At 43.0% G+C, this 235,280-nt stretch overlaps 2 protein-coding genes across 8 annotated transcripts; one reads left to right on the forward strand and one right to left on the reverse strand.

The window, feature by feature from the left end:
• The first annotated feature begins 230 nt into the window (after positions 1 to 230).
• On the forward strand, positions 231 to 127,014 carry TRAK1 (trafficking kinesin protein 1). Of its 7 annotated transcripts, XM_061373146.1 has the most exons (18): positions 13,659 to 13,680; positions 43,425 to 43,717; positions 60,711 to 60,905; positions 89,046 to 89,122; positions 92,709 to 92,825; positions 97,606 to 97,706; positions 98,527 to 98,635; positions 100,094 to 100,172; positions 100,601 to 100,731; positions 101,280 to 101,354; positions 102,606 to 102,743; positions 104,023 to 104,099; positions 105,256 to 105,492; positions 106,487 to 106,803; positions 110,988 to 111,203; positions 119,768 to 119,870; positions 121,143 to 121,229; positions 124,151 to 124,290. In XM_061373146.1, exons 4-17 carry the CDS (start codon positions 89,072 to 89,074, stop codon positions 121,213 to 121,215), a joined length of 1,824 nt encoding a protein of 607 aa, XP_061229130.1. In that variant the 5' UTR covers positions 13,659 to 13,680; positions 43,425 to 43,717; positions 60,711 to 60,905; positions 89,046 to 89,071; the 3' UTR covers positions 121,216 to 121,229; positions 124,151 to 124,290. The 7 variants fall into 7 exon arrangements, with proteins under 7 accessions (XP_061229126.1, XP_061229130.1, XP_061229124.1 ...); XM_061373142.1 differs by lacking the exons at positions 13,659 to 13,680; positions 121,143 to 121,229 and adding an exon at positions 231 to 421 and having other exon boundaries at positions 110,988 to 111,317; positions 124,152 to 127,014; XM_061373140.1 differs by lacking the exons at positions 13,659 to 13,680; positions 121,143 to 121,229 and having other exon boundaries at positions 124,152 to 127,014.
• Positions 127,015 to 131,662: 4,648 nt separating this feature from the next.
• CCK (cholecystokinin) lies at positions 131,663 to 137,445 on the reverse strand. Its single transcript, XM_061373181.1, has 3 exons — positions 137,339 to 137,445; positions 135,568 to 135,828; positions 131,663 to 132,045 (listed from the first exon to the last, which is right to left on the reverse strand). The coding sequence occupies exons 2-3, from the start codon at positions 135,824 to 135,826 to the stop codon at positions 131,909 to 131,911; spliced, it is 396 nt and encodes a 131-aa protein (XP_061229165.1). The 5' UTR covers positions 135,827 to 135,828; positions 137,339 to 137,445; the 3' UTR covers positions 131,663 to 131,908.
• Between the last annotated feature and the right edge of the window lie 97,835 nt (positions 137,446 to 235,280).

The raw sequence follows: 235,280 nt of genomic DNA on the forward strand, positions 1-235,280 counted from the left end.
GGGCGGTGTCCGCGGCCCCCCTGTGTGTCCTCCCGCTCCGCCCCGCCTCTAGAGCAGGCCCCGTCGGCCGGCCCGGCCCGGCCCAGCAGAGGAGAGCAGCCGCCGGCCGTCCCACGTGTTTTGCCGCCCGGCAGGAGGGGTTGGCAGCGTGCCCCGGGCGCTGTTTGAGAGCGGGGAGCTGGAGCGGTGGGGAGGCCGTGGAGGAGGGCACATGAGGCGCTGGCAGGAGAAGGAAGCAGCAGCCAGCCGGCCACAGCAGCCCCTACGCTCTGCCCGCTCGGCGCGGGCCGAGGGAGAGCCGTGAGGGAGCCACCAGCCCGGAGGTGGCCGCCGCCGGCAGCGAAGCTCCCCCGGCCCGCCGGGGCGCCGCCATCCCCTGTGACCCGCTGGCGGCGGGCGTGACTGGGGAGCCCGGAGCTGGGTGAGTGTGTCCGGTTGGCGGGGTAAGGGTTCGGCAGCGGCCCGGGAGGGGGAGACCGGAGGAGGGGAGACGGGCACTGGCACCGAGCCCCAGCGGGTCTGCGTCCGCTCCCTCTGGCCACTTGCCCTCAGGTGAGGGAGAGTGTGCGAACGGTGGGGATCTGGCCGCTGGTAGCCGCGGCGTTGCGGTGGCGAGGCCTGCGAAGCGCAGCGCTGAGCAAGGTGCAGCGACTCCTCGGGCCCCCGCGGTCCTACGGCAGCGGAGCGACCTTCACAGCCGCTGCCCGCGGTCCTTTGTCCCTTCCGCCCCCTTTAAGGAGAGAGGCGGTTGGTGTAAACTGTTCGCCGAAGGTCAAGCACCGCTTACAAAATTTGGGCTGTGAATTATTTACAGGTAAATTGCTGCTGTTGTCAGTTAGAGGTAGTTTTCATAGCCATTGAGAAGGGAGATACAAACCCTAACTTGGCTTCTTCAATGTCAGGGATTATGGACAGCTTTTGGTAATATACCTCTATTTAAAATGGCTCAAATATTTCATTATGCTTTTTAGCAAGTTTGACATCTTGGCATCTGCTTTGGTTTGCAGCTGACAGTTTTGGACTTCATGATTAGACAAGCTTATTTTTAGGTAAAATTAGGGAGGAAGAGGAAATATCCAAAAAATGAGATATCCCTTAAAGGCTGGGAGCCCAAGGTTCTTGGTCTCCCACAGCCTGAGCAAGGGAGAACATGTCCTGTGTGGATGCTTCTGTCTCTCCTGCAATCTCTAACCTTATTTGAACCTTTTAGTCCACGGAGATTAAATTGTGTGTGGAATGGTTTTTGCAATCAGGATAGCAGCAACTAAAAAATGACCTGAAACAAAACCAAACCAAGCAACCCTTACTATGGCCAGTTTGCTATTTGTGCATGTTTTACTGCTGTAAAACTGCTCCTGCACTGTTACTGTTCCAGCCCAGGAACCATATTCGCAGAGCTGTGCCTTCTCTGAGGCTTGAATGGAGCCAGAGCAACCTGTGATGAAAACAGATAAGGAAATCATTTTAGAAACACATAAGAAAATTGTATTAAGACATGATTCTGCTGTTACTTGCCTGTTTTTCAATGAGCATCATTAGAAGGGAGGAAAACCAGAAGGGTAAAAATCTGAATGGAAGGCAGGAGTTTTCAGCGTTTAATGTGAGTGAAGTGCAGATCAGCTGGCTGTATGTGTGCAGAGAATTTAAATGTCTATTGAAGTTAAACAAAAGTTTCTGTCAGTTGCATGAATGAACTCCCACTTCCTAGTGCATTTAACTGCATGGTGGATGATAGTGGTAGAAATAACTACCATCTCTGGATGTAGTGCAGAAAAACCCTCTAACCAAACAAACATTTAGTTCATAACTGAACTTAGTGCCTGTTGTAGAGAGCACTGGGTACTCTCCACATCAGATGCTGAGGAAGCATCAATGTCATTAGGCACATAAATTTACATATGTGGTGTTCCATGTTTGGTATATGTGTGTGTAAAATCTCAGTGAAATACGAAGTTATTGCTGCAGCCTCTGAACATCTGACTGGTTTAATCCAGAGTCCTGACTAATGGAGCAGTACCAGCATGTGACCTGCAAGTTTTGCCATGTATATTAATGGATGTTAACTTGGCACTCTGTCAGTCTGTGGAATGCAGTTGGAAGTTGGTGGGAATAAGTGAACTTGCATGTAGCAGAGAGCAAGATCAGGTTGAAAAGATTTGCTTGGAACAGTTTGGAACTTCTGTTGTTCCTCTCTGCTCCAGCTCACACCTGAACAAATTGCTGTTTCACATGTTCTATCTCCTGTAACATTACCAGCTGCTTTTGTAGAATTAATTTAATCTTTCCATGTCCTCCGAGGATTTTCTTTGGAGTTTTGAAATATTCTAGTCAGTGTATTTCAGGATAAAAGAACAAGATTAATATTATAGACATCAGTGCAGGTTAAATATTTTTGTTTTAAATGTGCCCTTCATCACTACTTTCTTACTGTTGTCACTGTATAATGCCAAAAAGGAAAGATGCTGGAACTTCCCACTGTATCTGCTGAATACAAGATACTATTTTCTCCTAATAGCTCAGTAGAAGGAATTCTCGCAGTCAGTGCTATTGAGGCAGCATCTACAATATCGAAAGGCAAGAAGTTGACACCAAACCTTTCACCCTTTCTGAAAGCTGTATGTGTTTTTCTTCTTAACAATTTCCTATGCTATTTAAAAATGTCCTTGAGGAGGGGAGATAGTAAGGGAGAAGGCAGTATATGGGTTCCATTTGCTTGAAATCTGTTTCTTTCCAAAGTCTTTTGGATAATTTTCTGTGATTTCCAGAATTGGGGTGGTTTAGTGCTCCTGCAAGTAGTAGCATTTGTGGGACATAGTTTGCTTTGTGTTGTCCTGATGTTGTATGTTGTGAGTGGTGCTCAATTCAAGGTTGGTGGAGTTTGCAGAAAGTGATGTGGTTTCTGTTTGAAACTCTGAAACAGATCCTTTTCCCTTTGCCCAGTAATGACTGCTGTTTGCAGAAATGGGCACCTCCTCCAGTAGCCTCCAGTGTTAGGCTGGGTACTTCATCAGTGTAACTTTTTGAATAACACTGTTTAAACTCTCACAAAACTCACTTGATTCAACATGCTGCTTATTGCCAATACTTCCATATTAATGTAAGAGCAGACAGACCAGTATGCTATGAGAAATCCTGACAGCTGTGGAATACGGAATTAGGAACTGTGGTTGAGCCTATTGGTCAAAGAACTATTGTTGATAGGTAGGCTATTAGAAAGGGGTTTGTTTTCCTTTTGAACTAATCCTTTTTTCAGGATCTGCATGGCAGTTCTGTCTCTGTAGGAAGCTTAGTGATGCCACCAAGATCAAGATTAAAGAAGAAATACACTTAAATTGTGTGTAAAATGACCAAAGGCATACTGGCATCTTTCTGTGTGATGGTCGCATTGTTCCTTGTTTCTGCTGTGAATGGGATTGCCACTCATGTGTTGCATAAAGGCTGTTAAAAGGAATAGATTCCAGTAGTGGATGCACACAAAGTGGCTTTCAGGGTCACCATAAAAAACACAGTAAGTAAGAGAAACACTTTCTGCTCACTAAATGACAGCTATTGCATGCCAGTTGTGGGTAGCTCACTTAATGTACAAAGCTTTGTAATGCTCAAACTGTATAACTGATTTGTGATTTACAATGCCTTTGCTGTGAAGGTATGTTCGAGTCATTAAAACTGTGGGGAATGCCATTGCCCGATTGGAATGCTGCACTTGTATGGGGGGTTCAATTCTGTGGATTTGCTTGTGGGATCAGTGCTATGGAAGAGAGAAAATTCGGGAGAATTAACTTCCTGTTAACGTGAGCTTTCCATGATACTGTTTGGGGTCTGATTCAAAGCCTTCCTGCTTGCTCTGTGGTTTGACCGAGATAGCTGTGTGAATTTATGAGCGCTCTTATTTTACTTTGTAGTGAATAATGTGATGTGTCCTAAATAAATTTCAGGAGTTCACTTCTAATACTCTTTGTTTAAAACTGTCCTTTATTTGAACTTTAATCCATCAATATTTCTCTTTTTATTGGAGCCTATTGATTACAGTGCAAAAAGTTACGCTGTAAAGGCATCCTGCTTATGGTTGTCCAGCTAAGAGGCTTATTGATGGCACACACAGATTAGCTCTGAGATAATTCTTAGATTCAATTATGGTGGCAGATTTGTTTAGTTAAATTGGTTAGTGACTGCACTGGAGTCAATTCTTTGTGTTACGTTACAGCTTCTCCGGATGGGATTCTCACCTTGCAGTCCATTAGATGCTGTAAACCCAGATAATGCTGCTGCTTTTTAACTGTCCTATTTCCTTCTGTGCATGTTTTGGCTGTCTTTTTTTAGTATGCTGATGGATTGATACATATTAGAGCCCTGTTGGTTTTGCTTGTATCTATAGCAGAAGTTCAGAACAGTGTAGCAGTCAGAGTAATAGAAAAAAAGGAAGGAAATAAGAGCTTGGTTTAAAAGGTCTTGCAGAGCTTCATTGTTGACTTGTTTTGACATCAGACCAGGATGTTGCCCAGCAAAGCAGATTTTCCCCTGGCTGTGGATTCTCTCTTCTATCCCCTTCCGTATTACAATGCTGGGAAACAACTCCATGACTTAGCTGAGAACTGGTTTTAAGGTTAATTTTCAGTCAGATTGTCTGTCCTCTGGGCAGCTGAGCAGTGAGGCAAAGGAAGCAAAAGTGGCTGAGGCTTTGTGTCAGGAGGGAAAGTCTTCACTGAGCATAAGCTGATTTTGAAACTGCTGCCTTCTAAGCTCTGACATAACCAACACCAGTTGTGTGTTTGTAGGTGAGATGCTAATGCTGAGGCCGACAGTAACCTGCTACCTATTTGAATGCTTATGGAATATTCTTGCCTCCCAGCACCTGTATGAGCAGAAGAGAGAAATACCGAGTAGTTGATGTTCTTAGGCCATGCACAGATGTTATCCTTTATGATACTGAATGGGAATATACTTAAGAATAAATTAGAATATTTTCTCTAACCATTGCTTCAGTCTGCATTTCAGAGTGTTCTTTCCTGAGCAAGATAGATACCCACAAATTATAATTCGTGAATAATGCAGTCCTCAAAACTTAATGTGTAAACCAGTATGATTTTAGATTCATGAAGTAATATGAACTAACCTTAGGGGAGGGGAAAACCCCAAACCCAACCTATTTTCCTTCTGCCTTCTTCATTTAGTTGTTTTTTTTTTTAGGAGACTCCTTTGGAAAAGCTTTCCCCTTTAAAACTCCTACAAAATCAGCAGAGCTTTCTTTCCCTTAGGTTTTGTAACATCAGCAGGTAGATGTTTTTCTTCACAGACTGTAAGACCAGAAAGAACAACTAGGTGATCTAGTTATGTGGTGAGCTTATGGCTCCGTCACAGAGTGCTTTGATCCGAGTTTAGACTTCTATATGTGTTTTTAATCAGTCTGGACAAAAATGATCCAGGTATTTTTTCATTAAATGTTGTTTTTCTTATATGATGTGTTCTGAAGGGTTTGGAAAGTAGAAGTGAGAGGTTTCATTAAGACAGTCACTTCTTTTTTTTTTCCCTTCTGGTTTTAATTTATGAATCTTTTATAACTTTGCAGGAGGTTTGTGAATGCCTTTTAAGTCTTAATGTGTAGTAAAGCATGTAAGAGTTATCTCCTCAGCTTGTTTTTGCAGACCCTGAAAGGAAATTGGTGAGCACGAGGATGAAAATGACTGGCGTAGAGGGAAAGAGCAAGGAAGAGAAATACAAAGTGAATAAGAGTTTGTATTTTGGGGATTTTGAAATCAGTGTGCTGTAAAAGAACAAAGTTGACTTCATGGTCCTGTGTAAAGATAGGAAATCTGCGGAAAATGTGTCGTGTTATATTTAGTGGATCGCAGCATGATTGAGGTTGCAAGGAATTTCTGGTTGTTACCTGGTCCAAACACCTTGCTCAGAGAGGGCCACACAGAACTGGTTGCCCAGCTCCATGTCCAGATGTTTTTTGAGTATCTCCAAGGATGGAGACTCCACCACCTCCATGGGCAGCCTGTGCCAGCGCTTGGTCACCCTTGCAGTGGAGAAGTTTTCTGATGTTCAGAAGGAACCTCCTGTGTTTCAGGTGGTGCCCGTCACCTCTGGTCTTGGCACCACTGGAAAGAGCCTGGCTCCATCCTCTGTGCAGTGTCCCTTCAGGTACCTGTGCCCACTGATGAGATCCCCTGAGCCATTCCTTCTGCTGGCTGAACAGTCCAAGCTGTCTCAGCCTCTCCTCATAGGAGAAATGCTCTGGTCTCACCTCACTGTGTTAGTGGTCCATTACTGTGCTCTCTCCAGTATGTCCATGTCTCTCTTATACTGGAGGGCACATAAATGGACCCGGTACCCTACATGTGGCCTCACCAGTGTTGAGCAAAGGGGAAGGATCACCTCTCTCATGTAGTGTACCACCTGTCTTATAGCTGTCAAAGGAAAAACCAAAGAACTCTGTCCCCCTGCTCTGCTATGTAGTAATTCCAATACTTGAAACAAAACATGGGAAAACTGCTTGTCATTAGTTTTCAGTGGTGTTTAAAATAATACTGAGTTGGCTTGTCCTGTCTTTTAATAGAAACCAGAGGTTAGGAAAATGTTCATACTATGGAAACATTTATAGCCTAGAGGGGAAGAATGAAAACTGTGGATATATTGAAAGAGTTATGTGCACCTCTTTGAGGAGATTTGTTGATCACTGGAAACTGGAACCAGTCAGTGCACTTCTGTATTGTATGTTCACATAAATTCTCCTTTTTAAAGGCAGATGCTGGTAATGTTACGTTGGATTTCAATTTCATGCAAGTCAGGACTCTGCATGAATTGCAGTCTGAGAGCACTCAAAATTTGATGTCCTAGAGGATACTGGAGTGTGGTTTTGTTTAAGGAGAGGGGTACTTAAACAGCATCGATGTCTGCTGCTTGTGAGAAATGGAGACTGTTACACTTACTGTCCTCTTTAAAATGTGCATAAGCAGAGCTTGTGTAGCTAACAACATTGCCTGTCCCTAAAGCCTGGTTTCACCAGTGCACGCTTGCATGCTTTGCAAGAGGCTCAGTCCACTCCTCTGCAGTAAGCAGAAACCTGGCAGTTCAGATCCATGGAAGTCTATTGTATCTGTAAAATGAGCACAACTTTGACACTGGAGCAGTGTCAAAGCCCTTAGACTGTCCTTTCAACCTGTCTTGGGTGGAATTTCTTTCTGTGCAGCTGTGACTGATCATCCTCACTAAGGAGGTATGCGCTGTTGATGTAAAGTGATGAGGAGGAAATCAATTTTTCTGGCAATATGGTTTCTTATTATAAGCTTTCACCTGTAGTTAGAAATTGCAGTGCCTTCAGAAAGGAATGGTAGGCTTCTCTTTTGTTGTGGTAATACTACCATGATGATCACTTCTGGGAATTTATGGGGGTGAGAAGGGAATATCAGTGTTTACCAAAAACATCACCACCTTAGAGGCTTTGGAATCCTGCAGACCTGTGGGTGTGAAGGTCATTGCAAGATCAGTGCTTTATGGCTGCGTTTCCTCAGGGTTATGTCATCTTGTGCAGGGTGGATAAGTGTGTTGTGGTTTGACCCGCTGGCTTGTGTGTGACCTGAGCACCGCAAATTTCCGATACAAAGCAGTCCTGAACTGAAAGTGCTGCTTCTGATGGTCTGAAATGCTTATAACCATTGATTATACTTGTATTTGTTCCATAGAATTTTACTCCATAATGGCTTTCTCAAAAAATCTTGTTTCAAGGCATCCAGTGCCTTAGAATGAAAAGACTGAGAAAGGTTAGATACTGCATTTACCTGGCAGAATACAGTCTGGTCACAAAGTCCAAAGTTCTCTTGGCTGTCATGCTGTTGGATGTATGTTATGCTGTCATTTTTTTCTGAGGAAAGCACTGATTTTTCCATGACATTCACTTGTACTGCTTTTATTTACTACATGAGATGTAATTTAGGAACTGTTGTACCTCAGGCACATGCAACTTCCTTAAATACTTTGCCTTTTTGCATTGAAAAAGCTACAAAGGAGTCAAGGTACATTTCATAGAATCACAGAATCAACCAGGTTGGAAAAGACCTTTAAGACCCTCAAGTCCAACTGTTCCCCATGACTGCCAAGACCACCGTTAACCCATGCCACTGAGGGCCTCGTCTACACAGTTTGTGAACACTTCCAGGAATGGTGACTCCACCACTGCAGCCTGTTCCAAGCACATCCAAGGCACAGCACCATCTCACTTTACTCACTGAATGACTGTTCCAGGTAAGCCAGAGTCTCAGAGCTTCTTGAGCCTGCCTTACTGACCTCCCTGCTCCAAGAGTAAACACTGCACCAATTTTGTAGTCTTTACCAACTTTGAGGGGATACCTGCTGTATGTTGGTATAAAGAAGAAAATGGAAGGATTTGTTACTCATGTCCCTTTCTACTGTAAGCTGCATAGCAGGTAAGAGAGAGGGAAATAATTTTTTACTTTAAATGGCTGGATAGGAATCTTTTGTTTTGTTTTGTTCATGGGGAAAAAAGAAAAGAGAGAGAGATTTAGTTCAAGTGCTCCTGCACTGCTTCTGATATGGGATGCAGTGGCCCAGCTCTGAGAGCTGATCTACCTGGAAAGTACTTAACGCCGCCTCTCCATTCTCTGCTGTCCTGCTTCCTCCATCCTCTTGGCTTAGCATTTCAACCAGGTTGCATTCCTGATCACACTGACATGGAGAGGTACAAGCACCAGTGTTTCTCTGAAGAAAAAGGAGCGATGGGAATATATGGCTTCAGGGTAAGTGTGTGGTGGGATGAGGGTGTGCTTTCAGGACAGCCTACACTAGTTAGTATTATCTAAAGCTGTCTGGAAAAGCGAGTGCCTGAAAGCTGTGCTTGTGCAGCCACATTAGCCTGGTCTCCCAGTTTGAAACCTGTGGTGGGAAGAGTCCTACCTTGTCACTGGCTCTGCGTTGTACTGCTTTGTCTACAGATCTTCCGTGCTGACTCTTGCCCAATGTGGAAATAAGCCAGGGAGGCAAATTGGAAAATTGTGTTTTGGAAAGTTGGATTTATTTCATTGGGTTTGGATTTTTTGCCAGCTTGTGTTTCTCTAGGAGTTAGATGACTGCTGGGGACAGCACGAAGGTCAGTTAGTGTTTAGTTTGCTTTAGGCGTGTAACACCGCTTCCTGTATTCAACCTGTGCATTAAGTGATACAGCTCACTTTAAAAGTGAGAGTTGTCAGACTTATCGTTTGCTAGTTATGTGGTGGTTTGTTTGTTTATTTATGTGTTAATAAAGCAGCAGACATAATTTTAGTAACCTTGGTTAGCCGAATTGTATGGGGAAGATGGAATACCCTGTCCTGTTTCTGTTATCCAAGAGGCAGTAAATTAGCACTGATTACCTTGTCAAGAAGGCTGAGAGGAAATTCCTAAATGCACCTAGCAGCAAGCCTATTGTTTTGATCCTGTGACCAGCGGGGATAACTCGAAGATAAAGACATGATATAATAACATAATACTGAGGTAGGAGAAATGACTAAGAGGAAATAGGAGGGGCTGTATAGTCAGGAAAATAATCAGGTTATAACAGGACTTGTTAGGGCAGACGTAGCACCATGTTCTCTTTTCTTTGTTCCTCAGACCTTTCTCTGGAAAAGATTAGATAAACAGTTGTTACAGTGTAGGCATTAAAGATCTTTTTAATCATTTATTTAGTGAACTCAGATAAGCTATAGAATACTTGCTTTAAACTCCATAAGTTGGGAAGGCATAAATTCCAGTGCTTCAGCCTGCTCTGGCTCTGATGTGAATCATACAACTGGTGATTAATTTATCTTCTGAATGGAAATTGGTGGTTCCTGAGTGCCTTGATTTCTAACTGGAAACTGTTGCTTGTTTTGTGATACAAAACTTAAAACACAGCTGTGTGGCAACTTGGAACTGAGTGTATGTGAAGCTAAAGAATAGACTTTGGGAGGGACTGTTTTGGACGCTGCATTGCTCAATGGTATTGTCAGTTAGAGCACTGGAGAAGTAGAAGGATTTTGAACTCTTGGGATCTCAGAATATTAAGGCATTGGATGTTCTTAAAGGCCACTGAAGACATTTGCAAGCATTTATGAATTGTGATATTTTGGCCAATCTTCTCTACTTTTTTCTCCTTGCTTTTGTTTGGTTTTTCATTTATTAACCATACTGCTTCTCTGCGTTTGGTTTGTGTGTCAACTGGTCCAGATGTTCCTTTATCTGCTCCATAAATGAAGGCCTTATTTAAGATTCAGCTTATAAAAAAAAACCACATTATTTTATGTTTTTTTCTAAGTATCTTTTCAGAAGATAACAAGAAGTTGTTGTCTAGAAAAACTTATGCAGTATGCCAGATACATGTGTGTATATATATGAAATATACCACATATATATGCCCTATATATTCTATATATATATAAAAGAAACCTCAGAGATGGCTCTGATGATGGCTGATGGCTTTTATAGTATATATAGTATACTCCATATATATGCCATAAACATACATAAATATATAAATATTTATATATATGGGGTTTATTTTTATATATAAAAATAAATATATATTTTTTATATATATAATAAAACTCAGATGGCTGTGGTAATGGCTGATGGCTTTTATAGCGTGTGTGTGTATATATATGTATATAAAAATATGCCCTATATATATGTATATATATAAATACATGCCAAATACATATAGCATAAACCCCAGAGATGGCTATGGTGCCCAAAAGAAGTTCTGTTGCCTTACTGTATTCCATGTCTAAGAAAATATTCATAAAGTGCCTGTTAAAACTGATGTGAAAAGAAAAAAAAAAGAAAGGTATTTCTGAACAAGTGAACTCGCCAACCTCTTGGAGACTGGATTTTAATAGGAGTTGGAACCTGATAGTTCTAGATATAAATGTATGTCAGTTATGAGAAGCTGAATGTGGCCCTGTAACTTAGGAATGATTCCTTGAGTCAAGTGCAAATCGTGAGGTTGTGGCTTGCTGATTTTAAAGGGTTAGTTGTTTTATTGTCTGGAGGGTTATCTTTGGTCTTTGGGGAAATAATTGCAGGAGCCAGCGAAATGAGTCTAGATTCAGCACAGTTTACCTTTGACACCCTAGAGCAGCAAAACCAGGCTTGAATCACGGTGGTTGAACAGGTTGTTAACTTGATCCTTTTGTGTGAAGGTCACCTTTAGTTAGCATGCCTGAACTGTTGAAGGTGGAAAAGGAGAAATTAATGTAGTGATAGATTGGGTGGATGTGTTCTGGGGCAGAGGGAGTAGAATTTGGAAGGATCCATCCATTCCAAGACATGTTTGGTCCAGAAAGGCTAGTATTGGGAGCCTATATTGACTTCTGGGCCCAAATTACTTCTGCTGGATACAGTGGTGCATCTGACTGAATATAGTTAGTATACACAGTATATAATTATATACAGAATATAGTTAGTATATACAGATATAGTTATATACAGAATATAGTTAGTATATACAGATATATACATAATATAGTTAGTATATACAGTACCTCAGCTGTGGAGGTAGAAGAGTGTGGAATCCTTGACACCTCAAATACGTCTCTGCATTACAGAGCATGCTGCAATATATGGACCGTGTCAAAATGTCAGCAGCTGCCTGCACATTTGCAGTGCTGACAATATGACCTTCAGGTTAAGAGTTCTCTACTGACCTGATCTTTGCCCGATGTATGTTTGTTTTACTGTTTAGGAAGCTCTTTTAAGTTGTGTACTTGTAAATGACCACAAAGCAAATTAAAGCATGAAACAACTCAGTCTTCTGTGCTTGCAAAGGGCTCTTTTAATACTTAGGCACTTTCCACTTTCTCATTGTGCCCTGGGGTATCATACGTTGTGATAAAGTATTTGTGCAGCTTAAATAAGAAGGCATGAAGGAAGCAAATGTATTTCCTGGCCACACTGACACTATCTTTGGCCCAGTTCCCATCTACATGTAGAAGGGTGGGTTTGCAAATGGGGAGTTTCCTTGGGAGATGGTGTAAACAGGGGAGCAAAGTTAGTCTGTTAACCCGCCTCAGCTCAGTGCTGGTAAATGCAGCTGAGCATAGTAGTGCTGTCTTGGGTGTTTTGTCCCATTTTTGCCTCTTGACTATAGAACATGCCCAACTCAAACATCAGTACAGTAATACAAATGCAGCATCCAGCATCCACTTCTGTTGACTCTTGCTTTGGTAGTCATTCAAGATGGGGATAGCAACTGGCACAAGATTCAGACGTAGCAAAATAGCTGATTGTTCCATGGTATGTGCTTCTGAGGTTTGCTACCCTTTGAGCTAAGTTTAGCCAAGTGACTTTCACTGGAGCCTGTCAACCTCTTTATATAAAGTGCTCAGCTGGTGTGAATCAAACTGTAACTCTGGATATTAAGGTAAGAAACTGTGTCATTACCCAAGCTTAATTGTGGTTTGGAAGGCCTTTAGGCTACTTTATAACTACATATGTCCATGATCTGATGTTGTTTATGAGCTTTGTGATCAGTTTATAGTGTTAAAACAGCTTCCCCAGTCTTCTGCAGACTGTGTTGCAGCAGTACTGTCAGAGGCGTATTTCCAGAAAGATGGGAATCAGGCCAAGCAGGAATTATTGCAGGTTATGGTAACTGTATCTATCAATGACTGTTATACAATGTTTGCATTGTGTCTGTCTTTGTTGTCTGATGTACCCATTTGTCTTGCACCCCAGCCTGAATAGCAAAGGACAAGTTCTGTCAGGACAGCTGCTAAATAAGGCACATGTTGAAACAGTCAGGAAGTGAAAACTCTTTTCTGGATAAATTATAAAGCGCTGAGAGGAAGGACATGGTTATGCAGATGGTATAGAAAGCATGCAGGGTAAGATTCCTGGCCTTTTCACACTGATAGCTTGATCTTGTAAGTAGAGTAATGCTGACACTTGTAAAATGTATGCAGGTACTGTTATATGGAATGGAATAGTGCAACTGCAGTGCAGATGGCTAGGGTCTGTCTCTCTGAAGCATGGAAGTACTAACCTGCTTATCTCTATGTGTTTTCTGTCACATGGCACTTGGAGCAACATACAGCACATGGCACCAGCAGGAAGGGGCAAAGGATCCTGGGCCTGCAGCAAGTGAGGGTACAAAATCTGGAGGGAGGCAGCAGTAGTTACGTGTCCACTCTGAGCCAGCAGTTGTGAGCTGAGTTACGGAGGAGAAATTGGTTAGTTCTACAGGTTGTTTTGCCTCTGAGATTATCCTTGTTCTGTGAACAGTTGAGAGTTGAAGGGCATCAGATTTGTAGTTACTGTCTGTGTTCCACAAGCAGCAGCAGCACAGCAACAGAAGACTTCTTTAATGTGTCTGATGTCAAGTTTATTTTTAAGAAGCTGTGTAATTCATGGTTGATGCCAGCCCAGATCTTTGCCCCAGTCCACACTTGTGACACAGCTGTTGCTGCCAATGCATATGAGCTCCCCAGTTGCAGTTTAAAGCGGGAAAGAAGTGGGTTTGCCTTACTTACAGTCAGAAATCAACAGCCTTCTGTAGGCAATTGTGTTGTACAGTTTCTGGTATTAAGAAGTAATGATCAAACTGATGTTGTTTGAGGCTGTGTCTGTTCTTTCTGTAGATGCTGTTTTGCTGCAGGTTTTTGTTTCTTCTTTGACCAAGTTTTTGCTCATGTTTAGATTTTGGTTGAAAAGGTGGGACAGTTGGCTTCGTTTCTTAAAATACACCGTTTTCACAGTGAAAGCAGAAATAAGAGCAGGGGTGTAGTTCAACAGCCTAATTGTGATGTATGATGATACTATAGCTCTGAGGAGTTGTTACAGGTCAGATAGAGGGTTAGCAGATGCATCACTGTCACATGTCAGATATGATAACTGATGCATCACTCTGTCACAGCCAGATTACTGTAACCGGGTTGATCTTGTGTATTGGCCTTTCTCAGACTTCAGTGCCTTTATGTAAAACTAAAAAGTAACTTGCTCTGTATTTTCTCTTCTTTCTTCCCATTGTTGCTCAGTGATGTGGTGCAAATTAAGAAAGATTATCCGCTAAATGGCTCTATTTTAAAGTGGTCCAACATTGTTGGACAGTGTGGGAATTCACAGTGTTTCCTTCAACTGCTTTTGGGGGTTTGTCCCTTCTCTCCTCCCTCATGGGAAACGAGGATGAAAACATTCTGTGATGAGGATGTTAGTGTCACATATTGGCATTGTAGAGGACAGACTGAATGGGTTGTTCCTGGAATCTGAAGCTCAGTATTCAGGCTCTTGTTACTGTGGCTACTGCGATGTGCTGAAGTAGCCACCCTTCCGTGCTTTGCCAGTGACTGAACTGGGCTGTGGAATGTTTGCTTCTCCTGTGTGTTAGAGGGGATCAGTTACTGCATCAGGCCTGGCACTTTCAGGGTGCACCTGCATGTGTTATGTTAAATAATAAACTGAGCTCATGGCTGTGGGCTGCTGGAAGCTACCTGGGGCTTTGTGCAGATGAAGAAGAGGACAGAGGGTGGATTGAAACCCTTGGGTACCCCACCTCCCCCTCTTTCTCCCTTCCCTCCCCAAGACTTTGCTTTCTTTGTTCCCACCTTTGCAGAGTCCATCATACTGTTTTGCTAGCCACATCCTTTGAGCATGGAAGATAACAGATGTTTCTCTAAAACATGTGTGATAAATTCATGTTAATGCCCAATGCTGACTCTGTGTGAGCCAAAACAGTTCCATTTCCAGAGTTCCTTGCTTATCTGCCTTTTTCTCCCTGCTCTTTGAAATACAGGTTTTCTCCTTTATAAACCGGCTTTTGAATATCTTTAAAAGCAAGCAGGTAAAAATGTCCATATGTAAATTAAATGGTTAGGAATGGAAGATAGTCCATGGATTTAGTGGGGGGAGAAAACCAACAGCTCTGTAGTACAGCTAAGTGCAGTTCAAGCGCTTTCTATTTCTAACCTTGGATCACTGAGACTTGCAGTTATTTTTTTGAGTAGCTTCATTTTGTGGCCTAGGCAGTGCTCTGCTCATCTGGAATTTGATGAAAGGAGCACGGGGAAATCCTATGGAACCAGTGACTATTGAACTGCTTGAAATGTAAGCATTTCAGCTTGCTTTCTGCACTGGTTCCTTAGTGAAATGCAAATCGAGTTGAGAATGAATGGAGGGTGTCCAAGCTTGGAGTGTTCCTGCGCGTTGCCTGGGTTGGGGGCCAGAGTCAGGAGTAGTCACATGAGCCTGTGCTGAGATCATTAGACTGGGGACACCAGCTGTGCTATTATTAGGGGGTTTGAAGTCTGTGGCAGATGTTCTTAGGCTCTCTTCCAGCCCCCACATATGGTGCAGTAGAGGACATGGAAAAAGAAACGTCTGACTAATTGTTTTTCCGTGCATCAAACAGATTTTGCTTTTTTATTGGGTTTCTTTTCTTCCGTGCAACTGGACAAGATAGTTTTTTGTTACCCTGCGTGTATCAAAAACCAATTGGAACTGTTTGAAACAGAAGAATGAAAAAAGTGATCATATGATAATAAATACAAGCGCTGTGCTTGGAAAGTAGGACCTGGGGGGCTAGCCAGGACTCAAGTGCATAGGTGGATGTGTTCTGCCATTCATGTATTTGTTTTCTGTTTTCTTTGGCCCTGCTATTTAGACAGGGCTCTTGTATTACTTTTTGCGTATGTATATAGTGTAAAGCTGTTCCTGCAAAGATTTTGAATGTATTACACAAGATGTGATGCACCCGGAGCGAAGAGGTATTAACAACAGTGATTAAAAAGTACTTCTGTTCACAGATTCTAATTATGCTAGTATAGCATATAGAACACAGAAAACCATGGCTTCTTCTTACTCTTTTCCTACTACGACAGAAATAATGTGTGTCTTGTCTTGAATGTCTTTTGTGTCCCCTCTGGAAGTCAGTTAACCAGTTTAAATAGCCTCAAAATACAAATCACAAGCTGCTTGGTCTTCTATGGACTTCTGGTATGCCCTGTGTTGTACAAAACGCAGAAGGGAGTTATCTACTGGGAGGATGCAGGACTGACTAAATGGCAAATCAAAGTTATATGATGAGCTGAAGAATGGGAACTATTTATAATAGGTAACACGTCTACGTATTTCCTGTGCTATGGGTTTTTTTACCATGTAAGCCTGTTGTGATGAAGCAGAACAGCAAAAGTTCAGCAGTTCCCTGTGCATCATCTTTTCCTTTCTCTCATTAAAATGTGTGGTGTTTTTTTGAGCTAAACCAGCTGAGATGCTGCATGAGTTGCCCTGTGTTAAGCACAAAGCGAAGAAAAGGCGACACTTGATAAGGTTTTATTTTTGTATGTCCATCTCTCAACCTCCCAGCTCTCATTGGACAGATCTCTCATACAGAGCTTTTCAGTATGATTAAAGAGAACAGTATCTAAGATAAATAGTTTAACATAAAGTTCTTGTTGGTGCTGTCATGCTTTTCCCATCCATTTTCTCTGTGCATGTTCCTTCCTGGATGTTACAGGTACAGACCATACAATTGATCAGAAAATCTGAATGCTCATTCTCTGCACTGTTTCTGACACTGAAAAAGCAATATCGGTGACCTCAAGGAGTATTTTTCTTCTAAGTCAGTGAACTGGAATTCTATTTGAGTGCTAGGACCTACTTGTTGGTGAGTATTTCTGACAAGAGATACACCTCTGGATCTAGTATAAATGTGATTCTCTTTTGATATGCCTGTCCCCAGACTGTTAACCTTTCTGCTTTATAGTAACAATCTTGTTTTAAACCATTGGAGACCCAGATAGTTCTTCTGGCTGTTCCCACAATATGGTGTAGAATGACTAAGTACCTCCATTTACTGCAGTGCAGAGAGCCGTTGGATACGACCCTAGAAGTGTTTGGTAGCTCATGAAGATCAGTGCTGCTCTACAGCTTACACCGGAGAGTACTGCCGTACGCTGCACTGAGAGTAAGCTGGCCTGTGCGCTGAAACCTGAGTGTTGGTTACTCAGGCTGATAGCAGTGAGAAATCAATTGCTGTTTGAATAAGATCGTGACACTCCACACAGTCACATAGCTCCTGTGAAAAGAACATTGTTTCCTGTGTTACTGAGGTTACAGTGCAGGACTGTAAATATAAGAGGATTAGTCATAGTGTGTTTGCATTAAGCCTGACTGCTTAATGAAAAGGATTTTTTTCCTGAAGATTATTTTGTTGGCAAAACTGAGAAAATGGGGATCTTGGTGATCTCCAAGGGATTGCTCTGAAGGCTTGGAGCATGCAAAGTTCTAATGCATTAGCATAATTGGTCAGAACATGGTTTTCCCAGTCAAGATATGAACTGTGCTGTCTGTGTGATTGCAGGAGAGTGTGGTAAATGTGTTTGTTATTATGCTTGGCTTCATAAGTGGCAGTCCTTGTTTCACTAGAATGCAGTATTTATATAGCTTCTTAAAACACCAGCAGCTTTCTAACTGGAAAATAATTGCTTGGATTAAAGTGGCTCAGTCTTAAGCCCTGGTCAGCCCCCTATGAAGTTAAGCATCGTGTCCAATTTTGTGTGCATGAGGTGGGAGGAGAGGAGAAGATTGGTTATCAGCGTGTTTCAGAGATGCATTTTGCTCTGCTGAGGATGTGTTAGAGGAAGCAGTTGTACTTGTTAAATCTGAACTTCAGCATTCTCTGATGCTGGTTCACATACTTCTTTTGGCAGAAAACACTTTCATGCAGTGGGTTCAAGCTAAGCAGTTGCTGGTTGCGTTTTAATTTCTCTGTAACTCTAGAATGCTTTAGACAGAGAGTTTCTCACATGGGTGCGTATCTTTGTGTGTAGATGGATCAACCCTTGACAGATGAAAATCTCCTCCTTGCACTGAACATACATTCTAAATCTCTCCTGTGAGAACGTTCAGGAGCCAATTTCACTACCTTAACCAATATGTTGTACACAGTGTGGGAAATACCGTGTTGGGGTATGTGTGTATTTGTTTTGTGAGGGTTCTTTTTGCTAACTGATAGGTTGACATGTTAATGCACACTCCTGTTCCTTGGGTGTATCAAATATGGGCTGTGATTTGTTTAAATTACTAATATTATTTTTATTATCCCCCCCTCCCACAGGTTTGGCATTTCTTTTAGTTGCCTTCTTACGGAACTGAGCATGTTGCTACTTTGGGTCAGTAGCAAAAAGAGAAACTTACTTGTGTTCTAAGTGAAGCTCTGATGAAGCAGATCTCCTACTCTTCCTCCTCCTAATTTAAAATTAGACCTGCTAGCCCAACAGGAAGGGGCTTACATTTCATGCTCGTTTTCCAACTGCCAATCAGAGCATGTAGTCATGCTGAACAAAGCAGCAGCATTCCTGGATCCTTTTAATGATGTATTCAGAACTCCAGTGCCTCCTGATTAAATGAGTACAGTGAATGTATTCACAACTAACAAGAGCATGCTCATTAAACAGCAGTAAGTTAACTGTCCTATTCTCTTCTTGCAGTCCAGTTCATAATTAAATGATGCCACAGCTGAATACAGCACTGGGCTGTCAGATGGAGAGGTTTGATGCTTTGCGTGGTTAGATAGGATTGTTGGAGTATGAAGCATTTAGCTTAGCTTGCCTCACTGATAGGGGTACTTGTCTGGGTGGGGACTTAACGTCTTTGAGTCCAAACCAACCAAAAAGTTTAAACTGAAGCAGCTAGAGTTTGTAGCTTTCAGTGTCATGTACTACTGTATTCTACTGTTACTGTTGTATAAATCCAAAGTAGCACAGCTGTACTAACTGGAATTCCTAGACTGTAACTGAGGGCAGAGTTGGCCCCTTGGTTGACATGACTGCTACATAAATTCAGTCTCACAGTCCTGATGGTTTGGTGGTGCCATTTTTAGAAATGAAGAGATCAGTTTAGTGTGTTGGACTGGCAGATGCAAGCTGAAGAAAGGGCTGTGCCGCCTAGAGGCATATGGGAGCTTGTTGGAACTGTCTTTGGTGGTGTTAAAATACAAGTAGCAACTGAGTGTTCATGTAAGTTATCTACCCCAAAAGGATGCTTCATTCTTTTTATGGAGTCATGGGTGAAAGTGTAAATATTGAATACTTTATTTGCTTTTAACCTGATGTCTATTCTGAAATGTTTTGGATTTAATATTTGCAAGCATTATTTAATAACGAGATTTGGAGGCAGAGGGAATTTGGGCCTGAGGGAGGGATAGATAACACGCATATGCTTCCTGCTTTTCTTCTGCCAACCTCCTGACACTGTTCTGGGGGCTTTTAACATAATCAGGATGACACCAAGTGTTTAAAACCAGCTGACAGTCTATTCAGTTTGTGCTGTCTGTCTGTCTTTAAAGTGATTGCAGATAAAAGCCATACAGTTCTGGTACCTGTTAGCCATCTGGAACAGCCGGCTCCCACGTGGAGAGAGGCACATGTACCGTGTGTCTGCTGCAGCTTGCTGCCTGTGGCTGCCTCTGGTCCCAGCCCCTGGCTTAGGCTATCAAATGTGTGCTGAATTCTGTAATAAATAATCATTAAAGTTTGCTTCTTTCCTCTTCTCCTTGACAGCCATTTTCAGTCAGATACACTGAGTAAGCATCATTGCTTGTCTTCTGCTTCTGTCCTTTCACATTAATACCGGATGGTAAGGTTCCTTTTAAATGTAAGCTTACTGCTTTGTTTGGGCTGGTGTATCTTGTAAAACCTAAGTATGAATTGTTTCCTGCAGTTCAAAGCAAAAAAACCCCTTGCACACTCCACAGTAAGGAAGAACTTGTTCTTTCCAGCACTGAGTAAGAAGATTGCCCCACAGTGGTTGATTCAAACTGGAAACCACTTGTTTACTTGGGGACTCATGGAGACACACTCCCAGTTACTGGTGTCTTGGGTATTGTGGGGACTATCTGGGGAATAAGCTGCTTTTGCTTTTTTCTGAGATTGAATTGCTTTTAACTGTTTTTTTAATACAAGACCACAAATGTGCATTAGACGAGGAGGGAAGTGGAGACAGTTCCTGTGTGCAGTGCTCAATCCTGGTTTTGCAAGATTCTAAATATTTCTAAATGAATTCTGAAATTTGTCTGTATTGTGGCTTATAGCTTTCTCATAGTAGCCAAATAACTTATTTTATACTTCTAATATTAAGGCAGTCGACCACTCTGCCTATTTGTTCAGCAGATAATCTCTAGTTTAATAACTGTGACTGAGTGTCTGCAAAGCTGAGACACATTCCAAATGCTCTGGTTCTGAACAATAATTTCTCCTGCCTACGTGCAGTGTTTTCAGAGGAGCTGCAGGGGAAGGGTTTTGGACTGAACACATATTTGCTAGTGTGGGTGTGAAAGGGGGCTGTAGGGGATATTCTTCCCTGGAAAAATGCTCCCCAGTTTTCTCTGTAACCTTTCTTTACACCCACTGTGTCTAATAAGGGTTACTACAAAGGATAAAGTTACCTTGTATTAGTAAAGCAACATTAGTTACTAACACAGACAAGCTGCTCCCTTCCTTCAGCCTCTCTTTAGCTTATTTTTAATGACAATGACCTTTTCCTGCCTCACTACCAAGTTAAGATGGTAGTGAAAGTTACATTACAAATTTACCAAATGGTTTAGAAACCTTCAGTTGAAACACATTGCAGGTCAAGGAAATCAAGACATGTTGTGCTTTGCATGTAGGCTTATTGTGAGGGTCAGGTTTTACTGGGGGTTGGTTGGGTTTGGGTTTTTTTGTTTTCCCCATAGCAAATGGACTGTCAAAGAATAGATGTGCTAGAGAGCAGACTTCAGTTACTTCAAATACCTCTTCACTACTGCCATGAAACAGACAATGGAGAGTGGATGATGTAGCTCATACAGCACTGGACTGATCCTTCTGTAGTGCCATGATGTATCGTGGGTAGGTAGGTAGGAGACATCTAGTTAATCCCGTGAGGATTTGGAGATTGTACAGTATCAGTAAGGTGACTGTGAATATCTAAGCAACCTGCTCTAGCTGCAGATGCCCGTGCTCCTTGCCTGGAGGGGTTGGGCTAGATGAGCTTTGAAGGTCCCTTCCAACCCAGACTATTCTATGATCTGTGTGTAAATAGCACCAACTAATTGCTTGCTTGTTGCTTATAAAGGTCCTGCATCTATTTTACAAAATCTGTTTTACACCTGGATGTCTAGGCCTGTCAGTTGTTGTTCTCCCTTTCTGTCTTCCCATCCTCCAGCGGTTCATCGCACTTCTGCAAGAATTTAGTCTCCCTGCATGTACTGCAAGTATCTTGAGTAAAATTTGGGATTTCTGTGTACCTTCTGGTTTTATAAATGTGTGTGTGTGATCATTCAGGAATGATTTACCCAGGTACTGCTCCGCAGAGGGTCTTGATGGAAGCTACCTTTTCCCTATTAAACTCGGATGAAGAGTTGATGTTTCCCTTATGTAACAACAAATCAATTATTGAAATTGGAATGGAGTTGAATGCCTTGAAAGTCTGAGGTGTTGTTGTCTGGCAGTTCACATCCATAGAACCACAGAATAGTTAGGGTTGGAAAGGACCTTAAGATCATCCAGTTCCAACCCCCCTGCCATGGGCAGGGACACCTCACACTAAACCATGTCACCCAAGGCTCTGTCCAACCTGGCCTTGAACACTGCCAGGGATGGAGCATTCATAACTTCCCTGAGCAAACCCGTTCCAGTGCCTCACCACCCTAACAGGAAAGAATTTGCTCCTTATATCCAATCTAAACTTCCCCTGTTTCAGTTTGAACCCATCACCCCTTGTCCTATCACTACAGTGTCCCTAATGAAGAGTCCCTTCCCAGCATCCTTATAGGCCTCCCCTTAGACACTGGAAGCTGCTCTGAGGTCTCCACACAGCCTTCTTTTCTCCAGGCTGAACAGCCCCAACTTTCTCAGCCTGTCTTCATATGGGAGGTGCTCCATAGTTGCATACAAATCAATGACTCATGTTTCAGAATAGAGTTTGCCAAATAATAAACCCAAGCAAATCCATACATGATTTAGTAGGCAACCAGCTATAGAGTTAAATCTGAATTTAACTCTCTGGGTATTTAACACTGGCGCAGTCTGGCAAACAATAAGTAATCTTACTGTCAGTTATTCTTGGTTATGGTGTCAGCAAATCCTCTTGCTGCTGAAGATGTGTGGGCAAGACAGATGGAAGATGGCAATTACATGGGAAGCCAAAAAGGAAAATGTTGGTTGAAATAATTCTTAGTTCTCAGAAAAGTCAATCTTGTAACAGGAGGAACAACAAACACCAGATCGTTGCAGGGTATCTGCTGTGGTTTCAGGGAAACATCTGCGGAAATCCCAACCTGTACTTACTCAAAGAGTATGAAGAGGAAATCTTTCTCTTAGTTCTGCATGGTGGTGAAAAGAGCCATTTTTCTCCGCAATTTCAGCCTTTGAAGGAATATTCAGTTCACTTGTCCAACCACTAAAGTGCTGTGTTTGTATATTGCTGTGTTAGTTCTGGATTGTTTCCGACTGCTGAAGACAGAGCTCACTGCCGTGTTTCTTGCTTTCTCTTTTTTGCACTCTGGGGAAGAAAGGTAAAATGGGTGTTTTGTTTGGGGTTCTTTTAATTATTATTCAGTTTCTGCCTTTGAAAGTTCTATAAGACTGGAAATAAAATATCTCCCTAATAGTGGAACTAAGTGGTATAAGTAACTTGAGGATGGGAAGAGGCCTTCTTTGAAATAGGGCAGGTGCAAAACCTTCCTCAGTGAACAGATCTATGTGAAGTATTTTCATTCATTATTACTTTAAATCTTCTTACTTCACTGTCAGGCTCAGATTTAATTTCTACTGTTGCAGGTGTTTGTGTTCGAGCTGAAGATGAAGTATGGAAGTGCCCATGGGAATAGAATTACATTGGCAAATGCAAATTGCCTCCTCAAATCCATCGTTCACCATATGGTGAATTTCTGTCTTCTGTAGTCACAGCCTGATACCCACAACAGCTCTTGCACTTTAATATGTTAAACCTGCATGAGTCAGGACTGTTGTGAAACAGGAAAACAGTGGTGTGAAAAGGCACTGGGTGTATCTGCAGCTGCACTGATAAAGTAAATGGTGGTTTATGTATCTTAAAGGCTGGTTGTTATCCAGGTGTACAGTTGTGCCCAGTCTTGAAGTGAAGAGTAGTTGATTGAATGCATATCAGTCACGTGCAAAGGATTCATATAAGTAAGAAGACGGTCCAAAATGAGGAATCTTTTGATTAGAGATGGGTTGTAAGCATCCAAAAGCTGGATGTGGTAGGAAGCACTGTGAATAACCGCTGGTGTAGATGTGAGCCTTTTGAATAATTACAACTGAGCTTAAAAAAGAAATATCTAGATAGTTAGACATGGAAGCTTCCAATAAGCAAGATCAGGTGAGAAATGCTTAAATAAGCATTATTCTTTATTTTGTCTGAAGGAGCATCTGTTTTTTGAAGAGGTTTTGCAAGGAAAGAGTTGTATTTCACATCTACAACGAATCAAGAGGTGGTCACTGGTACAGATCTATCCTTGGAAGACAATGTTTATACATCCTTTGTTTTGGCATTAAGAATAGGTCAGTCTGCAAAGAGAACTGGTGCTGGGAGAAGAGGTGGCTGCAGTTGCAAGCTTGTCCTGAATGGAGGGGACAGGAGGCTGTTTGAGAATCACAGAACCATGGAAGAGTTTGGGTTGGAAGGGACCTTCAAAGCTCATCCAGTCCAACCCCCTGCAATGAGCAGGGACATCTTCAACCAGATCAGGTTGCCCAGAACCACATCCAGCCTGGCCTGGGATGTCTCCAGGGATGGTTCATCCACCGCCTCTCTGGGCAACCTGTGCCAGTGTTTTACCACCCTCACTGTACAGCATTTCTTCCTCTCATCCAGCTTGAGTCTCCCTCTTTTAGTTTAAAACCATTTTGCCTTGTCCTGTCAATGAACTGTTGTGATCTTTCTTGGAGGAGAAATCAAGAAACTAATTTTGCTCAATAGTTTCTTGAGGAATGATGAACTATTTCCAGATTCTTACAACTTAAAAGTTTGTTTGAGGTTACAGCCGTGCACTATGTAAAAATGACATTTTGAGGAGGGCAAAGGTTATGGCTGGCTTTCCTTTGGAGGCTAATTTCCCCAAAATGGAGTTTAATTTGGGGGAGTACACATGTGAATGCCAGCTGAGCTCGCAGCTCTGTTCTCTCATCAGTGTTTCAAGACTTGCAGCAGAAAGCCTTAGTCTGTTGGGATGGGTGCAGCTTTAAAATACTGCTTTATTTTGCTCTGTGGAAAAATCTCACTGCTTTTGGGAAGAGTCTGGAAGCATTCTGTAGTGTTTCCATGATGGTTTACACTTCTCTGCTAATGCTTTCTATGTCATGTTAACACATCTTTTAACTGTAAACATCTATTCTGTTCAGAGGGTGTTTGTGACTAGTTGTCTATTCTGCTCTGTGCTCCCAACTAAAATTTTGGACATGGTTAAGAATGTGGATGTCAAATGCACTCAGAAGACCAGGGTTTTAATGCAGCAGACTGAAGAGAGGAGTAGTCTAACCCTTTTTGACTCAGTTTGGTAGTTCTTTGCTAGGAGAGAGCAAGGAAACTTGTGCATGAGCCAAAGTTAGAATTGCATTCAAATGCATTGAGAACTATTCATGTGGGGGAAACACAAATAGAAGCGACACTTACAGCAAGCCTGCAAGCCAAATGGTGATATTCTGGAGGGGAATAGGAGACTTGGGAAAGGAAGACTTCTATGCAGGTGATAAAGAGCAAAAAGAATTAAATTCCAGGTACAGCAGTGGCTGTTACAGAGCTGTATTCCCAGATACTGTTTGTCTCTCACAGAGCTTAGCTTTGGATGTAGTATATCTGTAGAGTGTGTACAGAGGCATTGCTAGCCGTATTGTAAATTAGCTCAGACAAAGGAAGGGGACATGGCAAATGCTGCTTTAGTGCTTTTTTTGGTTTCCCTTACTTTGCAGTTCAGTTGAATGCTGGTTTTCAGCTCTTGCACTGCAGAACGCTGCCTGGCCTCTTTCTCACATAATGCTGAGCTGCTGTAGCGTTGTCTGAGGCCGGTTTTGTTCTGGTGCATCAGGAGGAAGAACTTGGATCTCCATAGCAGGGCACTGACAGCATACTGTGCTTGAGTGGCTTCACCGTGGCTGTTTTCTCCTGCCTTGCCTCCAGATCTAAAGTTAGTCCCAGTAAACTGTCGTGTTAGTTAAATCACTGCCACCATAAGAGCTGTTTGAGAATAAACCATAAGGAAGCAGAGCTAATATTTTTAAGGTTACGGATGAAACTGCTTTGGGCATCTTAAGTCATGATGCTATTGTTAAACAAGTGGTGTAGGAGCAGGCAAACCAGTGCAGAGGAATTAGTTGCACAGTTTTGTGGCCTTTTGACTGCAAAGAAGTCACAGTTATTTGGGATACTTGTCCTAGGACAGCTCATTTCTGTTGGCGATCCTGGAGTATTAGAGGCAGGATATGTGTCAATATTTATGTGCTGTGTGTATCAATCTTTGTATATGCTGATAGATACTTTGGTAACTTTAACCCTGTTTACTGAAGTATGCTATTAGTGATGCCTAACTGGTATCCTGGGTTTCATTCTCTTGTTAAAATGGGAATTCATTCCTACAGTCTAAGAGCTTAGGCATGAGTGTTTCCTCTGAAACACAAGATAAGTTATGCTGGGGATGTCGTCATTTTATTAAGCTCATTTGCTGGATGTGGCTTAAGTTTGCTTTTCTTACCTGTATTTAAATCTAAACCCATAACTTTAAAACAAAAAAAGCTAAATGGTTAAAAAATAATGCATGAATTTGGGATGGTATGGGCTATTTTCTGCATAGAACTTTGGTTTTTAAGAGTAATCTTTTAAACCTTAATGGCTCTGAAATATTAGAATGCTGTGGGAGATGTACATTCTTTTGGTCTGGTGGCTGAAAGGCAGGAAAGCTGTTTAAATCCCCTTCAATATTGTTACAGTGGATTTGCTTTCTTACAATGCATTCTAATGGAATAATCTTCATTGCTGTAATTAAATGAGGAACATCTCTTTATAATTCACTCATTCTTTTTGCTCCTCCACAAGTTGGCTGCATCTGAACCCTGTAAAAGAATGAGCACATTTAGTGAATCTGTAAAAAAAATGTGCAACTGTTTCTGCTCAAGTTGCAACAAGAAATCAAGTTGAACTGTAGTTTTTACATGCTCTTTGTCACAAAACCCATTTCATCCCAAAGCCAAAATAGTTTAAAAGGCCTTTCCATCATTGGAGCTTTTTAGCTTTGGACCAATGCCTATTATAGCTATTCCTTGCTTTGTGATTGACTTGGAGGAAGCTGATGTTTCATAATAAAAAGCTTTACATTTTAATACTTAATAAAAAAATGCTTTGGACTGGCATTACCTGCAATACCTGAAATCTTTAAAGCACATATACAGAGGCTGCAGTTGGTTTTGGACTATTTTAGGAAAGCAAAGGGAAGGAAATGAGATGGTTCTGCAGAGCTATTAGCATCTGTAAACAACTGTAACATGCAAATTATGGGAGTGTAATTACTTGAACAGAAATGGCGTTCATATCAGGTAGAAAGAATACTCTTCTCCTTAGCTCTTTTTACTCTACTGCTCTTGTCCCACTGTAATCCACCCAGGGATTACACTGCAACCACAGGGCATTTAAGTTATAGTAGAAGTCCTAGTCCATAGGGATTAGACTAAAAAAGTATTCTTGGGTGAAACAGCTGATGGATTTTTCTTGTTCATCTTCATTTGGCTCACTTTTTCCTCTTGTGAATTCCTAGTTTACCCCATTAAAAACATAAAGACACAGTGAATACGAAGAGTTTGCATTATCCTTGTTCACTTAGCTTACCCAAACTTGTTTCTTTCATAGAATCATGGAATCCCAGACTGGTTTGGGTTGGAAAGGACCTTAAGATCATCTAGTTCCAACCCCTGCCATAGGCAGGGACACTTCATACTAGGCCATGTCAGTGCAGGCCCCGTCCAACCTGGCCTTGAAAAGCTTGGCTTTTCTTTCTGTTAAGTATAATTACACTGAGATGCTTATATTCATTAGAGTGGCTCAGAATTTGGCCCTCCTTTTGTTTTTGTCTCTAGGTGTTGAGTAATATTCTGTTCTTGTGAATAAAGCATTTCTGGAGAAAGATGTTAAATTGGAAATGTTTTCAATCAACTTCTGTTTCATCTCAACTGCTATGACCTGGACTGCAGTGGAAATCAGTTGTTTCTTTCTGGTGACCTGTGTCCCAAACCATGGCATTCACACAGATGCTAAGAAGGAAAGTTGGAGGCAGAGGAATCTTACATGGAATGTGCTTTCCTGTTGTTGGGAGGTCTCGTTCAGTGAGCAGTGTGGTTGGAAATGTGTGAAGGAATGGATAAAAGCAAAGGGTAGGTGTGTGCTAAAACTTGCAGTCTTTGCAGACTAGCAAGAAAATAGGACTAGAAAATAGACTTAATTCAGTCTTTAAACAAAACTGAACGTTGTGATTTATAATACATTTACTTGCTTTCCTAATTAGGATTTTAGCTGGAATTATTCTCAGACAACTCGTTTCGAGTATGAAAGACTGAGGTAGATATGTGGCCCGTTAGAGCTGTACAGCCTGCCTTCAAGTCCTCATGGGCTCTACAGGAATTACAGCAAAAACCTGAGGGTTAGAAGTGATGGGAGTGAATTTCACCTTGCTGTTTCCATGCTCTTAAGTTTTTAAATACTGAAACTATTTCCTCATTAAGGGTGATACTCTTCTCTTTGATCCCACCTTATTCTGAAATCCTTTTTCTCTAAAAGAGATGAAATGTGCTTCCTGATGTCAATTGATTTCACACATATAATGTTTCATCAGAGAGCTAGAAGTGAGGTTGTAGCTGACAAAGCAACTTTTAATACAGGAGGTGCAGAAAGAATAGCTGCCTAGTTAGGCTCTAAAACTCATGTGAACTTTAAGCCACTGAAGAGCTTAATTTAGTGGAAGTCTGGCCTGATATAGATAGCTCGGATATCATGTGGAAACTCTAATTTAGACATGTATTGATATAAGAGACCTTGAGCTTATTTTTGTTTGTTCCTGGCCAGATTGTTTTTGCTTCCCTCGCTTAAGCCCACTCTTTATTCTCAGGAAATGTAGGACATGAGCAACTGTTATTGAACAACTACACATAACTGCACCAGTGAGAAAACAAACTTGGGCTTCAGTGTTCATCTTGAAATGGCAGAATCTTCAATTGAGGCTTTAAATCATCACTCTTCTCTGCCTCTTAAGGAAAGATGCAAGTGCCTTGGGATTTCTATTCTTTTTCCATTTTCCTAAGTTGTGTCTGAGCACCGGTTTGCTTGTATGTTTTCCAATACTGTAACTCCAAATTGCAGCTATTACATCAACAGCACAGTAATTTTTAACTCAATTCACAAAGCTGCTTGTTTCTGGCATGGTCATTAATATCACATCAGTAGGAAGGTCATAGCATAACCGATGTGACTTGCCCTCTGATGAAAGTGTCATGGGAAAAACAAATGTATTCCCTGTGTGTTTGCAGTGTCCATGGAAAGTTCTGCTTTGCTAAACCTATGTTAGGCTTAGGAAAAACTCCCACCCACACTCTAAATCTTCACTTGAAAAAATTGGTGTTTTCAAGTGCCATTTCAACTCTGCACAGGGCTTTATTGGGGTGAAATCATACTGTTGGCCTGGAAGAAGCTGGGGATATTCACTGTACAAGCAAAAGTGCTTCTGGAGCATGTGTTCAAAGTCTGGAGCACATGGTGTTGATATTACTCCCAGACTTCTTAAAATGGCAGCCCTTAATGCAATCACAGTTTATGACCTGTAACTGTACTTTTGGACCTGTAACTGGAGACTCAGTTTGAGAGGTATCTTTATGACAGCTACTGTTGTCTTCCATGTGAAGAATTACAATACCTCAACATCGTTACAAAACCAGAGATGGAGTAAATGGGACGCTTTCATGGGACTTTTCATCAGGGACTCTAGCGACAGGACAAGGGGTGATGGGTTCAAACTGAAGCAGGGGAAGTTCAGGTTAGATCTAAGGCAGAAGCTCTTCCCTGTGAGGGTGCTGAGGTGCTGGCACAGGGTGCCCAGAGAAGCTGTGGCTGCCCCATCTCAGGCAGTGTTCAAGGCCAGGTTGGACACAGGGGCTTGGAACACCCTGCTCTAGTGGAAGGTGTCCCTGCCCATGGCAGGGGTTGGAACTAATGAGCTTTAAGGTCCTTTGCAACTCAAATCAGTCTGGGATTCTGTGTTTAAAAACTTTAAGTTGATGGTGAATGTTTCATTGCTTAAATTCTCTGTGAACAAAGCTATCCTCGGTTCAGCTGTAGCAGTCATTCTTCTTCTTCTTAGTAGCTGGTGCAGTGCTGTGTTTTCTGCTTTAGCCTGAGAACAATGCTGATAACACACTGATGGTTTTAGTTGTTGCTAAGTAATGTTTATTCCAATCAAGTGGTGATACACTGGAGAATACCGTTTTATGCACTGTCTGAAGATGACCTACTTCTTATCAGGTCTCCGTTACATTTGCCTTTACCCTAATGTAAAAGTAATTAGAATCTATCAATTAACATAAAACTAAGTTTTTGAAGGGGAAAAGGGCAATATTTCTATTTTGTCTTTACTGAACAATATTGTCTCGCTTTGCTTCTGACAGGAAACGACCATCTCAAGTTTTTGAGTGAATATCTGTGTGAAGGACAGCCTCAATCTCTATGGTTATATGTATTAGAAATAGGTTTTGTCACAGGTACCTCCCAAAATGCAAACCAAATGTTTGTATGTACGACTTGTTTGAACACCAGAGCAATCCATCACCCCATTAAGTTCTTGCTGTTAAACTAGAGGACTTGTTCTAGAGGTAGAAAGGAGAGCAAGCAGCCGGGTGCTTGGTGTTAAAGCACTCTGTCAGTGCATGAAGTGCTATCAGAATTATTCTCCTTATCAAGGTTTGGTGGAAACATGCCTCACATACCTTTTTGAGACTCTAGCTGGCCTTTAATTCTGTAGCTCTGAACTTTGGGTAATGGAGAATCTCGTGTGCACTTCTCCTCTAGTGAGCGTAGCATGCAGTGACACAACAGAACTCACAAGACAGTTATCCGTAAGTTACCTGGGCAAGCCTTTAAATCCCTCTGTTTTATGAGTGGTTTATAGTAAGAAGAATAACTGTGAGTGTTGAAAGTGTTGCATTGGCCTACAAAATGTTGTATGCATTGTTACATCAGACCTCCAGAGAAACAGTTGTGGAAGATTGCTGAATTGCCAACTATAATATGTATTTAAGTGTACTTCAGATTATCAATGTGTACAATATTCAGATCCTATGTTCAATATTGAGAACAATGCAAAAAAGACACTTTTCAATACAAGTTTTTTGGGATTGCCCTTGAAGTATCTATCACCTAGGAGGAAGAATCCACATTCTGGGATGGGCACGCAGTAAAGGCTTCCCGAACTCAACAAACTGTGCTTCAGTCTGCCTCTGCGGTCCCTCATGTCATCAGGCTGAGCTGTGGGGCTGGTCCTAGGTCTGCAGAAATGTTTTCCACTGGTAATGTACATGTCTTGTGGTTGAGAAGCTATTTTTAGCACTCTGGTTAGACTCTCAGAGTCACTGAGGGACACAGTCCTGGCAGAGAGCTGGAAGAGGGAGCTGCAAATAGTATGGAATGGGAAGGGGATTGGAAAAAGGTACCTTTCATTTGCAACTGATTTGTCTACTCTTGACTATATTGTTATTTCCTGGTAGCTTGCAAGGAAAAGGCACATTTCTCAGGATTGTTAGCTTGCATTCAACTAAGAATAACCTCTGTGTTAACTGAGGGAAAACGAGCAGAATTGCACTAGAGGAAACTTTCGTTTTCACTGTGTTGTTGTTCAGAGGCTGCCTGGATCTCCAAACTGATACCTTTTACCTGGAGTGAAGTGGAAACACTGACCTCAGATAGCCTGGGTGAGGTAGGAGTTACATTACCACTGCCTTTGCTTACATGCTAGACTTTGTCCTGATTGCACAGTAACCAGGGGAGGGTGATGCAGACCACAAAGCCACTGAAACAGGAAACTGTTATACATGGGGAAGCCTTTAATTTGACCACGATACTCAGCTACAGGCAGCTTTTTAATATTTAAAATTTAATATTTAAAGAAACCTCTTGTGAGATTTAATTTGATCTATTTTATTCACAAAGCTATTACACAGAAAGATGGCTGAGGCAGCAAAATAGCACAAGAGGGCCAGTTCAAAGTGCTTATGTGCTGCATTATGGGCTCAGGGCAGGAGAGGTGCTGCTTTTCCTGGTGGCAGAATAGTTAGTGAGATTCGCTTAAATACATGGCTGTGCTTTTCACCTTTCTCTCTCCCAACACTGTCTATAATGTGTGTTTTGTTTCAGTGCTAAAGTCAAAGGTCACCCCCAGTGTTTCAGTCTCCTGAGTCAATGTGGTTTTCTTCACTTTCATCTTTATCTTTGCAAATAAAAGGTAGAGAATTTACAATGGAACTCAAAGCTGTTGGAGGCTTCTGTAAATCACATACCTGGGAACGCTGCCACATAGCAGAAACATTTCAGTGTTGTGTATTCCTTTGCTGTGGGGACACCAAAGATAAAGTAAGGTAGGCTGGGTCAGTTGCTGTGGTGTTCCATAGAGTAGTATTCCATGCAATAGAGGGTTTGCAGGCATGCTGAAGTGAGAGATCAACCATCTCTCTTCTTACTATTTATTGTTAGGTTCTGTATGTCCCACCCTCCTATCTCTCCATACTGGGGTAGAGTCATCTGCTTGAAAGGGAAATGCTTTCATTTTTCCTTTTCTCTTACTTGAAATTAGCTTTCAAAATGTTGTCTGTTTTCCTTTGGCCGTTCAGGATGGTTCATGCTTAGTGTCATCTTTGTTTTGACTTGGGAGGGTTGGTCCTGCTGAGACTATTGTATGGTGGATGATTTTTGTGCTACATCCCTAATGACTTTCAAGGCCAGGCTGGACATGGCTGTGGGCAACCTGATCTAGTTGAAGATGTCCCTGCTTATTGCAGGGGGGGTTGGACTAAATGAGCTTTTCAGGTCCTTTCCAACCCACATCATTCTATGAGTCTATGTGTGGTCTTACAGATATGTTTGGGGTTTAATATGGTGGTGCAAATTTGCCTGGGTAGGGTGTTTGTAGGAAACCTCTGCATATGGCACTTCAACTTTGTTGGGTCAGGTACTTTCTGCCCATTGGAACGTAGAATATGTGAGGTACTGTGGGTAAGTTGAGAACTTACAAAGCTAAAGTTCAGTTTTATTTTTACAGCTTTTTGTAGTTTGCCTGAAGAACACACACCATAATGGTTTTAGTGCTGCCCCTTGTCTTGCATCAGGGGGAACTGACAATGAGTGCAACCTGGATGATGGTACCTAACCATTAAACATTTGGTTTTAAAGACTTGATAGCATATATATCTCTGTTGCTGAGCCTGGTGCCTGTGCTGAGGAACATGAGAATAACGGAGCCAGTGTCCTCTCCAGTTGCCTTTAACTTTGCACTGTGAATGACCAGGCAGCACTGTGCAGTTGTACTGCCTGCAGGTATGTTTGGAGCAAGAATGGAACATGCTCAAGTCCTCTTCCTCCCTTTGTCTGTAGAAGTATACTCTGCCACTGTACACTAACGTGCATCTGCATTATTTTAACCAGAACTGTAACAGATTCATATATCTTTGGTGATGCAGTTGTGATGCCTGACTGCAAAAACTAACTTCTTATCTAATAGGAATAAACTTGTGCAAAGACAAAGAGGAAAACTCTGTCTGACTTGAGAAATCTGCAGCTAAACACCATACCAGTAATCATATATGCACTCCAGTAGTATTCTTTGTTCTGGCTCTGTGTTTGGGTTTTGTATAGTCAGGTCCGAACACAGCGTAAAGATTGAGCAAGAATGGAAATCCGTGGAAAAAATGCTGTTACGCAAAGTTCAAATGAGCAAACTTGCAAAAATCCCCCCAAAATGTAGTGCCAGTTGTTAAGTGATAATTGTCTGTTGCTGGACTTGCTTTATGTTGCTATTTTCCTGCCTCACTGTAAATCTAACAGGTTACCCAAGGAAACTGTGGCTGCCCCATCCCTCCCAGTGTCCAAGACCAGGTTGAACAGGGCTTAGATCAACTTGGTCTAGTGGAAGGTGTCCCTGCCTGTGGCAGGTTGGTTGTATCTGGATGAGCTTTACGGTCCTTTTCAACCCTAACTAGTCTATGATTCTAGGATCTTAAGGTCATTTCCAACCCAAACCATGCAATGATCCTCTGATTCTGCTACCTGAAATCAGTGCGAGTTGTAAAACGCCCTTCTTTTCCACATCAGCATAGCCATGACTGGTGTGTGGGTGAAGCTCAATGTCCAGTACTATCTGTTGCGCATTTTAGAGGATATGTGCATTCATACAGGAATTTGTCTGAGGACAACTTCAAGAAGTGTCATGTTTAAGGGTTATTGTCAGTATTTTCCAAAATCAGCTTCCAAGTTGTTTGGAACTATTTGATCCATCTCTATTGAGTGGGTTTTGTTTTTGTGGTCCTTTGGGGAAAGCCACAATGCTGGATTGCAACTTTGTTGTGTAATTAAGATAGTTTAGTCTGCAAAAGAAGCAAAACTAGAACATGCATTACATTTAATTTGCATTTCTACCTCTGAGCTTGTGCTCTTGTGTACTTCTCCCTTGTTTAATGAACAGTGGTGTTCTTGCCATGTTCATTTGAATGCCCCTGGAATTTTCTAAAGGGAAAAAAACCTCTATTCCAAAATCTTCGCTAGGATGACTTTGACTTTAATGGCACTAAGCCCTGGATAATTGGCTCAGTTTCCTAAAATTCCACAGCTTGTTGTTAAGACAAACATTTCTAGGTTCCCAAGAACACGGACACGTGTATATGGTAATACACTGGCTGTACAGAACAGCCTTGAAACAGCAAATCCTCCTTTGCCTGTTTTATTCTTGATGTATACAAACAAACTCCAGAAGCAGAAAAGTGATTTTACACAGTAATTGGGCCAGGTTTCAAACCACATGTGAGCATTTTGAGAAGGGCTGTGAAATTCCTCTCTTTTAGCCTTTAGCTTCTACAAAAGCAGAAAAGAATCAGTCCTGCACTGGAATAGTGTGTGTTGAGATGCACCCTCATTAGTCAGCAGTTCATACCTCAGTTGCTGGAAAGTCAGTGGTATAATGCATGGATTGTTGGTTCTTTAGGAATTTGTAGTCTTGTCATTTGTGAACACTGATACCTGAAGTGACTTGTAGGCCCAGGTATCCATAGAGTTGGAGGTCTGGCTTTGCCCTCACTAAAAAGTGCTGTGCTCTGTGGTCACTCAGCCTGAAGATTTAAGAGAGGGGTTATAATTATAGAGGTTGTGATAGAGCTGGGTTCAGTTCACTCATGTCCTCCCAGACATAGCAGTACATGGTTGGAAGAGTGCTCCCGTACATAGCTACTTAAAGACAGCAAAAGAAGATGGATGTGAGGCCCAGGGATATTAAGAGCCAGTTAAGAAATTCCAGGCCAGGTTGTGAGCAGCTCTGTGCATGTTTAGTTTGTAAGACAACCTTGAAGAGTAAGGGAGGTTCTCACTGGATCGTGCCAGTTGCTAGAGCACATGGGGAGGCTTGCTGCCAGGGATACTCCTGGGCCAAAGCAGATCCTCTTAGCATCTTGCTCAGAGAAGGAGTTGGTGGTCTGACTATCCTTGGAGGTAAGCTTCCTCATAGTTGTCTTTTAAAATGGCTTCTAGCAGCAAAGGAAACTTGAAGTTCTTCCTTTCTGGAGAAGACTTTAGAAAGAAAGGGACGTTGTTACTGAATGGGTTGGGTTTGATCAGTCAGGCTTCCTTTTCTTTATTCTTTATTATCTTTTTATAAGATTATTTAACTTAGTCCAAAGCAATAAACTCAGTCTGAAAGTAAAGGGGTCAGGACACAGCAGTTACGGTGTCTGGGGTTTTTGTTATTTGTGGTGTGGTTTTTTTCCCTCTGGTTTGAATTTTAGGGCAGTTTACAAGGAATTTTATTCCTTTACCAGCTGGTCCCTCTCATCCCTGCTGTCACTGTCTCTGCAGTCAGAAGTCCATACCCATGGGGTCCCTGCCTGTGGCAAGGGGTTGGAACTTGATGATGATCTTAAGGTCCTTTCCAACCCAAACCAGTTTGTGGTTCTGTGAACTAATAAAGAAAAGCATCAGTCTTTGCTATGTGATAATTCATGTAAATGTTTTCAGGACAGCTGGTATTAAAATTTGAGCTAATGACACTTCTCCAATCCCATAAACCAGCATTGTTTGAAATTTGAATTATACCAACTCTGTGTAGACTCTTAAGAGTCATTGTGGAGGGTGAGAAATGTAGAAACTTCTCATATAATGGGAGAAAAACAATACTAATGCAAACCAAGATCAAAATCCCTCCATCTCTCTCCCCCCTGCCATGTTTTAAGTCCTGATAACTATTGGTTTGGGTCAGTCTGTTCTTTGTTTAGCGTTACTTGACTAAAACTCTTGGCCCTGATTTGTGGGCAGTTATGTTAATTGTAGCTTTGTTTAAACAGTAGTAGCAGTTGGGGGAACCACCATTCTAGCATGTGTTTAAAGCTGTTTTCACTGCTTGCCCTTGGTCTTTAGTGTCTTGGGGGAAAAGGTATGGCTTGGTTGGCTGGTGAGGGGTTTGGGTTGGAATAGTAACATCTTAATTTGAATGTCTTTTACCAAATGAATGCTATCTTAGGCCCTGGTACTGTTCTGTAGGGTTGTTGGGGGGTTTTAGTTTTGTTTTCCCCTTCACTAGTTGCTAGTTCATGTGTTCTAGTGCATCTCATCCCTGTTCTGCTTCTGGTCAAGCGGTTTTGCTGGTTCTTCCCATGGATAGGAAGTGAGCTCAGGATTCAAGAGCAGACACAGTGGTGTTATCTCCTCTACTGCAATTGAGAGAAGTTGAGAGTCATTCCATAGCTCTTCCCAACTAGTGGAAAAGCAGTACTCATGCTTAGTTATCTTTTGGAAGTGTTTGAGACTTATGGAGGAGTGATGGGGTGTTCCATGTTCTTGTGACTTATCAACACCCACCACTTTTCAGGTTTCTGTTAACGCTGTACCCATCCACGTTACTTGAGGGCCTGGTTTGCTGGTGGTGAGGTAGTTTTTCCCATACCTGAACTGTTTGACCATTTTTTGTGGTATGTATGTTGTCGAAAGTGTAGTGAGGGTGACATTCATGTAGTGTAGCCTGTGTATTGGCTGCGTACGAGGCAGGAGTTCATACATGCTGAACACAACAGCAGTCTAATCCCAAATGATCCAGTGGTTTGTTTTTTGTTGTAAGTCATTAGATAGTTTCCTTCTGTTCAGCAACTGTTGGACCATGGTTCTTGGACCCATCCCATATTGATCTACCTCAATGCGCACCTTGCACATCATGGGTGTGAATAGAAAGTACATGTCTGAGGTGTTCACAGTTTGCATTGCTGTACCTCCGAGCTTCGTTTTGGTACCTGGTGAATTCCTCCTTTGGCTGCACATGGAGTTCTCACGTTCTGTACTGGAGGTGGTGGAACAGCTTTCCCTTTCCCATACGATAACACGGCATGTTTAGCAAAGGTATCCCAGGAGTAAAACAGTACCTGTTTTCAGTTTTATTTGTTCATGGAGTGGGGGGAAGCAGGTCGTTTGGCTTACATTAAATAAAAGGATAGGAATCTGTAAAAATCTCTTAGTGTAATGTGAGCCTTACACAAGGAAGAACTATTTATAGAGCCCTGCAGTATTTGCCTGAAGGAACCTGACCACAGAGAGGGCAGTGTTACATCCAGCCGGTGAGAGCATGCTGGTGCTTGCAGCAGCCAAGGTCAAACCTGAGGCTTGCCTTACAGCATAAAATCATAGAATCATAGAATGGTTTGGGTTGGAAAAGACCTTGAGATCATCCAATTCCAACCCATGTCACCCAAGGTTCTGTCCAACCTGGTCTTAAACACTGTCCCTCTCCCGTGGCTGGAGCGGGCAAGAGACTGATGGGATCATTTGGAAGACCAAATCCTAATGGTGAGAAGCTGTGGTTTGTGAAGAACAGTGGGGGTGGTTTGCTTTCCTCTTTAATTTATCTTTTTTCCCTTAGGGGGCTCTTTATTAGTGATGTTTTGACTTTTTGAGAAAACGTGTTTGTCTTGATTGAAGATTTAATAGTCAGAAAAGGCCAAACAAGGTCACAGCAGCACCATTGGAGAGCTTGAGAGTAAGACTTCATGCTTTTCATGTGTATGCTATCATTTAAGCATCTTTGGGGTTGTTGCTGCTGCTATTCTGGCTTTTGTTCTCTAGTGGTGACTTTTTTTTTGTACTAATGACATTGCCATGCCACTGGCAGTTAAGCAGGTATTGTTCTGCTTTCCTGAATGTCTGGTTATTGAATGCCTTCATCTGCTTACTACTTATTGGTTATGAGGTGTTAGAAAAAGTGATTTTTAGAAGACCTTCAAATGTTTAGCTTGGAAACACTCTTTAATGGTTTCATAGGCAGAAGAGCTCCTCTTTTGGGAAGCATATACTTGAAAGATTCTTCATAGCATCTAATGACCACTGGGTGTTGATACTTGTCCAAAGACATTGCATTTGGCTAGGGCAAGGAGTTGAGGGAAGGGGAAGCATGGAATATAGTTTAAATGTGGTATAAGGCTTGAGTAAAAGGGTCTGTGCGGTGCTGGGGTAGCAGATGGCTTTGGTGTTGGTACCTGGGTCACTGGGCACAAAACCACAGGTCAGAAGGCACAGCAGTGTTTTCTGCAGGTTAATCTAGGAAAGGTGAAAAGGTTCTTGAAGGGCTTTAAAACTTTGGATAAGGATGTGGTCTAGAGTTGGCCAAGGTGTTTGTCCCTTTAGTTTGCTGTAAAAATAATGGATCTCTTCTAACATGAGAAATGCGGTACTGTTGGCGGTACTGTTGGCGGTACTGTTGGCGGTACTGTTGGCGGTACTGTTGGCGGTACCTTTGGCACTGCTTTTTATACTTTTAGTGTTTTTATATATGTATGTGTCTGTGTGTGTGTGTATAAAACCCAGACCTATTGCACATGGTTGTTTCCTTCTGGTCTGAGCAGGTTTGTTTAAATGGAAGTAAGCATTTTGTCTGGCTTTGAGCCCACCACTCAGTGAAGAAATTAGTTTTAAACTAAAAAGAAAAGAAAAAGCAGCAAACTTTTATAGATGGAAGAGGAGAAATTGTAAAGAACTAAGTCAAATGCTTGAAGCGAGTCTTACTGCTTTGGTCAATTCAGTGAGTATTTTCCAAACATAGACTGTATTCTGACTTACTGAGGCCAGTCCTGCAAGTTAAGCTATTTCAGATTACACAGACATGTAAACTGGCTTTGATTTGTTCCAGTGTCTCTGTGGGGCATTTTGCATCTGTGGGTTGCTTTTTTTTTCCTTTGTGTGTGTGTATAAATAAGATGCTTGAGGGTTCTTTTTAAAGAACTTAGTGAAACTTAACAGACTTGGTAAAACAGAGCTGTTTAGTGAATTTACAAAGTGATACAGGAACCGGGGAAAGACTTCTGTTGAGACTCTTGCAAGTACATAAAAGGGAGGAATTTGCAAACCCTAAACCCCTCTGAAGTGTTTAACCATCATTTAGTAGTTAGCAAATGAGAATACAGGATCAGAGCTCTGTAGCTCCAGGCAGATGGATGGAGTAAGAAGTTCTCTCAATCGTTTGGTACCCTGAGGTTCTTTGGTCAATAGGGATGGATGAGTAGGTTCAAGTTGTTGGCACTGAAGCTTCTTAAAACTTCATTAGTGATTTGTGTGGGTTACTTTAGATTAGATTTAGCTTGACACCTTGGGGTGAATGTCTCCACTTACCTGTGCAGTTTGAAGCTTCCTGAAGGAGGAAAATGCCAGATGACCCTGCTGTGAAGTTGCCCATGGAGTTATTTGAAGTCTCATGTGGTTGATTGGCAGGCAGCAGGTTGCGTTTGAAGTGCATCTTGAAGCAGTGTTTTCAGGTTGGTTCAAAGTTGTTCTAAAAACCCAGCTAGCTCACAGTAACTGGTTTTGCTTCAAAAGTGTGCTACTGCTCTAAACCAAAGAGCATAGTTAAATAATGAGAGTATGCATAGCAAGAGGATGACTGAAAGAAAGGGGAAGATTTTAGTCCAAAGCCCTAGAAAGATATTTCTGCTCTCTTTTAAGGAAATACAGCTTTGAAGTCCCAGATGTTTGCAGTGGTCAAGCTGGAATTTTAGACTAATGAATAAAAGTATTATTTGAAGCATAAAATCTGAGCTAGGTAACTAAAAATTGTTCAAAGCTTAATATTAACACAATAGGGTGCAGTGGGTGGCACATCATTTTTAGGAGATCCACATGTTTAGTTACTACAGTAAATTGCTGCTGCTGCAATCCAAGGTGGTGATGAGAATTACATTTCAAGGTCACAAGTAATGTATGTGTTGACATAGCCGAGCTCTTGGTAGGCACATGGCTGAATAGTTCTGTGTCATTTATTACTTTGCTTTAACTCATTTGTGTATTTAGGTTCAGAGAACCCAGAAATGGCTGACTGATGTGGAGATTTCTTTGCTTTACCTCAGAACCTTCCAATGTTTGATGTAAATGTGCCTGTCAGCTTTGAACTGCTTTGCCAAGGTACTTAGAGCTGGATAACTTTATAAAGGGGATTGTAGTGCTGGCTAACTACAACAGATATTCCACTTGGCTTTTGTAATCTGGGCAGCCACAGGTACACTGCAGTCGGTACCCGGTGTACTTCTTGGTTAAGTCTTAGTTACACCGCAGTCATAGTTCCGACTGTTGTGTAGGTGTACTGTTAGATGACAATGGTCTTTGGTTTGTATAGAACTTAAGATCTTCATATAGTAACCATGCAAACACTATTTTAAGCATTGTATTGGGTCAGACCAAAATCTGGGTGTTGTACAGAGGAGGTGTGCAGGAGCAAGTCTTTGTGCTTATGTCATGGCTTTTATAAAGTGCAAGGGTTGAATGAGTGCCTTTAACAAACAGCTGGCAAATAAGGGGTTTTCCAGGGTAAAATGACCTGGTTAAGAATATGTACAGGTTAAACTTAAGGGAATTGTTCTCTTGCTACAACCAAAAGATTTATGTTCAAACATTCCAAATTAGTTATTTCTTTAAACTCAGGTCTGTTGATTGGCCCCAAACTGTCACTGTATTTAAACCAGTAGAAATGGTGCAATACAGTCACGAAGGCAGAAGCTGAATTGTGTCATATTAGGTACAAGAGTTATTTAAGTCCTGTATGTGGGCTGCTGTTGGCATATACAGTAGAAAGAATGAAATACGTTCAGTTTTCATCAAGAAAAGGTATAGTCTGGCTTCAGTTGTGTGTGTGTTTGGATGTCAGAAGGGGTAAATACAAAACACTGTAATAACAATTTGTGTCATCTGCTTATGAATACTGTATATGTAGGTGAGGCTGTTTTGGGAATCTGGTAAATAGTGCTCAGCTTTAGTTTGTTTTGCTTGTCGGCAGTAGAAATTCAGCTGAAATTTTAAAGGAAGAGTGTGCACCCCTGGGTTATGTGCTGATATTTGCCATGCAAGAGGCCATGCAGACAGTGCTGCTATAGATCTGGTGAAGGCTGAACAACATTTTCACACTGTGTGTCTGGAAACGGAAGATGTTAAGTAAGTCTGAAAGGAAGCAGGCATACACGTTCATGCCGGCTTTCTTCCCTGCATGATAGAAGGTTTTAAGATAAAAGCACATTCTCTTCCTTAATCCAGAACTTGTCTTTCTCATGGAGATGTTACTTGCGATTCTGTAGCAAAGCAAGCAGACTGTTGGAGCTTGTTAGTCTTTTCAGGCTGTGTTTGATCTGTTTCCAGAACAAATGCCAACGATGAACCCGGTTGTCTGAAGGAAGAGCACTGATAACTTTGTTTCTGGATGTGTGCGTGGTGAATATTAAACTGGGTGAAGGCAAAGAGGTGAAACTCATTCATCACAAAACTTCTAACACAACTTGGAATGCTTTATTCTGGCCAAAACTATTTTTGATGAGAACTGTGTGGGAGATGAAGTCATGAATGGGTAAAGGTGATCAGGTACATCAGATGGTGAATGTCAGCGCATCCAGAACAGTTACAAGATCTCAGATTCCCTAAACTCACTTGAATACTTTTACAGGCAGATCACACTGTGGTTATCAGTGTTACTTCATTTGGTAATGTTATGTTGCTGGCTCCCTGTAGTTGCTAAGGCAGGGCATGGGGAAGAGAGGGGGGGTGGAGGGCAAGAAAAGCTGAAGAGTTCCCTTAATGCTTCCAGCCACTGACTCCAGATATGCTCTCATTCATAACAACGGACTTAACTAACAATTTCCCAAAACAAATGTGATTCACAGATGTGTGGTAGCAACTAGGGCAAAACAGAGCTCTTTGAATCAGTCAGTCTGTGCATTTCCAGTATGTTTTCTTGTTTATAGCTTAAGCTGTTTCTCTCTTCAACGCAGAGGGGAAAACGAACTTTTGAGTTTTGATTTCAACTTCGTTGGAGCAACTGGTTTCTCCCATCAGTAATCTCCCTCTTGTGATTCCTAAAGAGCCACTTGAAAGGGGTCCATTTAAAAAATAATCAGCCCGAGTGACCCCATTGTTCTTTTCAGAATGTGCTGTCACAGCGCAGGAATAATGGATGCTCTGCAGGGGAACCGGAAGATTTCCTGTTAAAGCATTGAAATGAAACCTCTTCCTGCAGCTGCCAGGGGACAGGCCCATTTGTATGAGAGTATGGTATCATAAAGTTATCATCTGATTTAGTCTGTTCCTGTAGCTGTTACGAGCATTACTAAATACAGGTTTTGAGCCTCTGACCAGGTTAAATGATACTATGCTCAAATACAGGTGGATATAATTGAGAAAAGCTTAATCATAGAATCATAGAATCATAGAATAGTTAGGGTTGGAAAGGACCTTAAGATCATCAAGTTCCAACCCCCTGCCATGGGCAGGGACACCTCGCTCTAAACCATATTACCCAAGGCCTCGTCCAACCTGGCCTTGAACACTGCCAGGGATGAAGCATTCACAACCTCCCTGGACAACCCATTCCAGTGCCTCACCACCCTAACAGGAAAGAATTTCCTCCTTATATCCAATCTAAACTTCCCCTGTTTCAGTTTTAACCCATTACCCCTTGTCCTGTCACTACAGTCCCTAATGAAGAGTCCATCCCCAGCATCCCTATAGGCCCCCTTCAGATACTGGAAGGCTGCTATGAGGTCTCCACGCAGCCTTCTCTTCAGGCTGAACAGCCCCAACTTTAGAATCATAGAATAGTTTAATCATAGAATCATAGAATCCTCCTCTGGACTTGTTCCAACAGCTCCATGTCCTTTTTATGTTGAGGACACCAGAATTGTACACAATACTCCAAGTGAGTGTCTTTTTGTGTATGAAGGTGTTAATATTGCCCATTTGTGTTCCCCAGTTGTGGTGGTGTGCTTTCAGTGCGAACGCATCCTTGTTGAGACCCTCTGGGAGGGAATGTTGCTTCTTTGTTCTTATGCCTGTGGTGAAAGGGAAAACTAGGTTGAGCAAAGGGTTGGTGTTACAGCTTTGTTGCAAGGTTTCTCTTAAGCTTATTCCTACAAGGTCTAGAATGCATAATCTGTGTTTTGACCGTTGAGAGACAGATGCTTGAGTCCTGCCACGAGTTTCTAGAAATACTGTCGTGCTTTGGTGAAGCAAGAATGTTATTTGCTAGAAATGGCAGAAAATAAGATGGCAAAATTCTGAGTGTAACTTTAACAGCAAAACAAGGTTATCTGGAAATGTTCCTGGAGATTAAAGAGAACCTTTTTAATAGGATCTTCCAGAAAACTTGCGTTTCTGGTTCTCAGTGGAGCACTGAACATGGTATGTTCTGTTGCTGCACATGCATATTGAATTGCATCCACGCCTTCTGCTTGCAGACCAGTGCATTTGTGTCTTCTTGCTGCTGGCTTTCTCCTTTTCCCATGTAATGTGGGTGTTCTTGTGTGGTCTGTTCTTCAGCTGCTGCTTATGCCTTGTAACTACTACATGTGTAAAGCCTTTTGCTTGGCTGACATGAAAGTTAGCTGGTGAATGAGCCAAAGTGGATGGACTTGAGGGGTTGGCAAGTTGGGTCAGGCAACAACACGCATCTTTAATCAGCCACCAGTATATAATATGATACAAGGAATAATTCCTACTTGACATGACTGTGCGAGTGCAAAGATAGGCAGGTGCTCTGTGAAGCGGGTTTGGCATTTAGCATCTGCTGAATTTGTTAGGTTAAACTAATGTTTAAGGAGGAGAAAATGAGGCATTCTGATTTATGCTCTTTGGAATGACTTGAACTGACCATTTGTTTCTTTTGTGTTTCACAGACTTCTCGAAGCCAGCTGTAGTGAAGAACAAGAGCTCTGTTCCTGCCAGCCAGACCCAGTCTCCAGTGCTGGTCCCCCTGATGGCACTTTGTCCAAGCCTTTGAAACCTGCCAAGCTGGACGCCACAGCTTTGCACGACTGCACTTTGGCCGCCACTGTGCCTCCTTCGGAGCTGTCGAATGATGCGGTCCCAGCCTGTAACACAGGCATTCATGAAGAGCACTATGTAAGTGAAGCAGTGGAAGATGATCAGCCAGACTGCAGAGAGTACAGAGATGCCTGCACCATTACTGGTAAGCAGTCAAGTCTTTTATCTTGGGTCTTACCTGTTCTTAAGCTGTTGGTGAGGTGTCTGGTTCATGGACATGCTGCTGCTGGTCTGCATGTGTTCTTCTTGTTTAAGAAGTGATTTCACAAGCACCTGGGTTTTCAGCAGAAGCACTCTGTGAGGGTTAAAGCTCTTGTAAATAAGCTAGACCAATGACAACTGTGAAATAAGGTTACTGGACTAATGTGCTTGGGAAGCTGAGCCATTTGAAGTTTATTTGGATAATAAACCAACTAAAAGTCAGGGATGACGGGAAGGAAATAACACAGCTTAAAATTATGGAATGGTTGTCCTAATATTCACCATAATTTAGATTTTTATCTTGATGTGAGAATTGCTTTGTGTGAGAAGGAGATGGGAGAAATGGTGTCTAACATCATATTTTGACTGTACTTAACCATTCCATATTTTCACATGAGTTTTGGAATGATAAAAGTTAATGTATGAGGAACAGCTTCTTCTGCATGTTTGTATGAAAGGTTAAATGATGAAAAGTCAAATGCTCTTTTATCATGGATTCATACACATAAATAGAATGTGTTTTATGATATTTTAAATGGTATTTTAAATAGAATTAGGTTCTTAGTGGTGTGGTCAGCTGACCCAGTTTTTTTGTGTTTGAATAATGACTGTAACTCAGTTTGGTCATGGGTAAATTCCTTCCCAAATGCATGGTTTGTTGCCTGAGCTGTAAGGTTTCTTTTAGCTTAAAGTGACCTTGTCAATCTGACATCTCTGGGGAATGTTTGAGGAGTCAACTGAGTTTTCAGGAGGGGAGAAATGAGAGAGCTGAGAAAAACAGAGGTAAGACTGGGGCCATTCTAACTGGCTGCCAGATCCACTTACCCTGAGTTACTTGCAGTCATTTCTAGAATCGTCTGTAGGTCAGAGAACCAGTTCATGGTGACAGTCAACAGATATTTTTGTAGTACGCCTTAACTTAGCTCAGCCCAGCTGCTGTGTGGTTGCTAAAGGTTGAGATCCTGAAGCAAAAGCAAACAGAAAGAAGGAGAGAGATGCTCTGCAAGTCCATTGTGATTCCCTTGAGGCAACAAGCAGCAGGATTAACACTGAAGTCCCTTTCAGTTAGGGATGCTTCTACATAAAATAATTGTTTTATGTGCAGAAACTTACTCCTTCTCCCTTGTATTCAGGGGTTTAGAGCTCTTTAACTGGTTAGTTTATAAACAGGTCACTCTCTTGATTGTCACAACCGCTTGGTGGGGAGACTAGAAACTCTATATATTACATAGATGCATTCCTGGCAGCATAAGTCTGTTTTCCAGGCCCCTTGGAGAAGGATCTTTCTTGCAAGTTGTTCTATGTGTTCTGCCCCATCTCCTCTCCTCTGTTAATAGAAAAACAGTAACTTCGTGTTTTCCTGTTTCTGAATAGAAGGCCAGACATCCAGCTTCTTTCATGAGTCAAGATGCCTTCTTGATTCTGGTCCCTTGAAAGGCAAGATAAGCTCTTCCTTCTGAATTCTTGAAAGTAGCTTTTCTTAAATGGAGGTCAGTGCATGTCTTCCGACTTCACACTTTTTCAAGCCTGACGTAGCTTCTGCATGTTCTTCTTTTCAGTTGTCAGCCAAGTATGGTTTACTGATTGAGCCTATAATGCATTTTGATGGATCAGCTGTTCTGCAGCAGCAGATTTCTACTGTTCGTGACCTGGAGACTGGATAAGACTTGCAGTAGAAATAGTGCTGGGTGTTTTGGTTGGTTAGTTATGGGATTTGGTTTTGTTTTTCCTGTTATAGATTGATTTTTATGAGTTTCAGGTCTTTTGCTGTGCTTTCTTTGCTGTGCAGTTTTTGCTTTGGTGTCAAAGGGCATAGAATGGGAGTTAGGATTTGGTCTCATACTTAATCTGTATAAACTCTACTTTATCAGCGGTACATGCTGGCATGCAGCCTATACCCTTGAAACAACAGAAAGAAATACTTCTGGAGGGGTAAGGATTTTTAGAGGCTTTAACACAAAGATCTTCTGTAGGTCTGACTGACAGGTTAGCATAATTTACACTTTTTATCTGTTTAGTGGGAAATAAATGCTCATACTAGGTCTGCATATACCATAATTCTTCTTCTGATGCCAAGACTTGACTCATCCTAGAGCAGGCATGTTCGAATTCAGCAATGGGGATAATCTAGTTTCTTTGAAGGCTAACAGCTAGAGCCTCTTGTACAGCTCATCTGCAAAAATTCCTGCAAATAAAGGCTTAAACACAGTGAAGAAAAACCTAGGAAACTGAGCAACGGTGCTGTTTTGTGGGGATGCTTTCTGACACAACCAGCCAGTGGTAATGGGAGTTGACTGAAGCCTAAGAACAAACTAGGATTTATGAAGGGACTCTTCATCAGGGACTGCAGCGGTAGCACAAGGGGGTGATGGGTTCAAACTGAAACAGGAAGTTGTATATATAAAGGAAGAAGTTCTTCCCTGTGAAGGTGCTTTGTCCAGAGAAGCTGTGGCTGCCCCATCCCTGGCAGTGTTCAAGGCCAAGTTGGACAGGACTTGGAGCAAGCTGCTCTAGTGGAAGGTGTCCCTGCCCATGGTAGGGGTTGAAACTGGATGAGCTTTAAGGTCTCTTCCAACCCAAACCACTCTGGGATTTGATGTGGCACATTTTGCCATTGAGCTTTCTAAGAAGGCCACCAATGCTCAAGGGATTTTCAATTCTTGATGCTTGTTTCCCCCTCCCTCCCCTCCATCCCTGGCCCGCTGCCATTGCTGGCAGTAGAGAGGCGCTTTGGCACTGTCAGCAGCACGATCTTTCCTGTCTGGAATCTAAGAGCAGCAGTAACGTAGCTGAAGGTGCATTGTACATTCTGATTGTGCTAAGCATGTTTTCGTGGATATAGGGTTGGCTTAAACGTTTCCTGTCCCCAAACCACCTTAGAATGTGCTTGGGCAGATTTCTGTGGGAGTGCAGCTTGGAGGTATTTTAGGCAACTGGTCTGGATAGAATCCCTGTTCCACTTTGGTGGCAAAGGGGAGATGAGGGTAACTTTCTAAGCTAGGTCACACCTCAGATCTGTTCCACTGTGTGGTCTAAAAGCAGTTACATTGGCATAACCCAGGGAATGAGCAATGCAGGGGTGCACCTATGTGACAAAATACAGTGGAGAGTTTCCTTAAGCCAGTATTATCTCTGAGTGCAGATACAGCAACCTAAAAGGAAACTTCTTTCCCAGTCAGTCTGATGGTAAAGTGGTTTGAAACACAATTGCTAAGCTCAAGTGTTGCATGAGAAGAAGCTCTGAATCTTTGCTAAATTGAGCATACAAGGGCAAATGAATAGCACAACTGATTCATTTAAAATGTTGTGAATGTTTTGAGAGTTATTACGTGGAAAGTGCTACCAGTGGATCATGTATTTTCCGAACCCTAGTAGTAGAACTACACCTGAGATGCTATCACTTGTGGAGCTCCTACAGGTACGTGGGCAGAAGGACACTCGAGGCCCGAGGCTGGTGGGCAGTGGGGCAGCCCTGTATGCCATGGAAGTGGCACTCTTGTACTACATGTGTGCAGCACCTATCTTCTCTCCTGGTTGTTTTTTCCTTTGAGCTTTTCTTCTTCTTGCTGCTACCATTCCCTGGAGCATAAAGGCACAAATACGGATGTGGCACCATCTAGTGTTCCTTTTGCTAGGAAGAGAATCAAGGAGTGTGGTTGCAGCGCAGACCTGGATGATTCCAGTCAGGTGTTGATGGAAGTGGCAGCTGAAGTTGGGGGCTTCCTTGTCTAACACCCCTATCCCACTTTTGGTAAAGCAGGAAGTCTGCAATCTTGACATGAAAAAGCAGAGCATCGCTAAGTTGCTCAAGTCCTAGTTTAGTGAGTTATAGAAGCCTCCTCATCTGATTGCCTTTCTTGGCCATCAGCTGCAGTCAGACAAATCCTGTCCTCCTAGGAATGGAGTGTCCAGTGGGATGGAAGTCTGAGATACCACTGGAGTATAGCTTTACTCTTGTGACAGATGTCTGGCTGCCAGAGTGGTTTAGTGCTTGGGGTTTTTCTCCTTTCCTTTTTTGTTTCTCTTTAATATGCATAACAGTATCATTAGCTGTCTTCATTAAGTTCCAGTCTTCTTTCTCATGTCAGAAGACTGGCTATTTGAAGTGATTTTGGCATGATACACTTTGTAGTTCAAGAGCTAACTGCTTAGTATGCCATGCAGGCTTCCTTCATCCTTCTCTGAAAAAGCAGGAAGTGAATGGGCTGTGATTTAAATTGCCCAGCCTCTTCATTGGTTTAGTGTGATTTGTTTGTTCCTTATCCTAATTACTCTTGGAATGCATGTAGGGCTGTGCTCTCTGGCTGTAGGGCTGTGCTCTCTGGCTGTAGGGCTGTGCTCTCTGGCTGTAGGGCTATGCTCTCTGGCTGTTCTGGGCAATTTCCTTAGGATTCTTGGGAAATTCTTTGTGGTGATAACCTGTTCTGGGTCCTGGTGTTAATAACACCAGTCAATTTTTTTAGTCTGGAGAAGAGAAGGCTCAGGGGGACCTGATGGCTCCCTACAAGTGCCTGACAGGAGGTTGGAGTGAGGTGGGGTCGGTCTCTGCTCCCAAGGAACAAGGGACAGGACAAGAGGAAACGGCCTCAAGCTGCACCAGGGCAGGTTTAGATGGAGCTGAGGAACAATTCCTTCCCCAGAGGGTGCTCAGGCATTGGAACAGGCTGCCCAGGGCAGGGCTGCAGTCACCGTCCCTGCAAGTGTTCACACAGCGTGGAGACGAGGCCTCAGTGCCATGGGTTAGTGGTGGCCTTGGAGTGCTGGGAACGGTTGGACTGGGTGAGCTTAAAGGGCTTTTCCAACCTGGTTGATTCCATTTTCCTATTTTGCTCTCAGCTGGGAGGTATCTCTGAGAAGAGTTGGTATTGTTTGAACTTTTAAGTAGCATAACTTCTACCTTACAGCACTGACTGCAATGATGGGTAGTCATAACATCTCAAATCTCACACAATCTCCTGGCAACAAGGCCATTTGGGAGCAGAAAGTTTCCTCTGGATTTTCATCTTGCCTATCCTTATTCAAACTTTAATTATGTTCTCATATAGAATCACAGAATCCCAGAATCTGGGATTGAATCTGGTTTGTGTTGGAAAGGACCTTAAAGCGCATCCAGTTCCAACCCGCTGCCATGGGCAGGGACCCCTTCCACTGGAGCAGCTTGCTCCAAGCCCCTGTGTCCAACCTGGCCTTGAACACTGCCAGGGATGGGGCAGCCACAGCTTCTCTGGGCACCCTGTGCCAGCGCCTCAGCACCCTCACAGGGAAGAGCTTCTGCCTAAGAGCTCAGCTCAGTCTCCCCTCTGGCAGGTTAAAGCCATTCCCCTTTGCCTGTCACTATATGCCCTTATAGAAAGGTAAACAGGAGAATATGAAACAGAGCTTCTGTTCTCTTCCACTGGGTATTTCCATTCTTCAACAGTGTAATTCTGAACATCTTTTTTGTAGTCACTTTGTTTCAAAAGGCAAGCACCTGAGAGCTCAGCCGCTCTCAGTGGCTTTTCTCTACGTAAGTACCCCCCTCAAGCAGGACTGTTGTACTAGGGATATAGAGAGTATGTCCCTGCCTAATTCTTTTAGTGTCCATTTAGTCCTGCACCCTGCCTGTGACTTTGTCACCTTTCTAAACCTGCTGAGTGTGTTACCATGGAAATTCATGGCTCTCACTGGTTGTATGCAGTGGTACTTAGTCCAGTCTCCTGCTGGTTTCTGCTAGTGTTTGTCTTGGTTATACAGGGTTTGGTGGATAACAGTTCTTCATTCCCTTCTGATTTCATCTTCACAACTCTGAAGAACCTGCGTCGTTTTCACAGCCCACCCTGCTCTTCTCCCACCTTTTTTAGTCCTTTAAATAAAACCTTGAGAATGTGGGCTCTTACTTCAGTCCATTTACTTTGATACTGCTGTCATCAGTTTCATCCTGCAAGCTTGCTCTAGTTTTGGTCTCTTTTCCTTCCTCTTTCCTGTCCCTTCTAGAAGTGCCTATTGCTCAACTCTGAGCACTCTTTCTTTCTCTAAAGCATGCAAAAAATGCTTGTCCTGTTAACGTGTGATAGATAGCTCCCTCAGCATGACTGCACCTATTCTATGGACTTCAGTTCTGTCTAGCATACTCTAACAGAGTGATCTTATTCTCTATGCCTGCTGCATCATTGCCTCTGTTTGGATTTTTTGGCTGGGCTTTGGTGAATTCTCAGTCAACATCACACAGCTTCCCCCCCCCCAGCTTCCCATCAGTTGTTTTCCAGCTCTTACCCTTTGCCAGTAACTTAGTGGTTTTCCTGATTCCTCTCCCATAACAGGTTGTTGTGCTCTCTCTTAGTCTGTATCCCAGGCACAGTTTTTTTTCTTTCAAGGATTCTCTTTTTGTGTTTTGGTGGGGTTGGTTGGTTGGTCTGTTTCTTTCCCTCTCAAGCAGAATTCTGCTGCTACTGATGTGCTCCTTATTCAGCCCTCTTACTTAGAATCATAGAATCATAGAACAGTTAGGGTTGGAAAGGACCTTAAGGTCATCCAGTTCCAACCCCCTGCCATGGGCAGGGACACCTTGCTCTAAACCATATCACCCAAGGCTTTGTCCAGCCTGCCCTTGAACACTGCCAGGGTTGGAGCATTCACAACCTCCCTGGGCAACCTATTCCAGTGCCTCAACACCCTAACAGGAAAGAATTTCCTCCTTATATCCAATCTAAACTTCCCCTATTTAAGTTTTAACCCATTGCCCCTTGTCCTATCACTACAGTCCCTAATGAAGAGTCCCTCCCCAGCATCCCTACTTACACTCCTCTTCCTAGTATGCTACGTATGATGAGCACTGAGTGTTCATCACGTCTGGGTTTGTTCTTTGGAGAAAGAACTCCTCAAGGCAAGTGGTTGGTGGAATTTTTGAGGGTGGTTTTTTTTTGTTTTGTGGCATTTGATTATTGCTATATTTAAATGTGTGAAAACAATTTTATTCCATAATTTTACCTCCATAACATGCTGGTGCAGCGTTACTTTTCTTCCTCAAGGTACGTGTATTTGTCCATCATGAAACAACACATTTTGCATTTCAAGTCAACATCTGTAAAGAACAAGCTCCCTAAGAATGAATATGGTTTGCTTTGATCCTAAAGCTGCATTGACAGCCATTGTTTAGAGGCTGGCACACTCTGTAGCTGGGCTGAACAACAACCAGAAGCAGGACAATTGCTTTTCAGGGTTTGCCATAGTCAGTGTTTTATCAGTGGGGTTTTGAGACATTCTCAGTCTGTCTTGGCAGCTGGAAGATCCTAATGGTTAATGGATGTGTTTATTCTTACTGCTGCTGAACAGTGTGTTGCCAGCATGCCTTTGAGAAATGAATAGCTTTTGTTCTTGCCTTAAAACAATAGTCATGGTGGAGTTTCCTTTTAGTTTCTGTTACATGTAAAAATAAAAGCATGAGTATTGCTGCATTTACATATAGGGAGACATATTTCCATATTGAAGCCAAGCTTATTTAAATTTATAGCATTGTGTACAGTAGGGAGCCTTTAGTTGAGTGCCTCTTATCTGTGTTGCCTTTTATATCCCACAGGAAGGTGTGTGTAGGCTGAAATGAAAGCGGGAGACCTTAACCTAATAAACAATGACATTCCAATAGAACTGCACTTTCCAGCAGTTTTATCTTTGTTAGCTCTGACATTCCCAGCATTATCCAATCTTTATTTGCTCTGTATGGCTAAGTCAGGTTTTCTTCCAGCTTACTTCCCCAATATACTTTCGATTGCCAGATTTAAGTAGAATTTCTTGCCAAGGAAGGTAATGTGCTGAAGATACTGGTGCTCTGTGCACCCAAAAGTGCAGGTGGAGGCTGAGCCTCATGATGTAATCTATCTGGGAAGAGAGGGTGGCAGAACTGAAGGAACACCAGTTTTATTTCCACTTCAGTCTGGTCGATGTAATGATTTTTCCTGCATAACAGGGTTCTTTTGGGATAGTATTAAATGATCTGATCCTTTGCACCAGTTCTCCTTTGTAGCAATCACAAGAGCTGTGATGATGTTCTGTGCAGCTTCCCCACCCTTCCCCAAATCCTTTGAAACTTCTGGGGAGAAGAGACTTTTCCTTTCCCAGCGATGAAGCTGAATTTGTTCAGGGGAAAGGAGATGGGAGTGGGAAGAAAAGCAAACTCTTAATCTTCTTCCTTCCTAGTCCTATTCCTGCTCTTAGAAGTGCATGTTTGAATGAGTCAATATATCAAATGGCAGACAACTGATGGGACACTTGGTATTGCATAGAGAATACAGTGGGAATCCCTGTTTGGGTGCTTTTTTCTTCTCCATGGGCTGGACTTCTCATCCAGAATTCCTTTTCCATGATTCAGTGTGCCCACTTGGCCACCATAAATACTACCTGCCTTTCCATGGTGCCCCAACTACAGAAGGTAGGAAGTCCAGTTGAGATTTATGTGTGCAAGTGGGAAAGTGCGGTGGCAAGATTGAATTACAGGTCAGCTGAAGGCAGCCCAAAATGGACATACCTGAGGTTGGCATGGGGTCTTTCATTTTCCTATGGAAGACTGGATGTTTGTGCAGTATTTCCCATGTTTGAAAGCAGAAGAACCACTGCTGAACCTACTTTAGTTAAAGATATTTGTGCAGTATTTCCCATGTTTGAAGGCAGAAGAACCACTGCTGAACCTACTTTAGTTAAAGATGTGTCAGGACTTGCAATTCCAAAATCAAGCCATGCCAATCCACGTGCAGAAGCTGCTGTGGCTGTTTGAGGAGTCTGAGTTTTAAAGGTATGATACAGCTTTCTTGTTGAAGAGCTTTCCTTCCAGCAGTTCAGCTTTACAGCCAGCAGTGAGACTTCTGGTGTGGAGGGTGCTAATGCACATCTTTCCCTTTGGGCAAGTCAGTGAGTTGGGAGGACTGGGGATTTTCTTTGTCAGAAGTGATTTTCTTTGCCCTAGAAGCTAATCACACATCACACATTAAAAACACATGTTCTGTGCGTATGCAGTGCTAAGTAGCAGGAGTATTTGTAATACTTCAGTATAATTAGTCACGTTCTGAGCACCCTAGAACTGAAATCAGATAGGAATGTGGTGAGCTGTGGGGTTTTGCCTATTACAGGTATGTGTGCTGAGTTACTGTTTGAGAAATACTTGTAGTTCTGGGCTCCAGTTAGTACTTAATGCTTGTTCTGTGTGGGCCTATGGAGGTCAAACCTAGAGGAGGCCCTCAGTGCCATCGGTTAGTGGTAGACTTGGCAGTGCTGGGGAACAGTTGGACTGGATGAGCTTAACGGGCTTTTCCAACCCAGCTGATTCTGTGATTCCATTCCAGTTTGGGCTGTTGAGCCTGGAGAAGAGAAGGCTGCGTGGAGACCTCAGAGCAGCCTCCCAGTATCTGAAGGGGGCCTATAGGGATGCTGGGGATGGACTCTTCATTAGGGACTAGTGATAGGACAAGGGGTAATGGGTTAAAACTTAAACAGGGGAAGCTTAGATTGGATATAAGGAGGAAATTCTTTCCTGTGAGGGTGGTGAGGCACTGGAATGGGTTGCCCAAGGAAGCTGTGAATGCTCCATCCCTGGCGGTGTTCAAGGCCAGGTTGGACAGAGCCTTGGGTGATATGGTTTAGAGCGAGGTGTCCCTGCCCATGGCAGGGGGTTGGAACTGGATGATCTAAAGGTCCTTTCCAACCCAAACTATTCTATGATTCTGTGATCTACTGTAAAAGCATTTAGGGGTATGACCATTTCTCTTGCTTCCATCCCTGGAATACGATTAGGCTTTAGGCTTGGGGTCTGCTGAGAAAGGAGAATCCTAATGGAGTCACGGCCTCTTGGCTGGTTGTTGAACTCGATTAGGTGACTTTTCCTGGGAGGAGTTTCCAGAACTTTCTCAGCCCAATGGAATGGGATGATTTCTCACATTATGGAATTGCATATTTCTTATCATTTTAAAAAATGGAGGAGATCCTGAACACACTGAGAATTTTAAACAGGACACTTCCTATGCAAATAGTAGAAAAGGGAATGAATGCTCTTTCATGTGACAGTACATGTACTATAGACTTTTATGCCATTTTACATACAGGGATACAGAATCTGACACGTACTTACCGATACTGCTTTCTGAGAAGGGATGCAGACTTTCAGACTGTGTTCCCTGTGCATACATGCATCACACAAAGCAAAATCAGCGCTCCAGGTTCACTGATATTTAGTGTGGAATAGCCTTGACTTGATGAACTTTAATTTCTTGCGTTACATGTGGCTGGACTTTAGCCTCCAACTGTAACTGTGTTATGCAGAGAACCTTGCTTTATGTAACTATTAGGGAGCCAGCACTGGAATTGACCCTTTTCAGGTACTGTGAGCTTTTCTTAAAGTCATTTACAGGTTTTTTTTGGCCATTTTCAAACATTTGTTTTTGAGGTTTCTCTGGTTTAAACCTTAGACAGCAAAGCGTCACGGGGAAGTTCAGTATGTGTGTGGGAAATGGGACAGGACTTGAAAACCAGGGAGAGGAATAGGTGGCTCCATGAAGCAAAGTAGTTGGCTGCTTCATTCTTCCTGCTTTCTCCAGAGAGTTTCCTTGTTTCTCTCATGTGTTTTAGTCACTGTGCTCTTACCCATTTCCTTTTCCTCAAAGGGTTATGGTAAGTTAAGATGTTTTAATTCTGCTTTGGGAAATGAAAGGAGCTGCCCTAGAGTGACTGCTGAGGCTTTGTTGGTTCGGTTTGTTGTTCAGGAAGGAGGGGATGTTTGGACTGCCCCTTTGTGAGCATCAGCAGTGGTGTCTCCTGGAAGATGGTCAGGGAGGGGACATGATACAACCTGATGCCCAAAGCTTGTGTTTGAACGTTGCCAAGCAGCCCAACGCTTCCCCATGGTCACACCTAGACTGTCGTTGTGCTGCTGGACGCTCTGTCTCCCCATGGTTCAGGGTAGGGTTGGGTTCATGGGAAGCTGATTTGCTCCTTTTACAGCAGTGAGCTGCAGAGAGACTGGCTGACAAAATGCCATCTGTGGCTTAGGGGTTGGGGTAATAAGGCACTTCTTACACGAGGTGGCAGTATCTACTGCCCATAGGTCCCATAGAAGCCTGAAGTGTTTTTCACCTTGAAAAGGGAGCTCTGCTTAAAAACAAACCAATAAACCCATAAAGATTGAGGATGATTTGGGCTAGAATTCAGACAGGCCAAAACTATTTTATTTTCTGTGCAGTGTCTGTACTGATAAGTTCTGTTGTACTGTGTTCCTAAGAACTCCTGCAGATACCAGGCTTGGAGATCTGTAATGTTTGCTTTTCCTGTTTTGTGTATGGTTTGGTTTCCTTGGTCAGGTTTCCTTGGTCATGTTGTCATGTCCGTGTCCTTCCATGTGTGTCATGTGTCCCATGCTCCCCCTTGTTCCTTCTCTTTGTTTTAGGCTCTTTTCTTTGAATTTATCACTATGTTTTATGTGAAGTTGATGGGGAAATTGAGGAAGTGCTGCTTCTCCATCTGTCAAGCTAGGTTTCGTTTCTACAGTAAGATATGGCTATTTAGTCATAGCCCTAAAAGGATGAAACCCCAAAGCCTGGTAGGGAGTGGAGTTTGGGAGGTAAGCTGCTCTAGGTGACAGTGTTGTTTGGAATGAGATCTTCAGATCTGTCTGCCTGTGGTTCCTGTTGAACTTAGCTTGAGCTGAAGTGAGTTCAGCTGAGGTTGAACTGCTTTGTCATGTTCCACCCATCCAAACAACACTGACACTTAAATATATATTTAACACTGTATGGGAAGTGACCTAATGTATTGCATGGCTGTGTGAGTGCAGGATGAGAATGGCAGTGGGTGATAACACCCTACTCAGCACCTTGCGATCTGTGTGATGTTATGTACACACAAGGGCAGTAGCAGTCCTTGAAGTGCTATAAACCTTCCACAGGGTCAGCTCCTATTGTTTTAGACTTCTCACTCCACTTTCTGTTTGATGAGCTGCTTGCTCACTTGGCAGCAGAGGAGGGCTGTAAGCGTACATGTGAAAATACCCAAGTGTTCTCTTGGCCTCATGTGGTTGTCCTAAAATTATGCCTCTTCCTCCCTGCCCCCAAAATAAAAGTAGAGCAAAATAGCCACCTTCACTTCAGTCGCTACACTGAGAAGTCAACTTACTGTGTTTAGTGCATTTTGTATGGACAGAGATGTTGGCTAGAGGAAAGGGGAACTGATGAAATATTCAAGGGTATCCAGAGCAGCAAGTGGAATAAAAATTGCTCCTAGGGAATGCAAGCAAGCTGAAACAACCAGTGCGACTTTAGTGGCTGTCTTAAGTTGAGAGGGAGGTGGTAGAGTGGTTTAAGGTGTTCAGAGACAGGCAAACACAGCAGTCAAATGCCAATGTATCAAAAGATATGGACAAGCTAATAAGTGATCCAGGAGAATCAACAATGCAAAGACAGCTCAGCTGGAGTGTTCTGCCCAGGTTTGCATCTTCTGTGTTAAAGAAAGGATGAGAAACTGAAGCAACAAAATCATCAGCACAGAAATCTTTCAAAGAACTTGGTTTAATCTCATTAACAAAACATAGATAGCTGAGGAGGAATAATGTCAAACGCTCCTGCAGAGCAACTTCCTTATTTCCTGAGGAGCAGGGCATGAAGACCTATTTTGCCCCAAAATAGGTGAGATGGGAGGCTCTTGGCATGTGCCGCATTTAAGCTAAGGGGAGAGCAAAGCAGTGGCCCATGTTACTTGCAAAAAATAATGCATAAAGGAATGAACAGATTTTCTTAGTTTATATGCCATCATTTCTGTGTAGTGCAGAGCTCTGCAATTTGCAAGAGCTTTAGCAAATCTTTCTTCTCCTTCCTTTCAAAAGCAGGACCTGGAATGACCCACACTTCAGGAAGAATCATGAGTTCATCATTCATTTTGCTGTTTAAGTTTGTTGTAGTTTGCTTGTAGAAGTTTCTGTGTCCAAGGATGCCCAGAAAACGGCGAGTTTAAAACTGCTTAGACTACAAACCCCAAAATCTGTAATGGAGCACCTTACAAGGACATGGGTCAATTGTATTCTGTTGTGTTATTTTTGTTAATGATGAGTGATTGTCTTAAACTTTTATGGTTAATAAAATGGAGGTATCACCTCATGAAGGACAAGAGGAAGTGCAATAGTTTTGTCTGTTGGACATCAGTTAACTTAATCATAGAACACAGGTCCTAGGAATTCTTAGTAGAGAATTTAATTGACTTAGTTGAGTACCTTTACAATTTTAATCAGAAATAGTGTTTGGAATGTATAGAATTATCTATTTATTTATTTTTATTTTTTATTTATTTATTATTTATATTTATTATTTATTTTTATTAGAAATAAAAAGTGTTTGGAAGCCCAGTCAGGGTCTTCTGTACAGTATAACTGGTGTTTCAGGATGTGGGATGGCTTTAGTCCGAGTACCTTTTTCATAACAAGTGCCTGCATCTCAGAAAAGTGAAGGGGAAGGCAATGTAATTGTAACACTGAGAACATTGCTGTGATTTAAAGGGTGAACTGACGTTTAGTCATACAGAAGTGTAATTACAGAGGCCTGTTTTTCTCAATAGGCAATTACATCAGAGCCTGCTTCCATTTCCTGCTGTATACAGGGGTTTAAATTGCAATAATAGTTAATGACAATAGCATCATGAGAAGTTGCCTTTCCAGTTACTCATTAATATCTTTTCCAGTTGTTTAGGCCTTTTGAATTGCTTAGAAACTCAGGATTTGTTATATGGTAGAAGAATTGGCTAGGTTGACTTGTATTCCACAATAAATCTTATTTCTTTACTGGCTGTCCTTCATGTTTGAGTGGATTTCTTTTCCACAGTAAACTGTAGGGGTTTCTTTTGTGTGTGTGCATGTGTGGGGTTTTTGTCCTCTTCAAATTTTGTTGGTAACCTCACTTGCATTCCATTTTTTTGCTACTTTTTTATGATCCAGATTACTTCTCCTTATAGAATTATTTGCCTGAAATGCTCTCTTTTCATCCATAAAGTCATTCCATTTTGTTTAAAATACTAATTAAAAGCAGAAAGACTCCAAAGGTTTGAATTTTCCAGACAGTTTTATTTCCTTGCTCCCAAGAAGACCACCTCAGCCAGACTCTGTAGACTTTTCACAAGAGGAGAACTAACATTTCAGCCAGAGAAACCCCAACCACAAAACAGCCCCAACAAAACCTCCCACCCAATATTCTTGACAGTGAAAGCAGTTGGGTAATCCAAAGATAGATAAAACCCCTTTCTGTCTATGCTTGTACACACAAATGTCTTTGAGTGTTTAGTTGATGTCACGCTGGCTGTTAGATGATGAGCTGGCTTTTCTGAACTAGGGTGGATGCTGTAAGCAGTTAAAGAGGTAGGCAGGGAGGAGGAAAGGTTTGTCTTTACAGGTTAGCTCTCAGCTTTCGAAATGTAGGAAACAGGTCCTGATTCTCTGTGCAAGTTAGTCCTCTGAGAGGGCTGCAAGGACTTCTTCAAGTGATGTGTGCAGGCTGACTTTCACAGTGCATGAAGCTCCATAAAAATAGCCTTGCTGTGCATCTGGGTACCTAATCCTACCAACTTTTGCATGTCCACTTCTGCAGTGAGGTTCAGGGGACACTTTCATGTCACAGAATGATTGGGCTTGAAAGGGCCCTCTGTAGATCACCCAGTCCAACCCTCCTGCCAAGGCAGGGCCACCCAGAGCAGGTCACACAGGAACATGTCCAGGCAGGTTTGGGATGTCTCCAGATACGGAGACTCCACACCCCCCCCGTGCAGCCTGTTCAGTGCTCTGACACCCTCAGTGTAAAGAAGTTCTTCCTCATGCTGAGGTGAGACTTGAGTGTTAGTTTATGGCCACTGCTCCTCATCCTGTCGCTGGGCGCCACTGGGAAGAGTCTGGCACCATCCTCCTGGTACCCACCTTTGAGATACTGATCTGCATTGATGGGATCCCCTCTCAGTCTGCTCTTCTCCAGACTATGTACAGCAGTTAGCAGAGCAGCCTGGGTGAAAGTAGAGAATATCTGCTGATGAGTAATGGCAGACTCCTTGAACCATAAAGTATAATGCAGCTTCCCGAAGTGGATTTTGGTTTTCATCAACAGCATCTTCAAAGGATATAGGCAGGAGATTAACAGTATGAGTTCATCTTTGTAGCCTCTGCCCTGTTGTCTGATAGAATAGTAACATTCTGGATGTCTAGTGCTCAGGATGGTGTTCATGACAGTGTGGTTTCTGGATTAGAAAGATAAAAACGTCAGGTAAAGGATGGTCTATAGAAATATGTTACTTCCCCATTTTGCCCTCCTTTCTGTCCCCTGACAGAGGTTAAGTTCCACCAGCTTGCAGTGGAATTGCAGGGCTGCATCAGTCCTGCAATAATGAGTTTCTCTCTTATGAAAATGAGTGTCTTTTGTGAGGGAGCACATGAGCAGCGCTCCATTACAGCCCTGCCAACAGCCGAGTGTGACCACAGGATGGGAAGGGCAGGATCCTTGTTGCCAGAGCCTAGGCCCTTTATTCCTGAGCACGTCATGAGGCAGATGCCAGGAACTGAATGGGTTTGCAGTCAATCCAGGAAGCCCAGACAATGAGTCACTATCATCAGCGGACAGACCTATCCTACAGCACTGCGGAGGGCAGGACCAGGGGGCTTGGGTTGAAATGGCTCTCCTGGGTGCTGGCTGGGGTCCAGTTATGGGACTGGTTGAAGATGGAGCTGCATTGCACAGCATGTGAGCAGCCTTCCTTAGTGCTGTTCCAAAGGAGGCTTAGACAGCTATTTCCTGTTTGTGGATAGGTGGAATGAGGGGACACTTTTGGTGTTCTTTTCTTATTGTCCTACCACGGAAATGAGCGGACTGATGCACTATTTATGGAAAACATACCACGGGTTGCTCTGTCTCTTAATAATTATTTAGCAAGACGTTGTAGTTAATTTGTTATTATAATTAATGTATGTATTTAGATTCTCATGCCTGGTTTGGGTATTCACACACAAAAATCTTCATTGTAGAATAATACAGGTTGGAAGGTACCTCTGGAGCTCATCTGTTTGGATTTCTGCTCAAAGCAGATCTTCTAAAGTGAGTGCTTATGGCCTTGTTTAGTGGAGTTGTCAATCCTTCTAGAGATGGCAGATTTCCTGCTCTCTCTGTGCCCTTGTTCCCATGTTTAACCATCTTCATGTTAAAAAAAAGGGGTGGATTTGGGTTTTTTTCCCTGCATTGGAATTTTCAGTTAAAATTAAGCAGCTGCTTCTTGTCCTACATTTAAATCTTTAATTGTGCCATGATGACTGTGGGAATCCATTTTTAAACCTGGGTGTAAACTCAGTACACATGTGACCCCGAAGGACTGACAGCACAGTGCGCAGGTCGAGGCAGCATCAAAAGGTGCCTTACAATTCTTGCAGCCAACTTCACCAGTGCATCGTAGGTGTGAACTGTGGCACTGTTCTCTTGCAATCCTGGATTTCTTGAGGGAACCGTGCCAGCAGCAAAGCAAAAGCTCAAAAGCTCAGCTGTGGTCAAAGACCTAGTTAAGGAAATATGTAATGCTTGGAAGCTGAAAAGAATCTGTCAAGTAGAACATCAAAAAGATAAACTTGTATGTGCCCTAGTCCTTTCTCCATGCCCTTGTCTTGGTCAATGCTCACTTGTTCTCTATTTCAACCCACTCCCACTTTGTTCTTCAATAAATGAATCCTTGCTTCCAGAGGTTGTATTTTACTCTGGTTTTTTTTTTATCCCTAAGAGCATGCCCTTGTGTTTTCTGCTAGTAAATATGTTATTTGGGGATAAATTCTGCTAGTCATATCTTCTAAAGTGATTAATATCTAGCTGTTCTTTACATGCAGAAAAATCTGATATCAATCAAACTGACATCTTTGCTAGCTTGTATAGTACTCACTTGAAAGTAACTAACAGAGATTGTCCTCTTTCTCTTACCAGATGTGTGCAATAGTACCAATCTTCCTGAAGTTGAGATCATCAGTCTACTGGAAGAGCAGCTGCCTCATTATAAGCTAAGAGCAGATACAATCTATGGTTATGACCACGACGACTGGCTTCATACACCTCTCATTTCCCCTGATGTGAACATTGACTTAACAACTGAGCAAATAGAAGAGACCTTGAAATACTTCCGTAAGTCAAAAATTCACAAATGATACCAAATAAAAGTGCTATTTCTGTCACCTTCTCTGAAGCATTTGTGCAATTCTGTTACAACTGTGGGAAGGGAGAGATCTGGTTGTGATTTGGTGCTTTGGTCTTCAAGCAATTTGGTGGTCTTTGTGACCAGATAGAAAACAAAGGAAGCACTTAATCAAGGGCAACAGTTGCATTTGTAATTTGTGCATGCACTTCACGTTATCAAATACTGGTGAAACTGAAATACTTTTTGCTTGTGATCTCTCTAGCAAGAAACTGAGATTTATCTGTATCTGTTCAATGCAGAAAGCTTAGACCTGGTTCAGTATTTGCTTTCTTTGAACACGTTCCCTGCCACATTGCGCTGTTGTCTGATGGCACCGTGTGCCAGCATCACAGCATGACATCAAACAATTTTCTGCAGCTTAGGCTTCTAGAGAAGACTTGTGAAGAAACAAACTGAACATTTGGGTTGATTTGGTTTGTCCCTTTCTTTTGTTCATATTCACACTATTGGACAAAAAAAGTACCTTTTTGTGCCTGGAGGGAAAGTTTGTAGAGTTGTGACCACCTTGGCTTTTCATTCTTTTGTTTGAGCTTGTAGATGAATAGACAGTGAATGGATTCATGTCTCTCTTTGGATTCTTCCACTGTGGATATTGACTTAGCTGTGCAATTAGAGAAGATTGATCATCTGGTTGCTGATTTATCAAGTAGTTTATGATTAAATTAGTCTTTGTCCCCTCTCCCCACCCCCAAATGGTTTCGTGTGTAGATGCAATTTTGTTGCTCCTCTGGATGCGTTGCATGCTAAAATAGTCTGCAGAGCATCAAACTAATAGGTTATATGCTAAAGCTATAGTAGTTAAACTATACATAGATTATAATACTGGATAGATTTAAGTAGACTTAGTTGAGGCACTGTGGAGCTCCGAAGGGATGAGTTACAGGACTCATCACAAATCTTTGCAAAGACTGCTTCATTGCATTTTGGAGCACCTGAACAATTCATTTTGTAAGGAGCAAGGCTGGTAAAGAAAAGCATTAAGGATATGAAGAACTGAGTTTCTGACTTTACTGCTTCAACAGAAGGCATGAAGTATTTTAGTAGATAATTTACATATGCACTCTGCACAAAACTAGTGTGTTTGAATCAGTTGTACTACAACTCCTTGTTTTGTGTCAGTCCATTAGTGCTCTTACAATGGTGGCAAAAGTTGGCTTAAAGAAATGTTTTGAAATGTCAGGTTTCCAAAGTCTTTAGTAACAGGATTAGTCCTGTCTTGTAAATAAGGTTGTTTATGCAGGTGAACTGTTGCAATAACAACAGGAACATGTTATGCGAGTTGGGACAAGGAGGTGAAAATCCTTGTGGGATGTGGGAGCATCCTGACTCTCCCACGAGATGCTGGTGAGGCATGTCAGATGCAATGGTGCATGCCTGTTGGAATGGATACAGAACGAAGTTACATACAACAGAATGACATAGCGGTAGCTGCCTGAAACTGTGAGTACTTAAACGATTTTATCTGGCTTTTACCTTACAGACATAGTGACTGCAACCTTACCATATTGCTTGATTGAAGGTTTCATCCAGTCAACTGGATTGAATGGAAAAATTTTGCATGTAATTCCTGCCACAACATATGTTTTCTGCTTTTATTGGGAAATAGCTGCTTGAAGAAGAGTAACTGAGCAAGGAGAGCGTCTATAAGGAAAAGTTAATTCCTTACTACTTACATGCAGACACTTGTGTATAGATAGATAGTTTTAGAAGTTTAAGCAAATTTGGATTGAGCCTTAGACTGATATATGGGGAAACTGAGATTTCTGAGTTCACTCCTGCTCAGTTACTGTGAACAAGTCATATAATGCATATATACATGACATCTAGACATTCCAGGCCAGGCTGAATGTGGTTCTGGGCAACCTGACCTAGTTGAAAATGTCCCTGCTCATTGCAGGGCATTGGACTAAATGAGCTTTGAAGGTTCCTTCCAGCCAAACTACTCTACGATCCTGTGAGGTGTAAGATAGTAAAACTTTGTCATGGTTGGAAGTGCTGGCATTGATTGTGAACTTTGGTTTATAGAAAAATGAACTATCAAAGTAAGAGTACTATTTTAAGTAAGTTGGCAGACTTGTGACTTGTGCCATCACCACTTGGCAAAGTGCTTTCCATGGCGTGGCTGCTTGCCCAATGATTCATGTTGGGTGCTGCAGTTAATGCACTCCTGTACCTGTTTAGTTTATGTTCAAAACCTGGACACCAGGGTAAGCAAATACTGTAACTTATCTCTTGGAAAGCTTTAGGATTCACACATTTATGCTATGTTCAAGTCAGTATCTGTGGTTTAGGAATGCTGTGGATGTAGTGGAGCTTTATAAGTAACAAAAATGAAATTTCAGAATCAACATTTTCTTTAGCCAAAGGATGAATTCATCAATTTTGCTGCAATACAAAAGGAATCCTTTTGTCAGAATTAAAGTGCACTACACGTACACATTGTTGTTGTATCTTCTTCAAGCTTTTAGAGATGCTCAACGATAATTAAAATTGGTACTTGAACTTGAGGTAGTGCAGGATATTTTTAGGTGTAGAATGAAGTCTGCTTGATTGTGAATGGTCCCTGGTGTTCTAGTCTCCATCAGCTTTGAAGCCAGGATATAATATGAACAGTTAAGTCCATCAAACAGGCTTGTCAATAGGGAACTTGTGATACTGGATACCTGTTTGTGCTTTTTAGTCTCTGAATAATACATATATCATAGAATAGTTTGGGTTGGAAAGGACCTTAAGATCATCCAGTTCCAACCCCCTACCATGGGCAGGGACATCTTCTACTAGAGCAGGTTGCTCCAAGCCCCTGTGTCCAACCTGGACTTGAACACTGCCAGGGACGGGGCAGCCACAGTTTCTCTGGGCACCCTGTGCCAGTGCCTCACCACCCTTACAGTAAAGAGCTTCTGCCTTAGATCTAACCTGAACTTCCCCTGTTTCAGTCTGAACCCATCACCCCTTGTCCTATCACTACAGTCCCTGATGAAGAGTCTCTCCCCAGCATTCCTGCTGTAACAAGGCTAGTGGTATCCTGGGCTGGGTTAGGAGGAGCATTGCCAGCATATCGAGGGAGGTTGATCCTTCCTCTCTACTCAATACCAGTGGGGTCACACCTGGAGTGCTGGGTCCAGTTCTGGCCTCCCTGATTCCATTCTGTGTTTGCATTGGAATGCATTCCAAGCTGCATTTCTTTCTCAGGAAGCTGGAGAGATGACTGTCAGTGGGTTTTTCCTTGTTAGAAAAATAGGTCATAACCATGCTACTGTAATGGTTTTGTCTGTCCAATCAAGCATGATGTGAAGCTCAACTTCGTATTACAGCTGGTTTTGCTGTCTCAGGAGAAATACAACCACAACACAAAAATACAGATATTATAGTTTGAATTATTTTCAGGTGGTGAAGAGTTTACAGAATCAGTTTAAAGCTTTACTTCTTCATTTCCTTGTGCTAGATGGGGTGTATTCTCTTAACTATCCAGTTCTTGCTGTCATAGTCTCATTTACAGTGTATGTATGCCCAGTGATAGCTTAATTAAACTCTGCAGCTGTGGTGCTGAAGACCACATCAGTTTGGCTTTTATACAAATGCAAATGTAGCACACTCCAGGCATCATTTGGGGGAAGGGAGAAATAATCCTTTCACGTAGAAAAGAGGGTTTTTTTTGCTGAAGTAATTTCATCTGTCTACCCCTGTGTCTGGTGAAATCATTTCATTGCAGTGGGAGAACAGTTCGACTGTTCTCTGCATCAGAAGGATCTTTGTATATACCAGGTGAGGTCAGTGTGCCCTGACAGTGTGCAGAAGGGACCAGCTCTGTCCCACCTGTAGGAAGTACCTGTACTTGTTTTGACAACCTGTTTTGCTAAGCAAAATACTACACTGGAAAAGATCTCTGACCTAAGCTGCAGAGCAATTTGCTCTTACTAAACATGCGGTCACAGGATGCCTCCTGTTCCATGTTCTTTTAGACTGTGAAACGCCAAAACCTCTTCACTTCAGTAAATGAGATTCTGATTTCCAAATACCAGCCTGCCAGCCTGCACTTGAAAATGAGTTGGGTTTTTAAGTAGGCCTGTTTCCTTTTTCATGCTCTTTAACTGACTTTCTTTCTTTAAAGTTATTTAAACAAGGCATATTGCAAAGTAATTGTTGTGGCAGTGCCTGATTTAATATACAGTGCACAGGCAGACTGTACAGCTCCTCTGATGAAAAGGACTCTTGACAATGTTAATGGGGTGGGCAACTTTATCCTGAGTAGTAGCATCTGTAGGAAATAATGGAAGGATATGGTGTTTAGTTATCTGAACATCCTGATGTGATGCTGTAGCCAAGAGAAGAAATGTGACCCATAGTAAATGGGTGGGGAAATAATACACTGTTGCAGCTGCAATGGAAATACTCCATCCATCACTGGTGTTCATTTCAGAGGATCTTCCCAGAATTGGAAAAGGTTTGGAGAAGAATGCTGAGAATGACTAAGCATGGGAACACATGATTTATAGTGCCATAATGTGTAATGGCATTCTTTGAATACTTTATTTGCCAGCAGGGATGACTTGCTGCTCCTTTGTGCCCTAGCAACATGGTTCAGTGCATCCTCGAATATGGTGCTACAACTTCCTTGAGAGGCCATGTTTATAAATCATAGAATCATAGAATGGTTTGGGTTGGAAAGGACCTTAAGATCATCCAGTTCCAACCCCCTGCCATGGGCAGGGAAACCTCACAATAGAGCAGGTTGCTCCAAGCCCCTGTGTCCAACCTGGCCTTGAACACTGCCAGGGATGGGGCAGCCACAGCTTCTCTGGGCACCCTGTGCCAGCGCCTCAGCACCCTCACAGGGAAGAGCTTCTGCCTTAGATCTAACCTGAACTTCCCCTGTTTCAGTCTGAACCCATCACCCCTTGTCCTATCGCTACAGTCCCTGATGAAGAGTCCCTCTCCAGCATCCTTGTAGCCCCCTTCAGACACTGGAAGCTGCTCTGAGGTCTCCACGCAGCTTCTCTTCTCCAGGCTGAACAGCCCCAATGTTCTCAGCCTGTCTCCATACAGGAGGTGCTGCAGCTCCTGAGCATCCTCGTGGCCTCCTCTGGACTTGCTCCAACAGCTCCATGTCCTTCTTAAGCTGAGGACAGCAGAGCTGCACACAGTGCTGCAAGTGGGGTCTCACAAGAGCAGAGCAGAGTGGCAAAATGAATGGAGTAGACTTTTTTTTTTTGGCAAACTTTCTCTTCAAACAACGAAAGGGATTTGTGGTTTGGGTTTGCTTTGCTTGGGTTTGGTTTGTTTTAATAACCTGGCTAGTTCAGGCTGATTTAGCATTGACCTGTGGCATGAATTCATTCCATCCAAAAAGAAAGGAGGAGAGGATCCATGAGCTTTTCAAGCCAACCTTTCTGTGTAACAAAACCCCTTTGTAACTGCAGGCTTAAGGAGTCATCAGTCTAGGTGGTCACAGCTGGATACCAGAGTTCTTTATCAGTCTGTATGTTCTCCTCTGTGAGGATAATGTTGTCATGTGGAGTTTTGAATCCACAGAGGTTTGTGGAAGCCATCCACCAGAAAAATTACACCATCCTGGTGAGTTTTACTTTAGGTTGATGCAATATGCAGCTGTAGGAAGGAAAAGTAGGGCTGCAGAGGTTGAAAGCAGGTTCTGCAAGCACGCAGCTGCTTTGGTAGCCTGGTCAGACTCCTTGTGTTCAATTTGAAAACCCTTCCAGCTCCTGCTTTATGGAGCTTCTATTTCTCATACAATTGAAGGGATGCTTGCTTCTGGGTACCTGGATATACACTATTCTGTCTGTCTGGGGTTTCTGTCTTCATGCTGGGAAGATCATACCCTCAGCCCATATTCCCAAGTCTCTTGGAGACTACTGAAATCATTTGACCGCACATGTGATTTTCTCCACAGGAAAATGATGCCTTTCTGCATTACAGCAGTATGTTTCCAATCAGATCTGTAGGGAAACAGCAAGAAACCACAAAGCCTCAAACCCCCACCTCTGTTTTTCTCCTGTCTCATTGAAATGGGGGTGAGGAAGAAACTTCTAGCATGTTGAAGATCTCCTTTGTTTAAAATGTCAGGAGGTAAAAAGGAGAGAGCCCCTGCAGCAGTTCAAGCTGGTAGCCAGAGTTCATTCTTTATGTTTTAAATACTTGTTTCGTAACATCACCAGACCAAAATTACCTTTGGGACAAAAATAATACAAGTGGAACAAATAGCTTATATGCAGAGCAATTGAGTTAATGTTGCTATAGGAACCTTTATTTTTCTCTGCCAGTATTTTAACAGCATAGCCTTAATTGCATTTAATAGCATGAGCAGCTCTTGCTTTGTGAGTATACAGACTGAGCTGGGGCAGGAGGGAGTGTCTTGACACGTTCCTCTGTTCCAAGATGGCACAGTGTGAGCACAGAATGCTTGCATTTGGCAGAGATGCTTGCTCTCTTCGACATACAGGGGGGTGTTTAGAGGTAGTTGCATGAACTTTGCATGTCCAAAGGTTTTTAGTGGCTTTTAATCCTGTGTGATTTACTAATGTGGGGTTTATATACGCTTACTGTATTGCTTTCACATCAGTATTGGACATAACAAGAGTCTAGTCATCAAAATGAAACCAAAAATAACTCTCTCTGTCAAAATGAGAGGAGGTTCTGTTTTTCATATCTTTGTTATTATATCTCTTGATTTCAAGAGGGCCAAGGTTAGCTTGATGTGAAAGCAGTGGCATAGGGTAGCCTCTGTCCTCCTGGAAATAAGAATGGCTTGTGCTTTTCACATGTAAGGCTAGAAGCTGACAGGGCATGGAGATTTCTTGGTCTCTGGTGGGTATGGAAGGGCAGAAGCTGAAAACAGCAGCATTTGTTCTGGCAGCCAAAGCTCAGGTGCAGGCTGCTCAATTCTTGTTGACTTTGCATTTTGGTATCCTATAAATAGGGGGGAAGTATAGGTTAAATGTGGTGGTGCCTTGGTTAAGGTTGTGCTGCTTTGGATTGAGTTTGCCTCCCAAGAATGGCAGCACTTGCAGCTTACAGCAGGGTAACCTACCTGCTTGGGTATTACATCCTTGCTGGCCTCTCTCCAGTATGTCCATGTCTCTTACAGTGGGGAAGCCAGAACTGGACCCAGCACTACAGATTTGGCCTCACCAGTGCCAAGTAGAGGGAAATCTTGTGCATATTGACAAATACTGTATGTGTTACTATATTCTAGGATGAGCACAGTGATGTTTTTTTGATCTATTCATTTTATTTGCAGAATTGGAAACATTTTATTTTCCAGTGAGATTGTGTACTTGCAAACGAAGGTATATTTGAATTTGGTCCTGGTCTGGAACATTGGAGCTGAATGAATAACATAGGCAGTTGCCACTGACAGATGTATGGCAAATGCACGAACAGATCTGTTAATGTGATTCAGCTATTAATATGTACAAGGGATGTGGCAATTCCCAACCTCAAAGTTACTGCAGTGTTAAGGCTTTATACCAGTAAAGCTGAAATACTAATGTGGTAACAAAGCCAATGTGTGTTTCTCTGCATAGCTTGACTATTCCTTACCTGTTTTACAGTAAAACAGGTGTTTGCTCCATTACAGTAAAGCAAAATGGTACCAGTCAGGGAGTAGAGTAAGTGGTAACAACCTAGAAAAGACATGAGTGAGGGTGAGCTTAACAGAAATCTGCAAAATCATGAGGGATTGGAGAGATGAATTGAGTGTTCAGATTTCCACAGCTGAAAGCACCAGATTAGGTTTGTAAAAGCGAGTTGCAAAGCAAAAGGTGAGGATTTCTTATCTCATAAATAGTAGATGCATGGAGAATGTTGGAAGTGCTAAAAATATACATGGCTCAGGAACAGACAGGTTAAGTCCTTCAGGAGCTTCAGGGGAATCTGTGTCTGTCTCAGGCTGTCTCTGGAGATGGAAACAACTGGAGGTTGGGAGGGCATTTGAGGGAGGTATTGGCGAGTTCTGCCCTACCTGCTCACAGCTGCTCTTAAGAGATGGAGTCTTCAGCTAGACAGGCACCCCTGTAGCTGAAGGGGTCAGACCCACTATAGCTGCTATTAACATGTATTGCATACAGTTTACTGAGAAAGTGGTGAAGAATGTGTGGTGGTTATGAATCAAATGGATGTCAATGCCTTCGGTACCTGAACCGGCACAGATTCAGAAATGCCTTTTGAATTGCAGTGTTTGGTGATGATTTAATGCCATGTGTTCCCCAGATTCTCTTCTAACAGCTTAAACACCATTTTACTGGGTGCTCTGTAAGTCTTCCCTTTCCAAAACACTGGGTACAAACATTAACCTGTTTTGTTGACAGCCTTCAGCATTTTTAGGAACAGATGAGTTAGTTTGTCCTGGCCTCTTGGTTTTGGCTGCGAAGCTTAGATGCTTGCTTAAAAAAAGGGTCAGTGGTTCATGGAGAGGGCAAAAAGCAGGAGCAGATTAGCTTTATTGCAGGGGGACATGTGTTGCTGCTCTGATTTTTTGAGTCTTTCATTTTTTGTTTGTCCCTTTGCCAGTAACAGGCTGCATAAAGGATTCTATTATATCAGCACAAACAGTGTAACAAGGCAGTAGCATAGTTTGATTTTCCATGGGGAAGGCAAGCTTTTATCAGACTCTGTGGAGGAGAGTAGTAACGGACTAGCTTTTCATCATTAATGTACTGCATGTACCCAGTGAACCGCAATGGCGCGATGCTGCTGTTCTGCGAGGCAGCAGCGTTGTGTCGGCTTCCAGAGCAAGGATTTCAGTTTCCAGTATGGAGGAATACTTCTGCTCTGTAAAGCCAGGAACAGCAAAATGCGTTTCCTTCATCTCTGCATCGCTTTTTGGAGCCAGCACGTTTCCATGGCAACATGTTAGACTGAAAGAGATGTGGAGAGCAGGGAGGAAAGGAAGGAGTTGGAAGCAGCCAGGCAGTGGTGTGTGTCCCCACGTCAGCGCATCAGCCTTTTGATAGGATGGTTTTTTTAACACCCATCCCCGGCTCCTGTGCAGAGCTGCTTTATTAGAGGAGCCATCGGGGCATCTGCTTTTCTCTTCTGCAGCCTTTTTTATTTCTCTTCTTGCCAAATACACCCTCCACACCCCCTTTCTGTTTCAGTTGCAGCCTCGCTGAGGATGTGCGGCTCATTCTCGGCTTGCTGGGAGCTTCCTTGCGCTGTGGTGTGTTGCAAAGGCAGGAAGGCATGGCTGCTTTTCACTTGACCTTAGCAGCAGAGTGAAATCTCGTCTATGTTGCTGACGGATACTGACTATGCAGAAATTTATCGAAGCAGATTATTATGAACTGGACTGGTATTATGAAGAATGCACGGATGGTAAATATTTCTTTCTAGTCTCTCGTTGCAGAATTTGGAGCTGTAAGACTGGAGCGTTGTTATTCAGAGGTTTAAAGAATGGAATACCTTGAAAAAGACAGCAACCTGGCATAGTGGAGATGGTGTTGTGGAGATGCTATCTCTGTTGCACCTCAGCATCTCTTGTGACCATGCTACAGGAGATGGCTGGACAGCTTTTTCTCTTTCTAAGGGAGTGGCAGAGGAGCATATATGCTACATGGGCAATTTTAGGGCAGGGGCAGTAATATTTGAAACGTTAACTGCATGTATAATAATTGAGCTGAATTTAAATACTCTTCCTGTAAGATTCTGTGTTGGTTTAAGTGTGTTTTTTATGCGCTCCCAGTATGCTGTAATACATACGTATTTCATGTGTTGAGCAGCAGGACACGTTTTCTCTCTGGCTGTTTGTGAAAGACATTTAAAACTGTGGCTTCTTAAAAGCGAGCAGGTTAACTTCTGAATAGGAAACATTTTGGGCTCTGGTGAGTATTATCTTGTGGGCCTCTTGCCATTTTTCCAGTGTTTGCTTGGGCATTTATTTCTTTCATAGCATGGGATATTTTCTGATAGAAGACACATGAGGAAGGGTAAGGAATGGCTAAAACTGCTCTCTGCAGAGTGGAAAAATCAAGGTTCCTTATCGATGTCACTCTGTGGTAACCTCTAAACTAAAATACAGCCTTTGGGAAAGCAGTGGTTGTATACGGATTTTATCCTGGTTGGAGAGCGCGGCTTAAACAAGACAGGTCTGAGATCACGGTGAAGCAAAGAACAGAAAGGAGTAAGGAGTGTAGGCCCTGTATTATGTTGTACACAAAGATATTTCATAGTGCTTTGATAACAGTATCAGAGGGGATGTGAAGAGTGTATATGTGTGACAAAATTGGGGGTTTATGATCTTTTGGGATCTGAATCCAATCTCAGAAGCTTGTTAAACTTGAATTTCTCTTAGGTTTATTTAGGTATTCCTGTCCAGGTGTTCAAAGAGGAAAGGTGCATATTTATTTGAAAGATCTGACCACTTAAAGTTGGATTGAACCCCTTATGTAACCTTTATCCTCTAGGTTTAACCCTAGTAAATACTGATTTAATCTGTGTACTCATTAATCTGTATGATGTAACAGGCTTAGTTGGCCTGGTTTTAGATGCTTCAGATCAGACAGTTGTACTGTCATTAAGAGCAGTAGCTAATTCTGTGTTTTCCCCAGGTTAAAAACAGATAGGTTTCTTTTTAGTACTCTTATTATGATCCTCTGTGTGCTCGAAGTGTCATTGTGCAGAAGCGTGGTATGCCTGAATGAGCTGAGAACTGCTCCTCAGTTTTGCCTTAAGGTGTGTGCTGCACTGGAGAAACTATGGGAGTTCCATAGTAATGGAATAATCAGCAGGTGTTAGGCAAGCACCTTGTGGGATCAGGGCCTCAGGAGCACTGTGGTGGCTGGTGTGATTCCGGGCTGCCAGGTTTTTTTGTGCTGAGCCCCTGATTATCTTTATTTATATAAATATATATAGAAATTACATATTTTTATATATATATATATACATTTACATATTGTGCCCAGGGTACTCCTTCCCTGAGCAGAGATCTACTGAGAATCACCTAGAGCATGCTCTGGCTGGCTGCTTAGGAACTTCTCCCCTAAGAGAAAGCAGGGCTTAATGTCAATAGGCTAAGGTAGGTAAGGCATAATGCTTCTTTTAATATTACTTTTTACTTTTAATTAAAATGTTATTTTTTACATGATGGAAGGATAGTGCTGTCAGCCCTGGGGTGAATGGTACTCTTACAGAGTTTCATGGTACGTTATGTGCGTTAGCTTTCTTTTGCTTCTCTCAGTCCAAGTGTGCGAGGAAGACAGGAGGTGTGGTGAAACGCAGTCTTTGGCCTTTGGTACTGGCTTATTAATTTGGGTTTAAAGCAGTATTGGTATTTCCTATTGACAGAGAAAGGTATTCTAATTGTAGTAGGAGACAAAAGGCAGTAGTAGAAAACAGAGCTTTTCCAAAAACCTGGAGCAAATAGCATGTTGTAAGAGATGCTTGCTTTTGATATTTGGTTTCCCTACCATTATTTGTCAATATCAGTGTCATTTGCCAGTGATTCTTTATATACTTAGTAGAGAGTGATTGGTACTTGCAGCTCAGCTGACCTGTTTTGAGTATGTTTTAAGACAAGATGATGCCTCATTAGCTTATTTCTCTGCTATACATGGACCTTCCGGAGCTCCTGTATGTCTGTGTTCAACTGTGAATCCTACCCAGCTCAACCTTTTTGGTAACTAACACTGGAGGAGAGTTGGCAGTACATTGACAGTAATAGGAAACATCACAAGATATTATCCCATGGAATTATTTTTCTGATTAAATTATTCATATATTCTTTTGTCAGAGTCGCTGGCCCTCAGATTTCCATTTAAAAGATGTGATTTCATTGGTTTTCCTTTATTTAATGATTCCTCCAGTAGCACTTAGTTTCTTGCTCTTCAAAGAAAGAAAACAAAGAAAGAACACCCTAAGATTACACTGGGATAGAAGGTTTCAATGACTCTCACTGTTACCTCAGATGTAATGAATTCTGTATGGGCTGATGTAGTCATGATGTCTTCAGCTTGCATTTGGTGTCAATAATTCTTTTTTATTACCTTCTGGAAGCAAATGAACAAATGCACAAAATTTACCATTTATAAATACTTACCAAGAGTTTCTGGAGTTGGAATAATGAATTAATCCCTTTTATGTAAGGTCCTCTACAGAGTTTATTTTTGGTCAGATTAAATGGAAGTAGACAACAAAATGTCACACTCTATTTGAATCACTGCTGTTAACTAACATGATAACAAATTGAAGTGTCTATAAATAGCAGTACACTGCTCTTTTTAGATCCATTTTCAACTATCATTGTATAATATGGGTGACAGTTGTCACCTTACTTGGCATTGATGAAATACATTGTGTAGGTGGAATGGGGAGGGGGAAAGAGCTGGCTGTGTACTTGAGTGGGGAAATAACTACTTTCATAGCAGACTCTGAGACTGATAGAACCAGTGATAAAAGAGGAAAAGGTGACACTTTTGTAGACTCTTACCTGAAAGATAACAGTGTAAAAGTCTAGGTTCATGTAGGTAGGATTTTGTAGATGAAAACAAATAGATTCTTAAGAAATCTCACACAATGCAACTTGCATGACATACCCCTCCCACCCCCCCAAACTACCAAACAACTAAGCAGATAGGTAGAAACCCATAGAGATCTTTATGAATAGCCTTGTCCCACTTGTCCCTCTTTGGCCAGTATTGTTCATTCTCTTAATGCACAATGCTTTCTAGAGAAATCCAGGTTGACTTTGGATCAAATTACATTTCTTGTGGTTTCTTCCATTATTCATTTATTTCTAGCTGAACAACAGCACGCTAATGGCTGAGAGCTCATTGCCTGCAGTTCCAGGTGGCTGTGTGTGTGCAATTGGCTCTCTTCTCCTTTTCCTGGCCATGAGTTTCAGCCATTTCTTCTGGAGCAAACAGTGTCTTTTCCCTTTTTTTCCCCCTACTGGTCACATTGTGTGCCCTATTTGTCACACGTGCCAAAGCTTTTAACCCCTTTTATGTTGGCCTGAACCACCCTGTCTCACTCTTGGTCGTTCCGGCACCCCTAACCCTGCTTTTGCTCTTTATAACTTTTAACCCCTCCCTGTATTTTCTTCCTGCTCACACTGAAATGTTTCCATACCGTGTTCTGTTTGCAGTTTCTCTATTCTGTTTTTCACCCTACTGATTATCAGCAAGCTCTTGGACTTTCTTTTAGCTGAACAATAATTAACAATGTTAATGCTGGTTCTCCTTGACCTCTCCTCCACTTCAGGAATGATCCCTTATGCTTGCACGTGTTAGCATGCCTTTGCAGATGTGAGACTGTTTCCATTAAGGTAGCCTTAGTAGAATATTTCATAGTCCTTGCTGCAGCTCTTCAGGAGTTCTTGGTTCTCCATGTTTCTTCTCTGTGCACCTTATTTACGGGTAACCCTGCAAGCCTTCACAATATGGAGAGCTTGGCTGATGGAGGACTGTTTTCCATGAGTTGTGCTGATTAGCTCCTTTTGTCTCCATCCCTGTGGACAGAGTAACTCTGGGATTACTCTGGATGCTGACTGTGCATATACCATCTAAACCTGTAGATACCATACAAATGCCTGCACTGTGCAGCCTCTGGGACAGCCCTTGCTCTTTAGTTATGCAGCTAAAATTCTCATTTGGGTTGTTCTTGTTTTGCTCCTATGGCCTTTATCTCTATATTCAGTAAATATGGTTGCACCTTGCTTATGTTCATGTAATCATTGACGCCGTTTTCCTAGTTCTCTGCTTTTTGCCATGTCACTTCTTTATTCCTCCATTGACTCTGTTCTTTATGCAGTCAAACCTAAGCTACTTGCATGTTGCTTTATGTGGCTTACATTTCAGTATAGAGGTATTTTTCCTCTTTATTCTGCTCAGCTGCTAAATCTCCAGGTGAGCATTTTCCCACTTCATCCCATTCGGTGCCTTTCTGCAACAGTAATATACTGTCCTTTTGGGTAAGTGGCAAAGGTAATTTGGGTAAGACTATTTGAAAGAGTGGGAAATGTGCAGAACCTGTGTGAATTTGAACGTGTAACTTTGCTTGACTGTAAATCAGAATAGGAAGCATGTGTTCAATGCCCAGTTTATCCCCCTCCCCGAAAAGCTCACCCCAAACCAGCCACATTTCTTCTTCAACACATTTTAAATCCAAGCGCTGCTTTTTCAGCCACTGTTTTCAGGACTTGTTTGCTTACAGGGAATCTCTTTGTTCTAAATGCAGTACTACTGTTACTGCTCAGTTATGGTCCAGATGGATGTGGCTAATTGTGCAACAGTTAGATGTTTTTATTGATAAGGGAAGGTGAAAATGATTTGAATACCTTGGAGTTCCTTGGAAACACTGAGTCAGGATCTGAGGGTTTGTTTGTATTGTGTCTAGCCTCACCCTTCTTCAAACTAGCTCCCAATTTATGTGTTTCCTGTTGGATTGCCAAGCTACTGAAGGCAGGCTGTACCTTAGTACAGGCATTGTATGAGGATGTGTGTTTTCAGCATTGCAACTCACTTAGCAAGCTTCCTGAAAGGAGTTCAATGTCTTTAGCCACTAATTCAGAGTGGTGATAGCAGCAAATGTGCCAGATTCACTTTGCAGTGGCAACCCATCAAAGTGAATATTCGTTCTGGTATATTCTTCAAATCCCTGAATATGTATTTACTGCAAGTAATAAACATCTCTTTTTGAATCTTTCCTGATGAGAATGTATGTTTTCAGAACCATATACCATTTAGCTCCCCCTCCTTCATAGCTGCTTATTGTTTGGTATCTGTTTGAAACCTGGCTCTTAATCTTTAGCAAGCAAATATTCCAGCACCACTAAAAGGACTTAATGCAGAATGGCACTAAAACTGAGTTGATAGCGTGAGGGTGGTGTAACATTCCTTCTCCACCCATTATGAATTTGTATCAGCATTTATTTTGTGCTGATATCAAAATAGAGATTGTAGTGCTTATCTTTCAGCTTTTGAATGTCAGAGTCCTGTGTGGCATGAGTTGACCTGAGTCACAGGTCAGAAGTCAGCTTGTGAGAAGATGCACCTACTCTCCTTATATTGTCGTGCACGTTATCAAAACCATAGTATGTCAGTAGGGTTGGCAGAGGTTGACTTTTCTGTCCCTAATCTTTAAAAGGTGCTTTTTGCCTTCTTTTAAAATGACTTATTTTGGTTATTGTCTGAATTTCCATTCTCTGGCTATTGCTGAAATGTGGTGAATTGACATTGGATGGCAAGTAGGTACTTAAAACTCTCACTGTCTGGTTTTTGCGTTATTATTTTAGGAGTTTTGATTCACTGCTAAATGGCAGAAATGAAGACCCCATTACATTATGACTAAAATGACATCTTTTATTGTCATGAGATGGGGAGAAAGGGACAAGCCCATTTTTTCCCTAGCTGAGTTCTTGAAGCTATTGCTGCTGCTGAGCATTGCAGTAAATTTTTGGCAGTCAAAGGTCTAGTTGTTAAGTTTGAGGAGTAAGGTCTTTATTCAGAAATGAATGTTCCTTTCCTGAGCAAGCACTTAAGTGTGTTTCATGTTCTTTGGCTGTTGTTTATGTAAACATGTTAGGTTGTTTGCATGTAAATATCAAGAGTTTAAAACTTAAACCAGAGTAAGTCATTGTGATTATATAAAACTGGTTCCTTCCTCTCTCTTATTACCTCATGCTTTCACACCACTAGAGAGTGATAGAATCACAGCCTGGTTTGGGTTCAAAGGGACCTTAAAGCTCACCCAGTTCCAACCCCTGCTACGGGCTGGGACACCTCACACCAGAGCAGCTTGCTCCAAGCCCCCGTGTCCAACCTGGCCTTGAACACTGCCAGGGATGGGGCAGCCACAGCTTCTCTGGGCACCCTGTGCCAGCGCCTCAGCACCCTCACAGGGAAGAGCTTCTGCCTAAGAGCTCAGCTCAGTCTCCCCTCTGGCAGGTTAAAGCCATTCCCCTTTGCCAGATCCCTACAGGCCCTTGTCCAAAGCCCTTCTCCAGGTACTTTGTCAGCTCCTTGGTAGCAGAGAAATTGTACATGACCTAACTGTTCTGCTGGCTTGTCATGTTTTATCTCCCTTTGCCTTGCAGTGCTTCCACTTTGCCTTGTGACGCAGATAGGAATGCTTTCTGCAAGCAGCAAAGGGCGTCTCTTTGCCATTGGAAGTGAAGGAGGCAACTTGGCAAGCATTAGATTTCTATAGCTGCAGAAGGTTAAGTTAGAAAGTTAACCTTCTGTGTATGTAACCAAGTTTAGCAAACACTACTGGTTGGAAACCAAGAGCACAAGGAGTTTTGTTTGCTGTTGAGCAGAGAAGAGATACGTACACCCTTGAAAATGCTCTGGTGTGCACATGTGAACTTGAGGGACTTGGTTTCCCACAGCAAACAGAAGAGCAAAGATGACTGTGGCAAACACGGTGTTTGACAGCTGATATGTCACTTAAAAGCTTCGTAAAGCACAATCCTTTTTGTAAGAGCAATAAAAAAAAGCTCCCTTTCCCCAGGCTAATTCTTCACCCCTGGTTTCTGTGTGTTGGTGGATGCTGCAGTCAGGCTCAGCTCTCAGGATCTCTGTGCTGGGTGGGATTGGCATGTACAGGCTGTTCACTGCTCCTGTGAAATCTGGTTCCTTACAGCATTGGCAGCCTGAGAGGTGATTTAGCACCGGGAAGGTGCACACCCTTCATAGGTGTGACAGTTGGAGCCTGGTCCAACTTCCGTGTGGCTGAGGCACTCGTGGGAAGCTACCACTGTGCTTGGAAGAGCAGGGGCAGAGGAGACAGGACCTTGGTGATGTGAGGAGTTCCAAGGACAAGGGCTTTCAGCCCACCTATTTGTTTGAAATAGGCTAGTGGAGCTGTTGAGCACAAACTGGCTACCCTCAGAGCTGGTATGAGGAACAACGTACATCTTGGAGTAATTGTTAGGCAGATGGTCTCTTCCCTCCTCCACCCCATCTGTACGGTACAAAGCTGTTGTGCTAAGGACTAAGGACGATACTCAGTCGGGCTGAGCATGTGAGTGAGGAAAGATGGTATCCTGCTTTGTGGAGACCTGGCTTTGCTCTCCCCAGAAATACAGCCTCCAAGGGAATGATTTCCCATCTCCCGTGAGACTGAGGCATCGTGTCTGGGATAACTTCAGCAATGTCAGTAAATGGAGAAGAAAGCTTTGAATATGACTATGAAAAGGAGAATGAGAGAGAACGCACGTGCAACAGGCAGAGCCTTGACATCTTGGAGGAAGGTACTTTTCACCCTTGGGTTTTATGCTTCTATGTTAGTAGCACATGGCAACTGACTCGAGTGATGTTTCTGATTTAAATATGCTAAATTTTATGATTTATTTTAATGTGGAGCCAGTACATGCAGATGAAATACTAAGAAAATGCATGGATAGGATGAATCTTTACGTTCTTTAAATAAGAAATACATGATCAACCAATGTAAGCTATGCAATACCTTGTTTTATCATGAAACTGCGTTTGGCATTGTAGTGCAGTTTTTATATCTACATCTCGTGTGTGTGTTGTGAAACTGTCTGTATTAGGTTGTCATTCCCAACCAGTACTTCTAAAAACAAATAGGACAACAGAGCAACAATTCTGTCACACAGAAATAACCTAAACTTGGGGTCTTGTGACTTACCCTTTCAACAAAACAACCCCCAAATCTTGTCATACTTGTGGAAATAATGGATATCTCCTGCACTGGAGATGGCTGGCCCGTTAGGGTGGGAATGTGAATGTGGATGCATTGACAATCCTGCTGCACAACTGCTGGCTACAGAGTGCACCCATTCAGGGGCTGCTCCCAGCAAGCTTTTTTAGGGGTTCAGGTACTGAAAGCTAACGGCGCTGTTGATGCTATTTCATAGGCTGCAAATTTAGCTATAAAATATAACTATAAAAGTAGAGAACTGGTGCTTCCAAATACACTCTCATAAAGCCTGGAATGTGACCTGCTGTGAATTTACACCTCCTGGGAAAGCTGGGTCTGAAGCTTCAGTGGATGAAACATGCTCTTTGAGTCCTGTTTCATAGGGTTTTCCTCTAAAGACTTCATCAGAATCAAGTATTTCATCTGGATGTCAGTCATGGTAAACTACCCATCTCTCCTGTTACGGGTCTTTGAAGGACTCTGAGATAACTCGTGTGTCTGTGCGACATAGGAAGGTGTTGGAGAGAATACTGGTGAAAGGAAGCTTTAGGGATTGGAGCGGGGAGGAAATACAAAGAGAGGCAAACCCACGCTGGTTTTGAAACACAGATTGTGTTTCTTACTCTTCCTGCTGACTTTACCTTTCATCCAGATCTACATACAGTCTGAAGCTGTTCTTGTTGATTTAGAGGGAGGAAAACATTGTTTAGTTCCACCTGGGATAAATTTAGCCCTGCCTTTCTACAGTATCTTCCCCTCGGAAGCTCAGCATGTATCTGAAATGCCTCCTAAAGATGCCTTCTCTCCTCCACCTATACATTCAGGTCACCTACACACACAGTCTAGTAGTGGCACATGCACTAAAACTATATGTGGAATTTCTCTGTATCTGTGCACGTGGGTGCACTTATAAATGATAGTATTTCTCTCGGGGATGAGTCAGTCCATTCTGTAAGTAAAGCAGTTGGAAGCACCATTATGTAGCTTCCTCATGCTGAGCAAAAGAAACATTTTAGCCGTATCTGGCTGTAAATCTGATATCAGAAATAGAAAGTCTGTGAGAATATGCTTCCTTTTAGCCTTCTGTAGTTATTGAAAATAAGGGAATAAAGACTGTGTGATTAAGATTTTTCAGCTGTTTAGCCCATTCCATATGCGGAATGTGTACTCACTACTGGTCTGTTATTTCCATGGTCATTTAGGTCCTGTGACTGTGCTCAGACTAGTTTCTATAACAGGACTAAAGTGCAATATCACACCCATTCTTTATAAGGGTAGAAAGGAGCATCCTGGGAAGTACTGACCCATCAGCCTCACCTCTCTGCCTGGGAAGATCATGGATCAGATCTTTCTAGGAGCCATGCCGAGGCACATGGAGGTCAGGGAGGTGGTTTTGGACAGCTACTGTGGCTTCACCAAGGGCAAGTTCTGCTTGACCAACCTAGTGGCCTTCTATGATGGGGTGACTACATCAGTGGACAAGGGAAGGGCTACGGATGTTGTCTGACTGGACTTTTGTAAAGCCTTTGACACAGTCCCCTACAACATACTGTGAGGGTGGTGAGGCCCTGGCACAGGCTGCCTGAAGAAGTGGTAAATGCTCCATCCATGGCGGTGTTCAAGGCCAGGCTGGACAGAGCCTTGGGTGACACGGTTTAGTGGGAGATGTCCCTGTCCATGGCAGGGGGTTGGAACTGGATGATCTTAAGGTCCTTTGCAAACCAATCTAGTCTATGATTCTGTGGTTCTAACATCCTGCTCTCTAAACTGGAGGGAGATGGATTTGATGGGTGGACTGTTTGGTGAATAAGGAAGTGGCTGGATGGTAACATCCAGAGAGTAGTGGTCAGTGGCTCAATGTCTGGATGGAGATCAGTGATGAGTGGTGTGCCTCAGGGGTCCAAACTGGGACCAGTACTGATTGATATCTTCACACCTAGTGTGATCAAGGGCACCCTTGGCAGGTTTGCAGGTGACACCAAGCTGAGCTGTGCAGTGGACACACCAAAGGACATGACGCCATCCAGAGGGACCTGGACAAGATTGAGAAGTGGGCACATGTGAACTTCTTGAGGGTTAACATAGCCAAGTGCAGGGTCCTGTATGTGGGGCAGGGTGACCCTGGTATCAATACAGACTGGGGGATGGAGGGGTTGAGAGCAGCTCTGAGGAGCAGGACTTGAGGATACTGGTGGATGAAAGGCTGGACGTGAACGGGCAACACGCGCTTGCAGCCCAAAACGCCAACTCTGTCCAGGGCTGCATCACAAGCAGCGTGGCCAGCAGGTCAAGGGAAGTGATTCTCACCATCTCCTCCACTATGGTGAGACCTTCCTGAAGTCCTGTGTCCAGCTCTGAAGTCCTCAGTACAGGAAAGACATGGACTTGTTGGAGAGGGTCAAGGGGAGTGCCACAGAAATGACCAGAGAGATGGATCACCTCTGCTATGAGGAAAGGCTGAGAGAGTTGGGGTTGTTCAGCCTGGAGAAGGCTCCAGGGAGACCTTATTGCAGCTTTTCAATACCTAAAAAGGGCCTGTAAGGAAGACGAGGAGACTTTTTAGTTGCAACATAACGAGGGGTGATGGTTTTAACCTAAAAGAGGGAGATGCAGGCTGGATGTGAGGAAGAAATTCTGTACAATGAGGGTGGTAAAACACTGGCACAGGTTGCCCAGAGAGGCGGTGGATGAACCATCCCTGGATACATCCCAGGCCAGGCTGGATGTGGTTCTGGGCAACCTGATCTGGTTCAAGATGTCCCTGCTCATTGCAGGGGGTTGGACTGGATGAGCTTTGAAGGTCCCTTCCAACCCAAACCATTCTAGGAGTCTATGATTCTAGAGCCTCTATCACAGAACTAGCATTACTCTTGGCAGTTTGACAGAATGGATTTTCTTGGTAAGAATGGGAAACACCTTCCTAAGGATCTAGGCAGGACAGTCCTACAGTCAGTGCATTGCTTTGGAGTTGTAAATGTGCCTAACAGCCACTTGTCCACTCTTGATAAGCTGGTCTTTGAGCTGACTGCAGTGAAACTTTGTGCTGGGGTATCTGTTGATAGTGTGTACGTGGTCACTGTTGATAAAACACCTGAGCTGGGAAAGGGCAGCCTGAAGTTGTCTTTGGTAAGTGATTTGTTGGGTCAGCTAATTCTGAAACTGGGCTGTGTTTTGATTCTTGTTTTTACAGGTGGGACAGGAAAAGACTATTACGTGTTTAGGACCTTCAGTGGCAACTAGTCATTACTATTTCAATTTACTAATGTGTTAGATTGAGTCTTCCTTATCTAAACTAACAGGTGAATGCAAGCCAAGAATATAATTTGAGTTTAATTAAAAACAAAACTCTTGTGATCCCTCTTAAAATCTCAAATTCAGAAGGGTCTGAGAAAATGTAAAATACCTGGTTTATCTTACTAAGACATTGAGGCCTTACAGGTCTCTGGAATCTGTAATCACTAGAGCAGAGCAAATGGAGCCTGGTAGTTCTTGAAAGCTTTGGCACAGCCAGTCCCCCCAAGGAGCTGCAGTAGGGAAAGATGGTGTATTTAGGGGAGACAGATAGTTGTAACTTCATTTTAGGATTTTTGGAAAGACTTACAGTCCAGATCCTGGTTTAATCTTTACACCCATTCATCAGTTGCAAGGATGCAGTCTGGCCTTTTGTCGACAAGAAAAGGATGGAGGAGAATGTCAAGACAGTAATTCAATGGCTAGTGATCAAAACCAGGATTTTTCTGCACTTTTAACAGCAGAGCTATACTGAGCTGTGTAATGGTGTTTGCATTAAGGTGATGGCGCATTCTCTCCAGGTGCTTTTCCTTGTCTCCTTAGTTTCCCTTTGTGACTGTATTTTCCAAGTTACCACATTCCATCTGTGTTTCTGCTCACAGAAGGACTAGTTGTGTGATGTTCTTGATGACGTTTCCTTTAACTTGATTCTTCATTCATCACAAGAAAATCCAATGCAGTTCATGGCCTGAGTAGAGGAAGTACTTTGAAATGGATGTGAGTGTTCAGGAATAAGCCTTAGAACAGAAGTAAGTCAAGTTTTTTTCCCAAACCTGAGATTAGGAGATAACATAGGTTTGTATGTGAGGCCTTAGTATTGGATTTACTAAGCTCTTTGAATACAGTATCAGAAAAAGGGCAGCAAACAGACACTCTTCAAGCCATAGCCTAAATAGCAAGATAAAATCATCTTCTAGAAGAATCAGTAACTGTGCTTTAATATTAAAAGGTTTATTTGCAAACTGTGCCATTGTAATCGCAGTAACCCAGGCTGTAAAGTTAAAAAGAGAAAAAAAAACTCTATTGGCATTGTCTGTTGAACTTCTGGTGGTTGTTTTCCGTAGAATCATAGAGTCACAGAATGGTTTGTTTTGGAAAGGGCCTTAAAGCTCATCCAGTTCCAACCCCCTGCCATGGGCAGGGACCCCTTCCACTGGAGCAGGTTGCTCCAAGCCCCTGTGTCCAACCTGGCCTTGAACACTGCCAGGGATGGGGCAGCCACAGCTTCTCTGGGCACCCTGTGCCAGCGCCTCAGCACCCTCACAGGGAAGAGCTTGTGCCTTAGATCTAACCTGAACTTCCCCTGTTTCCGTTTGAACCCATCACCCCTTGTCCTATCGCTACAGTCCCTGATGAAGAGTCCCTCTCCAGCATCCTTGTATCCCCCTTCAGACACTGCAAGCTGCTCTGAGGTCTCCACACAGCTTCTCTTCTGCAGGCTGAACTCAGTCAGTGCTTGCTGGGTATGTGTTGCTCACAACATTCTCTTCTTCCTGCCTCCTCCATGGAGCTCACCCACAGTGTGACATGACAGTTGTGAAGCAGTTGGCGTGCTGTGACCGCTCTTTGTCCTCTAAGCAGGGTCAGAGCCACCTGCTGAGCGCCTGGGCTGCCTTCCGGAGGCACTGGCCTGCTCCTGTGCTTGGGGAGCAGGGGGGAGGCTGGAGGTAGTGCTGGTCCTGTTCACATTTGGCCTTCTTGCACGTCTCAGGAGCACATTGTTCAAGCTCCAGTGACAGGAATCTCTCAACATTTTGAAGCTCTTCAGGTTCTCTTAGGGCTGTGACAGGCAGCAGTAGACCTGAAATCTCCACCCCAGTTTAGGTAGGGCTGTCAAAAACTCTTCAGAGGAGGAGAAGGTACCATGGTTGTCTTTAAACATGTAAAATCTTCCTAGCCTGGGTCAGAACCACAGCCAACAGATATTTTTGGTATAATTTGAAAGGGAATGTACATAATATGGCACAGTTCAAGAATTCCCGTGTGCTTGGCTCGAGTCAGTGTAGTGTTCACAGTAACCAGCGCCAGAACAATAACTATTAGCGGCTCTAGAACTGGAGCTGTGGTTTTAGCAAGTGCTTTATCCTCAGCCTGCAGATATAGCCTATCAGAAATGAAACCAATGTAAGCTGAGGAGTCTGAGTCTGCCAGAGCCTCTGAGGTTTGCTGGCAGTAAGGAGCACAGTTGGTCAGTCAGTGTTCCTGTGTTCCGTACACCTCAGTGCACAACATTTGGGATGTGATGCGCTTGCCATTGTATCTTCAGTGTTTGGACAGAGCTCTAAGCAGAGCAGAAGGGAGACAGAAGCTATTTCTGAGGCAGGGCTTCATGACTGATCAAGAATATAATAGCCTTTCCATAGTTAAAGGCTTGGGGTAGGGAGCTGTTATGAAACAAAGCAATGACCCCTGCTGCCACCTTGCTAATAAGAAGCATCAGTATTAGAGTTGCCAGAGATCTCTGGTCCATGAACAGTGTTCCCTTATCCTGATGTACTTTCTGAGGAAATAAATTTTGGTAGTAAGGAAATCCCCATGCGCTAGGTCCTTCCCACTGAACACTATCATTATACATGTCAGTATTATCTGCCCCAAAGTGGAACTTTACCGTAACGTCTTTACCCCCTTCTGTTTCCCAGTAGTTGGAAATAGGTGGGAAGAGGAGCAGTGGGAGCTGGGCTTTGCTCTTCGGCCGTGGCTGCTCTCTTGTAGTTCTTTAGTTTGTCCCTCATTGGTAGGTCTCAAAAATGAAGAGGAGGGATGCAGGGAGCAGGGGCTGAGGTTTGATTGCTGCCTCCTGTGAATTATTTTTCCTGCTCTCTTTTCCTCTTGAATCCACTGTTTGGTGGGTGGTGGCTGATTGCAGCAGCTTCCAGTAGTGTGATTCTTGCTTCCCTTTCCCTCCCTTGGTGTTTCCTGTTCCTGAAAACACGCTTTTCCTCTAAGCAGCATGCTAGATGGCTCTTTCATGGAGCAATTCAGGAAGGTCCTTGAGCATCTTCAGCTTGGGAATCAGTCAGTTCTGAGCTCTCAGCCTTAAAGAAGCTTCCAGTCAGATGCTGCAATAAATAGATGACAAGAAATATACTCAAAGTACATCCTTTCACTACTTACACTGGGAAACACAGGGATGTGGGTATATTTGCAAGCTGTTAGAGGTTTTTAGGATGGTGCTGGATACTTAAAAATGGAGAAATACTTGATCTGAGTAGCATTTAGTCATTTGTGTCTTTGGCTGTTAAAACCAAACCAACACAAAACCCACAAATACATGGAACTGCACATATGTCCCTGGTAGCATGTATTTAATGATGCTATCAAAATAATGTGTCAGGAGCTTTCTCTGTTCTTTGTTTCCTGTTTTGAATCTGTAGCATCAGTTTCAAAGCAGGTAGCAAAACACATTTTCTAAGCCTGTTTCTGGAATTCTCTGGTCCCTCCACTTGATATAGATTTTCTGTATTCTTTTTTTCTTGCCTAACATCCTTAGTAAACTGAGAAGTGCAAAATATATTTGATGTTTGCACACATCCTTGCCTTTATACACTATGCTTCCTATCAGCCTCAAGCAAAAATACTACTGATTTGCAAGTGAGAAAAGGAGGTCAGTAAATTGGCACTGTGGGGTTTGTGTTACAGAGCACTGTCCTTCATTTGCTCTTGTTTTGTCTTTACAATGGTGTCAGTTGTACTCATCAGAGACTCCAGCAGTCTGGAAACCTACTATGCAGGATCCATTAGAGATGGGAAGTTTGTAGGGATTTTTTTCCCCTCCATACTGCACTGATCAGAGCTCAAAATGATAACTTAAAGTAGTTTGTCTTTACACCTGTGTATTTTCTGAACACTAAGGAAATAAAAAACCCTGCACTAGCAATTGGCCATATGTTACCTTGTAATCTGTGGAGGCTGAATGACTACATACATAGCAGATTTGAGTTTTTTTAATGCTTTTCAACTGCTTTCTTTCCCCTTGCTTTTCACCTTCTCTTCCCCACAAGCCCTGGTTCTGATGGATGGAGAGCAACACCTCTTTGCAAGTTTGTCCTCCTTCCGAAAGGAAAACCTTCCTTTCAGTTAGTAGCTCTGTGCTTCTGCTCTATTGTATATTGATAGGAGGTAGTTGACTCGAGGAAGTATTTTATTAGATGTGGTCAATTAAAGTTTGTTTCCACTTGGGTGTTGAACAGGATGCCCCTGGGGAGGAAGAGCCCCAGGTACCAGTGCAGGTTGAGGGCTGACCCAGTAGAGAGCAGTTCAGCTGAGAAGGACCTGGCAGTGTTGGTGGATGATGAGTTGACCATGAGCTGGCAGTTTGTGCCCTTGGGTCAGGAGGGACAGGAGCACCCCTGGGGTGCATCAGGAGGAGTGTGGCAGCTGGTTGAGGGAGGTGATCCTCTCCCTTTACCCTGCTGTGATGAGGCCCCATCCAGACCACTGGGTGCAGCTCTGGGCTTCTCAGCACAAGACAGATGAGGAGCTACTGGAGAGAGTCCAGCAGAGGCCACAGGGATGATCAGGGGTCTGGAGCATCTGTCTTATGAGGAGAGATTGCAGGAGCTGGGCCTGGTTAGTCCAGAGAAGAGCAGACTGAGAGGGGATCCCATCAATGCATATAAACATCTCAGAAGTGGGTACAGGGGGACGGCACCAGACTCTTTCCAGTGGTACCCAGCGACAAGATGGGCAGCAATGGCCATAAACTAACACACAACAAGTCTCACCTCAGCATGAGGAAGAACTTCTTTACACTGAGGGTGTCAGAGCCCTGAACAGGCTGCACAGAGGGGTTATGGAGTCTCCCTCTCTGGAGCCATCCCAAACCCTCCTGGACATGTTCCTGTGTGATCTGCTCTGGGTGACCCTGCTTTGGCAGGGGTTTGGAGTGGATGACCTATAGAGGGCCCTTCCAACCTGGGTGATTCTGGGATTTCTGCTTTGAAACCCTTACACAGTGGCAGAGTAGTACATGGAGAACTCCATTTTAGCAATGATCGACAGAAATTTGATGGAACTTTTGAGATATAAAAGCTGTTGGTGACCAGGTTGCTATTTCTTTGCTATTAATACATCTATTGTGATAAAGCTGTGGTGTTATCCTGCAGAGTTAATGATGAAAGGGCAAGTTCTGAAGGAATAGCTGAGTGAGGGGCCATACAAATCAACCTTTATCATCACTCTCCCAGTGGAGTGACTTTCTTCTTTCTGTGAAAGCACTGTCCTTTTATCAGCTCTCATGTTATGAAGGTTATACATTCACCTGAATTGGGGTGATGTGAGATTGCCACAGACAGAATTAGTAGCGACTGATAGTGCTAGATACAGAGTTAAAATACAGATCGCTAGCGACAATCTCAAGCATTATTTTATAGTAGTGATGGAATGTAGTAACTAAGGGAACTATTTAGTGTACAGCTGTTTTGGAAAACAACCTGCTGTTGTCGGGGTTTCTGATAAGTATTTTATGGCATGACTTATGAGCTTGCAATGCTTAACAAAGAGTTTTATGGTGATGTTAATTTTCTTATTGTCAATAGTCTCCTGGATGTGACACCATCCATCTTGATGTAGTGCTTATGGAAAGTTCCTGTTTAACCCCTTTGTTTATTACAGTTTGTGTTCTCTGTGAGTTCAGTTTTCTGTGGATCCTGGTTAATCTGCTTTAGAGTAATACAACTTGTAGTACAGATGCACTGTATTTTTGTTTGTGCAGTGGTATAGTTGTTCTTTATATGGCTGTGTAACACAGATTGCTACTTCGAAGTGTAAACCCTTTACCCTTGCCACTTTCAGACTTAATTGTTTGGATAAGTGGAATTATCTGTTGCATGCGTTTAACGGCATGCTTTAGAGTTCGCTGGCACTATTTATGGCACTAAATACTGTAAATGTTCTTAGGATCTAATCCTCAAAAATCGAATTTCAGAAAGGGGAAAATAAATAGAAGCAAACTTGCTGTAGTTTAAGCAACTCTCTGATATTTATGTATGGGAAAGAATCCTCCAACATTTCACCAGCTAAGCACTGTTGCTTTTGATCGATTATTGATGCGCTTAGGTTGTGATCAACTATTTATATATTGGGTATAAATTGTATATTTACAAATTGGGCAGTGTTGTTTCCTTGGTGTGACAGACGGTCTTCTCATAATGTCACTGTACTCAACACACTCCCCCTTCAACCCCAGTTAAATCTTATTAGGCCTTATCTGTCTCTCCCGGCCTTAATGCACACTTGAGCAGCATTAGCTCATTTGTCTAAGTGAGTTTTAACTGACATTGTCAAGGTAAATCCCCTGATGAACAATTAGTGCTACAGCAGCCTGATTACCCCTTGTCCATATGATCAACTGACTTCATTAACAACCCCTTTTCCCCAGAATTACTGGGTTTGAGGAACAGGTATAGCTGAAAATAAAGTAAATATGAGGGCAGAGCAGAAAGTGCTGTTGTTTCCTCTGGATATTGGTGGATTTTTAGACAACTTGCAGACTTCTAGCTATGACAGTGTAGCTTCTTAAAGGATCACTGATGGTGGTAGACTAAACTTCTGCATGCTTTCTGCAGTCTAACAAAACTGGCTCCCTCTTACTGATTAATCATCTCATCCAGCCTACATATTTTTATTAGGGACACTACAGCCACTGTGGTGTGGGCTGGGTATTATAAGAACCATTTATTATTCTGCATGCATTTTGCATTTACTTTGCAGTCTCCTATCATAGAACCCATTTCTTATCATCGTAACAACACAGTATCTTTATTGGAGTTGCTTATTAAGTAATTCTGCTGCACGGAATACAATGAGTAGGTGACATGATAGAATCCAATCGTGCCTTAATACCTGATTTCAGTTGTTATAAACTCAAGGCTTTCCTCTTCAGAGAGGAAAGTTTTACCATTTTAAGCTTGCTCTATCACTGACGAAAGCAAATGCTCATTGCAAAAGAGAAGAGTTAAAAACTCTGTTTAACTTGAGGCTTTGATTAGTTTTTGAGGGTAGGTTGGGTTTTTTTCTTTAGCTTTTGATATATTTACCCAAAAGTTGATGTAAGTAGTTTTAAGATGAAAACTTATGCAAACCCAAAGGGATGTTACAGGGATATTTTCCCCCTAAAAGTATTGTCAACATGATGAATGTTTTATTTTCTCTCTTTACAGTTTTATGTGCTGAAAGAGTGGGCCAGATGACTAAAACATACAATGATATAGATGCTGTCACACGTCTTCTTGAGGAGGTAAGTATTGCATCTCTTGAAAGACCCATTCACATTATGAGAAAGTAGGACAGAAATGACATGATACCACTACTAAAGACTGTTTAGTAGACTGTGCTCCAGTGAGGAGGAGTAAGTGCGCTGAGTGTACATATAGGATCTCATCAGTAAAGGAAAGGTTCTTTCTAAGTAAAGGTTATTTTTGACCTCAGTCATATGGACTCGTTACTTGTGCTTATTTTTCCTGTTGAGGCCATTTAACTTGCTCTTGGTCTAATACTTGCCATAAGGGAAGAGGAGCAAGGAGATCATCTTAACATGGTGCATACTTGTATAGTGCACATAAAGCTAATAGTATTATGGGCAGTGATGGAATCACTATACCAGGAAATGTTCACAAACTGTGACCTTGGCAATGCTGGGGAACGATTGGACTTGATGATCTTAAAGGTCTTTTGCAGCATGGTTGATTCTTTGATTGCTTCACAGATAGTCTTGTCTTTATAATTATTATCTCAGATAATGTCTTTCCAGAGAAATGCCTAGACACAAAACCAGAAAATACCTCATACTCCACTGGTCTCCAAGCCTTTTCTTCTTTGCCTAGTGTTTGGTAGATTTGGGATGGGGTTTGTTTAATATCATCATTGGGTAAATTGTTACTCGTTAATCATCAGCACTCAGGCAGTGTCAGAAAGCAACTGTCAAGCTATGATGCTTATGTTCAGTAAATGTAACAATAAATTGTTTGACTAACTGCTTTTCTGCAGTAAACCTGAGCAATCATTTTCCAAATGATGTTTATGAAGAATTTTTTAAGTGAAAACTGTTAAGTTTTATTGGTTCATAGAATTCCAGACTGGTTTCTGTTGGAAAGGACCCTAAATCTCATTCCATTCCAACCCCCTGCCACAGGCAGGGACACCTTCCACTAGGCCAGGTTGCTCCAAGCCCCATCCAGGCTGGCCTTGCACATTGCCAGTAATTCATGGCTAAATTTAGTTTAATCCATCATGTTTATTTGCTTGCTCATTGCAATAGCATTATCAAAAAGGGTGTTTGTCTTGCCAAGATACATTGGATGGTCTGTTCTTTAATTCTGCAAGGAAAAAAGGATGGGAATGCTCACGTCTCCTAGCACTGCTTCATACAACTGATTGCAGTACAGAGTCCTGCATTTTGTGCTTTGAGCTAAACTTGTTTAAACAACTCTATGAAATATCAGTTAAAAACTGATTGCTTTACCCAAAAGGCTTATCCTGGAATAATCCATAAACTTGCAGTAGCAGTCTGTTACCTGTTTGTGTCCTGTTCCCTTTGTGTTGTTTGGCTGAGATTTACTTGCATGTGTTTCCATGGCTCCTTCTAGTAATGGTGCAGCATTCTGCCAGACTGCTTCTTCCACTGAGTCCATGTAGCCAAACATCTATAGATCCAGAAATCACACTTGGGGGAGCAATGCTAGAAGGACTTTCTGAGCCAGTGCTTGAAAACTTCTGGTGTGCCTCCCTATCTGGATGATAGCAAAGGAAAAAAGGGAGAGTATGTAATAGGTGAATCTTTAATAAAATAAATACTTATTTGTTTTATTATTCATTTCTGACTGAATCACTCTGTTCCTAGCCAGGCATGCGCTTACAGCTGCTTTCTCTGTTCTCCAAATGCTGGCTATCACAAGGGATTACGTTACATCCATTAGCAGAATTTAAGGTGTACCTCCATCTGCTCCCTTCATAAATAAGTGAGGAAAAAAACAACCCCAAAGCTACATCTTGTCTGTCTTTCCTGTTGGCAAGTTCAAACGATTGTATCGCAATGTTGGCAGGGTAAAAGGTGCAGCATTTTGGGGGGAAGATAGGAAAGAGAAGATCTCAAAACAAGAGGTGTGCAGATAATTTGAAAATCTGTGCCTCTTGCCTTGAAACTAAGCCAGGGAGGGGACAGCTGCTGCTTACGTGGTAAGAACAGCAGCAGATTCCTCCATGCACCTCCATTTCATCCTTTCCTAACACCAGTGTTAATGTGTCTGCCTTCAGTATTGCCTTTTACATATTGCTGTAAAAAACCAGTTTGTTATCACTGTAAGAGGCCTGACCCCAAACTGAGATTTAGAGCTAAGAAAACTGTGTAGGAAGTCTAGGGAGATTAATTAAAGTGCCTGGAAATTACTTAATGTTCTTACATTTGAGTTTGGAAACCTTGCTGCTAGATAGCTCTTTCTCTGTAGACTCAACAATGTATTTTTTCCACTTCATATTTACAAGAGCCAAATTACTGCACAATAAGTTGGCTGGTATGTAAACCAAGCTTTCTTTTCTTGATCACTGTGTGGAACCTATTGTTCTGAAAGATTGCACCTAAGATTTTATAGCTGGATAATACCAGTAGCTTTCAGTGCAAAGGTAAGTCTGACTTCAGAAACCATTTGGAAAATGCTATTTATAGATACAGCAGTGATCGATAGCCTGTCATTTTATTTACTGATTATTATGTATCTTCCTTTTTGTTTTTCCACTATGAAAGCCTCTCTATTCCAGTTTGTTGACTTGAAATCCATGTGATCTGTAGCCGTGGGCTTCGTAGGCTTTGTCATTGATGTATAAGGTAGCTTTTAGTCATAAAATCTATATGGATGTCTGGGCAATAAATAAGCTCCAAGCAGTATTTGCAATGGCAGGGAGAAAACTCTTCCTGAAATAGTGCTATTTTAAATATCTAGTAGTGGAATGTGGCAATTACAAATAGAAATGCTTAATAAATGGCACAGTTTTGTGCAGTTTCTCATCCTCTCCCAGCCAGATTACAAGCCCTTGTGTCAGCTTTGCAGAAGCTGAGACATGTGTAGGTACATGGCATCAACAGGATAAGTTTCTAGTTTTTATTGGTATATATGGTGAGCTGTGTTGGTGGGTTAGTTCCAATTCTGTGCTCATGGAGGAAGGGGAAGAAGGAGCCAAGCATGGCATGAGAGTGAACAGCTCACGTAGATTTGGGCATCTGCAAAAAGGAAAGTGATAGAATTTGATTTTATATGAAAGCACTGATGGATGGATGTACGCAAGGAAGCTGGAAGCTGAACCTTCCTTGTGATGGAATTGGCTTCTGCTCCTGCACACCTTACTGCCTTCTGTTTTAAGGTGGAGCAAGTGGAAACTGGGGAATGCTTTGAAATGCTGAAGTTCTTTGGTATTCTTACTGTGCTACTGAATTCTTTAAAACATAACCTCTGAAGCTCTGTGATTCATTATTCAAATGGTGCAGCAAGGTGATCGAAGAGTTTCCGTCAGTAGCTTCTCAAACAAAACTGTAACAGAGCCAGATCTGGTTTCACTTACATTGTTTTACTGTACATCTTGGGGTTGTGCTTTCATGTGTATGGTCCAGTAACTCTGTATGAGTCAGTCTTTTCTGGATAATGTGGGTGTAACACAGGCAGAAATAGGGGAAAAAACTGTCAGGAAACCAAACAAATAAAACCTCACAGAAGCAAGAAGTCTTTTTATTGTTCATGAACTTGTTCCTTGCCTTTTGTGACAATTTTACCCTCCCTACGATCCTTTGGTGAATAAAACATTGAAATGGCCTTTCTTTTCTTAACACATCACAGAAAGAACGGGACTTAGAATTAGCTGCTCGGATTGGCCAGTCGCTCTTAAAGAAGAATAAATCACTGACAGAAAGAAATGAATTCCTGGAGGAGCAAGTAGAACACATCAGGGAAGAGGTAAGGTTTTTATGTCTGGGGGCTCTGTCTTCAGTGATGGAGGGAATTTTCCTCTTAGCTTCACTTTACCCACGCTTAATTTTCATGAGCATCCTGTCCATAGGAAGTCAAGCTGTGTTACAGCAGTTTGGCCAACCACTTTTACAGCATGTACGCTTCTAGATATGTGATCAAAAAAGTTACTTGACCTGTTGGCTCAAATCAGGTGATCTGAGGGGGAAAAAAACAGCAAACAAAACTCAAGCCATTGAATTCTGGTCTGCCTCCCACTTTGTTTTCCTCTGAAACCAGCTGCTCTTTTTCTTGAGTCACTATACCCACTGTTTTCTTCTACTTGTTTTGTCCTTGTTCCCCTGCAAGGCTCATGTTTGGTTTCTCACCAACCAAACCCCAAAGTCCTTCTCCGCAGAGCTGCTCTGAATCACTTCTCCACCCAACCATAGCTGTGTCTAAGTAACGTAAACCTGGACAAAATGCATTAGATTCTTGGCTTTATCTGCTGAGTTTTATTGTTGGGTGCAGCTTAGGTTTAGGAAGGAGCGGTGGTTGTTTTCAGTAAAAACTGATGGAACTGAGACTTTTCCTGCAATGCACTAGAGAACAAAAGGTCAGTGCCCTAAAGCAGGAACTGTGCATGCTTTAGTCTCTGCTTACTGTTTCAGAACTATACATTAAAAGCATAAACATTATATTGAGAAAACTTTCTTAATAGTAAATCTTGGTTACAGAGATGATTGTCTGCCTTTTCAGCAGCACAAGTGTAGTTGCCAGGTACTGAACATTATAATGTTCAGTAAGAATGCTGCAGCTCCAGTCTCAAGCAGTGTCCCTCTTTGCTGGGATGGTGCTACCTAAAGTTTAATGTTGTCTCCTTTGGGATTAGAGCTCAGTATCAAAGCAGTGTGAACTGTGTTTGGAATGGAGTCGGTCAATAAGGTTTTAGTTTCTCATCTTTCTAAATTTCCCAGGAAATGCTTCTTTTTCTTCTGCAGACTCTCATGTGTTTCTGAAGCTAAAAAGCACTTCAAACACAATGTCAATCCCCACATAACACCACCTCAAACCTGTGGTAACACCTGGCTAATACAGCCCTCTGTGCCTATCATTCTAGTTCCAAATCACAAATCAGAGTTTGTGTTTTGGTGATAGCTGATTTTAAAGGCCAGGTTTGGTTTTGTACTCTGTAAAGTGGGAGAAGAGGAAAAGCTGAGTTACAGCCTGGAATGGTGGCTTAAAAAAGAGAACATTGTGTTTGGTCTATTAGAGTAGAAGGTAACATTGGAAAGAGAAATGCTCTTTGGCTTGGTACTTGTATGTGTGTTATTTACATACTGTGTAACTGGGTGTCTTCATTTTACGTGAACACTTTCAACCTGTCAAGCATTTACTTGCTGTCAGTTAGGAAAACAGTCATCTGGACTCTTGAAATGGGTTGTTGGTGATTTGGTAAGGATTGTTCTTGTGAGGTAGATCCCGTTGTCTCTAAACTACTGTGCTCTGCGTGAGGATGCTTTTCTTCCTTAAAGGCTCTCTAAGATAGGTATAGCTATTTCCGTGCAAGATGTTGTCAGGGGGGCACAGCTCAGCTGATCACAGCTGACCAAAGGGATATTCTATACCCTGTGTTGTTATGCTCAACTAGAACAGCTCAGGCAAAGAAGGAAAAAGCTGGGACATTCACAATTATGGTATTAATAAGTGACAATTCATTGTGCCAAGGCCCAGCTTTCCAGGAGGTGCCTGAACATCTGCCTGCTGGTAGAAAACAGTGAATCAATTCCTCACTTTGCTTTGCATATTAAACTGCCCATGAGTTTTTCTTGCTTTTGTGCTACTGATTCTCTCCTCCATCCTATGGGGATTTTGGGAGCAGAATACCTGCTCAGCTGTGGGGTGCTTAGTTGCTGATCAGGGTCAAACACCACAAAGTGCTATGTTAAAGGGATGTGTTGCTGGAGGTTACTGCAAGGTTTTGTTGCTTGGGGAAGGGGGGAAATTTCATAACATGGTTGATGTTGGAAGTGACTTCTGGAGGTCATTTGGTCTGAACCCCTGCTCAAGCAGGGCCACCTGCAGCTGGTTGCCCAGGACCATATCCTGGCACAGTTTGAGTATCTCCAGGGATGAAGACTCCACAACCTCTGGCACCTGTGCCAGTGCTTGGTCACCCTCAAAATATGGAAGGTTTACCTGGTACTCAGGAGGAACCTCCTGTGTTTCAGTTTGTGCCCATTTGCTGGGGTTTAGGCCCAGCTGGTAACTTTGAACCAGACAGCCACTCACTCACTCCCCGCCTTTTCCCCACCCTGCTCCCAGAGGGATGGGGAGGAGAATGGAAAGAATATAACTCCCACAGGCTGAGATAACAACAGTCCAGTAACTAAGGTATAACACAAATCACTGCTGCTACCACCAATAAGAATAATGATAAGGGAAATAACAAGGGAAGAGAATACAACCACTCACCACCTGCCAGCCGATACCCAGCCCGACCCGAGCAGTGATCTGGGCCTTCCAGGTAACTCCCCCCCCCAGTTTCTAAACTGGGCATGACATGCTGTGGTATGGAATACCTCTTTGGCTAGTTTGGGTCAGGGGTCCTGTCTCTGCTCCCTCCCAGCTTCTTGTGCCCCTCCTCACTGGCAGAGCATGAGACTGAGAACAGGGAAAGCATTACAGAGCAACAACTAAAAACATCAGTGTTATCAGCGTTGTTCTCAGACTAAAGTTGAAAACACAGCACTGCAGCAGCTGCTAGGAAGGAGAAACATGACTGTTCCTGCTGAACCCAGGACACCATTGCTTTTCGTCCTTTTGCATTAAAAGGTTATTCTTTCTGGCTGTTCATCCTCCTTCAGAATGCTTGGAAATGGCAGTAAAAATAGTATCCTCAATCTTTTTAATTCATAGAGAAAAAGTGTAGCAAAAGCTGGAGGTATCTATTGCCCACCCACTGACAGTGTCTGAATCCTTGCTACTTACATAGGCTGAGCCATAATGTGCTGGAGAGAAGTAAGCTGTTATTTTTAGCTCAGCATTTTATCTCTTCCTGCAATGGGGAGAGTGAACCTCTCAGAATTAACGCCTGGATTTTGTTTCATAGTTTTCTAGAATGTGGTTGATTGGGATTCTTTTTTCCCCCTTACATTTTAGAACCCATGTGTCAGATGGAGTTGGTGCCTTAGCACATCCAATTGCACAGAATACCCTTAGGAAAGTAAATGACCTTGTTTGCTTAAATTCCTGCACAGCTGAAGTGCTTTATTGCATTGAGTCTGCTTTTTGTGTGATGAAAATGCAGCTTGAATCTATTTTATTGATATTTTGCTTGTTGGGGTTTTTTTTTCCCAGTAATAACTACAAGTATAAATATGCCTCTAATTCAGAAAACCCAGAAGTCTAATAAAGCCAAACGTGCTCTGCAGTTTGTGTGCTGGGAAGCGAGAACTGAGGCACAAGGCTTGCAGTGCAAGTGGAAGGGAATCTATCTGATCAGTTCTGCTATTTATAGCTAGGCAAGGCAAATAAAAATGAATCTCTTGCCACTGCAGCCTTAAATTGCAGCTGTGAAGTGGTGTAAGCGCTACTGTGTAATTTGGCTGTTAACCCTTGGAGAACCGCAATATAAATGAACCAACATTTATATCTATAGAGCTTACAATTACAGGGTATCTTAACTGCCCCATTTTGGTGTTTTGTGTCTGTACTAAGTATGGGACTCACACTGCTGCTTGGAAGACAGGCTGAGACAGCAGGGCTTGTTCAGCCTGGAGAAGGCTCTGGGTAGATCTTAGAGCAGCTTCCAATGGCTAAATGGGCTACAAAAAACCTGGAGAGGGGCTCTGGACAAGGGCCTGTAGGGACAGGCCAAGGGGAATGGCTTGAACCTGCCAGAGGGGAGACTGAGCTGAGCTCTTAAGCAGAAGCTCTTCCCTGTGAGGGTGCTGAGGCGCTGGCACAGGGTGCCCAGAGAAGCTGTGGCTGCCCCATCCCTGGCAGTGCTCAAGGCCAGGTTGGACACAGGGGCTTGGAGCAAGCTGCTCCAGTGGAAGGTGTCCCTACCCATGGCAGGGGGCTGGAACTGGATGACTTTTAAGGACCCTTCCAATACAAACTGTTCTGTGATTTTGCTTTGCTAGACTCCTGTTTTGGAATCGTTCACACCCATAACTACACCTGGAAACCGACTTCAGCCTCAACCCTTGCAGCAACCTCAGAATGCCAGCCTGCCACTGCGTAGTGATGTTCTGCAGCTCAGCAGGCAATTGAATACCAAATGTAGCATCACTAAAAAAGCATTTCAGTAATTTTGTCTAAAGTCTCTTGGAGAGCAAGAAATGCCTGTATCTGAGGTCTGCAAGGTCTGTAACCAAGCCAGAAGGTGACAGTCATCACATAAAATGGGTAATAGTGATGTCCAGTTTGATTGTGCCACATTAGTTTCTTGCAGCATCATTGCAATATATCTGTTTCCGTGGATAGGAACCTAGACTAATGCAGTAGTGAATGAGGTTTGCTCATTGTAAAGAAGGTAAAAGAGAAACTTGCCTAACTGCAAAGGATAATTATGGTTTTTTGAACTTCCAAAAAGGACATTCAATGGTTAATTTCACGGGTGCATTTTTCCTTCTTTTGAAGAAATAGAGTTGTTTCTGGTCTGTTCCTGTCCTGGCCTATTACAATGCTTGGAGGAGGAATAGCTAGCTAGTTTGTAGTGGGTTTAGTCAAGAATGTGCCTAGAAAATCAACTTGCTGATCTGCAAGCTCTTTCTTCATGCAGGTTTCTCAGTTGCGGCATGAGCTCTGCATGAAAGATGAACTGCTGCAATTCTACACTAGTGCTGCTGAAGAAAGTGAGCCAGAGTCCGTCTGTTCCACCCCGTAAGTTAACCAATCTGCAGTGTTGAACCTTTCTCTGGTACTGAGCGTGGGCCTTTTGGATAACTTAGTAGCTTTGATAAGTAGTAAAATGATCCCTGTATCAGCTGGAATGATACATGGGACTGTGGACTTGGTGTATGGCACCAGCTGGAGGGATCTGCATGGGACCAGCTGGCTCTCCAGGTGCCAACATGAGTTGGAAGGGGAGAGTGCACAGGGAGGCTGCTGACACAGCACTGTAACTTCCACAGGAACTAGGTCACTGTGGTGGTGAGGCAGACAGGTCCCACTTACAGCACCCTGTTATGCCACATACCTTTGCACGCTGTGCTAGAACGTTCTGCGTATGTGACCTTTGTGCTTGAAGGGCCTGAAGGCACTATGGAAATACTGCTAGCAGAGGGAAGGGGATATAAAGCATAGCTTAAAGCTTGGGTTCCAGGCAGTTAGCTGGCTGAATAGCATCACAGGCTCTGAAAGACTCTGCCCTCGCTTGCAGAGTTATTGCTGCAATCTGGTGAAGCATGTGCAACCTTAATCAGGAAGCTATTGGGTTGTTCCCTGTGGTAAGGTGGTTTCCTTTCTCATAGCCCTGGCTGAGTAACTTTTCCATAGGAAATATGTGGAAAAGTAAAAAAATCTGAAAAACATTCCCTTTTAAAAATCACTGCAAATACATGGATGCCTAAACATCCTGGCATGAACAAGCTGTATTTCATGTGGCTCTGGCTGGCTTTGAGGCCTTTGTTAAGTGTGTTCTTCTGTGGGATTGGACTTAATGCAGGTAAAAAGGAGTTGAAACTGTTGTTTTCATTACAAGGCTGAAGAGGAATGAATCTTCCTCCTCCGTCCAGAACTACTTTCATTTGGATTCTCTCCAAAAGAAACTCAAGGACCTTGAAGAGGAGAATGTTGTGCTTAGATCTGAGGTGAAATTGCTCCCTTTGTGTTTTGCTTAATACAGTTGTTAATTTAAATGTCTGAACACAGGCATTGAGAAGTGTGGATTAAGAGTTGAGAGTCTGAGAATGTATAATTCCACATGTGACAGATCTCTTTGTAGCTGTTTAATCACCGTCTTTTATCTAAATGAAGGAAGGGTTGAAGCATGGAAGCAACATGAAGCTACATGCAAAGAAGTTTCCTTGCTAAAAGGAATGTGCAGGAGCATGTCAGGTTTTGTAGTCCAGCACTGCACTTTGAAATAGGCCTTAAAGGGCTGGCCTGATAGATCTGGGTGACTTTAGCTGCAGATCTGAAGTTGGCAGGCTGGCATGGTCTCTCTGGTACAAATCCAGTGTTTGGCACAGTAAAAATTGCTAGCTGAAATTTGCATTAAATAGCTTCAATTTGTGTTTCAAGGCTGTTGTTAATGTTTTAAGTTGAATGTGGTTTTCTTGCCTTTTATTTCTGATAATAACTCTGTTTCTCAGACAACACAGTTTTTAAAATCTAATTTACTGTCCCCTGTCTGTCAGAAATAACATTTCATAATTGAACATTTTACGAATAGTCCTATATTTTCAATGCAACGTTTAAGCTTTGGGAGCACGTTACCATTTTGCAAACAGGTAGGAGACTGTAGCAAAAGAAATACAAAGGTAGCAGAAGAATAATGAAGGTAGAGTTAGAATTGAGAGAGCTGCTGCAGCAGGAGCCCAAAGGCGAAGCCCACATAGCTCTTGCTTCTGTTCCAGGGAGGTGCAGTCTGTGCCAGTAAAGCACAGGATGGAGCCAAATCTGAACCCTCTGAGCTACACAGTCCCCTACAGATGCAGCCTGTGGGTGTCTGTGCATGCCCTTAGCAATGGGAACAGATTATAGGCCTACTGAGGTGGTGCCAGACAGAACCAGCTGGGTGCAGCCATGCTCCTCTTGGCAATCCTAGAGTTGAAGCAGAGAAGACAACCCAGAGAAGGAGTTAGCACTAAGGTTTTATGTGGGATAGATGGTTACAGTGCCAGAACTTCCCAAATGCTATCTGAGTTATTTTTAAATACCTATGTGTTTAATTTAGTTATTTAAACCAAGCATTTGAATAGTTTGTGATGCCACCTAGCTGTGTTCAGGTGACCAGATCAAGCCCTGCATACAACTTATGTTCAGGTGTTTCAATTTTAGTACAAAATACACAAGTGACATCTAGTGGGGTATGGTGGTAATGAGGCAGGATTTTCCATACAGTAATGTCTCTACTTGAATGTTCCCCTGGCCCCTTGTTCTGGAACATGAGGGAGGGGAGTCAGGCAAAACCTGCAGTTTCTAACTGTTTTCCTGGAGGAGTGATCAGACAAGTTTGTATTTCTGAAGTAGATGGAAATGCAGCAGCAGACTGGCAAAGAACAAACGTGCTAATGTCATGTATTTGATGTGGCTTTCTTGCATAGGCTTGTCAGCTGAAGACTGAAACAATCACTTACGAAGAGAAAGAACAACAGCTTGTCAATGACTGTGTGAAAGAGCTAAGTATGTCCTTGTTTCTTTTCACTTCTCATTTGAGGTAGTTCAGGGGGAAAAAGGGAGGGGATGGGACACACCAACAAAAAAGCAAACCACGAGTCAGATCAGTCAGTCATGGTTTTGCTGTGGTACTTATTTTCTTTATATAAAAGGCAAGGAGGAAGTTTTTGGCTGAAGTTTCACAGCAGAAAATCCTGATTGTAAGCTATATCTTTTGCAGTTGCGAAATAGTTTTGCACTGACAGTGTTAAGGGAAAGTATGATCTCCTTTGCAGCATAAGCACTTTGTGTCTTTCTGTTTTCATGTTGTACTTGTTGTCTTTCAAGTATACCTTGCTGTGTATGGGGGCAGGATTCTGCTGTATGATGGGACGTTCCAAAGAACATCTTTCTGCTTACTTTTGTGATGTTAACTGTAATCACTTGTCTTAAAGGAGATGCAAACATCCAGATTGCCAATATCTCCGAAGAGTTAGCAAAGAAAACCGAAGATGCTGCCCGGCAGCAAGAAGAAATCACCCACCTTCTGTCTCAGATAGTTGATCTGCAGAAAAAGGCAAAAGCTGTAAGGAATCCAGTTGCAAGACTACTGTTGTGATTTGCTGCTATTGTAGCTGAAAGACAGTTTACTATCCTCTGTATACTAGAGCCTAAAGGAAATTTTCCACCCTCCTTATCTGGGTGACCTTGTTTGGTATTTAATATCTAGCATACTTGACTAGAAAAGCATCAGTTCATTAAAAGATTCATATATGATATATCAAATAAAATTGTTAAATGTATTTTAAAAGTTAGATGTGAAGCCCTGCACTGAACTTAATGACTTTGGTAAGATAAGAATGTTAGTGCATATATTTCAGTGGGCACATCTTTGTTTTGGGTTCATTTGAGATTCATTTAGCAGGGCACAGACTGATGCTGCATGTTCTCCTGTTAACATTTTATATGTTTTTAAACTAATGTGTGGACTAATATTGCTGAAGGAGTGGTCTTAAGAAAAGTGATACTTTCCCTACCTAAGCTACTTTACTTTTCCTACTTAACCTGTAGTATAAAATACAAACGTGATCACAGGACAGAACATCACAGTGTTTCTATCATTTTTTGGCATAGTGTGCAGTTGAAAATGAGGAACTTGTCCAGCATTTGGGAGCTGCTAAAGATGCCCAGAGACAGCTCACAGCAGAGGTGAGTACATTCCTTAGTATTACAATAATTTAGCAGTAGGGCAATGGCTGTTCACTTTACCACAAGAGTTTTAGTCTAAGCTGGATCAGAAGTATTATATTATTTGCATATGTATATGGAATGAAGGAACATTTATGTTCCTGGTGGAGTTCAAAACTTTTTCCTTCCTGTTCTCTCCTTCAGTTGATGTTTGATAAACTGGGACTTACGGGCTACATAGGAACCCCTCTAGAGGCTGACTTCCCTAGGCCTGTAGTTTAAGCCTGTGTTGAAGTGAGATATGATGAAAGAGCTCATTCATACTGTATTTGTTCGGTTAATAAGCCAAAGGTGGTTCAGAATTGCTGGCTGTTTTCTGGGTGCTACATTCACATGAGCAAAATGGACAAAAATAGAATGAATAAAGCTTGATCCCTTTAGGAAGTGTCTTCTACTTGGACTACTTGGTGTTGCAGGTGGAAATGCCCATAGAAGTTTCTTCTGCTGGCTGGCCTTTTGTATCTGTGGTGCTCTACAAAGATTGAGCTCATGCTTCTTCATCCCCTTCTTAGGAAGGACATTAAAAGGATCTGTGTTTCTAAGCCAAGTAGCTTATTTTTAAGAAACTTGTGGAAATGTGGTATTTCAGACTTCTGCCCCTTTGCCAAACTTGGTTGAAATGGCTGATGAACTCAAAACCTATGAGGGGACACAGACATCTGAAAACAGAGTGATTACTTAAGATGTGTTTCCTGAGAAAGTTAAGCTAAAAATAAGACATAGTCTTAGGTTGGAATTTTATGTGTGTACATATGTATGTATATATATAAGTTTGTTTTGGTTTTAAAATTCCCAAGCCATTTGGATCAATGGGTAATGTCTTGTCCTTTCCCATGCTGTTTGCCACTGTGGTGGTCATGGCAGCAATTAGGCACTATACCTGATCAGACTAAGGATACTTTCAGCTCTGTGTCTTCTTGGCAGTGGCTTCATGTAGATACTTAGGGTAGGAAATGGAGCAAGCAGTTCCTTCCTGCAGCATGGTCATGTGTCATCGTGTGTGTGCATCCCCCCCTACCCTTCCTTTCCCATTACTAATCCATGTTATTAATGATTTTCAGTGATATTCACTTGTTGGAGTTCTCTTCCTTTAAAGTGTAATGTTGTTCCCTCCATCGTTATTGCCTTTTACCAGTGTCAAAAAGAATTTGCAGGCTTTTTCTGATGACAGTGCAGCCCATAATGTCTTGAACTGTTTTCTATACATTACAGTTGCGAGAGCTGGAAGACAAGTATGCAGAGTGCATGGAAATGCTTCATGAGGCTCAAGAAGAGCTGAAAAACCTTAGGAACAAGACTATGCCAAACGCCGTATCACGTCGGTACCACTCTCTCGGTCTCTTCCCTATGGTAAGCACACCTAAGAAAAAAACCTGGCATTCTACTCACAATATACATTCTAGTTCTTTAATACTTGAATAAGTTGCACATATATTCTTGGTTTAGGGTCACTTTAAATTCGGTGGTTCATCAAAAGAATATTAGTTGCTAATATGTATTATAGCAACATCAGTTACAGCAGTGTGACTGGTGTTACAAACTTGGTTCACCTGGTTTCATCTGATTATGACATTATGACATCCCCATAACATTAAAAGCATGGGGAATATGTAGTGCCTTCTAAAAAAGGAACAAAAAAGAGTGAATAAGAATGTGTAGGTAAGCTCAATGCCTGGCTCTGCTTGACTGTGTATCTCTACAATACTTCAGTAAAGTCACATCAGTGAAGCTTCTTTTGAGTTCCATTAATGTAATCAAGCAGTAGAAGCTGCCACTCGTGGTCTTTACCCATGTCTTATCTTACTGCTGAGGAACAACACAGATTAGATTTGTGCTCACAAGAACTGAATTGTCAGCGAAGGGTTAGCTTGCCTTTTTGTGTTCCCTTCTGAAACTGAGCACAGGCCAGGCTGAAGTACAGACATTTAATAATGCAAGTAGCACTTGCACAGGTGCAGTTGAAAGCAGTAAAAGGTTTGCTTGTTCTGAGATAGGTTTGTGTGTTTTGTATAAAGATTCTTTTCAAATACTGAATCATGGCATCAAAGATGGTTTAGATTTGTGAACGTTTGACACTTAAATCTTGCACTTGACTACATTTAGGCAGTAAAACATACTGACCAGTAGTGGAAAATAGATAGCCTGTCACCTTTAACCCTTTTTGGGGGAAGTATAGAATGCTTTATGCAAAGAACATTGTCTTTTTTGTGGGTTGGATGGATAATGTTGTGAAAGGGAAAACTATTTTCTGTTTAATTTAAATGAAAGCTAATTAAGCAAAACTATACATACAAGATGGATATTACTGAGTAGGGAACTCAGTGTGGGAAGTTGGGGCATCTGAATTCTGTTGTTGCTGTGATGTGATTTTAGGGTTTTTGACAATGTTACATGGTTTTGGATGGTAACTGCTGTAGTAGTATGAAGATAAGGTGCAATTTGTCAGTGATTTAGATACACCCATTTGTTTCCAGCTTTCCAGTCAATTTTCATTTTTAAATGTTTCTTTTTTTTCAGCAATGATACCTTATTAGTTGCTAATTATTTTTATAAGTAATTTATTATTTTCTGCAATGGCAACCTATGAATACTATGACATTTGTTTCTCTTTTGTGCTTGTTTTCAACAGGATTCCTTGGCAGCAGAGATAGAAGGCTCAATGAGGAAAGAACTGCATTTAGATGAACCCGACTCTCCTGACTTTGCGTACGACTGGAAAGAATTGGTTCCTTATTGACTGATTATATCTGAAGATAATTATTATTTGATGAGAGAGGAAAAGACAGGAAATAGTTGAGCTAGGGATTTAGAAAGAAATACTTCTGGCAGAGTGTGATTGATAGAAAGCAAAATAAATTGTCTGGTTATTGGGGTGGTTATATTTTCTGCTAAAGCTACCAAAAGAAAATGCCTGTATATTATATGTAGAGAGAGTTTTGCTTTGTCTTACTATGTTTTTCTCCTCATTTTTGTGTGCTGAGAATGATAAAAGGCTGGTTTTCTTGTGTCGTTTCTTCAGTTAATGATTAGGGGATGCGTTCATTTCCTCCGGTTCTCTCTTCAGGTTTTATAACAGAAGTTACCAGGTAGTTATTGATCTGATCCAGTTTTTGTAGGGAGAACACCAGTGCAGAAAGGGATTCAGAGTGGTTGGTAGTTGGTTGGTACCCTGGCAGTGTTACCTTTAAGCTGGAGGGGTATGCTGTTCATACAGCAGCTGTTGAGACGTAAAACAAAGCAGCAGTGGCACTTCTGTAGGATGATGTAGGGCAGGATTGTTTTGTCAAGCAATTTCTGCTGAAGTGTCATCTGATCTTAATCTTGAAGCAGATGAACACTGTTTGTCATGATATCAGGACAATGGTTATAAGGAATGAACTGCAGAAGTGGGTCAGAAATCAGTTTTCCAGCCTTGGCAGCCTCTCTCTAGATTCCTGGTCTATTATAAGGGGGTTGGAAACTGGTTTCAAAAAAGAAAGGTACAAGACTGGCTAGCATAGAGGTACTCAGTAGAGTAAATTCAGGTTCTCTTTTAAAACAGATTAGCCAGTTCATAGTTAAGAATTGAATGGAGACCAATTTTGTTGTTTAAAAACTTATTTTCATGCAATGGCTTGAAGGTGTTTGTAGCTGGTGTATGGAAATGCCCTTTCACTTAATTTTTGTTAATATTTGAACATACTTGAGAATTATGGTAGCGAGTATGAGGCCTTGTGCATACTACTTTACAGAAGCTATAGAGACGAGGTAGTTGTTGGAGCTGTGAATAGGAAGGGTCATTAAGAAGCTGTTACCTGTTCCTCTATTCCTTCTTTAGGTAAGAAGGCACTGTATGAACATTAACTGTGTCTGTATCTTACAGCCATCAGAAGCGCGTCTTCGAGACAGTGAGAAATGTCAACCAAGTTGTCAAGCAGAGATCCATGACTCCATCACCAATGAATATCCCAGGCTCTAACCAATCCTCTGCTATGAACTCAGTCATGTCTAGCTGTGTCAGCACTCCACGTTCCAGTTTCTATGGGGGAGACATCTCCAACATTACAATAGACAACAAGACCAATAGCATCATCTTAGAGACAGAATCCTCTGACAACGGGTCAGTACTGTAGCACTGGACTTTGCTTTTGCTTTGTTTCTAACATAAAGGCAAAGTGTTTCTATTTTCCTCTTTTTGTCTTACCTTGTGCAGTTAACACAGTGACATACATCTTCAGAAGTTACTTATTTTGTGCTTATAGTTCTTGAGCACTCAAGTTTATTTAGAAAGGAAAGCTTTTTGAAAGTACTGCATATCAGTGTCTGCAGCTCATACCTGTTCTGAGCTGCAGCATCCCCAGATGATGTAAAACTACCCTTTGTCGTTGGAACCATGGGTCAACACTTAAACCAAATTAGATTTGCACCATTTTACATTAATGCCAGCAACTTCTGATCTAAGTTGCAGCTGCTGCTAACACTTTTGATCCTAAAATTAAATAAATAAGTAGTGTGCATGTGTAGGTTACCATATTTCACAACTTGTGAATGAAACCAATCAGAACTTTGCACTTTAGCTACTTGTTTCTTCTCCCAGTACAGCTCCAAACAATGCTGCATATATTTTCCAGTTAAAAACTACCTAATAGCTCAAAACAATGAATATTGTTCATATATGTGAGCATAACATATATGTTCATTTATATATGTCAGCATAATATACTCATGTGACTTGTACTGGTATTCTTGCAGTGTTGGCCCTGTAAGATATGGCCTGCTTACTTGAGTTTGTGCAACCATAATACACACCACAAGTAGACATCTCTACTTCAGAGCATCCTCAACAGAGGTGAAAGTGCAGCTTTTCCAACCAGGAGTTTCCAGGCAGGAGCTAGGATTCAAACTGGGTTTAATATTAAAGAGAGAATTTGGTGGTGTTTGCCTTTCAGCTCTCCGGACAAGTAGCAAGTTCCCAGACATAGTAATTTAAAGGTATTGGTGAATGTCTCAAAATTGTCATATGGAAGTTTTAAGTGTCTCAAAGTATTTCTTTCTCTCCCTCCCCTCTTTTTTTTGGGGGTGTGTGTGTGTGTGTGTCCCCTGTTACCTTTCAGAAATGAAGACAGGATGAAGAAACCTGGAACTCCGGGGACTCCAGGCTCCAGTGACCTCGAGACTGCCCTTCGTAGGCTGTCCCTCAGGAGGGAGAATTACCTCTCGGAGAGGAAGTTCTTTGAAGAAGAGCAGGAAAGGAAGCTGCGGGAACTGGCAGAAAAGGGTGAACTCCATAGTGGTTCCATTACCCCCACAGAGAGCATCATGTCGCTGGGAACTCACTCGAGGTTTTCCGAATTCACTGGATATTCAGGAATGTCTATCAGCACTCGCTCCTACCTGCCAGAAAAGCTTCAGATTGTGAAACCACTAGAAGGTGATAACAAAGGGCCTCGGCCTTTATCTGTTGTTCTTAGTGACTCTTTGTGGTCTCTTATCCATCACCAGAAAGCAGGACATCTTTGCAATACGTATTCCTTTTACTTTAGAGACAGTACTCCACGCTGCTGGTTTGAAATCTTTTAACTACTGTGTTTTTCCACAAGCCTTAAAATTAGGAAACAATTCCAGCCAAGACAGTAGAATAAATGTTGCAGGCCACACATGCAGTGCAGCTTTACACCTGACCTAAATCTTAATGTTGCTGTTTTATACTTAGGAAAGGAAGTTGTTGAATATCTGAAATCTTAACAGTAGAAATATTTGTTCATCAAATCTCAGTTCTGCAAATAAGTGTCTGGAAATACCTTTACGTACTTCAAATAGTCCAGTTTGTCCAATAAAACTGTTTGTGTGATTCAGAATTCACCTCTGGACTTTAATTGGCAGTTTGAGTGGCCATACATGAGTCTCTATGGCTTTGAGTTTCATGTGTAAAATAAGTTTGGGGTTTTTTAAGTCAAATTTCCCCCATATATTGTCTCAGAAAAAGGCAAGATATAGGTAGATGGTAGGGCGAGAGCTTTATTTCAAAGTGCATTTCTGTAGTCCATCTTACAAAATTGACCCAGCACATTTAATACAGTCTGCCTGGCTTTTCAGTCGTTTCAGGCTGTTGCTGGATGTTAGCTGAGTGAAGTCCTTCAGGTTTTAAACTAAATGCAGCTGTTTTCATATAGTACTTTACAGATTTGGTATATAAGTGATTTAACTTTGGTTTCTCCCTCTTTTTTCCTTTAACAGAACTCTCATGTTACATGAGATTGTCTGCTTGTTTTAACTGCAAAAGTTCCTTTTGTTCATCTTTTGAGAACAAATTTATTTCATTTATAAGGAGCATTTAGCACGGCACGTACTCAGAAGCAAAAATAACCCTTTTTGTGTCCTCCAGTGATGTGCTGTATCTCCATTATTCAGATGAAACCTTAGGCACAGTGCACAAGTCCATACTGTTTAGCGGATTTTAGTGTTTTGTTTTCCTGACTGCTTTTTAAATGGTCATAAAAGTTCTTGTAGCACATGAGAGAAGGAATAATCCAGCTTTGTTTCAGTTACCGGTTGCTACCACTGTAATAGATTTCTGTCACCATCCCATTATATCTGCTTTCTTCTTCCAATAAACTCTTAAAGTCATTATCATCTTTCTGTCTGTCTGGGGCTTTTTTTTTTTTCCTGGTTTTGTTCATTCTCATTGGGTCATTTTTGTCCTTCAAATTATCACACCTTTTAAAGTACTTCTCCTCGTTAGCTTTAGATCTCATTTGTGGTGTATTTGTATCTGCCTGGTTCATAAGTTTAGTGTTTGTTACCCTTTATTAAATACATGTTTAGAATTCTGTTCCTCATTTCAGCTTAGTTTTATCCCTGAGTATTTTTCAGGAGTTTTTTTCAGCTTCATGAATACTTTCAGCCTACTGGGGCAAAATCCTCTGCTGGAGCTGCAGACTGTCATCAGTACCTGTGCCTTTTTTATTACCATTTTCCTAAGGGTGCTTATGGCGTAAAGTGGAAGAAATAAAAATCACTTCTATAATAAATTTCCAGTGAATGGCTTCTACTCCTTTAAAGCAGTCTTGGAAATCCCACAGTAAAATAAACAGGGTGACAGCAGCAATAAGAAATGAATCTTCTTTTCCACCTTTAAAAATACCTCGGATCACGTACTTCCTTTTAGTCAAACAGTGATTGCTGGATGTGATTTGGGTTAGTTACAGTCTAGTGGATTTTTTTATTTGGCTTGGTTTTAAACTGCACAGCTGCAGCCATAAGCACAAAATAGAACTCTAGAACCTTGAACTGACTGTCTTTACCCACTTCATTGCAGTTGGGGCAGCAACACATCACAGATTTCTAGGCTTCCTCTGACCCCTGGTAGTGTACACATGATCATGCAGGTATCAGGAGTAGAACCCCAAATTTCATTTACTCTGATCATGTACTTATATTGCTTTTCTATTTCTTCTTGCTTCGGCTTGGCAGACCCACTGTTGCACACTCAGGAGAACATAATGTATAAAACTGTCTAGCAGGAGCCTGGGACAGAATATAGGCCAAGGTGTTGCGTTCCCCTCTTCATCTGACTTTTGCTTGCTTTGAATTTTCGTTTGGGTTTGGGTTTTTCTCATAATCATGAGGGAGCTGACAGCTGTTTTCTGCAATGCTGATTTTCTGTATGGCAAACTTAAATCTTCCTTCCACATGTTTTCATGAGATCAAGAATAAACTTGGGTACTCCCTCCTTTTTGTGATGAAACTCAGGCCACTTTGATGTCCAGTTTGCAGAAGAAACTAATGACATGTAATGTCAGTAGAACTGTAAATGCAGGTATTCCGGTGAATATCTTTCCATGGGAAAGTTTTAATATATTATCAATTAAGTGCTTGTACACTGCAGAGATTTTTCTGAGTATAAGTTTTGATGAGCTTTAAGGTGAAAAAGATGACATCTACAGAAGCTTGCATGTAGAAATTAATCAGCAACAGGATTTATACATGCACGCATCACAGAAAGAGATTTTGGTCTCTGTTGTTAATTGTTGAGAGTATTGTCATACAGCAAAACGCGACTCCTTGCTTAAGGCTTGACAATATCTGGCACTTCTCCACATTTTGGAACGTTTTACAGATATAGAATCAAAAACCTCGGCCTTTGTGGCAGTTCAGAAGTAAATACAAGTTATGGGGATGTCTTTTCCCTACAGTTATTTATTTGGGGGTTGTAATGGTCTCTACTTCTTGAGCCTCAAGTGTGACAATCCTCTTTAGTCTCTCAAAACTTTATATAGGAGAGGGGTAGGATAGGGTCAGTATTCAAGCTGAGAGAGCAGATCATTTATTCTGAGCTAAAACCTGCAGATCTCAAAAAGTGATATATGCTTAAGTAAAATGCTGCTCACTGATCCAAATCCTTCAAAAGACTTTTTTATCCCTGTTCCCTCCCCACTTACAATAAGCTTCCTGTTCTGCAATATATTTATTATGAAATGACAAGTTTTCTCATCCCATGGGGTTCCCTAGTTATTACAGTGGTTTAGATTTTTACATACACCATGCAACAAGTTCAGCTTTCTTGGTCTTTGAATATTGGTGAGACCTCTGTGTGCCACATTGGTGAGTGAGTCAGTATTCTGTTTTGGGGAGACGGGACAAGAACAACATAACAAAAACTGCTCTGATTTGAACTGGTAGAAGTGAAATAAAGGTGTTTTCTTTGTGCCATAGGACCGGAGATGTGTAGTTTTAAGTCACACAGTAGTGATTGGTGGGCACATAGGATAATGTAGGCCCTTGTCAGCAGTGTTCTATCATTCTTGAGGAATCAGATAAACCCTCCCCTAATTTCAGTGGGCCCATCTTTAATAAGGGAAATTTAATCTGATATATTGCTGTTTCTGACTCATTGTCTCCTATTGAATGCTGAATATTGAATGCTTTTCTCTGTGAAATGCACCTCTTTCCTCCAAACATTTTTCTGCCAAGGATGAAGCTACAGGTATGGTAGTATTTAGTTATATGGTAGTTGAGTTCTTGTACCACAGGGGCTTGGCTAGAGATAGGCTTGATGTATAGGTTAGAGGTATCTGCTTACATGTGCCTAAAGTTTGTGTGTCTTTCTAACATAGGAAGCTGAAATTGCTGTGCAATCTATGTGAATGCTGTCCTGTTAGACACCAGTAGTAAATTTGGGCACGTTTTCAGCATCTTCTTAGTGTGAGCTTAGTGTGGGAATATGTGGTATATATTCCTCTTAGAGCTTTCTGCGATGGTGTTCAGATCAACTGTTAAAGTCCTTCTGCTCGTGCTTACCCATGTGAATTTAGGGGGATGAGAGTATTGATGGGGAGAGGATGTACATAAGTATGCCACATTTTACCACCAGTCTTTGCCTATCTAAGTGCTGATGCAATCAGTTTATTTGCTGTTAACGTGGAAGTGCTGAAGAGCAAATGAAACAGTTTTGCCTTTCAGCACATCTTCCTAGAAGTATTAAAGCCAGAAACATTAAAGGTTTGGAGCTCCCAATCCTTTGGTCTTCTGGATGAGCAAAGTGGGCTTTTCTGCCTTTCAGGTCCTGGATTGATGGCTGATTTATTTTGGTTGTCTGTCTTGTTCCATTTCAAGGTTCTGCCACTTTGCACCACTGGCAGCAGCTGGCTCAGCCTCATCTGGGCGGCATCCTGGACCCAAGGCCTGGGGTTGTCACTAAGGGCTTCAGGACCTTGGACCTGGACCTGGATGAAGTGTACTGCCTTAATGACTATGAGGAAGATGAGACAGGTGACATTTCTTACAAGGGCCTAACTACCTCGACGCCAGTTCAGCACACAGAGACCTCAGGTGAGAGGTCACAAGCACAAGTGACTGTTTCAGACAACAAGAATAACCCCCGCCAATCTCAGGCTTTCACAGAGGAGATGCAGGAGTCCACGGCTGACGATGATGAGGGGTCTGGTGAGGGAAACTCATTAAGTCCAGTAAAACTGACATCTTTACAGGATATGGATTTCTGGGCCATTCTCACATCTGTCCAGAACAGCATCCATAGTGTTGCGTTGTGTGTAGCATCTGCACGTTAATGTGTGCAGAACATAACCATTCTAACATTGGCTCAAAAATCCTTTCTTTAATAATCTTTTAATTTGACTTTTTAGGTTTTGGTTTGTTTTGGTTTGTTTTGTGGTTTTTTTTCAGTTAACAGCATCTGTGGTTGATGTTTTACTCTATTTTGATAAGAGAAGGCTGCTAAAAGGAAGTGGTTTGTTCACAATGCTTTGTTTGGCACTTATGTAACTTTTATGTGTTTAGTGCACTCTTTTCAGTGTATATAATGCATAGATGATATATATTTTGTAGGCTTATAGTGCGGAGATTCTTCTGAGTGTTCTTAAGACATGATGCTATGCTTTAGATTTTTGTACCTTGGGAAAAACCAAAGACTAAATGATGACAAAAGGTTCATCCAGGTTGCCTGTTCTGAAACAAATGGAAGTGCCTTGAAAATCAAGCAAAGAAATAGAATCACAGAATGGTTTGAATTGGCAAGGACCTTAAAGCTCATCCAGTTCAAACCTCCTGCCACAGGCAGGGACACCTTCCACTAGAGCAGCTTGCTCCAAGCCCCTGTGTCCAACCTGGCCTTGAACACTGCCAGGGATGGGGCAGCCACAGCTTCTCTGGGCACCCTGTGCCAGCGCCTCAGCACCCTCACAGGGAAGAGCTTGTGCCTAAGATCTCATCTCAATGTCCCCTGTTTAAGTTTAAACCCAAGTGCAAGTTCAATTCAATTACCTCAGATACCGTCACCTGTTCTTAAATTCCCTTTGAGATAAATAATTAGAAGGATATTTTTATGCAGACATTTGACAAATATCATTTCCTTCATTCCCTCTCCACCACACTATTAAATACTTCCTATTTATACTGTATGAAGACTTAAGCATTTTTAAGTGACACATGAGTTATTTGATTCTCTGAACTGACATTTGCAGTCTACAATTGCACAAGGTTATAGGTTCTCAGACTATAGATGTGGCTAGAGTTTGTGGTTTCTTTTTTTTTTTGTCACTGTTTTGGGGGGTTTTGTTCTGTTCTAATGATCTATATAGAGGTGTTAGTCTTCGTTAAGATTTGCTACTTATAAAGGATTATATTTAGTCCAGAATAAAAAACATACCAGAACTCCTTTTTCTTCAGACTTTTTGTTTCTGTATAACAGAATGCCTTTCAATGAAGACACTTCCTTCCCCCTCCTTTCTGGAATAAATAACTTAGTATTTAGCTGGTCTTTAGAAGATTAGATTGTCTCAGGGCTAGACAATCATAATTCTCTTACTTTCATGAATGTAGAGTGTCTTCAACTCGCTGAAATGGCAGATCAGTGCTTTCAACTACTGAATATAAACTACTTTTTTCTGTCACTTGTGTTAACATGAAGCTTAAAAGACTCTTAAGAGCACTGAGTCCAATGTTTATTTAACACTGAAAATCCACCACCAAACCATGTCCGTAAGCACCGTATCTTTTAAATGCCTCCAGGGATGGTGACTCAACTGCTTCCCTGTGCAGCATGTTCCAATGCTTGAACATTCAAACACTCCAACTTACCCTTACATTGGCCAAAGTTCTATTTATTCTATGAGATCTATTGCCCAGGAGTAATGATTATATTATTTTTATGTATTAATATGGAAATAAATCATGCTTCTGCAGGAGTTGTGTACAGTTTTGGATATTATCAGTGTTTTTATGATCTTGAAGAGTCTGAATAACAACAGCTAGGAAAGCTGAAGATTTAGGAAACATGGACAAATAATCAAAGGCTACAGAATAAAAGGTTCAGCAGAAGATGTGGTTCATTTTAAAATCCATTGCTGCAGAGAGGAGGGGAATAAGCAGTTCTTGGTGCACTCAGGTTACTATAATTGTGCAAAAGCAGCTGTTTGGATTACAGTTCAGGTGAAGAATTCTGTAACTGTACAAATACTCAACACAGGAACATGTAGAAAATCTGGAAACTTATAGTCAGGGACTATACATAGACAAGGATATACATACAGCTCAGTTCTTTGGAGCGTTTTAAGAATGTATTAGCAAAACATCTGTGGGTAATGATTTGGAAGAGTTATTTCTTTGGAGCAGAAAATTAAATGTAGTCCTGTGCTGTGGTTAGAAAGATTAGTATTAGACTGGCAAGAAAGACTAGTATTTCCCTCCATTTTCTTTCTCCCATTACAGGTCATTTATTAACAGCATATTAACATCATTACTCCCATTACAGGTCATTTATTAACAGGATATTCCCTGGTTACTGGTCATTTTGCCTGGGATAACTCTAGTTATCTCTTAAGCATGTTCCCTACATAATAAATTGGCAATGTAGGTAAAATCATGAAATTTCTCATTTCATCTCGTAATGTTTGCTGAGGAATTTGAATATATTACAGAAATGGATAAACTGGTTGAAATTAGTAACTTTGTGTAGAATGAACAAAACGCACTGAAAACTTCTCACTCTTCATCCTTCCTTCAAATTGCCCCGCTGCTTAGGATTTAGGAGTATCCTGGTGGTTGCATTGCTCCAGTGAAGCCAAGGCACACCTGTATCTGCTTGTTGAAGCCATTTGACAGGCATTATATAAGGAAAAGATAACTGTGGATGTTTTCAGACTAGGCACTAATATGGCAGAGCTTTTTAGGATCCACTAAAGAATACTTTTTGGGAGCAGAGATGTGTGTTTAGCTTATGAATTTGTGTTTAACTATTGTGTTGAAAAAGCATTCTTTCTGCCTCTCCTTGATTTCTCTGTAGGAAATGCCATGCAGGTTGGGGTGTGTGTGGCCTTGTGGTTCCTTAGAGCACTGTCACAAGCACAAGGTTACGACCTCATTGCTTCCATGATTCCAGAGGAGATGCCAGTTGGCAACGTACAGAATAAGCTCTGTGAATGTGGAAGTAAATAAAGGGAAGGAGAGAAATATCTTGGAAGCCATCTTTAGTGCTTACACTTGTAATCCAGGAGAGCTCCATTGTGGAAAAACCTAGTTCAAGAAGTTCATAAAAGCTAGCAAGTATCTCCCTGCAGTTGCTATTGGAAGACCACAGAGTATGCCAGTCTGGAGCTGCAGGTCTTGTAACCTGAAAACAAAATGCCTTTGGAAATACAGTGCCTACGAGGACCATTTCCAGGAGGTGTAAATTAACTTAAGTCTTTTGGGCAGTTGTCTGCTTCATTCCATATGCATGCTTTGAGGTTTGTATCTTACCATTTCTGCTCTGGAGATGAGATGTTCTCTGGCAGAGTACTATGAAGTCCTATTCTTAATGTCATTTTGTGGGCATGCAGAGTACATGAGGCCAAGAGAAGTCAACATCTGAACATCCAGGAAAGCAAAGATTGCTGGTAGTGCCCAAAGTGTCTTGTGGCCAAAATAAATGCATTCAGAACACATTATCAGCTGGTTCTTGTTGAGTGATGGGTGGAGTCAGAAGTCATTCTAAATGATCCTTGAATTTTCTTGTCTCTGTGTTGAAACCTATAGTATCCACTGGTGTATAAAATAACTTCCTCACCATAGATGCAGTCTGTATCCCAATTATGGCACTGAGCATTTCAGAAGTTAACACGTGTGTACTTTGTGACCTGCACTTAGTCTCTCACTGCTACATACTGTGTGTGGGATGGAGCAACTTTATGGAAGATTGTGAATTCTGGAATCACAGTTTTAGCCTAATACCCAGGAATTAGCTTGAAATTTATATATCACTTGTGTAGACCGTCAACGTAACTGAAATGGTAAAGAAGTTGTAGGATGCCAGTCATGTTAGTACCATCTAGGACAAGTCATTTTTGAAGAACAAGGTTTTTGTATCCTCAGTATTTTTTGATTTTTATTATTGGAAAGAAACTGTAGTGTATCATAAAATACAGTCTGTTGGGGGTGTTTGGTTTGGGGTTTTTTTTCTTGTTTTTTTTTTTAATTCATTGCCTTTTAGGTTTCCCTTCACCAAAAAGAAAGCACCCAACCAAACCCATCATCTGTTCAGAGCACTTAGTAACATTGTGAATGTGCTCACTCTGAAGATGGAAGGGCTACGCTTGATTCAGCATGTGCTTAATTGCATGCTGGCCTTGGGTGCATGAAACTGGTACTTGTGTTTGTTGGTTCCACTGATGGATTGCTTTGAACAGACATGTGCACAGCATTACCAGGTCAGCCCTCTTGTGCTTCATGTTTAGACCTTAACCATGACATGGAGATCTTTCCAAATAGGCGCCTAAGCTCAAAAAACCACATAATGAACGTCTTACGTTTGAGTTGCTTTTACCAGCATTGCTATACGTGCTTTTAAGAGGTTACCATTGTACAGAAAAGCAGTGACTCTTGTAACTCTTAGAGCTAAGGTTTTGATGCCTATTTACATATATTTTATTTTCAAATAGCATGACTATTTCACATTAATTCTTTAAGAAAAGTCTGTCAGCAGTTTCTGTATGGGCTTTTAGAATGCTGCAGTTTTAATCTGAGGGGCCCTGGGCTGCATCAACTCATATTGAAGCCACATTGAATACTATGAAGCCTTTTTACATCTGTGCTCCATGGTTTTAAACATATGAGAGGGAGACAATCACCAGAGGAAAGCTAAGAAAATCCTTCATCAGCATTCTGTGTGTGCTCTCTGTAGCACTGGGTATCAGATCTCTCACCTCTGGTCACCCAGAGGGGATGAACTCTGCTAAATGTAGAGTACCTGAAGCAGCTATCTTGTCCTGTGGAACCTAATGGGGTTCTGTAACCTAGTCTTCAGGAACTCCACCTTGCCCAAGAATGGAGTTAGTGACATAGACTGGCAAAAGGTGATTCCATAGCTTGCATTCCAGACGATCACACTGGAGAAAGAAAGTGCCTCTTAATGGTTATGTTCTCCCAAAGCAGGCAGAGGTGGTCCTGTTTCTGTTCAGCAATAAAATAAACATCTAATGCTTTATATACCATCTATTGCTCTAAGGACTCTCCCAGCCTTATTGTCATTCTCTCCCTGCCTTGCCAGCCAGTGCTGAAGAGAATCCCCAAATGTCACTGGGAACCAGGTTTTCTCCTTTTCTTAAAACATGCCAAAGAAATGATGAGCAGAGTGGCTTGTTTCAGAGCTGGACTGAAATGTTACCTTTGTGCCAGTCTGGATCAAGTCAGACCCTGAAGATTTCTGATTTTTGTGTTTTAAAGTTCATTTTTGAATAAATTTGTATTTACCACAATAGGTGTTTATATAAAACACAAAGACTTACTGACCACTCTGTGCTCTGCTTCCTCACTATCCATCTGGCATCACAGCAAATTTGAGTTTGGAACCAATGGTGTGAAAGTTAATGGTGTTTTGGCATAGCTACCTCTTCCAGATCTTCCTCAGACTCTGTCTTGATGCCTTTTTGTGGCCACTAGTTTGCTTCCTGTAACTTTATACCTTCCTCTGCACCAGTTGGTTGAAAACCCAGATAAAATCACCTTTTGAGGGTTCCCTGGGCCTGTGATCATGTCCTAACCATCTCTGTTCTGCTGTTTGCAGCAAGCAGAATGGCCCATAAGCTCATGAGTGCTGCAGCTGCATCCAAGTTTTAGTTAGCTCTGTAGCTTTGTGTTTGAGTGGGGAAAACTCTGTTTTCCCAGAAGATGGAGCTCTCTGCCTTCAGTTTGACTGGTACCTGCTTGGTTCCCTAGTATTTTAAACGATGTTTTTACAACAGTGTGTGTGCTTACAGGGCAGAGTCTCTTCCAGCTATAATGCTTTACATTTTTCCCAAAATGCCTACAAATTGTTTGAGAAAAGAAGGTAAAAAATCATTGATTATTGAGAGACAAGACATGGTCCAGCAGCAATCGAAGGTTTACCTTGAATTGTATTTAGGAGAAAAAGGCACCAGCGGTTTAACTTGTGATTTCTTGATGGATGGAATTAAAACGATGTTCCTGTAAAGTTTGTTAAGCACTGAATTATGTACAGATTGTTTCATACAGATCCAAAGCCTCGTTGTTAATCTACTGCTTTGAAAAAGAATAAAACATATAAAACATTTGGTTTCAGACAGTCACTTGAAGCAGGTATTTATGTTTAAAAGAACACTTTGCCATATGTACATGTGATGATAGTCGCTTACTATAACCTCATCTATCACTTCCTCACAACCTTATACCATCTCAGGAGATGGCCATTCTTATGGGAATTACTAGGTTAGGAATGAATCATTTTGTTTCTATTTTATAAACTTTGTTCATTTACAGCCACAGATTCTCATTCACTCTCTTTGTATTGTGTCCAAAGGATGGAAAATGCTACAGCAATGTGATACACCCCATTGTTGACTGATGGAGGATGAAGCTGGTACAGGACTTTTTTAGTGGTATTTGAGGGTGGAATACATCATTGGAAATGGATGATTTTTTTAATAGCTTTGATTTATTTCCTCTTATTTCAATCAGTGATTTCTCTACTTTTAGCAGCCTTCTCCTATCGCTGACTCATTAAGAGCAATGAGTCTTGGTTTTGCTAACGCAGCTGTGTATTTTCAATGTGCCTGTTTCCAGTCTGGGGGGATTCCCAATGGATATCACAAATGGGGAAAATTCACTTACTGTGTTCCAGCTGTGTGCTTTGGGTTGAGCTTGCAATCTTAAACCAGCATTGCTTTATTCTGTCCTCTATTCATCATCCAGGGATAATTGCTTTGTTTCTGCCTGGTTTATGTTGAAGTCCTTTGTTTTCTCCAATTAACCGATTTTTTCATGTCTAGCTATTTGAGCTCTTTCTCCAGATTTTAACTCTCTACAATATGGAGAGAATCATGATTGCTAGGCTGTGCTCCCTTGTAATAGCTTTTATAGTGCTCACACTAACCTCTAAAGCAACTGGATTCCTGAAGCAGCATAATTACCATCTCTGGAGGTGAAGTAGAGCTTGTTATTATGTCCTGCTGTGCTAGCATTTGAGTGTGTTAACCTAACACTCCAGTAGGCTTTTAGAAATACCCTTCTTTAATGTACAGCAGTACATTCCAGTGCTAAATAGCCTCACATTTTATGCTTAGCCACCTCTGCTTCCACTCTCCACACTCCCCATGCTCTCCCTTCACACACTGCTTAGATGTTGTCTTAAAGGAGTACCTAGTTGCACACGCTGTTTTGGAGCTGTGATACTGTCTATATGAAAAAGGGAACACAGCCACAATTAAGACTTGCTCTGCTTCTGCTTAAGCATCTCTGGAAGTTCAGGGTGGTGTCTGGTCTAGTTGGTCGGTCTGTCTGTCCTTTGCAATGTGTTGAATAGTTGTGTACTGTGATATTAAAACGGGGCTTAATCAGGGAATGGCACAGAGGGTTGGGTAGGACGGCGAGGGAGGGAGCTGCACATGGGTTTTGTTTGTGCATGTCTTTTGACCACTGCTGAGTTTGGTTACTAAGTAAGAGAACCTATGCAATCATGATGTCTTTGATGGAATATTTAACCCTGGGTGGTTTTCAACCAGCTTTTCAGATGCATGGCTCTTAAGTTTTGTAGCTATTCTGCAATAGCCACAGCTGCCTTCTATAGCAGGTTAGTATATCCACAGAAGGATCTCTACTAAGAAGGAAATTGGCCTAAGTCCTTCATTTTTTAAATTGAGCTGTATTGCTTCTTCCCCAAATTACTGATGTGCTGAGAGTGGCATCTTTACAGCCACATTTGTTGGGAACATTATTTCCTACACTGTTAATAAATATTCAAACCCTGCTATGTCATGCAGCTGAGGGTAGGCCTTAAAGAACCTAAACACATGCACAAGAGAAATGTCACAGATGGGCAGTAGTGGATCCAAAGAACTACCACTTTCCTTCCTGTGGATGTGAAAAGGCAGAGACAGAAACAGTAATATGTGTCCATCCTCTCTCCCCCAACAATCTATATGCCCATTAGCAAGCTGGATCCACTACTGAGAAGTAATGGGGATACCTTGTTGTGGATCAATCTAAAAGCTGAAATGCAAAAGCATTCAGAGGATCTTAGTGCTCTTGAGTTGGTACTAGGAATTGCTGCTTATAACTTCCCACTGATGCAAGTTGCTAGTTTAGATGAGGCCTAGCACTTCAAGCATTGCCTGAATCTGGTTTGAGCAAGGCTTACCTGCAGTGTTAGTGCTCATGGACAAGTTTCAGCAGACCCTTTTAGCACTGGCCTTGGAGTCCTGGATGTGTTTGTTCTGGAACACAAGTGTTTGTTGGAATACTGTATCACTTGTGCGTTCACTTTGCTTGCATTGATCCATCCGAGGTAACTCATCACTTCTTGCATCTGTCTTACCAGCACATGGAACTTTGGTTTTTCCCCTTTTCTGTGTAAAATGCAAAGAATTTGCTTTTTTTTGATGTAGTACCTCATCCTGGGAAGTGCATGTCACAAACCAACTCCACCTTCACCTTCACCACCTGCCGCATTCTGCACCCCTCCGATGAGCTCACACGAGTCACACCAAGGTAAGGGTTTCCCATGATGGCAAAGCGTTCAGCTCCATCAGTTTTCCCTCTAACCGAATGCGAAGTAACGGGATAAGCAAAAGCAGTAGGTGAATTACAACGCTCCCCAGCTTATTTCTCCTATTTTGTGTTACCTCAAAACCTGATGTTCTCAGAGGCATGTGTAATGGTTGAGAAAGCCAAGCAAAATAGCTTAACTTTTGTTGTCTGTGGTTAAACTACTGCAGGATCAATAATGAAATTGGATTCCAATATCCAAACGAGACCCTTGATACCAAACTAGTTGTAGTCCTCATGTGTGAATGCTCAGAATGGGGTGTCTCACCAAAAATAGGAGTGATTTTTTTTCCAAGGAGGTAAATATGAATCTTTGGTGAAGAAGAAAAAGGGGTGCTCAGGTAAAGAAAGGCAGGAAGTACATGAGGAGAGGGAAAGGAAGCATGCCTCAGTCAAAACTGGGGAGTTGTCTGCTTTGTTCCTTGGTGTTAATTGTTGGAAATGAGTTCATAGTAGCCAGATTGAACTAATGAACTGGCTTAATAACAGCAGGTGGCGTGTATAGGCAGTACATGCCCACAGAAGGGAACTGGATAGCCTTATAGTTGAAGCTCTGAGAACCAGAGTGGGGGAGTGAATTTCATACCTAAAGAGGGAACTTTCCTTTCTTAGCAAATCAGTATTTAAAGGATGTTTTATCTGTTCAGAAGGACAATGCCTCATTGCTTTCTCTGCCCCTTGCAGCTCCTGTGTAGGAGCGTACCATTGTGTGTGTCCCCATTCAGAGCTGATGTGTGTAGACTTCTTTAGACATGAGATGGGCATTGACTGCCTAAGGAGTGCATGAAAAGTAAGGGTATTACTGAATATGAAAACCTGTGAGGTGGAAAGGAACTGAATGAGTCCATGTAACTTTTCTGCTTCCTTTTTTGAACATAGTTAATCATGGCCTGTCTGGTTTGAATTTATTCTTTTCTGTCTTCTCAACGCTGTTACTCAAGAGAGCCTTTTAAATGGCTGTAGTTCTGTTTTAGTTTTCTTATTACTGTTGAACTGCTGTTGATTATGGTCATAATAAACTCCTTAATTACATTGGTTACTAAATCTACCAAAGGAGCCATACTGACAGCTAAATGCAGTATGTTTTCAGCTGCCTTAGTTAAACCAAAGTTCATCATTCATTCAGGAGGAAGAAGAGGGAAATAAAGAGCGTGATGTTTTCAGCAGACATATTTAAGGAGCTCTTCCTTACCAACTGTAAACGATTCTTCACAGGTCATGTGAGGAGGACGAGGAAACTGCATTATGTCTCCTTATGCTGAGAGGAGGGATAGGGCACACACTATGATCCAGCATGGCAGGGGGTGAGCAACACTGCCGGCAGCATCTGTGTTGGCAGGGTCATGTCCAAGGAATGCCAGTGTGTGTGGCACCAGCTAACCCAAAGAGGTTTGGTATTTGCCTACCTGGTTGCATTTTAACCTAGCCTCTAACCCAGGTGATGCTCTAACCTGACTAAATTTCCTCTTGCCAAATGAGGTGCTCAGTGTGTTTCTGTTCCCAGTCTAACTCTGAAACCGTCACTGGGCTGAGTTGCTGAGGCCAGTTTGAGTCTTTCTGTGTCTCTGTCCAGGCTGCTCTGCAGCGTCGGTCGATTTAATGGGGAGACTATTTCCCAGTTAAAGTAATGCCAAAATGATCAAACAAACAATAAAGCAGCACTTGCATAACAACTGCTTTCTAGCAGGGATGTCTGGGGGTTTGAATTGCTCTGTAGTGTGTTCTGTGCTGACAGAGCAGTAGAACTGCTAATCTGAATATCTGTGCAACTGAAATCTGGAAAAGAATGAAGCTGTTGGAGGTAATAAGCCATTGGAGTGCTGCAGTTTTAATCCTGTGGCTAGCACATCTTAGAAGCCTGATAATGAACACCCTGTATCTGGGCTTCCAAAATGTATTTGATCGTGCTCTGTAGAAAATCAGTTCATGCAGGAAGTTTTCTTTCTCTTCCTTTTCCCTCCCTCATGCTTTTTAAGACTTCTGTACTTCTGTGTTTTCTCAGACATTTTTACATTACAGCTTACAGGGAGGAATAGATGGGATTCCTCTTGTTGAATCACAGCTGCAGAGTAAAAGTCCTTTGGCAATTTCACTTGCTTATGGTAGAAGTTCCAGATCATTGTTGAGATCATGTTGGTCACATCTTGGTCCATGGAGAGAGACCTGACTTGGGGCTTCCTAGCATCAGCTTGATATTTCCTTTATTAAGGAGTGCCTTATATAACATTAGGTGATGATCTAAGCTCATCTCAAAGCTCATCTCAAAGCAGGGTGTCTGACCTCACAGAGTTCACTAATGTAAGGTGAAATCAGACTACAAATTCCAGGCTCATTTGGCCATATGGACAAAAAGGAGGCAATTCATTCATTGGCCCGTGTCTTCTCTATACATGGAAATCCAGCCAGATTGTCTCCATGTGGCTATTTGATGCATTTCTTAGTACAGAAAACCCAACTTTAAGTAGCATTTTATGGCTGAGCCCATCCAAGAGCATGGCTCTGCTGAAAAGGGGAGTTCCCATTCTTTCCCCTCTTCCTTCCCCTCACAGTTGCTTGCTTTTCCTGCTCCTTTGCACTGGCTTTGGCTTTTGTCTGCCTCTTTGCCCAGTGTCTTCTACTTGCTAACCTAGCAAGATGAGGGGGAAGGTTTCCCTCTTTGAGCAGTGGTGAGTTCTCAGGTCGGTGAATTGTCTGTTAGCATCAAGTGTTGCCTTGTTCAAGAGCCTTTAAATGATGTTAAAGGGGACGAATCCATGCCTAGGAAATACAGCTGTGGAATTACATATTTCATGTGTGTATGTGTGGCAAAACCCATCATTTGAGCACGGTTGGAAAGGTTTTTTTAAAGGTGAATGGAACCCCTGGGATTCTCCCAAAGAGACATGAATTTGGAGTGTTGAGGATGTCCCACATGCCTTGTTCATGGACTAACCAAGTGCACCACACCTTGTTCAATGAATGATGTACCTTGGACTTCCATAAATTGAGTGGGGATTATCCATAGGTAAACATGCTGTGGCTAACCTGATCTCTTAGGAACAAGGTGTAGTGACAGAAACACTCAACCCTCGAGATCTCAAACTTGGCACAAGGAACTTGGGATGGCTTTGGAATTGTATTGATTCTGTGTTCAGTCAGATGGGCAGCTTCTGGGGAGAGGGTGATTGCCAGAATGAATGCAATTTGGTATTATACAAGAATTTCCAACCCTTCATAACTATCAGTAGTGTGCTTAAGAAAACAAAACGCCCTAAGAGAGCACTAAGCATCAGTATGTCATGGAATCATAGAATAGTTGGGGTTGGAAAGGACCTTAAGACCATCTACTTCATGTCTGTCACTTGCTCTGAATGTGCAGAGTGTTGCCCATTCAATACTTTCTTGTCCACTGCCTGTATGTAGTTTAGAAGAAAGAACTGGAATTGGGGAACAAGCTAGCAGTGTTTCAAACTATAGAAATGAATGTTTCACCAGATGAACAGTAGGGTGGCTCTTTGCATGCTTGGTTTGCTGCCGTCAGTTACCCGCTGGCCAACTGACAAAGAGCTCGAAGCGGTTTTTCTCATCACCTTTGAAGATAATTCACACCACTGTGCATCTCCATCCAAACTCAGATCCTCCATCCCCTTACCCGTAAGTGAAAATGAATTCAACATAAGAAGGGTTTGACTTTACAGAAGCATGTGTTGGTGACAGTGCCAACTTCAACAGTTTTGCTATGGATGCTTCTGTAATGAGTATGTTCCCCTCCTCCCTTGCTGCTGTTTCTGCTATGACCCAGCAGCACTAAAGACTAGCAGCTCTGTGCTCAGAGTGACACCACAAAGTAAATCTGTCTTGCTTACACCATTAGTCAAGTCCTCCCTGTATCCCTGTCTCAGGGAAGCAACTGGGAGTTGTGACAGCCAGTAGATCAGGAAGAAAAACTGAAGGTGTTGGTCAGGAACCTGTCACTTTGTTTACCAGCAGAAATGTGATGGTGGGTGCTGGGGAATGCATTGATCTCACGAGACGGGGTGGTGAAGCATGCAAAGTGTGGAGATGTGTTTTATAAGAGATGATGCTTTTGCACTTGTCATCACATTTCTGAGGAGCTGGGAACTGGCGTTTTGTGCGCACCCTCAAATTGGGTAAAAGACCCTGCTGGGAGTTAACAGTCTCGCTTGCAAAGTAAGCTTTAATTCCCCGGTGGAGAGAATAATTTGCCTGCTCCTTTGCTTTCAGCCTTAACCCAGCACCTACTCCAGCTGGTGGCAGCATTGGCAATTTGAAAGGCACCCCGGTGGCCACCCCCTGCACCCCGCGGCGCCTGAGCTTGGCCGAATCCTTCACTAACCTCCGGGAATCCACGACGACGATGAGCACGTCTCTGGGGCTGGTGTGGCTCCTGAAGGAAAGGGGCATCTCGGCAGCAGTGTACAATCCACAGAGCTGGGACAGAGCCAGCAAAGGCACCCTCCTGAACACGTACATCCCTAAGATGGCCATCATTCCTTCCACTCCTCCCAACTCACCTATGCAGACACCTTCTTCTTCCCCTCCATCTTTTGAGTTCAAGTGCACCAGCCCACCTTACGACAACTTCTTGGCTTCGAAGCCTGCTAGCTCAATCTTGAAGGAGGTGAGGAATAAAAAGAACATCAGGAACAGTGAGAGTCAGACTGACGTGTCTGTTTCCAACCTTAATCTCGTGGACAAAGTCAAGAGGTTTGGTATTGCCAAAGTTGTGAGTTCAGGGCAAACATCGGCTCCTCCTTTAACTGATGACCAGGGACCTCTTCTCTGTGGGGCACAAGGACCAGTGAGGGCCTTTGTTCCTGGAGGCCTGGCACCAGACGGTCTCCCATTGGGCTGCCCTGCCGTAACCAGTGCCATCGGGGGCATCCAGCTCAACACTGGCATCCGAAGGAATCGGAGCTTCCCCACCATGGTGGGTTCCAGCATGCAGATGAAAGGCCCAACGTCTCTCACTTCGGGGATCCTCATGGGAACCAAGCTCCCGAAGCAAACTAGCTTACGGTGAAGGACTTCATTTTTACAGCTTGTCTTTTTAAATACAAGTACTCTTGATTCTTTCTCCGACCTCCTTTTCCTCTCCCCACCACCCCTTCATTGCCTCTTGAGTTTGACAAATCAACTTCGTGCCTAATGGGAGAAATGTGTAAACTTTGTATAAAATGTGTAAATATGTACCAGATCGGTTGTAACTAATGGGATTATTTTACTGCTCAGTTGAGTGCAGAGGCTCTGTGTTATGATTGCTGTTATTAAAGGTAACTCACTAACCTTTTGAAAAGTTTCTTTTCTAAGATGCACTGAAAGAAGCCACAAAAGAATAAAACCAACACTAAGTAACTTGACTAGGACAACGTGAATCCTGTAGCTAGCCTAACTTGAGTCAGAGGTGCATGGGAAGCTGTTGAATGTGTTACGTGGGACCTCGCGGTACATCACTTGAAGCATGGGAGCATTTGTGCTTCGTTAAAGCAAAAAGCACTCAGTTTAACATGGTAGTTTTAATTTTGCTTCTGTAGATGAGTTACTGGAGTGCCTGCCTATTATGCCTGAATGGATGGAACTGCATTTTTCTGTTCTGTCTTTTCCTCCTCCCCAAGATGAGAAACTTGAAGCAATCCTGTGTTGAGGTCGACACGCCTGCTGGGTACCTGCAGTATCAACATATTCCTGTTCCTTGTGGCACACACACACACACTCCATGCGACTTCTCTTTCGGTTTTTGTTCTGTTTTCTCAATGCTGCACTGGATTGTGGAGGGGAAAATGCTTTACTGTGTGGTGCTGCCTCTGAAACACGCTCTGTCAGTGCCCCCAAAGAGAACAGCTTTCACCACTTGGGAGGTGAATGTGGCAATGACTTCCTCCAAGTCAACAGTAGGGAACAGATTGACAGAGGCATGTTGCAGAAGAACATGTAGCAAAAGCAGTGTTAGAACAATGTGTGTCCTTGAAACCTTGGCAAGGAACCACAAAGCCCATTTAGTTATGGAATGGTACTAGCTGGAAAGAGCAGCTCGCAGTTGCCCACTGGTCTCTAGGGTGAGAATATCCCCACCTATTACCTGTTTTCAGAGAAACCTCCTTCATGCCCAGTTGGACCTTAGCAGAGGTATAAAGGTGGGAAGCACTTTATTTCACAGTCTTTTAAACTGAAAAAATACCTCCCAATACCAAACCTAGAACCCCCTGCTTTATCAGAAGGGAAGCAGAAGGCCTCATGACAGCCTTTAGTTACAGCCCAAGCAAGCCTTGTTTCTACTGTGAGTTTCTTCTGTTTCTCCCAAAGTTCTGCTTGTAGAGAGAATTGGAATATCCTGTAACTGAATGGACTGGAAAGAGCTTGTTTCTAGAGCATTTGTTCAGAAGGGAGATGGAGAGGAGTGAAGGGAGAGCGTTTAATATCCACTTTCTTTTCCTTGCATTTCTTGTGGCATCTAAACCAAGCTCCCTGTTTGTTCCCGTTATCCCACTACACGTACTTGCCGTGATTACTGTTTGTACCAGACTGTTACTAAATCAGCACTGATCACTTCCTGTATAAATGGAACTGTCTTTTAGTCTCTGTGATGAGAGGTAGGTGGGTGGGTTTGGTCTCTTATCTGAATGAAGTAGTTACTGCAGCAGTGCTATGGACACTAAGGGTATGTTTGAGAAAGGAAAAACACATGGGGCAGTTTCTGCATGTGTTTGCAGACTTCTATTTATTCTATGAACTTACAATGTTTCAGTAAAATGTCATCAGCTCTCTCTGCTGTTGTATGTGTGCACTTATTGCAAGTGAATTTAAGTATCTTTTTATTTGAATGTATCTTAAACCAGTAGATAGAGTAACAGTTGATTCTGGAAAAACAAAACGTGGACTTCATGGACCATTTTCTATACCCAGAGGGAGAAAGCAATACCATATGAGAACTTAGAGTGTCGAAGTTAATCATGCAATGGGGAAGTATTATTCAGCCTCTAAACAAAGAGTTGGGGCTGTCCACCCGCCACAGAAAGCAATTGTAACACATGAGAAAGATGAAATCTACATTTTTCTTCACTAATAATCAATAAAATAACAGAAAAAGCTGCACTGTTGTGTACTGTTCATCTCTTGTCCTCTTCTTTTAAGGTGATAAATCCTCAACCTTCATCCCTTGTTTTCATCTCGGTGTCAAAGCAAGACAAGAGGCCATCGGTAGGTTTGGTTTTTAAGTGCTTAGACACAGAAGTGGTTGGAAAGTTTGGAGGTTTTAAGGTTGCTGGAACTGGTGAAACTTTGCTCAAAATGAAAAATACCGACTTTGTGCTGATTTTTATTGGTGTTCCAAGAAAGCAGATTTGAATGTTGGGTGGTTTGGGTATTTGGAGCAGGAGAGGGGTTTGGATTCTCCTGCCTAATACCATGCAAAATGTGTAATGAATGTGCGAGGATGGAGTAAGGAGGAAAGATCCTGTGTTTTCCAGCAGAGCCAGATGTGAGGTGTGCTGTGAGCCAGCATCCTCCTTCCTGAGGGAGGAAGAAGCCCACTGCTGAGATGCAATAAAGGTAATGAGAAACTCCAAACCCCCTGCAGATGGGGAGAGCAAAGGAATGATAAAAGAGCTCCCTGAAGGAGGGGGTAGTCAGGCAGTAATTCAGGGGAAGATTAGGCAGCCTCATAGGTTAGAGATGGATGTGTGCGAGCTTGAGAGGGAAATAGTATAATAGAATCATAGACTGGTTTGGGTTGGAAAGGACCTTAAAGCTCATCCAGTTCCAACCCCTGCCACAGGCAGGGACACCTTCCACTAGAGCAGGTTGCTCCAAGCCCCTGGCCTTGAACACTGCCAGGGATGGGGCAGCCACAGCTTCTCTGGGCACCCTGTGCCAGCGCCTCAGCACTCTCACAGGGAAGAGCTTCTGCCTTAGATCTAACCTGAACTTCCCCTGTTTCAGTCTGAACCCATCACCCCTTGTCCTATCACTACAGTCCCTGATGAAGAGTCCCTCTCCAGCATCCATTTATATCATATGTTGGCTACTGAGGGGCAGCTGGAGAGCAGTGATGCCCAAATACATTTCTGGAGGGTTTGTGTTAGCTTAATGCAATGCCAAACCACAGGAAGGCTGATACCAGTGAGGACAGAGACCCAGCATCCTTGTCCACCCAGCTCCAAGCCTGGGGGAGGCTCGTGGTCAGGAAGTTGATGCTGAACATGCAGGGTCCAGGTAGGATCTGTAACAGTGCATCCAGCTCTCTGCTGCCGCTCCCAGGAAGAGGGGGAGCCTAGAGGATTCCTACTTAAACTGGAGAGTTTTGCCATCATAGGGTCTACTTTGTGTGTCTTATTGCAATAAAACTTAATACCCTGAAGTATTAAGAGTGAAGCATTTTAAGGAAGATATTTTCTCCTGTTAGACCTAAAAATTATTCTAAAAGTTATTTAGAAACAGTAGTTCACACAAGATAAGGCCTTTTTTTAAGAGGCTTATGTGTTCCATCTGGATATTACAGCACACAAAGCTGCTTGTGGCCTCATACGGTCCCTTCCTGGGCCTTTGGGGGTGAGGACGCAGCCCCCAAGTCCAGCTCCTGAGTCCCTTCAGCTGTCACCTTGGTCAGAAGCTTACAGATAGCACAACCAGGGGGCAGGTGACAGTGGTCTGTGAGCCAGGAAAGGCCACAGCAATGCCTGTGCAGCAGGAAACAGGAAGGTAAAATCACTTGCTCTCAGCCATGAAGGTTTGTAAGGCGGTTGTAGGAGCGATGGAAATCAAGGGGTGTGATGCGGCTCTGTGCCAGCCTGGATGCTGTGTGCTGGGCAGCCCTGCACAAACCCACCCCCTGCAGATGCTTCTAGAGGGTGCTTGGTGTAGAAATGCTTTCAAATCATAGAATCAACCAGGCTGGAAAAGACCTTCAAGATCATCCAGCCCATCCAGTGTCGGAATCACTCCAGTGTGAGGTGTCCTGGACCATGGCAGGGGTTGGAACTGGGTGATCTTAAGATCCTTTCCAACCCAAACCAGTCTGTGATTCTATGAAATTACTGATGTTGATGAAGAAAGCCACGGGGTGCAAAAGGAGCAACTGGAGATGGTGCAGAGGTAGGAGGTCTGCTGCGGTGCATCCCTATGGGATGCTTCTCCCTAGAGATTTCAGTGCATTTTGGAGGAAACGCCCCATATGCTGGTTATTTGGTGAGTGTCTTTTTCCTCTTTCAGGACAGCAAATGCTGCCACAGGGTAACCAAGACTGCATGAGTGAGTGCCTGGAAACAACTGATGTATTTAATGCACTTGGATGACTTCAAAGCAGATCAGAACTACTGCATATACAAACCTTGGAAAGCCAAATGGCCGTTGAATTGGTGCCTCTGCTCTGAAATGCAATGTCCCAGTATCTCAGAAACTGCACTGGATGCATCTTCACCACCCTACAGCAAGGAACACAGTCATCCACTCTGACGGATGGGTTGGAGGGAAGGGTAAGTTGTTGAGCACTGTGTGTCCAAGCCTGGGCTGTGGACACATAGGATTGCACCCAAAGCACCGGATGGCCCCACACCATCACGCTGAGGTTTCACAGTTGCTCCCAGCTTCCTGAGCACATCTGTTGGCCGCTCTCCACATCAGATTGAAGTCAGTGAGACGTGCCCTGCCTTCCTTTGGTACTCCCAGGACCTGCTGCCTGTCCTTGTATCCGCACTGAAGAACCAGCATTGTTCAGCTGTGCAATGGCAGCTCGCTGGGTGATGCACAAACTGCTTTAATTCAGTTAAGAAGCCAGTTGAGGCCACAGGATACCAACCAAAATCATTAAAGGCCTGGAAGTCATTGGTGTTCATTGATGCTCTCGCCTGTAATGCGGGCAGTGGGCTTTCATGTGAGAACAGCATAAACTCAAGAAGCTGAGTTTGTGTCTAAAAGATCAGAGAGATTTTTGTCCTGCTGAAACAGGCTTCAAGCTGTGCTGAATCCCATTGCTGTTCAGTTGGTCCAGGCACTTCGCAATGATTAAAGCTTGAACAAGCCCACGGACACTTTCATTTTCGTTGGGAGAATTTCCGTGAGCTCAGGGGATATAAAATCAAAGGCACTGAAGAGCCTTCCACTGCTCTAAGACATTGTAATGCTCACATTCTGTCTGCAAATTCCTCTGCTCAGGCTGTGGAGAGAGAGGGACCTCCTGTTTGCACTGGGGCTTGCTGAAATGCACAGGGCTGGGATGCAGCTGGGAATATCTGGCTCTTACAGGAGGGATTGAGGGAGCTGGACCTGATTTAGTCTAGAGAAGAGCAGACTGAGAAGGGATTCCATCAGTGCAGATCAGTATCTCAAATGTGGGTACCAGGAGGATGGTGCCACTCTTCCCAGTGGTGCCCAGAGACAGAACGAGGAGCAATGGCCATAAACTAACACACAACAAGTCTCACCTCAACGTAAGGAAGAACTTCTTTACACTGAGGGTGTCAGAGCACTGAACAGGCTGCACAGGGGGGGTGTGGAGTCTCCCTCTCTGGAGACATTCAAACCCTCCTGGGCACGTTCCTGTGTGACCTGCTCTGGGTGGCCCTGCCTTGGCAGGGGTTGGACTGGGTGATCTACAGAGGTCATTTCCAACCATAATGGTTCTGTGACTGTGATTCTGTGTCCCAGGCCCAGTCAGGATGCTGCCCCATGTGTCAAGGATGGGGGGGGTTCATGATGCAATCAAGTGGGTGGAGTAGAGCAGCATCCACAAGCACTCCAGGGCAGATGAGACTGTTCCGAACCCAGGTGCACTGTTGTAGCTGAGGTTTCCCTTACACACTGCCCAGCAACCAGGGAATGCTGCCCATTCCTGGGGCATGGATGGCCCTGGCTCTTGGGGGAGCTCCCATGAGGAGCATGGTCCCACAAGGGCAGAGTCATGGGTTTGCAGTAAGCTGCTCCCTCTGCCCAGGGCAGGGCTGCAGTCACCGTCCCTGCAAGTGTTCACACAGTGTGGAGACGAGGCTTCAGTGCCATGGGTTAGTGGTGGCCTTGGCAGTGCTGGGAACGGTTGGACTGGGTGAGCTGTGGTTCCAGCCTGGTTGATTCTGTGGTTCCTTGTTCCCACACTGGTGGGCCACAGCTAACTCAGGCTTTCCCCATGGTGCTCAGGAGCAACCTGTTTCCACTTAGGACATTGTGACTAGATGCTTTGATACCTTCTCCCCCTCAGGGTCACCTTCTGCTCTGTTCAGAGACCTGCCCTCCCCCTGTGCCCAGTGAAGGCTTGGCTCACCACCCAGCAGGGAACACTATTCCATGACACATGCTGTCTGCAGAACTTTCACACTTAGTTCCCAACATAAAATAACTAAGCCAGGAAGATGGAAGATGTTGGTGTCATTCATAGAGACACAGAATGGTTTGGGTTGGAAAGGACCTTAAGATCATCCCGTTCCAACCCCCTGCCATGGGCAGGGACACCTCACACCAAACCATGTCACCCAAGGCTCTGTCCAACCCTCCTTTTTGTGTTGGCACTGTTGTCTATTCACTACAAACCTGTGGGGTTGCTGTGTGACTCAGCCCTTTACAAGTGGGGTCACTGGCCCTATCTGGCACTGTTGTGTTTCAATCTGGACAAGTTCCCCTCAGTTCACAGCCATTGGGACTGACACAAGACTTCTCTGGAAAGGAGCTCATTTGTCTGAACGAAGGCATTTTCCTGCCTTTCCTTATGGGAGGAAGTGAGCAAGATGCAGTGACAGGACAAGAGGGGGTAAGTTGAAATCATTTTAATACAATATCAATGTATGAGAGACCACAGAAGAAAGGAACCATTTGGTGGAAAATTCTGCATCTGTGTGTATTGCATTGTGGAGTCTCACTGACAGGCTCACAGCGAACGCATGGCACAGTTTAAAACACGTGGAGATTGTGGAGAGGACAGGAAATGGGGTTTTCTCTTTCTGTACAGAGATGGGAATGTGATTTTTCCTCTTCCCGTCGCTACAGTTTGCTGGTCTCTAGGACGAGTACTCATATTCCTCAGCACTGCGGCGTCCAAAATCCATCCAGCCCATGTAGTCTCTGTCATTTATCCTGTGTGTAGGGTCAATGGTCTGTACCCTGTTTCCCATAACTGAGAACCTTCCAGTGGGACCTAAAGGAAAAGCATTGGGAGAGCAGAGAGTAAACGGGACACGTTTTACACCTTCATCCGTGTTCAGATCTGTTTTGTACTCGTGAGCTGATGTCTGCAGTAGTTGAAACTGTTCGACTTAACACTGGCCATGTACCACCAGTGTCATGTCATAGGGCAAAGCATCACAGAAACGTTATGGGAAATGTCCTGAGAATGGCTTGAGGTTTTCTTTACTGTAAACCAAACAGACCATGTTCTCCCTCCCACTGCAGGAACATTCTGCTCCTGGCTGCCAGGAGGGAGTATGTGTAAGCAAAACAATGTGAGATGTGAGTTAGAGTCAGAGTAAGAAACTTCTGCCATAGCAGAGATTGTCTTTACAATGGATGCATAAGGAATCACCCTCCTAATTCTTTTCTTTCTGGCTCCACTTCCCATCCTTTGCAAGTTAAGATTAAAAATAGAGAATAACTAATAGAACAATAGAGAGAATTCTGTCAGTGGATAGACTGCCACAGAAGAGATTCTTGGGGACAAGATCTCCTTTTCCCTTCCTATTTCAATAGAGAAAGCCCAAACCCTTACTCACTCTTCCTGTAAGACCATACCCTTGCTTGCTGGTACTGGGAGAGCTGCTCTAGATGCAAAACAACTCTGCTTGAGGGCAGACTCAGGCATAAGCTCACTCCATAAGTGACTCCACCATAGCCCCGTGTTGCTTAAAGAGGCTTAAATGTAAGTACAGGAGCTCCTACAGTGCAAATTCAGTACCAAGTGGGGTAGAGTGATGAATCCCAGGGTTTGTGGGGAAGGAGGAACAGTCCTGAAATGGAGAAAGCCATGTCTGGAATTTATAGCTAGGGATATCTGCTTCTGGAATTATGCAGGGCTTGTCGCTATGTCGGTGATACTCTCATTGCCCATCCAAAGCTTCACCAGGGCTGGATGCTGATCCCTGACCTTGCCTTGCCCTTTCTGTCTTCCTTGCTTAAGGCATCAAAGAGACACAAACTATTTGCAGAATGATTTGTCAAGAAAGGGCTGTAATCCTCCGTTTTGACATCGTCACGTTCTGTAACCAGAAATGCAGGGAAAAATACATGACTTCTCTGCACACTCCCTGAAACCAGCCAAAATTGGCACATGCCAATAAATAGATCCAGTTCAAGCCCTGAGTGAGGAAGGAACAGATCTGATGTATTAGTGTTAAGTTTAGGCTGAGGCTTGAGGAATACCTGAACTGATCAAAGAGGAAAAGAAGCCCAAATCAACCCCCACAAATCCACATCTACACAACTGCCTTGCTTACGGTTTCTTGTGCTTTGAAGGAGCCCTTGATGACTCTGGGCTTCTGTATTTGAAGGATTCCCTCACGTAATGATATTTAATGAACACGATCCATTAACCCAAACCCAGCTGCATTGTTTTGCTAGTGGTTGCAGAGGGATAGGAGACTTTCTGTGCCAGATCCACACTGAAAGCCTGAAGATGAATTGAATTGAAAGCTAGGGGTCACAAGCAGTAAAATTAACAGCACCTTAACTACCTGTCCTCAAACCACCAGAGACAGCCTGGGGATGCTGCAGAATCAATGCGCAGCAAATGCAGTCCAAACTGCAGCAGCTTGGTTCTGAGGCTGCCATCTAGCCCAAACCTCTTGAGAGCATTTAACTCCCTCACTGTTTAAATTGGAAGTACTGTCCAAAATCAGCTTTTCTATTCATCACAAGGGCAAAAGCCATCAGTGGTGACTGCTAACGCTAGCAAACGCCCAGACTCTTTCCTCCTAGATGAGATTTCCGAGTGAGTATTGCAGTTTAGACAGGTTAAAAGTGACAAATAGAGGAGGTGGGAGTGTTCCACACATTTTCTAGGAAGAAGTACTTCCCAGAACCTTTGTGTTACACGAGAACATAAGGGGTTGGTGGGAACACTATGTGTCGTTCATTTATAAACTAAGTAAATAGTGGTATAAACCAGTAAATAAGCATATAAATACATATATTTGCTGTGAATCTTCTCTTCTGTGACTAGCAGCTACATCTACAACCCAGAGTCCAACTACCTAGTCATGGCACAAGAACCCCCTTATCTGCTAACAGTCACTCTGTAGAGTTAATTAGATTTGTCGATTAACATCTATGCAGGAGTTCTCCTTTGTATTAACACTTAACAAAAAGAAGTCTTAAATCCAAAGTGGGTTCTTTTCACTTCATGTTGAGCTATTTGGAAATGTCAGGCAGATATCCAAGAGGATAGAATGGCTACATATATTAGAATAAGGAGTTTTGTTTCCGTGTAGGTGGGTGACAATGATTACAGAAAGGAAAGGTAATGAGGATTCTGCTTTGCAGACTCCTACAATAGCATCCTTACTGAGTAACAGTTGTTACTGAATCATGGAATTTTGTATCTGAATTCTCTTTCCATTAGATTATGAACTGCTACAAGAAGGTCCTTAATGGATATTGTGCAAATATTGGTATTGTGAGATAAAGTCTCTCAGACTGTATTAAAAGTGTTATTTTCTATGGTTTCTGATTTGGCCCCATTCTATGTACGCAGATGAATGTGTCTGGCTGCATACGTAATGCATAAAAACGCATACTGCATCTCTTTAATTGCAGACCTCCACCAAAAATCAGAGCAGGATTTTGCCTGGCACAGAGGTCAGCAGTGAGGCTACCAAGAGGGCAGGATGAAATGATGCATCTAAGGCTGTGTGCTGAGATAGGAGAGGAGAGAGCTCTTACTTTTATAAAGCAAATGCTACCCTAAGCACAGTCTGGGGCTGAGACTGAATTCATTTCTCAATGTCTTGATGCCGAGTTAATCCTATAAATACAGTGCCATGGAGGTTTTTAAGTCAAGATTGTGCTCCCAGGCTGCCCAAGACCAAAAACCTGGCAGGAACTGACATGTTTTGAAGTAAATGTGGGGTTTCTTATCACTGCTTTTAGTTATTGTGTTGATAAGTGTGAATTCTGATCTCTCAAAAGGTTAACACTTTTGTAACTTCCTTTGGGAACAAATACACAGAACCCCCATGACTCAGCTTTCCCCAGAACCAGGTATTTTTGACTGAGGTGAGGTTAGCCATTTGGTACGTATTTATCCTCAGAAAGGTGTTCCTGCTCTTCTGGCTTCAAACAAAAAGGGAAGGAGGAGGTTAACCAAATGAAGAAGCTCAGAGAAAAGGCAATGACTGTATTTTATCTGAGATACCACATGCTCCAAATGCCACCATAATTCTAAGGCTATGAAAAGAGTAAGCTAAAAGCTGACCTGACAGGTAGGCTACATTTCCTTCAGTTACCTGTACACAGCTCTAAGGCAGTGCCTGTCATGTACATCATTTGGGGGGAGTAGTTTTGCAGTAAATGTTTTTTACATCAGGAACAACTGGGCAAAACTCTACATCCTCTCTTCTCTAGGAATCAGTGCTAGATGGTGACAGCGTTATCCTAGCATGTGGGTATCCCTGCAGGGAGTTCCATGGGCACAGAAGGAGCACAGTAAGGAGGGGATGATAACCAGTACCTTTTCTGGCTTGCTGGAGATACTTGGCCAACAAAGCACCGATGTTGGCTCTTTGGTCAATGCTCCCATCCAGCCTGGGCACAGGTTTCTGCGGGCCAGCAGCAGATGAAGGAGCGCGGACGTGCCGGTGATGCTCTGTCAAGCTCTGCTCGAGCTCAGCAGCCAGGGGATTCCCATTGTGTGAGCCCAGGGTTTGCTGTCCAAACGAGCTCGCTGAGAGCACAGCAAGGAACACGCAGATGCATATACCACTGTACATTGCTGGGGGGAAAAGGAATGACAGGCTCTTAGAACGACCAGATTTACTGTGTTGTACATTGTCCTTACCCCCAAATTCCACTGGGTGTAGTGCTTCCTGAGCAAACTAGGGCTGTGTTGGGGTTTTTTGGATGCAGGCAACTGTGGGATCTGTCTTAAGCTGGAAAACATGGGAATAGTTAAATAGTTAAATATCCCTTGATATTTATAATATCAAGATATTAGTGAAATATCAAGACAATATCAAGATAATAGTTAAATATCCCCTGATACATTGAAGGAACAAAATTACTCCACTGTAGCATGTGCTCCCTCATCTACTCAGTTCTTATTTCCTTTTCTGAGGCTGTATTTCCTTAAAAACTAAGGGAGATGAACCCAGCTCTGTGAAAATAAAGAAAATCTCAGTATTCAAGCAGTTCAGCGTTTTGCTGTTGTACTAAAAATCGCTGTTATAGCAATGCTCAGTTTTGATGAGTTCTGTGAAGAGCCTTTATTCTATCAACCTTCATCGGTTTGAACTTCAGCTCAAGAGGTTTCTTCTCATCCATCACACAGAAAGGAAAAACAAAACCTTGTCCCAAGGAAAGATAACCCCAAATCTAATGCCCCCCCCAGCTATCTGGTCTAATAGCTGAGGTGGTAAAAGCTGTTAAAAGCTGTATGAAATAATGAAAATATATAAATATATATAAAATATATAAAAATATATATATAAAAGCTGTATGAAATAATGTATCAAAGATTCTTAACAAGAATCTTCATCTAAAAAAAAGAGAATTTATATGCAACTGTATTTTTTATGGCTTCCTTAAACAAGCACTAGAGAAAATGATGTTGCTTTGCTGGATTATTTGCTCATATAAGCCGAAATAGTATTTATTAGGAGAAACAAGCTACCTAACACTAAATGCTATAGGAGTAATTCCCATCTAGAAATACACAGGAATTACCTATATTAGAATCTCTGAATTAAGTTTCTGACCAGCATGCTGAACATAACCTCTTAATTTAAAAGAGAAAACTAAGTTGAGTTGCCCATCACTTAGACTGGATTGAAAACACTTGTAGCACATAAAATACTGGGGGTTTTAGTATTGTTAGGAGATGAATGATATCTGTCAGCAGGTCACTCCAGCAGGGTTAACAGTGATGGACCCTTAATAGGTACTTATAAACCGAAGGTGAGTTGCATGCTTTTCACAGGGGTATCTTTTTAACCGACCCAATTCCTGTATTTTTTATATATATAATATTTCCATATATTACATATATAGAAATACATATACATACACACACACATACATATATATGTGTATATATGTATATATAGACATACAAATCGTACGGAGTCCAAACACAGCATCTCCCCCCTCGCCTCGCTCCAGCGGCCGGCCGGGACCCTCTCCGCAGCCGGCGGGATGCCCGCAGAGCCGGTAAGCGCCGGCCCCCTCCGTGTTTCACCGCTCCCCCCCATACCCCAGCACGGACGCAGCCCGCGGGTGCTCCCTACCTTCCCGCTGCGCTCTCCCGAGGTCGGACCTGAGCAGGGAGGGATGGAGACCACGAGTCCCGTTTGTGCCCAGCCGGGGAAGTTGGGGGTGGCTCAGCCCCGGCCCCTTAAATAGCGGCGGGAGCCGCGACGGTGTTTGCACAGCTCTGACGCAGCCGGGGCCGCCCCCCCCAACCTCGGTCCGTGTGGCTGTGTCTGTGCCCCCCGACGGGCAGTCTCGCCTCCCACGGGAGGGTGGTTCTGATGGGGGGAATACAGCCCCCGCCCAGACACCACGGCGACAGGATGCTGGCGGGGCGCCCGGCCGGAGCTGCTCCCCCTGCACCCCCTGCCGGGGCTGCGGCAGGCGGGGTGGGCTCACCCCGACGGCAGGGGAAGGTTTGGGAGTTGCGGGTTTGGGTTCCTCTCGCTGCAGCGTCCTGCGAGCTGCGCCCTCCCCGGGCCACCCCGTACTCAGGGAAGTGGGGTGAGCACCTCGTTAAAAACAAACCAAAGCAAAGGACGACCCCCCTCGCCCAGGAAGCCGGAAATGGGGATGGGGACGTTCTTAACCCGGTTCTTTCTCACCGACCCCCCGAGCTACAGGTTTCCCCCGAGCCCACTGCTGGGCTCCGGCGAGACCGTGCCGAGTTGGCAACCTAGTTCTTGTTTGAGGTCGCAACCCGGAGGCCAGCGAGCCCGCAGCCCGCTGCCCCTGCCCCTGCCCCTGCCCCGGGACCCAGCCGGCAAGTCCCGCTGCAGTTCCTGCCAGGGCTGGCAGGGGGCGACAAGGAGCCGCCTCGGCGCATGGGCTGCGCGGTCCTGGACCAGGTGTCCGTCTGACGGGGTGTCTGTCGGGGTGTCTGACAAGTGTCTGCCTGTCAGGGTGTATGTCAGGGTGTCTGACAAGTGTCTGTCTGCCTGTCAGGGTGTCTATCAGATGATGTCTATCAGGCGCTAGGCAGGGTGGTGGTTGCTGACCCGGGTGTGCTGGCTGAGCGTGGGCTTTTCACCTCCTGCATCTGCACCAACACCGGGCACGGTTACAGAGAAGCAACATCAAAACCTGCTTTGGAAACAGAACAGGAAGTTGCAAGTGGATTGTCAGGGGAACGAACACCGAAATTGTTCCAGTAGCGCCTGTCCAAGTGCTGGTTTAATGGCTCTGTGTGTCTCTGGAATCAAACCTGGTAATCACAGAATCCCAGACTGGTTTGGGTTGGAAGGGACCTTAAGATCATCCAGTTCCAGCCCCCTACCATGGGCAGGGACACCTCACACCAGACCAGGTTGCTCCAAGCCCCTGTGTCCAACCTGGCCTTGAACACTGCCAGGGATGGGGCAGCCACAGCTTCTCTGGGCACCCTGTGCCAGCGCCTCAGCACCCTCACAGGGAAGAGCTTCTGCCTAAGAGCTCAGCTCAGTCTCCCCTCGGGCAGGTTCAAGCCATTCCCCTTGTCCTGTCCCTACAGGCCCTTGTCCCAAGCCCCTCTCCAGGTTTCCTGCAGCCCCTTTAGGCACTGGAGCTGCTCTAAGGTCTCCCCTTCAGGAGCCTTCTCTTCTCCAGGCTGCCCCAGCCCAGCTCTCTCAGCCTGGCTCCAGAGCAGAGCTGCTCCAGCCCTCGCAGCATCCCCATGGCCTCCTCTGGACTCGCTCCAACAGCTCCAGTATTCCTGATAATTCAATTCCTCTGTTTTGTCTTGGTGGGAAGAATGCTCATTGCTCTTGGACAATTGAACAGTCAGCACTGGTCTGAGCTGCAGGTGTCTGGGAAAAGCACCGCGGTCTTTCCGGGAAGGTACACTACAATACCGATTCTGGTGGAGCCACATCAAGCCCTCCTGAAACTCCCTGTACATAATGAGTTCCCAAGCGACTGCCTAAAGCTTAATAGAAGAGAAAGACAAAGAGCTTACTAATATGTGCCTATGCATAATTCATAATTCATATCACAATAGTATAAATATAAGTGGGGGCATTTAAGGCTGACATATTTGCCTGGTTGAGCAAAAACACAGTACGGGAGTTGGTTTTTGTTGAGCTGATGTGGAATATCAGTTCACTTCCATCCAGGACTGCACAAATAGAGCAAGAAAATGTATGTGCATGTGCTCATGCACGTGTGTGCAGCAGCCAAACTTACTGTTGGTGTTTGTGAACACACAGAAAGGCAACAACATACAACATGGAATAGAGGAGACGGGGATGTTTGCTAGATAGTTATATGGATATGTTTCTGTGGCATCTCTGTGCTTTTATAAGATCATATACTGGCTTTTCCAGTGTACCTCTGGATTAATCAAATTGCTATGTTTGCAATAGGGTCAGGAACTCAACAGCCTGAGCACAGCATAGAGTTTTCTGCTTCATTCTACCTACATGATCTCTACACCGACTGCAAATGCCTGGATGGTTTTCCTATTTAGACATCATAGTGTATGAAGAAAATCAAGTGAGGCTATAGCATGATGTCAGGTTACTAAAGTCAGCAGTTCTGCACCATCTGTGACTTCGGTTATAGGCTTTTGAATATTGGATTTTCTTCATTAACTCCCTTAATACTAGTACTTGCAGTCCTTGGAGATAACTTTCTGGCTTACTGATGCTTTCTTTGGTGGGAGTTTGAAGTAACATGTGAGTTCCAGTCCTTGGTAAAACATATGTTAATTAATGGCATTTTAGAATTGTCTTGGGCAGAGATAAAAGACCAGAGAGCCTGTTCAGCTTGAGCAGATGTGATAGACAGCAGGACTCTGAGGCTGCGTATTAGTGACTGATGTGGCACAAAGAGGAAACAATAAGGGTTTGCTTTGCAGTGACCTGTTAGGTTCCAGGGCCAGTGTTTTCATGGGTTGCTGGGCCTAGATGTGCATCATGGGTGTGTAGTGTCAACCACAGGAGGGCCTTGTGCCACCATCATGAGTGGGCTGAGACAGATGCTGCTCTAATGGAGGGAAGGAAGTGTTTTCACTGCACTGGAACTTGAGTGACATAGCAAGAACCCAACAATAGATGTAAAAGAAATTTAAACCTAGAGTGAACCCTGCAATGCAGTAAATGCTGATAGCGATGCATCCCTAAGGTAAAGCTGGATGCCACCATAGTTTAGAGGCTGCAGGCTTTTTAAAGGTGCTTTTTCAGCCCATGTCTCTTCATAGATCTTAACAAAGTTTCTAACAGACCTGACCAGACTGGTGTCTGTCATTCAGACCTGAAGTACCTGCTTCATCAGATACTTCGTTGAGAAGGCAGCTGTGATGACAGCACTCTTGTATATGAAACTGAAATACATGTTTGCAATACTGGAATCTGTTTTACATTGATGGGATTATTTATGGTGTTAAATAATTGCTTTCCATAATTAATATTGCATTTTATGTAGGAGAAACCAGTCCAGCACCCTTTGCTCTGTATATTAGTTCATCTATTATAAAAATAGGCTAGTGGAGAAAGAAAATACATAGTACCTTTCAAAATACTTTGTACTATTCAGACGCGCTGTTCCCCTTGCTGCCCGGACCCAGACAAGAGCATCCTTTTCCACTGTGTGGCCATAACAGAACCCTGTAGGAGATACTGTTTGCCCCACGGTCCTCTCCTCTGAAAGGGGAATGGCTGTCTAATCAACACGAGTCAAGCAATTTGAAGTCCCCAAAATAAAGTTCTGTAAATGACAAGTGCAACGTATTGGCTTCACTTTCCAAACCTTTGCATGTTGTCATCTATGCTAAAACTAGAATCAGAATTTAAGAATAGCAAAACAATTTGATACTGGATAGATTGGACAGGAAATAAAGGCTTTGTAATGTCCTTCAGAAGAGATGGGGGCTTTCTGTTTGATACATAAGTGGATAGGACAGCTGGAGTCTTGTTATTTCACTTCCACTTTAAATTACATGCTGTAATATGGAAGGAAATTGAATTAACCTGAGTGCAAAATATGAGTTGGTATTATGACAATTCCTATCTAAATGGAAATGCCAGAAACATCCACACAAGGGGGAGATGCTGCATTTCAATTTCAGGAATTACCTTCTCCAGGCATGGACTGAAAAAATAATGGTGATCTTTGGACAACAACCCTGGCTGCATTGCAGTGAGCTGGTGGAACGGCTTGGTTGTGAGCATGGTGTAAAGAAGATTCTTGGAGGTCCTAGGGATTTCCCACTGGATTAAGTCGACATTCCCCACCTTTGACAGGCTGCTTCTTTGCTGATTGCTCACCAATGTCTCTTGGATGTGCTGGGTGATGGTTACCTGCCATGTAGTAGGGAAAATATCATTAGGTAGGAGGCCTTGTAATCTAACACTGAACTTTCTGTAGCCTGGTATTTCCATGCTCAGAAACACCTACCTCTGTGGCCACTGTAACCATTAGAGCCTCCAAGAGGTCAAGTTGATTCAACCTGCCCAACTTAGTGCAAGGCTGAGATGAATCAGACGGTTAAATCTGAGCTCTGCACAAAATACCTCTCAGCTGCCCCTTTGGGAGTGAGCCTTCCCTTAAAAAAGCAGAGGGAAGACAGCTAAATGAAGATATTTGACTGAATTATGAGGTATAAATGGGTTTTGAAACCACTGGGAGCTAAGAACACACACTAAAGAAAAGAATCATCACCCAGGCAAGAATAACTAAATCTAAGGGGAATAACTCTTTGGAAGCAGACAAACCTCGCTCCACTCCTCACTGTTTATTGTTTCTAGCTGTCTGTCTCGAAATTAAGTGTTTCTAAATGGAAATATTTATTCAGAGTAGGGCCTGGAATTACCTAAAATCAGCTCTTCTACACAGTGCTGTGTGGCATGAAATACAGTTTGTGAGGCATTTAAATAAGTACGCTTTCAGGTTCACTTCCTTCAGTTAACAGAGACTACTTAGTGGGGCTGCTCTCTATGCTAATAATGTATTAGACTTACTACTTATTTTGCACCTTACCAGTGTTACACTGTATTTAGCATGCCCTTAGGCTAAATAAATAGCGCTATCAAAAGATAGGAGCTAGCCTGAGGACCTGGCTATAGTTCCCTGCAATCATTGTTGGAAGGGACCCATAAGGTTCATCAAGTCTAACTCCCTGCTCCTTGCAGGACTGCCTGATCAGCATTTACTCATGGAAACAGGGATAAAACTGTTGAAATAGGATGGCTCTGAGTTTTCTGGCTCAAATTTTCTCTGGAAAAGAAAGAGGAGGATTATGGTGACTTCAGTTGTATAAGAGGGTGGCTTCTTTATTTACAGTCTAGTGGGGCCATAGTGCAATAGGGAAAAGGTGCTGTGAAGCATGTAGGTGTGAAACTACAGTGACTGTGTTTTCTTTTCCTCTGTGTATTTCTACTCAAAGTATTATGGAGATGCATGTTGCTTCTTTTTGTTTTCTTACGATTTCCCTGCTCCCTTTACTTTGCCATAGTCTGAAATAAGCCATCCAGGCTTCATTTTTTGGGATTCAGTGATGTGCCTCATGCATAGCTGTTCACAAGGATGCTGTGGTTCCCAGTGTGGCCTGTATGTGGGGACACTCAGACAAGCATGTTCTCTGGGAGATAATGCCAGTGGGAGGACGACAATACAGAGACATTATAACTGTCAACTTTATAAGAGCTCTTCACATTGTCCTCTTGTTCTGGCAATACAATGGAGCATACACTGTTTGAAATGTACATAGGCTCTGACAAGTGGTTGTTGGCTACTTGATCAGGAGAATCCATACCTGAAATATTCATTAGTCTCTGTGTAGTGTTGGAGTTGATGATGCTCTTGTTGGACATACCATTGAATGCAGCAGATGGGTTGGCATTCTGTGACATTCTCATGGAAAAGTTCAGGTTACAAACAGCATACTCTCAAATCTCTATTTGTATCCACTAAAATTGTGTTAAATCTCTTCAGGCTTGGTGAAGGGCAAAGATTCTGAGCTGGTTACAGATATAGCAGAAAACATGGTATCGACTCCTGCCATGAATAATATGATGATAAACTGTTCGATCAAACATTTTCAAGTAGAATAAGCCACAAATCCTAGGACAGTACTGAAAAGAAGGTCCACCCTTCAGATTAATCAAGACCTAATACTTCTGGCATGACAGAGAAATGAACGCAGGTTAGTTTGTTAGTTTTGTCTAAAAACCTCTTCCCTCTTACGAGACTGAATCACTATCTTGAATTTAGCCAATTCTGTCATTTTTTAATACGTAAGATAGTTACTAGAAGTATACAATAAATTGAAATGTAGATCTGAATGGATTTAATTTTTGTAAGAGAGCACAACTCTTGAATATTCATGTACCTGATGAATATTCAGGTCTTTAAATTTTCATTACCGACCAAACCAAAACCAAAAGAACCCCTAAGACTAAAGAAGTTCAAACAAGTGTGTTTCATTAGAACCGTGTTAACATGCTAGAAATACAAAAATAAGTTTTTTTTTGGTGCTAATTAATTATTTATGTTTTACCTTGATTTTCATTATTTTTCCTGCTGCTTTCCTTTATTATGGTATGCCTGATTTGTTACTGTTATTCAACAGTGAAAAGTGTTTCAGCCCAAGCCCCAGGCGTGGATCAAACATATTACAATACTTCAGCGATGTTCTACTTTAGATGAGTTCAACTTCTGCTTTCTTCCATGGAATATGCAATTTTTTGGACTCCTCTGACAGCCTCTCTTCTTGGAATGAAAAAGTGGTCCATCACATCTGTCTTCTGCCTTAGACCTAACCTGAACTTTCCCTGTTTCAGTTTGAACCCATCACTCCTTGTCCTGTCGCTACAGTCCCTGATGAAGAGCCTCTCTCCAATATCCTTGTAGATCCCCTTCAATCAGTGCCTTGTTTCACGTAAGATGAAAGCTGTTAAATAGGTTGCCATATTCCATTCCTGAAACCACATATAGGAAGAAAATATATATGCCAAAAAGTCTAATTCTATTTTCCTAGTTAGGCAATCAGGAATCTTACACTGCTTGACAACATTATTTAGATGATATCATAAGTGGTATAAAGCAGACATCACCCAACTGGAGAGGATCAGCAGTGGGCAAGGAGATGGACGTCTAGGTAGTGTCATCTTTTCTGTGTATGAATGTGAAATTTGAGAGGGCCTACTAAAATACCTTTATGAAGGGGAAAGGAATACTTGGCTGTTGACGCTCCCAGCAATCAGGAAGAGCTGCTGGTTGGCACCAAACAATGTAAGATGTGACCATACTTTGATTAAAGGCCAAATCCCTCTCTGATAGAATACTGGCAGGTAGAAACGTTCATTAAGACTAAGCAATGATGTGCATATATGTGTGGGTGAGCAGGAAGGTGGGAACTAAGGTTTCCTTGGCACCGTGTTTACTTTCCAGTCCATTGAGAGTACTTATGGGGTTGATTCTCTCCTCATCCTGTTCTTTTTTTCATCTTAAGAAGAAGATTTGTGTACATATTTTTTTCCATGCCAAGATCGGTTTTCATTTATATGGAGAGTACAAGATACTGCACATTAAAATGCACTGGAAAGCTTTATTGAAATGAGAGCTTTGCAAGCAGGTTGCTGTTTTACAGACCTTGCAGTGTTTGGTATTAAATATTTTGTTCACAACAAAAGGAAAAATCCTCCACAAATCTTTATTGCTCTTAATATTTTGCCCTGTTGAGGCCTGCTACTACATGGCTAAAGTACGGTATTCTTAAGAATGCCCCAGAGAATTAGGGCCCTACAAGCCATCTACTTCAGTGATGTAGGATTGATCTAGGATGTTGATTTGGTGCTGATGGTTAAGTGAAAATGGATCTGAGGCTTCTGAATCTTCAGGTTGTTGAAGATGTTTGCCTGATTGCTTTATCATACTGTTAAGAATTGCAGCTAGATCTAATCTAGCTTCCTGCCCCTGCAGGCATTCTTAACTGTGAAAGTATTTTAAATGCTGACAAGGCTCCAGTGTACTTCATGTGGCTGTGCACAAGCCTGGAGTATAAATAACACATATTGCAAATGGGAATAAATGTCTTGCAGCATGACTGCATTGTCTCTGAAGTGGTTTACACATTGGAATAATAGTTTTAATGTTTAAAGTAGTGTTGGCTCTGCTTTATGCCTTAGCCAGAAACCCACAGTATCGGAAGTGTAGGACATTAATAACCCCACTGTGTATGATTTTAGAGATAATACTGCAGTTCATCATTGTTTGCTATTGTAAAAGTTTTGCTGGGCTTTTAGCTGTATCTGGTTTTCCGTACCCCTGAGGACTCTTACTGTTAAGATGGATTTAGAATGTTTTCTTCCAAATACAAAGTTGCACAAGAAAAACAAGCATTCACTATTCAAAAGACAGATTTATAGAAGCAAGAAGCTCAAAAACATTCTCCTAACACTAATAATTCCTTGGGAAGATAGATACTGTGCAAATAGTATCATGCATTATGCATTTTGTCTAATATACTGCTCAATAACAAGGTAGGGAGTCCATGGAGTGTTTTTATTAGGCCATTATAGGAACAAACTTAAGCATACATCCTAGTCAACTAGTTATCTGTAAGACCTTACACTGGAAGGCATATCCACTCCTATGCGTTCCTCATAAGGTCGCTAAAAGCTGTAGATGTTGCAGACATCCTTGGAAGGAGTTGAGCACCTCTGAATAGGGGGTCATGAGCCACAGGAGAAAACCTCTGCCTCTAAATTCTGCATGCTAACAATGGCTTCGGTGCATTTTCACACAGGTCTTTGCTGTACAGCTTTCATTTTCCCTTTGCTTTTGTAACAGCTCTGGTGCTATCCCTCGACTTCTCTGAAGTCGAATGTCACGGTTGTTTCACCTCCTTCTTGGTTCTTTGACTTGGCAGTTAACTTTATTAAAAGCAGGCTAATTAGGGGGAAATGACAAATAGTTTGACATCATTACCTAACACAATGAAATGTGCTAAGTGGGACAGATATGGGAGGAGTATTTTCACAGGTAGGTTTGATTTTGCTTGCTAGTTCCAAGGATGATGAAGGCTCATCATTTTCTCCCAGAAAAGCAGTAGATTGTCTTCTTTTAGTCTTGCATAATTATTTTCTGTCAATGAATAGTATTCTGCTTTGTCCCTGGTACAGGCTACAAATCATAACACTTGGCTGTGCTCTCCATCCTTAGCTTAATATATCTGGAATTGTTTGCTAGTAGGAGTTGAAGAAGAATGGGTATTACTGTCACATCCAGACTTTGCACAACCTCCGCGCATAGACATTTGTGCAATCTCTGCATTGACATTTCCCTCTCTTACTGTGCTTCAAGGCATGAACTTTGCTTCATGGCTTCATACCTAGGAAGGGAGTAAGGAACCTAGATGCCAAGCTCCAAAAGACATCTGTCTGGCACCTCTGTGAAGGGACTAATGTAAAAGGCATCCTTGTCATTTTGTATTGCTTTGCTTATATGTGCAAAACTACACAGTGCTGACTTCAGACATCTTTCTCCAGTTTCTGGTTGCTTCAGACTGCTTTCTTTGCAAGCTCTATGTAGAAGATAGTTGTCTCACTGGTCATTTTAGGTTGTGCTTCAGGGACCAGTAACTCTTTAGTCAAACAATATTCTGAAGCATAATTTGTAGTTACCCAAGTCAGTTGTTACTGGGTCGAGCACACTGTACTAGCCTTGAGTCAGAAAAGATGCCTGGGCAAGGCTGAAGTTCAGCTAATACAAGGTTTGTTGCTCTCTCATCCACACAGACATTTTGCTTTGTTGAATCTGTGGTAGTGCCTGGATTAGATGAAAAAAATATTTGGGTTTTTTCTTCTGTAATAGGATATGAATGACTGGACATGATAAATAATGGAATTTCTTGTAATTGTAGCTACATGAATATTTCATATTCTTTGAGCTGTAAATTCATCCCGTGCCTGAGGATACTCTGAAGTATCTGACATGGTTTAACTGTTTGCTTTTGCTCCATCCCTCTCATACTGATAACACAAGTCCGTGGGTGCTTAAGATCATCTGGGTTTTCAACAGTTCAGTGTGCCTACACGTGAATGGAAAACCAGGGAGCAAACTGTGAATCCTTCCCCTTTTGCTGCAGAGTGGAACAGTGGAAGTTGAAGGAAGCAAATTAAATTGATCTTGTCTTTCTCTTTAGAAGCCTGCTTTCCTGTTGTAAGTGTCGATACGGAGATTGGCTGCACCAGTCAATGTATGTTTCAAAGAGCCCTCAGAGGCTAAACACGAATGCTAGCTGGCAAGCAACATGCAAGGTATTCCTCAGTGCAGATGTACCCAGAGAGTGAGAGGTAAGGAGCTCATAAGTACTGGGTATGTTTCAAAACTAAAATGAGTGAAGGTTTCTTTTTCAGCAGTTACTTTTTGAGTAACTGGAATTTTACACATATATCAAGTGCATGGCTTTGAGCATGGCATGACAGTGTTTCTCATCTACGAAGGGGCAAGGGAGAAACAGGCGCTTCAAAACTATGGTGTTTGAGAAGAGGGATTTCAGTGACCTTTCATAGTTCCTAGTATGTTTTGTGAGGGTCCAATCTGAACTAGGAAAGAGATGAAGATAGTATCATTTCATCAGAGTTGGGAGCTAAGGGTACAGTGGAAAGACAAGTGTAGAAAGAAACTAACTTGGCTAAATTGCAAGTTCTTCATTGACCTTTAACACAAGAATATAGAAGCTGGAGTGCAGATCATGCAGCTGGGACAAGTCTCATAGTGCAATGAGATGGGCCACCAAGCTTATCATCATAGAATAGAATCAACTGGGTTGGAAAAGATGTTTAAGAGCATCAAGTCCAGCTGTTCCCCAGCACTGCCAAGGCCACCACTAACCCATGTCACTAAGCATCTATGGCCATGATCAGTCCACACTAAAGCAGGTATAATCAATGTTTATTAAAGGAAGGAATAAATCCTGCATGACCTTCCAGTCCTAGATACAGCTGTCTCATTGTATTTAATAAGCAGGGGAGGTTTATGGTGTTTGCCCAGCCATTTCCCAAGATATATTTTTTAAGTAGGCTTTGTCATGATGTGACTTCGTTGCTTCTTGCTGTGTTAAGGTCATACATTGTCTTGTCTATTCTCTGACTGAGATACATTTATCAGAAGATCAACAGCTATGAATCAATGGACCTCCAGTGAAACTGTTGCAGGAACATTGATTTACAACAGCTGAATATTGGCTCTAATTCTTCACAAGTTGCCCATGTCAGTAACTATTTAGAAGCCAAGTGAAAAAATGCCTGTGTCCAACACAGACCAGAAACCCACAGTCATTAGTTTCATAGAAAATGCAAAACCAACACGTTTAGCATGAAATGAAGCCAAGACATGTAAGTGGAGAGGAGCTGATTATCCTAGGAGAGCAAGTATTCCAAATGACAAGAACAGCAAATGATGCCATGATATGGTATTCTACCTAGATTTGAGAGACCTGTGTTTTCAGCCTGTGCTTCAAATCAAGTACAGCAGGGACTGGAACGTACTTTCCATCCATTCTCACTGAATTACCTAGCTGTGAGCTTACTTTGTCCCACTCCTGATTCTTTTATCATTTATGCATTTTTGCATAAATGCATGTTTGTGACCTCGGATTTTTAAGCATGCTGGATATTTCAGCTAAAGCTGAGTGCTGTGATTTGCATTCAGATGGATGTCTATAACAAAGTCTGTGCTAGCAGAGTTTTAAGGCAAATCTGGTCTTTGCTGCTGAGAATCAGAACAAGTGTTCTGTTCTGCAGTGCAATGATGCTCCTCATTACAACAGAGTCATAGGGATATGTAGCAGTCTTTCAGGTCAGAGAGCTACCATCTTAATATGAGAAGACATTTGTCAAGTTGGATACAGGAACATGGGGGTACAGAAGAGGGAACCAACGTCACACACAAACCTGGGGCTATGTGCCAGTGTTTTTTCTGTATTAATTTATGTGAAATTGGTACTTTGTTATTCATGTGCATTCTGTGGGGGGAGAGAGAGGGTTCTCTCCAAGTCTGAATTGGAAGTGATAGCCAGGAAGGGCTGACTTTACACATAAAGAAAAAACATGGAGAGAAGTTTAATTCTGATGAAAATGATTTCTGCTTTTGCATGTGCACATTTATGCACTTAAAATAATACCTTATTTTTAGCTTTTGCATCAGGTATCAGAATTCTCTGGAGTAGCTGGAAGTTATTGCTTGAGCAATTGAGTAATCTGCAGCTTCTCAAGATTGCTTGGGAGTGGTTTCTACCTCCTCTAACCTCAGCTGAAAGATGAGATTGGAAGGGTAGGAGTTTGAGTTTCCCAGCCGTTGGCTTTTTATGTATATATTTACATAACATGTATTTATGTGCATTTATATACAATTTTATTTATAGAATAGTTACAGTTATGTCATAATTACATTTATATAAATATATGGCCGTGTTTTATACATTGGCAGGATCCCCAGGTTTCAGCAGTTTACCCAAACACTCATGCAGTCTGACCATGAAGAGATTATTGTTTGAGAACACAGAGTTAACCTTTCTGGAGGGAATCAACGATTTATTAAAATGAAAATGACAAAAATTATATGTATTTCTACCTCTGTAGACGGACTTTGTCCTTCTCATAATCTTCCCATATCAGCACCGCTGACGATGCAGTGCTTTTCATGAGCATGGAGTAGTTCTTTCTCCCAATAGATAATCATCAGTTATCTTTACTCCACTCACTCAGAATGAACTGCTTTCAAAGTTGTGGTCTTAACAGCATGTTTTGGCCTAGCTGCTTCTGTTCCTCAGGAAATTCTGACTTCTGTGCTGATTCTGATTGGTTCTTTTTCTCTTTGGTGTTCTGGAATTTCCAAGTTAAAGGTTCTTCGGTATTTTCCAGTCTTAGCACATCAGTACAATGCCACATCCTAAGGCTGGGACATTGGGAGCAGCTGAAATGCAGCTGTATCTGTTGAGTGGTGGCAGCACCGTGTTGGTGTTAGGGAGTGCCCTGTTAGGGAGGTAATGGGTTGGGGTGGCTGCAGAGCCAGTGTCACCACATTGCCTTGGGTCCTCACTGCACGCTCTGCCAGCTCAGCTGACTGCAATGTGATTTCCAAAGACACCAGGGTTGTGTACTAATGAAAAGCCACTCCTGGAGTTCCCCTCACATGAATTTGCTTGAGCCTTGACCTTGAGGATCTTCGCTGGTTGAAGAGTTTCATTAGTGGTAACATTACAGAGGTTTACCTCTCCTTGAAACAGATCCTTTCTTTTGTACCTTGTCTGAGTGCAGAACAAGGATTTGGAAGGCTCCTTTTTGGGGGATGCCATTGCTAATCCTCTACAGATGAAGGTGTTCTACGTGATCTCTCCCATGACCATCCTGCTTCCCTTTTGTTGCTGTGTAGGACCTGGGAGGAGAAAAAATTCTTCGTTTTCAGTGAGGAATGAATGGGAAGACAAAATAACCTCTAATAGTTTGTAAAGGTTCATATGATAAAAGCGTTAAAGAGCAATGAAAGAAATGTCTGCCTTGACAGAATTACACAGCGCTACAGTTTTCCATTAGTCAACAGCTTCGAATACTAACTGCCTCAAATCAGCTTTTGAAGTAGCAAACAGTTGAGAGCATTTTGAAGTTGAACTTTTATAACTGGGTCTTGGCTCTATTCCCAGCAAGGAAACATACAAAATAACTTGTTTATGGGCTCTGAAAAAAATCAAGTTTGCTTTCTGGTGCTTGATAGCTGCTTAGGGAAAAACACAATTCCTCAAGCCATCAGTTTCATTCTGGCATTCATAGGAATAAAGAGCCTGAGGAATCCAAACAGACATGCCCAGAATTGCATATCAGTGCCGAGGGGCTGCTACCTGGTGAAGGGACTCCTGCCTTCCTTTGGCTTCCTCAAACTTGCCCATCAGTTATTTGTGGCTGTATGGCTGAAAGCACTTGACTCCTCTCTGGGCCTGATGGGACACTTCTGTGGCCTTGCTGTTCCTTGTTTCCTTCAGAGCGTGTGGATATGAGAGGTCTGGGCTGCAGCCCTCACTGTGATGCTTCTAAGCATGAAACAGAATGTGTTTAATGTGCCCTCTGAGGCAGCCCAGAGGCTGAGGAGGGTGAATAGTGCAAGAGGTTTGGAGGACTGGATAGGTCACGAGGCCAGCCTTGTCCCTAGTGCCCGCTGGGGAGATTGAGTGAAGACATTTACGCGTTGTATATATCCATGCACCAGGATGGAAAGCAGCTTGGCAGAAAAGGACCTGGAGGTGCTGATGAACACCAGGTTGAACACAAGCCAGCAATGTGTCTTGCTGGGCTGTATTAGACAAAGTATTGCCTGGAGGTTGAGGGAGTTTGATCCTTCCCCTCTACTCAGCACTGATGAGGCCACTCCGGGGCTGCTGGGTCCAGTTCTGGGCTCTCCAGTACAAGAGAAAGGGAAGGCTAATGCTGGCACAACGTCCCTGCTGCACTCAACTGCAAAGAGAGGGGGGGAAATTCAGAAAGAGAAAGGGAATTAAAAGAAACCATGGAAAAAACAAGACAAACTCAAACCCAGAAGGGGCACAAGAGAGAATAAAAAGAAGCAAATAGTCTAGAAAGCAAATAGTGCTAGAAAGAAACCTGGGGCTAGCAGAGCAAAGAAAGGGAGTAGAAGAATGTGGTGGAATAATTGTAGGAAACAGAAAAGAAAGGGAAAAAGGAAAACATATTCTTTACATTCTTTCTTTACATTCTTTTCCTGCTAATGCGTGCTCTAAGCACTGTGTAATGAGCTGCATCCCTAGTTTTGTGTTTTGCAGTAGTTCTACTACACAGTCTATAGCTTTCGACAGCATTCTAGCTGAAGCAGAAGGAGCTTGTAGCGTTTTTCTTCCTTTCTGTCCCCCAGTGCCCTCTCAACATTTCCTCTGTTCTGCTGACAGTAGGCAGAAGGGTTATTTGGCACCACTCACCCACTAGATTGAGTGCCAATGCATTTTGGCAGTGATTCCTGGTAAACTGCATATGCTTTGCACATGGCCCCTTCCCTGAAAAGTTTGGGGTAATATTCCACTAGTTTTTCCCTCTCATTTCTGTTTCCTTTCCCTGTGTAGCCAGGCTGTGTGGGAATGAGCATTGCTATAGCTCTTACCTTCTGCTGGTTTGCTGTATGTTAAAGCTCACCCACACTGATGGATGTTTTTGCCCCCTTCTTCTTTGCCTTACCTATGGATTTTTTTCCCTGTGTTACATGCAAATAGAATAGGAGCTTCTGCATGAGTGTTTTACCAGGCACCAACAAGGCACTGAGAAAATGAGTTATATTTATTGAGTGTACACATTCTGCATCATTTCCACCCAGGCTGTGTACCCTTTTCTTCATTCTTGAAGAGAGCACAAAGTTCTGTTTCTTTGAAGAAGGGAGAAAACCAGCAGGTTATGTATTTGCTTACAGTTCAAACCCCTCACTCAGCTTGCGTTGTCCAAAAGCTCTTTTCTCAGTGCTGATTCAGGCTATTACTGGAGCTTGCTTTTCAGTCTGGTTTTGCGGCATCCCTTCTTCCTCTCTTGTTCACTGCTCACTTGGTCAAAGAACAGTCAGCTGCAAGAGATGCTGAGATGTAGGTAGAGCATTGCAAATGTCGCTTCCGCAGAGTGAATGGGGTTTATTTGTCTTTGGAGAAAATAATATATATTGATTTTATTACATAAATACTTGCACAATGGGAAAATACATGTTTCCAGGGTTTGCAAAAGCACATGAGCATTGCAACCTCATTCCCTTGGAGTTAAAATTGGACCCCTAATTTCTGCTTTTTTTAACTATCCTCCTTAAAACCTGACAAAGTGTCTGTTCCTGCTGTGTTTAAATATGGGGGAATGTGAATGAGAATTTACACTGAATGCTGTCACTACTGTCAATTAATTTCCCTTGAATCCACTGATCTCAGTAGGACTTAATACCAGGCCTTTCTTAGGCACATAGCAGATTGTGGTGCCTGTTACTCCTGTTATTTGGACTGGTTTGTTTCTATCCAGTATGTATGTTGCTATGAAAAACTGTGAATGGTGTCCTTCCCAGAAGAAGCAGCTGTAATGAGGCATGTACGTGGTCCTTGGGTTGTATTCCTTTCCAAGTTATTTATATTTTATAGAAATGGTACCTTTTCTGAAGGCTTACAGTACATAGATGTGCTGGACAAAGGTTGAAGGTAATTAGAAATGTAGTGATGTGACCAGCCAAGGATGCACTCTAACTCAGTGGGTAAACTTGGTACTACAGTCTAGCAGTACCTGCATCACCTGGTTTTCAAATGAGAGGTAAGTAAATGACTTGAAGTAAGTAACAGGAATATTATGGTTTTACTTTCACATCCTTAACAATATAAGGACCTGATTGAATAATTCATGTGTGTTTTGCTGCGGCATTCTCCCAGGCAACCAAAAGCTTTCCTAATGGTTTACTTAGACAGTGATTCCCATCTCTGCTTACAATGGTTGATTTACAGTGTCCCAGCACTGGGCTAATGTGGTGTTCTTTCATAGCTGTCTCAGTCATATAAGATTGTTGCCCTATCTATAGACTGGTAAATACTTTCTCTTCTTTGGCTCTGTCAACTGATACGAATATTTCATGCTCTGCAAGCTGCTCCAGAGGTTTGTGTTAGTGACCACCCTTTCCTATTTGACTGCACCACTCTGATGCTCAGCCAGCTCTCCCCTTTTTAAAGAAAAACACTGATCAATTTGCATGTATTTTGCTGCTGTAGATAAACCATATATATATGATCTACGTACCCTATTTCAGCTATATCTTCTTACCTGCATTGTCATCTACTTGGCAATCTTAAAGGTCTTTTCCCAACTAATTGATTCTGTGATTATATGAGTCTACCTTACTGTATTGGGTCTATTTAGCAAGGTTTGGTAGCACAATGGGTGAAGGGTGACTTCTGTGAGAAGAAACAGGATCTGCCTTGATGTTGGATAGAGCCAGTTCTAGATGGCCCTTAAATGGACCTACTGGCAGCCAATGCTGTGCCCATCAGCAGCAATACTGGTAGCAGCTTCGTGGTAACATGTTTGAAAAAGGGTAAAAACCATTGTGCAGAAGCTGTGAGAGGAGTGAGAAAAATGGAAGAGAAACAGCCCTGCAACACTAAGGTCAGAGGAGGAGGGGAAGGAGAAGGTGACAATAGGCAATGACCCTGGAGAAGACCCTGGTGAAGCAGGTTGTCCCCCTGCAGCCTGCAGAGCAGGAGGATATGCCCTGGAGGAAGCTGCAGCCCATGAAGAGCCCATTCAGAAGGAGGTTTTCTGGTAGGACCTGTGGCCCATGGGGCCCCATGCTGGAGCAGCTTGTTCCTGAAGGATGCACCCTATGGAATGACCCACGCAGGAGCAGTCTGTTTCTGAAGGATGCACCCTATGGAAGGACCCACGCAGGAGCAGTCTGTTTCTGAAGGATGCACCCTATGGAATGACCCACGCAGGAGCAGTCTGTTCCCAAAGGATGCACCCCATTGAAGGACCCACGCTGGAGCAGTCTGTTTCTGAAGGATGCACCCCATGGAATGACCCACACTGGAGCAGTCTGTTTCTGAAGGATGCACCCCATGGAAGGACCCACGCTGGAGCAGTCTGTTCCTGAAGGATGCACCCCATGGAAGGACCCACGCTGGAGCAGTCTGTTCCTGAAGAACTGCAACCCATGAGAAAGACCCACATTGGAGCAGTTAGTGAATGACTGCATCCTGTGGGAGGGATCCTACACTGAAGCAGGGGAACAGCATGGGGAGGAAGGGGTGGCCAAGATAAAACATTATGAACTGACCATAACCCACATTCCCAGCCCCACTCAGGGGAGAGGGAGGAGGTAGAAGGGTCAGGAGTGAAGTTGAGCCTGGGAAGGTGGGGATGGGAAGAAGCTGACTTCAGGGTTTTTTTGGAGGGGATTGTTCCCATTATCCTACTCTTGGTTTGAATTGGCAATGAATTAAATTAATCTTCCTCAAGCCAAGTCTGTTTTGCCCATGACAATAACTGGTGAGTGATCTCCCTATCCTTATCTCAACCCATGGGCTCTTTCATCTTACGTTGCGCTGAGGAGGGGAGTGAAAGAGTGGCATGGTGGGACCTGGCAGCCAACCAGGGTTAGCCCACCACTGTTACCTAAAATAATCCCTTGTGGTCCTTTAGGCAGACCATATTTATGGATTTACTTTATTGACTATTACCAAGAAATGTGATCAGGGAAGATGAATGCTTTCTCACCCCCTTGTTTGTACTCTGAATGCACAGAAAAGATGAACAGAAACTCATGGATTTGAGCTTGTGTAAAATCTGGACGTACCCTCCTAGTATTGAGCTGTTTTCTTGTTCTACCTACCTCTGAGCAACAAATAGAAAAGCTGGCTGTGTAATACCTGATTTCTGGAGCATCGATATCTATTTCAGCCAGGAGTCCACCTCTGCAACACTGGAACTAATTATCTGGGCTGAAATCTTTACCTATTCTCTTCTGTTTCTCTTAAACCCTCCATCTCGGGCACTCAGTGAATGTTGTCCTTTTCACTTTCTTTGACACTCTCTTACAGGGCACTGAGCGGTAGTTTTCCAATGCTTGCTGACACATGGACTGCTAATATTAACATCAGTTTACTTTTAGCTGAGGCAGCTGTGTAATTTCTTAGATGAGGTGAAAACCATCTCTTCGATAGGCTCTCTGCTCCCAGTGAGCAGCAAAGGTGGTGTGCAAAATGCTGTCTGAAACAAAAACATGCTGGTATCGGTTGGTGGGGGAAGAGGACATTTGTTTGTCCAGGCAAACAAATTGCTTATGTTGAGTATCTGAATCACAGGCTTTTCCTGCTGAAAAATAAGCTCGACAGATGTATGTAGCTAATGAAATCTGCAAAGTCTGCTTTCTTCCCTTGTAAGTCTTGGAACAGAATGGAGAATATCCACTGCCTTTCTGCGTTTCCCATCAGCTCAAACTAGATTGATGGTCTGTAAAAGCTAAATGTCTTTCCATCCAGTGGACAGGCTGAACCTCAGGGGCAAAGAAATCTGGATGCATCTGTCCCTCTTTTGGTGTGAATTTGCAAGTGCTTAGTAAAGGCTGAGCAGAGCCATGATTTGTATAGGAAGAGCTCAAAGGAATCTGCAGAGGAGGTCTGCAGCTGGCACTTAGATCTTCTCCCTCTCAATAGAAGCCTGTTCCTTAATGGTATGTCCATGGTCTTTAAACACTATCAGGGTAGAATGAGGTGCCTTAGATGGGACCACTCCTTGCTGTGCTGTGATTCACCCTAGCTGACCATTGCCTATTGTCACATGCTGAAAACAGGCTCCTTTTCCTTTTGGGCATGAATATCCTTGTTTACCAGCAAGTACCTCTGCCTCTGGCCAGAAAGCTGCTGCTGAATGGAGTGTGAGCATACGAGGGGGGAAGCGGTTTGTTTCAGGGTTCTGCCTGTTTTAACTTCCACAACTACAAGCAAGAATGAGACCTCAAATCCCAGCCTCTAAAATCATCAGAGAGCTTCCACTTGTGATGTTTGTGTGAGATAACAGCTTCAGTCTTTTGAAACTGCACAGTTTGACAACAAGGGAAGGAGTGAGGGGAAGGTAAAGTGAGCCTTCTTGCATGAAAGCACTAATATGCTCCAGAAATCGTAGTGGAGACACTTAAATTTCAGTTCATTCCCAAATGACTTGATTTTAATAGCCTGTCCAAACCCATTTTACATTCCTTTCAAGTCCTTCAGGGCATTCAGATTCCACAAGCATTTATATGCTGCCTAATTAAATTGAAAGACTGTGCTTAATCCCAAGAATAAATTGATGAAGTTTTGCAGAGGTTGATCTTTGATAAAAAAGCTGGGGGTGCTTCAAATAAAACAAGTATAGAAAGTCACAAATACATTCCTTTTCTAAGGGAATCAGTGGAAAAGAAATAATCTGTAGTGCCCTTTGTTGGCATTGTACAAGGCAGTGCCCAGTGACCTTTTATATTACACGAGACTCTTGTTTATATATAGAAGTTTATAGTAGAAGTTGTTTATAGTAGAAGTTGTTTGAGTTTATTAAACCCTGAGTATCATGCAGCCACTGGCCTCCTATCTTACTCTGTGAGGCAAACATTCCAGAGCAAGAGCTTATTCTCTTTCCCAATTACTACCACCCCATGCAGCATGGGAAAGCTCCATACACCTTTCTGTCTTGTCCGGCACACATGGAGTGACTACATCAGTGGACAAGGGAAGAGCTATGGATGCCATCTGTGTGGACTTCTGTAAGGCCTTTGGCATGGTCCCCCACAGCATCCTGCTCTCTAAACTGGAGAGAGATGGATTTGATGGGTGGACTGTTTGGTGAATAAGGAAGTGACTGGATGCTGACATCCAGAGAGGAGTGGTCCATGGCTCAATGCCTGGATGGAGGTCAGTGACGAGTGCTGTGCCTCAGGCATCCATACTGAGTATTAGCACCTGATATTGAACCACTGACTATGGCTGGGACCTTGGGGCTATTAGTCCTTAATGTTCCTGACCAGCTTCACCTGAGGCCTCCACCTTCAGCCCTTGAATCCCAGGAACTCCATTTAAGCTGAGGTTTGGCCTTTCAGTCCTGGCTTAGGCTGTGTAATAGATAGAGCTGTCTCCAGTCCTCTCTCTGGCCTTGCTTCCTTGAGGGATCCTGGGCCAGTATTTTAGGTAACCTGTCCCTGGTCCTTTCTCTTGGGTGGATATTGGACCTATACTGCAGCATTATCTCCAGCCCTGATTTTGCCTCTTATCCTGTATGGGTGCCTGAACCTGGTTCATTACCTTGCCTTGTCTGGGACTGTCCAATGACCCTATGCTGCCTGCTGTGTTGAAGCCATCTGGAAGTGTGCTCTGGTGAGGAAGGGCACTTCCAGTGCTGTGGTCAGCTTTGGTTCCTGGCTTGTTATTCCTGGCAGAGCTGCTGTGCTCTTGCTGCTTTCCTAAAGGTAAAATGAAACTGGAGGGCTGCCAGTCTTACTCTCTCCTCTATTCATGAGTAACAAGTTCAAACAAATTAGTATGCTCTTTTATACACAAAAGACAAGAGGATCTAAAGCGAATCTAAATGCAGAACAAAGGATGATATTAAAGGAGAGGAATAAGCTGTTCCAGTTGTTAAACACTTGCCACTCTGAATCCAACCTAGCTTTTATGTGCCTGTGCAAACCCTTTGGCAGTAAGGTTTTTACAGCACTGTGTGCACCAACAACCCCTTTCAAACGCTGCTTTTTGTTGTTGTTCTCCTCAGCGGTGAAGGTTTCCTACAGGCAGCACTTCTGAGAAGGTCTGTAGCTGTGCTGAGGAGTCCAGAGGAGAAAAAGGAGCCCTGCAAGAATAAATAAGTGATGAGACACTTCGGTCTCCTTCTGTGAAAGGTAAAGACATTTAGGATAGAAGGAAGCTGAAGAGGTTGAAGCTGGTGCTTCTTGCGAGGTAAGGAGGATGAATCTGTGGTGTGTGATCACAGGGAAGGCTTGACTGCAGTACATTTCTCTCCTATTTTTTGCTTGGTTTCTTTTTCATGTCCCACTGATTTGCCATGGTTTTTTCAGATGGTTTCTTACAGTGCAAAACTTGCCTATTTCTCAGGCTTTCAAACCCACAGGCTGCCCAGCTTCATGCCGCAGCCCCCATTTGTGCTTTCAGTTTTGCCTTTTTGAGCGTAACCTGTGATGGACAGAATAATGGTGGTAGCAAAAGCTTGTTTCTGAAGCAATCTCAAGTCTTTAAGTGCTAGAAGAGAAGTGTGGATACAGCAAAGATGGTTGACTGCTGTTTTCACGACACTAAGCTCAAGCACCATTAACTGGAAAACAGTCACATACTTCACAAGGATATGCCCAGAAGGGCAGGTGCTTTGTACCAAAAACTGCCCTGAGAGGTCTGCAATGATAATTGGTGTTAGCCTAATGGCCTCCATTGAAGCCAAGGCAGAGTTTGGCTATATACAGTTTATAGCACATAAGAATTTGTAATGGTACAGGAATACTGCTATTTCCTACTGGCAGGAGGCATTTCCTGGGCTCTGAGCTTCTGCCAGTGACTGTACCAGCTATCAATGTAGCAAAAGCTCCCAGCCCAGTCACTGTGATTTTTGGTAGTAAACTTGACATTGCGTGAGGCATTGCCTCATCATGTCTCTGGGCTAATGTCTACATTAGCTTCTGCTATATTGCCTGTATTAGCTACTGCAAACCCTCATGGAGTGACTGGTGTCCAGCAGATTGGCGTTATGGAAAAGGGGGATGTTAAACAGCAAAGGACTGAGGTGTTTTTAATGCATTTTAACTCTCCAAAGAGAGAACAATAGCTTGGGAATTTTGCAGAAAACAGATCTATAGCTTAAAATATATACCAAGAAATCCCTTGTGAGGCTGGCTATGGAGTCCTCAAAGGGCCTCCTAATGTGCAGGAGAAGGAGACATATGCACTGCAAGGGGAAAGGACAGTTACAGAGAGGACATAAGGAATAGAACAAAGCTGGATTTGAGGAATACTGGGTGGGAAGCTTGTAAAACTGTGGGAGAGATCTAGAGGGCTGTTGAAAGAGACTTAGGTGCATAACTGAGTGAAGGCGAGAGGCTGGTATAGAGCAAATAGGACCCCACACTGGCATTGCTCCACAACAGGTAAGGGGACCTTGATGGGGAGAGGTATAAAAAGGCTTGTTCTAGGAGAGGACTGGAGCACAAACAGGACTTTTCTGGGAAGGTTAATGGCAACAAATTCCGTTTCTAGTGTGGGGGGCAAAAAATGACAGTGATGTGCAGAGCACGAGATCAGGGACACTGAATTGGGAAAGTGGGATTTGAACCTGGAGTCTGGGTAAATGAAAATAGTAGAGCACTGGTGTATGGACAAACATAACAGTGAGCCTGAGACATGGGCCAGTGAAAAGGAAGGTGTGGAAAAAGAGGAAAGCAGCCCCTGTGTGCATGTACCAGCACAAGGCAGGGGGTGAGCCCTTGTTAGGTGGTTGTGTTCAGGGGTGTATGCATGTTTTTACTGTGGTGGACTGTATTACTTCTATTAACACTATGTGACTGGGAGGTTTTCCAGGGCTTTTTCTGGACTTGCAGACATGTATATAGCTTCAATGGCAGCGTTGCTCCACTGCTCTGTGTAGCAAATGTGACTTCCCCAAGTCCCTGGCAATTGTGGAAATCAGTTGTGAACGGTGTCCTCCTAGATCTATTGAGGCAGAAAGGATCATCAGCGGTGTGCTTAAAGGAACAGTAAAAAGAGGACTTGGGGAAGAAAGAAGTATTTAACTTCGTTTCAAACTGTCAGCATTTGTCTTCACGCTGTTTTCTGTTGTAGTATATAATGTGTTATATACTGTGTTTCAGACATGTAGTATATAATGTATTATAACCCTGTGTTTCAGACATGTAGTATATAATGTATTATAACCCTGTGTTTCAGACATGCCAAGGTGGCAGTTAGAGATCTATGAGCCTTACAATCCAGTTCTTATTTCAGCTCTGTTGTTTGTACACACAAGAAGCTGTTGTTTTAGGGCCATTAGAGACAAATGTATTCACTGTGAGGTGAGCAAAGAAACGGGGGTTAGAGAATGATCAGGAGCACTTAGGAACCAAAGCACTGTGGTTTTGAAATACTCAGTAACACTGACAACTGGGTTATGAAACCAGTTTTCTGGCATCACTGTGATATTTGGGAGGCTAAGCAGGCTGTCATGGGAAAAGGTGAGCAGTTAGTAATGGTTGTGGCTGGAAAGTACGTGGACTAAGTATTTCTATGGCTCTGGATTCATAGCTTTACTTGCTCCAAAATGCAGCAATGGGAGCTGTGGCTTGATCCATCAATATTAAACTTTGTATAGGGAGAGCAGATGAAAATAGAGGGACACAAGCAATCTGCCACAATATTTACTCTCTAAATTAAACATTCTCATTGTTAGACGTCTGTATTTTTAATTCTGTTCTCTGTTTAGACATCTGTTGGAGAAAAGTTCATGCCTCCTTCTTTCTGTTTGCACTGGTTCCTAGTTCCAGATGTTCCCAGTGAATTCAGAGTAAGCCTGGATAACCAAAGAGTCCTGCTGATGGTACTAAGACAGTTCGCTCACATTCTAGGGCAACTTGAGTACTAAAGTACACTGAAGTGGATGATCCACAAGTTCCATTGAAGCATTTAGGAACTTGGGTTTCCTTTAAATCAGAAGTAAATAAAGATGAACGTTCATCTGTCCTTCTGGCTTTCTGGCTAAGGACTGTGATTTGTGAAACTAAGTTAGGGAAGTGGAGGGGGAAATCCTGGGAATTGTTGTTCCAGGGAAATACTTTCATATGTCAGTAGATCTTTAGCTGAAGGAAGAAGGTGTCTGATTTATTAGCACCAACAACTCAGCCTAGTGCATCAACTTGCCATGCAGATACACTTACAACCATAGAGATGGTCTGATGACTTCAAATCAAAATTAACTGTACAATAAAAATAACTCTTGTTATTTTTGTATACTGTGTCACTGTGTAGCTTGTATCACTTGTACCTATAGTAAGCCTTTTAAAAAGCATTTTCACTGTCAGTTCACGTTGAAAGTTAGCTACTCTGAAGCTAAGGAGTGCTGCAGGTAATGCCAGTCATGAGCAGATAAGACATTTGTTGGTGCTTGCATCTTAACTCAGAAGTTTGGAATATGAAATTGAAAGACAATGTGATGGTAATGAAGACCTGGGGGGTCCTGGTGAACACAAGGCAGAAATGCACCCTTGCAGCTAGAATGCCAACAACATGTATTAGAACCACTTGCCTGGCTCTTCTGCTCAGCAATGGTGGAGCCACATCTGGAGTGCTGTGGCCCAGTCCTGTCTTCCATGTCTAAGAGACTAATGGTGCTAGTGGAGCAAGACCAGTGAGGGACCATGAAGATGAATAGGGGCATGTAGCGTCTGTCATACAAGGAGAGGCTGAGAGCTGGGAGTGTTTGGCCTGGAGAAGAGAAGGCTCCAGGGTGACTTAACAAGGTGTATACACATCTGATGAGAGAAGAAAAGATAGAGCCAGACTCCATCTAGTGATGCCCTTGACAAGAGAACAGCTGCAAACTGAAACCCAGGATATTCCATTTAAACATAAGAACAGTCTGTTTTACTTTTAAATTGTGATCAAACACTGAAACAGGTTTCTTGGAGGTCGTGGATCTCCTTAGAGATCCTCAAACCCTGAGCAACCTGCTGTGGTGCACCCTGCTTTGAGTAGGGTGGCTGGATCTTGTGATCTTCCAACCTCAGCCATGCTCAGACTCTGCAAGCCTGTTCTCCAAATCTGTTCTTTACATTTGGATGTTTTAAAGCCTTTTGGGAAGTACCTAGTTAAAATACAATGAACAAGAAGTCAAACTCAGAGGTTATCGGTATGAATGGGAGCTTTCCTGTCGAATTAATACATTTATTTCCTACATTAATAACATCATACTTTAATTATAGATAAACAAATGATAACATCCAGCCCTGCTAGGGAATGGGAAATGATTCAGGAAATGGACATTGCCCTGATCTTATGAATCCTTTATTCACCTAGGTGACCTTGTGAGTGTTAGTCACGCTAAATCGCATATGAGCAAATCTGATACGCTTAAGTCAATGTCTGCAGAATCTGGGCCCTAGTAGACACATTCCTGTCTTTGACTTGTTTGTCAAAGTGACTCGGGCTCAACAGAGGAGGCATTTCAGTCATGTTTTTCTGACTAATAGAGTCATAGAATGGTTTTGGTGGGAAAGGACCTTAAGATTATCCAGTTGCAACCCCTGCCATGGGCAGGGACACCTCACACCAGACCAGGTTGCTCCAAGCCCCTGTGTCCAACCTGGCCTTGAACACTGCCAGGGATGGGGCAGCCACAGCTTCTCTGGGCACCCTGTGCCAGCGCCTCAGCACCCTCACAGGGAAGAGCTTCTGCCTTAGATCTAACCTGAACTTCCCCTGTTTCAGTTTGAACCCATCACCCCTTGTCCTATCGCTACACTCCCCGATGAAGAATCCCTCTGCAGCATCCTTGTAGCTCTGTGTAGAAGTACACACAGAATGAATAAAAGGAGTTCTGATTTACAAAGGCTGTATATCTGTTGTGGCTTAAGAACCCTGCTGAGCTGTAGACGGATGGCAGTTGGAGTGAAAAAGAGCTAACTAGCAAGACAGATAAAATTCTTTAACAAAATTGGTGGCCAAATTAAGAAGATTCCCCTCCAGCAGGATCTTTAGGTTTGTTTCTTTGTATGAAAAAATCAATGTTAAGGTTCTTTGACAGGCAGGTATTCCGGTGGAGTTGTTTCTGATTAACCTGGGGGACATCTTTTCTGATGTAACTCGAAGCTTTCTGTAATGATTATTAAAACTCTTGAAAAATCCTGGCAGAAACTTGGAAAAAAGAAAAGAAATCAAATTTCTCAGCGTTGTCTTTTTTCTATCCACTAACAAAAAAAGGACTTCTGGTTTCAAGTGACATTTTGATTAAATAGAGCTGCAAGGAACACTGAAGCTTGGTTTTGCAGGGGAAGGTATGAAGCACATCGCTGGGTGCAGCTATGCTGAGAATGCAAATGCTTGTAAAATACTGCTTGGTGATACTTAGTGCCAATAGATTGTCAGAGAGCTGTGCACCCCAGATGGTAAATGTGGCAGCTTAGAATTGAGAAGTAAGACTTACCCTTTGAATGTGAACAACTTTTAATGAGGTTCACTGTAAATAGCATTCCCGTGGAAGTATGGTCTCCTGGAAAAGTTGTGTACCAAGTTTCTTCCCGGTATCTCATTCAGTGTGAATGTGCTGGCAGACCCTTCTGCCGTACTGTCAGTTTGTGTGCATTGCTCCTCTTCTGGAGCTGATGATGAGAATTCAAACCCAGTACTTTTATGTCTGTGCACAACGTGGTGACATGAACTAGTTGGACATCTTAAAACGTATGTGTTGGTTCCTGCAATCCTGTAAGTTAATGCTGAGTTTGAAATGACCAATTCTGCACATTTCCAGGTGCCTCAGGTTTCATTGACCTTTCCTAAAAGCAAAACGTTTGATTCATGAGCACAAAGGAGTTTCTTCTTTTTCCCCGTTAAGCTGTGCAGAGCTAATTGCACAGTGGAGGAAAAGCGAACAGCTCTGGATTCAGCACTGGGTCTGCTCACATCTGCCACCTACACATGCCCGTTCTTTGTGCCATAAACTGACTGTGGCAACCCACAGTGTGTGAAGTGCTTCTGGAGCTAGAATAATGGAATGTATTGGTATCATCACAATTACGACCACACCGACTTGGAAGTAAAGATTGCTAGAAACTAAAAGCATGCAATAGGGAAGTGCTTGCCTCAGTGGTTTTGTACTGTTGCTAAAGCATCCTGTTGTCGCTACTGTACAGTAAACAATCTGGAATCACAGAATCATAGAATGGTTTGGGTTGGAAAGGACCTTAAGATCATGCAGTTCCAGCCCCCTGCCATGGGCAGGGACACCTCACACTAGAGAGTGTTGCCCAAGGTTCTGTCCAGCCTGGCTTTGAACACTGCCAGGGATGGAGCATTTAACACTTCTCTGGGCAACCTGTGCCAGCCCCTCAGCACCCTCATAAGGAAGAACTGCCTTATATCCAACCTGAACTTTGTCTGCATGAAGGTGACACTTTATGTTGTGAAAGTGGGAGACTGGAGAAGTCCATTGAGCAGAAGAAACGTGATAGCAGCTGAAGAACACCTCTGGCTTAGGAAGTATTCAAGTTACAAACTGTGAGAGCTGGGGAAATTATACTAAAGAGAAGTATAGCAATGTACTTGCCCTGTTCTTACATTCTTCAGGCATCAAGTTTTCTCTGCTGTCAGGATGCTAACAAGATGATGAACTAGTTTGGGGTTTCTCCTGGGGTGGTTCTTATGACTGTGAATAAAATGTCTGGCAACAGATCCAAGAGTCCCTCAGTAGCAAAGGTGCATGTTACACCTAGCTTACTCAAAAAAACCCCACTGCCAGTAACATATCCAGTATAGAACACTTTCCCATAAGATTCCCAAAGGTAAGAATGGCAGATACAAAGTCCAGCCAGTATTTCTGGAGATGGGTCTCTGTTAAAGCTCCAGTGTTTTCCCATTAAACCCAACCTACCTTTCATATACTAATTTATGAAGCAATGATTCTGTTCTTTCCCGATGTGCAGCTTTTCAGCAGGGCTCTGTATCAGCAACAGCTTGTGGCTTGATGGGAGAGTTGCTGAATTTTCAGGGTTCTCTGATCCCCACCATATGCGGCAGGCAGATTTGGCAGAGGGGATGGTGAGCACAACACTGAGCAAACAGTGCAGAGGTCTGAAACAAGGGGAATTGATGTCATTCCAAACATCTGGATGAAGACACTTCAGTAATGACCTTTGGCTTTCATAACACTCTGGGACTATTTCACTGAAGAGACTTTGAAGGAGAAAAGGCTGATCCCTTGAGGTGTGATACTTTCACACAGGGTTACAAGCAGGACAGTCTCTGTAGGGTTTCAAAGTGTTACTGTCATGCAAGCTTTAGTTGCAGTGGCCTAATACTAAGGTATGAGTTTTGTAAGAGTGAATCTATCAGCTCGTATGGTTCCTCAGTCTTTAAGCATTTTAATATTACCTTGATGTCAGTCTGATTTTGCTGCTGTGTGAATGAGAGATGCAAAAATGTGCTACAAGAAGGTTGAAGTAGTATTTTATAAATTAGGCCCCATTACTGTATTGGCTTAACCTGTTTTCTGTGCTTGACTTATTATCCCAATTACATTTGTTCCACCTAAAGATTAATATAAGCATGAGGCACCCAACTGCTTCCAACCTGCAAATACTCAGTGTCCCACAAAGATCAAGAAACCCTCAAAGCCATGAGTTGAAGAACTACCGTGAAGGCTGGAGAGTGATAGTTGCTTAACCAGAATTGTAGTTCCATGAGAATGATCAGAGACAGTAATCCCCAGACATTTAAAGCAACTAAACAAGAACAAATACGTGTTTCATTTGAATTCCAATAGAAATATCTGTTTTTTGTTGTTGTTGTTTTGTTGTTGGCTTTTTACATCAGGGAAAGGATAGATAGAAATTATGATTAATTATTATTAAAATAGAATAAATATTGTGCTTTTCTTCTCCAAACTTTTTCACATAGGAGGTGAAGAATTGAGGGAAATAAAAGCAGAAAAGGAAAAAAAAAGAACTTTGAATCTCCATAGTATTTCAAGAACAGCTTCTGGGTTTGAGATTCTTGTTTGCTACAGCATGCTGTAGTTAAATGGCAAATCTGGTAGCCCTGGTCATAGAATCATAGAATCAGCCAGGCTGGAAAGACCTTTAGGATCATCAAATCCAGCCTTTACTTGAGGACTGCCAAGGCCACCACTAAACTGTGTCACTGGGGGCCTCATCTACATGGTGTAGGAACACATTTAGTCATGGATGTTTTGAAACATCTGCAAAGAGGCAGATGTGGTAAACAGATACAGACTGTATTTTGCAGCTCTCTGCTCCATCACGGATCTGTGTGTGTTTTCCTTGTGTGTGTATACAAAGCACAGCCTTATGAAGCAATGCCTTATTTACTATACTTCTGTGTATTTCTATATAATACTTCTGAGTATCTTAGCATGTAGCATTCTAGCAATGGAAAGGGAAACTCAAACTAACCTGTAAGTATTGGTTTTATAAGGAAAACAATTTTACTTATGGCAAGTAAAGGATAAGATCAATGATCTAAACACCTCCATGAGGAGGGCAAGTAAGCAGTTACAGACTTGCTGAACTCTCAGTGCCTCTGGCTTGTCAGTACAGCCTAATGATCATTCCAAGAGAAAAACCTGACATCTTTGCAAATGAAGCTGTGGCTCAGGAGGAGAAGCGTGTGTCTTAGCCAGGTAAAAAGAAATGTCTTTGATATCCTGCCTTGTGTATTGACAACAGGGAGTGATCGTTTGTTTTCTGTGATTGTAACTGTCAGGAAAAGAGTCTCCTAGAATCACAGAACCATAGAAGGGTTTGGGTTGGAAAGGACCTTAAGATCATCCAGTTCCAACCCCCTGCCAGGGGCAGGGACATCTCACACTAGACTGTGTCACCCCAAGGCTCTGTTCAACCTGGCCTGGAACACTGCCAGGGATGGAGCATTCATCACTTCCCTGGGCACCTCGTGCCAGGGCCTCAGCACCCTCACAGGGAAGAGCTTCTGCCTTAGATCTAACCTGAACTTCCCCTGTTTCAGTTTGAACCCATCACCCCTTGTCCTATCACTACAGTCCCTGATGAAGAGTCCCTCTCCAGCATCCTTGTAGCCCCCTTCAGACACTGGAAGCTGCTCTGAGCTCTCCATGCAGCTTCTCTTCTCCAGGCTGAACAGCCCCAATGTTCTCAGCCTGTCTCCATACAGGAGGTGCCCCAGCCCCTGAGCATCCTCATGGACTCCTCTTGGGCTTGTTCCAACAGTTCCATGTCCTTCTTATGTTGAGGACCCCAGAACTGCACACAATACTCCAAGTGAGGTCTCACTAAGCTAATGTGGTGCTAAAACACGCTCTAAATGGTAAGAAATCTCATACTTGTAAAAGGCTGAAACAGGATCCATGACTGTTCTTCCACACAGTTCCAAGAACTTCGGAAACTTGGCAGAGCTCAGTGACTGCAATTTAGATACCCAGCCTGAGTCCTTAGGTTTCAGTGCTGCCCAGTGCGCATCTTTCAGAGTTGCGAGGGACATTCAGCACCTCACAGCATGGAGCTCTGGAGCACCTGAAGTGGGAGACTGTAAAAGCACAGATCTCAGAAGGGAAGATTCAGCAGTCACAGTCTGCCTCAGCCTTTTGCATGACTGCCTTTTTGAAGCGTCTTTTCCTGCCTCAAGCCCAAATATCCTCTTCCATTAATGAGCTTACAGCTTCCTGGGACTGTTCTCATCCACTCTTGCACAAGACGTGCAGAAAGCTGGAATATTTCTCTCCTTTTCTGTTCTCTTGCTCATAGCAAGAGACAGGCAGTTTATTCCTCTACCAGATAAAGATTTGCTGCAGCTGTGAGGAGTTAGAGACGGGGCTATATATTCTTGTACAAGCAAATAAGGGCTGTGACAGTCTCACCCACTGGTATTTTAATCTTTGAAACCATTCTTCTTGCTGTGAAGAAGAATGTGAAGAATTCAAGGTGAGACAGGGCCATTAAGTTATTTATTCCAACCTCTTGAGTATATTAGTCCATAAATCAGCACCAATTGAACTGAGTTGAAGAGCTTGGCAATAGTGTTCCCTTCAAACAGCATGTAGTTTTGATCAGAATGACTCCTGAGATACAGAGTATGACTCCTTCTTTAATTTATTCCAGGTGTTAATACTCTTCACAGATATAAATTCGACCCTTAAGCTTCATTTCATAGTCATTGGTTTCTATCAGAGCTAACCACAGTATAGTAAAGATGTATACTCTTGGTCTTTCACTGCAAGGTATTTCCATCAACTTATGAATGGATTTCTGAATTATTCTATGATTTTATTATCTTCTATGTCCAAAAAAAAAGAGTCCTTTACAAAAATGGTGCTCTTGTACAATACTTCAAATGCTTCAATGGCCATTATCTGTGTAGCAACATTTATAATCTGGGTTTGTGATTTATGACTGTGTATCAAGTAGAGGTGAAGCTTGACCAAAATCCCAGGTGGAAGTGTCAGTATTACATTCGTTCTGTAATGAGGAAGTGAATGGGAGTAAGCTTATCACGGCTCTCATAAAAGATTCAGAATTGCCAGCTGTTTTAACTTGTACATGAGCATTGGTTTCCCAGTGGGAGCTGTGTCGGTACATGCACTGTCAGAACACATCCTATGCTTAAGAATAGCATTGTATGTCAACAGATAATGGTGTTATAAGAACAGGGCTTTTACTTTGTTATGGATTTCCACATGCATAAACGTGCTAAGGGACAGATTGAGCAAGAAACAATAGAAGTCTCTCTCTTAGTGGTCTTTAAGATTTGCAGGAGAGAAAGGAGTAAATTCTCCCTGAAAGCTAAAATGCTGCATTGACAAACACTCTTCCCTAAGGAGAATGAGGGGAGAGAGAAGGCAATATGAGGCATGGAAGGCTAGGACTTTGATAACAGTATAATAAAGATGTGGTGAACAAACCTCTGTAGACGAGAGCAGGTTTTCAGTTTTAATATTGTATCAATGTTTCATTTCTAAATGGTTTACTAATGACAAATACACAAATAATCGATGTTACAAACCTTAGCAGTTGTCGCTATCAGAACAAATCTGTAACAAAGCTATAGACTTTCTAAACTTTACAAATCTAAGAATAATTAATCATTAAATTGCATATTAAACATTTATTAATACTTCCAGAGTGTTTAGAATCAGGACATTAGGAAACCAGTTTCCTCTTTAGTATACTGCAGCACTGCGTGGCTGTGGCAGAAGGCATATTGATTTAATGAATAAATACATTCAATGAACCTGATATGATGGACTTTTGAAGTGGCAGCAAGTATATGATCTTGATACAAAGCACTGATCTAAAGCTTCTTTATGTGTGGGATGTTTAAGTCTAGAAGCAGGTACAGAGAAGCTTTTGGCAAGCACAGTGGAGAAGTAAACTGAGTTCTGCCATGCTAGCAGTGCTGTCAGTCAAGCCCAGCTCTTTCCCATAGTGAAGTTGCTCTGTGTACATCTTCCTGGAGCTGTAAACACCTTTTCAGGTTCATTTAGAGAGACTCTGTTTGTCCCAGAAGGGAAGTTCTTGATCCACAGGCAGACACTGACTCAGCATAGATGAAAGAGGAGACATATGTAGCAGCAGTAGTACCTGGTGATGACAAGGCTCCAGTGTATCCCCATTACAGTACACTTCTGTCAAATGAACATAATCACTGTCATTAAAATACAATAACCCCTCTCATCATTTAAGTCCAAACACCTCATTAGAAATGTCAAGTATAAATGCTGCTTACTGGTAAGGGTTCAAATGCGAGAGAAATCCTAAAAAGCCGAGGACTTGCCATCTTTTGAAGTGCAGGGATTCTTGTTTGACTAGCTTTACCAAAGCAGGAAGAGGGTTCAACCAAAAGCCTTAGGCTGTAGCTAACTGAATGGAAGGGCAGATGCTTTGTACTTCCACATGCACTCTGCAATGGAGAGATAGGCTGTCTCATCAGACTGTGGTAGTTTTCTAGATAGAAAATAGCACAAGTAATGGCCAATCAGCACCAAACCAGTTAATGTGGTGCAGTGCAATTACATGACTGTTTGCCATATCATCTCTCCCTCTTTGTCTCAGCTGTCCGTGGGTATTCTGGAGATATCAGTCTGTGCTTCCTTGCTGTTTTCACTAGTTCCTGTCCCTTTTAGTCATTTTGATAATGGAAAGAGGATGCTGTATGTTTCTAAGACTTGCCTTCCCTAATAGAGTGGGAGAAGCAGCTACAGCAGGCAGGCTTCTTGACCACAAATTAAAGAGATGTCTAAGAGATGTTTTTATAACTCTTGGTCCCTGTAGTGATAAATAAAATCCTGATGTCCTGACCTTTTGTAGAGCAGGCTGTCCTCTGAACCCGCTTGTCTATGAAATGGAGCTTGTCAGAAGAATCCAACTAAGGAGTTTTTGTGCTATGGCTATCATAAAATGTTCCCTTCTGGCCCTAGGAATGTGAAAATTGTCTGAAACATTGTTCATTGCACTGGAAGGAGCAGCAGGGGTGAGGAGGCACCTTTGCTCTGCCAGGTTACTAGGGCCAACCTTCTATTCTAGATCTGACTGTGTCCAAACTAGGTTGACAGTGATATTACCTAAAGGGAAATGCAGGACATGCTGCACAGCCTTTTTTTAGTCAAAAGAGACAACTTCCTAGTGTGAGATTTTGCAGAATCTCTTTATAAAGCTTCACATGAATGAACACTATTGAATGTGTTTAATGCTCCGAGCTTTTCTGTGGGAATTTGACAAAAAGAGACTAAAATCTCTCCTGTTAAAAGATAACAAAAAAACCTTTAGGAAGCCATTTGCTGCTGCTGTAATAAACATTCATTATTAGCATGACTTTGTGAACTAAGAACAAAGCTATTTTGCTGGTAGGACAGATCTGCTGTGTGTAGCTCTGAAGCGCATTAGTGACATACTGCATCAAGTATTGACATTCAGCAAGAAAGTCTTTACTACTCCTTCAAATTTACCCTGTTGGGAATAGAAATAAGCACTTTTCGTATTGCTAGTTTGAAGGTGCTGAGTTATTTGTCCTAGTAAGTGCTTTACTGCTTATCCAGTTCAGGCCACCTTATGGCCCCAAGGAGGTTTCTTTAATATCTTTGTAGCAGCCCAGCAACAATACTGCTGTACTTAATATACCAACATACAGGTGACAAAGGCATCGTGAGCAATCAAGCCTATTTATAAAGGACTTCACCTATTTGTGCGGATCCTTTTACTGCTATGTGAGTTCACAGGAGTTTGCACTAGCTCCCTCTGAGCCCTTCCTGTAGGTCTGGAAAGGGCATTCATTTGATGCTGGAAACTCAGGAGGTGAGACCATGCTCTGTGAGTATTGGCAATTAACGCCAGGTTCTTCTGTATTTCACCTGGAAAATGTTAACAAAAGGGCCCTCTTACTGGAACCATATTGGCTATAATTAACCACCAAAGCAGACAAGCAGTTTTGTGAGCAGGGGAATGAGGGAAACCTGGTTTCTTGTGGATGTGTTATCTGTGTGGGGTTATAGGCTATGTACCTGAGGTTAGATTCTGTGCTGTGTAATAACCAGGGAACCTACTTTACCTCCTTTCTCACAATGAGGATGCTAATGATTGTTTTCTTTGGCTGTCCCTCCTCAGGAGGTGATGAACACTGAGGTTTGCACTACCCTGTCAGTTTTGATCAGAACTGGTCTACAGGGGCAAGGGGAGAAATGAACAAAGGGTATGTTTTCATAGAAGTAAGCAGTGTAAGTATTAGTTTCCTGCAAATTCATTTAGCTGTAAGAGAATCTGTCTCATAAAGCTAAAACAGTTATAATGCCATGAGAGAAGGTGGGTCACTGGTTGGGGATCCAGCCTTTCAGAGGCAAAACCTATTGGATATTATATGTTCAATTAAACAAACCAAAGCACTGCAGTTCTTTAATGAAGCTGGGATTTTGGAAGGTACCTCTCCTGTTTCTCTTGCCTGACATGCCTCATGTACCTTTCTCTGATTCTGAGAAACAGACACACATTTGATTCTAAGTGCTTTTTAATCTATGTTGACATGAACCACTCTTGTTTTATATGGGATGTGCTTGCTCATTCTATGATTCTACTGTTGTATTTGTGGCAGTGGCTTTCACAGTGCACAGAAAGCCTGTTCAGCTACATAGCTCATGTATCCCTGAGTATGGCAGGGGTTGGAACTAGATGAATTTTAAGGTCTTTTCCAACCCAAACCAGTCTGGGATTCTATGAGAATAACCTGAACAAGAGATTTCCCCTGCAGACAAGCCCACTTCTAAGATACTGCATCACTCAAAATTGTAAGGATTAGATCTGGCTGGTCCAGAACAGCTTGGAAATGAATCAGTTGAGCTAAACCTACCCAGCAGAGCAACAGAGAACACACAAGTTCCCTGTGGCTGAAGAAATACAGAGGATGTTTGGCAGGGAAAGGAATAAAACCTCACTTTTGACTATACTGATTTTAGGTGTACTAGGAACTTCCAGGTGGACACCACCACTGATCAAGCTAGGAAATACTGAAGATGAGCTGCTGCTGGCTAGGGTGACCTTACAACAAAAGAGAGGGTCCAAGAGCTGAAAACAAAAGAGGCCCCAAAGTCATGCTGCAATGCAGGCATCCTGGTAGCTTTATTGAGCTTTTCAGAAGCATAAGAAAAACAGACCAAACTATGCTTATGAAATCAAGTAAATGGCTGAGGTTTAAATACTGGTAGAGCTGATGCATTTTCTGTAACGCTACTGTAAAGGGCAGACTGCCAGCTGGTGAAACCCTGACCCTAACGTTTCTTCAGCAAGTGGGCCTCCCATCCCCTTAGGAACCCTGCCTGATCTTGTTCGGTTTGAAGTGCTGACAGATGTAAATGTGCCAGACTATGTGACTTGAATAATACTGAAGCACAGCAAATTCCTAAGCCCAGAACTCACTGTTTACAAACACATTTTCAGCTCCTTCTAATCTAGTGGAAGGTGTCTATGCCCATGGGAGGGGGTTGAAACTACATCAGCTTTAAGGTCCCTTCCAACCCAAACCATGCTGTGATTCCCTCATTCTTTCAGCTTTATACTGTGAGTGAATGAGACAACAGGCTCAGCCTGTGCTTACCTGGTTCCCCTAGCACGTTTAAAACACTGAGCTTATGCCAAAAAGCTATAGAGGATAAGATGGAAGGAGAAGCTCTTCCTGGTTCTAACTGTTGGTATGGGAGTTTTTGCTGGATTTACCTTTTATGTTCTTAAAGATGCAAGAGGACATTGCTGTTGCTTATAATGTGTTTGATTTTCACTTTTTTATGTCTACCTCATCATTGTAAGTCAGGAGTTGCATAATCTGGGTGCTCTGGAGGTGGCTTTAGTAGTTTCTAGCTGACAACTCAAGAAAAAAGGGCTGTGATATTCCATTGCCACTCAGCAGAAATCGTATCACATAAGTTGTGTTCTGAGTCTGGAGCACAAGTGTGATGGGGAACGGCTGAGGGACCTGGGGGGTTCAGTCTGGAGAAGAGAAGGCTCAGGGGGGACCTGATGGCTCCCTACAAGTGCCTGACAGGAGGTTGGAGTGAGGTGGGGTCGGTCTCTGCTCCCAAGGAACAAGGGACAGGACAAGAGGAAACGGCCTCAAGCTGCACCAGGGCAGGTTTAGATGGAGCTGAGGAACAATTCCTTCCCCAGAGGGTGCTCAGGCATTGGAACAGGCTGCCCAGGGCAGGGCTGCAGTCACCGTCCCTGCAAGTGTTCACACAGCGTGGAGACGAGGCCTCAGTGCCATGGGTTAGTGGTGGCCTTGGAGTGCTGGGAACGGTTGGACTGGGTGAGCTTGAAGGGCTTTTCCAACCCAGCTGATTCTGTGATTCTATGATTTTACTTTAGTGTTGGCTTGTTTTCCTACTCATAAGACTGGGTCTGTTTTGGCTTGTTATAGGGCTCTTGACTTCTCGATAGGTATTCTTGATCTTAGTCTTCCAGCAGTCCGTTGTTCCGGCCTCCACCTTGAGCAGCCTTTCTGCAGGGCTTTCTGCCGCCATATGAGGGCTAACATCTTTCTTGGGTGTTGGTGGAAGTGAATCAGAATGCAATTTCAGGCAAAACATGCTCCAGTTATCCTCAGCAGAGCCACACACAGCTATGTCAGCTCTTCTGTACTATCCTGCTGGTCTCTGCCAACTATGGACACTCCTGTTCAGCCTCATCCCTCTCACAGAAGCATGTATGTAGTTGCAGACATAAGTAGAAGGGTGGCAGTTAGATGAACTGTTCTGCTTCCCGGATAGCTGATCATGCCACCTAGCAACACTGAAATGAATGCATCTCACATGGCTCTCTCCAAGCCGTATTTAAACCCAACTGTGTTAACAAGAACACTCTGAAACATAATACATATGCAAAACTGCCAGAACTGTTCTGACACTTGTTTCTATGGTGTTCTCCTTCCTGCCTTCATTTAGGACTTGTGTAAAAGGCATATCCGCATGGCAGAAACCATGCAAGAAGCTGGTCTTGCAGAGCTTGCCTCTATTGTGGCTGAGCTTTCATTAACTTCTGGGATAGCTGATTTCAAAGTTAGCTGAGTATTTGTAAAGTGTAAAGCAGTTACTAGCCAGTAGCTATTGCAGTATAGACAGCTTGTTCAGCTGCGTGGAATGCTGTGACTGTCATCCATAGAAGTACTTGTTGACAGATGACTCCTCGTAGTAGTGAAATCAAACTGAAATCCGAAAACTCAGACCTTTTTCTATCCAGCATTTGCACAGAGTTTACAGTTTCCTTTTGCACTCAGGTGCAGGTCAATGAGTCCTAACTTACAAAAAATACCCAAGCAGTTGCAGCTCTTTCTAGTTCTCTCTTCTGATCTGCAATTATTGGTAGGGGAATTTTCTACAGGAATCGTAATGGAGAGAAAGTTTCTCTACTTATCATCAAGTATTTCCCCTTTCTGACTTTAGTAGGTATATTTGTCTATTAGAATAGAAGGAAAATTCTGGGGATAAGTTTATATTTACTAGAAATGCCATTGTGTCATTCTGGCTTATGAAACTTTTACTCTTTGTCTTTAATAGAGCTTACTACACTTCTGCATGGGCAATGTCATAAACCATCCCTGTGCAAACCTAAACACTGTGGGAAAGCTTCTAGAATCACAGAATGGTTTTGCTTGGAAAGGACCTTAAGATCATCCAGTCCCAACCCCCCGACATGGGCAGGGATACCTCACATTAGACCATGCCACCCAAGGCTCTGTCCAGCCTGGCCTTGAACACTGCCAGGGATGGAGCATTTACCACTTCTTCTGTGAGGTTTGGCTTAAAAAAATGGTCTTGTGGAAATATATTTCTGTTTCTGAGCCTTCCCAAGGACCTAAAAGATGCTGCAGATAACGAAAACTAGCCATCCTTATGACAAAGATGAAATCAATTGTAGTAAGGTGTTCAACACTGTCACCCATAACATCCTCATACACAAGCTGATGAAATATGGACACAGCAAGGTAGATTGGGAAAAGGGGGAACTGCCAGGCATAGACAGTTGTGATCAGAGGCACCAAGTCTAGCCAGAGGCTGGTGGAGTATCCCAAGGGTCAATACTGGGTCCAATAGTGTTAAGCCTTTTCATTAATGACCTGGATAGAGTAAACCCTCAGTTTGCTGATGATACAGAACTGGGAGTAGTGGCCAGTATAACAAATGGTCACACTGCCATTAGAGGGACCTCGACATGCTGGAGCAATGGGCTGACACGAGCTTCATGAAGCTCAACAAAGGGAAATGGAAAGTCCTGCAGCTGGAGAGGAATAATTCCATGTGCCACTAGAGGCTGGGGACGAGCTGTCTGGAAATGAGCTTTGCAGAGAAGGACCCACAGGTTTCAGTGGACAACAAATTAAAGATAAGCCAGCAATGTGCACTCACAGCAAAGACAGCCGACAGTGTCCTGGGTTGCGTTAGGGAGAGAGTTGCCAGCAGGTTATCATTCACCTTTAATCAGCGCTGCTGAAGCCACATTTGGAGTACTGCATTCAGCTTCGTTTAGTCTCCAGTAAATAAAATAGTTACAATGGAATTAAACAAGCTTGCATTTAGCTTGGTATCTGTCTGAACTCAAAGGCATTGAGAAACACCCTATAGCTGAATGTGCTACAGTCTTCAGGATGAAAGTGGATTTACTCTTACTAGGCTGCGATAAGCAGTTCTTTAAACTAGTACGAAGACAACATTGTAGGTGCTCTCAAAAGAGCAAGGACCTGGCTCATAACTAGCACTGTAACTGACTTCTGCACTCAAGCTACAATATGCAATGGAGGTGTCCTTCCCCTTTAATTAAAGTTTGAGCAGGAGGATAGGCTGGCTGGCAGAGCCTCTTCTTGTCCTAGTTTAGCTGAAGGATCCTGTTAGCAATTCAATAACTAAAAAGGACATAGAGATACTTTTCTAACTTGCTGAAGAAATGTTCTAAAAATACACATGTATTCACTGTCTTTCTGCCTATTTCATTTCAAATGCACAAAGAGCTGGGAGTTCATATCTGCATCTGTTGCCTTCAAAGGCAAAGTTTTGGTACAGGACACAGCTGATGAACAGAATTAAGAATTGGCTTCTCCTTGAAAGACTATGTAGCACACCAGTCCATCTTTCAACTAGGATTAATTCTCCCCATGCTTTTTATCACATTGCTTGTTGTGAGAATACTTGTTCCAAAAGAGGATAGAACAGGACAACCTCATTAGCTGACCACCATGAGACATCAGATAAATCTCTGCCTTTATCTATGCTGATGAATATAGCAAAAGTTCCACTGGATAGAATTGTGTCATGAAAGAGTCTTTGTTTTGAGTACCCAGGGAGCTGAGCAAATCTGGAACCGTGTGTAGGTGTTTGAGGAATGCACAGTGTGAGTGTCTGACAGACTGTCTCATTGCAATAATGTGACTTGCAATTGGCGGTGCTTTTCATCGATCGAGGCCAGCATCTTGCTCAAAATGTTGAGGGCCAATTTTTCCCTGGGATTTATCATTGCCATTCCCACTCCTGTCTACAGAAGCTCCCATTTGCACTGCCTTCTAATCAGATTCCTTTTTCCCTGTGGTCCCTGAACAGCTTTAATGTTAAAGTCTGTGCTAGAAGCAAGAAATAGAACCCACTGAAGGTATGATCCCAGTACTATGATGCCCTATTCCAATAGAGAACTTACCAACTTACCAGGGCACAGACATCTATTCACTCAGCAAATGTTTCTGGTGGCTAAAGGTGTAATCCTCATCAGAATTTGTCTGCAATTGTCCCTTTGCTGGAATGTATCACCTCTTTTGGCCTATCAGCACAAAGGAATTTCAAAGTCTTCCTTATGTGATTCAGTGCAACCTTCACCAGCTTCATTTAGACTGTTGGGAGAGGTGATTTAAGCTGTGATACTTGGGTGGCTTCAGTTGCTGCAACCATTTGCTAATCAAATAACTGAGTGCTGCTTAAGAAGATGAGTTGTGCCAGTCACAAACTCCTCTAAGGTACTCTGGGTTTAAAGGACAAAGTTAGCCCTCAAACCATCCTGAAGATGTATGTAGCCTGTAAGAATCTTCAGCTTGAAGTCTCTTCTATTCCTTATGTACAGCATTCCCTTCCAGAAAGCTGAAAGTTTGCTTTGTTCAATGTAGTTTTGGTGAGAGCAAAATGCCATGTAGGAAACAGACTGAGAGGAGGAACAGAGTCTTTTCATTCTGCATAGTCTCGTTAAGGTATAAAGAGGCTGTTTGAGGAAGTTTGGAAACATTTGGTGAGTCAAGCACTGTAAATGGGAAAGAATAATTACATGCCATTGAAAATAGTTTTTCCTATCTCTAAGCAAGTTTCTGTACATGATGATGATGATTATTATTATTAATAATACATTGGAATGAAAACCTCTCTAAATGAAGAGCTTATAGAAAAGTGTTTAGGCTGTCTTGTAGTGAGGGGCCCAGAACTGAACACATGATTTGAGGGGACAATCCCTGCCCTAGCCCTGCTGCTGCACTGGTGCTGATACAGGCCAGGATGCTGGGGGCTTCTTGGCTGCCTGGGCACAGCTGCTCATGTTCAGCTCCATCAATCAGCACCCCTAGGTCCTTTCCCATGAGCAGTTTCCAACCGCTCTTCCTCAAGCCTGGAGCAGTGCATGGGGTGGCTGTGGGCCAAATGCAGAACCCGGCACTTTGCCTTGTTGAACCTCATCCCATTGGCCACAGCCCATGCATCCAGCCTGTCCAGATCCCCCTGCAGAGCCTCCAGCAGATCAACAGCCCCACCCAGCTTGGTGTGATCTGCAGATTTCTTGAGGGTGCCTTCAGTCCCCTCCTCCAGATCATCATCAATGAAGATATTAAAAGACACTGGCCCTAACACCAAGCCTTGAGGGACACCACTAGTGATTGTTCGCCAACTAGAAGAGATGCCATTCACCACCATGCCTTGGGCCTGGCCATCCAGGCTTTGTTTCACCCAGCTGTTTTTTTACATGGCTTGCTCATCCAAGCCATGAGCAGCCAGTTACTTCAGGAGAACGCTATGGGATGTGATATCAAAGGCTTTAGTAAAGCCCACAGCCTTTCCCTCATTCACTAAGCAGATCACCTCGTAAGAGAAGATCAGGTTGGTCAAGCAGGACCTCCCTTTCATAAAGCCATGCTGACTGGGCCTGATCTCCTGGTTGTCCTGCGTGAGCCACATGATGGCATTCAAGCTGATCTGCTCCATAACCTTCCCTGGCATTAAGGTCAGACTGGCAGGCCCCTAGTTTCCCAGATCCTCCTTCCAGCCCTTCTTGTATAAGGGTGTCCCATTTGCTACTGTCAAACTGGGACCTCCATGGCTAGCCAGACTGCTGACAACTGAAAGTGGTTGCCTTCTGCAAGCTCCTCAGTACCCTTGGATGAATCCCATCTCATACAGTCATATGACTTCTAATCTTTGGTAAATAAAGATAGCTAGAAAAATAAGTTCAGTTCCATGGAAACAGAGAAATTCAAATACTTTGTTTCATCCTATTATAGCATGAAATGGGAATTTAAAAAAGCATTTCTCTCTCCTTCTGTGTTTTTCTGAGCCTCCACATGTGCAGTAGTTCAGCGATTTGGGCAGATATCTCAGTGTGGCCAATTCACATCCTCCCAGGTTCAGTAAGTGCTCTGCAAACATAGCTACATGTGTTATCTTCCTTTCTTGGCAAGGTGGAGGGGAAGTTGAGGCTGCTTAGCCACCACTCAGACACATTCCTGAAGCCTGGAGCAAGCCATGCATGGCACAGTGGCCAGAGGTCCTGCATTGTGGGGGGAAAGCTGTTGTTGAACAGAAATCCCTGTGTAGACCAGAGAAAACATCCTAACAACACTGTCAGTGATGCTAGCACATCTCTTTGAAGCATTTCTGTTTCAGAAGGTAAATGTGTCAGGGACATTTTGTGGGTTTGTCTGGATGGAGAATTATGCTGTAGCTTAAATTTTTCTCACTTATGTGTCTTAGTAGTCCTGAAGGATAAGAAAAGGAAAGTAGAAGTAGCACCCTGTACATGCCCATGCCTCCCATATGCTGAAGAAGTCACTATCGCTTCTGATCCTGTGTTTAAAAAGAGAAATGTTAGAGGATGAACTGTGCAGCTCCAGAATGCAAATGTGGCTAAGTGCAGATGTATCATTGAAGTGTCTTTACATAAGGTCAGTGCTGGGTAGGAAACCAGGGTGAGACTGCTCATCAGCTGTGTTAAGTAAGTACTTCATTTATTCTAGAGCTGTAACATAGTCCTCATTTGTCATAGGCATTGCCAGCTTCAAAAGCAAAGTGTAATGCAACTGTTTGTGTTATTGGAGGCAACTTTATTTCACCAAGGAGGAGCTTGTATAAGGCAGACAAAACTACTGAAGGTAAAATGTGGGCCTGTGGAATAACAACCACTGTGTCTTCAGTGGAACCGTATTAGACATAGGTTTCAAGAGATGATGGTTCTGCCAGCTCTTTGAGTATGGGTCAGTCTGGCTGTGTGTGTGTAAGACTTTATCTGCAACTTGTGATGTGTCATGCTCTCTTCTGTATGAAATACCCATCTTTTCAGTGTTACAACAAATTGAGTTGAACTGCTTTCGTTTTCTTTACTGTGTCTGCTTAATACTCCCTTGACAACCAGTGTAAATCACCTGATTTTAATGGTCTGGATGTAGTGTTGTAGAAGTGGTTTCGAGTTGTCAGTCAAAACATGGTAAAATGAGTCATGAGTGGTTAATCCATTTCTTATGATGATCAAACTGCTGGTGACACTGAAACCAAGAGTAGAAGTGTGATACTGAGAAGTAGTGTATCCTTCACTATCCTGTAGTTGTCCTAAATCCTGATCTGATACCATTTAGGAAATGCTTAGCAGAAATGTCAGACTATTTATCACTGAATCACAGGATGGTTGGGGATGAAAGGGACCTCTAGAGGTCATCTAGTTCAACCCCACTGCTCAGGTAAGGACACTGAAACCTGGTTGCTAAGGACCATGTCCAGACTGGGTTATAAATGTCTCTAAGGAGGGAGATTCCACCATCTCTCTATGCAACCTGTGCCAGTGCTCAGTCACCCTCACAGTGAGAAGTATTTCCTGGTGTTCAGGGGAAACCTCCTCTGTTTAAGTTTGTGCTCATTGCCTCTTGTCCCATCACTGTGCCCTATGGAACACACCAGTGACAGAGCCTGGCTCTGTCTTTTTTGTGCCTTCCCTTCATGTATTTATACACACTAAGATCCCCTTGAGTCTTTCCAGGCTGAAGAGTCCCAGTTCTCTCAGGCTTTCTTCATAAGATAGATGCTCTGGTCTTCGTTAATGTCCCTTAATAGTAATGGCCCTTTGCTGGACTCTCTCCAGCATGTCTGTGTCTCTCTTACACTGGAGAGCCCAGAACCGGACTCAGCACTCCCCTTGTGACCTCACCAGTGTTAAGTAGAAAGGAAAGATCAACCTGCCTTGACCTGTGGGCAATACTTGGACTAACATAGCCCAGGATACTATTTGCCAGCTTTGCAGCAAGTGCACATGGTTGGTTTGTGCTCTACCTGGTACCCACCAGGATCCCCAGATTCCCTTTCATTGGAGCTGCTCAACCTTTCGTTGAGCAGAAGCAGAACTTTCCACCCTGTTTGATATCATTGGCCCTCACCTGGTTTCTCTTAGTAATTCTTTTGCTATTGGCAAATAGCTTGTCTTCTCTGTGTCCTCCTACTCTGGCGGCTCTGGAAATAGAAGCACCGTAGTTCATGGAATCACCTCAGTCCAAAGGTGCAATCTCAGACAGGAAGCAAAGAATTAAGATGTGGGGAATGACAAATTTCTCTCTTTCAACTTTGGGAAGAAAGCTGTAAATAATGCTTATGGAATGCTGAGGAAATGTGTGAATTTGGTTCAGTTTTAGTGCAAGTGCTCCAGGACTACATAGTCCTAGGTAGAAATAGGAAAATTAGTAGAAACTGGTTTTGGTTGAACAGTGAAAAAGGTGACTATCATGGACATCTGATGAGCTGGTGGCAGGGAAATGAATATGGGATGGATTTAGGAGACAGAGGAAATGGAGGAAATTAAGCCCTCTGGATTTAAGGTCATAGATAAGGCACTAATTTGAGGCTACAGGGGTTTCTGTGCATGTTCAGCTATAATATGTGCAGGAGTTCAGAAGAGCTTGACATGCAGAAAGATGATGTGTTCTTAGTGGGGCTTGAGAAATCAATTACAGAGAAAATGCTCAATTCTGAGTGACAATAAACTGGGAAGTGCTGCTCATAACTTGGTGTAGTCTTGTATGGTGCTGCATGTGAAAGGGTCTATTTTAATCCAGTTTGTTGAGGTTATTTGTGTCAAAGGTAATTGCTTCATTTATGCCAGTGAAGCATTTAGAGAACCAGCTGCTTGCATTATGAAGTATGAAGACACTACTATTTACAGACTCAAGGCTTATAGTCTGTTAAGGTCAATGCAAGTTGTAGTGACCTTAGCTGTTCTCAGGATTGGAGCTTTATCCATTAGAATCAGTTAGCTTAGTCGCCTAAATCCTGCCTCAGTGCATAACACATGTGTACCTTGAAGAAATATGAAATAGTGTTATGCTGTCCCAATGCATTACCAGAAAGACTTTATTAACTTTATGTGAAATTCCATAAGAATCAGACTAGGACAGCTTTAAAGAAAACTGAATCCTTCTGGGAGGTGCATGGGAGCATCTGTACAAGCTCCATAATCCTAGCGTTACACATCATGATGAGAAGCCTTGCTAAAGTCCTTATGAATTGAGTTATTGACTACAGCAGTAGCCAACTGTATCCCAGAGTAGCTTGTAGTAATAGAAATAGCAGACATCACAAGGTAAGACATCCTGTGGGCAGTAATGTAAATTCAGCCCAGCGTGTAGCCCAGGAAATGTCCTGGTTGCTCTCCTGCTGCTCATGTTTGTACTCTTTGTTGAGAAATATTCACCTCAGAGATGATGTGCTACCTCAAAGAGAATGCTGTGCTAAAGCCATACCATGGTTTTGTGTGTACTGTTAAGCCTGCTGTAAAATGACAGTTCTATGAATGAGCAGTACAAATCTCAGTCTGGTATAATGACAAAAGGGGCACCTGCAATATTATGATTCAAGCTGTAATGGATGTGAAGGGTTCCTGGCACTAACAGGGTCTGTGGGACTTTGTATTCAACATAAACTATTAGATAATAGATACTAATCGAAAGTTTTAGTCATCTGTATGTGTAAGGCAGGCTATTATCATCTCTGGTTTGCTCTACTGGTGCCATCAGGCAACCTGATCCTATTGAAATCAGCAGGAGTTGGCAGTTAATTTGGACAGGCAGAGGACAGGCAGCACACTGAGTTTTTTCAGTTCTGATTTTCCCTGAGTTTCAAACTCTGATCAAGAGATGTTTCAGGATGCCCTGCTGTATTTCATCTGCTTTCCCTTTCTCTTCAGCTATAAAATCTAAACCCCCTGCGAATGCCATTCTTGGTATGAATACCAATTGAGCAAGCAGATGGTTCATCCCCTGTGTAGCCTATTTGCTTCTGGAAAGTCCCAGCCTGCAGGGCTTTCCCTGGCCTGATATGATGCTTTTCTAGTAACAACCCATCATATATAATGAAGAAACACTGAGGGTTTCTTAAACCTGTATGAGGTGGAGGTACTGTGACACGTGTCCTCTCTGATTGTAACATGGATTTATCCAAGCACAGCACCAGCTCTGATTGCCAGGTTTGTTATTAATGTAACATTGTTCATTTTCCATTTGCTTGGGATATGTCTTTGAAACACACTCAGATAAACACAGATTTGCTCACTGGCCAAAGCCATCCTTGTCTCAGTCAGTTTGAAGACAAAGACAGAGGCAAAGTCCTGTCCCAGTTGTATCAGTATAGATCTGTTTCAGTTCTTCTGGTACAAGTGAGTTGTCAAAGCAAAGCAACACTGAAGAAATACAGCTGAATGCTTCCAGCTTCTGGTACAGTGTCAGTGGGCTTTGTGTCATGAGAGGTTTGAAGGCTGTTTGTAATGATGTAGTGATGAGCTAAGAAGAAAACAGTAAACACTTTTGGTGGTTGATCAATACTGACAAAGATACTCAGATGGAGCAGGCACATCATGGAGAATTGGCACATCATCTTACACGGATTTGTCTTTGCAATTTAAAAACCATAAGCTTTTGCTTTGACATGAAATGAGAGTACTTTCAACCTATGTGTCTATTTTGACCTAATTTGTCTGTTGATGACGCAGGAGAACTGACAAATTTTCATCTCAGTCTGGAAAAGGCTTTGGTAGAAACACATTCAAGTGTTAAAATACCCTAATGGTATGTTTAGTATAAAGAGAGCAGAAAGTGCCACACTTCCTTTCCAGCCCTCCTGCTGAGGACCAAAGCAGGTCAGAAGTTTCGATAATGTTATAATTCCCTTATCTGGGAATGTGACTAGGGAAGTGACAAAGAAAAACTGCTAGAGAAAGTCACTACACTCTTTAGATGCAGCATACCTCTAAACCAGTTTCCTGGGCAAACAGCTGTGTGGAAGTCACTTGCTGGATTTAGGGTGAATAGCCCCACTTACTATAAATTGAGATCAAATATAAAGAAGGCAAATGAAGACTCTTGCAGTTTTGCAAGAAGGAGTCTCTTCTTCTGGAATCTGGTGGTTCTTACAGGGTGAATCAGTGTTGGAGCTCAGGATAAGCCAGGCAGATGTTATGGCAGTATGTGTTGGCTTAGGTGGGAGGTCCATTCTGCAGCTCTTCTGGGAAAAAGGAGAAGACTGCTGTGGGTCTCCTCAAAGCCTTTGTGTTTGTAGATCCTGTGTTGCTTTAAAGGAACTCCAGCTATAATGCTTGGGGGATGGAGAGCTGAACAGCAACGGCACAGTGGTGAAAAGTGGGACAGTCCATAGCTGCTGGGAGCAAACTGGGAGTATGTGCAGGTTGTGACAGACCTGGGAAAGAAGAGAGGCAGAGGCCTAAAGATTTCCCCTGCTTTTGGGTTCTCAGTGCAAATCCAGTCCCAGTCAGAAGCTCGTGGTTCACGGCTAATCCTTACTAATACCTCCATCTTTCCCGAACAGTATTGTCCATTGGCAACTGCTGCTTCTCTCTTCCTTTGGTTCCACTACCAATGTGCCATTTCCTTTGCTCCTTGTAGTTCCAACTTACTCCAACCTTTCCTTTGTCCTTGCAATCTCTGGGAGATTGGTCGAATGGTTCAGGGTGAAATCCAGAGTGGAAAGAATAAGGGAAATAGCAGTCACAGTAGCATCTCTGAAGTTATGGAAATGTTTGCCCATAAAAAGAAGGGCCTACCAGCCACAAGAGCCTGAGGAAATCATCATAGAGGAAAATGCACCAAGGAGTAGAACTGCACCACCATCAGAATAGATCACATCAGCAGTGACAATGATTTCAGGTATTTCTTTCCCATATTAAAGTGTGGATGCCATTAGAGTATCATCAAAAGATGTTGCCTATCAGAGAGGCAAGACACAGCTTGCCAGCTGGGAACTTGTGTCTCTCCCAGGTACCTCTTACAGGTTGATGTGGCACCTGGCACAGAGGTTTAGGTTGGCACAAAGGAAATCTCATCTCACACAGGTGCTGGGACTTTGCTTCTCCCATTAACTCACTATTTATGAAGCCCACAAGATTCCAAGGAACTATCAGGGTTGTGGTTTATTGTTGGGTGCCGTTACCACCAGAGCTTTCCCTCTCATCAACTCAAATATCACTACATGATTGCTTTTTATCCACACTATTGGAATAAGAGCATTCTTAAGAGTGAGGTGGTGTAACTGCAGTGGCAGCTCTACCTCAGTTTATTGTTTCATTTATAATGTGGTGCTGCACTTCTTGGCTTGTTCTTTAGGGACATTCAGCAGTAGTAAAGTTTTTTACATCTCCATTACTAAAGGGATTATTAACTGTATAGTCACTTGTAGGGTTCTCCCTCAGCTTAATTGATCATTCAACAATCAGTGATGTTTCTCTTTTGGATTGTAATCTTTGAAGGAGCCTAGTGGGAAAGAGGAAAGTGTTCTCCAAAGCAAACACTTTAATGGCCTAAAGAACTGCCAACAACTATATTTAAGTCTCTATGTATTGATTACAGACAGTTCTGAAACTCTTAAAGTGATGTGTAGCATGATGGGCTCCAATTAGTTCTCAGACTTGGGATCGAGTCAGGGACACCAGAAGCTGAATAGCACTTATTTCTGCCATTTGAGATAAAAGGCTGTTGTTTAGTAGTGGGAATGTATTATTTCACATACTCTACATCGCTTTGTGCAAAGGGAATATTATAAAAAGGCAGCCTGTGCTTTTTCAAAGGAAGTATTGGTATCCAACGTACTACACGTGGTGTTTGATTTCAGTGCTGCCAGCATTGTTTCAGAGACAGGAGAATTCAAAGGCTGCCAAAACCTCTTCAGAAGAAAGAATAGCACAGAGTTACCTGTTTTAAAGTAGGGATAAGAAGTGGTAGACTGCTGGAGAAACTGCTGGGAATGATCTTGTATACTTGCCTGGTTCCTGTATTTCTCCCTGCATGTTTAGAGTTGGCCAGTGTTGGAAACAGTATATTCAGGCTTTGAACATATCTGAAGTGGTCGTTCTTCCATTCTTTTCTTCTGGACAATCATTTTGCTGTGTGGTCAATCATCCAGGCTCCTTATAAAGTCCCCTTTGGCCTTTTAAGTCTCTCAGTCCTACAGTGCTGACGCACATGTCATGTCTGGTGAAGAGAGCAATTCTATCAACTGTCATGTTACTGTTTGGACGTTTATGAATAAGAACTTGGATATAGAAGGTGAAGAAGAGCTGAAGCTCACTGAGGAAGATGTCAGAGAGACATTCCACAGGAAATGACAGTTTGCAATGGGAGACGGATCAAAATGTCAATTAATAATCCAAATGTAAATGAGGTTTTTTTACCTCATGAAGCATTCATAAAGGAGGCTGAAGGCAAATGCCCACAACTTAGGTAGAATCTGTGCCTGTGGCAGCAGAAGATGGCAACCTGCTATAGAATATCAGGCACAGACGTGATGATCAAGAGATACGAACATAGGAAGACTGAACTGCTTTAAGTAGAAATTGTTCCATGAATTACAAAAGCCAGAAAAGATGAAAGGATCTTGCAGATCTATTTAATGTCTCCTTTAAAGTATAAAACAGTGGTCTGTGACGGTGAAGAAACTTTTGTAGGAGAGTTTTTTAAGAGATATAGAAATGATCCAAGAGCTTGTACAGTGAGGAAGTCAGGTTGGAAAAATAGCAATGAGAGAGAAATAGGGCACATAATCTGGAGGTAAAAAAGTGGTCATTCTTTTAGGCTTCTGGACTCAGACATTAATGTCTGACAGTTTACAGGCTTTTCTCCCTCCGCTTTCAAACCAGCCAAATGGTCTAAGCTTCTGTCCTCCATCCATCATCCATGAGGGCAACATGAGACCTTGGCAGAGTTCAGGCCTGTGGTGTCCAGCTGATGCTGGTTTAAGAATGGTTTGGGTTGGAAGGGACCGTCAAAGCTCATCCAGTCCAACCCCCTGCAATGAGCAGGGACATCTTCAACCAGATCAGGTTGCCCAGAACCACATCCAGCCTGACCTGGAATGTCTCCAGAGATGGGGCATCCACCACCTCTCTGGGCAACCTGTGCCAGTGTTTTACCGCTCTCATTTAACACCAGTCTGGTCCCAGATGGGTTGTGCAGAATACACTAAAAAACCCAACAGCATGAACTAGGCAAAGATGGTGCTCTGACATGTCAGAAAATATTGGTTGAATGAAGATAAGCTGCATGGCTGTGATTCATATGACTGTTTTATCTTAGCTCTAGTTAAGTTGAAGGATGTAATTTCTCTCTTTGAGTCAGATAGATCTCAGCTTAACAATTCGAGAGGATTGATTTTTCCATGAAGTCAGGGCTAAAATGTGTCATATTAATAGGGAATTGATCACAACAAGAAAATACAATTTCAAAGATGAGCATTAGCTGCTAATAGATGCAAGCCATGTAGAACTGTGTTACACTTGGACAGTGCAGGGGGCTGGCTGATCAGCCAGCTCTGTGTATTTGTACCACCATGAAGACCTGGCTCAAGAGGCTTCAGTTATCAGTAGAAGCATGCAGGTAACATCTGATTTATCACTGTGAAGGTCTACAGAAAATTAGTTTAAAAAGAAGTGCTTTTGGAGCTAGCTGCTCACAGTGAAATGAGAAGGCTCCTCTTGACAAGAACTTCACAGAAGTACCCATTGTCTGGTCTTAGAAATCAGGAGGCACAGTGACCAAGAGGAAAACAGTAAAAGCATATAATGATTTGTAGGAGGGAGAGAGGTAGAACCCACCTGAGACTGAGTCTTGCCAACAGCCTAACATCCAGAGGGACATAAAGGCAATGTCCTGCTGGATGTGGCTCTTTTACAGCAAGCTTCAGACAACCTGTCTAAAGGGTGCTTTTTTATTACAGCTTATCAGAAGTCCTCTGGCTATAGCAGTGTGTCAGATATGACTTTCTGGAAAAGGCAATATTGTATTCCTATTCAGTGAATACATATTCTCTTCAATGATGCATGTTAAAGGAAAGGCAAAACTGAGTGCCACATTTAGTGCATAGTGTCCCACACCCACATTATTTACTGTTCTGTTGTCCTGCAGCTGACATTTTTGCTGGTAGATGGTGGGTTTTTGTGTGATCTTACAGGGTGATTCTCAGTGTAGGGGTACACAATACACAGGCTCAAGGTTGATAAATGCACTGGTCAACTGCCTGGAGATCTCAGCCCCAGTTACTGGGGGAAGTTACTGAGAGTCCTCTTACATTTCTGCTGTTGCTACCTATGTGGAGGTGAGGGACAGCACGTGTTACCAGCATTTTGGCCATGAATGCAGATCTGAGGAGGCTTTTTGTGATGGTTTATCAGAGGACAATCCTCCCCTGGCAGAAGACAGGGAGATCACTTACCCATTACTGTTGCAAGCAAAACAGACTAACTTGGGGCTTAATTTACTGATGATTAAAAGAAATATTTAATTACTGGTTATAGGTAGCAGGAAACAAAAAGACAAACATTAAAAGACACTTGGAAAGCACTTTTCCTCTGCCTTTTCTCAGGCTCTTCTCTTCCCTTCCTGTTACTGCTGCAGATGATGCTCAGTTCTTTCAGCCAGGCCATAGGCCATGGAAGTTGAAATGTTGGTTACGGTCAATACATAGCAGTTTCTCTCTGCTGTTTCTATCTTCTCAGACATTTCTTCTACTCCAGCATGGGCTCTTCAGTTCCTTCAGGAATATCCACTTGCTCTGGTACAGGTCACAGAGCCATAGAGTGGTTGAGGTTAGAGGGGACCACCAGATGTCATCTAGTCCAACCTCTCTGCTCAAGCAAGGGCACCTAGAGCACGTTACTCAGGACTGTGTCCAGATGGCTTTTGAGTATCTCCAGGGAAGGAGACTCCAAAACTTCCTTGAACAGGCTATTTCAGTGCTCAGTCCCCATGAGTTCCATGGCTCCTCCACAGAGCACCTTCTCCTCCTCTGACCTTGGTGTTCCCTCTGCTGTTTCTTACTTACTCTTTTCCCTCTCCTCCTCTTCCTGTTCTTGAATATGTTTTCACAGAGGTGCTACCAGCTTCCCTGGAGGGCTCAGCTGTTTCCTGTGATGGGTCTGTTGGAGCTGGCTGGAAATGGCTGTGTCTGGCATAGGGAAGCCCCATGTCTTGTCTCAAACAAGCTAACCCTATACCTCCACGCTCCCCCAGCACTTGGCCACCTACACCTAATACACAGGCGAAACCAAACAAATCAACAGGGCCTCAAAATCCAGTGCCTGCAGAAATACTTGTCAGGCCTCACTGTGAGAGCAGGTTCATGATGCAAAAGCCACTTTAACATCACTTGGACTTCTCACAGTAGAAAACAACATGAAGCTCTGTTTATAGCTTTGGGCACTGGCTTGTTCTAATTTGTGCACCATCTTAGCCAAGACAACAGAGTTCTGAAACCAAAAACATCTTACATGTAGAGCATACTGATAGTCCTTGTTTTATGTTCTCTTTTTTGCAGTATAAACTTCTAATGTGCATCTGTTCCATTGTCCCAAGACAGAGTTTATTTGTGGTAGAAAAAACATACATCCAACTTTGGATAGCGCAGGTAGCTCTATCCTCAAGCTGGCTGTTAGCTAGAGAGGCTGCTTTTGGCATTTCATTCTTCAGGATCTGGTGGAAGAGTGCATGGGGAGAAGGGAAAGATCAGTTGTAATGGATCAGGCTACTTTGCCAGAGTGTTTGGCAGAATATTTAGCTAAGAAACGTTCACCATCTGTTCAGCTTTAGAAGGAAGGTGGAGAAAAAGAACCTCCTGAAGGTTTTGCCCTTGTAAATACTTTAAAATGCCCTTCAAAAAGTCCTCACCCAACCATATACTGTTTAGCTGATACCAGCTACCTAATAGTATCAGGGACAGATGGGAAGCACTTCGAGTCCTCTCAGCTCTTTTAGCAGTTTGGATGTTCTATTATGCTTTTAATATATATGTACCTTTCTCAAGTGTCATTCGGTGATGGGGTTTGGCCTTTGTTTCACCAGTTTGGACTGGTTTGCCAAATGCTCTTCTTTTAGGGTCCGGTTGTCAACAAGAAAACACTCTGTTGCAGTAATGAACAGTCCAGGCTCTTTTAAGGAAGTCTCTGAGTTTTGACTCTTCTTCTGAATTCTTCTCCAGTTTCAGCTCTGTATGAAGGGTTAAAACTCAGAACCTTTTTAATGTCTTTCCTAGTTATTGCTCTCTGGTGAGTTAATTGGATTTCCCAGATGTAGCTGTTGCTAGAAACGTGGCTGCATTCCAATTTTCTCCCTTTTAGGTGTTTTCTCCTTGATTGCAGACAGGAATGAAATGCAGTTTACACTTCGTATTTAACTTGGGGAATTTTAAACTGACCCATCCGTCACCTTCCATTTCACTGCTGTTACTGCGTGTGCTCAGCAATCAGTCAGCTGTCAGCAGGAGAACTGCTTCAGTCTTTCTTCATCCTTAGAGCCCTGTAAAGCAACAAGAGCTTCTCCATGTCAAACTTGGGCAGCTTGAGAATTCATCTCAGCTATATTTACTCACAGATTGGGAAGCAGTAGTAGCATTGTGCAGAAGGCAATTCATTAGGTGTCTTTTTAATGGTAGGAGAAATCATTCATTAGAGGTGCTCAATTCTCTTCTATGGATGACAAATGGATTTCCATGAATATCATCAGCTACAAGCCCAGCTCTTAAAAACCTGAAGCCGGATGAACTGAACCCCACACTTGGGAGTTTCTCTCTTCTCACCTTTGAGGAGCTGAATCCTAAAACGCATAAGCTACAATTGCACAGCAGGTTGGGGAACAGAATGTGAAGAAAGAAAGTGAAGGCAGGAATGATGAGGAAGAGGCAGACTGGGGGAAAGAAATGAAAAGCCGTAATGGGAGCACGAGGAGAAAGAGAACAAATGGAAACAGAAGGTGATTTTGTGCTATATGTAGGAAAATAGTAAAAAAGGGGAAAAATAATACCAGAATTGAATAGTTATTTTGTTGTAGAAACCTCTGAGCTGCAGTGATTACTTCCAGCATACCACACTTGGGGGTTGTGTGTGTGTGTGAAATGAACACTGTAGAGCCTTTAGAATCTTGGGTCTTAATTCTCATTTTGCAGAGTGGCTGCTTTACAGGAACTCATTCTTTAATATAATTCAGCCTAATGAGATTGCACCAAGTGTTACTTGAAGTAGAATTTGGTTTATTATTTCCCTAGTTATTGGCTCAGAAAATTGAGTGTGGGGAAGGAATCACATCCATCGTTATTCTTGTGGCTTAGATCACAAATTGCCAGTTAAAGGAGTTGTAGGGGAACAAAACACATTCCCAAGTGTGTTCGTTCTACTTGTGTTCAGAGACTTACATTAAACAATACAAGGCAATTTCTTCTAGGTGGCACTGCATAGGCTGTAAATCAATATGGAATTTGGCTTTTACTTATGTTTTCTATCACAGGCCATAGCTGGTGTGCGTACACCCAGCATGGCTTAAAAGCAGCTGTGGAGTTGTGACAGCTTGAGCTTCTGCACAGCCTTAACCACATGAGTACTTACTCATCTCCTCTGGTGACTTCAGAGTCTGTGAGCTCTGTGCTGCTGCTATTGCACTATTAATGGTACTCCAAGCGAAGTGTGAGATGAAATCACAGCAATGACAAGTCACTGCTGACATCAACTAGGGCAAGACAGAGAGAGGAAGGAGGAACGGTGATTTCACTGCAGAGGCTCCCTTGCATATTTCATCATCACTATTGCTTCCAAGATGAAGTGTACTCTTTAATCATCTAAAATCCAGACTGATTATTCATTTACCTCTTTAATACAGTATCTGAACCCTCACAGTCATGAACACAATTTTCCCTCCTCTGTAAACTGGCTTAGTATTGGTATTTCTGAACTAAATATGGGAAAATGGAGCAGAGAGAAAATGTTTCCAAGCCCACATGAGGAAAAGGAATGCATGATTGGAAGCTGTGGCTGCCCCATCCCTGGCAGTGTTCAAGGCCAGGTTGGACAGGGCTTGGAGCAACCTGCTCTAGTGGAAGGTGTCCCTGCCCATGGCAGGGGTTTGGAATTGGATGAGCTTTAAGGTCCCTTCCAACCCAAACCATTTTACGAGTCTATGATTCTATGGTTTAATTCAGCTTCCTGCAGAGGGTGACCCAGTACAGAAATCCACATTCATGTGGGGTTTCTTAGAACTATGAAAGGCAGCATGGATTTTCTCAACAAGGCCATAAGTCAGAAAACATTTATCACTTGGTCTCCTGTAGAACTCACTTGAGTATCTTCATCTTTTACAGGATAAATAAACTTTGTGACTTCAATCACCAGGTTTTCTGCATTAAAAGAGTAGCCTGAGTTAAGAGCCCTTTTATCTGGACAGCATTTTCCCTGTACAGTGAGAAGCCATTTTCCTTTTCCTCTGTCATGCAAACCACTGTTTTAGTTTAAAAGAGGCAATAGCTGTGTAACTAGTATTCTCCCTCTCTTTCCAGACTCATGGTAGGACTCAGTTCCCACAGGTCCAAGGACATCCTGTGTTCGAGGGGACCTTTTATGTGCAGTGATGACATATTTTGGTTTACCATAGAGCTCCCCTTATATCAAGACCTCTTAATAAGATAACTTCAGCTCTACAGAGACAGGGGAAGTCTCTTTAGATAAGGTTACTGTCATACCTGCTTTCTCTCAGGACTAACCTGTTTGCCAAGTAGTCAGTTTGCAGGCTGCAACATTAACACTGAAGATATGAAAGTCCCTTTTTTGTACTTGCCAGAAGACATACCCAAGTCTTAACATCTGTCAGGTTCAGCCTTGGATTACAACAGAAGTATTTATCCCTCTAGCCCACAACAGAAATCTTTTCTTCTTCCAATACCTGCAGAAGACATCAGCAAAATGAGATCTGTACCTGTCAGTTTGCGCTTTCTACCCAGACTAGAGGGACATCAAAACATGACCAACACTCTGTGTTACCATGTGTCTATGCTGGTAGTATTTTGGATTTGGTCCACTACTTGAAGGGGCACATCCCTGTACCTGTTCCACTCACAGGTAAGAATGCACTTTCTAATTGCCCCACCAAGATAGTATCTGTGTGTGTGTATCGTTATCCAGAGAGAGATGAGCCTCACAGCTGAAGAGGCACAAGAGGATTGCATATACCCTGGAGTTTGTGAAATGACTTGTGACTATGGTAGTTAATAATCTCTTTACTACGTGGATTATTACAAGTTACTTTAGATGAGCAGCTGAGAGCAAAGGCAAGACTGACCAAGTTGAAGAACGTTTGGAGAAAGTGTGCATGCTCTGTTCCTAATGCTTCCCAATGTGCACTGTGGACAAGCACTCTGCTCAAGAGCTTTGGCAGGGAAGCTGTCCACTGTCTTCTTCCTTGTTTTTCAGAGCCAGCCTCACACATTTTAGACCTTGGCACTGTAAAGTTTGGAGGGGTAAATCAGCACTTTAACAGATTTATCCACTTTTAAGCATGCAGGCTCCATACAACAGCAGTGGGCTGCTTCTCTGAACTGATTTTACTAGTTTATGGCATGAAAACTTGATTCTGTATTTGTGTGGCACTGACTTCATTAGGTTTCCTGTAGATCGATGCTGGGGTGAGGAGAAGCATAACAGTGTCACCAAGCCTCATGAATGAGATTGTCTGTGCACTCATTGATCTCTAGAACTTACTGAGGCCGGAGGTTGGTTTTTGAACTAAAAAGTCTTTCTTAATACATCCAAGAAGGGCAGGTTGGAAAGCAGACACTGAGAGGAAGGCCGAGAAGCCAATTATTTTGGTTCGAATCTAACTGGTATGGCAAATTTGTTGTGTTTCCAGACTAGGCAGGAGAAAGCAATAAAGAACCAGCCACTGTACAGTTTTCCCAAACACTTTGGTGTTTAAGCACACTGCCTCTACTTCACACCTTATGTGCCAAAGGGTAAGTGGTTTTCCAGTGCCGTTAGAAACTTAATAGGGAACTGAGGAGCTCAGTGTCAGGTTAAACCCTAAAAACTACCATGTTTCTTCAAAGAAGAAGCAAAAACTGGCTATGTGATTTCATCAATATTCCTAAACCACTTCCAGTATGTTCTTTTTGATTAATTTACCATATAATACACCCTCTCTTCCTATTTGCTAGTTACACACAGTCAGTTATTTTTCCAGTGTGTTATTCACAGAGGATTGGAACACTGGAACACTTATGAGGGAAGCAGCTCTTGTTTCTTGAGTCATCCTTAGGGAGTTTACATTCCAATATAACGAGAAGGAACAGCGCTCTATTGTTCATTAACAGAGTCATTTTGCATCTTCCATGGAGAAACTGTTCTGAAAGCAGACAACCTTTTCATCTCTTGTTCCAGTTTGAAGACAACCTTTTCATCTCTTGTTCCAGTTTGAATAGGTAAGTAAGGAGAAACTAGTTATGAACAGATGTGAAGCTAGAGATTGGCAGGTCAGAAAGAGCCTCTAGGTGCCCAGTGGGAAGTCTGGATCATTTATAAGACTGTCAAGGCAGGTATATGTCTCTGTGTGCATGAGGAATTGAGTGGAAGAGTTCTTTAGAAGTTTGGCACTCAGGATTGACTTTTGTATGAGGACAGCAGGATTAAGAGACAATTTTGCTCAGCACTTGAGTCAAGGTAGCTTCTTATGACCCTGGGGCATTGTGGAGTATGCCATAGCTCTGTATTCGTAATGAATTAGTGTTCCAGCTGGAAACAGTTACGAATATAAGGTGTGTTACAGCATTCCTTTGAGTTCAAATGTAGGTTAAGCTATTGAGTTAAATGTATTTGTGGGAGGCTGTTCTGTAGAATAGCCTGGAAAACATGAGGATTGCCATCATATCAGCTGAAGGAAACCACAGAACTTTCCACAAAAGTGGACCTAGAGATAATAGTCTCTGCATCTGCAGAGAGCTTCATAGAGGCTCATTCCATCTTCAAAGCCATATAACATGTGAATAGTGCTCATGCTGCAAGTAGCCAGTCTGTATGGCTGTGAACTGAAGCTGTATTTTGAGTAGAACCATCAAGCCTGGTGTTTTCTACAACTGTCTAACTCCCTTAAAACAAGAAAGGGAGAAACCTTTTTAGAAGTGCTGCTGACAGTTACTTAACCAGTAGGATTCTAAATCTCTGCTTCCTTAATGTTCTGTTTATTCTTTGTGTAATTAATCTTTGGCAGAACTTCTTGGGAGTGAGCACTGTAATAGTTGCGTTAACATATGGAAGGTTATTTATTTCACTTCCAGTTTTTGACATATGCATTTGTATTTAGTTATGTTAGTTACGAGTTAACATCCATTTGTTCTGATGACAGGGAATGGATTGACTCACTTTAAATGAGCACCGCCTCTCTGAGTTCAGTGCCACTTTGTTCTTGCTGAATTTTGGTCCTGTTCTCTCCAGTGTTAAGCCGTGCAATCTCACCTAATCCAGATCCCTATTAGAACTCTAAACCGAAGCTGTCCTGTCAAAGCATGGTCTTGCTGTTCTATTTGTACAGCAAGCTTTCTGTGGAACTTCCCTGAGAACGAAATGGAAAAGCTCAATCTTCTGCAGGGAAAGGAGGAAAAAAGAAGGAAATTGGGCAGAAGCAGGTTTTGAGTAGGTTTTGGCTTGGTATTTTTTTCCACCTGAGAACTTCGATTCTTTCACATTAAAAGTAAATGGAAGGATTCTGTCCAGTTGAGAGTGTGTTAATCATCTTTCTCCAATAAGTATTCCTTCCTTTTTTTAAGGATGACATACAGAGAGTATCAAACATTCCATGTAATGTCCATCTGCTCCAAATCAGTGTTATGTTCTCTACTGTATTCAGCTGATATCTGATATTTGCTTACAGATATTGCATTGCTGGCTTTGTGAGTTGTGTAATGGCTTCTATACTGGCAGTGGCTGATTTCTAAATCAGTACATTATCTATGGTGGGGAATTCACAGTTATCTGCGGGTGAGGGATGTTATTAACCAGTATAAGGTGGTTTTCATCAGCTCTAAGTCTGGGGCATACTTTGGAGAGTTTGAATTCACTCTGAATTCTCCTGACTGTATTTATTTTCTTCTGTAAAATTGAATAGCTTATGTATAGTCATGAAGTCTGATAATGCCATTTCTCAATATATGCTGCTAGAGGAATGGCTACTATTTGGGATCTGTGGCCTCTGGAGGCTTCTGGACAGCTTCTAAATTGTGACTATTATTCCTTTATATTGTGGACTAATCCACATGGACTTCAAGACCGTCTGCTGACACCGTATTGGTGACACCAATTTGGAGTCCATCATTATATACATATCACTGAGCTTTCATTTGCAATTGTTTTGATTTGTGGAGGGGTCATGAGTCGCTCAGTACCCTGCTCTACTCTTCTGCTGCCAGTTTCACTATCCTGGATAATTCTGTCTCAGTTTTAAATGATTCTATCTTACTATTTACTCCAGGACTGCTTAATACTATGTTAAATATCACCGATCAGGCATGGGTGATATTGACAATCTCCTCCATCTTTAAAATATCATGTATTTCTATCCTTTCTCAAAGATTATGATTTTCACCTAATAAACTCTTAATCTTGCTTATCCTATGAGAATATAGTGTCTTTAAGAGCACTCAGGGAGGGACCTTCTCAAGGCATTATAGAAGTACTTATAAAGCATACTAACCAAACCATCCTTAGATGCATAGTGACTTCTTCATATAACTCCAGTTACTTCTCATATAAAGCTACACTCCATGATGGATTTTGCTTTTTCCCATTGTATAGAATCATGGAACACCAGACTGGTTTGGTTTGGAAAGGACCTTAAAGCTCACCCAGTTCCAATCCCCTGCCATGGGCAGGGACACCTCACACTAGAGCAGCTTGCTGTAAGCCCCTGTGTCCAACCTGGCCTTGAACACTGCCAGGGATGGGGCAGCCACAGCTTCTCTGGGCACCCTGTGCCAGCGCCTCAGCACCCTCACAGGGAAGAGCTTCTGCCTTAGATCTAACCTGAACTTCCCCCTGTATCACCCTATGTGCACTGAACTGATTTATTATTGCCATCCCCATCAACTTGCCTACTATGGAAGTCAGACCCCTGGGTGGACCGATTTCCCAGATCACACACCAAGCTCTTCTCTACATGGGTGTCCATTTGTGAATGGCTCCTTCCCTTTCAGTTAATTAAACTGGTTCAGGGTTAACAAAGTGTGGTTAATCTTATCCACACATCAGTTTATCTTGTCCATTGTTGAGCAGTGTCCAAGGAAACTAAAGCTCAGCAGGCTGATTAGCATTAGAGGAGGAACTTAAAATGATAATATATTCTGGTTCTGTTCTATGGTCTTGTCATATTTCCCCTTGGAATAAATCAGAAGTGTATGCAGCCACTTTTGCCCAGATACTGCCCTTTGTCATTAATTTGCTTTGCAATCTGGTTTTCATTATTTTGGCAGAGAGAACATGCTATTCTCAGCTGCCTGTTTAGGAATCTTTTATGCAAACTCTAACAAGTATCTGTTCTTTTCCTCCTCCTCCTTATTGATCCCTCAGCTCCTCCACTGTTTCAATGGATCATGTGTTTCTGTGTCTTTATTCCCAGAGATGGAAAACTGTGGATCCTCTTTCCTGTCTTATCTGCTCTTGTTTGCTTAGACCAAGGAACAGCTTGAAAATGAATACATTTGAGAGTTATACCAGTCTCTGAGACACACACCTGACTACAAAAATGGACCCAAAGCCCAAATTCAGGCTAAAACTTCAAAGCTGATTTGTCATTGGGCCAAAAGACAGCTGCAATCTAAATCTCATACAGATATGAGGAAGTTAAGGTAAGATTCTCATGTTTAGGGTTTATACCTGCAGGTTCAAAGCAAGGTGCAGTGTGTTTCTGTGCCCTTCCAGGTAGCCAGCATCCATCACTGCTTTCTCCCCAGGTTCCCTTCTACCTGAGGAAGGATGCTTTGCATGTTCCATCCCACCAGCTGAGCCATGGGAGTGAAAACACTCAGCTGGAAATGCTCGGTGAGACTGAGCACCTGCTAAAGGCAGTGATGGCATCACCTTGATCAAGGGCTTGTCCAGATCTATCCTCAGTATAGATACTCTCTGCTCTCACTTGCATCAGTGTGAACTGGCAGAGCTTTCACTAAAGCTGAACCAGGGCAGCCATTTCCAAGCCAGGCCCTGACAAAGCACGTGCTGTACACAGCAGATAGCTGTCAAGGAGAGCAAATCCTCCCCAGCCTGTTCAGTCCAACAACAGCAAAAGTAGTAAGCAGCAAATACCTGTATAGGATATTACAAGGAAAATAAATGCCATTGTAAAGCCTGAAGTTTTTATGTTGCTTTAAAGACAGCATGCACAGGTGTAAAACCTCAATTTTCCCCCATGTATTAGAGCTATTTTATGTATGTACGTAACAATACAGTTTTCATGACAGCAGTTTGTCTATTCCATGGCAATAAACCCTCCTCCTAATGTGATACAATCAGAACTTATTACTTTTCCATGGAATACAATCAATATTTGCAAGTCAGTAATGCTAGATCGTTCCTCCCACAAATGCTAATGGGGAAGCAGATCATAAAACACAGCAGAGGATGCTTCTTTGGGAGAGAATAAATCTTTGTGAAAAGCAGGTGGTTTTCTTCTGATCTGTAGGGAAAGATATCTTGAGGTGAAAATAGGCAGCAGGCTGGGCCACTGTAGAGCCTACATTCCTGAAGAATTGATGCATTTCAAGTAATATCCTGCTTCCAGAAGGCAGGACATAGGAAACTGTATAAAACAGACCAGCACTTTGAAAATCATATATCGCTTCTGAAAACGTATGGGCTTGTTTTTACCCCTCAGAACAACAGAGGAATCTGCAGAGCTCTTTCCCATCAAGATTGCTCAAATGCACACAGGGCATCATGAATCACTAGACTTGCCAGAAGCACCTAAAAGCTTCTAGACCTCTTAGAAATGATGGTTCTGCCTACTGTGCTCCAGTGAGCTTCCCCTCAAGTCCCTCCTGCACCCCGGCAAGTGCATCCATGGACAGAGAATTGGACACAATTAAAAGCTCTTTCCTGATACCTATATTCTTGGGAAACAAGGAGCACTGATTTTTAGTCTCGTCTCTTCTTATGCCTTCAAAGAAAATGGAAGTATGTAGTATAGCTCGTGATCAGTTTGGTACAGATATCATTGCCCCTTGTTTGAGAGACTGAAACCTGCTTCATGTGGGCACTCACATTACATTCAGTTCCTTCTGCCTCAAGGAGAATGAGGCTTTATTCTGCACCAGCTAAGAGAGACCCTCCTCTAGGTTCAGAGAACGGATGCCAGAGTCACTTTAATACCCTTAGCTCTGTTACCAGTGGCAAAATACATGGGATCTATAAAGGGTCCTTAGTTCTCTCTAATGTCATAAAGAGCTGTGAGATTATAAGGCACTACTCCATACAGCACAGATTGTTGTAAGATGCATTATCTCTTTATTTCCCTTTTGAAAAAGAGATGCTTTTCTATAGAAACATTTCAATTCAATCACTAAGCAAGTCTTAATCCTGCAGTGGATATAATGGATCAGAAATTACAGAGAAAACAAAGCTGTGCCAGCCTATTTGTATAAAATGCACCAGTGACAATATTGGAAAGAGTATTTAATCCTCAGCTTCCCGTATCAATAGGACAGCTACAATGCAGTACCATTGATCAACCCATAATCCAGAATGAGTAAGGAGTTTCCTACATGCCCTTCTCCTCCTGGCCCATTAATTTCACGAACTATCATCAACTGTTTATGGCAGCCTAATGTCAACATGCATCCTGTGCAAGACCACAAAGCAAATGGTCAAACAGCAATGAAGATTAGGGCGAGGACATGCTGTGTTTACAAACATCTCAACAAGGCCTCTTTAAAAACAAAGCCAAAGAACACAGGGATACAGAAGCACACAGCATCACGGCTCTTGATGTCAGTGAACCCTTCACAACCTGAAAGCTTAACTTAAAACACCTCCTTAAAAAGTGTCATTCAGGGGAGTTGGAGAGTATTGAGCCAGACTGGTCCAAGCCAGTAAGCAGTAAATGCTGGCCTGTATTGTTTTTCCTTTTCAGATACTAAGTTCTACATACTAAATAATTTCATTTTGGCATTAGCTTTCGTATCTTCAAATCCACCTGTGCAAAATGATTTTCTATGGATTTTCTAGTCTTCTGTTTGGTCCTGTATATCTCAGATGAAGCTGTTTAGAGATAAGGCAGAAATAGAGCAAAAGACTTGGCTGCAGCACAGCTCTTTACGTGTATTGTCATAATGACAGGGGCTTACTAGAAACTGAGGCATTGACCTTGCTAGAGTGTGTCTATGTGTGTGCCAGTGTGCACAGATGGCATTGTTATACAGAGCTTAATGTAAAATTGAAGCCTAAGGTCCAAGGTCTCCTGTCTCATACGTCATACATTTGTACTCAATGAATGAGCACGTGTAGGCACGAGTAAGGGTAGAAGTCCTTACTTGTTCTTACTATGGGCCAGTAGTATTATATTTCAAATGGAAAACGTTAAGAGAGGTTAGTTACTAGAAGTACTAAAAGTAGTTCTTTCAGTAGAGAAAAGCATTGGAGCAATCTAAAGCATACACAGTAGCAATCTATTTTCTTAACGAATTCTGTAGCAGTTCTTTTTCATCTTTGTAACTCATGGTCCTCTAAACACCTTGTAGAAGTGCTTTGGTTTCTCGATGTTTCCTACATAACTTCAGAAACCTGGAAGTTTGTTGTTCTTTTCTCTTCATGACTTACCTTTGGTCATCTCTGTCTGCCATATCTGTAATTCTCTATTTTTCTGCTGAGTATTTTGGGGGGTAATCAAATGAAATATTGCATTAAAATATGGGGACAACACAGATTTACAATATGATATGTAATGATGTTTTCTGTTTCCTTCTTGTTTCCTTTCTAATGACTCCTCATATTCTACTTGCTTTTTGAACACCAAAGGGAGTTTTTCAGAAGATGAATGCTTCTCACCATTCCTTCAGAAGAGCTACAGCTCATTCAGTGGAATTATAAAAGCATTGAATTTAAAACAACTCAGAGGAAGAAGTTTCTAATATAGCAAGTAGTTACACTGTCCAACTGGGCGTTCCAAGCTGTAAATACAAACAGATTTCTCACAGAGCACAGAGCTGTGGTGATTATTGAAGAATATAGAGTGAAAATTTGTCTCAGAATGTTCCTGAACTTCGGATTGCTGGAAACCAGGAGAGTATTTCAGGTGAAGGGCTTGTACTTATTCTGAGACCTCACTTGGAGTACTGTGTGCAGTTCTGGTGTCCTCAACATAAAAAGGACATGGAACTGTTGGAACAAGTCCAGAGGAGGGCCACAAGGATGCTCAGAGGCTGGAGCACCTCCTGTATGGAGACAGGCTGAGAAAGTTGGGGCTGTTCAGCCTGGAGAAGAGAAGGCTGCGTGGAGACCTCAGAGCAGCCTTCCGGTATCTGAAGGGGGCCTATAGGGATGCTGGGTATGGACTCTTCATTAGGGACTGTAGTGATAGGACAAGAGGTGATGGGTTCAAACTGAAACAGGGGAAGTTTAGATTGGATATAAGGAGGAAATTCTTTCCTGTTAGGGTGGTGAGGCACTGGAATGGGTTGCCCAGGGTGGTTGTGAATGCTCCATCCCTGGCAGTGTTCAAGGCCAGGTTGGACAGAGCCTTGGGTGATATGGTTTAGTGTGAGGTGTCCCTGCCCATGGCAGAGGTGTTGGAATTTGATGATCTTAAGGTCCTTTCCAACCCTAACTCTTCTATGATTCTATGTGTGGCTCAATCTAGTGTACCTGTTCTTACAGACAGCACATTAGACAGTTTTCAAGGGTTCAGATCTGTTGCTGTTGGTTGTCTTGTGGGTTTTTCTGTAGCTGGGAACTTGAGAGAATTAAAACAAACAGCTCAAGGCAATGGAAATGGGAAGACAATGTGCTTACCCAGGGATGTGTTAAACAATTTAAATAAATACCATAGTAGCATACTAAAATGTACACAGGTAATTGAAAGCCAAGACTTAAACTTATGATCCATTTGTTTGGATAGAGTGTATAACTAAAGAATTGAACCTGTATTTGCTTACAGGTAGAAGGCTGCAGGAGGCTCCCAAAGGAGAAAGAGTTGGTACCGTGTCCTTTTCTTCAATTCATGAGGGAGGGAAGGACTGAATTATTCATGGTGTTGTCCACAATGTGCCTAAGCTAACTGAGGACACAGTCAATACATCAGTTACTTACAGCAGGCCTTGCCACCTGTGGGCTTACTTTACCTGTAAGTTATAGCAATTGTCTTTGGTGGGAATCCAAATGGAAGCACAGCAATTGTGGCATAAAACAGCCTGAAGGAGAGAAGAGTTCAGACTAGGACAAAAAACTTCTTTCTTCAAAGTTTAAACCAGGGTGATTTTTACCTCTTTGATTGGGTTGTTGTTAAATGTTAGAATGAAATTTCACCCCAAAGGGAAATTCCCCCAAAGACACACCACCTTTGACTTCTTACGTTCTCCTGAGTAAGATCTCTTCTATTTCTGCCATCCAGATTTCCTGGAATTAAGGGTTATCTTTGTGTCAGCAGGGGGTGTTAGTGGAGGTGATGTAGAAGAGCAAAGTGCGAATGCTGAAATGCATTTACCATTTCATTCCCTTTCAGTCGAAACCCACGTGTGAAATCTGGAGGTCAAGTCAAAATAGCAAGAGGTTTCTGAAGGAAGCACCAGGGGATATTGTCAGCAAACCCTGCCAGTCTGTGCCGTAATCCTATTTGTCATGGGCATGTAGTGTAGATAGTGGAGAAAGAGGTAACATACAATGCAGGCCATACAATAAAACAGAGTCCATATAGCAGCTCCACAGCCATTATGCAGCTCTTTACTTTTAAAGTCTGCTTAACTTAGAAGAAGATCCTTCTCAAGGCCAAGACTTGCTGCAGTCTGGAGGCTTATTTTACATGGAATGTGTGAACTAGAACCTACATCCATAAGGAAGTTGTGTTTTCTCCTACAAGAGCCCTTATGTAGTTCTCAGCAGAGTCAATGAGAGCAGGACTGAGCCATAAGCCACTAAACATGCACTGGAGATTGACCTTTGTTAAGGTGCTGAGGAAGACGTTGTCTTTCTCCAGCTGGCAAAACCTCCCTGCAGCCTGGAGCAGGGGATGAGGAGAGGGTGCCAGTAGGGAATAATATGCAAGCAGAATGGGATCATTTCATCCCTCACTTTTACCTGCCATGCTGTGGGGTATTTGTCAAGAACATGAGTTCCTGCCTAGGAGAACACAGGAGATGAGCACCTACACATGGTCATTCAGGTTTCTGGTGGGCTTGATCACTTCCTGAGGTGACTATCTTACCACCGACTATGGAGTGCCTACCGAGTTACTCATCTGTTGCTCTCTGTAGATGAAACGAATCTAGCTGTACACAGCCGTGCTTTCAGGGTGCTTACAGATCAGAATGAACAACCAAAATCAGTGGCAAAACAAATGGATTTTAGTAAAAATACAAAGGCCTTGCAGAAATCTCATTGCAGTTTGTTCAGAAATTGCTTCTGTTGAAATCATATTCCCAACCCATTCTTTTTTATTGTGTGTTCCTGACTGCTTGGTTTGTTCATCTTAAAATAAAAGAAAATCAAAATGGGGCAGGAAGAAATAAGGGCAGGAACACTGTAGGTATTTCTGCTGGGTAAGCCAAATAAGAGTCATGTTTGCAGTTTTCCCTAAAGCCAAAGCAATCTGTTCAGCAGTGGTTTAGCAGCAGCTAGGGAGAGTGATACATCTGCCAAATGCCTGGTGGGGGGTGTGTGTCATATTTAAACAGTCTGGATTCCAAAGAAATGGATATAAATGAAGAAGAAAGGATCTCCCACCTGAAAATAGTTTTTCTTTTCCCGAGCTGGTTCTTTTGGTGGCAGTTAGGAAACTTGCAGTGTTTTAAAGTGTCTGTTTCATGTCAAGAGGCTGCTAATGAACAACCCATGGGAGAAATGGGTAGAATTCCTAAGTTGTTTTCGCTTTTCTAGACAGATACTGAAGTGGGCCTGATCCCACAAGGTTGATGGTGCAAGCAGTCCCATTGACGCAAACAGAGTGTGCAAGGATCCTGTGTTCAGTTCTGGGCCCCTCACTGCGAGAGAGACATTGAGGTGATGGAGTGGGGCCAGAGAAGGGCCCTGGAGAAGAGAAGGCTCAGGGGGGACCTGATGGCTCCCTACAAGTGCCTGACAGGAGGCTGTACTGAGGTGGGGTCGGTCTCTGCTCCCAAGGAACAAGGGACAGGACAAGAGGAAACGGCCTCAAGCTGCAGCAGGGCAGGTTTAGATGGAGCTGAGGAACAATTCCTTCCCCAGAGGGTGCTCAGGCATTGGAACAGGCTGCCCAGGGCAGGGCTGCAGTCACCGTCCCTGCAAGTGTTCACCCAGCGTGGAGACGAGGTCTCAGTGCCATGGGTTAGTGGTGGCCTTGGAGTGCTGGGAACGGTTGGACTGGGTGAGCTTGAAGGGCTTTTCCAACCTGGTTTGATTCTATGGTTCTATGATTCTAAGAGCAGAGGTTGGGACGTTCAAAAGCTTGAACCTAACCCAAGAGATTAAAAATGGTTAAATTAGCAATTTGATGCTAATTTCTGAAAAGCTTATTTAAATAAGATCAAACTATTGCTCCAGAAGACAGCTCCATTATGATGGGACATATGTTCACATACAGATGCTTATGTGCATGATCTGCATTCCCAAGCTGCAGTTGCCTACAAACCAGAAATGGCTCCAGTGAGACAGTGCAGTCCAAGCAGAAGACGTAGGGAGGAATGGGACTGTGTCCTCACATGGAAAAAGGCAACAAAGATGTAGGATGAGAAAAGCTACAGGAAGAGAAACATGGAGAAAATAAAAGATGTGGTAGAAAGCATCACAGGAAAGTGCAAAGGCAGTAAGGCACAGCTGGTTAATATGAGGTCCCAAAGCTGGAAGCCAAGGCAGAAAGCTCCCTGGATTCCCCCGTGGTTTTGGAGGTTGGGTTGGGTTTTGGTGTGTAGTTTGGTTTTGGTTGGTTGGGTTTGGGTTTGGGTTTTTTGCCCTGTAGGAAAAAGGGTTAAAATCTTGTGAGTTTTAGATTAAAGAAGGTCCTAAGATTCAGCCTGTAGATTCTGAGCTGCATCCTGGAGGGGGAGGTTTCCTTCTCTGAATAACCACAGCTGGTAGATGGGCTGCTGTACTGTCTGGCTATGGAGGTACCACAGGCATTGTTGTTATTAGGGTCTCTTGTGCACTGTGTTGAGTCCTTGTGTGGGGCAGGGAGAAAAGGGCCTTCTCCACATCATGCCATCCACAAGACTGGTCATAGACTCACAGATTGGCTGAGGGTGGCACAGACCTCTGGAAATCATCTAATCCAACACCCCAGCCTGAAGCAGGGTCAACCAGAGCAGGTCACTCAAAGCCACAGCCGGTCAGGTTTTGAGTGTCTCAGATGATGGAGACGCTACAACTTCTATGGGCAGCCTGTGGTGGGGTTTGATGACTGTCACAGTTAGAAAAGTTTTCTTTGTAAGTTGAAATCCCTGTCCCTTTCAATGAGATGGGAGCCTCACCGGGCTGATGTGTCACTCCACAGGTCCCTAGCCAGTGTAAAAGGACAAGGTAATAATACCTGCCTATCAAGTGACAAATTCTGTCTGAGATGATGTAGCAAAGGGAAAAGCTGTTGTTCCTCAAGGGTTCATGCTCTCATGACAGGCTTGACAAACAGAAATATTCTATAATAAATGAGCTGTCCATGCCCATTCAACAGAATGCTATGTGGCACTTGTGAATTTAATCATTTTCACCCAGTATTTAATGATTTTCACCTCATGGGAGATCTAATTTCACTGTGCTGTTGTTGAAACCATGGTGCAAGCAAAGCAAATTAGTCACTGTGCTCTGCTCTAAGGTGGACATGGATCTCTAAATGGCATGTAAGATGGAAAACTTACACTCAGGTGAATTTTCAGTGTCTTGCAAATAACTCAGGATTAAGTCAGTTCTCTGAGCCTATAGGTGCTGTCTTTGTGAATTAATTTTATTATCCTTGCTACCAATTGATCAACATTTGATGCCTCAGTGATCTGTTTGACTTGGCATCTTCCTAAGGAGTACTGTTTTACACAGAAGGAGATGAAAGTCTAGATGTCATTTCTGGTAGCAGATGTAAGGATAGATTTAAAATACCCTTAGTAACTGTTTTTTCCCCCTTATTCATCGTTTTTCTTCTCAGCCTCCAGCTTTATTGCTTATGATTTGGGTTTGGGGTTTTTTTTCCCATTTGCTTCTCTGCCTTCTTCAATCTAATTTCTTGAACTACAGATGTGTGTTTTCTGTGGTCTGGAGCTGAGTTAATGCAACTGCATTATTTTGATGTTTTCTGATCTTGTCCCTTTTCAGATTGGACAGAAAAGAATGTGTAATATACTACTTAACACTCCTAAAATGTCCCAGCTCTTCAAGTATGTTCCTTAAACCATTAAGACAGAATTAACTGGTTTTGAGCAACTTCTTTCTCTTCTCAGGAGGAAAATACCACAGTTTCTCTCAGGGAAAACAGCATGTGTGGCCTTCCATGGGGTGATGAATCTGGGAATCTCCAGAGCATAGAAGCTGATATATATATATATCTTGCCCAAACTTCCTGTAGTCTTAGAAGTGGACCTGAAATGTAGCTAGGGACCAAGTTCCAGTGCTGGCAGTTCTTGACACCTTACCACAAACCTCACAAGAGTTCATCTTTTGTCCTAGCTGAGAAGTAATTCAACATTCATTTAAAATGCTTTAAAGGTCTCTAAGCTGTGGGATGGTGAAGGACTAAAGAAATGTGGGCATCCTGACAGCTGAGGAGCATGATGCAAGCAAACTTCACAAAGGCATAAATGACTATGTGCTGGTCTGGTTTCAGTTCTGTCGTTATTTTGACTCAGGCCTGATCCACGTTTGTTTTAATGACTGTTGTCACTGTGCAATGTTTCTAGCATTTTTTCCATACCAGAGGGTTCCATCTTTGGGATTGCATCCTGTTCCCATTTTAGACTTCGTGTAGGCCTTGGTGGGCATTGAATCAAACCCTTCCCTTCAAAATCCAGAAAGGAGGTAGTCAGGGGCCGTGTAATAGCTCCCCTCCAGCTGCTATCAGTGGGATGCACACATACCACAATCTGTGTCGGTAGACACATCCTTGAAGGAAGAAGGATATTTCTGTCTTGAGTTTCATTTCCTCTCGCTGAGCAGTTCAAGGTGCACATTAATTTACTCCAACTATTTTTCTGGTTCTTACAGTTCAGAGTTTAGAATTGGCCTTGCCATGAAAAATGTTGGAGTTGGTTGCATTGTCCCATGGAAGCAGGAGTAGTTGTGCTGCTTCTGGTCTCCTTGCAGAGAAGGCAGGCAGCATTCCCTCGTTGTCCTGTCCTTGCTGCAAGGCAGCAAAGGCAGAGCTCTTCTTTCCTAAGGTTTTCTTAAAGCACTCATAAGAATGCCTTTCTTAATGTCTCACACAGAACTGGTGCGCATTGCTTAACAGAAGACTGCACATGCCTGTTTGGTGTGTGCACATAAGACCTTAATGCAATTTTCATCCTTGATGTCTTTGAACAACCCAGCTGCTACAAGTAAAATCTGCTACTTACATTTTCCATATCTACCTCAAGGTCTTTTGCTAGGCAATTAAGCCAAATAGCTCTGAACTAGAGTAAAATCTACTCAGTTCTCTTTCATAATAGTAGCAAGGGACCATGTTAAATTAGAAGATCAGCATTTCCAGCTAGAAACAGATCTTGTGAATGGTCCATCCATTTTTGCTATACAGCTTATGCTGCCACCCATAAAATGGTTCCAGGTCAGTCCTGGGAACATGGTCACTCTTGGGTTTAAATGTTGCTAAGGCAGAGTCTATTCCTTTTGTTGTGTCTATGGTGCATCAGCTCGTGAATTCAACTCATAAGCTTCTGTGGGATGCTCACACAACTTGCCACTTGCAGCAGACATTGAGCCTACATGACCAAAAGGGAAACCAGGATAACACATTTGCCATCCCTGACTGCTATCAGACATAACACTTCAAAACCAGAAGGCATTGGGTGAAAGCAGCATATCCACAGAGCTGGTAAGAATAGTGTCAGACAGAATGAAGAGTGGAAAACAAATCAAACTGTTATACAGCTGCACCCTTTGGCTGTTTTTAGAGTTATTGTGTGCCCTGTGCAGTATCTTGCTGCACAACACTGAGCAATCCTTTGCCCTTTGAATGTATTGAGTAGCTGTCCATGCTTTGTAACACTAGTAGGGTAATTGCCTGCCTGTACAACAGTTATTGAACATCTACCTAGTGATATTTTATTGACTCATTGCTTGATGAATGTATTGCTTCCCTCCATAGTTGGTGATTTTACTTGCTACTTTTTAGAACTATCTGTAGGTCTGAATAGAAGAAGTGTTCTCAGGAGTGGAAGGTTTTCGAGCCAGATTTCCTCAGGTTTGCTCCCTTGTTCTTCCAGAGACTTCTTTATCCCAAAGCAAGCTTCCTGGCCCTGCTTCTGACACCACTGCTACTGCATTTTACTTTGACATCTGAATATCTCTCACGATTCTTCCCCCATTCACCTAGACAGGCCTGAACATTCTGTGGCTGCAGAGAAACTTCACTCCTCAGGAAGCAGTTCATTATTATTCTACACTGTTTTAGCACCTGCACTCCTGACATTTCTGTCCTGTGAGTTATGTGCCTGTAGTGATAGGACAAGGGGTGATGGGTTCAGACTGAAACAGGGGAAGTTCAGGTTGGATCTAAGGCAGAAGCTCTTCCCTGTGAGGGTGCTGAGGCGCTGGCACAGGGTGCCCAGAGAAGCTGTGGCTGCCCCATCCCTGGCAGTGTTCAAGGCCAGGTTGGACACAGGGGCTTGGAGCAAGCTGCTCTAGTGTGAGGTGTCCTTGCCCATGGCAGGGGGTTGGAACTGGATGAGCTTTAAGGTCCTTTCCAACACAAACCATTCTATAATTCCATTTATGGTGTATAGCACTGTCCGTGTACACCACTGACCATGCACAACTGATGTAAAAACTGACCATGGACACCAATGTAAAACATCATCACTGGAACTCTGGAAAATTCAGACCTTTTTCCATCATGCTTCAGTCGTGTGGCAGGTAGCGTAGCATGAGGCTTAACAAGCATTGCTGTTGCTGCTGCTGGGGCTGTGGTTAGTTCATCACACGGTGTCTCTGCTGCTCCTTCCTCCTCAGGGAGACCTTCTCGCATGCTTCTGCTCCAGCCTGGGTCCCTCCCATGGGGTACATCCTTCAGGAGCAGACTGCTCCAGTGCTGCTGCGTTGCCAAGGGGTGGGTTTATGCAGGCACAATATTATGTGAGAACAGTGGGCTTATTTTCTCAGCTCTGAAAAGCAGAGCCAGTGCTGCCTATGAACAAATTCACCTTCCTTCACCTTGCTGCCTTTCTGAGCTCCTATCCCTGCTCTAGTGGAGCACACTTGCTAGGGAGCCTCCTTCCTTCCAACCATAGCAAAGTAGGTGGCAACATCTGGGTCTGGATTGGAGGCAGATGGCAGCTGATGGCAGCTGGATGGGGCCCAGGGAGCAGAGGTTGCTGGCGGCATGACCCCATCTGTGTTTGTGCTGGCAGCACTCGTGGTGCTGTCTGCTGAAGCTGACTGTCTCTGGCTGGTTCCTGACACAGATGTGACAGCAGTTGGCCTCACATGTGAGCCAAACCTATTTGAGCCGGCTTCCCTGCTCTCACCTACCTTCACCTCCTGTACATTTGCTTGGAAGAGCCTGTGTGATTGCTCTGAGTACAGCAGGATGTTCTGAAAGGTCTCCTTGAGAGCACGTGGCCTGTAGGAGCCATAATTGTTGCCTGAAGATGTATTAGAAATGTGGTTATAGCAGTGGGCAACTGCTTGGGTCAGTCAAAGTAGGTGCAGCCATTCCCTTCTTCCTTGTGGGGCTGTATGATCCTGCCCCAAAAGGTTGCTGAAGTCCCTCTGTGCTATATATAATTCCCCCTTCATGGTGGGTGGTAAATCTACAGAATTACTGGGGAATTCTGGCTGTGTAACCTGACTTTTTCATCTTCTGTTATTGTCATTTCATCACAGTATAGCTGAAATGGCTCATGACTGCACCTGAACTCAATGATTTCTTGCTGCATGATTTGGGAGATTTCCTTCTTCCTGGTCTGAGTATGGATTGAGACCTACAGCACTTGGAGTATGTTGCCAAGGGTTTCCTCTTACTAAGCAGACCATAAACCATCTGTCAAGGCCTTTTCAATCGCTAATTTAAAGGACATATGGATCACTTCATATGGATAGCTTCAGCTAATAGGACTTAAATAGAATTGTCCAAACACTATCAGGCCTTGCTTGGAAATATGCTATAAATAATTCCTGGGGGGAAAAAGAAGTCTTTGAAATAGCTAGGATGATTAAAAACAAATAAAAATGAGCGCATGTGAAATCAGAGGATGCAAGACATCCACAAATACCAGGTAAAACTATTCTCTTGCAGCCTTCACAAACTGTCAAAAAGGAACAGTTCTGAATCTCAGTCGATGATGCCTTGCTCATATCCTGGCATCCAGGAAGGCATTGTTCATTATATCCAGATGAAACGTTTCCTGCAGAGTCAGAGCACACCGTGGAGGGAATGGCAATTATGTACTGAAGCCCACAACAGCAATAGCTGCATGGGAAAGTCATGCAGTTGCTCTGAGCATTGTTTGCTTGTTAAGGTTTAAAATATGGCCTTAGCATTACTGTTGCCATAACCCTGCAAATATCTAACAAAACTCCACTTGCTTTAAATTGCTTTAGTTCAGGTGGCTGGCTTGGAACAACAGTGACTATACATGTGTACGTATGCATACAGGATACTGCTATCCATGTGTCACTTCATGGTCAGATGTGCCTGGGGATGTATCAGAGGTTCTCTTTGGTCAGTCTGCTTGGTTTACAAATAATAGAATTGATACTGAATCAAAAGAATTATAGGAATCAATTACTCACATGAGTATATGTACTTCAAGCGCTGCTCTCTTAAATACATCACTTCCTACTTTGTCTTCTTTGATTGCAGAGGGCAGTTCCGAGTTAAATAACTGGCAGGTCTAGAATCATTTATTAAAGATTACACACATTGATACATCTTTTGATGCTGCATAGACACGAAGACTGAACCCTGGAGGACACTGCTGTGTTTGTAATTGCAGTTTGAAATGCATTTACTGTAACAGCCGTCTACCACAAGTATTGAATGCGCAGTATTCTCTTTGTACTTGGCTGAAACTAATGACAGCTTTGAAACTGCTGAGGGCATATCCATGTGGAAATTTGTTTGCACTGAAACTACACATCTGTACACACATCTCATGTGAAATCCTCCTGTTAGGGAAGGAATGTACCAGTGTCGGTGCATAAGCATAAGCGTGTGAGTGTGTGCAACCGAAACATCAGTTCAGGCTTCTTAGTTTTTGTATGACTGAAATAAACCCTCATGATCTCCTGCTGTTTCCTGTTAGAGGAAAAGATATTTATTCAATGCCAAATATAATTTCACTTTTATGTCTTAAGGATGTATTTGTTGTTAAATTTAAGGAGGAGCTTTAGCATCCACCAGAGCTAGAATACATTAGTACATATTACTATTATATACTAGTATAAATTAGCTTAGAGCTTCTGAGATCTGTGCAGATGCAGTGCAACAAATCCTCAGCTCCTTTGTGTGTGCATGCAGTGATGGAAAACTGGCATTACATGGTATAAAACAAGAAAGAGGGGGGATAGAGAAGTGTGAAAGAGAGGAGGTTTTTACTTAAGAGGCAAAAACTAATTTCTGCAGTGTTCAGGATTTGGGGGAATAAGGAAATACATAATTCTGACTACCTGATTAAGAGAAAAGTAGAATACTTACCTGAGATCCAATATTCAGGTGAATCTGAGCAAATGGAGACGTTTTAGAAGAGTTCTATAGAACTCAGAGTTTAATTTTGCTTCCTCTTGAAACAAGGCACTTGTGATGAATGCTTTGAGATTGTAAGTAGAGCCAAAAGAGGTTTTATGGTACCTTATTTGGAAGAGCCGATCTGTAGTAACCAAAACCTGCTATAAGGATCCATCAACTGAAATAGTTTTTCCATTAAGATTTCAGAACCAAATGAGATTCAACACCCTTGAACGATTTGTTGCATCATTGCTACAATGTGAAAATTGTTGGTTTCCCAAATCAGAACATTTTCATCTTGAAATGTAGAGCACGTCAAAAAGTGCCTGGAACTTGAAACTCGCAAAATGGGTATTTTTTCAATTGCCCTATATTGACATTTTATTTGGCTTTTACGTGCTTTAAAACCTTTTAAGAGTTTAAGTTCCACCTTCTTTGTGTCTTCCTAGAAGCATGTACAGGACAGGCTTACTTCTTCCTCTGTTGCTGTAATGATTAGCACTGCTCAAGTGAAACTCATGGCTTGCATCATCAACTGGAAATGTATGACTTGACAAAGCCCTCGTAATACTTCTTATGCATTTATCTTCCCTTCCAGTGCATTAGACAAAAGGGAGAAGGCTCCATTATACATACAACCAGCATGCCTCTGAACACAAAAGAAGAGCAGCACAATTCAGAGGTGTTGGGCTGGTTTCACTCCTCGCTTATCCCTCAGATCTTGCTTATTGGCAGGTCCTCTGAGTAGCAGGTGGCACTGATAAAATGTGCTCTCCACATGTTTTCCTGTGAACTGGACCCAGCAGGGTAATAGCTGCATTTCTGAGTATTTAGCCTTGACCTGCCCCACATCGATTCCCAGTAATATAATTTCATGAGTAATTGCAAGGGGATGGTATTTATCCCCGAGTTCATTTTAGAAGGAGCAGCCTCCCTGTTCCCGTGGTGATGTTTCCATATTTATGTGGCCAGTATTCATACCCTTGGTTTGAAGCAATTGCCTTGTTACCATGCCCTGATGAGCCTTTCCTGCAGCCCCTGTAGCCTTGAAAGCTGGAAGCCGCAAGAGCTGCAGGTGGTGAGCAGCAGGGTTTGATTAATCCAAATTCCATTTTCACATTATTGAAATGATGGGGCAGAAGGAATGCACTGCAGCTGAGTGTCACACATAGCCAGAAATATTGCAGCTCTGGGGGTGGCAACGGGGGTCATGCAGTAATTACTTTGAGCCAGGAATATAGAGTGAGACCGTATCAGATATTGTCAGAGAGCATCGCTTCAACCCGTGGTTATATAAGAGCCCAGGGAAGGCCAGATTGCAGAACAAGTGGCTTTGCGTCCATTGTTATATGGAAAATGTGATGTTCATCAAAGCTATGAAGGGCTGCAGGCTGTTAACACAGGACATAGGACTGCCACGAATTTGGTGTGCAGCTCTGTAACAGAAGATCACGCAGTCTTCCCACAAACAGAAAGACACTCAAGTGCTGTCCATGAAGTACAGCCTTGGAGTGAAAACAAGAGTAATACCCAGAATCAATGATGACATTCAGAAACAACCGTTGGCTGTTTAATCCCTTATTCCATTCACTACAGATTCATGGATATTTGGGGGTTTGGTTTGTGTTTCTTTGCTGCAGTCCTGGATTTCATGTTCTTCTAGATCCTTCCCTGTTGACAGTACCCTGAGAAGCAAGGAGGTTTGTTTAGTGCTGTCTCAACAGGGGGCTGGGAGGAGGGTGTGCTGCTATTTCAAGCGGGAGCAAGATATTAAATGCTTACGTGAAACAGAGAATGAGATTTTATTTCTCTGATGTATAAATTCCATGAATTTCCTCATTTCCACGGGTAGGAAGAGAATGGTAGAAATAAATTCCAAATGGCAATGTTCATTTCTGCACTGCTGTGTGCAGAAATTGATGAGACCAAAATCCTGTTACCAAAACGCTTCACATCATATTTGCTGTGAAAAAAACTTGGTAATTGGGACCTGTTGCATTGGCCCAGAACTTTGTCTAACTATTGGAACCTCAAAATTGTTTTTAAATGTGCTCTTTTATAAAACCTCTTCCCATTTACCATCCACAGCTGTGCTGGTTTGTCTGGAATAGAGTTAATTTTCTTCAAAGTGGCTACAATGGGGTGATGGATTTGATTTGTGCTGGAAGAAGTGTTGATAACAAAGGGATGGTTTAGTTATTGCTGAGCAGCACTTACACAGTCAAGGCCTTTTCTGCTCCTCACCCCACCAGTGAGCAGGCTGGGGATGCACAAGGAGCTGGGAGGAGACACGGTGGGGACAGCTGACCCTAATTGACCCAAGGGATATTCCACACCATATGGTATCATACTCAACATACAAAGCTTGGGAAAGAAGAAGAAAGGGAGGACATTTGGAATGATGGCGTCTGTTTTCCCAAGTAACCATTACGCATGATGGAGCCCTGTTCTCCTGGAGATGGCTGAACCCCTGCCTGCCCATGGGAAGAAATGGATGAATTCCTTGTTTTGCTTTGCTTGTGCACATGGCTTTTGCTTTACCTATTACACTGCCTTTATCTCAACCCACGAGTGTTCTCACTTTTATCCTTCTGATTCTCTCCCCCATCCCAGTGGGAGGGCAGTGAGCAAACGGCTGTGTGGTGCTGAGCTGCCAGCTGGGGTTAAACCACAACCATCCTTTTTGGCACCCTGTGAGAGGCTCAAAGGGTTTGGAATAATTGCAGATTTGATTGGAATGTGCTAGATCAAATTTATGGCTGTTATTGCTGTTTAGCTATTAATTGGCGGGCTCCTGCCATGTTGCTTGCTTGCTTTAGTGTATATTAGAGCCTAGTGCTTGTTAGGGGCTGCTTTTTGCTTTCACTGCTTGCTGCCCTGCTGTGCTGCTCATCATCTGACTCTGCTGTGCTTGGGAACATCCTGATAACAGCAGTGGCCATGTGCCTGGGCTTGGAGATGGCCAGGGCATCACTGCTGTGTCTCTGCTGCTGTACTAGGAAACCTGGAACGCTTATGTGAACTAGAGTCAAAGGGACTGTTACCTGTGGATGAGTCCACATGTGAGCAAACATCCCAAATCATAGAACCGTAGAATCAACCAGGTTGGAAAAGACCTTTAAGATCACCAAGTCCCACTGTTGCCCAGCACTGCCAAGGCCACCAGTAAACCATGTTACTAAGCATCTATGGCCGTGATCAGTCCACAGCAAAGCAGGTACATCTCAAAGCATCTGTGGCCATGGTTATGTCTGAGCTGCAGTAGCTACACCTCTGAAGGGACTATGCTCAAGGATAAATCCACACTGGTGAAGGTACACCTTGAAGCATCTTTGGCTATGGATAAGTCCACCTGGCCCACATTGAAGCATCGGTGGCTGTGCATGAGGTCATCCTGGAGCACCTCAACACATGTGGCCATGGATAAGCCCACCACAGCAGGGTAATTCTCTGACCAAGATGTAAATCTTGCAAACTTGTACCAATGCCTGCAAACAAAAGTTCCCAAAACAGCCTACAGAGGCAGAGCAGCTCTTTGAGGAGATTGCCATTTGATAAATGGCTTTAAACCACTGCTGAAGTCAAGCACAAGCCAGGTTAGTGTCACCTCAGTTGCTGTGTGCCCTGGATGTGAGTTTTGACCTGCACCAAGCAGGATCTCATAGAAAATGGGAGTGTGAGGGCGCAATGTGTTTGAATGGCTGTTCCTAGACATCTGCTTGGAGCAGGATGCTCTCTTTTGGGGTGTGGATGGGGCTGGTGCTATGGACATGAGCCCTGCTGTGTCTCAGGACCAGGGGACAAGCCAGGTCTTGTTTTGCATGCTAGGTGAGACTCAGTTAGTACTCTTACCCTCATATCCAGCGCTGTGATTCTTCCCATGTCATTTTTATTGCAATGAAGTAGATTAAACAAGTAAATTGTGCAAGTAAATGCAAAGAGGCTTGGGAATGCTGGGCAGCTTCAGGAACCATCACCGCAGTGGAGAGGTTGGAAGAGGCTGGTTTTCAGGGATGTTTTCCAGGGTTGGCCCGGGTCTCCTTGTGTTTCCTGGCAGTATGCTTGGCAAAGGCACCATACACTACTAATTGGCTCCAGTTCTCTAAGCTGTCCAGCTTCCAATAGCAGATTCCCCTCGTGCCCATGCATTACTGTGCTACCATCTGCACTGACTGTGGCACAGAATGGCACTGGTTGAATACAGTTATCTTCTTTAGGGTTTATGATCAGTTGCAGCTGCCAATCAACTAAGTCAGGCACCAACTTGTGTAATGACAGCACAGAGCAGCAGCCAGCCTGGGTCTCTTTCACAGGATGATTTTTAAGCAGCTTATCTTAATGCTGTTGGTAGCATCTTTTCCCATTAATTGGATTTACAGACATGTACTTTGCTTGGATCTACACTGCAAGAAGGAGAATTAAGAAACTTTTAATAGGTGCTGCTATGCTTCCTGTGTAATCTGTTTTATGGACTCGCAACCCCTTCCTCTATTCTTCAGCCTGGATTTGGTGTTAAAGGCTTATGTACGGCAGGAATCCTGCAGAGTGATCACCAGCAATCAGAAAGTCATGTTGCTGTGCATGTGCCCAGAAAGATCATGTCACCCTTCTGAAGCTTATTATAATGTCACTATTTCTAGCAGTTTGCACGTATATCTGAACTGTGGAATTTAGAATCAGAGAATCCTAGAATGATTTGGATTGGAAAGGATCTTAAGATCATCCAGTTCCAACCCCCTGCCATGGGCAGGGACCCCTTCCACTGGAGCAGGTTGCTCCAAGACCCTGTGTCCAACCTGGCCTTGAACACTGCCAGGGATGGGGCAGCCACAGCTTCTCTGGGCACCCTGTGCCAGCGCCTCAGCACCCTCACAGGGAAGAGCTTCTGCCTTAGATCTAACCTGAACTTCCCCTGTTTCAGTCTGAACCCATCACCCCTTGTCCTATCGCTACAGTCCCTGATGAAGAGTCCCTCTCCAGCATCCTTGTAGCCCCCTTCAGACACTGGAAGCTGCTCTGAGGTCTCCACGCAGCTTCTCTTCTCCAGGCTGAACAGCCCCAGTGTTCTCAGCCTGTCTCCATACAGGAGGTGCTCCAGCCCCTGAGCATCCTCGTGGCCTCCTCTGGACTTGCTCCAACAGCTCCATGTCCTTCTTATGCTGAGGACACCCGAGCTGCACACAGTGCTGCAATTGGGGTCTCATGAGATCAGAGCAGAGGGGCAGATCACCTTGAGTGATTCAGACCTAACTTCCTCAAGTCTTCAAAAGAAAAAGCCATGTCAGCTGTGGGGTCAGCAAGCACACCCCTTGAGTGCCCAAGAGCGCTTGACCTCCCTGTGGTTGGGCTGGTGTATCCGTCCTGGTCGCTAGCTGCTCCATTATCACCATCACTGCCACAGTGCATCCCTTCCTCAGGCGTTTGCTGAGTCTGAGCTGCTCCCTCTCCAACCAAACAGCTCATCCTTATGTGTCAGTGTTGGGTGGCTTACAGTGAATTGTTGCTGGCAGGATGGGGTAAGCAGGCTGAGAGGGTGGGGGGGATCTCTTACTGGGTGCAGCTGTAACTGAGAGAGGAAGGTAAATTGGATAGTGTCAAGGAATAAACCAGGGCTCAGATATCATAAACATGTACCTATATCAAATAGGAGTCCTGCCTGCCTTCACATCCAGCTTTCCCACAGAGTATGGAAGGAGGGCAGGAATCAGTGAATGGGCTGCAAACCTGCTGTATTAGAAGTGAGTATCTTCATTCCCCTGTCTTGTAGAAGCTGATGTAAGCCTGGAAGAGTACTGTGAGAGCTCCCATGCAATGGAATTTTCCACTCAGTTATACATATGCATGTGCTGCTGGGGTGCTGGCAGGATGGATGCAGGTACTGCGGAACAAGTGGCTTCTCTGATGCTTTAAAATACAGGGAAAAGATAAGACAACTATAAGAAATCATTTATAAAACCTGGCTGCTGAAAGTGTTGTAAAATAGCATTAAGTCTGGCAGTGAATAGCAGGGTTTCACAACAGACTACTTACCTGAGACCCCACACATCAAACAGGAATGGTGATTTTTGTATTTCTTTCACATTTTGCCATCATTAGGGTTGATACAATAGTCCTAAAAAAACCCCAACATTCCTGAGGAATGGCAATGGAATTTTTCCTTTGTGCCAATACCAAACCTCTGCGGATCTTTAAGCCAGGGCAAGAGAAGGCACCTGTAGCTATCTGAATATACCAGGACACAATGTGCACGGGTGGGGAACAGATCCCAGGTTCCCCCCTAACCAAGATGAATTGTCTCACTTGAAACTCATCACTCCTAAACAAAAGATGGTCACTGCAGCTCCTCTGTATGGTTCTGGTTGTGTTCTATCAATGAGAACTGATTTTAGGTTCCTGCCACCATGGAGGTGTTAAGAGCTGTGAAACCCAGGTAAGTCAAGTGTCTCCTTGCAGATACATGCACATGCACACCAGATAGGAAAAGATGGACAGTGCAATCCCTGTCCTTGCTTTTTGCCTCTAAAAATTGCTCCCTGATTAAAGTGCTGGCTCTGCTAATACCCGTTTCATTTTTAATTAGGTATTGTATGGCAAATCCGGGCCCGCTGCCTGGAACCTAAATTTCACTGGGCAGATAGGCACATCCTGGAGTACTGCAGCACCTACATCACTTCTCCACGCCTAGCACTTCTGGGATGAGAAGGTAAGCTGGAATCAGTGCATGGAGAAACTGCCTTTATGAACTTATCTCTGCACTTTCTTTCAGGTCCATGCAATGGTACCCACACATTTGCTGTACTGTTAGGGCCTCACATACAGAGCCTCACCCCTGTGCAGCTGGATAACTCTCTGGTAGGAGCAGTCAGGCTCCTCTAGAACCCTGCTTCCATCCTGCCCTGTAAACCAGTGCCCAGTTTGACTGCGGTCATATCCTTGCTTGCTGATCTGAGAAGCCATGATAAAAAAGTCATACTTGGGAAATGATGCATCTGCTTTCTTGTGTTCAAAATTTGGCACAGGAAGGTAATGTAGAACTCATGTTTCTTAACAGAAACCTTTAAAGCTACCTTGCACACAGGGAAGAAGGGTGATGGAAGAGAACTCAACCCTCCTATCCCCCATTGGTGCCAACTGAATCTCTGAAGAAAGCTCTACCTTCCTTTGGAGAGCATATTAACTTGGCAAAGTGAAGCTTTAGTTTCTTACAGTGTCTTAGCAGGGTGTTTCAAACATTAGATTTGTTCTAGTCTGTGTCTCTGGGCCCCAGCTCCCCCTGCCACTTTGCTATAGGTAAAACCCCCATGTTGTGCTTTTCCTTACTGTTACTTTTATCACCATTCCAATGCTTGCTTTGGGTTCGTTTTGCTGGGTTCTTTACTACGAGCTGAAGAGGTGACACACTGTAAACAGCAAAGTCTCTGGGTTTTTAATGTGCACAGATTTAGAACAAGGTGAGACGGATCGACAGATCCTGAGATGTGGAAAGGGAAAGGAGGAAAATGTTCTCTTTTATTTGCATTCTTTTTCCCCTTTTTCAGTGTTCGTGTTCTTTCCTCAGGGGCCAGGAATATTTCAAATAAGAAAACTGAAATGTTTCTATGATTCTCAAACATCAAAGTTGGGCTTTCATTATCATCTGTATCAACACATATTTTTGTGAAATCGTTATATAATCTATATAGCTACCCCATATGCTATACACATATATATATTGTTATGCAACTATCTTATGATATGCACATCATAAGCCAGGCTGTGAGAATGTTATGAATTGGCAGTGTTCAATATGCTGTGCTGAGAAATGGACCCCCCCCAACAGGCATTGTTCTGGTGTCCCACAACCGGTGTGTTCCGAGTGCAGGGCTCCCTACAGTCAACCACTTTGACCAGGCCTGTAAAGCATTTCTTTCAGCAGTTGTTTAATTAATCCCTTTGTGTAATGAATGGCAGTAGAGCCTTCACCCCCCCTGTGAATTCTTACACCACTTTCAAGGTTTATGGCTTGCAAAGTTAATGCGTGTTAGACATGTATGATATATAATAGTACAGATCTGCACATAATACTGCAGGTGTTACAGAAGCACAGATGAGCCAAAGGCAGATTAATGCAATTTGACAACATGACAGAAATGCCACTGCACAGGGACATCCATCTCTAGGCTTTTTGTTACCTATTACTGTGAGGGAAACAATCAGTGGAGTAAAACACCCCTTTGATGAGCCTAATTTGGTAACAAATTACAGACATGATAATGTGCCTCCTTAATTCGAAGGCATTTGACAGAGATATCTTGACATTTTCATTACGGGAGCTGTCAGGAGTAATCTGGAAGAGAAAAGGCTTATTGGAAAGTGCCTACTTACCTTTAGTAATCTAATAACCTATAGTAGTAGGGTCAAGTAATTTTTTATGATACAGTCTTTAATCATCTATCAATTACTACTTTTAATTACAGCTGAGCTGCTGAGCTGTATGGAGAAAATGAGGACAAAATGAGGAGCTACAGCTCTGCTCTGCATAGTGCACTATTGCCAAAGAGACAGCAATTCCCTTTCTCCACCACCACTTTCCTATGAATGAACTGGCAGTAAAGAGAAAAGGTGCTAAGCCCATTACACAAAAATGCCCAAGATCTGGTTATGTCATAACACATACCCACGGCAAATGGAATGAAGATTACAACAGAAGGTTTTGTGGCTTTTTCTCATTTACAGCTACTTGGCTTTGCCCTTCAACAATTAAGACAACATGGAGACATTCCAGGCCAGGCTGGATGTGCTTCTGAACAATCTGACCTGGTTGAAGATGTCCCTGCTCAAATGCAGGGGGTTGGACTGGAGGAGCTTTGAAGGACCCTTCCAACCCAAACCATTCCTTGATTCTGTTATTTCTAACTAGGTAGGTACACTAACAGCTGTAGATAAACTTTGTAGATAATTGTGAACATCCACATGGACCAGGACTTCTTTAAATATCAATGACTCTGACACTCTTTGAGGCTCTGATCCAGGGAGAAGGGAGCACCTTGCCTTGGAGCCACAGAGGTCTGCTCAGGGCAGGGCAGTCGCTGTGCTATTACCTGTCACAGCAGCATGGTGCAGGTTGTCACATGCATATTAATCACTTCAGCTGTTTTGGGTAGATGGTTAGAAGTGCACAATGATAATCATAGAGTCAAACCAGGTTGGAAAAGCCCTTCAAGCTCACCCAGTCCAACCGTTCCCCAGCACTCCAAGGCCACCACTAACCCATGGCACTGAGGCCTCATCTCCACGCTGTGTGAACACGTGCAGGGACGGTGACTGCAGCCCTGCCCTGGGCAGCCTGTTCCAATGCCTGAGCACCCTCTGGGGAAGGAATTGTTCCTCAGCTCCATCTAAACCTGCCCTGGTGCAGCTTGAGGCCGTTTCCTCTTGTCCTGTTCCTTGTTCCTTGGGAGCAGAGACCGACCCCACCTCACTCCAACCTCCAGTTAGGCACTTGTAGGGAGCCATCAGGTCCCCCCTGAGCCTTCTCTTCTCCAGACTGAACCCCCCAGGTCCCTCAGCCGTTCCCCATCACACTTGTGCTCCAGGCCCTGCACCAGCTCTGCTGCCCTCCTCTGGGTGCTCCAGCACTTCAGTGATAACACCCTGGTGTGGTTTAAGCCCAGCCACGAACTCAGAACCGCACAGCCGCTCACTCACTTCCCCCCTTTTCCCTACCCTGCTCCCAGAGGGATAGGGAGGAGAATCAGAAGGATGTAACTCCCATTCTGCAGGCTAGTGCAGCAAGAGTCCAGCTGTTTATAACAGCAAGTAAATCAAACTCTATGATGTGTAGGGCTCTTCAGTCTAAACCAAAGCTGCATAGAATGACCCTGCAAATAAGATCAATGTAATTCAGAGAATTAAATTAATCTGTCAAGACCTGGCTTGGTTTGTCACTTCCCATCACTGTAGTTTCTTTTCATCTTCAATTTTTACACCCCTTCCATTATCTGTTGAAGAGTTCTATTTCAAGGAAGGAATAGAAAGAGGATTTTATGCACGCATTATTTAATGATGGATTTTTATCCTGGGGGAAAATGGGCAAGAAATATTCTGATGGCAGAGGGAAGTGAATTAAAGGTCAGAAGCATTCCTAAATTTGGCTGAGTTTATGACCTAATTTTCGTCACTCTGGTTCTAATGTCAGTGGCTTCTTTCCTGCTCCATTGTTGTGGGTTGAGGGGTTTTTTTGTTTTCAAATTTAATTGCTTGTGTATTATTTAATTGCTTGTGTATTAATTTTGACAATTCCGGGGCCAACATCTCTGTGAGATCTGATTTCAGGACTATATTTCCTCTTTGGAAAATAAGAGACTATTTCATAAAGAGAAGGAAAAGTCAAGAACAACGGCACCTTTGAAATAACATACACTGTTCTCTTTTCAGAACAGCATTTCTTTTCTAGGGCTTCTTAGGAGGGAGTGCTGTCCTTACAGGAGAGTTGCCTGAATGCAGTTTTCAGCTCTCATCAGGCACAGAGGTCAGAAGAGGGAGCACAGCATTGCGCCAACTTGCCTAAGTGGACACTGATGGCAAGGAGTACTGCTGCCATGAGGTTGGGTAAAGGGAGCTTTACCCTGCTCCACCTCCTCACTGGCTGATGTTTCATGGAAAAAGCAGGATAGGCTCCACAGAGCTCTGGTGTAGTAAAACATACCATTTAATCAGAGATGTCTTAATATATTGTATATACAGTGTACAGACAGAACTTTGTTTTCCAAACAGAAAACACTACATCTCTGGAAAGAGAAGGAAAGCAAAGGACCCTTCAGCCATTTGGCCTCTGTGAGACTTAAAGGAGCTCCTGTTTTACCCTGTAAAAATGTCTCTGGGTGATTCTGGATTAAAGGTACTCCTGACTTTGTCTAAATGCTACAGCAACTCCCTCGGGAGTCAGATAGATACTCACAAGGGCTTTTCTGGCAAGCAACAAAGGCTTTTCTGACTTCAGGACACATTAGGCTTTGGATGCTGTTGCTTCCATTTCTATTTCTATTTCATCCTGCTGGTTGGCCTAAAGCCCCCAAGGGTCTTGGCTCTGTTGTGTCACAGCTCTCCTTGCAGTGTAGTAAACCCCAGCAAGAGGCTGGAGATGATAGACCGTATGTGTGCATGGGGACAGGTTGAGAGATGCCATCTTTTAAGGCCAATGCATTATTTTCTGACAGTAACTGAGAAGTTATTGTTGACAGGGTGGTTGTTGCAGAGCTGTGAACATTGACTCACTCCTGCCATCCTCTCAGCCTCCAAGACAGGATGCAGAGGTGAGGTAGGAGAAAGAGGCCAGTGAAGTCTTGGATGAGGTGGGGGACTGCAAATACCAAATCACAGAGAGCTGGCTTCTGATAGCTAGGTAGTTTTCATCCCTCTTCCCTTCTGACAATTGCCTAAAGTACATTGGGACCATACAATCCCCAAGGAAGAGAAAGACAGACAAGATTTGCTGGTTTTCAGATGGTCTTTTCATACTAAATGTAGCATAGGTAGTTACAAACGTCACCATGAGATGTGTTTAGTCAAGACACAACTACAAAGATACACCTCCAAAGAGCTCTTTTCCTTTCTTTAACTTCCCTGTAAATGCCAGATCCCAGCTCTGCTGCCAGATGAGTGCATTAATCTGTGGAAATGCACCTAGTTTTTTCTTCATGTCTTAGTGCAAAAGCTGTCCCATCACTAGCTTGCATCACATCAAAGTAACATGGTGGAAATGAACGCAGTTACATTGGGATGCAGCTGTGTTTACAGCAATGGAAAGTTGAGGAACTGAATTATTTAGGCAATGGAGGAAGGAAAAGTGATTTAAAAGAGCTATATGGAATAGTTGATGCTTTTTTTCTTAGGTAGATTATTATTTTTACACCCACATACCCCAAAAAAAAGCAGTTTTAATGTGTCTGTGACTACAAGAAGACAATTTGCTGGTGATACGTGGAAATACTTTAGATGATATTGGCCACAGAGAAAGAGCATTCTATCACAAATGGAAAAGGTGTCAAACCTGCAATGGTAATTAATTCCTCAGAAATACCCTCCCTGATGCTTTGCAAAGGAAAACTGGGTCTCTGAAAATCCCGAATGGCAAAAGTTCAGTTGAAAGTACAATCTAATTACTCACAAAGTATTCGTTATTAGGTATTTCATGTAGTGCAAAGGTTTCATAAATTATCATTCTGCCAGAAATTATGAGCCCTCATTGAAAACCAAAATGTAGCTGGAGTATACGCTTGTGTATCTTGCTGAAAACTGAAATGCTGCCTTTGGAAACGTGATCTCATTTAAGGCCACAAATTCCATTTCTGTGTTCTGAGTTGGGTCACATCATCACACTAAATCATACATTTATAGACTCCCCAAAGAGCTAAGCTGGGAATGCAGGGAAGTTTAACAAACCTGCCCCAGGACAATGTCTTTTCATTAGACATTAAATGAGTCATAGGTACGTAAGCAGTGAGTGAATGAACAAAAGACGATTCACAAAGTGGCTGTATCCTTCAGTACTTCATAGAACTGGATTCCACTTCCAACCCCCTGCCACGGGCAGGGACACCTTCCACTAGAGCAGGTTGCTCTAAGCCCCATCCAACCTGGCTTTGAACACTGGCAGGGATGGGGCATTTACCACTTCCTTGGGCAGCCTGTGCCAGCACCTCACCAGAATTCAGTTTTGCTGCTGCTGCAAGGCTCTAGGAAGACAACCCCAGCTTTTTAGGACATTTCACTAGTTTCAGCTGTTAAACCCTAGCTTGGAATGGCTGACAGAGATTACGAAGGACTGATGATGATGATGGTGATGAGTAAGGAGAAGTCAGAAGAAATGAGGGCTGAACTCATTTGAGAAACCATAGAAAGCTAACAAAGCCCCAAAACAACAGCAATAAGATCTGTGGCGGACCTGTGCAGAAAACAACGATATCCTCCTCATTTCCCCTTCACCAGCAAATACTTCCAAGCAGGCAAAGATCTCCAACTTCTTTACAGTGCTGGTAAATCATCTCAGCCCTACAGCTGCCAGCATCCTGGGTTCCTCTGGTTTGTGGAACAGACCTTTGTTGCCTCCTGAAAATATACCTTTATTTTAATGGTAATACAACGTTTTTGCCTTCACATCCTACGTTCTTGAGCTCAGCTCAACCATGACCATATCCCCTTTGTCCAAAGAGTATTGAGAGGTTTCAAAATGCCAGCAGCATTTCAGAAGTTGTAATATCACAGAAGGGGAAGGTTGGTGTGGCCCAAAAAGAGGTTGAGCAAGAGGGAGAACACGTCAGCCAGGAAATACTGGGCAAAAATACAACCCACAGGATGCATTTAATATCAGATGTTGATAATGTACTGCATGGGACAGTCTGAATGGGAAAAGAAATGAGCCTTCACTCTCTCATAGTGCCAAGCTGTTCATTGCCACAGTAGCATAGAAGGAAGAAAGAGATACTAAGGCAGAGGAAAAAGCTTTCCTGTCACCATGAAAAAGGTTAGCTCTTTCCTAGAAGTCTGAGCAAGCAGCCTGAATGATACTAAGAACCAGTTTTGATCAGAGTACCTTGCTGCATTATCTCTTTATTTATGTATCTGTGCACATCCACAGCCAGCAATAGGGTGATAGTCAATGTCTTTATTACGAATGAGGCTTGTTTTTTCCGCATTATGAAAGGCAGGTTAATATTTGATCTTGTATCAATAAATATCCCTATATTAAACATAAAAAAGGTTATTTCCAGAAAACAAATCCTGGCACAGCCATGAACTTACTGGGGCAGTTTGTAGAAGGAAAAGTTCACCAGAGATCCTAAGAATTTCACTGCAATTATGTGAATATACTGATGCCAATCCCTGTTACGTTTATTGTCACAGGTGATGTTATGGACCAGTATTGGAAATGTGTCACTTATGACTTTAATATGATCTCTTATGGACTCTGTTTCACCATCACAGTAGCTGGATGGCATTGATTTCTTCTGTCTCCCCCTGCTTATCTCAAGCTCCTTCAATTTGCTTGTCTTATTGATTTTCATGTTCACTTCATACGTTATCTCACTGGAAGCTGGTAATGAATCAATGTGGCCTCCTACATATATGTTCTGTTATAACCCTTTGGAAAGAGCAACTCACAGCTGTCTATATCAAAATGCACTGAGTAGCTGTTGTACACATTCTAACCAAGAGAAGATGTATTTGGCTCAACCTGAGTCATGGATGGAAGGCCTGTACTGTCTTTCTATGGAGTGCATGAATTTTTAACCACAGTGATAATATGAACTTAAAAGGAAAACACTGGAGCAAGCTAAAGAGACCTCAATGTGAGTCTTTCACCTTAAGCAGTTCCATTTTTAGTGGTTCATTTCACACCCTTCTGCCTGTAAGTTATATGCTTTCCTCTCAATCCCTTCTTTTTCTATATCAAATAATACTGGAGGGCCTTCAGGGCAGGAATAAGCCCTTATTCTCTTCTTACACTACCCACAATGTGCAGTTGTTATTAGAATGTGTCCCATCAGCACAAAAAGGACACCCGAAGTATAGATAACATTAATGCTCATTATGCAAACCAACGCCAGGACAGCTACGATGACAAATTGTCATTACTTTTGCTTCCTGATGTTACATCTGTACGTAACATTCCAATTTAATGACGAGTTCATTCCCATGGATGCACTCTTATTTGTCCTAGTGGCCTGCTGCAGGACATGAGGATATTGATACAGCTTTCTGCTCTATGAAGATGAGTCTAGCTGAGAGAGGAGAACTCGTACCTGAAACTACTGTGGGAAACCAGTCGGAGTAGTAGCACAGGAAACTGATTTCCACTTGAAGATGCTTTGAAACGGGATACTTAATAATGTCACAAAACCCCTACATCAACGAGCTCCTCAGTGATAGAAAACAGTAGATTAAATTCAGGGATTTCTCCTAGGGGAGTTCACATAAGTTACAAATCTGAACAAAAGTAGAAGATGCCTTTGTTCATTTTGGAGCTCTCCAACAGGAGAGCCAACACTGCATTATTAACTTCCAAACACATAGCGGAGAGCGATTACTGACAATACCGGTGTGCCTCATTTGTATGGAGGCTCACACAAACCTCATCCTGTCCCACACTGAAATGGGGCTCAAGAAGAGACTTCTCACAGAGGCCCCCAGGGCCAGTGGAGCATCAAAGTCCCTGGTTTGGGTCAACCACCTGAGCTTCCCAAGGGACCCCATCACATCCAGTTGTTCTGGCTATCCACTACAGGACTTCTTGGTGACATTAAATGTGCGTTTCCCTGACTGCATTGCCTGAGCAGCCATCCTGTCAGAAGCCACTCTGAGAGCCTTTGGAAAATACTTCAAAGCTTGGACCCGCAGAGGTTGAGAGTTCCCTCATTCCCATCTGATTCACTGAGGGCCACACAGCTAAAGGCATTTTTCAAACCTGCATTAGTCATGAATGCATTGAGAACAAGTCTGCAGGGCTTGCCTTGTTAGAAAACAGCGGCATCTTAATGTTCCACCACCTCTTTCTGCTTGTGCTTTTTATCACAGAACCACAGAATCGTGGAATGGTTTGTGTTGGAAAGGACCTTAACATTAACCAGTTCCAACCCCCTGCCATGGGCAGGGACACCTCCCACCGGAGCAGGTTGCTCCAAGCCCTTGTGTCCAACCTGGCCTTGAACACTGCCAGGGATGGGGCAGCCACAGCTTCTCTGGGCACCCTGTGCCAGCGCCTCAGCACCCTCACAGGGAAGAGCTTCTGCCTTAGATCCAACCTGAACTTCCCCTGTTTCAGTTTGAACCCATCACCCCTTGTCCTATCGCTACAGTCCCTGATGAAGAGTCCCTCTCCAGCATCCTTGTAGCCCCCTTCAAACACTGGAAGCTGCTCTGAGGTCTCCACGCAGCTTCTCTTCTCCAGGCTGAACAGCCCCAATGTTCTCAGCCTGTCTTCATGTGGGAACAAACTCCTATTTATCAGCAAACGCTGTCCTGTGCATGGATGGACAGATTAAAATCAGTGCTGAGGCAGACAGAAAACGAACTGCCGGAGCCGGGTGAACACATGGAACCTTTGGAAATAAGGAACAGTGTAACCCTTCTGCCAAGGGATGGTTTTGGCAGTGAAAAGGGTTCAGTTATATGAGGTGCCTTTGAACTTCTCGGCTGCAACAACAAACATGAAGTTAGGCTGTCCTGAGGTCCTCACCAGGCACCTGGGAGACTGGATCACATTGTGTGGGCTGACCAAAACCTCCCTGCTGTAACAACTGCCTGGAAGCCCTCATCCAACTGGAGCTCTCAAATGGGCTCTGCCAGGCTCTTCGGCAGGGAGTTCAGATTCATTCAGGAACGCATTCATGCGAGCAGAAGGACTAAAACACTTATTTCAAAGCAAACCCAGGTGAAGAATCAAAAGCTCCTGTACTCATTTGCCTTTACAAGATGCTTTGAACTTAAACCCGAACCAATCAAAGCAAACCAAACCCCCAAGAGGCACCAGGAGGCTTACTAGCATTGCAATTACACTGGGAGTTGACATTTAGGTTTGTTAGCTCTGCTGTGCCTAAGTGAACAAATGGATTCTATGATATGAAAAGATTTACTTTTATCTGCTCAGAAGCCCTTCCCCATTTACAAGGGGAAGCAGTGGAATATGCAATATCATAGAATCATAGAACAGTTTGGGTTGGAAAGGACCTTAAGATCATGAAGTTCCAAACCCCCTGCCATAGGCAGGGACACCTCACACTAAACCATGTCACCCAAGGCCTTGTCCAACCTAGCCTTGAGCACTGCCAGGGATGAAGCATTCACAACCTCCCTGGGCAACCCATTCCAGTGCCTCACCACCCTCACAGGAAAGAATTTCCTCCTTATATCCAATCTAAACTTCCCCTGTTTAAGTTTTAACCCATTACCCCTTGTCCTGTCACTACAGTCCCTAATGAAGAGTCCCTCCCCAGCATCCCTATAGGCCCCCTTCAGATACTGGAAGGCTGCTATGAGGTCCCCACGCAGCCTTCTCTTCTCCAGGCTGAACAGCCCCAACTTTCTCAGCCTATCTTCATATGGGAAGTGCTCCAGTCCCCTGATCATCCTCATGGCCCTCCTCTGGACTTGTTCCAACAGATCCATGTCCTTTTTATGTTGAGGACACCAGAACTGTACACAATACTCGTTTGTAAAGTGTTTCTGTTCTTCAGAGTCTCAGTAAAGCAGCAACCTTGGCCCTGAGTAACATCTCTAGACCAGCTATCCTCACAACTAGGAGAGTAATTCAACCAGCATCTCTTCTCTACGGCGCAATAGGGAAACTTCAAAGCCCCTATAGCTCCAAAGGCGCCTGCACCAGGACCCCTGCTACACCTTGCAGCTGCAGCACGCTACCACCAGTATTCAGTGACCACTTTCCAATATCCTCACAGCTCTTCCAGATAGTTTTATGAGAGGCCTAATTAAAATGAACCTGATTGAGCAATTAGGGAAGGTCTCCTATGTAATTGCTTGGGTATGCTTACGATTTCCAGTTGCACAGGGTGCTTCACAATGGCAGGACTATGAGATAACCCCTCCTCCCTAAACAGGTCCCCCCCCCTGTGACCTGGCTTAATCCTATTTCTATCTAAAGAAGCCCCTAAAAAGTGTAGTTTTTGCTGCCATCTAATGTCTACCCAGGCTGCACAATCTCCTGCTGGTACAATATAACAGGTTAATGCCTTCAGATCATCGATTCTCCTGGTCCTGCTTATCCACAGCAGGACACCTGATTTATCCCAGGTTACCTGCCCCATTGCAGGAACTTCCCAGCTAAATCCCACTTGGCCCTGCAGCATCACCATGTAACTATGGCTCCTACAGGCACCAGTGTTCCCTGGGGCAGCTGGGGCAAATGCACCCACTGTGTCTGCTCAGACACCACAGTCTCAGGGTCACTGTTTAGAATGTTCTGGATTCAGCATCTGATGCTGTTGTGGCACTAAGGAGCATCCAGGAGAGGGGTTGGCTGTGCCTGTCTTGGGGAATCCATCTAGTAGTAGCACACATCACTAACCTGCTGCCCTGCCCCGGTCTCATGCCTGCAGATCCCATGGGAGAAGGTTGAGGGGTATTGTCATGGCCTTGTGGTACCCACCCCTTGCTGGCCTGGGATTCCACAGTGGCTACACAATCCATGGGGCCTCCTCTCACCAGCCAGATTTGGAAGGGCAGAATGAAGTTTCATCTGATGCAGCCCCCAAGGACAGTGGGCACAGAACCCTCAGCTTTGGGCAAAAGGAGAAACGGGCTCAGGTATCCCGCATCCTTGCAAATGGCAGGGAAGGCACGTGCCTGTATCTCACATACACTGACTTAAAGCTGCCTGGATGGCACTGCACAGGCACAGCAGTGTCCTTAACTAGAGACTCAAGTGCTTATTTCAGCATTGCTTCCTACAATAACAGATCTGCATAGCACTTCATCTCATTCCAATTGACCAGAACTGCTGATTGTGTTATACCTAAATTGCAGTCTAATTTTACTTAGCTAGAACTGGTAGTCCCCAAAGCTGCACAAATGAAACCGTGTTGAAAGGGAACTGCACTAAACACTGGCACGAGTATTAGGCCAGAATTAGGCTGAAGAAGTGTGGCAACGCATCACCACCACAACCACCACTATTTATAGAAGTGAGCACTTAGGACAAAGGGAATCTAGAACAGGGTTTTTTTAATGTCTTTTTTTTCCTACATCCATCACTAAAATAGAATCTGGATTTCAGTGGAATGGACAAAAGCTGAGGTTGCTGGCTGTCAGTCATTGCAGGCTCAGCTTTCTCAGACGTGTTGAAGAGATACGTCCTGGTGGGTTTACTGGTGGGGCTGAAACCCATGTTTTTAAAGCCCATTTTTCTACTGTCCTACTTCTTCCCTTTGGCCAAACCATTTTGTGTCTCGTAGAAATGTCTGCTCATCGTGCAGGTAAAAGATCAAAGGTGTTTGTTGTGTAAGCCCTAGAACTAGGGCATTCAGTGCCCCTACCAGGTTGGATCTCTCTCTTTTGTATTAATGAACCTACAGCAGAGGTAGGGCATTGAAATGAAAACTGCCAGCACTCAGCCCATGCAAAAGCACGAGGAAAAGCTATTAAATGCTGCAGAGCAAATACCTGGAGGTCCCATTGTTCATGCCATGCTCTCTGTAGAGCGTACACTTTACTAAAGCAATTGTACACACACATTTCCAAAGGCAGGTTTTGGTGGGGGTGCTGAAAATTACATCAACCTCTTTCCATACGTACCAGGGAGCACAGACTGCACCAGCAGTGTTAACAGCAGGGAATACTCCCTCTGTGTCCATCCTTTCTGCCGTCTCCCCATTGGCCTGTAAATCCAAACACAAGTGGGGATGTAAACTTTAACACAGACCAATACCTGATATAATACCCCTTGTGGCACAGCAGTGGTGACAAGGCACCTACAATCACAGAACAGTTTGGGTTGGAAGGGGCCTTCAAAGCTCATCCAGTCCAACCCCCTGCAATGAGCAGGGGGCATCTTCAACCAGATCAGCTTGCCCAGAACCACATCCAGCCTGGCCTTGAATATCTCTAGGGATGGGTCATCCATCACTTCTTTGGGCAACCTGTGCCAGTGTTTTACCACCCTCATTGCACTGTTTTCAACAACAAACCTAAATTCCCAGGTATACAGTGACTCAAGTGGCTAGGACTTCTAAAAGGACGGAAAAGCAGAGTGATGCCTTACTGCTCAGACAGAGAAACCACCCAGAAGGCACCCGGTTTGGCCATTTGCCTGCCAGACCCAGGTGATGCTCCCCTGAAAGCCAGGCTATGGCAGGAGTGACTTCAGCCCGAGAGCTGCAGGCCCATGCCCTAAGTTATGCTCTCTCTGCACCAAGAGGTTAATGTGCAGAGAGCTATTAATCCTACAAACAGATCACTTTCAGCTCATTAAACATTACTGCTAAACAACCAATAGCTCTTCCTTTATTACTCACCTCTGAGAAAAGCGGCTCACAACTGTGCAAGAGCAGAAACAGATATTAAACCATTTATTCCACTGACATTGCATGCTTTGCAGGATAATCCCTGGCATCATTTAATTTCGTTGGTGGGGGTGGACAGAGACACTGTGTTTGCCTACACTGAGGTATTTTGTTAGTGCTAAAGAGGCATGTATTTATTTAGTCCAACAAGCATTCATTTTAGGTTTCCACAATCTGTGTGATGGGCAGAGTTAACCTCTTCCCTCCAACCCCTTCCATCACCTTGCTTGACTCTCTCCCTCCAGCAACGCAGAACCTTTCCACCCAGCTCCATTGGTTCCTTAGGAGAGGTCACTTGCAGACATACTGGACCATCCTTTGCCTGAAGACCTAAGTCTGAATGTCAGAGCCCAGCTCAGCAATGTGGCATTAGCAGGAAGTCACTTCTGCATTATGGGGAAGGGCTGGAGGAACAGGAGGAGGCAGCAAGGAAGAAGGTGACAAGATGAATACTGTATTCAGCAGGTCCCTTCCAACCCTGTCTCAAAAGGAAGGAGGAAAATCCCCAGTAAGGTCCTGTTTCTGGTGAGAGGAGAGGACACTGGGAACAAGCTGGGGAGGGATGCCTGGTGCTGGTTAAGAAAGGACAGAAATCTGGAAATCTGATGAATTGCAAAGCTACCTTTGAAGTCACCTTAGGCTCTGCCACTCTGGGTTGTTAAGTGCATCTGGTTTTACTTGCAAAACGCATTTGCTCAAAATCTGATCAATTTATGACTTCCACATCTAGCCCATGGATACAACCCTTAGTAAAACTCCACTTTGTGCCTCCAGGACACCTATGAGTTTCATGAAACCTCATCTTATTTATCAAACCTCACTTATCTAAAAGCAATGTCACAGTCCTCAGAATAACTCTTCCATGATGCACTACAAATTGGTCCCATTCCATTGGGAGCAAAATGCTTTAGTGCTATTGTTTCTTATGACTACCATTCTGGGGAAAGGAGCAACATGGATTTAGATTTGCATGCCCAACTGCTCATCCTGTTTTGAAACCTTTAGTCTGCGTTCTGCATTCAAGAGGGATAGTTATAAAATGATGTCTTGATGCCATCTTCCTGAACTCAATGATAGGAGCTCTGAAAGACCAACTGAGGCTGGTTTCTAGGTTTTCCAGCATTACATCTTTCCCTAAAGGACAGACTCCTTTTCAGGGCTCATCAGGCCTCTTGGGTATCAAAGTCAGGCACAGACTCCATCATGCAACAGTAAGCTCCCTGCCTCTGGAGAGCTGCAGAGCCCACAGCTGGTACCTGTGGTGGGAACCTCAACCAAGTTGAAAAGTGGCCAGATCTAACCCAGCTGATCAACAGGGAAGAGACCCACATCTCAGTGAGGGACTAAGCTCACTTGTCATAGGAAGCATTAAAGGATGTGTCTTCAGCTTAAACAAAACGTTGGGGTTGCTAAATTAGCTGAAACGGAGCCCACCCATGTAAAATGTACTTCCACTAACTGACCCAAGCTAACCTAGATAAACATAATTCCACACGTTTTCCTTACTGGTATCTAGACTGATGGGCTTGGTCCCTAGAGAACTCTTTGCTTGCAATGCTCAAGTTATATTTACAGCTTTAATTTAGACCAGAAGTGAAATTGATAGGGATTAAACTCTAATCTGTCTGACCTACAAACCATTTTGCTTGGCATTCTGTATATCTTGTAATCAATAAATGCCAGAATTAAGTGATATGCTTGCACATCCTTGCTTGCTAGGGAACATTTACACTTCCCACACAACCCAACCAGTTCCACTCACCTTATTTCCTGAGAGGGAAGGCAAGGAGAGGATTAGGAGAGCTTTGGGTTACATAGCAAAATATATTTAGGTGCCCTCAGTCCCACAGCAATCAATAGGCACTCAGAGACTCGCTGGAGCCTGCCCTTAAGTAATATTGGCAGTTTCCAAGCAGTTTCCTTACAGCAGCTGGTGCCATACGGGCTGCATCCAGCCCTGGGTGTGCTTAGCCTCCAGTGAGGTCCTCATACAGGGTTTTGCCTGTGCTCACTTTGCCACCTCATAATTCATAGCTAGAGGCAGGCAGCGACTGCTTAAGGCCAATGCCATCAAACCCTGAGATTCTGTTCCTAAACCCACATCTAATGCCTACTTTCAGGCTCTTCATGATGTTGAGTGGTGCTGGCCCCTGGTCTGTGGAGTGACTTTTCCTATTGTAACTGGTGTGTTTATCCTCAGTAGAAACAACTCTTAGTTCTATTTCAGTGGCACCAGGCCATTAGCAGACTGTCACAAAATCACAGCTTCAGTTTCCTGATAACCCACCTTTTTTCCTTCTGAGGTAGCAAACAATCAGACTCTTCCTCACACATATCTGGGGAACAGCTCCATCTAAAGCTTTCGGTTCATGTGTTTTCTTACATGAAATCAGGAAACCCCTTTAGGCTTCACCTGAGCCTAAAGCAAGAGTAGCCTCAGCAGTGGGTCACTGTGGAGCACTTGGGTACATTTCCCTGCCTGAGCTATCCTGCCATGCCTACACAGGGAGGTACATGGACTGGACTGCCCAGGATCTTGTAAGACCATCTGACTCCTAAATCTCTATTAAACATGACATACGTCAAATAATGTATGGGAAGGTTAAATCAATAAAGCCACTCACC

This window comes from Neopsephotus bourkii, unplaced genomic scaffold (assembly GCF_033783945.1).
Source record: "Neopsephotus bourkii isolate Nb327-2 ecotype Australia unplaced genomic scaffold, CSIRO-AGI_Nbou_v1 NB_1629, whole genome shotgun sequence".
In the NCBI taxonomy this organism is placed as follows: domain Eukaryota; kingdom Metazoa; phylum Chordata; class Aves; order Psittaciformes; family Psittacidae; genus Neopsephotus; species Neopsephotus bourkii.

Coding starts and splice junctions, on each gene's coding strand:
- TRAK1 (XM_061373141.1), top strand. CDS start 78,082: ATGTCAGTAAATGGAGAAGAAAGCTTTGAATATGACTATGAAAAGGAG. Junction 98,636..100,093: donor ATGTTGTGCTTAGATCTGAG/GTGAAATTGCTC, acceptor TTTCTTGCATAG/GCTTGTCAGCTGAAGACTGA. Junction 111,318..119,767: donor TGACGATGATGAGGGGTCTG/GTGAGGGAAACT, acceptor TTTTTGATGTAG/TACCTCATCCTGGGAAGTGC.
- CCK (XM_061373181.1), bottom strand. CDS start 135,826: ATGTACAGTGGTATATGCATCTGCGTGTTCCTTGCTGTGCTCTCAGCG. Junction 132,046..135,567: donor TCTCCAGCAAGCCAGAAAAG/GTACTGGTTATC, acceptor CTTTTCCTTTAG/GTCCCACTGGAAGGTTCTCA.